The sequence below is a fragment of the Lepus europaeus genome, chromosome 14, assembly GCF_033115175.1.
Source record: "Lepus europaeus isolate LE1 chromosome 14, mLepTim1.pri, whole genome shotgun sequence".
NCBI lineage: Eukaryota > Metazoa > Chordata > Mammalia > Lagomorpha > Leporidae > Lepus > Lepus europaeus.
In genome coordinates, this window is record NC_084840.1 from 98,454,171 (window position 1) to 98,738,844 (window position 284,674).

The 284,674-nt window shown below is 54.9% G+C and overlaps 1 protein-coding gene across 1 annotated transcript; it reads left to right on the forward strand.

Annotated features, from left to right (window-relative positions):
• Positions 1–70,583: 70,583 nt before the first annotated feature.
• On the forward strand, positions 70,584–182,769 carry NRP1 (neuropilin 1). Its single transcript, XM_062211218.1, has 17 exons — positions 70,584–70,692; positions 73,464–73,638; positions 122,476–122,657; positions 125,937–126,164; positions 131,361–131,516; positions 132,979–133,145; positions 151,586–151,741; positions 154,099–154,243; positions 159,003–159,334; positions 161,148–161,292; positions 163,897–164,001; positions 167,395–167,454; positions 170,633–170,770; positions 172,497–172,768; positions 173,278–173,374; positions 178,496–178,546; positions 180,160–182,769. Exons 1-17 carry the CDS (start codon positions 70,623–70,625, stop codon positions 180,447–180,449), a joined length of 2,769 nt encoding a protein of 922 aa, XP_062067202.1. The 5' UTR covers positions 70,584–70,622; the 3' UTR covers positions 180,450–182,769.
• Positions 182,770–284,674: the final 101,905 nt, after the last annotated feature.

Here is a 284,674-nt window from a genome sequence, read left to right on the forward strand (position 1 = left end):
AGGATCTTATCTGGAGGTGAGCAGGTCTGGAGGTCCTTAGCTGCTGTGGTGTCCATCTCCTGCCATTTCTGGGTTCGAATGTGTAGCGCTGGCAAGGTCTTGCATATAAGGTGTGGTCAGACTTAGCTGAAAAAGGTGGGTATGCCCACCGTCAGAGTCAGCTCAAACCAAGCAAAATATTAAGATTTTACTAAGATTTGTCTCCCTCTGGGAGACAGATTGTGATTCACCCGATATAATTTGTCTAAACAGAACTCCACTCAGGATAGACGGAAGTGGCTGATAGCCAGTTTTGGGTTCAGCTCTTTCTGACAGGTGCCTCTTGGGAGGTGTCACAGCCTTGCTGGGGCTCCAGGATGCAGCCCACGCCTCCTGCTATGGGAACTCCTGCTCCTCCCTCCTGTGGGGAGGGCCTTGCTCATTCGTCCCACCTGGTGAGGCACTTCTGCGCTATGTCCTGTCCCTCAAGGCCGGCTCCCTCGGCCTTCCCTGCAGGTCGGCGTCCCCAGCTTCCGCCTGCCTCTGCTGAAGCTGACGTCTCCAGCTCCTGGCCCTTCCTTGTACTTGTGCTTTTCGAGCATGGCTGCTCAGTTGTTGATTCACCTGCTCAGCTGGGGACGAGGCTCTTTGAGGACAGAAATCGCTCAGGCCTCTGCTCCCAGCAGCACACAGCCGCAGTGCACCTCAGGACTGTTCTCCACAGGGATTGACACGATCAGCTCCTCACCTCCTGTGCTTCGTAACCGGAACACACTTTTCTGTCCTGAGAAAAGTGATGTTTTCCTTCTCCAGAACTGCCCGGCACTCACATTCTCAGCTCTTGTTTTCTAAGGTCATCCCATCGAGGCGTTGTCTCCCATTGTCCTGGAGCCTAGACCTTCCCGGGTGCATTAGCAGGGAGCTGGATGGAAAGTAGAGCAGCCAAGACCCAAGGCAGCATGCAGATGGGGTGCCGGCAGCTGCACCACAACACAGGCCCTCAGTGGTCTCTGTTTCGTAACTTTCCACAGGCTGCAGGCAGGATGGCAGCCCGGGGCCTGCAGCCTCACCCAGCAGCCTTGGGAGTCCCGAAGGCTCTGTCTCCCTGCTAGATGTTGGTGGGAAGCTGTTCTTTGCACCTTCCACCTGGGCCCCCCTGATGGGCCAGCTGCAACAGAGCTGCAAAGCGAGAGTCTCTGGGACAAGGCTTTACCACGCCAATCTCATGGTGCCCCTCGGGTATCAGGCCTCCTGGTGAGGCACCATCAGGTGCTGAGGAAGATCTGTTCTCTGTTTTGCTGATTCTGTGCTCCTGCAGCCCAGAGCACAAGGCAAGTCTGACAGAAGACAGTCCTTGGTCAAAGTCAAGTAGGCTTGGGGAACACAGCAAACTGGGTAATGCTTGGGAGGAATCACAGAATAAATAAATGTATCCGAGGCTCTGCAATGACATTTCCATGGCAAAGAAGACTATTTAACTTTGTTTCCCAGAGTTTCCCAAATCTGTTGGGCAGGGGTCCCTTTGGAGACAAAGAAAGCTGGGGCCCTCGTCAGTGTGGGGTTCATTAAGACCACAGTGAGTGGATTGCTCCAAGAACCACCAGACGCAGCCAGAGAGAGCACGTGGGTGCTGCCTTGTTCCCGCGTGCTGCCTGGGTGGGACGGTTGGAGCAGGTGCCGTGGTGAGAATTCCATGAAGACGTTGGCAGCCGTGGTCATGTTAGTTCAGCACACAAGTGTGTGTGCACAGGAATGAGTCCAACCAGGAAACCGAGTAGTGGGTCCTGCTTGTGTAACCTGCTTCAAGTAGATGAATTATTAACACACCTCTGGCAAACCCAAGGCGGTCCCGTCCTCCTCCAGCCCCTCCAGCCCTCCCAAGAGGACACGTTCCCCGTCTCAGGAGGGTGGGTAGGAACAGAGGGAGGCGATGAGAAAGAGGCACAGGCGGACTGTGGTTACAGCATGTGTCTCACAACGCCAGCCGCAGGCCCTTGCGTCTCGGGGTGGGGAGGGGGTGGGAGCTTGCCCTAGAGGTGCTTGTGGCCGCAGGTGGGGATGTGCCGGGGACAGCGGTGGAGCTGCTGGGCCCTGGCTGACTTCGTCCCCTAGTGAGATCTCACCCCTTGCTCCTCCAAGCAGGGAGTTGACAGACGTTCTGGAGAACACGGGTGCTGTTTGGGAGGGTGCGTGGTGCCCACGACTGCTGGATGTACAGCGTCTGTTGCACCAGATTGCCTCCTTGAACTCTTCACGGGGGCAGGAAGCCGAACTCATTTGCTAATGGAGCCTTCCCTGCCCTTGTCTCCGTGCACCGTGTTTTATGGAAGGTAATTTACAGCATATGTGCACTGTGGGGATCTGTGCCTGCCACCATACGGTGTGGGTGTCCCGCGGGTGCATCGAAAGGGACTTGGAGCTCGTATGGGATGCCGGCATCACAGGCAACAGCTCAGTCCGCTGTGCCACAACACAGGCCCCTGGCTTAGGAATTCCAGCTGAAAATGGACAATCTTGGGAAACCTTCAGTGTGGGTGGGTGCGTGTGTGTGTGCACGTTGTGAATGTATGCTGCACGTGCGTGGCCCAAAGACCCCTCCTTCCAGGCAGACCAAGATGAGGTTAGGACAAGAGAAGACCCAGCACCTACAGAGAGGGTGACACTGTCCCAAGGCCATGGAGGGAGGTCCCAGCAAGAACAGCCAAGGTCGTTGTGCGCATCCTGAGGGCCACGCTCCCCTGGTGAAACTGCAGAACCGCCAGGCCACCACAGGGTTGGTGGCCTTTCCACCATCAACCAGCACCACACGACCTATCCTGATGGTCAGGGCCACAGCTGGATTTAACTCAGACACGTCCTGAGGCGCTGCTGGCACCCACCGTGCTACTGCTGCAAATGCTTGCATGCTTCCTCCCGTGGGCTCCTCAAAGACCACATCCCCATGGGTGGGGGCTCCTGCTCAGTGGGGCTGCTCAGGTTCATAAATGGGCAGTGCCCTGACCGCTCAGGGGACATGCAGTGCTCTGGGACACTCATCAACTGGCTTGCATCAGGCAGAGATGAGGAAAGCCAGAGCCACCAAGGGAGAGGGAGACCTGCTTAGTCCTGGGGATCTCGGACTTGTTAGACCTGGGGATCTTGGTTACTCATTAGCCCTGGGGATCTCTGTGACTCGTTGATTGATTAGTCCTGGGGATCTCTGTGACTCGTTGATTAGTCCCGGGGATCTCTGTGACTCGTTTGGTAATCTCTGTGACTTGTTAGTCCTAATGATCTCTGTGACTTCCAAGTATGAATGCTTTCCTTTGGAAAACAGGGCATATTGCTTTATGCAGTGAAATACAACTTTTAAACAAATAGCAAAATACACCCAACCTCTTAAAAAATGCGTGACATAAACATTCTTCCTTCAACAGCAAGAAGTACCCCTTCCCACCGCGCGCCACAAAGGTACCTCACAGAGGGCGCAACGGTTTCCTTTCACACAGAAGACAATTTGCAGTGCCTGATGCTGTACAGGAAATTTCCACTGCCTTGCCCGTTTCAAGACAATTCCTTTGTTCGTTACATTGGACAACACGTTCAGCTTTGTGCTTTTAAGGAGAGAAAGGCCTCTGAATGCATTTACATTGTTATCTTGAGAGAGGATGTTTGTTTAAAACATTTTTTTCTTTATAAAATGAATGTGGGAACATAAAAAATGTAACTTAAATGACCTTTCCTTGCAGCAATCTAATGTATTTCCTTGACATCATGCTAATTTATACCACTGAAGGCCTTCCAAAGGCACACAAAGAACAAGCAAGCATTTGCCGTTTGTAGTTGATGTACGTATAAAATATATCAAATATAGGTACACGATCACACACAGAGGTAGTATGCAGATGCAAGAGCTCTTGCAAAAGTTACCATGAGAGAACATTAGAACCTTTCTCTCCATTTATACTGATGGGCTGTGAAGGTCAACCAGAGATCAATCCGCAGAGGCCAGTAAAGTTAGGAGTAATTTAATTAGGGTTGTCGAGATCTGAAATATCATCTAATCCACTTACTGCTAGTGGGGAAATGTGTGTATCTATATTTGTCAAAAGCAATTATGCGCTTTTATAACTTGCAAAGAATTATACCACAGATTCCACAAAGACAGCCGCCCTATAGAGAAAAAGTTAAGCTGGCAATATTTATTTTCATGCTCAATGTGTCTTTGAGGGTTGGTGGCATTCATTTCCTTCCATATGGAAGCCATGCATCATCACACCCACGAAGGCTCACTACACAGGGTCTCTGCTTGCCACACCCACACAGCAGGTTGTCTTGATGACGTGTGACCTGCTGGAGTCTCAGGACCCACCCATGTGGGTCATCAGTGATCACCTGCCCAGGGCTGTTCAAAGCCATGCAGCTGAATGTGGGGCTGGGGCCCTCGGAAGCTTTCCCGTAGAGGGCGACTCTCCTGTGCCGTCTCTGTAGGACTGTGCCCAGGGAGCTCTGCAGCGTGGTGCTGTGTGCTCGGATGTGCCACCTGCCATGTTGTGCAGGTACAGCGGCCAGGTGCATCCTCTTGTTTCTCACCTGAGCTTCCTGGGTGCCGCTGCGGGCAGGCCGCTGGCGCCACAGAAGCCCTCGTCATTTCCCCCTTACTCTTTCTTTGTAGACACCAAATCCACAGAGAAGCTGATAAGAGAACTTCTAATTAACAATTAATAAATAAGGCTTCTTAGCAAGGAAAACCCCTTATTCCCCCAGGCTTCGAGATGCAGCGAGTAATTGCACAAGCAGCTCCCTCACCTGCCACCTTGTTCTGAGCCTCATTACAGGGAGGTCATCAGTGCTTCCAGGAAAACGGAGCTCACAGAAAACCGCGAGCTGCCTTCGAGTCCTCCAAGTGCAGCTGTACATGGCCTGCAGCTCTGCTGCGGTGCGGCCTGAGGTCTTATCAACTTGTTCCCAATTCACAGGTGCTTTCCTGTGGCCTGCAAACCTCTAGGCAGACATGGTGCGAGCAGAAACTTGAGTCCGTTAACAGATGACAGCCTTCTGAAGGGAGGCGATGTCCACCTAGGCAGGACGGTCCAGCATTGCTTCAGCCACCCTCAGATCTTAAGGCTTGCACAAGTTCAGAAACCCTGTAAAAGTTTGGAGCTGCTGTTAAAAACAAAACAGACCAAAAAAAAAAAAAAAAAGGCCAGCCTTGTCTGTAGACTTCTCCTACAGGGCGTATTATTTTTAGGGTGAAATATTTCAAGATTTGGTGTCAAATAGACCCCAGTTTGAGTCCTGGGCCTTGATGCTGGTCAAGTCATTTCACTTCTAAGTTTTCGCAGTATCCCAGTTGTCCACGGCTGTGTGGTAAATGCCCCTAAACCTGGACATGGGCAGGAGCTTGATCCACTGTGCTACAGAGCAGATTAGGGATTCAGGCGGGTCCATTGGATAGCTCATCTAGGCCTGAGCCTTGGAAGGCAGAGTCCTTGGGGGCTGACATCCCGGGAGGCTGTACCTTTCGTGTGTGGCAGCTGGCGTGGGGCATTCGATTATGGAACTCTCTCTATGCCCAACGCGCTTAAAGAAGACGCTTTGGAATTGCCAGCAGATTATCATTTGCACAGTGATAGTGGTGAGTGTGCTGAAGCTGTGGTTTGACTTCATGAACGTACCACTGCACAGTTCTGCCTTAAGCTCTGGGCCCTCACCCCCAGGTACTCACCAGTGTCCTTTTCCCAGAGCCTTAAGAACACAGCTTCCCCTGAAGTTGTTCTTTGTTTGTTTTTGTTACATCTGCAGCGCCTGAGAGTGTGCAAACCCATGAGGGGAGAGGTCACGCTGGAGAACCGTGCCGGCCAAACGGAGTTTGCACAGCTGTGAGCAATAAAACGCCATCACCATGGCAACGTGCGCTGGCGTCCAGTGACGCATCTGAAACCAGGGTATTAGATTATTAATTCACATTAGTGGCTGTGAACATTGCGACCTACACTGAGCGTGTCGTGGTAAAGCCTCTCTTCCGGAGGGAACGCCGTCCGTCCAAGTCCAGCAGCAGCGGGAGATGATCGCTGGGACGTGGGCAGTGGGGCGGCAGTTGTGGTGCCTTGTGCATTCTGGCCCTGGTGCAGGAGAGAACTGGATGCCCCTGAATTCCCGGGATGGCCTGTGGACAGCCGGGCCAGAGCGACGTCTCCTGGGATTCTGAGTGACACAGGCCGTCTCCTACCTGGGGGAGGCATGCGCAAAGTCAGAAGAAATCAGCGGGAAATGCGAGCTGCTGACAAGAGGTTGCGGGGCTTCTCGGGAGCCCGTGGGGACTTGGCTCACCACTTTCCACCCACATTAACTCAACTCCAAAAGCAAACGCCTGCTATTTTCAGGGAATGAAGATGCCACGGTGGGAATCAATCAGGGAAAGTGGCTCTGCAGCTGAGAGGACATTTCATTTATGCAAAGGAGCGGGAAACACACAGAGAAGTGAGCACACAGGGGTGGAGATGTGGCCAGGGGGGAGTGCTGTGGCTCAGCAGGTTAGAGCCGTGTCCTGCAGCGCCGGCCTCCCATAGGGACACCAGTTTGAGACCCAGCTGCTCCACTTCCAATCCAGCTCCCTGCCTATGCACCTGAGCAAGCAGTGGAAGATGGCCCAAGTGCTCGGGCTCCTCCTGCACCCATCTGGGAAACCTGGAAGAAGCTCCTGGCTTCAGCATGGCCCAGTCCTGGCTGTTGTGGCCATTTTGGGAGTGAACCAGCAGATGAAAGATCTCTCCCTAACTCTGCCTTTCAAGTAAATAAATAAATCTTTAAAAGAAAGAAAAGAAGCATGGCTGAGGCAGCAAGGCCAGAGCAAGCTCACTTTCCTGGCATCCTGGGTAGGGGCAGAGCCAGGTATGCCCAGGTACATCCTCCTCGGATAGTCTCCCATTTGGCTCGGGTCAGAAGGAACCTGGCCAGTCGCACATGGTGCCAAGCAGGCAATGTGGAAAAGAGGGCCAGGGCCTCTGAGTCACAGAGCCTTGCTGCGATGGAGGGTACTGCCTGCCTCTGCCTCTTGGAGCTCCCTGGGCACCTCAGCCCCTCCATGCCCAGACAGCACATCGCCGGGCAGAAGCAGCTACCAAAGCAGGGGGACTTGCATAAGTGCCAGCTACAGAGCGAGGACGGGGCCAGTGTTGTGGTGCAGTAGGGTGAGCTACTGCTTGAGACGCTGGCATCCCATATGAGCACTGGTTTAAGTCTTGGCTGCTGCACATCCCATCCAGCTCCCTGCTAATGTTTCTGGAAGAGCAGCAAAAGATGGTCCAGGTGCTCGGGCCTCTGTACCCACATGGGAGACCCAGATGGAGTCCCAGGAGCCTGGCTTCAGCCTGTCCAGACCCAGCTGTTCCGGCCATTTGGGAAGTGAACCAGCACATGGAACACTCACCTTCCCTCCTTCTCTATAACTCTGCCTTTCAAATAAATAACAAATCTTAAAAAAAAAAAAAAAAGAGCCAGAACAAACTAAGGTTTCTCTCCCACCCTACTCTGAGACCGGTGCCACCTACACGGGAGCTGGCTGATTTGGCAGAGCCCCTTGTATGCTGGTGACCCAGCTGCTGTACCTGCAAACCAGAACTTCCCGGCTCACCCTCCCGTGGGGGCGTGTGGCGGCCTCTGAATGCTCAGAACAGCCTGACTCCCAGGGTTCAGAGCTGGTGCTGCTGGAGTGGCTGGGACATTCCTGTGGCTGGCTGCACGCCTTAACTGGGTGCTGGCACCAGACTGTGGTCCAGAAAGCAGGAGCCATGCATGTACAAGGTCATACACCAACCTTGCTCAAGCCTAGCTTGCCATGGCGGCCTACCCCACAGCTTCCTTAACTCCCGCCTAAGAGCCCTCTGAGCTTCCCAGGAGACCTCTCCTTCTACAGAGTGCAGCCTGCACAGTCCAGCCCTGCTCACAACGCCACTCTGCCCACGAACGTTCCCAAGGACTTGGTTTGTCCCAGACCTAAGCCACCTGTGGAGGAGGAAAAAGCATGAAAAGTAAAGAGTGCCTGTCCTTGGCATTGTAAAAGTTAAAACCTTCAAGCTCTCACCTGCTGGCAAAACGCTATACTTTCCATGCGATGACATTAAAAAGATCTTTGAAAGGATTATGCAGCTTAAATATTTGGGCATTAAGATGGCTTCGCATTTTGTTTGGCTTAATTTTCAGTTTCTGACTTTTGTAATGACTTTTTTTTTTTTGGTCTGGTTACAAAATAACTCAAATTTAAGATAATGTTTAAAGCTGATAAGTAGAAAATGGATACTGTTCAAGAAATTGCCACCTGTAGATAACCACCTGTGTGTGTGTGTGTGTGTGTGGAAAGTGAGTCTCTCCATTGTCGTCAAATCCATGACATCCTCACAGTGGCCCCAGGCCATCACCATGGGCACCACGTGCCTACAGCCTCAGCAGTGGCTGGGTGCATTCATAGATCACTGTTCACTTCTCTTTACCCACGCCTTGCTTGTTTCAAATCAGAATTTAAAGCTTTGCTCTGGGGGCCCACTCTGCCTTTAGCTGATGTTGAGAACAGAGTGGGGTGGCTTTGGCTTTCCTGGGTCCTTCAGCCCAACATCTGCCTCTGAATCCCCGGGCAACACCCCCTCCAGAGGCCTCCCCACCACCTCCATTGGGTGCTGTTGTACCCACCTCCCCTGTGCTTTCAGAATCAGCCTGTGTTTGCCACATCTTCCTCCTGATTCCTTATTAAGTGCCGGTCACTAGGAGACAGGAAGATCCTGATTTTGTCTCTTGCTTTTCCCAGGAGCTCTCCCTAGTTTGATTGATAAAAAACAGACCACAGGCTTGATGAGCACAGACACAGGTGGGCAGAAACAGGACCTGGGCAGCGCCACGGTGCCACTGCCCCTCACGCTGGGCTCCTGCCATGTTTGCCCAAAAGATGGCTCTTCTCTCTGGAGCGAACAGGCTCACACCCCTTTCACACGCGCTCTCCCCTGGCATCTGTTTTTTCCCATCCATCAAACAGCCAACCTGAAAATGAACGTTGTTCTTTCTGAAGTCGCCCTTCTCAAGGGTGCCTAACACCTCCCGCTCCACAGCCCCAGACGCCAGCGCCTGTGACTCCTCCGTTTCCTCTTCTGGCCACGTTCATTCCCACAGGAGCCCTGCTCCACTTCCTGCTCAGAAATCCCACACATGCAGCACTTTCTTGCTTGCTTCCACTGTGTCTCGCGCTTAGGCAGAACAGTTTCCTGCTGGCCTGCCCAGACCCTGACTTCCTACTCCAACTCTGTGCTTATCTCCTCTCCTTCCCAGGGACCGGCAGTTTACCCTCACATTCTGTTTTCTTAGCCCTCCCATGCTCCCCAGTCCACTCACGTGGGGCTTTTTTCTCTTATATTTCCAGGTTGATTGCTCAGCGTGAAAGTCAGCATTTCGCTATATTTGGGTGGCCTCTTTGTTATTTCGTTTTCTGCTGTTCTTGGCCGTGTCCTCCACACGGTCACCAGTTGGCTCTCCGAGTTCCCAGTGCAGCTTCCTCTAACATTGAAGAGTCACTTCATTGTAATTTACTTGACTTAAAGCTTGGAATGTATGCTATATAGTGGAGATCTTCAAAAAGTTAGCAGGAAATGCATTTTATGAAAAAACTGCATGAATTTCAAAACTGTTTTTGCACTAACGTGAACACAAATCTTTTCGTTCTATTTTTCGCATGAATTTTTGAAACCCCCTTCATATCCTGTGTACACGCACAAGTAACAGGAGCATACTGTATTTCCTTACTTTGTAGCCAGTGGCTTCTGAACACCTGTTGTTTTGAGTCACAGCAGGCTGTACCACGAGGCACCATTGTTACTTTTTCTTTAAGAAGACTTCATGACTTTGGACAGGAAACAGGAAGCAGAAGGCCTTGGAGCGGCCCTGAGGGAGGGCTGAGCTGTGGAGGCCGCTGTGGGCTGGCAGGGACACTTCCCCAGAGCAGAAGGCAGAAGGAGGGAGCTCTGCCTCTGCTGCTGCCCAGGGAGCTGCTAGGCCCCCAGGCTTTGTCTTCGTGAACGGAGGACCTCGGGAGCTCAGGGAGATTCTCCACTTCCAGGGAGCTGGGCCTGCTGCCTGTGTTCTGAGCTCCTGCCCTGGTCCCCACGCCTCCTTGTGCGGTTACAGTGCAGCTGCAGGGAGCCCCTGGGTCCTGGAGCCAGGAAGCCACGCTTCCTACAGCGCACCTTCAACCTGTCCGTGCAGAACGGACTTGCCGCACTGTCAGTGGTACTCAGGGATCTGTCCGGGGCGCGCTGTGCAGCCAGACCGCCCAGTGCTCATTGCCAAGGGAACTTCCTGAGGCCCCTGGGGCCACCCCGGGATGGCCCCGCAGACCACCCTGGAACTCTACCACAGCACCTGTGCGGCTTCGCCGTTGAGATCTGCACGTCTTGGCAAAACCTCAGCGATGTTGTGCACCACCATCATGGCAGTTTCACCCCAGCACGGGCAGGGGGAGGTAGTGGGGTTCCCTAGCTGCAGCTTGGCCTTGGGTGGATGTCTCTTCGTGGAGCACAAAGACCTGAGGTGTTAGTATCGATTAGAGAGCCCAGAAGAAACACGTCCTGTTCCTCTGTGTGACATGAGCGAAACAGGCCACAGCCAGCTGTGGGCGGAGATGGGTGCTGCCAGGCTTACCCCAGAGGTCTGCGTTGTGGGGTCCTCCTCCTGTGCTAACTGTGCCCTAGATGTTTGGGTGATAGATAGCCTTTCTTGATGCTGATTTAGTACCCCAGGCATTCTAGGGAAGTTTCTTTTCCTTAATATGTCTTTGTAATATATATAGGTATATATATATGCTTTATCTGTTTGAAAGGCAGGGATGGGTTGGGGTGAGAGACAGAGACGAACCTCCCGTGTACTGGGTTCACTCCCCAAATGCCCACAGTAGCCCACAGGGCTGAGCTAGGCTGGAACCAGGAACCTGGAGCTCAATCTAGGTTTCCACGTGGGTGGCAGAGGCCAAAGTACTTGAGCTGTCACCTGCTGCCTCCCAGGGAGTGCAGTAGCAGGAAGTGGAATCAGGGTTGGGGCTAGGACTCAAACCCAGACACTTGGATATGGGGTGTGCATGTCCCAAGAGACATCCTAACTGCTGTGCCAAACACCTCCCCGTGTTTTTTCCATTCTCATTTTATTCATTCTCAGCCATGCCGCCTGGGATTTTTGTGTAACGTTAAACTCCAGCACCTCTGCGTGGATGTCATGTGGTTTGAGAACACTGCAGTCTTCATGACGGTCTCCTACTCAGCACAGTCCAAGGGGATCGATGGTCCCCGACCCTCGGCCATGCTGACCTCAGGTGTGCCCCCTGCTTTCTCGGAGCAACCTCTTGCATTTGACTTAGCAGATTCCTCTACACATTTCCCCTCCACTCAACAGTTCTTAGAATGCTGATGACTGTTAGCTATATGTGAAATTCCTCACGGACCATATGTATGTGGAAATGTACATGTGATGGGTCCATCCATCTATCCATCTGCACCCATCCGTGATACATCTCCCCTCCATCTGTGCTGCATCGTCATCCATCCATCCACCCACCTGTCATCTATCCACCCATCTGTCCATCATCCATCCATGCATGATGCATCCATACTTCATCCGTCTGAGGTCCATCTAGCCACAGTCCATTCATGATACATCTACCATCCATCCGTGATTCATCCATCCATCGTTCACCGGTCCACCACCCACCATCTATCCCTCCATTCACCCATCATCTACCTGTCATCTGTCCATCCATCCATCCACCCAGTTATCCACCATCCATCCATCTTCATCCATTTGTCCGTTATCCATCCGTCTTTCCACCATCTGTCCAAACATCCAGCTAGCCATCATCCATTCACTCATCCATCATCTATCCATCAACTGTCCATCATCCATCCATGTGAATGCTGTGTTCCTGCTAGCCAACACTATGTCCATTTAGAAACAGGACCACAAGTTCAGTAGGCATTCTGTGGACAAAAGATACCTGCTCGGGAATCCAGATCTGGCCCCAGCATCACAGCTGTGCTGGCTCGGCCAACTGCCAGTCTTTCTTACACCACGCAGTAGGGGTCTCCTGTGTGTCGTTCTGGAACCTGACCCTGCCACTGCCCATGTGGCTCTCTGCGCTCATCTCTTGATTGCTCTATCTTGTTTTAGAATCCAACAACCCCTCCTTCACCTTCCTTTGACCTTAAACGGACTTGGTCTGGTTGTCTGACTCACCCTTCATGATTATTCAAGACTCAGTAGTGAAACCTTTAGCAGGGAAAGGTCTGATAAGACATTTGCTTATTCTGTCCTATAATGCCACATCTTTTTTGTGTGTTTAGTATGGACAGAATGTCAAGGTTGGTGACTCTAAACGAAAATTGCCAAGAAGTTCTGTCACCCAGAGCGGCGTATAAAATGCCTAGATATCCTCGGGGAGGGTGCATTCCTTTTGACCCTGAGATCACAGTGGGCTGGCCGCCTGGGTAGCATTTACCCTGGAACTTTCTTCTGCTTTTGCCATGAGATTGGCCCCCTCCTTGTATCAGTCTGTTGTGAGTGGAAAGCCGTGATGTTTTCTCTTGGTTGCCGAATCACATGCGCAGCCTCATCTCCCAAAACCAGCCATTCCTCCCCGAGACATTGGGATGCGCTCTTAAAATCCCCTTCCTGTCTCTTCAGACAGCCAAGGTTTGGCAGCCATCCTGCGTTGATTCAGGGGTTTTAGGTCATGAAAGAGAAGAATGGGAGTCTTGAGTCTTGGCCCAGGGGTGCGTCTGGCTTCCCCTGTCCTCAAAGCCCTGTCTGAGGCAAAGAAGGCTCCCACAGCATCTGGGTTTCCTTGCCACAAATGACAACTAGAATCTTTGACCTTGGAGCATTGGAATTCTCAACAGTGAGGTCCTCAGGTGAAAACCACCTCCCACAAGCCCCTTCAGTATTTCACCGAGTTCATTCCTGAGGGTTTTATTCCCAGCCGGGTTCCTGTTGTTGCCATGCAGTCCGCAGACACCGCTACTTCTCCAGCCCCATCCGCGGCTCCCATCTGAAAGTGACTCCCGCCCACATCACGGAGTCCCCCGCAGTCCCTGCCTGCCCACCTCGGCTGCTTTTCCTCTCTGTAGGCGTGACGCCGCATCTCTTACCGCTTTCATCTTGGTGTCCAGAGAGGTGACCCAGTACTTGATACTCAGCCCCTAGGCCATGCAGACCCCAGTCAGCATTCCACAGGGGTCAGAGGCGGTGCCTGAGGTGAGCTGGATGCGTTCATTTGCATGTGTCCAAGGGCCAGGGGGAGCCACAAGCCTCATGCAGCTGGAAGCTAGAATAGCCAGTCATTTGCTGACTGTACATGCATTTTTGTTACTTATCAGCTGTGGAGGCCATGACTGGAATGCTCCAGTCCCAGCTCCGATGTCCAGAATCAAGCATACAGGCTGATACAATTCTGTCCCCGATGATGGACACACACCTTTTGGTATCTGACCACCCCAAGGAAGTGAGAGGACTTGGGGTGCCTCCTGCTCCAGCTCCCTCCCATGGTCAGCGGTGCAGCTTTCCCGGAGAGCTGGGTCACCGCACAGCTTCCCTGCAGAGAGGGAGCACACCGGAAACTTGTGAGCCTCAGGCCAGCAGCGAACCTTCCCTATGTGCAGTCACATAACCGATCGTAGACTGAGAACGGAACTTTTCCCAGCTGCCCTCTGTTACGGTCACCCTCCTCCCGTCAGTCCAGGAACCCTCAGCACAGCCTCCCGCGTCCCCTGCAGTCACTTACCGCTCGCGGCTCTTGCCCTTGGCCTACGGATGGCTCCTCTGCCAGGCCAGCCCTCATCTTCCCCTGCAGAGGGATCAAGTCAGGGATGGCCCCGTTCCTGAAAGCTGCAGTGTATTCTCTCTGCTGTGGGATCTGAATCACAGCAGAGACCAGTGTGAGTCACGGCCAGAGTGTTCCTGTCTAGCGTTCCCACCGCGGCTGTGCCAGAGTGGCCAGTCCCCAGTGGTCCCCTGGACCTCATCCTGCTGATGAGTCAGCGTTCTGCCTCTGCCTTGACCTCGCCTCCTCGCTGCTCCTCCACCCGTCTCCTCCTCCCCAGGCAGCTGCTTCTCTCCTGGGGTATGGAAGGAATGAACCCACCACCCACCAGACACTTCCACTTTGCAGCCCGAAGTCCCCACCTCTTCAGTCCTCATTCCTCCGAGCAGCGGCCACCCTCAGCAGGTGCTGGCACCTGTGCCTCCCCTTGTCCCAACATCCGGGCCTCCTGTGGGTGTCTGCCCTCCCACAAGGTTCTACACCTCCCTCTGTGCGCTCCTGCAACCTCCCTTCACCAGCCCACCTCCCTCCATTCCTGTGCTCAAAGCAAACTGTTTGTTTCTCTTTCATTTCTTTTTTTAATGCTTAATTTTTATTCATAAATTTTATTTTCTTGTCTTTATTAGAAAAGCAGATACATGCGCACACACACACAGAGGGACAGGGAGGGACAGAGGCCTTCCTTCCACTGGCTCACTCCCCAGATGGCCATAACTGCTGAGGTTGGGCCAGGCTGAAGCCAGGAGCCAGAAATGCCTCCCAGGTCTCCCATGCGGGTGGCAGGGACCAGAGTATGAGTCCTCAGTGTGGCCTCCCAGGGTGGGCGTCAGCAACAAGCTGCCCGGAGCAGAGCCAGGACCCTGCTGTGCCGTCCCCACTCCGAGCTGCCACCGTGGCATCAGTCTTTAATCTTTGAAGCTTGTTTTCTTAGATGCCTTCAGGGACACAAACCTTTGTTGTTTAAATTTCACGGAAGGTTCTCGTCTCTATTGTTTCTGCCTTCTAGCCCAGCTTGTTTGACGCTACCAAATGGATTTGGTTTTCGTTTCTTTGGTAAATATTTTAGCAGTGGACCTTCTTCCTTCGCTTAATCTCTACGTGCGGCTTCGAATTGTCTTGAATTGCCTCTTTAAGGGAGCATATGCCTAGATCTTATCCGACGTTTGACCTCTGTTTGACCAGATGGGTTGGACACCTGACCCTTACCGAGACTCAGCACAAATTCGCTGTCATGTCAGCGTTCTTCCCCGACTTGTTCTTGCTTTGCCTTTTGCTGCGATTTCTCTACTTTTGTTCCTCTGCTGCTTCCACCACAGGCTGTGCTTTCATTCTTTACTGACAACTGTTAATTTTTTCAGAGATAGCTTTTTTAAATTAACTTGAGATTTTTAAAGATTTATGCATTTATTTATTTTAAAGGCCGAGTGACAGAGAAGTAGAATAGAGGGAGACAGATCTTCCATCCACTGGTTCACTCCCCACATGGCCACAACAGCCAGGGCTGGGCCATACTGAAGCCAGGAGCTTGGAACCCCATCCGGGTCTTCCATGTGGGTGGCAGGGACCAAGTATTTGGGCCATCTTCAACTACTTGCCCAAGTACATTAGCAAGGGGGCTGTGTTGAAGTGGAGTAGCTGGGCCTGGAGCTGGTATACCCATAAAGGTTGCTGGCACTGTAGCAGCCTAACCCATCACGCCACATGCAGGCCCCACATATTCCATTGTTTAAATCCTGACCATGATGGTGGTGTCAGTTTCAACAATGCCTAAAGAGGGATCTTTCCTCCTTGTCTCAGGGTCCTTATTTAGGTTCTACTTTACACCGTTTTTTCAGAATATATTTTCTTGAGAAACAGAGGAGAGAGCTCTTCCATCCACTGATCACCCTCCAAATGGCTGCAACGACCAGGGCTGGGCCAGGCCAAAGCCAGGGGCCAGGAACTTCATCCTGATCTCCCACATGGGTGCAGGGGCCCAAGCACTTGGGCCATCTCCTTCTGCTTTCCCAGGCGTGTTAGCAGGGAGCTGGATCAGAAGTGGAGCAGCCAGGTTTTGAACCAGCGCCCACATGGGATGCCGGCCCTGCAGGTGGCAGATGAACCGGCTGCACCGTAGTGCCAGCCCCTATTTTATACTTTTTAAAGTCATTTTATGGCAAAAATTAAATTTACTGTCTCTTAATAAAATTCTGTGTTATAATTGCTTTTAACTTATTCATTGCATTTATCCATCCCTGGAGTGCATTATTCTTTTGCTACAGCGCTTAGGTTTTTATGTGTTCTTAAATGGCTTTGTTTTGATCTCACTCCTGGATGATGGTTTGGTTTTAAAAATCACCTTGGTAATTGCTCTCCTTCAGCTGTTCTGTGTCCTGAGATTTGCAAGTTACCCTGGGTGGAGTGGGCGTTTGGCCTGGGTGCCCACACCCCTCATCGGAGGGCCTGGGTTTGAGTCCAGCTCTGGCTCCTGATTCCAGCTTCCTGCTAGTGTGCACCTTGGGAGGCAGCAGCGATGTCTCAAGTATTGGGGTCCCTGCCGTCCACATGAGAGACCTGGACAGCGTCTGGTTTGGCCTGGCATTGGGAGAGTGAGCCAGCGGGTAGATCTCTGTCACTCATAAACAAATACTTAATTGCACTCTTCCCCTCTGGTGTCTGTAGGTTCACGCTGCAGTGAGTGGGCAAGGATGTTTTCCCCACGTGAGCCCTCACTGCGTTCGTGTGCCTGCCTGTTCCCCTCTGTCTTCTGGAGCCCTCCTCGGATCCACGCTGGGAGAGACCCCGAGCGGTTCTGTCACCAAGCACATTCTAACTCCTGTCTCCTCGCCTCTGAGCTGCAGGCTGAGTTCCTCTTCCTTCTCTTGTTGGAAATTTGCAACTTATTATTTGAGAGGCAGAGAGAGAGAGTTTGTGTCCACTGCATGTGCACCGCACGTGCTCCTGTCCTCTGGTTCACTGCCCAGATGCCTGCAACGGCTGGTCACGGGCACCAGGAACTCCATCCTGGTCACCCTGGAAGTGGCAGGGACCCAGTCACTTGAGCCATCCCCTGCTGCCTCACGAGCGAGAAGCTGGAGTCAGGAGCAAGAGCTGGAAATCAAACCCAGGTTGGCCACGGTGGGGTGTGGGTGTCTTGATGCCGACTGCCCTCTCCCGAGCCCGTCTCCTTAGCAGTGTCTCCCTGGACTCCTGAGGGGCCGTTCCCCGCTACTGACCCCACCACGGTGCAGCCTGTGGTGGGAATTTTCTGCGTTACTCTGATTATGATATTTCCCAGTTCCAACATTTGGAAACCATCCTCTCTGGTTTTATTTCGGCCTCCTTTGCCTTGTCTTCACTGTCCCTGCCGCTGTCCTCCACTGTCTCTTCATAGCCCACAGGAGGTCTCTGTGGGAGCTGACCACACAGGTCTCCACGCAGCCCTCGTCCCTGCCTGCCCCTTGCCCTGACTGTTCATTGTGTCTTTGGCCTTGGGTCTCTCCAAGGGTTTTCTGGTTCATTGTTTGATTGATCTTCCCTCTTGCTCTCCCCTATGACCTCATCCTTCCTGGCTCAGCATTTTTGCAGCCTCTGCTCTTGGCCCCTGGGTTGCAGGTGCAGATCCGGGTGTCAAAGTGGCCGCTTGGGGAAGGGGAGGCATCACAGGTGATTGCACAGACTTGCAGGTGGACAGTTCCCTGCTCGCCTCTGAATCTGCAGCCACGGTGGCAGGGATAGTGATCTTCTCTCAGATTCCTTTTCAGAGCACAGACAACTCTCACATCTGCCACAGCGTTGTGCCCGTCTTACATGGAATGACTCCTGTTTCTTTCACCCTGCTGGGGCCTCACTGCAGGTGCCAGGGCCGCCCGACACAGACTTCGTCCCACCCGTGGCTCTGACCCTCCTGACTGCGTGGTCTTTCTATCTCATGTCCTGTTCATGACAAGTCTCACAGTGCATCAGCTTGGCTGTGGTATTTCCTCTTTTCATGTTTAATCTGATTTCCTGGTCCCTGGAACACACAGGAAGGTGTCAGCTCCACCTCCACACGCAGCGTGCCCACACCAGCTCCAGCCATTCACCCACACAAAACACAGCTAGGTTAAGAGCGTCCATGTCCTCACCCAGCTGTCTCCTAGGAGGACATGGTCAGCCTCAGCTCCCTCGCTCCCTGGTGAAGTCCTCTCCAGATGCTTTGACTCCTGCTGGTGTGTTTGCCTTCAGTTTCCAAGCTTTGTCAGTCCCTGGTGAGCAGAAATGTAACAGTGTTTGATGTGGTCATTGTTTTAAGATTTATTTATTTATTTAAAAGCAGAGTTACAGAAGGGCAGAGGCAGAGATGGCTGCAATGGCCAGAGCTGGGCCGATCTGAAGCCAGGAGCCAGGAGTCAGGAGCTTCTTCAGAGTCTCCCACGTGGGTGCAGGGCCCCAAGGACTTGGGCCATCTTCTACTGCTTTCCCAGGCCATAGCAGACAGATCGATAGAAGGTGGAGCAGCTGGGACTTGAACCGGTGCCCATAAGAGATGCTGGCACTGCAGGCAGAGGTTTTACCTGCCACGCCACAGCACTGGCCCCAGATGTGGTCATTTTATGAGCTTTTTTTTTTTTAATTGACTTGAAAGTCAAAGTTACATAGATATCTTCCATCTGCTGGTTCACTGCCCAGATGGCCACAATGGCCGGGCTGGGCCAGGCCGAAGCAGAGTCGGGAGTTTCTGGTCTCCTGTGAGGATGGCAGGGGCCCAAGCACATGGGTCATCCTCTGCTGCTTTCCCCAGAAGATTAGCAGGAAGCTGGAGCAGAAAAGGAGCAGGCCAGGACATGACCTGGGTCCCGTATGGGATGCCAGCATCGCAGGCAGCAACTCTACCCACTGCACCACAGTGCAGGCCCCCATGAACCGTTTTAAAGGCCCATGGTTCCTGTGGCTTGGATGAGGCACAACTTCTTCATGTGCCGCACCAGCAGTCAGTGCAGAAGGTGACGCCACTTCCCCGTCAGGTGCAGATGAATTGCTGAGCGTGGCTGGCACACAGCATGTGCGTAACACAGGAAAGCGTTCATTTTAGCAGCAGGACTGGTTTGTACAATGTTGGTTTTTAGGTCGGCGCTTCTGTGGTCTTACGTTTTGAAGGACGTTGTGGTAGAGCTCCATGGGTTTTCATTGAACTTCAGAAAGGAGAGGGGACACAGAAGAGCTAGAAGGGTCTCGTCAATGCCAAGTCTTGCCAATGCCCCCCTCAGTGTGCACTGCTCAGAGAAGTCAGACTCCGGGGAGTCAGCCTAGAGCGGGCTGGAGAAGGGCGGGGAATCCACCAGCCAGGCGCTGGGGGCCGTGTGGCCCGCCTGCTTGTGTTGCTGCGGCTGGTGTCAGTGTGTCTGCGATGCCCCTCGCCCACCCCTCTGTGCAGGCGGCAGGGTTGTGCTCGCTCTGTCGGATCTGACTCGTGGCTGTGCTTGTGTTCTCTCTGCAGCGTCTCCTTGGCCTCCGGAGACGTGGATTCTGGGCACATACTCTATGTATCGGGATTTTGAAATGCTACCGTCCTTTGTGAGAACAGACACGTTCTTTCTTTTTATGGTTTCCCTTCTGGAGCTGCTCATTGTCTTGTCAGGGATGCATCTGCTGGGGAGCGACCTTCACGGGATCTGTTCTCAGTGGCTGTGTGGGTTGGAATTCATGCGGTTCTTCCTAAGTCTGGGAAGATCGCACTACTGAGCTGAATCCTCACCTTAGCCTTTGTTGCAGGAGCCAATCCCAGTTCCCTGAGAACTGTTCTCTCCCATCTGGAGCCGGTGGGCATCACGTGAGAGGGTCGGTCAGGGGTCTGGAGGTGGGATGTAAACCTGGCTTACCCCAGGGGGCCCAGCCCAGTCCCAAGTCCTCCTCCCAGGCAGAGGGGTTTGACGTCAGAATAAGGAAATGTGCTGGTGGCCAGAGATGGAATTCTAAGCTGGCAGAAAGCGCCAGCCCTACTGGCCCCACAGTCAACCCAGGAATGTGGCTTGGGGCTTCCAGAGCTATAAGACAGTCACTCGTGCCCTAAGCCCCTGGATCCGGGGTGATTATCACAGCGGCAGTGGGAGAGTCCTGCACATGCCACACATGTGGGCATTCAGCCTGCTTAGAGAATGACAAGTACCTCAGAAGTCACCCACAAACCACTCATGTGTAGATTTACAACAGGAACCTGAGAAGTCCTCCAAATGCCACACGGCATGTAGACTCAGCCCGCTCAGAGCACAACACGGACCTCGGAAGTCCCCCTCACACCACAGGACCATTTTCTGGGTTTGCTGGTTGCTGTGCCCCACTTCACCTGCTGCTCTGTGCAGTAGGGTTTCTGAGGGACCATACAGATAGGAGTTGCTTCTTCTACTACTAGAATTGCTATTCAGTTTTGGATCCATATTTGGTGATTTTTATCTCAATACGTTGTGACATCTCATAGGGCTCTCTGGGTGACATCCAGTCTTGGGGAGATCTGCACATTGAGCCGGGAACCTAAGGAGGAAGTTCCCTGAAAGCCACTGCTTTCTGAGAGTGGCACACCAGCAGGACGACTGGACCGCCCTGGCGCCTGCCTCTTGTGGCCTAAGAGCTTGGCCGACACTTTGCTTTAGAGATGTATGGATAACAAAGCTTAGTTGAACCTGAAACCAAACATTTTGCTTAAGCCAAGATCTGTAGTACCAGCTTCAGCAAATAATTGGACGTCAGCCCCAGAGAGCCCCAGGGAATGAGGGAACAGCAGTGGCTTGCAGGAAGGAACAAACGGGCAGGGCCAGTGCTGTTGGTGTCCACGACAAATGCGTCTGCCACACACCACACAGGTGAGGCGTTCGAGCACAGTGCTCTGGAGGCTCGCACTTTCCACTCCCCACCAAGGAAAAGCCTCCTTAGTGAGAGCACACGAAGCTAGGAGTGGGGAAAATGCTAGCAGAGGGCAGTCAACTGAGAAAATGAGAAGAGACCCGGGCTCGTCTGTGAAGAGGGTGCACAGCCGGCAGTGAGCTCCTGGGAGGGTCTGGAGCGGCTGGGAAATGTTAAGTCTGAACCCCACTAGGTACCGCTGCACACCTGCCAGAATGGCTGAAATAAGAAACGGCAAATGCTGACAAAGATGCTGAACACACTCCCTCCTCCTCCGCGTGGCTCAGCCTCTCTGGCGTGTCGTCAGACTGAACCTGCATTTCTACAAGACCCAGCGGTCCTACTCCTGGGCTTCTATTTCAAAGAAATTGAAACTTATGTTCACACAAAAACCTGCACACACATGAGCTGCAACTTTATTTCTAACAAGCAAAGCCTAAAAATGACCCAAACATCCTTTGGCGAGTGAATGGATCAGCAAACGTGGCACAACTACACTAGGAACTACCACTCAGCAGTGGACGGGTGCTCAGAGCACTGATATATACAATGACTTGGCTGGGTGTTAAAAATGAACACAAGCCAAGATTTAAAGTACACAAACAACACAATTTCACCTACAATACATTCTCAAAATAACTAAATTACAGAAATGCAGAACAGGTTAACAGCTGACAGGGGTTGAGGAGTAGAGAACAGAGGGCGATATTTGCTCCAAGGACAGCCCTGGGCACCCTTGTGACTGCTCTGTCGTGGGCTGCTCTGTCGTGGTGGTGGTGGCCATGGAAATCTGCACACACAATAAAATTGTATAAAACTGACCTGTAGGTAAGTGCATGCAAACCGGTGAAATCTGCGCCAGGCTCACAGCGGGCATCAGCTTTCAGTTGGTTGTGATGTGGTACAGGTGTGTGCCCTGTTGACACAAGGAGGGAACTGGCTGTGGGGTCAACAGAATTTGCCTGCACCATTACAGTCATCTCACAAGGAACTGTCAAAACCAACAAGTGCTTAAATAACACTTGTAGACTACCAGTGGGCAGAGTTGAGATCTAGATTGAAAACTGCTCTTCTGAGAATTGGCCACCCTAGCACGTGTGGAAGATGAGGTTTAAGCACAACTTGGGTACCAAGACAGTGGATCAGATACCTGGGCTTCCCTTCATTTTCTCCTTTCTTCATCCTTTCCCACACCAAATCAGTAAGTCCTTTCCTAAATCTATCTCGGCCATCTTTCCACCCAGGATGGTTGCACAGGCCACCATGGCTCTCTTGATGCTCTGTTCTAATACTCCTTGGTGAATTTCCTGGTCTGTGTTCTCTTCCAGTCCACTATTAAGAGTGCTACAGGGGCTGGCGCTCCTCCGCCCGTGGTGCTGGCATCCCATATGGGCGCCAGTTCTAGTCCCAGCTGCTCTTCTTCCAATCTACTTTCTGCTATAGCCTAAGAAGGCAGCAGAAGATGGCCCAAGTGCTTGGGCCCCTGCACCCGTGTGGGAGACCCAGAAGAATCTCCTGGTTCCTGGCTTTGGATCAGCCCCAATCTGGTCATTGTGGCCATTTGGGAAGTGAACCAGCAGATGGAAGACCTTTCTCTCTGTCTCTTCCTTCCACTATCAGCAACTCTACCTGTCAAATAAAATAAAAATCTTAAAAAGTGCTACAGGTCTGTCATCTTTCTTAAAGGCCAGGCTGTTGATGCCACCCATCTGTACCGCTGATCCCCAGCTACCTCCAGGATAGTGAAGATGTTGTTGATCATAAGACAGAGAAGCCCTCCTGGGATAGTTAATTCCATGTGTGGGTTGCCTGTATCAGGGGCTACCCAGATGTTTGCTTGACCATTGTGCTGGCTGTGTCTGTGAGGATCTTTCTAGATGACATCAACATTTGATCAGTGTTTTCTCCACAGTGCCTAGAACTTGCTGGAGGCCTGAGTAGAAAAAAAGGTGGGCAGGGTGGAAGAGGGGAGAATCTGGGCTCTCTGTGCCAGGTTTCCATTGAGCTGGGACATGGGTCTTCCCCTGCAGTTAGACAGGAACTTCTGCAGCCAGTAGTCCTGGTTCTCAAGCCCCGCACTCCAACTGAAATGGCACTCAGTTCTTCCATGTCTCCAGCTTGGAGATCAAGAGCATGGGAGCCAACTCCTTACAGTAGATCTCAACAGAAAGAGATGGGTGGGTGGACGGAGAGAGGAAGGAAGATTTAGAGAAATGGAGAGAAGTAGGAAGATAGAGCTAGAGAAATGCAAAGAGTTGGAGAAAGAAGTAGCGAGAGAGAGGTAAAGAAATAGAGGCAGAGAAAGAGATGGAGATAAATAGAGAGATAATAGAGAAATAAAAAGTCCCTGTGAGAGGACTTCAGAGTTCATGAAAATAGAATGAAATGATAAATTTATATTGTTCCAAAAATATTTTGAAATTATGCATTGCTTTTTCATAATACATATTTTCGACAAACATTTTGAAGTACGCTTGTATGTGGGTACCCAGTAAGAGAGAGAAATGATAGGTGATCGGTAGGTAGATAGTTGATAGGTCGGTTGGTAGAGAGACAGATAGGGATAATAGATATGGATTCGTTTCTCTGGAGAACCCTGACTACCATGGCATTGCCTGCCTCAGCTTGCTTTCTGGCTTCCTACCCCCTAGCACTGAAGAACTTGGGAACCCTATTCACAGGATGAGAATGTATACCTCCTTACCTTTGCCCTCGTTTTCCCCTTTCTTGTGACCCACCTGCCCTCTGGTCCTCCAGGACACCGTCTGTCCTGCAAAGATTATCGTAGAGCTCATCTTGCTTATGAAGCCCCACTCTGAGCCCCCGGTAGTGTCATCACTTCATTTCTTGTCTTGAACACACTTTGAGTTTGTGGTATTGGTTTGTCCTCCTTGGTTTTCATGCTCATTTCCCTTCTTAGACTGTGACCTCCTGTTTCTTTATGAAAATCATCTTGATTTAAAAAAAAGTGCTGAGTTGAGGTGGCGGACAATGGAACTGCAGCAGTTTAGATTGGCCATGGCTCTTTGACATTGGACCCTTCAGTAGCAGCCATGATTGACACCCAGTGGTCCACGTTTGTGGTTTCCTTTTTTTTTTCTTTTGCTTTATTTTTATTTTTCCCCAGAAAAAAATTTATTTAAGGAATACAAACTTCATACATTTCATAATTACAACTTTAGGAACATGATAATTCTTCCCACCGTGCCCAGCCCCCCCCCCATCTCCCACCCCTCTTCCTCCTCCTTCTGTTATTCCCACTCTTATTTTTCACTAAGATCGATTTTCAATTAACTTTATATACATATGATTAACTCTATGTTAAGTAAAGAGTTCAACAAATAGTATGAAAAAAAAAACTGTTTCTCGACTGTGGAGACAAGGGCTGTTAAAGACATTTCTTCTCAAAGTATCAACTTCACTTCTGCAGATGGCTTTTAGCTGCTCTATTGGTTATCACAGGTCAGGGAGAACACATGGTATTTGTTCCTTTGGAACTGGCTTATTTCACTAAGAATGATGTTTTCCAGTTTCATCTATTTTGTTGCCAATCATTGGAATTTGTTATTTTTTTTTTAACTGCTGTGTAGTATTCCATGTGGCTTCCTTTGTGACAAGAATTGACAACTCCTCGCATAAGGAGAGGACTCTGTTTTCTCGGTTCTGGGCCAGCCCTGGAATGAGCTCTGACGCGTGCATTGTGGCAGTGGTGTCAGTGTGCAGCTCCGAGCCTAGGCTTTGGAGGGACCCTCCCCAGCTGCATGTGATTGGGTCGGGCTGGCCTGCTGGAGGGCAGCACTGCACAAACGGGAGCCAGCTGTCCTGGCACAGCCATACTAGGCAAGCCTACCACAAACCAGCACCATGGCACCTTCGAGCTGACACGTGCCTGACAGCCACAGCACCACCACAAGGACCACCCAACTGACCTGTAGACTCGAACAAAGCTAAATAACTGTGCTTGCGCAGTGGTTGATTGTATGGACCATGTGGTAGCAATGCATCGTGATGTGGGAGTCGGTACCAGAAGAGGAATGCTAACGCAGCTGAAATCTGAAACGTGCATCGTTCGTTGACAGCCTGTCAGAGGGGCGGAAGAGCAGCAAGCACACCATTAGCAATGGCTAGAGCACTGATAGAGAAATTTTTTCCAAAGCTAGAAAAATGGGGCAAGTGTTTGGCGTGAATGGCTAACATGCTGCTTGGGAAGACTGCATCCCATATTGGCGCACTTGGGCTCACGTCTTCATCCAGCTGCTCACTCCAGCTTCCTGCTGTTGTACACCCTGGGAGGCAGCAGCTTATGGCTGAGTGTCTGGGACTCCTGCCACCCACATGGAAGACTTTGACTGAGTTCCAGGCCCCTGGCTCCAGCGTGGCTCAACCCTGGCTGTTGCAGGCATTTAGAAAATGAACCAGAAGATGGAAGATTCTCTCCGTCTCCCTCCCTTTCTCTCTCCCTCATTTTCAAATAAAAAAAAATGTTTTTTAAAGCTAGAAAAATGAAGATTGGTATTGTATAGTAGTAAAACTACTTTCAAAACAGTTGCATCAAGACATAGGACGACATACCTTGCTTAACTCTTAGCAGGTCAATTCATGGAATCAGAAATCACACTACTATTTGCAAGAGGCTGGCCATGGAAATGACCACTAGTGAGTACAGGGCTTCTTTCTGGAGTCATGAATAAAGTTAGGTTGTGATGGCGCTCACAGACCACTGAATTGCTGAACTTTTATAGTATGTGATCTACTCCTCAACAATGTTTTCTTAAAAACAGTCATTTGCTTCAAGATAGAACTGCTGATGGATATCGGATAAGAAGGCGAGAATATATGTTAAACAAATGTGGGTTTGGCAGAGGAGATCCCAGGCAGACCTCTGAAGGTGTCAGCAGGTTACTACCAGCTGGGCCTGACAAGGACACCAAGAGACAGCAGGCATAAAGAACTGGCCAGCCTGGGGGCAGAAAGACTGCTGGATTGGAGGATATAGCAGCTAACTATGCCGTCTTCTCACCACCAGAATATTCTTGAAGTAAAATAGGGATCATGTGTGGTACAGAACCTGTTAAAACCTCTGAAATCATTGAGGTCAACCGTCCCGTCTGGACCCAAGCTGTGCAGAATATTAACATCATCAACTCACAAAAACCAAATCCCAAAGCAGTAGTAACAGAGGCACATCTAGAAAACAGTGTGGGTGTTGGCTTCTGTCCAAGGAAGAAGATAAAACAACCAAATTAGTAAGAAACCCATCACATTCCTCACAAAGTTGTCCAGCAAAAGTGCTGCCAGTTTGCATCAGAAGGGACTGAAATTGTTAAAAACATGACCAAGGCTGTTGGCCTCCCACTCTGTTCAGGCAGAAGTAGGTTAGAAAAGTTGCAGAACTGCCAACAGGGGCTGCTGCTTCAGACGCAGCCAAGAAGGGAGATGGGGAGAGAACACCTGGGGAGGGGGTGACCAGGCAGCCAGAGCTGGAGCAGGAACCTTTGAGGCTGATGGCTCAGGGGCCGCCAAGGAGGACAGGAGCAGCTGCTGTGTCTCCACAAAGTTGGGGGCTTATCGGCCTTACCCAGGGGAGTTTCAGCATTGCCTCCAGCTCCCCCTCCCAATAGCAGTGTTCCTTGTGGTCGCTCTGCCCACTGTGTCCTCATTCTGCCCTGGGTCTCCCATCTCTCAGGCATCCAGGAAAAGAGGAATTGGCTCCAAAGAGCCAGGCACAGAACAGATGCTGAGCTGGGTGCCATAATGAGATGCTGAGGTCTTGGGAGGAAGCGAACACATTTGTTTGTAGGAGGGAGGTGAGATGTCATGACCAGAGGACAGACTATGGCTGATGGGATGTGCTGAGAGTCCTGGTCAAAGACTTCTATACCTTTAGAGGGATTTTGCTACTCCTCCCCCAAGACAGAGGCTGGCTCAGCACCCTGTAAGTGCCTAGATTCTCAGAACACGGCAGAGTGATCTTTGCCAGTTCTGTGCCTAGGCCTCAAGACCTTCCGTGTGTGTAGAAAGTGTCTCCTGGAATCCCTCCGCTGTGGGAACAGGCATGGCATTCCTGCTGGAGTAGAAGAGGCAAATGGCTCCATTGCCTCTGTCACGGCCCAGCCAGTGACTGTAGAGATGGGCTCATTCCCCAAGCAGAGACACCCAGTCAGCCTGTAGCTGACTGCAGGTGCAGAAGGAGCACTCCCAAGACCTGATGAGCCGAACAGCTGATTCCCTGCTAGAAGGCCTGCCTGAAGAACCAGGAATGGAATCCGCATCACGTCGCAAGGAGTTGCGGGGGCGACAGTCAACAGCTACGATAGCCGCCGTAAATGAAGTGCTGCCTTTCATTCACTCCTTACAGCAAACCTGCGATGCAGATGTTATTAGCACTGTTTTATTGAGAACAAGACTGAGTTAAAGACCGGAGAGCCGGCGCTGCGGCTCACTAGGCTAATCCTCCACCTTGCAGCACCGGCACACTGGGTTCTAGTCCCGGTCGGGGCGCCGGATTCTGTCCCGGTTGCCCCTCTTCCAATCCAGCTCTCTGCTGTGGCCAGGGAAGGCAGTGGAGGATGGCCCAGGTGCTTGGGCCCTGCACCCCATGGGAGACCAGGAAAAGCACCTGGCTCCTGCCATCAGATCAGCGCAGTGCGCTGGCCGTGGCGGCCATTGGAGGGTGAACCAACGGCAAAGGAAGATCTTTCTCTCTGTCTCTCTCTCTCTCTCACTGTCCACTCTGCCTGTCAGAAAAAAAAAAAAAAAGACAGGAGAAAAAGTTGATATATTCACCAACTGCTAAATAATGGAGCTGGGATCAAAGCAGACAATGGACAATGTAGGCATTCGCTCTAGCAATTAAGATGCCACGTCCCTCACTGAGTGCCTGGCTCGACTCCCAACCACAGCTCCTGGCTCCAGCTTCCTGCTAATGCACACCCTGGGACACAATGGTGAGGACGCAAGTACTTGGGTCCCTGCCACCCTTGAGGGAGAACTGCATGGAGCTCCGGGCTCCAGGCTCCTGGCTCCTGGCTCCTGGCTTTGGCCAAGGCCTAGCTCCAGCTACTGCAGGCATTTGAGGTGGGAACCAGCAGGTGGGAGATATCTGTCTCTGTCTGTCTTAGAGAAGGAGAAAAGCCACAGTCTGGAAACTGAGCCCCTTCTTTCAAAGGCCTAGCACAAAAGGACTGCACGAAGGAGAAGGCTGGGGACAAAGACCTGATTCATTCTCTTTTGTCTTCCACATGCTGGACACTGGGGCTCCATAAATACTGAATTTCCTGTTTGTGTCAAAATACATGACAAAGCCTCCATGCTTGTGTGTTGCTACCCATGAGGGGCCAAAGTTCAAATCCCCAGTGTATCCAGTGTCACCCCTGCTATGGCTTCCCCCACATGTCCCCTGGAAATTTTTCCTCCAGCCTTGCACTTGATCATAGCACCCTCAATTCAGGAAACACTGGCTCAGTACTTCCAACACACGAGGGCTGGGCTCCCGAGTCTATGAAGTGAGTAGTTTATCCCACATCATGGCTAAGGGTGCCTGGGTGCACGGGAGAGGGTCGGTTCTCCCCAGTCTACGAAGTGAGTAGTTTATCCCACATCATGGCTAAGTGTGTGGAGGGTGCCTGGGTGCACGGGAGAGGGTCGGTTCTCCCGAGTCTACGAAGTGAGTAGTTTATCCCCGTTGTCACTAAGTGTGTGGAGGGTGCCTGGGTGCACGGGAGAGGGTCGGTTCTCCCCAGTCTACGAAGTGAGTAGTTTATCCCCATCGTCACTAAGTGTGTGGAGGGTGCCTGGGTGCACGGGAGAGGGTCGGTTCTCCTGAGTCTATGAAGTGAGTAGTTTATCCCCATTGTCACTAAGTGTGTGGAGCCCAAGCGCAGCTGCGGCAGCAGGAACACACCAGCAGTGAGCATAGGGAGTCATCTCTCTGACAGCTCCAACAGGAGGAAGAAATGTGAACACCTCGTGTCTGTGACTTTATCCTCAGCCAGCACAGCCCGGGACAGCCGATGCCAAGGCAGAGGTCACCTCTGCTCTCAGCCATCAAAGGAAGGAGATGGGCAGTGTGCCCCTCCCTTTTAAGGCCTGGCCCAGAACTTTCTCACATCTACTTTCCTCATGTCCATTGCACCAGAACATTGTCACAAGCCCAGACTGGGTTTAAAGTGTGCCTGTGTGAAGCTGCTGGGGACAGCTGCAGCCTGTGTCCCATCATGGTCCCAGAGCTAGAGTGGCAGAAATTAGATTTTAGCCAGTGCTGGCCTGACGTGGTGCCTAGGATAAGGAGAGAGAGAGAGAGAGGTGAGAAAACATTCCCACCCATGATTCACTCCTCAGATCCCTGTAGTGGCTAGAACTGGGCCAGGTTAAAGCAAAGACAAGAACCAGGAACTACATCTGGATCTGCCATGTGGGTGGCAATGGCCCAAGTCCTTGTGCCATCACCCCGCCTCTCAAGGTGTGCATTCGCAGGGAGCCGCACTAGGGAGAGGAGCTGGCATCCCTCCCAGGCACTGTGATGTGGGCAGCACGTGCTGTGGGCATCTTCACCACGAGGAGTTGTGGAGAAGTCGGGGCACTGGCTGCCCTGCTCTGCGGCCTCCAAGCGTACAGACTGCTGGCTCCAGAGTCCTCTGCGTAGCTGTCCTTTCCCGGGCACTGGCACCGCCTGCACAGCTGGGCTTTTCCTGTGGGCATCTCATGGTTGCTGTGGCTTTAGAGCTCGGGGGCTCCCACACGGGCCAAGCTGAGAGCAGCCTGCCCTCGCCTTCTGAGCTCACGGTTGCCTCAGGGTCCGTCGTCAGCGGGCATCTTGTTGACACTCCTCCCAGTAACATTTTGGCTACAAATGTCTAGTTTTTGGTTTTGTGATTCCGGTCAGAGAGAATCTGACCCTAGCAGCTGAGCGCTGTGGCCCTGCAGGGCTGGGGACTCCTGCACTGGCCTGCGGAGTGGACGCAGGAAGTCCCAGATGCGCATGTGTGGGGCAGCTTCCTCCTCCTGTCCTGGGAAGGTTGGATGGTTTCTGCTCTCTGCTGGCTTCCTTTGTCTCCAGGGACTTCCTGACCAGCCCTCCGCCCCCCCCGCCCCCCAGCCCATCGGCACCTTGGTCATGCTTTGTAGGCTGCATCCTTTGTGCCGGCCCCCGCATCACAGCTCCGGGTGTCCTTTGGAGAATCTGATCTAGGGGTAGGCAGCAGGCCACAGTGTTCTGCTTCCAGATCTTTCCGTAACACCTGCAGAGACAGGGGCCCCACCAAGAGTGAAACCCTTGATCAAAGGATATGAAGATCAGCCTTCAGGGTCTGACTTGGATCACTCAGAAACAGTCACACTATAAAAAACCGACTGAAAGGATTTTCTTTTTTTCCAAAAATATACATAGTCAGTGGATTCCAAGGTCTAAATACTTTCACCACCACTAGCTCCAAGGTTATCTTTGCAAAATAGCAGATAGCTATTAATTAGCTTCGCTTTGATGATAAGTTCCAGTTTTTCTGGGTATAACAAACCGCTGAGGAAGCCAGGGGGCCGCGAGGCACTGTCTTGGTTTAATGTGTAAGAAACAGCTGTCTAGGTGATGTTCAAGTGAGTCCTAGGTGACCCTTTATCCCAGGAAAGTAGTCTGCCATCGGGTTCGTGTAAAGCAGGATCAGATGTGATTGTGCCCCTTTAACAAAGCTCTTATCCCATCTCAGAGACCACACAAACAAACCACACAAACAAATGTACATTTAAACACACCCACAGCTCTCCACCTCCCGATGACATCTCCCGATGAAAGAGGGGTGGGTGCCTCTCCCAGGACTGATGCGTGCCTCAACACCCGGAGACCACCGGGGCAGCAGCCCGACGACCTAACAGATTCCGCATCACTGCTTACCCATGCTAACTGTAATGGTGAGTTTTTAGAGCACCTGATACGACTATTGAACACACCAGTCCTCGCTAAATTTCAAAAGTCGCTGTGAATCCTCTGGACTCCCCAAGGGCTCCACGGATGGCTCCCTCCCGGTGGCTGCCGGGAGAGCACGGGGCCAGAGATCAGCTGCACTACACCTTGTCCACTCCATCCAGGGTGGCAGGGTGACAGACAGGAGTGTGTGAGAGCACAGACACTGCTTTGCCTTCCTCACACACGCTCACACACTCAAGCTCACGGTGTCGCACACTCACGTACTGTCGTGTACACACACGCTCACACACTCAAGCTCACGGTGTCGCACACTCACGTACTGTCGTGTACACACACGCTCACACACTCAAGCTCACAGTGTCACACTTACATGCGCACACACTGTCACGTACCCACATGCTCACACCCTTAACCACACACACAACATGCACTCACATGCTCGCATACACACTCATTCTCACACTGTCGCATGCATGCTCACTTGCACTCACACAAACACATGCTCACACAGGCACTGTCACTGCTCCCTGGTCTTACATCCTGGTTTGGCTGTCCCGCTGTCTATGCCGGGGAAACTGAGGCTATGACTGGGTCTCCTCTGCACCCACGGTGTTCATGCAGACAAAGACCAGAAGCAAGAACCTGATCTCTGTGCTTGGGACCCTGCTACCCATGTGGGAGACCCAGATGAAGCTCCCGGCTCCTGGCTTTGGCCTGGCCCAGCCCCAGCCATTGTGGCTATTTGGGCAGTGAACCTGCGGACAGATCTCTGTCTCCCCCTTTTCCCTCTGTAACCCTGCCTTTCAAATAAAATCTTTTTTTCAGAAAACCGTATATCCCAAGCTGAACTTCATAACCAAGGTTTCTGCTTGTTGAGAATGAGCTGCCGCACCTGTGTGGCCACTGAAGCCCCCTCCATGGGTGTCAGGTACCCTCCATCAGTCACACCCCCTCCCGTCAGCGTCTGGGGGCTCTGGGAGTTCTCCAGCCACTTCTTCCGTCATTCCAAGAAGCATTCCTGCACGCGGCAGCGTCTCCGTCCCCCTGCCTGCCAGAGGCACAAATAGCTGAATCGGTCAAGGAGACTCGGCACTGCCAAGACCGAGTGAGTCAGGCTCCACGAGGAGCAGTGAGAGCAGTGAAAAAGTAGCAGGCCAAGGACAGCCAGCGCAGGACGACGGTCACTGTAAGCACACGTGTCACGGCTTCCCTGTTATAGGAAGAGAAACCCCGCAGACGAGAGGAGACCTCAGCCCCTAGATTCCTGGAATTTAGGAAGAAATTGTGAGAAATGAATGTGGAGACTTCAACGAAACTTGGCGTTTCTGCCCAAAGAACAAGCGAGCCTTTCATCTGACTTCTTAGATCATAAAACGCTGCTTTATGAATAGGGGGAAACCTGATGAACTATTGTTTTTGGCTTGTTTGCAAGAAAGCAATAACGTTGCCTTTTCTTGGCTGGTCTCTAGATTGTTGTCATTCGCTGTGACATTGCAGGAGCCTGTGTGATCTTTAATTGTGCTTTTGCAAACTGACAGAAGAAAATTTCATCTTTCCCACTCAATGAGTTATTTCATGTTCCCTCTCTGCTCTGCCATGAGCTCAGCTCCCTGTGAGAGGAGAAACTCAGAACAGATTTGACAAGGGCCAGGGGCCGTGCGGTCAGCAGAGAGGGGTGCCTTTCAGAGCTCTGGTAGGGGACAGGTGTTTGGTGTGGTGGTCGAGATGCTGTCTGGGAAGCTGGCCTCCCACACCCAGGTGCCTGGGTTCGAGTCTTGGCTTTGCTCCCAAACCCAGCTTTTTGCTAGTGCACAACCTGGGAGACAGCAAGTGATGGCTCAAGTACTTGCTTCCCTGCTGCCCACCTGGGAGACCTGCCTGGGGTTCCTGGCTCCTGGCCTCAGCCTAGCCCAGCCCCGCCTTTGTGGACTTCTGAGGAGTGGACCAGCAAATGGAAATCTGTCTGAGGCCGTCTCTGTCACTCCACCTTTCAAATACATTTTTAAAAAACAAAGAAAGCTCCAGTACATCCATTTGTTTGGCTGTCTTAAGCATCGTTGTTCAAAAATGTGCCCCAGTGCCAATGCCTGTAAGCAGGAAGTTCCAGATGGCCGCAGGTGAGAGGTGGCCGCGCCCAGTGCCACAGTGCAGGCCCAGTGGGAAGCTGCCCCTGCCCCTGATCATCAGGGCCCAGTGGGAAGGGTTTGGGCCAAGGCGCCAGCGCGGTGCTTACCAGGACAGCCGTACCTGTCACGTCCCGGTGTTCAGCGTGGGGTTTCTGGGCCGCTGCCCAGTGCCGCCCGCTGCCCGGGGAGCTCATTCACGGTGGAAGCTGCGAGAGGGGAGGCGCTCGAAGCTCAGGAAGCCGAGGCAGTAAACTCCAGGGCCAAGGATGCTGCCAGTGCAGGAAGGAGACCGGAGTCGCAGGCCCTCCAGGCTGCAGGGCTCAGCTGCCCGGAGCCTCTGGGGTTCAGACACTCATGGCCAGCATCGAAGCTGGCATCCCATTGGAGTGCCTGTCAGAGTCTCTCTGCTCCACCTCTGACCTGCACCGGGGAAGGCAGTGGAAGATGGCTCAGGACTTGGGCCCCTGCATCCCTCTGGGAGACCTGGAAGAAGTTCCTGGCTTCTGGCTTTGGCCCAGGCCCAGCTGTTGTGGCCTTTTGGGGAGTGAACCAGCAGATGGAAGATCTCTTTATCTCTCTCTGTGACTCTGCCTTTCAAATAAATAGATAAATCCTTTAAAAAAAAAAATGCAGTGAAACACCAGGTGACAAAGGTCACCTTCAAACCAGACCCTGTCCTGTGTGCAGGGGGCTTGGACACTGAGACCCTCTGCAGGGTTCCAGGGACGCTGCTGCTTGCTCCTCCCCTTACAAACAGCCTGGTCGCCCAGAAGCCAAGTCTCCTCCCCTCTGCGGCCCCACCCCCCAGGATTCCAGTTTCTGAGGAATAATGACCCTAATGGGATTAGGTGACTCATAACCCAATTTCTTGTTTCCCAATGAGATCACGAAGGGAAGGGAGGCCAGGATGTGCGTGACAAGAAGCTCCGAGGGCTGGTGCCTTCTGCCCGTGGCCTGTGAAGGGCTGAGCCTTGTGCGTAGTAAGCAGGGCTGTCCATGAAGGTGGGCCCAGCAAATGGACCGTCCATTCAGCCTAGGCCACAGGCTCCTCCAGTCCCCGTGGGGCGGGCACCTGCAGTGTGGAGATCCAGGAGGCTGCTCACAGCTGGGCGCGTGAAATGTGGCAGAGTTCACCGGAATTGCCAATTAAGCGAGGTTTAATTATTGAGAAGAACGTGTGTACATATTAGCTGGGCCCCTGGGTACAAGAAACAAAACCAATTAGAGCTCCTTTTCATCCCAACAAGGTGGAAGGAGGAAATGTACTGTGAGTGCCGAGCCACCACAGAGGACGTAAGGTCAGGAATCCTGGCTTTGGCGAGAGCCCGGCATGGGAGCGTCCACTGGCTGTGGCTCTGCAGGTCTCCACCCGACCCCTCTGCCCTCCAGATGTGCGCCCCAGAGCCCCCAAGCCTGAGGGTTGCAGTGCAGACACCAGCAGGTTGGGATGGACAGGTCCTGAGGCACAACTCCAGTTCCCTGGAACACAAGGCTGGGTGCATCCAGTGTGCGCCCCCGGCCCACCTGGCTGTGCAGGAAAGGCCAGGTCCAGTAGACAGGTCCCAGGGAGAGGGCGACGTGGCCCGGAGGCCTCGGCTGTCTGCATTTACGGGATCGCTGCAGTGGGTCGGTGGGCGACCAGCCAGAGCAGCGCCAGGGCACATGCGTGTGGTCTCGGAGGCCCCAGCTGCCTTCCCTCTTACCTCGGGTTCTGGATCTCCTCCTGCTACAATGAGGCTCTGTTGCCACAAACAAGGGTGCCCCAGCCTTCCCTTCCGTTCCATGAAGCACAAACGGAATTGGGGGGGGGGGGCATAGTAAGTCCAGAAGAGCTGCTTCTATTTCTGCAGTTTTATATGATTATAGCATGCTAGAAATGTCACTATAATTATAGCAACAAATTTCTTTCAACAATCCTCACGGGGGCCGCTATTTATAGCCCCTCGGAAAGGCAGAAGCAGGAGGAAGCCACCCTGGCAGAGCCCGGTAGCGGCTCCGCACGGTGCCTGGGCGGGCGCCAGGCCACGGGACACACGGGCCTCGGGGGCCACATTTGCAGGAGGGTGGCGGGGCGTTCCCTCGGCATTCTTGGCGCGTGAGGCCCGATGTGTCAGGAAAAAGTCACACTCCGCGACAGGAAGCGGCTGCCGTCTCAGAGGGCCCCGCGGGTCCCGGAGGTCAGGTGCGGGAAGCCTGGGGCCCTCACGTGTGCTGCGTGGCCGGGAACGCACCCGGCTGCCCGCGCCAGGCCGCCCCGCTCCACCGCACCCGAGCAGGGGGAGCCTGTGCGGGGCGAGGAGCGTGTTCCCGGCTTTTCCCGCGCTATTTTTAGCCTTCTTCGTCTTGCGGCCTGTGTTCGGTGTTGCTTAAGCAAGCTGTGAATCCCAGGCGGGAATAAGCCTCGCGGGAGCTTCCGGCCAGGGGGCCTGCGCAGGCACCCGGGGTGGGGGTCCCCTGCAGGCACCGGGACCCTGGCCCCCGGGGTGGGGGTCCCCTGCAGGCACCGGGACCCTGGCCCCCGGGGTGGGGGTCCCCTGCAGGCACCGGGACCCTGGCCCCCGGGGTGGGGTTCCCCTGCAGGCACCCGGACCCTGGCCCCAGGGTGGGGGTCCCCTGCAGGCACCCAGACCCTGCCCCCCGGGGTGGGGGTCCCCTGCAGCTCCCACTGCGCCCAGGCCGGGAACCTGGCGGCCCCTCTAACGGTGACCCCGCCGTCGGCTGGCTGGCACTGTGCCCAGAGCACGCACGCGGAGGGCAGCATCACGCAGGGCGTGCAAGAGGGGCAGAGGACACACGGCGCGAGCGCTGAGCTTCGGCTGGGGTCGGAGGGCCGCGTGAGGACACGGGTCGGTGCCGGCGTCGTGAGTCGGTGGGTGACATCACGTGTCGCTGCGTGACGTCACGGGTCACGTAGCGGGGAAAGGATGGCGTTTTCCTCAGAGGCTGCGAGATGCGCTCTGGCGTGGCCCGGGTCGGCTCCGACCTCGGAGGTCTCCACGTGGAGGACACGACACCCACCCGCGAGTGGGACGCGAGCCGACAGCGCGGAGGGCGCCCGCGGGCAGGGCCGCCTGGCTGTGCCGCCCACGTGCTGGCAGGGAAAGCCCGCAGCCCTGGCCGCCGGGGTGGCCAGAGCGTGTGGAGCCCACGGCGTGGAGTCGGCGGCGTGGAAGGCCTTTCCGGGGGTGCCGTGCCCGCGAGGGACGCCGTGCCCACGCGGCGATCCTGCAGCCCGGCTGAGGCTGTGGGCGCCTTCTCGGTGTGTCTAGGAGGGCCTCCTTCGGCGCCGAGTGGCCCGGGTCCCCGGTGCAGTGGGCGCTGGTCTCGGCTCGGAGTCCAGTGTGCAGCCGCGAGGACGCGGATCTGCCTTCCGCAAACCCCGCCGCCCAGGGGCTGAGCCACAGACGCTCTTCAGCGTCTGCCTTGTAAACCCTGCGTGGCCGTGGCCGTGGCCGCTCTCTGTCGGCCGCGGCGGCCTCCTCCCCTGGCCCCTCGCCCACGCTGGGGCCGACATGGGCGCTGACCTGAGCGCACCCCGCGCCCCGCACCCCCTGTTGTTGGCCGCGTTCGGCTCTGCAAACAGACCGCGCTCCGAGGCACCTGCCCCTGGAATGCTGCTTCAGACCGGGGGACGCCGTTAGGAGCCCTTCCCCATAACGGGTGGGGCTGTCAAGAGCCTGGAACCCCGTGAGCCTCAAGGTGGGCCTGAACCGGACGGGAGCCCGCCCTCCCCCTTCCTCGGCTGGCCGCGGCTGAGGGCCACTCCGTCTGTGTATTCAGCCGCAGGAGGTAGTGGTGTCCACGCACCAGGACGCATCCGCTGGGCGCCTGCCCCCCGGCCACATGCATGGCCTCTCGGACCAGGTTCTGGAGGGAGACAATAGCTGGGGCGCTCACTGCCCTAACCAGCACCACAGGCCTGTGTCACTGCTGGGCCATTGGCCGGTTTCCTGCAGGTCAGGGATGATTGCCCACCGCTTAGACAATCCGGTAGAGACCATGGGTGGAGACGGCCATTGGGAGGGACCCGGAGCTCAGGCAACAAAGTGACCGTCCTCCACCCACCCAGCCGGAGTGCCTGGTCCTGCTGCTCTGAAAGCCGGGCAGGGGCGTCCTTTTGTTCCACCGCGCACTCGGCTCGCTCAGCTCCCCCAGCAGAAGCTCCGAGGCCCTGCACTGTGCTGGCACCACTTCCTCTCCCACCCATCCCTGCCCACGAATCACTGAACTGTAATTATTCATTTGCAAGACTGCGTTCCCCACTGGACTGAGAGGCTCATGAGGCTGGGTGTTGAACTTTGTCTGTTTCAGAATTCCCAGTATCAAACACCAATGTTCTGTTGACTGAATGGTGTTTAATATGCTAATTGATTAATTAATATTTATGAATGAGATCCCCCAAGCCTGGCCCTTGCTTTAGGGAACTAACTGTATGTAATTGAAAGGGCAGAAGTTAGAGTTAGAAGCAGTTACTTGGAGGTATCCATAGAAATATGGGTGAGTCTTGGAAAAAAATTATAGTCTTTCATGAAAAACAGTGAGAGAGAGAAAAAGACGCATAATTAATACCATTTCCATAAATTAAAAGTACGTGCACCAAAGTAACAATACTCATTTTCCAAGGACACACACCAGAAATCAGAGACATGTCAAACACTGGAGCTGTCGATGGTGGAAGAGAGGGTCAGGGGAATAGGGTGCAGGGAGCTTTCATACAGGCTAAAAATAAATGAGAAGGAGGCCGTGCACAGATCAAAGACGATGATGTGTGTGGAGTGCAGGAGAATGATTAACTCAACCATCTGCTTTTGACTTAAAAATAAAGAGCAGAAAGGGATGAACTGGAGCAGTGTGAAGCCTCAAGTTCATATCCCAGCTCTCATTGGCAGTGAACTGATACCGGGAGGTTACTGAAATGTCCTGGTGCCTTTGTTTCCCTGCTTGTAAAGGGGGATGTTATTACCCTCTCAAAGGGTTGTCTTCGAGGTAAATTACCAAACATACACAGAACACATGGCAACAAAGCTGCTCTAGAGATGTTCACACAAATGGATTCCTGCACAGGATCCTGCCTGCCTCTGCCAGCGGACTCTCCTGGTTCAAATATCCCCCCAAAAATCTATCTTTCAGAGACAGCGCACCCGAGCTCAGAACCCCCTGCTGCTTCCTGTTTCCTGTTGAGTAGTATGGTGGCGCGATCTGGGGGCTGTTAGAAATGATGTCCCAGATCTTCCTACTGTACGTTTGATACTGCTGGGACAGGAATGGCGGAGAGCCGGGGTGAGGGACGGAGTGGGGCTGGAGGGGTCGTCGTGGCTGCTGGAACACTTGTCCCTGTCACAGCCACGGGGAGGGCTGACGCAGCAGGGCAGGCTTGGAGCAGTGAGGCCTGCTCTGCTCTCCTCAGCGACCCGGAGGCTCTGGGGGCACTGACTCTGTCACCGTCCACCCCGCAGGAGCCCTGAGGGTCCCCAGATCTGTGGCTCCGCATCTGGAATTCCGGAACACCTTCCCGTCCTGCCCCCTGTTTCGGGCACCCACTGAAATCTCAACTCGGGATTGCCCCCCCAGGCCAGTCGAGAGCCCTCTCCTCTCAGGAAGGCTACTGTGTCTGTGTCTTGTGCTCGCTCTGCCCAGAAGGTAGGGGCGCCACTCCGTCTGGACCGTGTCTGCACTGAGTGTGGGGTTTTGCCTGAGTGTCTTTGATTGTACCTGCATTGTGACTTGCACGAAGCCAGCAGTCCGAAAGTGTGTGCCCGTGAGGAAGCCACCCCGCTTTGATGCTGACATCCTGTTCAGGGGACTGAGGACTTGGCCCCCACCAGTCGTTTGGGACAGCGGGTAGAGGAGCAGTTTCCATACCTGTGAGTCAGCGCTGCACTTCTGAGTGTGTAGTTTTCCTCTGTGTGTCCTTCTGCACTCGTGGGAGCTCACATAGGGTATACCATTTCGGGACAGGTGCCCACCTCGCCGGACCTCTGCTTTTTTATGTTTTTGTTTTTTTGACAGGCAGAGTTAGACAGTGAGAAAGAGAGACAGAGAGAAAAGCCTTCCTTTTCCGTTGGTTCACCCGCCAAATGGCTGCTGAGGCCGGCGCACTGCACTGATCCGAAGGCAGGAACCAGGTGCTTCTCCCGGTCTCCCATGGGGGTGAGGGCCCAAGCACTTGGGCCATCCTCCACTGCACTCCCGGGCCACGGCAGAGAGCTGGCCTGGAAGAGGAGCAACCAGGACAGAATCCGGCGCCCCGACCGGGACTAGAGCTTGGTGTGCCGGCGCCGCAAGGCGGAGGATTAGCCTAGTGAGCCGCAGCGCCAGCCTGGGCCTCTGTTTTTGCCATCTGTGCAATCAGTGTTTGATGGGAACCTTGATGAGCTGAAATCTAACAGGGACGCCCAATCAGTCAGCAACGCTGAAGAAACGCAGATGCTGTGATTGGAGCCACAGGAGTGGGGCCCCGTCCTGCCGTCCATCCAGCCCCGGTCCTCTTGGGCTGAGCCTGAAAACCCCACAGTGAACACCCCCGAGGGCTCTCAGATCCTGTCGGTTACCAACTCTGGCCTCTTCTGTGCTTTCTCCCACCGTGCTGCTTGTGGTTGGAGGGTCTCACCACCTCCCCAGAGGCTGAAAGATGGGTCCCAGCTATAAAGAGTAAAATCCTGACAGAGAGGCACGATGGCTTAATGTGTTTAGCTGGTGGTGTTTTCCTCTTTTTAAAGACAACTTAGCTTTCCTGCAAGGTGAGGAACGGCCGCTCAGATTGGGTGAGCCAGAAAGAGGAGCTCAGCGATCTGAGTTAGAAATGTGTGCGCTCCGGAGTCCGTGGCTTTCCTACCGGCCCTGCGGCTCCAGCCGACTTGGGCAGGGCTGGCGGGAACAGCAGGTGACGTGGGACACAGGTGCTCGCCAGCACAGCGTGCAGGTGTCCCTCTGTGCTGATGGCCTGGCTCACACCCCGGAGGCACTCAGGCTGGACCCGAGGCTCAGGCGAGACCTCTGCCTGAGTGAGCTTGCCCTGTGGGGAGGTAGCCCAGTGAGCCCAGCCCGTGCAGGCCCCGTGCCTGGCTCGTACAGGCTCCCACTCTGGGGATGATTCAGCACCTTTCTGTGCGTGGCTTCTTGGCGTTGCCCTCTTGTAGACCTCAAGCTGACATCTCTGGGGGGACAGAAAAGCCAGCACACGGCACCCGCTTCCTTCCCTGCAGCTTCCCGGGATTGAACTCCTGAGCTGGTTTTGCATTCTGCCTGCTCAGGTCCATCAGTCGGTGTCTAAAGCTGGCATCCACAGCACAGCTCTTGGGTGAGCACTGGAAACTGTAACGACGCCCCTGGGCATCGTCAGCATTTCCCTCCCCGGAAGAGGGTCCAGCAGCAGAGCTGGACGTCCACTCAGTCTGTGCTGTGACACAGGCACACCCCGAGGACCTGGTCTGTTCTGAGAAACTTTGACCTGGGGGTGCGAGGGAGCAGTCCTGGCATTCCACCGAGCTCCTGCTCAGCCTCTCTGTCTTCTCTGTGAACAAGTGCCCGTGCCCAGTGGATGGGCCTTTGGCTTCCCTAGAGACACAGCCGGCCAAGCCAGTGGGCATGGCCTTCACCACGTGCGCTTTCTAAGGCACCCAGCCGTGTACTGACCTCAATCCTGGTAGTGCTGGGACCAAAACTCAAACCCAGGACAGAGCCTGACTTCCACCCAGGGCTCTACCCCAGGAAATCTAGGTATTTATTTGAAATCTAGAGTCACAGAGAGGGAAAGAGAGATAGAGGGATCTTCTATCCACTGGTTCACTCCCCAAATGGCCACAACAGCCAGGGATGGGCCAGGCTAAAGCCGGGAGCTAGGAGCTTTCTCCATGTCTCCCACATGGGTGGCAGGGGCCCAAGCACTTGAGCCGTCCTCCACTGCTTTCCCAGGCCATAGCAGAGAACTGGGTCAGTAGTAGGGTTGCCAGGTCTCGAATAGCGCCGCCCATATGAGATGCTGATATAGCAGGTGGCAGCTTTTCCAGCTATGCCACAACGCCCCCCCCCCCATCTATTCTTGAACTAATGTGAAACACTACACTTCACCAGATTAAAGCTTGCGTTTGGGGCCAGTGTGGTGCAGCGGGTTAAGCTGCCACCTGCGATGCCAACACTGCATGTCGGTGCTGATCTGAGTCCCAGCTGCTCCACTTCCTGTACAGCTCCCTGCTGATGTGCCTAGAGCGAACTGTAGATGATGGCTCCAGTGCTTGGAATCCTGTGTCCACAAGGGAGACCAGAATGGAGTTCCTGCCTGCTGGCTTTGGGCTGGCCTAACTCTGGCCATTGCGGCCTTCTAGGAAATGAGCCAACAGATGGAAGATCTCTCTCTGACTCTCCCTCTCTGTAATGCTGCCATTCAAATAAATACATGAATCTTTTTTTAAATGGCATTTTGACCTAGTAGGGGACACAGGAAATGAAGTTCTAAAACCTCCACAAATGTCCAACGCTAGTTTGTTGTTAGAAAAGCAAAAAACAAAAGAACTTGCTTTTTCAGCTCATTCAAATGAGGGTAGGCACAGAAAATAAAACCTCAGATGTAGACAGAAGGTGTGTAAAGCTTAGGTTGGTTTGCATGAGGGACTTGCTGCATCGCAAGAGTTTAATTTAGTACAGCTCAGTTCTGAAAACGAACGTGGCTTGGAGGATCGGGTCTGACCCCTAGGAAACGTGTGTGGGGCCTGCTGAGCCAGGCCCTGTGGGAGACGAAGCTCGCAGACCTTCAGAACGTCCAGGGAGACGTGTGTGATGAAAACAGCCACGCACGATCTCAGGAAACTTTGCACCAAAATAAAATATCTTCTAACTCCACTTTTCCACGGACTTTCTGAAGCCCCCTCATTTACTCTCTGACATCAGCAGCTGCACGGCCCAGCAAGCTGGGTGCAGTGGTCTGAAGAAAGGAAAGAGAAAACAACATACCACTACTGCCCTGCAAAGCCATGGGTATCAACACAGTCTGTTTATTTCCCTGCCCCTCTTCTGCTGGGTCTACTTGATTATTCCAGCAAATACTGTCCAGTGTTTCAACAAAAGAGCTTAAAGCACTAGAATTGTCCTTTAATTGCTCTGTGAGATTGTGTTACTTATTGTGTTCGAAAGACCAGAGACACAGACCCAGACCTCTCATCCACTGTTTGACTCCCCTGTGCCCACAGCAGCCTGGGCTTATCTGAGATCACTGCCCGTGCTTGCCGAAGATTCCCTTCCTCTTGGTTTATTTTCCTTAACACATGTTTAAAAAGTCTTTTATCTGAAAGGTGGAGAGGGAGATACTGAGGCAGAGACATCTTCCATCGACTGGTTCACTCCCCAAATGCACACAAGAGCCAGAACCAACCCCGGGCAGCAGCCGGGAGCCAGGAGCCTCCTCTGGGTCTCCCATGTTCGTGGTGGGAGCCCAGGAACTTGAGCCTTCGCCTGCTGCCCCCAGGGTGTGCATTAGCAGGGAGCTGGGGTCAGGAGCCAGAGCGGGAAGTCAGACGCAGACACAGCTGTGTGGGATGTGGGCGTCCCAAGCGGGGTCTTGTCCACTGCACCACGTGCCGCCTCCCTCGTTTTTCCCAGTGCCTGGTAACAGAGCACTCACTCCCATGGTCTGCAGTGAGCCACCTTCCTCACGTCCCTGCCTCCATGTGGGTCCCTCCCACCTCGGCTCTGAGCATTGCCACGCAACTTCCTGTGGCCCAGGGCCGTGGACGGGCAAGATGGCCATGAAAACCCATCAGCCCTTGCTTTCTGTGCTGTTGCCGGCATGGCCAGGACCACTCAGGGACAAAGATGACATGGACAGAGAGGCCCGGCCTCCAGCTCAGAGGGAGCAGCAGGGCCACCTGGCGTGCCCACAGCACTGTTTGTGGGGCTCGTCCTGTGCACCAAGAGATGGCCAAGATGGCTCCCTGCAGTTACTGTGCTGTTGGAATGCAAACCCGGTGGAGGCAGGGGCTGGGTTTCCCGTGTGGCCATGAGCGCACCGCCTTCAACAGTGCCTTGGGCTCAGACTCAAGGTGTTGAGGCGAACACCTGCGTGAGGGCCCACGGTCTCACGTTCCCCAGGCACGGGCACTCCTGCAGCAGCACCACGCGTTTCTAAACGTCTTGTTACACACAGAAGACTCATGGCAGGGTCTCGGGGTTATTCCCACGCTTCAGCCTCGTCCCTTGGAAGCTGGGACCCAGACACCCAGGGTGCCACCCTCCGCCACCCTCTGAGGGTTCGTAGATTCTGCTCGGTGCTCAGCTGGCACAAGTGCCTGGGGGGAGGCTCATTAGGCTTGTAGGTGACAACTTGTGATGTCTGTCGACATTTCCTCTCTCTCACCCAAGAGGTGCCCGTGGCCAAATCCACCTGGCATCCATCCTGCCCTCCTGGCAAAGTCGAGTCCCTGGGAGCTTGAGGCCAGGAGCTGAGTGCTTGGCTGCCCATGCTGTTGGTTTCCGATGGGCCGATTGTCCAGCCTCCACACTTGTGAGCAGAGAACAATACGCTTTTTAAGCAACAGTTATTTTCTATAGGGTATAATTATAGTCATAAACCTGCCATTCCTCCCTCCACACCAGCAGCCTGGGGCCCTGATGAATGAGAAGGCCTTGTATGTGTGAGAGCCCAATAAATTCTGCTGCTGACAGAGGAATGCAGATTGACGGGCCAGATCGCACATCCGGTTCCCTGCACAGTGGGCTGGCCCGGCTCCTGCCTGGTTAGACCAGCAGTCAGGGTCCCAAACAGGGGAATGAGGCACCAGCGTGTGAAGTAGAACGTTAGACTGAGCCTAGGGGGCACCGCATCTGAGCGCACAGTGGTCAGAAGACACCACTGGTCCCGGGGCAGCCTGTCCTAGACGTGCACCTGCCTGAGTGTGCGCTGGGAGTGTCGCTGGAGCAGGTTCGTGTGGCAGCCTGGCCTGCAGACTTTGGCCACTGCGTGAGGAAGCTGTGAGCTCGAAGGCCCTTCTGGGCTCAGAGGACCTAAGTCGGCTGCACTGACTGATGTGCCTCCTGGTCCCACCCACGTCAGGAGCAGAAGGGTGCAGCTGATGGGGACGGGACAGCTCTTCTGCTTTCTTCCGAAGTTGTTCTTTTTTTTTTTTTTTTTTTTTTTTTAGTTTTTTGACAGTCAGAGTGGACAGTGAGAGAGAGAGACAGAGAGAAAGGTCTTCCTTTACCATTGGTTCACCCTCCAATGGCCGCTGCGGCCGGCGCATCTCGCTGATCCGAAGCCAGGAGCCAGGTGCTTCTCCTGGTCTCCCATGCAGGTGCAGGGCCCAAGGACTTGGGCCATCCTCCACTGCCCTCCCGGGCCACAGCAGAGACACAGCAGAGAGCTGGACTGGAAGAGGGGCAACCGGGACAGAATCCGGTGCCCCGACCGGGACTAGAACCCTGTGTGCCGGTGCCACAGGCGGAGGATTAGCCTAGTGAGCCGCGGCGCCGGCCTCTTCTGAGGTTGTTCTGCAGGTGTATCTTGAACGCACTTGCCTGCCCTTGGGCTCTGTGCTGTGCAGTAAAAGAGCTCCTGTTCCCGGGTGAGGAGTTAGGATCCAGGCAGTGCCCGATGGGCGTTCCCACCGCTACCAGCACCGGGTTCAGAGCAGGATCGTGGCAGCAGCAATGACCGCGAGGGAAGAAGGTGGCAGGGAGGCCAGCGTCAGAGAGATGAGTCTCACATCAGCCACTGGCCGCTGGCGCCTCACACGGACCGGGCGTGCCGGCGGTTAGCACAGGCAGCGTTGCTCTGGGTGGCTGTGCCCCAATACTGGCTCTGCCATCCGCAGCCTCACCAGTGGTCCCACGGGGCCTCATCACCTGCAGTCGGTAGAGGCACAAAGAGCAGGGAGGCTGGACCTGGAAGGGACAAAGCCACTGCCTTTGTCTTCCCACTGGGGCGGCCAGGCTGGCACGAGGGAGCTGTGGGGACTGGGGAGACAGGGAACGGATCTTGGTGAGCTAGGAGAAACTGGCAGAGGGGACCTGGGAGGTGGAATGAGGAGCCCATCTCTGGAGAGTGAGTGCAGTTGGAAGGAGGCAGAGGGATGGGAGGAGCCTCCATGACCGCCCAGAAGTCTCTGGCTTTGAGAACGATGGGAAAACTCACAAACAGGATACCGTCTCTTGGGAGGGCCGCACGGTGTGAGCGGTCGGGGTTTCAGCTGATGCACACCTGTCACCAGGACACTCTGCTTAGAGATGCCCCCTACACAAGTTGACACAGAGTCTACCTGAATACGCGCACTGCAGCACTCCCTGGCCACAACAAGATGAGCCGGGAGGCTGTACAGCCGTAAACACAGCCAGGTCGATCTGCCTCTCCCTGGTCCCCGCCGCCCACAGGCCAAACCGAGAGTGCACCCTCTGAGGAGCCAGGAGCAGGGTGCTCGTGCAGCCGTGTGGGATAAAAATATGGGTATGCATATTCATCACAGAGACGCTCTGAGGGAACACGCCAAACCATTAGTGACTATTCTGAGAGGTACATATTATTTAAATCCTCAACAGAATGTCTGTTTTCATGGAAGTAATCAGAAAAAGTGTATAATGTGGATTTTTCCAAATGGATTAATTTTTTAGAACAGATAAAACCATGTGTGTTGAGGCCAGGGAAAGAGGCAGGCCATGTGTGGCCATGTGTGTTGCCACTTGTGGACAGGTGCAGATGTGTGTTGCTGTTGTGCACACGTGTGCATGTGTGTTGCTGTCTGTGTACATATGTGGGCGTGCATGTTGGTTTCTTTGTGGCTCCTCTGAAGCACTGTAATATTCCTGTTCTAGGAAAGAACACAGAGGCCGGGAGAGGCTTGTGTCTTCCCCAAGACGACCGTGTCTAAAGGCCCCCGGACAGCCTCAGCAGGCTGGCCTGGGTGGTAGGGCCAGGGCAGGGCCGAGCTGAATGAAGAGGGCTGTGCCTGTTTTCCAGGGAACCCTGGGGTCACTGCCCCAGCCACTTGTCTGCTTCCACTCTACACAGTCCTTCTGACTTCTGTTTCGCCTTCCTACGCCGTTCCTCGCCTTTGATTCTCCCATTTTTACTTTTCTTCTCAGTCCCCACAAAAGAAATCAGACAAGGAGGCAGGTGGTGCAGAGATGACGCTCCTCAGAGTGTTTAGGATTTTGTGTCACAGCCCTGAGGAGACAGGGCAAGGCGGGGCTCAGTTCTCTGCTCCTGCAAGGACAAAGCCAGGCCCGGAAGCTCCACTCCCAAGCTCCTGGTCACAGGGCATCTGGGAAATAAATGGCGGGTTTTGGTTCTTTTAAACTCGGTGCTCGCGATTGGCTTCAGTTTTTCTTTGCCTTTTCAACCTGGGGTATCCTTCTCAGATATGTTCGCTGAAACAGATAACAAGAGACTATGTTTGATTTAAATTTCTTTTGTCTCATTTTTAATGATTCACAAGTAAAATTGTTTTAAAAAATACAGAAGTTATTTTATATATGAGATATTTCATAAACATCACACACACTTGTGTAAACTTACGGAAGCCTAATTCTGTATAAGAACACATCCATGGGGTACCTGCAATCAGCTCAGCTTTGTAGTGACTGCATAGACAAAGAGAGAGAGAGAAGGGTTAGAGAGAGAGGGAGAAAGAAAGAGGAGAGAGGCAGCGGAGAGAGGGAAAGACAGAGAGGAGGGAGAGAAAGGAAGAGAGAGAGATTTGGGTTGGCAAGTGTCTCTAATGCCAGTACTGGTACCACTTCAGCCCTCCTAGTTAACTTGGACAGATAAATTCTATTCTTTTATTTTTTATTTATTTGACAGGTAGCGTTATAGACAGTGAGAGAGAGAGACAGAGAGAAAGGTCTTCCTTCCATTGGTTCACCCCCCAAATGGCTGCTACGGCCCGAGTTACGCTGATCAGAAGCCAGGAGCCAGGTGCTTCCTCTTGGTCTCCCACACGGGTGCAGGGCCCAAGCACCTGGGCCATCCTCCACTACCCTCCCGGGCCACAGCAGAGAGCTGGACTGGAAGAGGAGCCACCGGGACTAGAACCTGGCACTCATATGGGATGCCGGCGCCGCAGGCGGAGGATTAACCAAGTGAGCCACGGCGCCAGTCCCGATAAATTCTATTCTTAAGGGGATGGTTTTGCATTTGATGGAGCAATGGGTGTGTAGAGATCATCATGGAAATGTGGATGCAACACTCGGTTTCCATGGCTGAAACTTTGTTCTGCTCTCTTCCAGTAAATGGCGGCCATCAGCGTCCCCAGCCAGGCGACCAGAGCGCAGGAGAGTGGCTGCCCCAGCGTCGTCGCCGTGGACTCAGGTGAGAAGCAAGTAGGTATGGCTTTTAATTTGTAACAAGGATCCGTGTAATACACTTCTTAAAGCCACTGCTGTGTGTGAGCATTGTGTCTGTTGCTTCTAGGAACCTTATCACTTCTGTGCCCTCAAGAAAATGCAGTAAATTAGACCAGACCAAGCATTAATCAGTTGCCAAGATTCATTCTTGTAAAAATCATTTTGGAGTTGTAGATGTTCATAAAAAGACTAATTGCAAAGTGGTTTAAATTATGATTATTACGATTTAATTGTTCAAAACACTTTTCTCTTAGGATTATTTTTCCAAGTCATTTATTTCGCTTTAGCAAATGACCTTTTAAGAAATTCTATAATCAGCACACTTTGTGGAGCCAGTGTGAGAACGCACAGACACAGCTACACAGGCACTGGGGCTTCTCCTCCTCTCTCTCCATTGCATGTATCTTATTCTCCTTGAATTTTCTTCATTCATTTTTATTTTATTTGAAAGGCAGAGTTACAGAGACACACACATAAAGGAAGAAGGAAAGAGAGGGCGAGAGAGATCTTGCATCCACAGGCTCACTCCCCATACGCCACAACAGCCAAAGGCTGGGCCACACCAAAGCCAGGAGGCAGGAACTCAACCCAGGTTCTCTAGCATGGGATGCAGGTTCTCCAGCAGTGTCTAACTGCTGTGCCACAATGGCTGCCTCTGGTCTGTGGCATGAGGCTGGGACTCAGGCACTAATTATCCTTAAGGGACCTGTGGCTGTGGGGCTGGTGTTGTGGCATAGCAGGCTAAGCTGCCACTGTGACACCAGCATCCCATATCAGAGTGCTGGTTCCAGTGCTGATTTCACTTCCGACCCAACTCCCTGCAGATGTTCCTGGGAAGGCAGCAGAAGACGGCCCAAGTGCCTGGACTCCTGCCACCCACATAGGAAATCCAGATGGAGATCCTGGATCCTGGCTTTGGCCTGGTCCAGACCTGGCTTTTGCAGCCATTTAAGAAGTGAACCAATGGATGGAAGCCATTTGTCTCTGTCCCTCTCTCTCTGTCTCTTTCAAATAAAATGAACACAAGTAAGTAAATTTTAAAGTATTTCAAGTTGCACGCTTTCCCCTTTATCTCCTCTTCCAAACTGAGCCCCAAGTGCTTGGTGCCCCAGTCTGAGGCTCTCGGACACCCCCCCCCACACACACACACACACCTCCCCTCCAGCTGAGTCTCCCCAGGCTCGCCCGGCTTCCACAACTCATGAATCCTTTGCAAATAATCCTAGAACTAATTCCCCTTAAAAATTTTCTTGGCATGAAATGAGGTCAGCTTAAGTTAAAAAATCATGTGTTCTTTTTTTTAGTATATTATGTAAGAGCATATTGCAAAGTTTAATGTAATCTTCTATGGTATCCATTCTATGTACAAAATCTTTAGCCTTTCGTCATTTACTGTGTGATACATACTGCTTGGTTTACCTTAATTACGTAACAAAAAAGCATGGCTCGATAATAAAATTTGACCGATACTGGATGTGATTTGGGGACTGGAATGTGTTGGAGTGTAATTGCACGAGACCTCCTAAGGATGTGGCCGTTTTGGCTGCTGGCATTGGGAGCTCCTGCGCTGTACAGCTTGGCACTGCTTGGGTCACTCTTGTCACAAGATGACATGAAAGAGGTTCGCCTGGAAACCAAGGCAGAGGGGCTGTTCCCGCACTTTCTCTCACTGGGCTGGATAAGGAGTTTGATATCTGGCTCGTGGCCCTGGTGAAAATGACCTTGAACCAAGTTTGCAGAAATCTTCTGACCCTTTGCTTCTCAGCAGCTGACGCTGCAGCATCAGTGTTCCTTACCTTGTTGTGTGTCGTGTGTTCCGGCCCCAGTGTGTGGAGCTGGCGTGGTGGTTAAGGCACCCACACCCCACGTCAGAGCACTGGGTTCAAGCCAGCTCTGCTTCCAGCTCCAGCTCCCTGCTCATGCACACTCTGGGAGGCGGGGTGGGGGAGGGGGGAGGGGGAGAGGGGGGACAGCTCAGGTGCTTGCGTCCCTTGCGCTGAGAGACCCAGATGGAGTTCCTGGCTCTGGCTTTGGCCCGGCTGTTGCAGGCATTTGGAGAGTGAACCAGGAGGTAGATGGTCATGTTCTTGCTACCCATTCCCCCCACCCAGGCCAAACAGTTGAATTTTAACAAGACACAAAGTTGCTTGGTCTCCGTGGGGCTTATTTCCTCCACACTCAGTCCCGCTCTCCCTGTGGGACTCTGGGTTGCTCTGCACCGGCACCCAGGAACACCCTCTGCCCCGCTAGCCTTCCAGGGCTCCACACCAGTGCTCTCCAGACTGGAGCCAGGGCCGGAATCACCCCGACCACTGTGAGGTTTGAATGCACTTTGTCCCCGGCAGCACAGCCTGAGCACTAATCCCCTCTGCAGGTGGTGAGAGACGGCCAGGAGGGGCTTGAAGAGGCGAGAGTTAGACTATTCGATGACTTCATTAATTCATGGGATTAATGGATCACAGGTTATCTCAAGATTGCACCTGCCACAAAACACAGCGCAGCCATGGCTCTGGCCCCTGTGTGGCCCGGCCCCTCCGGATGTGGCCTCTTCACTGGGACAAGACCCGTGAACCTGACATACTGTCCTGGACAGCCTGCCCAGGCCATGGTGCAGCAGAAAGCCCGCTGAGATGCCTGTGGGAACTGCGTCTCCCCAACCTCCCTGTGTGTGCTCTAAAGAGTATTTAGCGGCCGGCACCATGGCTCACTAGGCTAATCCTCCGCTTTGCGATGCTGGCACACTGGGTTCTAGTCCCGGTCAGGGTGCCGGATTCTGTCCCGGTTGCTCCTCTTCCAGGCCAGCTCTCTGCTGTGGCCAGGAGTGCAGTGGAGGATGGCCCAAGTGCTTGGGCCCTGCACCCCATGGGCGACCAGGAGAAGCACCTGGCTCCTGCCTTCGGATCAGCGTGGTGCACCGGCTGCAGCGCGCCAGCCGCGGCAGCCATTGGAGGGTGAACCAATGGCAAAGGAAGACCTTTCTCTCTGTCTCTCTCTCTCTCTCACTGTCCACTCTGACTGTCCAAAAAAAAAAAAAAAAAGAGCATTTAGCGAGGTCACTTCCATATGACACGTGCGTTTCTTCGTGTCCCACAGACTCCGTGTGGCCCAGGATTAAGGGGCGGGTGTGACCCCAGCCTCTGATAGCAGTGACAGCTTTGGTGATTTATGGAGCTTGTGGCACCTGCCAGGCACTGTGACAAGGACTTTATGTTTCATTCATACCCCAAAGCCAATCTATGTGGCAGGCACCATGATGACCTTAATTTGCATTGAGAAATTCTAAACACTTCTCTCACAGCTCAGTGAGAAAAGGAGCCAGGATATGCAGCCTGGAATCCTGACCCCAGAGCCACAGCGGGTGAGCCACAGGCCCTGGGAGCTGGACGCCAGAGACAGGCGCGGCACAGTTGGTCCTGGTGTGCACTGTGGTGTGGGCTCCGGGATGCTGTGGGAGGACTGGGGTGGCTGCAAAGGCGCTGTTGTTGGCTGAGACTCAAAGGAGGAGCGGGAGAGGGAAGTGCCCTGCGGGGAAGGGGTGGGGCCTGCCTGGGGGCCTCAGAGAAAACCCTGGTACTGAGAGGTGCCACTCAGAAGGCGACTGGGCCCAGGTCCTTCCAGGAGTCTGCAGCCCACGCTCAGGGCAGCGAGAGGCCACGGGAGCAGTGCAGTGAGGGTCTGGGGGTCGGAGCGCACAGATGGACGGGAAGACGCATCCTGCGGGGAAGTGGGGATGGGCTCAAAGGCTGCTGCGACAGCCCGTGCCAGGGAGAGGGGGCTGGCAGCGGGGTGTTGTCAGCGAAAACAGGCATGCAGGGATGTGCCCAAGGCTTAGGAGAAAGCCACAAAGCCTATGGGCTGCTGTCAGCGAGGTGGGGGGCGTGCCCCACCCAGGGGTGTGGCGGGCAGTGAGTGAAGCCTGGGTTCTGTACCTTGAGGAGGGGCAGCTCTGCGGAGATGCGGGAGGGAGCCACAGGCAGAGCTCAGAGCGACTCCCACAGCCCAGGGCAGCAGAGAGCTTGGGGGCCGTGAGATGAGGCGGAAGGAGAGGTGGCTGGCAAAGTGGCAGCGGGGGAGCTGCAGATACCTTACCACCTGGCTGTCAGAGTTGCAGGGGGCCCAGCAAAGAACTCAGAGCTCTTGAAACTGAACTGGAGCCACCGGGAATTTCAGACCTGCAGGTTTTTCAGCACTGTTGTCCCTGCGAGGTGGGGGACTGGCAGTAGAAGAGCAGGAGTGGACGAAAGAAGGTGCACACAGGGTGGTGAGCTTGGGGCACCTTCCATTAGGGAAGTGGACCTGCTGCTGGTCTCACTTGGCAGGTGCAGAGAGAGGGAGGCATGGAGACAGTGGGCCTGCTGCTGGTCTTACCTGACAGGTGGAGAGTGAGGGAGGTTTGGAGACAGTAGACCTAGTTTCTCAGACAGGGGTGGTGTCTGTACCCATGTGATGAGATTCCCTAATGGGATTCAGGGATACACCTTGTGCTTAGACTTCTTAACCTTCCTGCAGCTGCACCAGGGCTTCCACACTCAGTGGGGCAAATAAAGACTGTGGAGGTGCTCACAAGTCAGCCCAGGTCCTTTTGCCCTGGGCCCTCCACACATGTACACTGGGGACAGAGAGAAACCACAGATGTAATTGCCTGAGGTCTTTCTTTTTTTTTTTTTTTTTTAAAAGATTTTATTTATTTATTTGAGAGGTAGAGTTACAATGAGAGTCAGAGACAGAGAGAAAAGTCTTCCTTCCATTGGTTCACTCCTCAGATGGCCGCAACGGCTGGAGCTACGCCAATCCGAAGCCAGGAGTCAGGAGCTTCTTCCCTGTCTCCCACGTGGGTGCAGGGGCCCAAGGACTTGGGTCATCTTCTACTGCTTTCCCAGGCCACAGCCAGGAGCTGGATCGGAAGTGGAGCAGTCTGGTCTGCTGGCACTGCAGGTGGCGGCTTTACCCGCTACGCCACAGTGCTGGCTCCCGTGCCCGAGTTCTTGATCTCTACTATTTCCCCCTCTTCCTTCTCCTCCCAAGTACTTGCATGCATGCCCCAGGAGATGAGCACACGGCTCACACAACAGGCGTGATGGTCTCATGCGGCTCCTCTGAACATCACCTGTGTTTGCTGTTGTCCACTGAGAGGAACACGAGCACCGCACACTAGTGTCACACACAAGGACACACCTCGCCTTCTACAAAATCAGGTGGGCGGCAGGGGACTCAGCCTGGGTGAGCATGCGGGTAGAAAGTGGCCCGAGCCCTGGAAAGTCAGCCTCCGGTTGCATTTAGGGGAGGCCTCACCCTGTGAACGAGTTGTTGTAGAAGTGACAGAGCCAGGTGTGCCAGGAACATGCATTAGGCTCCATTGTGTGGTGTGTCATTGCTGCATGGCACGCACTGGGACAGCGACCACAGCAAAAGCTGTGCTGCTCCTGGCCTGAATCCGTCGGGCAGACGCATGGCGCAGTCCTGATCTTCCGCTAAGTGCAGGCTTACAGATGCTGAGGGGGCAGCTGTTGACAGTGCTCTATCGGGCTAGGCTGCTTTGCCTGCCAAAGGAGAACCTGCCCTGCACCCTCGGGTTTGCAGGGTTTTCCAGGACTTGAGTCCCAGCTTCTTCCTGGCCTTTTGAGTCCACAGAGGTGGATGTTTTCTTCGAAGATGATTTTCCTAGCTCGAGGTTCCTGAACCTGCCAGGGATTGGCATGGTGGTCCTTGAAGGGCTGAATGTTCCCGGAGCTCCAGAGAGCTTAGTTTAGTTCTATTGCGGCCAGGGAAGCCGACGCATGGCAGGTGTGCCTCTGGTGAGGTGCACTCCAGGTGGGGAGTGAGCGGCCATGGGTGGAAAGACATCCACTAGGGCACATCAAAGAGCTCACTGAGAACGGAATTAAAGATCAAGTTCATTTTGGTGCCAATGAAAAAAACGAAACCCAATGTACAAAAGGTCTTCAAAAAGTCATGGAAAATGCCTGCACAAGAAATACAGGTTTTCATGAATTCTGAAAACACTATGCTGTGTTGCTAAATCTGTGTACATGAAGTACATGAAATTTGTATACCTTAAATAAAACTTAAAAGAGAGAAAATACAATGCATGGATTTCAAGATTTCTTTGCATGAAAATTATTTTTTAATCTTTTTTTAAAAAAATGTTTATTTACTTTCATCTACTTGAAAGGCAGAACAACAGAGAGAGACAGAGAGAGATGTTCCATCCACTGGCTAACTCCCCAGATGACCACAGCTGCCAGGACTGGGCCAGGCGAACACCAGGAGTGGGAGGTCCATCCAGGCCTCCCACATGGGTGGCAGGGGCCCAAGTACTGGGCCATCTTCTGCTGCTTCCCGGGCCGTCAGCAGGGAGCTGGATCACAGTGAAAGGGCCTGCAGACATCCCAAGCGGTGGCTTACCCGCCGCACTTCACTGTGGGAAGCACTCCCGAATGTTCAGAGTCCGGCCCTGGGGGGCGAAGTGACCAGAACACAGTGTGGATGCCAGCAGCACGGCAGCACTGCCCAGGCTCGGGGCTCTGTGCAGAGCTCAGCTGGTTCGCAGCTACAGTGCTGGGGAGGGTTTCTGAGTGAGATACGGCACCGTCACATTTATGTAGTTTTTCCCATGCAACTCAACCGCTTCACATTCTTCTGACTCAGGACCTCTGTACCGGCTTCAGGATGACGTCAGGTTCCTTGGAGATCTAGTCTCAGTTTTCCTGACTTCCTGGCTGAATGAGAGCCTGCCAGTGGTCTCTCACTGTACTCCACTCACTGGTGAGCGAGGAGAACCACTCATCCCACAGAATCCTCATGAGGACAGACCAACCGCGCAGGACAGCCCTTGGCCCAGAGCACACCCTGGTTGCAAATCCATCCCCCCAGGCCTTCCTGGCCTCCCAGTACTGAGATTGGTAGCAGCAAGAGGACATCCTCTTGCAAACCTTCTCATTATTTCTTTGCTCAATTTGACAATTTTCTCTGGCCACGATGCGCAAGATCAGGCCTCTCAGATCTGAGAGGAGTCACAAAAGGGTGGGGCTGGGAGGGCGGCGCAGGAGCTGGCATGGCAGGTGCACTCTGAGAACGAGGCAGCTGGGTGGCAGCAAAGTGCAGGGCTCCTGTGTGAGGGAGGCCGGGGTGGGCATGCACAGCAGGCTCTGGGCGGAAGGTGACAGCCCAGCCAGCACCTGTGTTTCCTTCTGTGCACAAGGAGGGGTGGCCCGGAGCTTCATGCAGACCTGACTGTAATTCAGGCAGTGGAGGTGGGAGGAGGGGAGGGGGCTCCAGAGACCTGTGTGGGCATCGCACCCAAGATGAGCCGTCCACAAAGAGGGAACGTCGGGTGGATTGAGCCGTGAGGGGAGGTTATTTGGCCCCACTTGGGCTGGGATCGACCATAGCCCAGACCCAAACGTGGGCCTCAAGAGCAGCTGGGTCAGATCCTGGGCATCACAGGGTGGAGACGAGAGTGGGAGCTCAGGCTGAGGTGCACCTGGGGACATTGGAGCAGGAAGGGAGAGGGGAGCAGGGTGGAGAGGGAGGAGAGGGCTGGCAGTGCAGCGCGGGCGGAGGAAGCTCTGGGAGGCGGCCGTCTGCAGCCAGGGAGAGCCAGGCGAGCCCAGCTGTGCTGCGAGAGGAAAGAAGGTCGAGCTTCTTGGGGGAAAACACGTTCCTTTTATAGCCGCGTGAAATGCAAGGTGCAGCGCTTTCCTGAGCTCTCCTCCAGATTTCCCTGTGTGGCGGCTCCGGCGGGGCGCATAGGGTCCCTGAGAGCGTGCTGGCTTTCTTGTCTCTCGGGACATCGATGCCACAGCAGCGACCGGCCCCTCCGGGCAACACGGGAACTCCCTGGGTTGCTGCCACGCTCTCGGAAGAAGGCACAGCCTCTTCCCCGTGGCCTGGGGGCCTCCAGACCCCACTTTCGCTCATGCGGTCTATCATCAGACACACCTGACACACCTGGCTGCCTGAGGCTGGGTGAGGCTGGGCCTCCTCCTGCCCCCGACAAGCAGAAGCAAGGGGGCCCCCGCTCTGTAGGTCCATGCCTCAGGCTTGAAGGCTCAGCTGAAACCCCCTCCCCACAGACACCATTGGTGCTCACCAGGCCAGAGGCCAGCAGCCCCACGCTGGGCTCCTGAGTGACCTGCGCGAGCACCGCTGGGTCTGTTTCTCATCAGTAAGTGCACGTGACTCTGGGTGTGCCGCCGGATGTGCACCTGCACATGGCCCTCACGCACACACGTGACATCGCTATAGGAGAGGCACTGGGTGTCTTCCAAAGAGATGGATGTGTTAATCCTGGGGTCCACCGATGGTCCCGGGCTCAGGGCAGGACATGCTGGGGATGGACTGGTGCTGCCAGGCACGGGCCGGGCCAAGCTGTCCACAGAGCCTGAGCTGAGGTCGGGACACCGTGCTCTGGAGACCACCATCGGTGAAACCGGCCACAGGTCCCGTGTCTGACCCTGTGGTTCTCTGCAGACACGCGTTGTGCCGCCTCCAGCCGTGCCCACTGCCCACCACCAGGTGCGGTGTCGTCTCGGGCTCTGGGGGCAGGACGGACATCGTTTGTAGCTTTGCCGAGTTATTCTCTCCTCTTCCTTGGGAACCCAGCTCTGGTGCCCCTCTTTCACGCTGCTGGCTTCTCTCAGAGCCATAGCCGGCCTTCCCTTAATGAGGGGAGGAGAACGCTGTGCGTGACTGGACCGTGCTGCCCACCGAGGGCGGCCCTGGAAGGAAGTTTCCGAGGCGTGACAGCTGACCCTTCTCTCACTGTGTTTGGAGTGAGGACTGAGCCAGCTCGAAGTGGGGTGGAACAGGTAATAGTTGGTGATGGCTGGGGGCAAGGTGCCACTGGGGAAGGAGCAGGCAGAGGGAGGCCGGAGAAGTGGGGCGAGAGGGGTGTGGGCCAGCATTTGAGCAGCTGTCACTGGCGTGCCCCATCGCGGGCACTGCTCTGAAAGTCCGTCACTTAACTCCCGACCCTCCAAAGCAGATGTTATTATTTCTCCTCCATTTTGCAAATCCAAGCCTGAAAGGCAAGCATGTCCAGTAACTGGCCTGAGGCCATCCTGCCAGTAATGGGTGAAGCCAACGCCTGCGCTCCAGGTGTTTCTAGAGCGGTCCTCTAATCTCCACCAAGCTCACTGCCTGCTGTAGACTCTGTGAATTTGGAACTGATCGTCCAGTGAGGTTTGCCACCGGTCAGCTGGCAGACTCCTGGTGGGGATTTTAGGAGTGCGTGTTTGCCGTGGTCAGGAGTGAGGGCCTTCAGGCTTGGCCGTAGAGTCCAGAGTCACCGAGAGTGGCTTGTGGGCAGATGGGTACCTGTTCTCCCCAAGTGGACTGTAAGATTGCCTGGGCCAGGGGCCGGGCTTACGGCTCCGTGTCTGGCCACGCTGTTCCCAGCAGCTGGGAAGCACAAACATTTGTTGTTGACTTTGAAACCCGTGTCTCCGCTCTGATGTTGAGCATGAAGGCAGTGGGCAGACTGGTGACTTCTAAAGCTCCCTTCCAGCCTGTGATTTGGTAGGGGACAAAAATAGACAGGGAAAAAAAAAAAAAACTGCCACCATGCTCGTGCCCTTCTGTGGCACGGCTGGAGGCTGCTGTGCCAGGGTTGTGATTTTAAAGGTTTTTTTTTTTTTTTTTAAAAAAAAAAAAGGATAAAATGAAGTTCTGAGCAGTGCTCAAAATGGTTTATTGATCATGTCACCAGGTCTCCTCGGACCCACCTGGATGTATGAGAAATAGAAAATCGGTGTTGGGTAAAGGAGCCAGGCTGTCTGATGGCCCAGGGAACGCAGCAGACATAACAGCAAGCTGCTGAAAAAGCTTCTAGACCACAGCTTTCAAAGACAGGAGCGGAGAAGCTAGCGAGAGACTTTACAAAACACCTGTCAGCAAGGAAAACACACCTGGACAAATTACAGCAGGACTGGAGGGGTCCTGTTTCCCAGATACCTGTCTGCATTGCTGAAAACGCTCTGAAACCACACAGCCGCTGTGATACTGTGAACAGCACAAGTTAGCAACTTTGAAGCAACAACACAGCACTTTACAATTGGCTTTATACTTGGATGTACTATTGCTCTTATTAAAAAAAAAGACTTATTTTAGGTATTTGAAAGGCAGAGTGACAAAGAGATAGGGAGAGAGAGAGAAAGAAATTGATCTTGCATCTGCTGGGTCATTCCCCTGCGACAGCCAAGGCTGAGCCAGGCCAAAGCCAGGATCCAGGATCTCTGTCCAGATCTCCCTTGTGGGTGCCAGGGGCCCAAGTGCTTGAGCCATCGCTGCTGCTTTCCCAGGTACATTAGCAGGGAGCTGGAATTGGAATCAGAGCTGTGGGGACTCCAGCCAGTGTTCTGATCCAGGATGCCAGCGTCACACGTGTTGGCTTAACCTGCTGTGTTTCACGCTGGCTCCTATTGCTGTATTTTTTGAAGGTGAAGTACAGAAAACTATGATAATCCCCAAAGGGAGAGTACAGGACAATAACAGTAACCCCCACTTCTGTCCGCCACTCAGAAACAGCGTCTGTGCATTGCCACTTCGGTTGCATCCAGTAGCCAACACCGAGAATGCACCGATGTTTCCAGAGAAGAGTAGTGAGAGTGCACGAGGACTTTGAAGGCATCTGATGTCCTGCAAGGGTGGAATGGGGCCGCTCCCGCGCCCTCCTCAACCCCCAGAGCCATCCCTGCCCCTCACACCACTCCCCATGAGCCTCCCCTTCCCCACGTGCTCAGCATTAGGGCTGTCCTGCCAAGCAGGCTGTGGAGACGAAACAACCAGCACAGAACCAGAGTCAGAGCCCCATCCCTTGATTCACTCCCAATGCCTGCAACAGCCCAGACTGGGCCAGGCTGAAGCCAGGAACCTGTTTTTTTTGTTTTGTTTGTTTGTTTGTTTGTTTGTTTGACAGGCAGAGTGGATAGTGAGAGAGAGACAGAGAGAAAGGTCTTCCTTTTTGCCGTTGGTTCACCCTCCAATGGCCGCTGTGGCCAGCGCATCGCGCTGATCTGAAGCCAGGAGCCAGGTGCTTCTCCTGGTCTCCCATGCGGGTGCAGGGCCCAAGGACCTGGGCCATCCTCCACTGCCTTCCCGGGCCATAGCAGAGAGCTGGCCTGGAAGAGGGGCAACCGGGATAGAATCCGGCGCCCCGACCGGGACTAGAACCGGGTGTGCCGGCACCGCAAGGCGGAGGATTAGCCTGTTAAGCCACGGCGCCGGCCTGAAGCCAGGAACCTGGAACTCCATCCAGGTCTCCCACCTGGGCAGCAGGGACCCAAGGGGCTGAGTCATCACCTGCTGCCTCCCGGGGTGTGCATCAGCAGGGGTCAGGAGTGGAAGTGGGACCTGAACCCAAGTACTCTGCCGTGGGATGTGGCTGTCTTACCCAGCTTCACCACCAAGCCATCTGTTGGCCAAACGGAGAACAAAGAGAAGAGAAAACTGAGGAGGCAGAGCTACCCTGGGAACCCCCAAAAAGTGCCTGGGGACAGCCGGACAGGTCTTGGGGCCCCTCAGTGGCTGAGGGAACCCAGCCGTTGAGAGCATGTACGGGTCCTTGCTGCTTGGAGCTAGAAAATGCGTCAGTGCCAAAGGTTGACAGTAACCAAAAAGAAAAGCAAGTGAGCAACCAAAATGCTGTCTCTCGGTCCTGCCTTTAGAAGCAAAGCCCTAGGGAGGCAGCAGCAACACCAGGACACGCACAGGGCCAGGACTGGCACCCACCTGGCTGGGGTGGAGAGGACTAAGGGTGCCCAGTGTGTGGGACGTGTGGGACACGTGAGCTCTGCACAAGAGGCCCCAGAAGCTGCTGGGCTTTGGCCACCCTGTAACTGTTGGCACTTAATTACGGAGCCCTTGGGGGGGGGGGGTGGCTCATGTCCCCTGCAGAGTTGTGGCAGCATCAGGGCTGAGACCCCCCTGGCCTTGAGGATAAGGAAGGTGTTGACAGCAGGACCTCGCCTGGGGGCTTTCTCCACCCACCCAGAGCCTTTGTAGCTATGACCCTTGGTGCGGGCGGCGGCCTCTTCTCTGCCCATTTTCCATAGGCTGATTTCTCAGAAGTGCTCCCAAGGATCCCAGGATGCTGCCGCCTGCCCTGACCTTGGCCTGCCCTCAGTGGACCTTGTCCTTAATGTTTAATTTCACCGAGTCTCATGGAATACGCACTTCTCCCAGCTGAACAGGAATGTTGACTCGGCTTGAGAATATTCTGGGAAAAACTATGGATTTAAGAAAAATTTGCACCACAATAAGCTTTTTAAAAAAAAAATTTCATTTGACCCCAAACATTTGAGTTCCCCTTGTCCTTAAGAGAAATCAGAAGAGAGGCTGGATGAGGGATATCTGTGTGAGTTTTGTGGTTCCTTCGCTCTGTTTTTTGTAGTGGCTTTGGTCACACCCGGCCACCCGGCTGACAGCCTTTTATTTTATTGCCGTGAGCAGGAGCTGACAGTGGCACGGATGGATGCAGGACACGGTCTGCATGTCCACCTGGAGCTCCTTGGTCCATGTTAGCAACACAGTTCAGCAAATAGATTGAGAAGGCTTCAAACACCAGACGTGGGAAGGAGCTGATGTCAGTGTGGGCCTTCCGGGGCCTGTCTCACTGGGGGCCTCCCCACATCCAAGGCCTCTCTCAGTGCTGGACAAGGACAGGCCCGCTCCGATATTACAGATCTTATGCATGCATGCATGTGTGCATGAATGTTCATAGGTATGGATTTTAAAAGCAGAGAGAGAGAGAGAGAGAGAGAGAGAGAGAGAGAGACCCAGAGTGCCAGAGAGAGGGAGATCTTCCGTCTGTCGGTTCACTCCCCAAAAGCCCCCAACAGCTGGGGCTGAGCCAGACTGTAGCCATGAGCCAGGAACTCCATCTGGGTCTCCCACATGGGTGACAAGGACACAAGGACTTGAGCCACCAGCACTGCCTCCTGGTGCATCAGCAGGGAGCTGGATGGACGCCGAGCAGCGTGTCTTGAACTGGAGCTTTGACGCGGGATGCCAGCATCACAAGAGGTGGTTTTGCTTGCTGTGCCACAGCACCAGCTCCTAAGTTTTTACAGAAAACTCATAAAACAGTGCTCATTTAGTTTTGCGGTGGATAAGGGCCTGAAAGGTCGTGTAATTCGCCCATACTCTGTAGACAGAAGCACTGGACACACAGCAGGATGAAGCGGTGGTGGGTTCCACAGGCCTTGCACTCTGTTCATTTGAACGGCAAAGAGGCAGGGAGAGATACAGAGACCGACGTCTTCCATCTGCTCATTCCTGGCTAAACCAGGCTGAGCCAGGAGCCTGGAGCTCCATCCAGGTCTCCCACAAGGGTGGCAGGAACCCAAGGACTTGAGCCTTCACCTGCTGCCTCCCAGGGTTGCATTAGCAGGGAGCTGGATCAGAAGCAGAGCTGGGACTCAAACCAGGCGCCCTGAGGTTCTGCCAGGTGGTGGCGTACTGCTGCGCCACACGCCCGCCCCACTACCCTTTTGTTTTGTTTGGTTTTGCTTATTTGCCAGGTAGAGTTATAGACAGTGAAAGAGAGAGAGACAGGCCGGTGCCGTGGCTTAACAGGCTAATCCTCCGCCTTGTGGCGCCGGCACACCGGGTTCTAGTCCCGGTTGGGGCACCGGATTCTATCCTGGTTGCCCCTCTTCCAGGCCAGCTCTCTGCTGTGGCCCGGGAAGGCAGTGGATGATGGCCCAAGTGCTTGGGCCCTGCACCTGCATGGGAGACCGGGAGAAGTGCCTGGCTCCTGGCTTCGGATCAGCGAGATGCGCCAGCTACAGCCGCCATTGGAGGGTGAACCAACGGCAAAAAGGAAGACCTTTCTCTCTGTCTCTCTCTCACTATCCACTCTGCCTGTCAAAAAGAAAGAGAGAGAGAGAGAGAGAGAGAGAGAGAGAGATCTTCCTTCTGTTGGTTCACTCCCCAAATGGCCACCATGGCTGGTGCTGCGCCGATCCGAAGCCAGGAGCCAGGTGCTTCTCCTGGTCTCCCTTGCGGGTACAGGATTCCAAGCACTTGGGCCATCCTCCACTGCCTTCCCGGGCCACACCAGAGAGCTGGACTGGAAGAGGGGCAACCGGGACTAGAACTCGGCGTCCATATGGGATGTCGGCGCCTCAGGCGGAGGATTAACCAAGTAAGCCACGGCGCCGGCCCACCAGTACCCTTTTTATGTAAGCTGGCTTTTTCACAGTGGGAGCAGGGCGCGGTCCCCTGACCCAGTTCCTCATCAGTGTGCACATCTGTCCCAGGCAGCCACTGCCAGGGCCCAGTGCCCTGCGGGACGTGTGGATTCACGCACTGTGCACACGCTGAGGACTGTGGGGATGGTTGCCACAGGGCAACCCCTGGAGCGCACGCCTGTGGCCCCCACCTCGTACTGGGCCTCCCTCCCCTCTCTGGTTCCCCACTTGCTGGCTGAGCTCTGTCCTGGCTCTCTGTCACACCCTTCACGGTTGACACCACCATGGCCATAGCCATGGCTCCATCCCCATCTGGGGGCTATTTCCGTCCTGTTGAAAGGTAACACTTGGTAAGGAAGCCAGCTGTGGCCTGTTCCAAGTCTGTGCTGATGTAACGAGTGACTTCTGCCCCAGGAGCCCTGACATGTCTCGGGACACGCATGCAGGGTCTGTAGAACGGTCCCTCTTGGGCCGTTCCCTTCGCCCACAGCCTGCGTGCCTGGAGCCAGCGGGTCGCGGCTCTGTCTGTCTGTCGATCTCATGGCACTGCCTCAGAGCGGCATCCTCCTCTCCACCTCCAGGCAGCCGGAGGACTGCCTGCTCCAGTGGTGTAGGACCTCCGTTCAGTGCCCCGTGCGGCCTCCTGGATGCTCTCTGCCTCTCAGAGGTTCCCCGCCCGGTCATGTGGGGCCCGAGATGTCCCTGTTGTGCAGGGTGAGCTCGGTCCACCTCCTCGAGGACCCTGTGAGCGAGCAGGGAGGAGGAGGAAACACGAGAGGCGGCTGTGGTTTGGAAGCTGCGTGGCCCAGGCCCGGTGTGGGGCAGGGCCTGGGACAGGTGCCCAGGCACAGGTGGAGCACTCAGGCGTGGACAGATGTCGTCCCTGGGGTGTGGGTTAGGCATCCGTCCAAGAGTGAGCCTCCTAAGTCCTGAGTGTGGGTTTTACCTCTCACCATGTTTACCACGCCCAGGACAGCCCTGGCCAGACCCCAGCCTATGCCCGTGGACTTCCAGCTGTCAGATCGAGATGAACCCCCTTCTGTGATCTGTGTGGCAGCAGAAGGCAGGCTGGGACGGGCGCACGCCGTGAGGGGTGGAGCCCTTCACCCACGCATGCCTCTGCACACAGCCTCGGAGTCTGCAGCAGAACCGTGGGCTCCACAGTTTAGAATTCAGAGGACGGGTCACAGTGTGGCGGTGTGCCCAGACACACAGCACACTGACCTGTTTTTAAAAGATTTATTTATTTCAGTCGAAAGGCAGAGTTACAGACAGAAGGAGAGACAGAGATCTCCATCTGCTGGTTCACTCCCCACATGGCTGCAATGGCTGGAGCTGAGCCAGGCCGAAGCCAGGAGCCAGCAGCTTCCTCTGGGTCTCCCACGTGGGTGGCAGGGCCCAAGCACTTGGTCTGTCTCCTGCTGCTTTCCCAGGCACATTAGCAGGGAGCTGGATGGGAAGTAGAGAAGCCGGACTCAAACCTCAGGCAGAGACTAAACCAGCTGTGCCACCACACCAGCCCCACCACGTTGGTTTAAAGAATACAGAAACTACCGGGAATCTCTGTGAACTTTCTAGAATAGGCTGATGATTATTTGGCCTTCTTTCACTGTGAAGTTTTACCCTGGCCTACTGTGACACCGAACGTGGATTCCACACGCTCACGACTCTGCTGCCTGACACTGCCAGGCTTGAACTCGGGGTGCATTTCTGGCCCCCTCTCCCCCGCGGTGTGAGGGAGCAACCCTGCCTCCAGGGGCAGGCAACACCCACGTCAGCTCTGAATCCCGTGAGTGCTGCAAATCACTATTCCAACTCCCAGTGTGCACTGGCTGTTTTGGTTTGGTTGGTCACCCATCACGTTAAAGGTTTGCCTGTCCCAACTTTTGCATTTCTTCTGTTTCCTTTAGTGCAGTAAAACCTACATGGAAAAACTGAGCAGGAAATGTGCAGATATCTTAGCAGAGGCTTTTCCTTGTTCTCTACCTGGCCACTCGTCACCCCTACTGGGCTGTTTGTAGCATCTGAGCAGGAGGGAAGGGTACAGACCCAAAGGCTGAAGGCTTCCTAAAATATTCCAGTTTGCAACTTCCTCTTGTTGTACAAGCTTTTGTGTGATGCGAGGCAGTGCACTTGGTAGGGGAAAATCAACCCACAGGATCAGCTGCCCACCCCTTGTGCAGGGGACCGTAGCATTCTGACTTTTAACACAAAAGACTGAGAGGGAAGGCTTTGCCGCGGACAGAGCCCCTGTGATGATTTCACCAGGGCAGAAAGCTGGACAGCAATGAAGAAAGCACAAGCCATCCATGCAGAGTGTGACGCTGGCTCCAGACTGCACAGGGCTGGGGAGGCGTCGGGTACCCGTGGGAGATGTCGGTCCGCAGTTCTTCTCGGGGAGGACAAAGGGCCCAGGGAGACAGGGGAGGAGGAGGAGAGGCCTCATTATCGCAGAGTCGTGGAGGGGACACTTCTCCTGCACACCCATGTGGACCTTCGTTAACTGGTGGTAAACAAGGCCCAGAAAAGCCGCTTTTAGAAAAACATGGTCGAGCATCTGCTTTGGATCGCTAGAGCCAAAATCACACCATTAATGTCAATGTTCCACTGAGGCAGACTTCTGTGCGTTTCAGAAGAGTGTCCTCCAGAAAACATGCTCCTATCTCCAGTGTTCAGCTTAGAAAATGATCAAAACACCAGCAGTGACAGTTTGTGGGTCAGCGTGGCCCACCCACGTCGGAGTCCACGGCTGTGCCTGGGACAGGAGGCGTCTCTCTTACTGGCTCCACCACCTGACTCACTTCACCAGGCAAGTGGGAGAGGGGAGGGGCGGCCCTGCCATGGCTGCCCAGCCCTCCTGCAGCCCCCGGGCCCCCGGGCTGGATCCCCTCCCAACCTAGCAGGCGGTCTGCGCACGGCTTTCTTCTCCGGGCTTGAATCTTGACATTTTCCCCAGTGGTGGCACTATCGTTCTGTGTTTAAGAGTGTCCAAGAGAACTCTATCATACGAGCAAACAAAATAAGAAAGACCACACACACGCGCGCGCACCCACACACACACACAGCTGGTTTCCACCACACACACGCATGCACACACACACATATAGCTGGTTTCCACTACACACGCACATGCACACACACACGGGCACACACACACCTGGCTTCCACCACACATGTGCACACATCTGCACACATACACACCTGGCTTCCACCACACATGTGCACACACACACGGGCACACACACACACCTGGCTTCCACCACACAGGTGCACACATCTGCACACATACACACCTGGCTTCCACCACACATGTGCACACACACACGGGCACACACACACACCTGGCTTCCACCACACAGGTGCACACATACACACGGGCACACACACACACCTGGCTTCCACCACACATGTGCACACATACACACGGGCACACACACACACCTGGCTTCCACCACACATGTGCACACATCTGCACACATACACACAGGCACACACACACCTGGCTTCCACCACACATGTGCACACAGACACACGGGCACACACACACACCTGGCTTCCACCACACGTGTGCACACACACACACACGGGCACACACACACACCTGGCTTCCACCACACATGTGCACACATACACACGGGCACACACACACCTGGCTTCCACCACACGTGTGCACACACACACGGGCACACACACACACCTGGCTTCCACCACACAGGTGCACACATCTGCACACATACACACCTGGCTTCCACCACACATGTGCACACACACACACACCTGGCTTCCACCACACGTGTGCACACACACACACGGGCACACACACACACCTGGCTTCCACCACACATGTGCACACAGACACACGGGCACACACACACACCTGGCTTCCACCACACATGTGCACACACACACGGGCACACACACACCTGGCTTCCACCACACATGTGCACACATGCGCACACACACGGGCACACACACACCTGGCTTCCACCACACATGTGCACACATGTGCACACATACACACCTGGCTTCCACCACACATGTGCACACACACACACCTGGCTTCCACCACACGTGTACACACACACACACGGGCACACACACACACCTGGCTTCCACCACACATGTGCACACACACACACGGGCACACACACGCACATACCTGGCTTCTACCACACATGTGCACACATGTGCACACACACGGGCACACACACACCTGGCTTCCACCACACATGTGCACACATGTGCACACACACACACTCCCAGAGCCCGTGTCCTCTTCAGCAGTGGAACAGTTCCACTGCTTGGCCTTGCCTGGCCCAAGGCCCACTCCAGTGGGGCTTCCAGTGCTGGGGCTGCACAGGCTTTTGGGAAAGCCGTGTCTGGGGAATGAGCGTGGCACTGAGCACCGTGGCGCCCCAGCTGCATCTCAGCCCAGCGCTGGCTCCCTCTCCTCGCCTCTCCAAGACTCCTGCTGTTGCTGTTGGCCCACTCCAGCCAACCAGGATGCTGCTGTGCCCTTGGCCCCCTCCCGACTCCCAGCGATGTCCTCCATTTCTTCTCGTGCGCGTCAGTGATCTGCAGACGCACAGCCTCCTGTGGAATCCTGACTCACACGATTGTCTCAGAGAGGCCAGCTGGACGTGGACCACACCAAGGTCACGGTCTTTATCTAGGGCCCTGCCAGGGTGAAGGCTGTGGCCTCCAACACAGCCACTCTACGTCTGTCCTGTCACCTGGACAGCCTGCAAGGCCGCCTGGCTTCTGCACACATGGTCTCACTTCCTCCCTACCTCCCATCCTCCAGGTACCAGCCAGCATCCCCTAATAAAGATACAAAATAAAACAACACTTTAAAAACCAATGTATTCATTTGAAACAGTTACAGAGACAGAGAGAGACAGAGCTCTTCCATCTGCTGGTTCACTTCCCAGATGGCTACAGTGGTTGGGACTGGGCTAGGCCGCAGCCAGGAGCCTCTTCCTGGGTCGAGTTCTGCTGCTTTTCCCAGGCCTTTAGCAGAGAGCTGGATGGGAAGCAGCTGGGACTCGAACTGGCGCCTGCTAATATGCACCTTGGGAGGCAGGGGGAGACGTCTCAAATCCACTCGAAGCAGTGGAGCAGTTGGGACTCGAACTGGCGCCCACATGGGATGCCGGAGTTGCAGGTGGTAGTTTTGCCCACTGTACCACAACGCCAGCCCCACACGAGGCAACGCTTAACTGCTTTTATGGTCTCCACATCATTTTACACTTGATCTTAGCCAAAAGGCCGAGACGCGATTCCATATCCTTTTAATCACTTTGTATTGACTTCTTTCAGAAATCCCTAAAATGTCAGTTCTCTATTTATATCAAACTATGATTAAATTTTAGGAGGTAGCCACTTCCCTGCTTTGATTGCTCAGATGATAAAGATCGTCCTAATTAAAGACGGAGCTTTGGAAATGTTGATTGTCTTGTAATGATGTTTTTATTGGTGTGGTGAGTGTTTCTGCCGGTTATTGTTATTTCAGTCTTCCTAATTTAACAGCAGTTCAGTAAAGACAAATGATTCTTTTGGATAAACAATGTCACAATGTACAGTTTTCAAATTCTAGACTCAGTCTGTTTTGCTAAGGCTAACACCCAAGACTGGCCATTAATAAACCCAGATATGAGTTCCCTCACTGCCCCGGAGGCTGGGGGTCGACGGTCAAGGCACCCACAGATCTGGGGTCTGGTGTCCAGTGCTCCTGCTTCCAGAACGGCCCTATTGCTGCATCCTCGTGTGGCCAGAGGGCAGGAGACAGCCAGACATGGCCTGATTCAGGCTTTAAAAGGAACCCATTCCTGACCCGGCAGCAGCAATGCAGTCTCCAGGGAAAGCCCTCACCCGTGCAGTGACCTCCTAAGGGTCCCGTCTCCACCACTGCTGAGGCGGCCTCTGGATTTCAGCACGGGGCTGGGGAAGGAAGGAACAAGCCCTGGGAGTCAGCATGGCCTGATCCTCTACTGCCACGGAGGGGAACCAAAATTCAGCCGGGGGGCGGGTGTCCGGTGGAGGGGCTAAGGTGCCACCTGGAATGTCCACATCCCGTATCAGAGTGCCTGGGTTCCAGTCCCACCTCTGCTTCTGACCCAGCTCCCTGCTACTATGCACCTTGGGAGGCGGGGGAGACGGCTCAAGTCCTCGGGTCCCTGCCATGCATGTGGGAGACGGGGTGGAGTCCCAGGCTTCTGGTTTTGGCCTGGACTCGTCCTGACTGTTGTGTGCATTTGGGAACTGAAACAGCAGATGGAAGATGTTTTCTCTCTCTCATATAAAAAAAAAAAAAAAAGAAAAAACTTTTTAAAACCCACACAAACTATCATTGTCTTCTTTAAGTGCATCTGTTCCAGAGTAGACTGTACTAAAAACTTTAAAAGGTAGTCTCTTCTCCACTGTTTGCAGGAGTGTCAAGGCAGCTTTGAAAAAGCAAAAAAAAGGAGGGGTCGCAGAGTCAGACTCTATATTTCTTCTTCCTGGGCCAGTGCAGATGAAGGTGTTAGCTATCCATGAGAAAAGGCTCACTGGACATTAGTGCCACTTCTCATGGAGTTATTTAAAATAATTCATTTAAGTTACAAGTTTTAACCCCCACGCCCACCCAGCTCTCACCGCTTGCATTCTGGACCCGCATTAGCTCCAAAAAGACGCAGCTTCTGCCGCTTTCTTGAAATACGTGGGTTTGTTGTTTTCACAAACTTGGTGCGCTGGGCCCATGACCAACCTGGAACCTCGCAGTGGGTATTCCTGGTAGGGGGCTGGGTGGGGGCATGTTGGCAGCTCAAGGGACAGCGGGGTCTTCTGACAAACTGACCAGGGCAGTGAGGGCGCCATGCGTTTGCAGTCCTGTGGGCCCCTGAGGGCGGCCCCGCGTCGGCAACACGCAAAGGGACACCGCCCACAATGGCCTCTGCCCCTCACTCTGGAGCGCGCGCGGCCCACGGAGGTCCCCTCGGTGGACTTGGGTCCTGTCCAGGGTGTGGGTCACGACTTCGGACCGCGCGCCGATGCACTCTGGAAACCAACATAAACTCCGCCCAGGAAGGAGGCAAAGGCGGACTCCAGGAGTGACCCTTGCCGCCTGAGGCGGTGTCCAGCACAAGGACAACGCGCCCCGCATCAGGCGGGCAGGCTGTGCGCCCTCGCCCAGGCCGCAGACCCCAACTTCACGCGTTTCCCCTGGAGCGCGCGGTGTGCGCCTAAAGGCCGCCTTGGAGAGGCTGGGGGACCTGCCCGACCGGGGAGCCCGAGACGGCGACATCGGCCCACAGCGGCGGGAGGAGCCTGCCCTGCCCGGGAAGTGCGGGAGGGGGTGCCTCCCAGAGCGCACGATCCTGGCGGGTCGGGCTGGCAAACTCGCTCTCGGCAGGGAAGCGGGAAGGCAGCGTGGCGGCCGCTTGCTAAGCACAACACGGCCCAAATCTCTGCGCGCGCCCCTCTCCCGCCCCAGCTGGCTCCCGGGGGGAAGCGGCCGGGACGCCCCGTTCCCCTTCCCGGACACCCAGCCAGATCCGAGAGGAGTCTCTCCCCGCCAAGCCGCGCGCTGAGGGCGCCCGGGTCACCCAGAGCTTGCTGGTGCCTGGGAGAGGCGGCAGGAGAGGGTCGTGGCCCGGAGGGGCGGCTTCTCGCCCCCGCCGCGCTTGCTCCGTGGGTCCACGCCGGGCGCGAGGCTTGCCACGGCCCCGCCACGGCCCCTTCCGCTCTATCCAGACTTCCGACTGCCGGCCTTGGAGCGCCCCCTGCCCACTCTGCGCCTCCCTTTGCAGCGAAAGCCCAGCCGGAGGGAGCTGGCGAGGGAGGAAGGAGCAGGGGGCAGGGCGGGCTCGCGGCGCCCCGGAGGCCGCGTCCGGCTCCAGGGAGGCTGGGCTACAAGCGAGAGCGCGGCGCGGCCGGGGCTTCCTGCACTCCGAGGGGCAATGGAGCCCTCGCCGGGCCCGCGCGCCCTGGGCTGCCCTTCTCCCCGCCTGACCCCTCCAGGTTGTGCAACAACCCCCTTGGCCCGAGTGTCCCCGCCTACTGACCGGGTGCCCTGGCCTGTTCCCTTTGCTGCTTCCAGGGGGTGGGGTGGGGGCTGCGCCAGTTTCCAGAGGGGACGTCCTTTACCCCTCTTCGCGGAAGAGCTTCGGGCATTCACCCCACTCCAGGCCTCGCGGAAGGCCACAGCCCGTTTGCTCCTGAAACGCCCTTGAGGTTCAGACCCGCGCGCGCCTCGGCGCCGCCTTTGGGAAGCCCTCGGGCATGGAGGCGGGGACGCCCCGCGGACGGTGGGGGCGGTAGAGATTGGGGTCGGGGACCGGGCGTGCGCACGGCCTTGGGCCGCAGCAGACACCGAGAGGGCCCGCCCCCCCTCTCCCCGGGGGTCCCCCATTTTCCAAAGCGCCCAGAGCACGGGGTCCCCGACGAACCGGGGCGGGGTTGCCCCGGGCTGGAGGCACCCCAGTTCCCAGGGCCGGGCGCCACATCTCGGAACTATGAAGCCGCCACGCGCAGAAGGCACGGGCGCGATTGGCGCTGCGGGGCCGAGGGGCAAGGGGGCCGCACGCGCCTGGGCGGTGACTGCCCCTGGCAGGCTGTGCACTGCGCCCCCCACCCCTAACTGCAGCCTCCAGTCTCAGCCCAGGGTGGCCAGGTGTGCCCGCTGCCCTCGCCCTGGGTCTGGGGTCGGCACAGGGAGGGCGTGACCCTGCGTCCTCGCCACCCAAAAGCCCGGAGTTGCGCGACGCAGGCAGCATCCGCCGGGATGGGCTGGCGCGGCTTGGACGTCGCAGCCTGGGCGCTGCCCCGGGGGTGCTCCTAGGGGCCTCTGCGAGCGCCGGCCGAGCGCCGGCGAAGGATCTGCTGCCGGCCGTGGCGGGCGGGCAGGCAGCGGGCGGGGCGAGGGGAGGGCTGGGCAGGGGCGGGAGCTCGGGCGGGGGCGGGCGCAGCAGCGCCGAGCGCCGCGTCTTCCGTTCCCGCTCCTCGGCTGCGCGCAGACACCGGGCCTCCCCCGGGCGCCGGCTCCTCGGCTCCAACCCGTCCAGGAGCGAGCGGTCCTTTCTTTCTGGAATTGGCTCTGCTGCGCGGCCCTCCTCCCCCCTCCGCCCCTCCCAGCCCCCACCTTTTTTTTTTTTTTGAGCCATGGCCCGGGCAGTGGCTCCTGGAAGAGGAACAAGTGTGGGAAAAGGGAGGGGAAGCCGGAGCTAAATGACAGGATGCAGGCGACTTGAGCCCGCACAAGCAGGAGCGCGTCTCGGAGCCCGGCAGAGCGGGCTCAGCGCCGCCGCAGCCCCGCGCACCCGGAGCGCCCAGGGCGGCGCGGACCCGGCTCGGCTTCGCCGCGTCCCCGCCTGCTCGCCCGCGATTCCCGCTTGCGCCTGCGGATCTGCGAAGGGAGCATGGGGAGGGCGCCGCTCCTCTGCGCCGCGCTCGCGCTCGCCCTGGCCGCGGCCGGCGCCTTCCGAAGCGGTGAGTGTCGGGGACGGCCCGGGGAAGCCGCGGGGAGAGCCGGCGGTTCGGCGCGGGGACCTCGGCGCCGGGGACGGCCCGGGGACGGCCTGGGGACCGCGGCGCCGGGGACAGACCGGGGGCGGCCGGGGTCCGCGGCGCCGGGGACGGACTGGGGCGGCCGGGGTCCGCGGCCCCGGGGACGGGCCGGGGGCGGCCGGGGGACCGCGGCGCCGGGGACAGACCTGGGGCGGCCGGGGTCCGCGGCCCCGGGGACGGACCGGGGGCGGCCGAGGTCCGCGGCGCCGGGGACGGACCGGGAGCGGCCCGGGGACCGCGGCGCCGGGGACGGACCGGGGGCGGCCGGGGGCCGCGGCGCCGGGGACAGCGCGGGAATGACCCGGGGAGCGCGGCGCCGGGGCTCGCGCACAGCCGCCGGGCGCCCGGAGAGGCCGCCTCCGGGGGCGAAGGAAACTTTTATCTGGGTGCAGACTAGAGCGAGGGGCTCCGTCAGAGTCGCTTTGGGTCCGCAGGGCTCCGCGTCTCCGGCTGCTTGGGAAGTTGGTTGTCGGCCGGGGGCGTGGGGCCTCCGCACCTGGGTCTGGGGGCAGAGCTGCTCGCCTCCCCCGGGCTGCAACCAGTTATCCTCGTCATGTTTCCTCTCAAAGGCGAAAAATCGGAGGGCCGTGGGGGAGCCGGGGAGCTTCCCGGCCGCCCCGGGGCTCCTGCCCCCTCGCCTCCGCTGGGGGCACCGGGGATTTCCTGTGGGCTCCCGGGGCGCGGGATACGAACCGGCGTCCCGGTGCCCCCATAGAGGGGTGGCTGCAGACTTGGCTTTGAAAGCCGCTCACTGCTCCGCACTGGGCGGTGACGGAGCAGGGCCTGGGACCCGAACGCTGAGTCTCTGGGTGCGGACCCGGTGGTAGGCACGAGTACGGTTCCCTGGGAGGTATGGAGTTGACTTTACAGTAGGCCTTCAGCTGTTATTAACTAATTACTAAATATTTACTTTTGTCTGGCGTGGATTTCAATCAGAGTAATTAGGAGAGAAGAACGTGCCCCACTTACTGTGGTATATTGTTTTAATAAGAGACCGCAAGCCGAGGGGCTCATGCCGGGAGGAATTAGATCACATCTTCACGATGGAAGTTAATCTTGCTAGTGTGCTTTTTGGAGGTTTGGTGATTTCGGCCGTAGATTTCGCCCAACAGGTACCACGCAGGGATTAAAGGGTGCCCTGAGAGGCATACAGAAAACACTGAATGTAGAGGGAGCCCGAGCCGCTGGCCTCCTGTCATCTGGCAGGGAGTGGAGCAGAAAATTGTGAATGTGGAGTGCAGTTTATTAATGAGCCTGGGCTGTGGCATCTTCCTGTGAGCTGGCAGGGGGTCGCAGCCTCCTTCTGCTCCAGGGGCTAGGGCTCCAATGGCTGCCCTGTGGAGGTGGCGGTGACCCACCCTGCGGCCTCCGCTGTGGGGGGGTCTGGCCCCGGTGCAGAGGGGCTTCAGGGTGCAGGTTGTGAGCTCCACAACACACAGTGTATGTGCACGCGCGTGTGCACACGCACACAGAGAAATCTGGGGAAGGCTGAGAATCTGCAGGTTGGAGATGAGCTGACCAGCGAGGCTGAAGTGACCACAGACCTCCCAAAGCCGTGTCCTCCTGGGCCGACAACCCGTGCCTGCTAAATTAATTCATTAACCTTATTTGGGACTAATGGCCCAGACTCATTAGAAACTGCTCTCTCTTAATCAGCTGCCGCAGAGCCTGAGCTGAGCCGGGCAGTCTAGCAGCCCCCATTATCTTATTACACTGTCACTTTCTAAGAAGTCACAGAGAAAGGCGCTGGCGTGGTGCGGAGCCCACCTCCACGTCCTGGCTGCTGGCCTCTCCTCTCCCTCCTCTGACAGATGCCAGGCCCCGCCGGCCTGCTCGCAGGGAGCTGGGGCAGGCCTGGCTCTCAGCACAGTCGCGGTGAGGCCAGTGTCTCCGTGGGCTGCCGTGCGGGCAGAGCCCTCGGTGGCCTCCAGCCGGGATTCCTAATGCCCGTGCAGCGACACTTCTTGGCAAACCTCAGGCTTTTAATAAAGGCAGGGCCAAAGGCAACCGGTGCACGACGGACCCCGGCCCCGGGACCGAAGTCGGACAGGGGAGCGGCCGAGGCACACGCCGTAATTTAGATGGTCTTCTTTTTAATTCATGATTTCTGTAATGCGTGGGGTTTTATGCATTTTTGATGTGCTCTTCATCTTTCATTTCCATTTGACCTGGTTTTCCTGTAATAAAATCCTGTGGATTTATAAATTCACGCTGAGACTAAAGAATGCCGTTCTCTTTCCACAGGGAATCTATTAGACGCAATATGAAAATCTATATATCCCATTACCGAAAGCCGTGATGGGCAGGTTCTGTAGCCCACTGCTCTCCTGCCTGTGCCTCCTAGGTCGTTTGCGCACCAGATTGTTAGTGCTGGAAATGGCCGCGGGCCCACAGAGGTGCGGGGGGCGGGGGGAGACTCTGCTGGGACCAGCCTGGCCTGTGCGCTTTTCTTACACCAGCTGTGAGGGACCCCCCGGGCCGCGGGTGCCCCTGCCCCACGGCGGGCAGCTCTGCCTGGAGGAGTACCCAGACCGATTTCTGCGTTGTGAGAACGCACGCAGACCCGCAGGTGCTGGGCGGACGGGCGCCCAGGCCAGGCCCTCAGCACAGCGGCGACCCTGGCCCCCTCCCCCCGCCGCCCCCGGCCCGCCCTGCACGGCCAGGACCCGGTGACACGGCCTCTTCTGTTGCAGATAAATGCGGGGACACCATCAAAATCGAGAGCCCCGGGTACCTGACGTCCCCCGGCTACCCGCACTCCTACCACCCGAGCGAGAAGTGCGAGTGGCTGCTGCAGGCGCCCGACCCCTACCAGAGGATCCTGATCAACTTCAACCCCCACTTCGACCTGGAAGACCGCGACTGCAAGTGAGTGAGGGAGGCGCGCGGCAGGGCCCGCAGCGCCACCTGGCGGCCGCCGCGCCGCGCCGCGCCCCCGGCCCGGGGGCTCCGGTCCGCTCCGGGCGCGGGCGCGCGTGGACAGGGCGGGAGGCGGGAACCGGAGCGCCTCCTGCCTCCTTGTGCGGGGCTGCCCACGGGGGCCGCACCCCTGGGTGCCGGGGGCGGGCTGTGCTTTGTGGTCGTGAGCCCGGCAGGTTCTGTGTGACTCAGGGGCTGTGTGCGTTGCCCCCTCTCCCCCCCAGCCCCATAGATAGGAGAAAGAAGAGATCTTGACGGAGAGAAAAGAAGGTCAGATCGGCTTCTAAAAGTGGTAGCCGGAGGGCTGGGAGACTCGCGTGGAGAACGAGGCTCCGCGCGTGGGATGGGACCTGAACCGGGGAGCGCCCTGTGCGGTGGGTTTGGTCTGTGTTCTGTGGCCTGGTGACTCAGCACTGGACCCTTGTGTCCTGCACAATGCCTCCCTGCACGCCCAGGCCGAATGGGGTGCCTGGGGGGGCTCAGGCCGAATGGGGTGCCTGGGGGAGCTCAGGCCGAATGGGGTGCCTGGGGGGCTCGGCTGAATGGGGTGCCTGGGGAGCTCAGGCCGAATGGGGTGCCTGGGGGAGCTGCGCCGAATGGGGTGCCTGGGGGAGCTCAGGCCAAATGGGGTGCCTGGGGGGCCCCCCGCCGAATGGGGTGCCTGGGGGAGCTCGGGCCGAATGGGGTGCCGCGGGGAGCTGGGGCGTGGAGAGTCTGCCTTGCATTGTCAGGAGGAGCGCCGTCTCCACCCCAGCACAGGGTCTGGGACCCGGCTGTCAGGCCTCACAAGCAAGGGCTCTTGTCAGAAGGACAGGATCTGTTCAGTGCCCGGATCTGAGATGTTCCCCAGGGCTGGCTTTGTTTTCCCGTCCTGCCGTGGGGAACTTGGATGGACTTCCTCTCCACGGGACGCTTTCTGTGTGGGCACGGCTGTCGTAACGCAAGCCCTGCTGCACCCTCCATGTGTTTGGGGCAGGAGGGCCTGTGAGAATGGTCCACCTGTCGGGAGCGCTGGCAACCTGTTGGTGGGTGGAGTGAACCAGCTTTCCCTGGTCAGAGGAATGAGGTCATCTGGAGAATTCGGCATTTGGGAGAATTAGCATAAATCAGTTTGCAAATCATCAGCATGTATTAGGCAATAAAATTATGCAATAAAATCAGGCCCATTCCAATTTCATCTTGGTCCTGTGAGTCAGGAGCGCTCCGGGGCAGCGCGCCGGCTGCGTAATCTGGCGTGGAAGTGGCCAGCTCCAGGGACTGCGGGCAGACCAGCTGCACCGGTCGGGGCTTCGCGGCTAATTCTCTTTATGGTAATGTCTGCGCTGACAGTCGCTGAGGCATTTTGAAGACCTGCTCCGTATTTTGTTGTAATTTTTTTACGATGCCTAAATTGCTGAGGGACATATTTTTAAGAAACAGACTGAAGCAATAGCGTGATTCTGTAAAATAAGGCGCTGTTAGATTCCAGGAAACTCATGTTTATTAATGGCCGATGTGGTGCGAGGACTCGGCACGGCCGGAGCTGTCAGCAGTGGGTGCTGGCGACTGGTGTGTAACTTGTGTGCATACCCAACCCCGGCGATTGCAAACCGCCGATGTGATGTTGGTGCCCGAGAGGTGTGGGGTTGGCCCCGTGAGCTGCTGTGAGCTTTGCAAGGGAAGCCCCTGGCGAGTCCGTGTGTGTGTCTGAGCCTTCAATAACTGACATCATGGCGTGAGGTGGGGCTGGAGAAGAGCTTTTCCAGAAAGATGGCAACGTAAAGGATGGTGGTGATGTCTAGGCAGAGGCAGTGTCTGGCCAGGGAGAGTTTTTCTGTGCTGGTTTGCAGAGAGTGAGGTCTTTCGGGTTTTTTGTCCTTTGTGCTACAGAGCAGGGTGATTGCTTCATTGTCCTCCCTGGGGCTCTGGGAGGTGGCGTTTCCCGGCCGGTGCACAGAGGCTGATATATTTAGCTGGATGGAGCCAGCGCTGACGATGCCCACGGGAAGTGTCCGTGTGCTCCTGTGTGCCGAGTTGCTATCTGATGGCCTCATCAGAGAAGAACTCCAGAGAGATAAAGGAAGACCAGCCAAACACGTCACCTCCACGGGCTGTCCCCATGGCTCTGGCCATTGCTGAAGGCTGCCCTTCAGACATAAACGTGGCCCAGTTTCCACTCTGCTTTGGAAAAGGCCTGAGAGGAGAAAGAACCCTTCGAGGAATGAGCTTGTGGACTTCAAAGTTCATATTCGATGCCCCCAGGCGTAGCTGGTTTTAGGTTGTTTACAAAGGTAGATGGGTGGTGGCGTACAACGTGGTAGAGTTGCCCACACAGCTTACCACTGTCAGCTCTGAGTCACCGCTCCTGCTGGGAACAGGCCGCCCACCTGCTCTGGGGTGAGGAGCGTCCCCTCTCAGCTGCTTTCTGTCCGAAGGCAGAGATGCTGGTATCCTCCGGTCACCCGCGATGAAGCAGTCCACGCCAAGGCCCTTCGAAACATTAGGTTAGGATGATATTGCTAACAGTTTGCTTAGTGTTAGGGCACTGGGAAGTGAGAAAGTCAACAGATGTCCAGCTACATCTATTGATCCAGGAATGGGATGATCTGCATACAACACACCCTGCGTTTTCTCTCGAAATTGTCAGTGTCTGTGCAGTCAATTTCCACCCTGAGAAAGCCCGAGGAATCGATTTCTTAGCACGTTTGCTAATTGAGGAACAACCTGAGACCCAAGTGAACAATTTTCTTCTGCAGGTTGTAAGACAGACAAGTCATTAAACAGACCCTCCAGTAGATTTGGCAGGAGATTTCTTACTTAAATTATTAGTGCTTTGCTTATCGTTAGGCAAAAAAAAAATTAAAAAAAAAATTTGATAACGTGAGCAGGGCAGAATTAATGATAAGTTTCATGTGAGCAGCACCAGGACGCCCCAGTTCTGTCACCCGTGACCACACTTCTCAAGTGGCCGTGAGAGGGTGTGTCCCTCAGGGAAGCAGAGTTGTCTCTGGTCACCACGGAATCCAGGTCCATTACAAATAAACACCAAGATCCTGTGGCTCCGCCCACTTTAATGACCTCATTGATCAAGATGTGGAGTCCATGGAGCAGACGGGAGGCTGGGGTCTCCAGCGCGATGGACACTTGGTTTTGTGGCTGGAGGAGAAGGAGCTGAGGAAGGAGGCGGTGGGCTCTCGGCAGCATCCGAGCTTGCTGGAAGTGTCCAGGACTCTGGTTAAAAGTAGCAACAGGCAGAAGGGAAGGGTGGTGTTTCTCAGAGAGTGTAGCGGCTCTCCCTGCGCCAACGGCTCCCTCCGTGGAAGGCGGACATCTTGAGTCTCGTAAAACTTTATATCTGTATAGTAAACAGGAATGTCACTGGTACAGTAGTTAGGATTTATGGCTCCTTTCCGGTTTCCCAGCCTCGCAGGCGATCGGCATGATAATTTATAATGGGTTGTGACAAATACTGCCGAGCAGAGAGGTGTGTGGTTACATTCGGCTCGGATGTCGGCACCTGGGGAGCAATAAAAGTTTCACAGACCTTGGGTTAAAAACATTAAGAAACTGAGCGCAGAGCTCCAGAAAGAGCCTAGAGAGGTGCTGGTGCTGCGGGGAGGGAGCCCCGCACCGGCCAGACCCCGGGTCCGTCCGTGCTTCTGCGAGGCCGCCTCGGCGTGCACGCGTTTCTGTCTCCCACACGGATTCTCGGCGTGCAGAGGAAGACTTCCCTCCTGGAACTTCACAGGAAGTGCAGGCCGAGCGAAACCGTGATGAGATGGGGATGAGGCCCGAGCTGTGGTATTTGGTGGGAATAAATCGCACATTGTTTCTTTAATCCTGCTCTCCACATCACCCGAGTTATTACAGACTGAGAAACACGGCTAATCGCATTTATTTTCATGGAATATAAACTCACTGAATGGAAATTAATCTGCCCTCAGTTTTTCAAATCTGATTATTCCTTCAAATTTAATTGTACAGTGGTCACTTACTCATTTATTGGCAATTTGGATGCCATAAATTCCATTTTTGGTTTTCTGGAGTAATATTTTCTGTTTTGATTATTTGTTTCCTTATTTTACTCAGCATAGGGTTTTCTTTTTTTGCATTAATTTTGAGTTAAATGTCGCATTGCAATACTGTTGATCTCAATTGAGGTTTCTGGTGTTTGGTGTCTGGGGATGACCTCCCGAGTCTAGTTGTGTGTTTTGGAGCCTCATTTACACTGAATCAGGCCACATCCCCATCTAGGTATTCTAACCCAACATTTTCAATGTGGAATATGGAGATATATTTAAATTATAATGGCAATTAATAAAGATACACAACCTCCTGGCGGCGCTGTGACACAGCAGGTTGAGCCGCCACCTGCAGCGCTGGCATCCCGCATGGGCACTGGTTCAAGTCCCAGCTACTCCACTTCTGACCCAGCTCCCTGCTAATGTGCTTGGGAGATCAGCAGAAGATGGCCCAAGTGCTTGGGCCCCTGCACCCACGTGGGTGACCTGGAAGAAGCTCCTGGCTCCTGGCTTCTGCCTGGCCCGGCCTGGCTGGCGAGGCCATTTGAGGACTGAACCAGTGGGTGGAAGACCTCTCTGTCTTTATAACTTTGTTTTTTTTTTAAAAAAAATCAATCTCAAAAAAAAAAAAAGATACACAACCTCAGTTTAAAACATGAAAAGAGATGTGAAGTGAGCACATCCATGTAATCGACCCAGAGCCAGCCGTTTCTGCTTCCTGGGAGACCCCCACAGCCCCTGCCAGTCACCCAGCTTGGCCTGGGAGTGCCTGCGGCCTTGACTCCTGATTGTCAGAGTCAACGTCAGACAAAGCTCAGCTGCAGCCGAGGTCTCCGCCTGCTGGTCTGGAGCACAGACAGTGGGCTCTTCGACACGGAGAAGGAGCCACGTGTTGCTCCCTTCCCAGTCGACAGGCGCCCACCGGCCCCTTCTGCTCCTCCAGTGGCCGAAGCAGGAGGGTCGTGGTCCGCGCACTGCGGTTACAGGACACTCTGCTGTGCTTTTGTTCTTTCTCCTCTTGTCATTCCTGGCCGTGACCCGGGGTGGCTTCCCGGTGCCGGGGTGGTGTGAGAGGCACCACTGGTGCTCTCCACCCCGGTAGGCGTGGCTGGGTGGGGGCCAGGGGCGCCCTGAGTCCCTAGGCTGCAGAGAGTCCTCTGCTTGCCCTCCCTGCATTAGCGCTGATTGAATCTGAACAGAGCCATGTGTTAAATAAAGTTAATTCTCGCTGGTATTCCCTAGCCTCAGAACTGCGCTCGGCCACGGTGGAGGGCGGGTGTTAGGAGGTGGTCTGTTAGGCATTTCTGTCATTTGAAAGATGCAGCCTGGATGAGGCGCTGGAGGGGTGGGGTGAGATTCCACGGAACTGAATCAACATGTGGTTGGCATATTCCCGGCCAGATGTCACTCTGGGCGCCCAGGGAGACCCCGCCCCCACGGCCCCTCCGCACAGCCCATGTGCCTTTCCCCGGCTCCTTCCGTCCTGCACGTGTGCCCAGGGCCTCATCAGAGCCACACACAGACACGTGTGTTTGCAGAGGGGCCGCAAACGCCCGCCTAAGTAGGTTCAGGTTCACCAAGGCAAACTCTGCCCTCTGACGTGGCTCTCCTCCCCATCCAGGCTAGGCCTGTGCTGCCGCCTCTGATGGGGTTCGTGTGTGTTTCCTTCTTTAGTTTAGCTAATAGTAGGGAGGTGGGGGAGCAAGGGTGGCTGCAGGCCCTCGGTGTGTGCCCCTCACAGCTCTGAGCTCCACACGCAGGGCCTCAGTCCTCTTCCAGACCCTGTCTCGCACGCGGCCACCCCAGGTGTCCACAGGCTGCGTTAGCGGAGCGTGGGGGCTGGCTGCTGCCCAGGCTCAGGTGAGCGGCTCCTGCAGCAGGAGGAGACACCTGGTTCTCCCTCTAGGCACCGCCGCACACACAGGGGTAAACCAGCCGCCCCTTCTCGTTCAGGCTAGGTAAGCACCTGTGAATACTGTGCATGGGAACTTCCGGCCCAGCAGTGATGTCAACGCCGTGAGACCCAGCTTGCTGTGACTGAGACGTGGAAGTCCTGGGCCAAGCGCGGCAGGTCCCTAAGTCTCGGTCCCGTTGGTGGATGATCAGGAAGCCCGCGGCGCATCAAAGTGGAGTGTGTGATCAGGAGGCGATGAGGGGCTGGTGCTGTGGTGCGGCAGGTCGGGCTGCTCCTTGTGATGCCAGTGGCCCGTTCCGGACACTGGTTCAGATCCCCGCTGCTCCACTTCTGATCCGGCTCCCTGCTGATACACCTGCCACGGGAGGTGGGTGAAGCTTCAGGCTCCTGGTTTTGGCCTGGCCCAGCCCCAGCTATTGCTGGCATTTGGGGAGTGAACCAGTGGGTAGAAAATATGTCGGTCTCTCTTTCAAATAAAAATACAAAGTGAAAGAGCCTCCCCCCCCCCCCACCCCCGGCTGTGCCCAGAGCTCGGTCCAGGAATGAGGTGGTGACTCCCCTGAGCCTAGGCAGGTGTCAGCGACACATTGCTCCTCACAGCAGCCGCTGCGGTAAAAGCACCGTGCTCGTGTCGGCCATGGCAGTGCCGTCGGGGTTGGGGGTGGGGGGTCTGCTGGACGTGAGGTCTCTGTGAGAACCGGGGGTGGGGGAGGCTTCTCTCCCAAGAACCAGACACTCAGAGGTGTCTGTGTTTATCTGGGCAGATGCTCTGTGCAGGCAGGGGCAGGCTGTGGCGATAGACGGGCGTGTCCTGGAGAGTGTCCAGCCCCCGGCTGGCTGTCCCTGCAGCCAGTTCTCAAACAGGACACAGACCGGGCACAGCCATCAGTGGAGTCGGAATTCCAGGTCCCCGTCTCATTCCCCAGCCAGTGGACGCCGTGGGCAGGGTCCCCTGCTGGGTGAGAACCCAGGGGCTCCAGAGAGAGCTGCAGAAAGGAAGCCAGAGGTAACTGTATGTGTGCAGAATGTTCAAGGCCTTCCATGATTTCTTCATCGTGTGCACTTTCCATGACCCCTCTGCGCGTCCTTGTACACGTTGATTTCATAACTGTTTTTCCGCTGAAACAAGTTTGTCTTCTAATCCACTTCCCACGATCGTCCTGAAGTCCCCTAATCTGAGCCCTGAGTGACGCGGCGTGGGGAGCAGATGTGGCCACGGTTTGGTCCTAATGTCCCACCCTGGAGTGAGCACAGCGCATGGGCCCGAGGCTGCTGTGTCTGACGGCCTCGTGCTGGGCCCCAGCGGAGAAAGGATGCCGTTTGTTTGTCTCTTGGTTCACGCTTGCCCGTCCGTCGATTTGTTAACATGCTTGGTCACAGCAAACACGACTGAAATTAAAACTTGCGCTGCTGGATCAGGTGGCTCTCTGGGGAAGTGGCAGCCCAGGCAGACGGCTCCCCTCTGGGTCTCTCTTGCACCTCTGCTCTCATGCCTGTCCCCGAAGGAGCTTCATTCCTGCTGCACGGTGGGTGCTGGTCTCCTGCTGGGTGGTGACTCCCGGAGAGCAGAGGCCATCTTAGTTATGTCTCTGCCCTCCCTGGTCTCACAGGACGCTCTGCACACGGTAGGCGCTAGTTTAACCAGCGCTGACACTGAACGTCAAATCTGGGGTATGAGGAGTAGGTGGGGTGTCGGGTGCAGTGGCTGAGCCACCACGTGGGCCGCCCCCCTCTCGTACTGGTTTGCCTCGGTCTGCTTCTGATCCAGCTTCCAGCAAGGCCGCCCAAGTACATGGAGACGTGGATGGAATTCCCAGCCCTGGCTGTTGCAGGCATTTGCAGGGTCAACCGGTAGATGGGAGCGCTCTCTCCATTTGTCTGTCTCTCTCTGCCTTTCAAATTAAAAAAAAAAAAAAAAAAAAAAAAATTTGGCCTTCGCCACGGCTCACTAGGCTAATCCTCTGCCTGCGGCGCCGGCACCCAGGTTCTAGTCCTGGTTGGGGCACCGGTCCTGTCCTGGTTGCTCCTCTTCCAGTCCAGTTCTCTGCTGTGGCCCGGGAAGGCAGTGGAGGATGGCCCAGGTCCTTGGGCCTTGCACCCGCATGGGAGACCGGGAGAAGCACCTGGCTCCTGGCTCCTGGCTCCAGATCGGTGCAGAGTGCTGGCCGTAGCGGCCATTTGGGGGGTGAACCAACAGAAAAAGGAAGACTTTTCTCTCTGTCTCTCTCTCTCACTGTCTAACTCTGCCTGTCAAAAAATAAAAATAAAATTAAAAAAATTTTAAAACCTCAAATAGCCCTTGTTAGCCCTTATTAATAGCCTTTTAATCGAACTTAAAAGAAAAAGAGCTTGGGAGACAGACGCCAGCGCCATGGCTCACTTGGTTAATCCTCCACTTGCGGTGCCAGCATCCCATGTGGGCGCTGGGTTCTGGTCCTGGTTGCTCTTCTTCCAGTCCAGCTCTCTGCTGTGGCCAGGAAGGGCAGTGGAGGATGGCCCAAGTGCTTGGGCCCTGCACCCGCACGGGAGACTGGGAGGAAGCACCCGGCTCCTGGCTTCGGATCGGCATAGCGCCAGCCATAGAGGCCATTTGGGGAGTGAACCAGCAGAAGGAAGACCTTTCTCTCTGTCTCTCTCTCACTGTCTATAACTCTACCTGTCAAATTAAAACAAAAAAACAAAAAAACAGAGCTTGGGAGACAATGTGTGTTTCCCCACAGAAGACCCATGGTCCCCAGCAGGCGGGGGGAGGAGGGAGCAGATTCTGTTGGGGAGGGGAGCACCCTGGACCCCTGCCCAGGGGCGTCAGGCCAAGTGACAGCCTTTAGGGGGACTGCAGGAGGCACCCGCTCCTCCCAGCGTGGTGGTAGGCAGCAGGCCTGCTGCTGGGAGCCTGTGACGCGTTGGGGCTGCAGGTGGCCCTGAGAGCCACAGCTCGGCTCTCATGTGCCCATGCACCCCTCATGGCCCCTGCACCGCGACGTCTCAGCCCTGCTTCCTGCCCCTCCCCCCCACCTCACTTCAGCTTTCAGTGCTCGGCGCCAAGGTATTTTAACACTGGCTGAAATCTGTTCTTCTGCCTCTCCTTCCCCAAGGGAAAAGCACTGCATTTTTCTTACTCTTTATTCCAACGCCAGTTCCTTTGTCAGGAGATGGGAGTCCCCCGAGAGGTGGTCAGGACAGACTGTGCCAGTCCTCTCAGATGCGTCCCCTGCCCGGTGCCTGGGGCACACCTGTAGAGGGTGCGAGTTGATTGGCGTCTGCTGGGGGCTCAGAGGACCAGGGACCCACAGTTGTCAGTGGCTCCTGTGCCAGAGGGTGCTGTAGAATGAGCGGCCTGGGTTGTAACTGTCTCTGCCTTCATCCCTGGTTGAGAGGCAGGTACCTGGAGGGCTTGCTCACGGGCCAGACCACACTGGCCGCTGTGGCCCAGGGAGAGGCGGCGACGACCAGGTTGCTGCTTCCAGGTCACTGGGGCCGTGGGGCGCGGAGGTCCTTGGCCCACCTGTGGGAAGTGCAGCTGCTGTTTCCTGACCCAGTCTGAGCAGTGCAGTACAGTGGGGTGATGCGGGCAGAAGTGCCCCATGGATGCAGAAAAGTGCACCTAAAAGAGGCCCAGACCCGCACGACAACGTCCACGGCCTCAACGCAGGCCGCGGGGACCGCTTCAAAGGAGGGAGAGCACCCGCGGCTGCCCGGGGTTCTGATGTTCTTGTAGGGGCTGCTCACCTGGACGGTGGCTGTCCACCTGGATGGGCGGGGCTTCCAGAAGGTTCTGTGGAAAGTGCTGTGTCGGTGTCAGCATCTGCAGAGGAATCAGTTTCCCCCCTGCACCCGTGGGCTTGTGAGCGTGCCCAGCTGGTCCAGGCTGTGAACCCACCCGGCTCACATAGCCATGCTAACGCCACACAGGAAGCCAGTCCTTGCCCGTCAGATCTGCCCAGAGCAGAGCAGACACGTGGGTATCAGCCTGAACTCACCGGGAAAGGGCGCCAGGAGAGTGGACATTGTCACACCACTGGCCCAGCCTGTACCCTGACCAGGCCTGGCCGTCTCCTCCCATCGTGGCTGTGACAATGCTGATGTCCCAGTGGCAAGGGGCATCCGGGTGATGGAGCTGAAGAGCCTGTGTGCAGGCGGGACCCCGTCTGTGTGGCACAGAGCCACTGCACATCTAGTCCCTACTGCCCAGCCCACCCTCGGTAACAGCTGTCAGTCATGCCTGCATCCCAGACCTCTTGTCACCTGGAACCAGCAGCCCACGGATTTGCTGTCCTTGGCGGGCCTTCCCTTGGTCAAGTGGTGTCCCTTAGAGCTTGTCGTGGATAAGGGGGGGACCTCCTGCAGGAGCTCTCCCGTCCCACAGGAGCTCTGCTTCCGTCCCTCCCTCTGCGGCTGCAGGGCCCTGAGCCTGGCGACTGCACGCAGAGCCGGCCTTCCCACGCCACCCTTGCTGCCCCCTCCGGCTCCAGTGTCGCGCCCCAGTGCTCCCTGGTGCTCCACACCCTGGCCGCTGCTGTCGGCGTGGGGACTTTGCCCACTCTGCATCGCAAGATCCTGTTCCCCATGGTTTGTCCTCACTTCTCTGACCACTTCTCCATTTCGCTTCCCGTTCCCCTCCAGCAGTAAGATCAGGCGTTTGGGAAGGTTCTGCCCTGCCCGCAGTGTCTTCTCCCTGCGGTACCTGTGTGATCGGAGTCACTTGGCTCAGACTTGACCCAGAGTCCTGGCCGGCCCGGGGCTGCCCCGAGTGCTGGACCGAGTGGCTACCTGGTGACTGGCCATGGCCAAAAACACCAAACCAGACCTCAGCTTTGCACCTCTCTGCCTTTTCTCCTCTTGGTTCCTTCCTGTCCTGTTGCTCCTGCCCCATCCTGCAGCCCTGGTCAGTGTGGCCCTGTCCGTGGCCTGTGTGCGGTGCTCATTGCGGCTCTGCGCCTCCCGCCCCTCTAACCCTGCGCGATCACTCTGTGCTGTCCCCAGGCTCATGGCTCTCACCGCCTGCCCTCTGCGTGGGGACCGTGGGGTCCCTGGTCCCTTCTTGCTGTGGTCTGTGCTGCCGCCCTTCCCTGCTGCTCCCTGCCCTCTTCTGGCCTCCTCGCCTGTGGTCCCCACATCTGTTCTAGCCTAGACAGCCACCTGGTATAACTCAGACTCACAAGCAACACGTCTGCCCCAGAGTGGGAGGGGCGATTGCTCCTTGTACACCTGTCCCCACATAAAAACCTGCAGCCAAGTGGCTCTGTGACACGTGGTCTTCCTCGTTCCAACCTGGTACTCCTGGCCCACGGTCATGCCTGACTGGTACTCCTTGCGACTCTGTTTGATGCTCTCTGCCACGTGCCCGGCCACTGGGTCTGGTGCCAGGGCTGGCGTGGCTTCTCCTTGCCGCTCAGGGCGTGGCCTGCGCTCTGTCTTCCAGGCGTTCCCTGAGCGGAGGCATGGGACGTCAGCGTGCCGTCTCCCACGTGATGTCAGCGCGCCGTCTCCTGGCCCTTCACCTCCCCGAGAGCTCAGTCAGCTCTGTGGGTAGGAAAGGCTTGACTTAATCCGACTGTGGTGACACACACATCTTCCTGAGTGCGCTTCCCTCTGCAAACCTCCATCCTCAAAGCCTGGATGTTTGCTACGAGTAACTAACTGCAGCTGAGCCTGCTGCTGGCTGCTCTTCCCATCAGCACCACCCTACTGTTTGAGGATGACACTTCCCCACAACGGGCACTCTGGGTGTCAGCTGGGTGACCTTTGTGGGCTCAGATGCAAGCCACCTTCATGTGGGTTTAGCACAGATAATATAGAGTCGCCTCCAGGGGCGCCTGGCAGCCTCCATAAATGCACGTGAACCTCAGAACAGGTCCCAGGAGACGCACGCAGTGAGCTCGGGGTGTGTTCCCACAGTGTGCTAAGTGTCTTAGCCCAGCCCCCAGGAAAATGGAGAAAGAAGCTACCTGGAGGGGTGGTGGACCCAGCCAGTCCCAGGGTGCCCGTGGCTGGGCGTTTTCTAACATGTTCAGTGGGCCCTGTAGCCCTGCCCTGGCTCCCACCTCTGCCACCTACCAGTGTTTCAAGTCCACAGGGGAGCCTAGGCCAGTGCCAGCCCCGGAGGAGAGGCCAGGGCTTGGCAGGTGCAGGCCGCATCCCAGCAGCAGAAATGAGTTTTCTTCCTTCTTCCTGGCTCCCCTGGGTCATGATCCCACCCTCAGTTTTCTGAGATGTTTCCACGTGTTCCTGTTTCCTGTGTATTCTAGAAATTCATGACAGCACGTAGGGTTGGCACAGGCGTGGGGCAGAAGCAGAGGCGTCGGCTCCTCCTACCCTCAGCTCACTCTGCTCTGGGCCAGCCCTGTGTGATCGGTGTTCAACGAGCATGGCCCACAGGTGAGCTCCGGGGGTCCAGCTTTACCGTGCATTGGCTCTGTGGGGTTCAGGTGACCGTGTCCTCGGGGGCTGTGGAAGTCACCAGTCTCTGATGAACTGTGGCCCACGTGTTTTGTGGTTTGGGCCCGTATCTCATCTGTGACAGGGGTGGCCAGGCCCTGCCCTGTCAGCCATGCTGGGTGTAAGGGAGCAGCATGGTGCAAAGATGTCTGTCCTGGGGGCGCTGCCTGGCCCCGATCCCTGGCCTCGCCCCTGCTCCTGCTCCTCCGTGTTCTTTCCCACATCCCACTGCTCCTCAACCCCACCCAGCCCAGGCGCGTTTCCAGAGCAGCCCTCTCCATACTCCTCCTCTTTCAGCTGGACACAGGCCACGTGCCGGCCCTTGTTAAGGTTTGCTTTCTTAACTTGAAAAGCAGAGACAGATCTTCCATCCTCTGCTTCACTCCCCAAGAGACGGCAAGGACTGGATGGGCCAGCGCAAAGCCAGGCCCAGGAACCCCATGCAGGTCTCCGTGTTGGCGGCAGGGACCAAGTACCTGGGTCATCGCCTGCTGCCTCCCAGAGCATGCATTACCAGGAAGCTGGGATAGGAAGTGGAGCCAGGACTCAAACCCGGGCACTGTCATGTGGGAGGTCCCAAGCAGCGTCTTAACCGTTACCCCTAACACCTGCCCCCTGTGTTGGGTTTCTTTTTTTTTGTTGTTGTAAGATTTATTTTATGTATTTGAAAGATAGAGTGACAGAGAGAGGTAGAGACAGAGAGAGAGGTCTTCCATCTGATGGTTCACTCCCCAGATGGCCACAATGGCCGGAGCTGTGCCGATCCGAAGCCAGGAGCCAGGAGCTTCTTCCTGATCTCCCACAGGGTGCAGGGACCCAAGGACTTGGGTCATCTTCTACTGCTTTCCCAGGCCATAGTAGAGAGCTGGATGGGAAGAGGAGCAGCCAGGACTAGAACTGGCACCCGTATGGGGTGCCGGCATGACAGGCCAGGGCTTTAACCTGCTGTGCCACAGCGCCAGCCCTTGGATTTCTATCTCAAAAGTGAATCACACATCTTAGGCTCTGTTTTGGCAAACTTTATTCTAAGGAATTGTCCACTTCGTCACTGTGGACGGACACAGGGCTTCTACCCCACTGTTCAGAAGAGCCGGGGACGTGTTCCTTAGGACTCGCGCTGTTGTCACGTCAGCCTTGGCAACCAGGAAATGCGTGCAGGTTGTGAGCCGCAGCCGAGCTGGAGGTGCAATTTCACGGCAGTCGATAACCTGAGTATTAACCTAGACTCTGATTTGATCACTAACACAAAAGTAGCTTTTACCTTATCTTCTTGTTCAGCAAAACATTAGAATTAGATCGTAAAGAGCAGAAATTGCACTGGAAAAGATACAAAGGGGTGACAGCAGGGATTTTGTTAATGAGTCCTACCTCACTGTGTGTCTCCAGGGCGGTGTAAGCTGTGTAACAAGCGAGGCATCTATTTGTAAAACAGGCTGAATTAAGGGGCTGGCGTGGGTGCCACCGTTGAGAACAGCTTTCTGAGACTGGAGTCTATCAGCTGGAGACAAGCCGCCTGCCGCGGACCTTTATGGAGAGTGTGTCCCGGCAGCAAATCGTAGCACGAGTACAACGCACAGGTTCATTTGTTCCCACAGCAGCATCTTCTGCAGGGGTGCAGTTTCATGATTTGACGGAGTGCATCGTCTTCTCATTCACACGTCCCTGGGGAATCATTTACTTCTTCTAGACCCATCTTAAGCTGAAATAACCGAGATGTATAAGCATCACACACCTTTGCCAAAAGTTACCAAGGACAGCGGTAGGCCCAAAACGCACCACCCGGGGCTTCAGCAGGGGATGCAGGAGTGGGGTGTTAGCCTGGCGATGAAGATGCCAGTGAAGACCCCTGCATCCCCTGCTGAAGTCCCTGGGTTCCAGCCCCGTGTTTGCTTCTGCTTCCAGTTTCCTGGAGTGTACACCCTGGGAGGTAGTGGTGATGGCTCAAGGGCTTGGGTTGCTGACCCCCACGTAGGAGACTGGGATGGGGTTCCTGGCTCTCGAATTTGGCCCCTGCTGGACCCAGGGTTGTTTCAGGCACTCGGGGAGTGAACCAGTGGATGGGAGCCCTCTTTCTTTGTCTTGGACCCAAAGCTTGTCAGTCTGGCATCCTTCCACGTGCATCCTTAGCACACCTGACTCTCACCTCTGAACTCTGTAAATGTGAGGATTAACGAGCCCTGTTAGTGATTTTGGGACAAGGGAAGGTTGGTTCTAAGCACATAAATGAACATACAAGCAGGAACTGAAGTCCGCACACAGAGTAACCACACTCCCCCTCTGTCTGCTCTTCTGAGCTGTGTCTTTGTTAAAATAAACAGCCGAGGGAGCACCACCGTATGAAGTTATTTTGCCCGCTCCCAGCATTGATTGGAAAACATCTCAAATTTCTAAATAGCAGAATAAAGAAACAATTTGGACTGTCAACTCACATTACCTTTGTTATCATGTTTCTCCTGAGATTAGTCTTGAGATCTGAACTCTTTGTGTTTCTTCTCATTACTGTTTTAGGGCTCAGTTTATACTTAAATGTTATTCAACCCTGGGAGGGATGGGCAGTGCACCCTCACTGTGAACACTGATCATAGCACAAGATAAACAGAGCAGTAGTGGAGTCAGGGCTCCCCAGCTTGGACAGGGGAGGGTTCAGACCCTGCCCCATACCGCTGTGGGGGCACCAACAGCTCTCACTCTCACAGCATCACTCACTCACCGTCTTGATCACTCATCCACTCACTAACTTACCCTCACTCATTGACTGACTCACTTACCCTCATCCACTCACTCACTTACCCTTACTCATTGACTGACTCACTTACCTCATCCACTCACTCACTTACCCTTACTCATTGACTAACTCATTTACCTCATCCACTCACTCACTTACCCTCACTCATTGACTGACTCACTTACCTCATCCACTCACTCACTTACCCTTACTCATTGACTGACTCACTTACCTCATCCACTCACTCACTTACCCTCACTCATTGACTGACTCACCTCATCCACTCACTCACCCTTACTCATTGACTCACTTACCTCATCCACTCACTCACTTACCCTCACTCATTGACTAACTCACTTACCTCATCCACTCACTCACTTACCCTCACTCATTGACTAACTCACTTACCTCATGCACTCACTAACTTACCCTTACTCATTGACTCACTTACCTCATCCACTCACTCACTTACCCTTACTCATTGAATAACTCACTTACCTCATCCACTCACTCACTTACCCTCACTCATTGACTAACTCATTTACCCTCATCCACTCACTCACTTACCCTCACTCATTGACTGACTCACTTACCCTCATCCACTCACTCACTTACCCTCACTCATTGACTGACTCACTTACCCTCATCCACTCACTCACTTACCCTCACTCATTGACTAACTCACTTACCTCATGCACTCACTAACTTACCCTTACTCATTGACTCACTTACCTCATCCACTCACTAACTTACCCTCACTCATTGACTAACTCACTTACCTCATCCACTCACTCACTTACCCTCACTCATTGACTGACTCACTTACCTCATCCACTCACTTACCCTTACTCATTGACTAACTCATTTACCCTCATCCACTCACTAACTTACCCTCACTCATTGACTAACTCACTTACCTCATCCACTCACTCACTTACCCTCACTCATTGACTGACTCACTTACCTCATCCACTCACTCACTTACCCTCACTCATTGACTGACTCACTTACCTCATCCACTCACTCACCCATTCAGTCATGCCTCATTCACTCACTCACTCACTGATTCATTCATCCCGTGGGCACTTTGCTTTCCAGTGATGGTGCACTGAGCACACAGGGTATCCTTCCCTTCCCTCGGGTGTCCCCATCCCAGAAGGGCCAGGGCCAACAGGAGGTGTGCTCCCCCTTTCCCCCCGGTGCTGTTCCTGTGCTCTCGCCATGGCATCCCCACTGGCCGACTCCAGGGCAGTCCACTGGTCCTGGGTCGAGCTCTAAACAAGAGTCGTATGAAGACGCTGGCTGTGGCCACTCTAGCTGAGCCTCTAGCCTGCTCCTGCTGCTGTAGATTTCCACTGGTCATCCCTGGCCCCAGTGCACTCAGTTCCTGAGCCCTGAACGCTTGTCCTGCAGGTCCCGTGCTCACGCCAGCCTCACTTGGGTTCTTGGTCCTTTGCCTCTTGTTATCTGTCTGTGGTCACTGCAGCTGCCGTGTCCTGTGACAGGAGTGACACCTGCACCTGCTAGTCGAGGGTTGCACGCAGTCCACCTGGGCTTCCTCTTAACTGGCTGCTCAGTGGCACAGGTTAAACAAGGGATGTGATGTCCAGAAGCTGTGGGAAACCTTTGTCCCCATATCCCAAGCCAGGGCACAGAGATATCACTTACTCAGACCACAGACATGAATCCACCCGGTTCATCCATCCATCTTCATCTGGACCTCAACCCTCCCCGAGTGTGGCCAGCAGATGTGTCCTGGCAGGAAAGACACCATCTGAGAGCCAGGCAGGACTTGACCAGGCCTGGAGATGGGTATAGTCATTTCGCTGATGTCTACCGCTCTGAAGGAACTGTGGTACCTGTGTGAACAGAGAGGCGGCAAGACACAGGGCCACCGCACACATCTGCGGGGCCTTCTTCAGGACTCGTCCAGAGCCCACAAAGGAATGAGAGAGTGGAGATGTGGCGCTCGTTTGACGGCTCAGCGCTGAGAAGCAGAGAAAGAGGAGAAAGTGGGGCCTTGAGCAAAAGCTTCCTGGGGCGAGATGAGGACAGGGGCTCTAAGGGGACCAGGTCAGTGTCGGCCGCAGAGGTGGGCATTTCAGACAGGGTCAGGTTTGGAGTGAGACCTGTGGAGCACTGCGTGTGGGAGGCGCAGGGTGTTCTGGGAGGAGGCACAGGGTATTATGGGAGGAGGTGCTGCGTGTTCTCGGAGGAGGTGCAGGGTGTCCGGGAGGAGGTATGGGGTGTTCTGCGAAGAGATGCAGGCTGAACCTGTGAGGAGGCGCGGGGTGTCCTGGGAGGAAGCTGGGCTGAGCCTAGGAGGAGCCGCAGGGTGTTCTGGGAGGAGGCGCGGGCTGAGCTCATGAGAAAGCACGGCCTGCTTGTGTTTTCTGTGGGCTTGAAGAAATGTACCCAGAATATTCCATTGATTCTGCAGTGAGAAGGTCAAGTTGAATGTTGATGATGTGTTTAGCTCTTCAGTCTTAAGGGTTGGAGGAAAACTAGAATCAACTTGGAAGATCTTTTTTTTTTTCTTTTTAAAGATTTATTTATTTTAAACACAGAGTTAAAGAGAAAGAGTGACAGAGACCTTCCATCTGCTGGTTCACTCCCTAAAATGGCCCCAGCAGCCAGGAGTGTGGAGCTCCATCCAGGTCTCCCATGTGGGTGCAGGGGCCCACACACCCAGGCCATCTTCCACTGCTTTCCCAGGTGCATTAGCAGGGAGCTGGATAGGAAGTGGAGCAGCCCAGGGTAGAAGCGGCGCCCTTATAGGAAGCTGGGTGTTGCAGGCCTTCGTCCATTGCCCCAGGACACAGGCGCTGGAAGACTGCCACATCCAAGGTGGGAAATGTGTTGGAGCTCAGGGCTCACAGGGGGTGGCCGTCAGACCTGAGAGAACTCCCTGGAGAAGAGCGCATGGCACAGTGTCCAGCAGGGCTGCGGTGCCTCCCCCAGCCCACATGCGGGCGCCTGTGCTGGAAGTACAAGAACCGTAGAGCTTTATCTGCACAAACGCTTTTTAAATAAAATCCAAAAGTGTATATGTATTTTTTTTAACATTGAGTTAAATAAGTTTTAAAATCCAGTTGTTGCATGACAGTTTGAGTGTTAATTTCTTCTTTTAAATAAAATCTAAAATAGGTATTCTATAGAATCATTTTAAAATTTTTTTAAAGATTTCTTTTATATTTAAAATAAAGAGTGACAGAGATAAAGAGGTCTCCCATCTACTGGTCCACTGCCCAAATAGCCACAACTGGACGAAGCCAGGAGCTTCATCTGGGTCTCCCACGTGGATGACAGGGACCCACATATTTGGGCCATCTTCGGCTGCTTTCCCAGGCCATCATCGGGGAGCTCGGGAGGCAGCAGAGCAGCCAGGATGGGAACTGGCACTGACGTGGGATGCCGGTGTGCAAGCGGCAGCTGGATCTGCTCTGCTACAGCACTGGCCCCAGAATCACGGGTTTTTGTTGTTTGTTTTTCCCTCTGGATATTCAAAGTATAGGGATACTTTAAAAAAAAACGTAATTTTTAAAGTCCTAAATAAAAATTGTCTCCACGAGCTGGCAGATTCCGTAGTTTGCTTTACACAATAAGCCAAATTTATGTAGATTTGTATACACATCAAGGTTGCATCTATATGATAAACCAGACTGCATGGTTTTCTGTCAGATAAATATTCAAAAGTATAAGAAAATGAATCATTCATGATCCTTCCACTCCAAGGCGTCAGCTAGATGTCAGTGTATCTTTTCCATCCCATTTTCTTTTTATTTAGAAGTACAAGAATGAGGTTATTCTCTGTAAACAGCTTTTCTCTTACAATTTTCTCTTTTTTTGTTGTTGTTAAAGATTTATTTATTTGAAAGAGTTACTGAGACAGAGGGAGAAACAGATAGAGATCTTCTGTCTACTGCTTCACTCCCCAATGGCCACAACAGCCGGGCTAGGCCAGGCCAAAGCCAGGATCTAGGAGCTTCTTCCAGGTCTCCTGCATGGGTGCAAGGGGCCAATAGCTTGGACCATCCTCCGCTGCTTTCCTAGGCCATTACCAGGGAGCTAGATTAGAAGTGGAGCAACAGGGCCATGAACCAGTGCCTATACGGGATGCTGGCACAGCAGGCAGCAGCTTAACCCACTACACCACAGTGTGGCCTCATGCAATTTTGTTAAAATTACATTTTCAGCATCTCATTAAGTCCTTCAATATTTTAAAAACAATTCCCTTACAAACCATGTTGTCTTTTCAGACTGTTTTATCCTCATCCTTCAGGTATTTAGGACCAAGGATAACTGCAAATGTTGATGGGGTGGTTCCGTATCTGTGGGTTTCCTTAGAGGAGGCCGCTGGCCAGAGACCCGGGCCTGGCTCTGGATTCATAATCTCCAGCCTGCTGGAGAAAGCAATAGAGGGTCTGAGTGAGCACAGTGTGTTTTCAAAGGAGGCCGTGTTCCAATAAAACTTTATTTACAAAGGAGGGTGAGAGACAGATTGGACCTGCAGACCATGCCTTGCTTTGTGAACGTGTCTGAATTCGTTGCTGTCCAGGACTGGACTGGGAGATCTGGGCCCCGGGAATCCCACTGACTGCCTTGGGAAGGCGGGGAGGGGTCTGCATTTGTGGCCCTGCGACTGGGAAAGCAAGTGAGGCTGCTGTGAGGCCTCGTGGACGTGGAGACGCCTGTGAGGTCAGGCCTCTGTGTGCCTCTGCCCGGCGCTGTCCTCGCTCCAGCTCCAGAGGACCTTGGCCAAGCCCGAGCCGCTCACACCACCCTGGACTGGAAGCCGCTCGCAGGAAGGCCTTGCACTCACGAGTCCCACCCGCTGGGAGCCATTTTCCCAGGTGTCAGCCACACGTGCTTGTCCGTAGGCAGCCTCCATAGGCAGCTGCATGTGGTGAAGGCCTGGGACGTGAAGGGAAGAGGCCAGGCTGACTTCCTCATTAGTGCCAGCAAGCCGTAGACCATGAGCAGTGAGTGGTCCATCCAAGAGAGGGGCAAAGGGCCGTGGCAATAGAGCAGGTGCCACCACATCACTGCAGTGGCTCAGTGGTTGTCTGACCCCTCCTCGTTCCCTTACTGCTTCCGAAGCTGCTTTGACTCAGTCTTTGGGCCAAAGGAGGGGCTAATGGAATTTACCTTCAGTAACTGTTGGGTTTTAGGTGGCTGGGGGGCACGTACCCCCACACACCCCCTTTCTGACCCCAGAATGCAGAAGAAGCTGCCTCGGGGCCAGCGCTGTGGCATAGCAGGTATAGTCGGCTCCTGTGATGCCGGCACCATGTGGGTACCTGTTTGTGTCCTGGCCGTTCTACTCCCAATCCATCTCCCTGCTAATAGCCTGGGAAAGGCGTGGAAAATGGCCCATGTGCATGGACCCCTACACCCACATGGAGACCAGGAGGAAGCTCCTGGCTCCTGGCTTTGTCCTGGCTCAGCCCTGGCCATTGGGGCCACTTAGGGAGTAAACCAGTGGATGAAAGACCTTTGTCTATCCTTCACTCTCTGTAACGCTGACTTAAGAAAGGGAAGGGGGGCTGGGGAGAGAAAGATAAAAAAGGAGAAGGAAAAGAAGGAAGGAAGACGACCTCAGGACCACGGCCCCTGCAGCCAGTGGAGGTTCCAGACTTCCTGTCCACACCTCTGCTGTCCCCGAGGCAGAAATAGGAAGAGCTGGAAGAAGGCGGCCGTGCACCAGGCAGGTCCCAGAGGCTGGGACAGAACAGATGAAACCTGAGCGAACCGGTACAAACAGTGGCTCGCCTGCATTCAGACACACACGCCACATACGTGCTGGATAGTTGGCTACACCAGCTTCTTGACTGAAAGACTCCAAATTGTGTTCTCATCGCCATAAGCTTTTAGGCGGAAATCACATTTTTTAAAAAAATGCATGGAATTCTGTAAGCACACAGAGACTGTTGGGCAGCAGGGGTAGAAGATGACCCCAGACTTGCACTCTGACCTCTGTGTGATGGATGGGGCTGGGAGTGAGTGGCACCAAGCGGGAGGGGGGTGAGGACGTGGCCCGCCGAGCTCCCAGGACCGTGCTGGCTGCGTCGGTCTTGCTGACTCCCTGGCCAGGGCTTTCCCGCGTGCCCTTGGTCCAGGCAGTGCACACTCACGGCCAGGGCTTTGGGGGTCTGTGCCCCCTTGCAGCCGGTTCTTTAGGGGGTATCTGACTTACTCTGTCATCCTGAGGGTGGGACAGGGGACGGAGCCTGCCCAGTGGAAATGATCCTGCTCAGGGGCTACGGCTGATCTTCCAGTGTTCATGCAACTTAACTTCCCTGGGATGTGCAGGGTTAATTTTGAGCTGATTTAGCTTGAAAGAGGCCCATTCAAAAAAATAAATAAATAAATACATTGTATGTTTTGTACCAGTGCAGTTGAGCCCACAAGCAGGGGCAGCAAATCTTCAGGGCGGAGTGAGCAGTGCTGTTGTCCTGTGGTTAACTCACCTGGCCTGGCTGTGATGGGATTGGTCGGTCGCCTGTGACATCACAGAGTGCGGATGTGCGGCCTGGCGCCGGGTAGAGCACCTCATCGTGTGCACGTGCTCGGTATTAGTCTGCAATGCCAAAGAATTCACAGAACTGTTTTTGCTGCTTTAAATCCATCTGGTTGTTCGGTGGTTTTTATTTATCTGGAGAGAGAGAGCAATCGTCCATCTGCTGGTTCACTTCCCAAATGTCCTCAACGGTCTGGGCTGGGCCAGGCTAAAGCCAGGAGCCAGGAGCTCCATCTGCATCTCCCGCAGTTGTGATGGGGACTCAAGCACTTGAGCCACCACCTGCTGCCTCCCAGGCACATTAGCAGGAAGCTGGATGAGAGGTGGAGTCGGGATTCGAGCCCAGGCATCTGGTGTGGGCTGTGAATGCCCCAGGCAGCAGCTCAGCCGCTGGCCCAGCCGCCTGCCCTGGGTCTGGAGCTTTTACTCTTAGCCATTGCTCAGGCTGGAGGTGTGTGGTTTGCTGGCCTGTTTTCTGCCCTGCCTCAGAGCACAGCAGCCCCTTCGTCCGGAGCTTCTGAGCAGCGGATGGATGCCCGCTGTGGGGAGTGCTGCGCGTTCCTGCAGGCCCAGATCAGACGGACCCATTCCACAGCTAAGTGGGCGTGAGCAGGACATCGCGTGCCAAGCGTGTGGCTGTGGTGTCGATGTGGTCATTCTCTCGTCACTCCCGGGGCACGGAACATGGGACATGCCTCGATCTGTCTGTCATCTATCTCTCCAGGTATCTGTATCTCCATCTGTCTAGCTATGTTTCTCTAGATCTACCTCTGTCTGTCCCTCATCTGTCTGTATCTGTCACCTCCCTGTCCACCTGTGTAAATGAAAGCTGGGTCTGGACTGGACAGTGCCATCAGGGTGGCTGCTAGGGGACATCTTACATAGACTCTCCGCTGGCCCTGGGGGCTAAAGAGTGGTGGGCGGGACCAGGGAAGCCCTAAACAGGAAGAATAAGTGAGCACGTCAGAGCAGCCGAGAGGCCTCTCAGAGCAGGGAGAGACAGCGGCAGCACCTGCGGAAGGCAGAGCCGCCGAGGCCTCCCCAGTGGCCATTGCTGTCTTCCCCATCCTGTGTTTGCTGGTGAAGTTGTGGCTGCCGCCCTCAGAGAAAAGTAACTCAGCGAGGGGTGAGGGAGCCGGCACCAAAGTAGCGGGGACCTCCGTGAGAGCGCGCAAGGGCCAGCTGCTCACTACCCGCCCCGACGGGTCCCGTGCCCGCCGGCAGCCTGGCCGCCGTGCCCGCCGGATTGCACTCAGCTTCCTCCCAGGCGCTCCGAGTCCTGCCAGGAAGTGCCGGCTCCTTCCTGCGGCCCGTGGAATCCCCCATCGCGTCTTGAAGGGAAACAGATGCACACAATCGGAAAAGCTCAGACTCTGTGTTTCTTCTCTCAGCACCCAGCCGTCGCTATTCAGCGTCACTCAGAGGACGCCGCTGCACGGGCCTCCGGCCAGTGCCCAGTGTGCCCGGTGGCATCTATGGTGGGGCCTCGGGCAGGCCGTCACTGGAGCTGCCAGCTGTACGGACAAGACCCTGAACGCCCATCCCAGGGCACATTTCAGCCTCACCGCACTTCTGGATTCCAGTGAGACAGGGCCCTGGCCAGCATCTCATGACCATGAACATGGGCCTAGTTCACCCTTGAGGTTCTGCCTGCCTGCTTGTTAGCTGCAGAGCAGAGCCGTCCCTTGTGTCCCGAGATCCACACCTTTGTTGTCTTTGTCCACATACGGACACAGCAGGTGGAGAAGGGGCTGTGAAGGGCCCTGCACAGGGTAAGGACTCAGCACCCCTGTTTCCTGTTGAGGATGGAAAGGGGACAGCGGCACAGGCCAAGGGGACATGGAAATCTGCCGGGGATGGGGTTCGCCCAGATGTGCCAGCTTGTGGTGAGATCACAGGGGAAGATCGGCTGCCTGGGACCGAGCGGTGCCCAGCTTTGAAGCCGGGAGCTGCAGGGTTAACAAAGCTGAGCTGAGGACAGGGCCACCAGGGCCACGCGGGGAGCCATGTCACCAGCCACTGAGTCCCTGGCTGATCTCACTTCTCGGAAGCACGGAGCCCCGGGAATAAGCCCAGTCTTGTGGTTGAGTCTTCTTTCTTTAAAAAGTAAATTTTAAAAAATTTATTCACTTGAGAGAGACCGTGAACTCCACCACTGGTTCACTCTCCAAATGCATACAACAGCCGGGACTGAAGCCAGGAGCCAGGAGCCAGGAGCTGGCCGTCATGGCTGCCTCCCAGGGTGTGCGTGAGCAGGAAGCTGGAGCCAGGGCTCAGACCCTGGTATGCTGCACTCTCTCCCACCCTGGCACAGCTGTCCCGTGCCCCTTTCCTATTCAGACCTGGAGTCCTACGCATTGCCCTCGTGGGCTGTCAGTCGGGGGGACGAGGAGCAAATCTGTGCTTCTCCAGCTCCTGTGTGGGCCCACGCCTCTGCCAGGAGCACCGCTACCTTGTACTGCGAGGAGGCACTGGTGGCCGAGGGTCTGGGTATGCCGGTTCGTGCTCCCAGAGAGGAAAACCTGTGCAGGGGGCTGGCAGGTGCTGGGCAGCTCCCTGGCGGCTACTCAGAGGACCGAACGGGGTACCAGAGTGGACATGAGGCCAGACGGTGCTGCCAGGGTGAATGTGAGGCGCATGGGTGCCCAGAGGGGCAAGAGGAGGTGGCAGGAGCCAGAACTCCAGATTGAAAGTGGAGTGGGAGTTCGTGTGGGGTGTGGTGGGGTTGACGTCTCTGCCCGATGACAGCAACGCCGCCAGCCCCTGTTCCCTGCTAGGGTTCCCTGCCACCTAGTGCTCCACACGGAGATCTGTCTATACCCCACACCCTGCCGAGTCTGTTTGGAGGACAGTGAGTCAGAACTCTGTCTCTCTCTGGGCAGTCTCTGTCTCCATGTCTCTTTTTCTCTCTCTCCCTTTGTGGTCTCTGACCTTCCCCTCCCCCTCTCCTCCTCCTCCTCCTCCTCCTCCTCGTCCCCCCCCCCCCCTTCTCTCTCCCTCTCTCTCTCCTATGGGAAAGACCTTGGCAACCTTGGCAGGATTAACTACTCCAGAACTAACAGTTCACAGATGGAAATACGAGAAGGGTTTCCAGGCTGTGTCTGCACCTCATTCTGCAGGAACCACGTGGGTGTTTGTGCGCTTTAGAAAAGTCGTGGCCAGGACGCGAGTGCTGCTGGGTCCTTGCTGGTTGGTCCGAGCTCCTGTTCTCCAGTTACCGTGAACTCCAGGGGCTCTGTGGCCTGCTCCTGTGCAGGTGCCGCAGCACGGCCTGGTAGCTCGTTACTACGTGATACTTTGGGTATAAAGGAACAGTGAAGGTGCCTTCTCCTTTAGAAAGTATTCCCCGTGACTTTTGGTCCTGTCGTGCAGTCATTTAAAAACACTCCTATAAGCCATGAAGATTAGTGATTTCACAGAGGTATCACGGTATTCAAACGGGCCATAGAGAAACAGAATGGAATATTAATGAGAATATTCTTGTTACTTTCTCAAAACTTGAGTGCGTGGATCTGGATTCGTAAAGAAAGAATTTTTCCAATGTGCTTGCAAAAAGTAGGCGTGGCAATGGAGAGAAGCATTTTCCTCCAAGCCTTTAATTTTTGTGACAGTGACTCCTGAAATCTCACCGTGGGCTCAGCCTCGCCCGCCCACTGAGCAGCCCTCCAGATGTTCAGTCTCTGGCTCCGGGGTCCCCGAGCCATGGGGCCACCCTAGCCCCGCCCCAGCCCCGCAGGCTGACCCTGGTCCCTAGCTGCAGCCTGGCCTCCCCGACGTGCCCAGCAGGCCCAGGCTGTTGACAAGTCGCTCACATTTTTATACTCTGCCGTCCGCTTTATTGATGTTATGACAAATCCCACCCTAAGACCAGCCCTGCTCTGCCTCCCTCCCCAGCTGCAGCCTAGTCGGGGGTCAGAGGAGCTCTGCTCACACCTTTCAGGGCCCCCAGATTTGGGGCTCACCACACTGGCCCCCAGAGCCCGCTGGCCCCTCTCCCTGGGTGACCTCATTGAGAACGCCACGTCTCCTCCCCACTCCGTTCGTCTGTGTGAATCGCACTCAGGTCGGCTCCTGTGGAGGAGAGGAGCAGCTGCCCCCTGGAACCAGGAGGCGGGGCTCTGGGCCACAGTGTCTCCTGCCTTCTGTCCTGGCCACCATCTGAGCGGAACCTCAGAGTTCCCAGCCACACTGCACGAGTGGACGTGGCACCCTGTGTGCTCCGCTCGCCACCTGTGTGGGGGTTTGACTGTCGTTGTCCTTCAGCAACCTGGGTCAAGTGGGGACTCCATCCGGTCCTCGGAAGCCTTGAGTGCCCCAGTGGGAGGGCGTTAAGGGATTGGGACATCTCTGTGACGTGGGAGGAGCGAGAAGGGGCAGGGCGGGGGTGTGTGTTAATAATACCTTAAGGAATTTATTTTGAAAGATTTATTTGTTCATTTGAAAGGCAGAGTTACAGAGAGAGAGAAGGAGAGACAGAGAGAAAGGTCTTCCACCCGCTGGTTCACTCCCCAAATGGCCACAGTGGCCAGAGCTGGGCCAGGCCCAGGCTACAAGTCAGGAGCTTTTCCCAGGTCTCCCACGTGGGCAGCAGGGGCCCACACGCTCAGGCCATCCTCCACTGCTCTCCCAGGTGCATTAGCAGGGAGCTGGATTGGAAGCAGAGCAGCTGAGGTTCAAGCCATGGGCATATGGGATCACAGTGTCAGCTCAACCCTGTACCCCGCAGCGCCGGCCCCCAAAGCAGTTTATAAAACCGCCTGAGACTGGCCCTGCCTCAGACATCCCGAGCTGGGGGGCTGTGTCCAGGGCGGGACCTGGGGAGCAGAACAGACCAGCCACAGCCCCCGCTTCTGCAGGCTGGTGCGTCTGCGTTCCCCGAGTGCCTGGTGGACCCCCACTTGACGGAGCTGGTGCTGGGAAAAGGGGGCTGCCTCTCTGTGTAAGGAGGGGGTCCGCGGAGAGGAGGGGGCTGCCTCTCTGTGTAGGGAGGGGGTCCGCGGAGAGGGGGGGCTGCCTCTCTGTGTAGGGAGGGGGCCTGTGGAGAGGGGGGGCTGCCTCTCTGTGTAGGGAGGGGGCCCGCGGAGAGAAGGGGGCTGCCTCTCTGTGTAGGGAGGGGGCCCGCGGAGAGGAGGGGGCTGCCTCTCTGTGTAGGGAGGGGGTCCGCGGAGGGGGGGGCTGCCTCTCTGTGTAGGGAGGGGGTCCGCGGAGAGGGAGGGGCTGCCTCTCTGTGACCCTGAGCATTGTGGTCCTTGAAGCCTCATCTCCCCAGCTACACAGTGGGGCTCGCAGCAGCAGCTGCCTTGTGGAACTGCTGGAGCAGGCGGTGGGATTGCGCAGAGGCACCTGGGAAGGTTCCGGCCTCCTCAGTGCTCGGTGAGGGGTGTGACTCCCTGATGGCGGAGCCATGCGTGGTGTCTGCCGTTGCCTGGTGCACAAGCGTGGGCACATGGGGAAGTCCGTGCAGAGGTGGACTTGGAAGACACTGCATCTGGGGCAGAGAAGTTGAAATTCACAGTCTCTCACAACGCCCTTTCCCTTCCTGCAGCAAAGTGAACGTTTCCTTCTGTTTTCCATGAGTGTTTTTTTTTTTTTTTTAAAGATTTATTTATTTATTTGAAAGTCAGAGTTACACAGAGAGAAGGTGGGGGCGGGGTTTCCATCCACTGGTTCACTAGCCAAATGGCCACAATGGCTGGAGCTGCGCCGATATGAAGCCAGGAGCCAGGAGCTTCTTTCTGGTCTCCCACGTGGGTGCAGGGGCCCAAGGACTTGGCCATCTTCTACTGCTTTCCCAGGCCACAGCGGAGAGCTGGATCGGAAATGGAGCAGCCGAGATCGAACCAGCACCCATATGGGATGCCGGCATTGCAGGCAGTGACTGACTTTACCCGCTACGCCTCAGCGCCGGCCCACCACGAGCGTTTTGAAGTCCTCTTGTGTACCCTGCGGCCCTCATGAGCACACAGGAGGTGGTCCTCATGGTACAGGAGAAGAGCCGGCAGCATGCCGGTGAACAGCTCTCCCAGCAGCACGACAGGAACTGGCGCTCCCTCTGACGCCTGCAGGCTGCCCGGCCCACGAGGCGGGGGTCACGGTCCCTGTGCACAGGCTCACACGGCTGAGCTCCTTTGCAGAGCCTGGGAGTTCCGGCTGCGCCGACGGCCAGGACTGGGAACGGACCCTTCAGTGCCTAGGGTGAAAATCCAAGTGGCGTTTCTCAGCTAGGGAAGAATGGGTCCCTGAGCCTCTTGTTCCCCTGGGCACCAAGCCCCAGGGCAGCACACACCCGGGAGGCCCGCTCCTGCCCGCGGACGGCCCAGCAGGGAGCCCCTGTCATGGTCACGGGGTGGAAATGAGGCTACGGGACTTTCTCACGCCAGGCGCCCGCGGTCCCCTCCTCCATCCAGCAGTCCTCTCCAGGGCATCTCCGGGTCTCCCGCCCGGCCCCCGGCCAGCGCGTGTGTGCTGAGCCTGCCGGGAAGGCCGATCTGCAGGCACCTGCTCTGTGCCGTGAATGGGGGGCAGGGAAGCGTGGCACGTGCCACAGCACGATGCCTCCCCTCTGACTGCAGGGTCCCAGGAACCCTCCGAGTGTCCTGGGCCCTCCTCTGTCTTTCCACCTCAGCCCCAGGGCAGTGACTCCAACCTCCAGGCCCCAGGGAGTCCTCCCTGGGTGACCTCAGACCACACGAGATGGTCAGTGGCTCCTGGGAACATCCTTGGAGAAGGCTGTGGGTCATGGGTGACCATGAGGTGTCTACCCCAGTTGCCCAGACACATACGTGGCCGTGACCTTGACGGACACTGTGCTGTGTCCTGTGGCTCAGGCAGGGAGAGCTGCCTTCAGCATGGGCTTGGTCCATGTGTGTTGGCTTCCAGTTGGTGACTGGTCATCAGTTAGCAGAGCATCTGCGGTGCTGAGTGAGAGATTCTCTTGGTCTGGATTGGACTGTGAAAGGCCGAAATGATGATCCTGACCCGGCTCTGTGCCTTCCAGGGAACTCACTGGCCTCTGCCTCGACCCAGCCAGGCAACACATCCTGGGGCTCCCCCCTGGCAGCCAGGGTTCCCTGGTTCAGTCCTGGGGCTCCCCTGATAGCCAGGGTTCCCTGGTTCTGTCCCGGGGCTCCCCCTGACAGCCAGGCTGCCTGCCCCTTTCCACTTCTCAGCGCCAGGGCCAGCCTTGGCCTTGTGTGCTCTACCCAGGCTGTTGCACTCCGGCCTGGCCCAGGCATATGGAGCAGGGTTACAATACAGAGTCCTCTTTTTACCTAGTTGAATAACTAAACGGAAGGAGCTGATAGCTCACTTGCTGGCGTGCTCAGGCCAGGGAGGCAGGTGCCTGGAGCTGAGCTCCCTGTGTGGCTGAGCTCCTGCCCCACACGAAGCCTGGGGTTTGGCTGACAGACAGGGAGCATCCCTCTGCCTTACAGGATGCACGGCCCCTTCACGAGGAAAACGTCTCTGAGGACCTTAGCCTGGGCGATCGTGTTGGTTGTGCACCGTCCTCATGGGAGCACAGGTGTGCGTTCCTACCGTGTGTGTGACCCCTGTTGTGGGTGCAGGTGAAGCCGGGGCTGTGTGCAGGCCAATCCCAGACTCTCAGCGGCCACATCACTGGAACGCGGCCCCGAAGGCGTTCGTGGAAACAGAGTCCCTGCTCTTGGGAGTGCGGTCATGGGAGAAGTTTGCGCCTGATGCTTTGTCTGTGATTAGTTTGGTCTGAGTTCTGGCATCCTGGAAAACCTTTATTATTCCTTCTTTATTTGTGAATTTTCACTTTATTGAAAGGCAGAGAGAGACAGAGATCTTCCATGCTCTGGGTCACTCCTCCAATGTCCACAGCGGCCTAGGCTGGGCCACTGTGAAGCCGAGAGTGCAGGACCAAGCCCAGGTCTCCCGTGAGGGTGGCAGGGGCCCAGGGACTCGAGCCGTCCTCTGCTGCATCACACGGCATGCGTTAGCAGGAAGCTGGAGTAACAGCAGAGCTGGGCCTTGATTGGGGGCCCCCATACGGACGGGGGTGTCCCAAGCAGTGACTTAGCAGCTGCACCAAACTCTGGCACCCAAAGCTCACGTTCCATAGATGACATAGGGCGTGTCCAAGGCTCTGGGCTGTGATGAGACCAGGCTGGATGTGGCCGTCACTGGGAAGAGCTGTGGGGGCTGTTGCAGGTTGCCGGGGGGGGAAGCAAAGGCCTGGGAAGGGAAGAGACCTGGCTAGCCTCACTCTGCTGTCCACAGCGGCTGCTTAGAGCCTGGTCTCCTGTTCCACGGCAAACCCTATGTCCCATCACATCCAGGCAGTGGCCCTGACAGCGTAGCAGACTGGCAGCCGCCACTCAGGGACTCCGTCCCTGTTCGTGGTGTTGCTACTGCCCGGGCTGGGGATGGAGGCCAGTTCTCGGGGCACAGCCAGGGCATAGCCTCTGGGGCGTGTTAGTTCTCAGGGGCTTGCCCTCCTGGCTGAGAACCGTGTCCTCAGCACGGTCACCAGACACGGGCTTTGCCGAAGCATCACTGTGTGGAAACACCCACTGCAGGAGGAGTGAGGGTGCTGCGGGGAGCCGACGCCCCCTGGGACTTCGGCTACCTTCCCAGGTTCTGCGTCCAGCTCGCCCCTGGCCCCGTACTCACCAGAGCACTGAGATGAGCTCCTAAGACTGCACGTGTGTAGAAAAGGCTGTGATAGTCACGTCTTCCTGTGAAGCAAACACTGATTTAATCACAGTCCTGCTTGGCCATTTGCTTGTCGTGAAATAAACACTGGCCCTGGTGTGAGGACCTCCTCCGAGTGGTGCTGGGGCCGGTTCTGGAGGGTGAGCATTGCTCCCGTGAGGGCTCTGTGCTCACGAGGAGACCCTGAGCGTGTGTGGGGGCAGTACACGGACCCCAGGATCTGTGTGTGCAGCAGCAATGGCTCTGTGCTCACGAGGAGACCGTGAGCATGGGTAGGGGCAGTGCACGGACCCCAGGACCTGTGTGTGCAGCAGCGATGGCTCTGTGCTCACGAGGAGACCCTGAGGGTGGGTGGGGGCAGTGGCACGGACCCCAGGATCTGTGTGCAGCATCAGTGGCTCTGTGCTTGTGTGGAGACCCTGAGCATGGGTGGGGCAGTGCACAGACCCCAGGATCTGTGTATTAGGCAGCGATGGCTCTGTGCTCACGAGGAGACTGTGAGCGTGGGTGGAGGCAGTGCACGGACCCCAAGATCTGTGTGTGCAGCAGCAATGGCTCCGTGCGTGTCACGTGCTGTGGGTTTCCCCTGGTGTGTGTTTTCAGGCAGGGCTTTTTTCCTCCAGAGTTGACTGGCCTGTCTCTGTTTCTCCCCCCAAAGCTGAGACAGGTGTTTGATTAGGAGAGACGCTGGGCTCAGGACAGGGAGTCCAGATCACAGTCCTGGTGTTGTCGGTCGTTGGCTGTGTGCCCTGCACCATGCACACAACTTCCCAGGGGCTCCGTGTTCTCATCGGAACACTACGCTCAGAAGAGGCATGTGCAGGTTCCCTCCTGTGGCTGTGTTAATGACAGTGTCCCCGTTCCCAGCACAGCAACGTTGATCCCGTGTGCCTGAATTCAGGAAGGAAACCCCTGACCCATCACCATGACCGTGCCTCCCCCAGGAAGCTCCCTGCTCGTGTTTTCCTCTGCAGAATGGGGAGCGCTGAGAGCTGCCTTCTGCTGGCCCAGGAAGCAAAGGCCTGGGAGCCAGTCCCGTCCCAGGCATGTGCGGTAGTTCACATTTTATAAACATGCCGTGGCACATGAGAGACACTGAGAGCCTGAGTGTTCTGGGGTGAGCGTGTTCAGTGTCATTTTATTGTCCTTGCGTGTGTATGTGTTATTGTAGTATCCGTGTGTATGTGTGTTATCGTAGCATCCCTGCGTGTGTATGTGTGTTACCGTAGCATCCCTGCGTGTGTATGTGTGTGATCGTAGCATCCCTGCGTGTGTATGTGTGTTACCGTAGCCTCCCTGCGTGTGTGTTTGTGTTATCGTAGCATCCCTGTGTGTGTTTGTGTTATCGTAGCATCCCTGCGTGTGTATGTGTGTTATCGTAGCATCCCTGCGTGTGTGTGTGTTATTGTAGCATCCCTGCGTGTGTGTGTGTGTTCCCGTAGCCTCCCTGCGTGTGTGTTTGTGTTATCGTAGCATCCCTGTGTGTGTTTGTGTTATCGTAGCATCCCTGCGTGTGTATGTGTGTTATCGTAGCATCCCTGCGTGTGTGTGTGTGTTATCGTAGCATCCCTGCGTGTGTACGTGTGTTATCGTAGCATCCCTGCGTGTGTGTGTGTTATCGTAGCATCCCTGCGCGTGTACGCGTGTTACCGTAGCATCCCTGCGTGTGTACGTGTGTTATCGTAGCATCCCTGCGTGTGTACGTGTGTTATCGTAGCATCCCTGCGTGTGTATGTGTGTGATCGTAGCATCCCTGCGTGTGTGTGCGTGTTATCGTAGCATCCCTGCGCGTGTATGTGTGTTATCGTAGCATCCCTGCGCGTGTATGTGTGTTATCGTAGCATCCCTGCGTGTGTGTGTGTGTGATCGTAGCATCCCTGCGTGTGTATGTGTGTTATCGTAGCATCCCTGCGTGTGTGTGTGTGTGATCGTAGCATCCCTGCGTGTGTATGTGTGTGATCGTAGCATCCCTGCGTGTGTACGTGTGTGATCGTAGCATCCCTGCGTGTGTGTGTGTGATCGTAGCATCCCTGCGCGTGTGTGTGTGTTATCGTAGCATCCCTGCGCGTGTTTGTGTGTTATCGTAGCATCCCTGCGCGTGTACGTGTGTTATCGTAGCATCCCTGCGTGTGTATGTGTGTTATCGTAGCATCCCTGCGTGTGTATGTGTGTTATCGTAGCATCCCTGCGTGTGTATGTGTGTTCCCGTAGCATCCCTGCGTGTGTACGTGTGTTATCGTAGCATCCCTGCGTGTGTGTGTGTGTTATCGTAGCATCCCTGCGTGTGTATGTGTGTTATCGTAGCATCCCTGCGCGTGTACGTGTGTTACCGTAGCATCCCTGCGCGTGTACGTGTGTTACCGTAGCATCCCTGCGCGTGTACGTGTGTTACCGTAGCATCCCTGCGTGTGTATGTGTGTTATCGTAGCATCCCTGCGTGTGTACGTGTGTGATCGTAGCATCCCTGCGTGTGTACGTGTGTTACCGTAGCATCCCTGCGCGTGTGTGTGTGTTATCGTAGCATCCCTGCGTGTGTATGTGTGTTACCGTAGCATCCCTGCGTGTGTACGTGTGTTACCGTAGCATCCCTGCGTGTGTACGTGTGTGATCGTAGCATCCCTGCGTGTGTATGTGTGTTATCGTAGCATCCCTGCGTGTGTATGTGTGTTATCGTAGCATCCCTGCGTGTGTTTGTGTGTTACCGTAGCATCCCTGCGTGTGTACGTGTGTTACCGTAGCATCCCTGCGTGTGTACGTGTGTGATCGTAGCATCCCTGCGTGTGTACGTGTGTGATCGTAGCATCCCTGCGTGTGTATGTGTGTTATCGTAGCATCCCTGCGTGTGTATGTGTGTTATCGTAGCCTCCCTGCGTGTGTGTGTGTGTTATCGTAGCATCCCTGCGTGTGTGCGTGTGTGATCGTAGCATCCCTGCGTGTGTGCGTGTGTGATCGTAGCATCCCTGCGTGTGTGCGTGTGTTATCGTAGCATCCCTGCGTGTGTGCGTGTGCTATCGTAGCATCCCTGCGTGTGTGCGTGTGCTATCGTAGCATCCCTGCGTGTGTGTGTGTGCTATCGTAGCATCCCTGCGTGTGTGTGTGTGTTATCGTAGCATCCCTGCGTGTGTATGTGTGTGATCGTAGCATCCCTGCGTGTGTATGTGTGTGATCGTAGCATCCCTGCGTGTGTATGTGTGTTATCGTAGCATCCCTGCGCGTGTATGTGTGTTATCGTAGCATCCCTGCGTGTGTACGTGTGTTATCGTAGCATCCCTGCGTGTGTATATGTGTTATCGTAGCATCCCTGCGTGTGTGTGTGTGTTATCGTAGCATCTGTGTGTATGTGTGTGATCGTAGCATCCCTGCGTGTGTACGTGTGTTATCGTAGCATCCCTGCGTGTGTACGTGTGTTATCGTAGCCCCTGCGTGTGTATGTGTGTTATCGTAGCCCCTGCGTGTGTATGTGTGTTATTGTAGCATCCCTGTGTGTGTATGCATGTCACTTTACCACCTGTGCATGTGTACAGTCAGGAGGAGGGTGAGGAGCCACACTGGGTGGTGCTGTCATCAGGGCACGCTGGGAAGTGCAGGTCACAGAACACAGGGAGGTTGTCAGGCTGTGCGGCGTCTGTCCCGGGCGGGTTTTACAACCAGAGCAGTCACTTGTTTGCTTGACTGCCCGAGCCGGGTGCTTCTGTCCGGTGAGCTCCCAAGGACCTGCTCAGCCCCGCGGGCTCCCTGAAGGGCACACAGACTTCGCTTGCACCGGTTGGCAGGGGAGGTCGCGGCATCAGCTCAGCGGCAGGCAGAGAGTTTGCCCCTTGCCACTTTCTCAGACACCGTGGCTTTTTGAGTGAAGGTTTGAAACAATGCTTTGTTTTGTGTGTTTGCGAAGTGCTGGGAAGGTAAGAGGTGCCTGTGGAGCTCTGTCCTGCGGGAGAGCCGGGAGGAGACTTAGCTGGGAGGTCTGTGTTCCTGGGTGAGGCCAGTGCCCCCAAGAGGCATCTCCATGTCTGTGGCTCAGAAGGGGCACCCGCAGAGCTGGGCTACACCTGAAGCTGCCTCTGTGGCTGCAGGAGGCCCATCCTAGGCCTAGAGAAAGGGAATAGAATCCGTCAAGTTCAAGTTCACAGTCAGGTCTGGCAGTCTTCTGAAGTCTCCCTCCCTTGATTGATTCTCTGCTTCCAGGAGACATTTTGTAGCCTGTATCTACCCAAGTATTGTTAAGGATTTGCAATATTTTTGAGCTGCCTGTGCGTTGTGTGTCTGTGTGTACATCTACATGTCTTGTGTATCTGTGTGTCTCTGTCTTTATTGTGTGTGTATCTCTGTGTGTACTATGTGTGTCTCTGTGTCTATCTGTGTCTGTGTTGTGTGACTGTGTGTGTGGTGTATCTGTGTGTCATTGTATATCTTTGTTGTGTGACTGTGTATCTGTGTGTGTGTGCCTTGTGTATCTGTGTGTCTGTGTGTTGTGCATTATGTTTGTCTTGTGTGTCTGTGTATCTGTGTGTGTGTGTGTGTGTGTCTCGGTGTCTCCCCTCCAACTTCTGACTGCGGCCTGCGCCTGCACAACGCCTCTCTGTCTGGCGCTGCCCTGCGGTTGCCGTTGCTCCTAGCTGTCTGGAAAAGTCTCGTCTCCCAGTCACAGTGGCTGTCTCTTTTCTTGCCCGGAAGCCACAGACAACGGGAGAAATGTGCGTTTGTTTCTGTTCCTCAGAGTCGGAGCTGCCCCTAGCTAAACCCCGAGCCCTGCCTTTTTCATCCGGAGGCCGTGAGTCATGGAACCCGTGTGAACTGGGGGCTGCTGGCCTTGGGCACTGTGCGGACGGCCTTGGTGGAGGCCTGGTGTGTGCCACAGACGTGCTGACCGGCAGACAGACTGCCCAGGCAGGAGCTGAGCGTGTGGCCCTGTTGTCCTGTGGACTGCTTTGTGTCCGAGAAGCAGGCAGCTTTTTTAAAGAGCCCTGAGAGCAGGCTGCTCTGTGGATGCCCACGGCACGCTGTATAGAAAAGCACCGGTCGTCCGTCCCCCCAGAAGTGCCGTGGGCAGGATGAGGCGGGAGTTCTAATCCGTGACCCTGTGGGCAGGGCACTCCCACGGAGGCCAAGAACCCGCAGGGCCAGGAGAAGGAGATCAGGAAAGCATTCAACAGCCACAGGCCCGTGCTCGGATCCGAGAGCAGAGCTGCTTGTGTGCGGGGCCCCGGGCCTCCACACTCGGGGTCTTCACGGCAGGTGCAGCCTGGTCAGAGCTGAGTTTCAGCTTGTTCCAGGAGCACTTTCCTGCAGTGGCTCTGGTGTCTCGCTTGTGCGCTTGATGCAATAATCAGCTGTTAATAATAATCAGCTGTTAATTAAAGCGTGCACAGACCACGGCACTCCTGACGTGGTTCTGAACAAGTGTGGACGGACACAGAATGGACTGACCAAGCACCGGGCACAGGGTCCGGGGTCGTCTGTGTCCGCGCTGAGTTTGGCTCCGAGGGGGCGTGTTCACGTTCCCCTGCCTTTGTGGGTGATGTCAGCTGCAGGTGAGTGGCAGACAAGGCTGTGGCCTGGCCCCTGGAATCAGTCCTCCGGGGTCCTGCAGGTGGGAATGACCAGGCTGGCTGCCCCTGGGGTGGGAAAAGCCTCTGGCAACATACACTCATACACTGAAGTGGACACCGGTGACAATTCTTGGTGTCAGCTGGCACAGATTTGCATGTGATCGTTTTGTAGCTGAACCCTCCCCAGCCGGGTGAGGTTGCAGTCTTGTGTGCGTGGTGCTGGGCACAGGTGGGCACACCCCGTGGGGGCACAGTGTGTGCCCTCCACTCAGAGTGGCTGCTGGACTAGGTTCCTCTTAAAGGAGGCTGGGTATGGAAAAGGGGAGAGAAGAGAACTAACCCTGTCATCTGCATCTCTGAGCTGAGTGAGAGAAAGACGGGAGCAGGTGCACCGTTTTCCTCGGGCTCTGGCAGTGAGGAGGGGACAAAGCACTTGCCGACAAGAGTTTGGAATTCAAATGAAGCAACGAGCAGTTGGGCTGAAATACTGACAGCCACAGGCGCTGAGCTTGAGGATAAATGGCCGTTGCTGAGGGGCAGAGAGAGCAGGGGGAGGCGTGGGCATCTGCATCCTGCAGTGGAGAGCCTGAGTTCAAGTCCTGGCTCTACCTCCAATCCAGCTTCCTGCTAGTGTGCACCCTGGGAGGCAGCAGTGATGGCCCAAGTGGTTGGGTCCCTGCCACCCACGCGAGAGACCCAGCCTAAGTTCCCAACTCCTGGCTTTGGCCTGGTGCAGCCCCCAGTTGTTGTGGGTATATGAGGAATGAGAGATTTCTCTCCCTCTCTCTCTCTCTCTCTGTGTGTGTCTCTGTCTCTTTGCCTTTCACATAAAATGCAAATGAAAACGATTTTAGGAAACAAAGGTACAGCTAGGACGCCTGTCCCTCACGAGGGGAGTACTGGCGTCACAAGGCGAGGAGAGGACCCTGGTGCACAGTTCCACAGGCGCCACCTGCCCCTGCTGCCTTCCCGCCCCAGCGTGCCCCTGCATGGAGACCTGCATGGCACCATCCATCATAGGCTCCATCGTACACTGTGCCACGTGCCAGTGTCACCCTCACCTGCAGCGCCACCAGGGACTGGCAGAGAAGCTGAGGGAGGTGCACGCACTTTGTTTTCTGAACCGAAGTTTGAAGACATGGACCTCATTAGCACCATCCTCCCGCCGTGAGACCCAAACAGAGGGGCCCGGGGACTCTCAGACGTGACGCTGATTAGCGCTAACAGGTGCTCAGCACCTGACTCCCAGGCGTCCTGGAGAGACAAAGCCCCGAAGGGTTGGGCCTGCCCCTCTGACGAGGCGGTGTTGTCACAAGGGCTATTTTAACACAGGGTAGTGTGCCTGAAACACAAGCAGAGTTTTCCCAAAAGTGATTTATGAGGTTTACAGAAGAAAAAAACATTCTGAAGGTCTAAGGTGTTGTTTCCCTGGAGGATTTCCTAAGCCATCAAGGAGATCCAGGTTTCGTGTTGTGTTACAAGCATGATTGTAAAATAGTTTGACTGTGTTGGGTTTTGGGATTTTGTTCCATTTTCTTGTAGATGTAGCAGTGAGCATGAACTTAGTCCCAGGAAGTGAGCAAGATTGTTTGTGAGTCTCAGGAAAAATCAAGGTGAATATAGTGCCTACTTACAAGAAGAATAAATTTAAAACATTTTCAGAATTTATTTATCAGGAGGAGTGGGAGAGAAAGAGAGACAGAAAGAGCTCCGATCCATTGGTTCACTCCGCAGATGCTTACGATGGCTGGGGCTGGGCCAGGCTGGATCTGAAAGACAGGAACTCCACAGCCAGGTCTTCGTGGGGGTGGCAGGGCCCCCAGTCCCTGAGCCTCCCCCTGCTGCCTCCCCCGAGCTCTGTGAGGACCTCTGGTGGAGGGAGCTCCGGGCAGCCCGTGGGGTCTGCCCGAGAGCCACCCCGGGACACTTTCTGTCTGTCTGAGGGCAGAGGTTGCCACCCTGTCACCTGAGACCAGCACAGTGTTTCTCCCTAAGAGCTTCTCTTTCCTCCCCTCTGCTGGTCCTGCCCCCAGCTCAGGCCCGGCTCTGGGAAGCTGCTAGGGTCCCTTCTCTCAACCTGCGCAGCCCTGGGTAGCACAGACCAAGGTCCTGCACGCTTCCTACACTGCGCTGGAAACTTTTGTCAGGTGTTGCCACGCCGTGTTTATTTCCCTGATAAAATTTACACTTCTTGAGGTGGGCATTTGGCTTGGCAGCTAGGACGCTGGTTAGGGTGCCTGTCTGTCCTACTGGATCGTCTGGTTCAAGTCCTGGCTCCAACTCCCTGCTACTGCAGACCCTGGGAGGCAGCAGGTGCTGGCTCAGTAGATGGTGGTCCTGGCCCCTGGCTTTGGCCTGGCCCATCCTGGCTGTTGCACCATTCGGGGAGTGAACCAGCAGAAGGGAGCTCGCTCGCTCTCTCCCTCTCTCCCTCTCTCTCTCTCTCTCTGTCTCACTCTCGCTCTCTCTCATCCTTCTTTCAAGTAAAATGAAATTTTTTAAAGTTTATGGAAAGTACAAATTATGAAAAAGCTATGCATGGTCTTCAAAACATTTTTTTATGCACCAAAATAAATGTGTCTTTTAATTCCACTTCTCCCACTTGTGCTTTAAACTGAAAAGTGGGCGGCCGGCGGCCAGGCAGTCATTCAACCTCCAAGCTGACCCATGAAGTTTTCCTTTTGCCCCATCGTCTGCCTGCAAGGAGCTGTGTTTCCTAGGCTTTTTCTGTTTTCAGATCACCACCAGAGTTCATTGTAGCAGATTCCAGTGCTGTTCTGTGTGGGTCTGGGGTTAGAGTAGAAGGGAAAGGTGCTGTGGTGTTGTGCTGCCCGGAGAAGCCGGGGCTGACAGGCTCCCAGGAGCAGAGCCCAGCTCCGAGACCCAGGCAGACGCATCTCCGGGAAACGTCCTCAAACCACCTACAGCGGGCGCCTCGTCTCCTCCCCCTCCACGCTGGCCATTCCTTTGTTGGTCGGTAGCACACATGAGCGTCAGCTCTGTCTCCACCCATGGCCACACAGCCATCCCACTGCACGCCCCTCTGAGGCTGTGGGTGAGAATACAGCGGTTGGTTCAGCCAGTGGCCGGTCATGGGGTGAAGAATTGCTGGTGACACCGCCGGTTTCACCAAATCAGCCTGCTGCTCTGGGAGTGGGATACAGCCCGGCTTCCCGAGGCTGGGAGCCGACGGACAAGCACGGACACGCGCACAGCCTGTCAGAGGAGGCTGCTGCGCAAATGCAAGCGATTACCACTTTCCCGCGGTAAGCTGCACACATCCCACGGCCGAGATGACTTTGCTCCTCAGTGCCATGCCTAATGGCAGGCAAAAGCAAAGCCCTGGCTAATGGCCCTGCGCCGTCCGTCCAGAGGGAGTCCTCGCCGCACATTGCTGTGGTCCCTGCTCAGTTGCACCGCCCGTGTTGGACATGTCCACCGCCCTTCAAGGAGAAAGCCTTTGGGAATACATGGGCTTTCAAGGGAGAAGGAGAAGAAGAACATCTAGTGGAGTGGTTCCCTGTAAGGACGTGCGTGCCCCAGCTTTTCTGTGTTTCCCGGAGGCGTTTGTTGGGGTAATGGGAGAGGGTCCCTTGGTGCAGGGCTGCTGGGAGAGCCGTCGCGTCCCAAGTGTGCCTTTAGAAGCCAGTGATGGTGCAGGGTAGGGGTGTGTGCCCAGGTCTGGGGAGGGGTGCTTGCCGTCGGAGCCCCCGAGGAGCGCGTGCTCCGTGAGTGACGTCTCTGCAGCACGGCCCCCGTCCCCGTGTGCTCCACGCAGAAGACGTTGAAAGAAACTAGCATATGGCAGGAGCCTGGGGAGGGGGAAGCACAGCGAACTCCACGCAGAAGTGAAGCGCTTGCAAAAATAGGAGCGTTCTCGACGCACAGCGTGGAGTTCCTGGCTGGCGCGTCTTGTTTGTAAAAGAAGGATCGGCAGAACACATTCAGTTCTTCCTTTGGCACCAGAAAGCCAGCCCTCAAAATAGATGTGGGAAATGCTTCTGCTAAGACTGTCACTCGGGGTGGGCCTGGTGGGTGGGGCTGGTGAGTTACGCTGCCCCTCGGGACGCCCACCTCCCATATCGGGGCGCCCGCTTTAGTCCAGCTCCCTGCTCATGCACCTGGTAGGGAGCAGGCGATGGCCCAACTGCCTGGGTCCTGCCACCCATCTCGTCGACGTGGGTGCAGTTCTAGGCTCCTGGCTTCAGCCTGGCTCAGCTCTGGCCTTTGAGGGCATTTGGGCAGTGAACGAGCAACTGGAAGATTCATTCATTCCCTCTCTCTGTGAATAAAATGTTTAAACAAGGGAATAGATGCAGTTGCCCCCAGCATTTCCTCGGCCCTCTGGCTGTGGAGCCCAGGAGCGCAAAGCCCGGCTGCCTTTCCCCAGGAAAGGGGAGCCTGGGCCCAAGTCAGTGCGAAGGGTGGAGCCTGGAGCGTACAGAGGGCGGGGCCAGAGGCGGAGCCAGCAGGAATGGGACCGCCCCCTCTGTCCTTCCCCCTTCCTCCCTGCCTTGCTGAAACCGGGGTTTCTCAGCAGTTGGGGAAGGGGTTCCCCGCCTTCTGTCCACCTCTGTCTGTGTTTTAGGCTTCAGTCTAATGAACCGGTTCCTAAGTTTTTCTCTTCTCACAAGACCCCAAGAGTGGGCGGGCACCGAGGGCTGTGCTGGGGGGTGTCTCCTGGGGGAGGGGTCCAGGCAGCTGCAGACAACATGAGGAGGCCAAGGGTGACCCCAGTTCCTTCTCCCCGACAGTGTTGGAGCAAGGCAGGGCAGTGACTCAGAGGGTGGGAGCTGGCTGTCTGTCTTTCAAACACAATGAAAATGCACACATTTTAAAAGACCCCTCATATGCATGGATTTCAGAAGCGTCTGGCATCAAAATGAAAATCCTTTGATTGCATTTTCCATGAGCATTTGGAAGCACCTCGTGTAAACTGCCTGTCACTGGCTTCTCTTGGGGGAAGCGTTGCTGGGCTCTGGCCATGGCAGGCACTGCCCTGAGCGGCACCCACGGAGTGGTCTGGGACCCCTGCTCGCACACTGTCCCCCGTGCGTCCCCAGCCCCCTTTACCAAGTGGGGGCACAGTCTTCGTGCCCGCATCAGACTTGTGCAGCCAGAAACAGTTGCTGAAACAGTTCTTCCAAGCACGGATTCAAATTGGATTCCTAATGTTTCAGCAGACTGGGAGAGGGGACTAAGCTGCCAGTTTCCTCCCTGTCGTTCACAGAGCTGGTTTCTCCCTGAATCTCCGATGCTTCTGACAGCAGGAGGGCAGAGTGTCCGGGCGCCACCGCCTGCGCCAAGGCCCCGCAGCTGGGGGGCTGCTCAGAGCCTCGCCTGGCTGCTGCCTGTGCAGGAGAGGGCCCAGGCGGGTTTGGGGGAAGAAACAATACTGGTTTTCTTGATGTTTTCCATCAGACTGGTATTCCTGAGAACACGTTTTAGGGAATTCTTTCTATTCCCTACTAGAACACGGCCCCTCCCCCGTATTCTGGTTTTCTAGCAAAAAACAATGAAATACTCAGTCCAAGCCCAGGCAGAGCAGGTACCCCCTCCTCTGCCCAGAGCTGGGAGTGTCAGCAGGGGTGCTGTCTGCTCCTCCCCTGTGCTCTGCCGAGGTGGTCTGGACTTGCTCACTGTGTGCTGTGTCTTGTTTTTGGCTGGCCCTCTTCCTGTCCCAGGACTGGAGGATCTGCGTCCTGGCGTATGAGTCGAGTCCGGGCTCTGGCCACCCCTCCCAAGGCCGTAGGACGGTCAGGTGCTCCGGCACAGCCCGGATGTCGCCCCTTCCTTCTGACACACATCCACTCCACGGGGCCGCCCGGGTCAGAATCCGTCCTTGTCTCCACGAACTTGCTCCCAGGAAAGAGGCTCTCCGGCTTGCTCTGCTCTGATCAATTAGTCCGTCTGGAAGGCCTGCAGTTGGGGGCGGGGCAGAAAGCAGCGACTTGGGAGCTCTGTTTGCAGCAGCTCTGCGTGTTGCCGTGCCCATGTCCTGTCATGCCCAGTCAACATGGATAGCAGCGGCTGTCTGCCGATACATGCGTCTTTCTCATTGGATCAAGTATTTGCTGCGAGAGGAATTGATTCGGGGCGCATACAGAACACTCCCCCGGGGCAGGAGGACCACCACGGGCCACCACAGGATTTTAAATAATGAGAAAGTACACGTGCTACGAGCACACACATCAGATTCCCGCACCCAGCAGGAACGTCACCGTCCAGAGCACCCAGGGTTACAGCAAGGAGGTCCTGCCCGGGATGCCATCCCCTGGTCCCCTGTGCGTGTCAGCAGGCAGCCTAGGTGGGCGGGCTTGTGTCTGGCTTGTCAGCTGAGTGGACTGCACTTGGCGTCCATATAAGGTCTGTGGGAAAGTCGCCTGTCCCAGCTCGGCACAGCACCCCCCCACACACACACACACACACACTGCGTCTCCCATTCCCTTCCCCCCGGCCCGGCCTTCCCTCCTTCTCTGGGGAGAGCGGTCACACCCGTCTCTTGCTGGGAAGGTCCTGTGATCATTACTGGGGGAGAAGACCCAGAACCGGTATTTGCCAAGCTCAGTTCCTTGCAGCTCTGATCAACAAGGTCCCCAGGTCCCCACGAAATACTAGTCAATCAGGACTTGTTTTGTTTTTTAATTCTTAAAATCAGCACATTAGGATGCTTTTGTTCCCACAGCATTAAAAAGGAGGTCTGAGGATTACGATCTGTGATGCCCTAAGCCAGAGCCGCCCCCCGTCCAGGACGGGGGGGTGCACCCTGGCGCCTCTGTCCGTCCCAATTAAGGCAGCTTTTTGTGCAGACTCAGCAATGGATGCTGACAGCACCGACCCGACTGCAGTTCATTAAGTGTCGTCAGCCGGGTGAACCGATGGAAGCACTTAAAGGATTTAGTGAGTGAGCAACACGGACGCCGTGGTATGCATAAATTGCCTTCCTTAACCCCGTGGCTCATGGCGGCTCTGGTTGACTGGCTCCTGGCAGCAGTGAGGGGCAAACCCTGCCGTCATTCCTGGCATCAGGACGGTCACCTTCCCAGAGCCGCTCCTCTGCCTGCAGGGCCCCCTGGGAGGTCGCGTCCACAGCCCGTCTTTCTCTGAGTGGTGTGTGCTTTGGGGAGCAAGCCCTGCCCTGCCTCGTGCTCCCCTGCCCCCCCACCACCTGGAAATGCACCGTGCACGAGCATCCTGCCACTGGCTCCGCTGTGATCCCAGGTTGTCAGCTGGCGCGTCTCTCAGAGGGGCCGTGGAGACTCACCCAGAGGTAAATGGCCACTTGGGACGTCCCGCTAGTCAGTGGCCGAGGGGGAGGACAAATCGACTTGGGCACAGGTGCCCAGTTTCAGCTAATCAGACGTCAGGCCAGTGTCACCTGTCCCCTCCTGAAACCCTGTGGGCCACCAAAGGCGGTGACCTCGAAGTTGTGGTGACCTTGACATGACGCTCTGTGGCCGTCAGAGATGGTGACCTCCTTGGTGGAGGGGGCTGCCTTTGACAAGGTGCGGGGGCACTGGCCGTGTGAAGGAACTCCATGTCTCGCTCTGGAGGGCTGGGCGGCGAGGGCAGAGAAGAGGCCGCTCTTTATAGGAAAGAAGCCTTGGAGATGCAGCCGAGAAGGAAGTGAGCGTATCCAGGAGGCCCCGTCCCTGCCCGGGGCCTGACCTGCTGCAGACCCCCCTGACTATTTCCCACACAACAGTGGAAAGTTGGCAAGATGCACAAGTTCTCTGAAACAGGGAGGTGGACACGGCGCAGTGAGTTAACACCTTCCAGCCGGCACAGTTTCACAGCCTGGGCGCGTCCCACAGCCCCCACTCCTGCTGCTCCCCCCTCCCAGGCAGGTGTTCCAGGGAGGCTCCCCCTGCCGCTGGACGTGCGTCGCCGGGTTTCTTAATCTGAGACAAATCAGAGACGTTTTCCCGTGTGTGTGCTTTCTTAAAATCTCCCTAACCGATGGATCTTAAGCGAGTGTCCACAGAAGAAACTTAAACTTCCAGTATTTCTCATGAAAACTGCATATGTTTGGACCTGACATTCACACCGTGTGTCTTGAATTCTTCCACGTATTTATTGCTGAATTAAGCTGTCATCCCTCTTCCGTCTGTAGCCCAGAGTGTTGGACACCTGGGGAGCTCTGGTTTTGCTCAACCCGCAGCCCTGGTGGACTCCCGCTCCCGCTCCCACTCCCACTCCACTCCACAGCCACAGCCACAGCCACAGCCCTGGTGGACTCCAGCTCCCACTCCCACTCCACTCCACAGCCACAGCCACAGCCCTGGTGGACTCCTGTTCCCACTACCACACCCACTCCGCTCCCACTCCCACTCCCACTCCCACAGCCACTCCTGCAGCCCTGGTGGACTCACATAGTGACGCTCACGTGTGCGCTCCTGTGCAGACAACAAGACAAACGTTTACGTGGATCTGAGGGCACCAGGCAGCACAGTTAGTGAAACAGTAGCTGGTGTGGCAGCAAGCGCCAACAACTGAAGAACAGATCCCCAGTTGTGACTGACTGCAATAGGGGAATAAGAAGTAAGACCGGAAGGCGGGTATTTGGCGTGGGCCTCGGTGCTGCTTGGGCTCCCAAGCCCCGTGTCAGAGCGCCTGGATTTGAGTCCCAGCTCTCCTTCCAATCCGGCTTCTCGCTCACACATCCTGGGAAGTAGCAGGTGACGTCTCTGTGCCTGAGTCCCTGCCACCCACCTGGGAGACCTAGATGAAGTTTGGGTTCCTGGCTTCAGCCTGGCCCAGCCCTGGCTGCTGTGGGCATCTGGGGCCTGAACCAGAGGCTGGCAGATCTCTGTTTGTTGCTTTCTTTCTGTATCTCTGTCTCTCAAATAAATAAAAGTAAGAATTTCTAAAAATGAGCAGATATCGGAATCAAGTTTTCCCACAATGCAAATCCCCTGGTGTGCGTCGGTCGCCCAAAGCTTCCCCAGCTGTGGGTCCCTCCTGGGCTGGTGCCACCTGCTCCCCACTGTCAGAGACCACTGCAGAGACTAAGGTACGGAATACACAGGGAGCACTTTCGAACAGTAGCATGGAAATGACTGGGCAGCGTCACATGTTCCTGACAGCGTCGCCGAGAGTCTGAGATAAAGTCCAATTCATTTTGACTTTCTGGTCTCCCCCCCCCCCCAAAAAAAAATCAGAGTTTCATTGATCCAGTGGTTTAAAAAAAATAGGTGACGTCTTTGATTTACTTTCAAATAAGACATCATAAAGATAGTGTTTCCTGACATGAAACACGAAATTGTTGCAAGGAGAACAGAAGTGGATGAGCTACTGTGTATACAAGCAGCCCAGGCGGTCCAGAGTGGCTGCTCTGGCGCTGTGCCATCTGAAAGTCTAAAGGGCACAGCAGGGAGTCAGGAACCTGGTCTCAGTGCCCAGTCTCCTCCCAGTCCTTCACACGTGAGTAAGAACTGGAAACAGACTGGAGACAGCGTTTCCCATTCTGATTTCCACTTGTTTTTTCATAAGCATCTTTCCTATCCTATATAAAGACAGCTAAATAATGCTGCGTGCTATCATGTGCATTGGACATGGTCCCAGATAATCTCCTTGGAGTAGATTTCTAGAAAGCTGCTTTCCCTCAGTGGGAGGCTGGGCCACATAGTGAATCTCTTCGTGGCTCTTGTTCAGAGCTCTGCCAGCCTGCACGGTGAGCAGGTGAGGCACTCACACAGCCGTGCCTCCTCCCAACCCAAATCCTCTCCCTGCTGCCTTTGGAGGAAATCTCCCTCCGTACTTCCTGGACAGCGGCCGGCAGTCACTCGCCGGTTTGTCGGCCGGGATCCCTGTCGGCACCGTGAACTCCACAGGGCACGTCGGTGCAGGTGAAAGTCATGTTAGCGGCCGGCACCTCTCCCTCTGGCTTATGGTGCCGGTCTCACATTTGTCTATTATGATTGTGCTTGTGGGGGTAGAGCTGCTGGCTAGGAGATAGAAGATTTCACCCTCTGAGGTCCCGGGGTGGAGTGGGGGGTTTGCAGAAGCTGGGGCAGGGGGCTTCGTTAGCATGGGGTGAGGCTCCTCTCACAGGGTCCCCCGCAGGCTCCAGTGCAGCCCCTGGCTCGGCTCTGTGCACCTGCACTTGGGTGACCGAGTTCATTTCTTGTTCTCCCACCTCTCTTCCCCCGGCTGGGCCATTTTCCTAAAGCCGTAACTCAAACTTCGCCGAGGAAAAGCATAATCTCCGGGCAAATCCTTTCCAGAATTCTTAGAAGGAAATCTTTATTCTTTTACTGCTCTTACGGGAAGCCCAACTCAAGGTTCCTAACAGGGCTCGAATGCGGAGCTCCTGCCCTGTCCTGGGTTCAGGGGGGGGTGTGTGGGGAGGGAGCCCCAGCACAGGCCTTGCTTGAGAAATTCGCATAACCTCAAACCAGCAATTTTGTCCCATGTCAGTTGTTTTGTGATTAGAGTTTGTCTAACCATAAAGGCTGCCTGTTTTTGTGGGGTGTGGGCAGTATTTCAGCGCACACAAGCATGGCCCCCTTGCCCCTCAGAGCGCTCTTTTCCCAGAGTGGGGATCCTTCTTCACAGCCGGGTTCCTTGGACACTACCCCGGCTCTCCTGCCGCTGCGGGGGCAAGGCTGTTTCCCAAGAAGTCCCACGGGCGCCTTTGTCCTCACCCACAGCAGCTACAGACCGGTGTGCGGCCGGCTGTGGGCAGAAGTCTGCAAACTGAGCTTCCTGGGCTGACTGCGTTGCTGGGCGACCCAGCCTGTCTCTAGGGAGGGGGCACTGGCACAAGGGCTGCGTTCCTTGCAACACGTGTGCAGGGCGCCTGCTCCCGGGGCTGCAGGAGGGCGCTGTGAAAGCCAGCACTGGGGGGTGGCAGTGTACTGCACATTTCTGAAATTGGCATTGAACCACACACGCAACGGCTCATCTCTGCCTGGGAAGGGATTCCAGTCCCCGCCGCCCCACACACAAAAGTTAAAAATAGCTTTTACCAGGACCGCGAGAGAGCCTGCCTTACTACTGAGTGTGTCTGAATTGGACGCCAGCGCCTTCCCCGGCTACTCGTGGCGCCGGAGCAGCAGAGCCTCCGCTACCTGGGAGGACGCCGTCCTTGCCGACCTGCCCTGGGTCCCTCGGGAAGCCTGGCCTGTGGAAGGTGACGCGCACTGGGCTTTGGGCTCTTAGCGTTCAGCCCATGTCCCAGCCGGGTACTAGGACGTGGGTCAGTTCCCAGCCCTGTGGGAAGAGACCGGAGAAGGGGGTGGCCAGGAGCTGCAGACAGACGTGGCTGCTCCCAGCTGCCCTGTGGGCATAGAGGCTGGCACGGATTTTCAGCGTAAAGCTCTCCCCTTCATGTCCCCCCTCCCGCTCTCCCTCTCCTCCCCCTTTCCCCCTCCTCTTCCTCTTTTCCCTCCTCTTCCTCTTTTCCCTCCTCTTCTTCTTTTCCCTCCTCCTCTTCCTCTTTTCTTCTCTCTTTTTTTAAATTTAGTTTTTAACATGTGTCTGAAAGGCAGAGTGACACAGAGGGAGAGGGAGGGAGAGGGAGGGAGAGGAAGGGAGAGGAAGAGGGAGGGAGGGAAGGAGATAGAGAGAGACAGATCTTCCATCCACTGGTTCACTTCCCAAATGGCTGTGAGGCTCAGGCTGGGCCAGGCCCAAGCCGGGAGCCTGGAACTCCATCTGGGCCTCGCACACCTTCCCCCTGCTTTCCCAGGTGCATTGGCAGGGAGCTGGTGGAGAAGCAGAGCAGCCAGTTCTCTACCAGCACTCCTGTGGGATCCCACGTTGCAGGTGGGGCTTTAACCTGCCGTGCCACAGCACCAGCCCTCTGCTTCACTTCCCCTGCCCCTCCTGTTCCCTGGGTCTTGGGAACTGAGCAGTCCCCCTGAGTGTTTCCAGGGGACGGTAGCGTCAGCAGGGCAGGCGCTCGCGTGTCTTAGTGCTTAGCCCCAGCAGGCTCGGCTTCATTGTCTTCTTGGTGCTCACAGGGCGGGCACAGGGCCTTGACGGGTGGGGCTGGGGACATCCCCTGTGAACGCTGGTCGTGGGTGAGAGCGGCCGCTGGAGGTGGTGCTGGGGGTCGTGGGGGCTGCTCTGAAGTTGCAAGAGTTCACGTCGCTGCCACACATTAGCCGCTCCTCAAACTGAGCTCTTCCTGGGATCTCGAGCCAGGTGAAACACAGAAATGAAACAGATGCAGGGTGGGTGCTCTGGGATGCTTCCACGTCGGCTCTGGAGGGAAAGTGGAGACCAGCCAGAGTCTGGCTCCCGGGGATGTGGCCGGCAGAAGAGAGGAGAGCGCGAATGTGGCCCGGGGGAACCAGAGCTCCTTCCTTCCTGGGCACACGGGGGCTCGGGAGCTGCTCCCCGGCTGCCAAGGATGAGGGAGGCCCCGCACACCAGTCACCTCGGTCGCCGCTCCCTTGCCCATCTGTCTCCTCGCGTGCCATCATTAACCCTGGTTCTTCTGTGAACTGCATCCCTCTGGGGTGGGCGTAGGCCGGTCCCTTCCATTTGTAAGTAAGCTTCTGTCTTTGGAGGAGAGTGGTATTCTCAGAGCCACGTGCTACTGAGGGGTTTGGCCCGAGTTGGGACTCCTGGACGTATGCCCTGGGGGTCTCTTCTGGGAAATCTTGGGGGGAACAGCAAGGAGCCCGTGTGTCGCTCTGTGGCCTTATGCGTAGAGGATCGCTCGTGTGTTGCTGGCGACGGGTTCAGAGAAGGACCTCGCGGCTTCGTGCTCCGACATGCACAGCCACAGGCAGAGGACACAGCTGACTCCCGGGGGATAGTGCTGCAGGTTGCCGTCTGACGCTGTGCGCAGGTGTAAGGGCTCCAAGCTGCCGGCTGTCCGCGCCAATCCTTGCGTCTGGAAGGTTTTCCCGCCATGTGAAGCAGGAGCAAATGAGGACAGCCCGGTGCCCTGGGCGATGCTGGCCTCTCCGTCCAGCAGCTCACACGCCTCCCTGTTTCCCCACCAGGTACGACTACGTGGAGGTCATCGACGGGGAGAGCGAGCACGGGCGTCCGGCGGGCAAGTTCTGCGGGAAGATCGCCCCGTCGCCCGTCGTGTCCTCGGGGCCCTTCCTCTTCGTCAGGTTTGTCTCCGACTACGAGACGCACGGTGCAGGGTTCTCCATCCGCTATGAGATTTACAAGAGAGGTGAGTGACAGCGGCACGGGCTGGTCTGGCCAGTGTCAGCTGAGCGGTGTTTGCAGTTAGGTTTCTCTGTTAACAACACACTTGCTCCCCTCACCTTGAACCCACCTGTGTCCGGCTCCTCTTGCCCCCCCACCCCCACCCTGCCCCGAGTCAGAGCCGGTCATCCCCAGGAAAGCCAAGCCATGAGGTCTCTGTGGCTCCTGGCGGAAGGAGCAGAGCAGCGGTGCCCAGGGTGGCGTCTCAGAGCCCCCAGAACCTGGGTCTGCCCGCCCGGCGCACAGCAAGGCCACCCCTGACCCCGGGCGGCAGAGCAAGGAGCCATGGGCACCAGTGAATCCCAGGCCCCCACAGGTCAGAGGCGAAGGTTCCTGCAGGTGGGAGCTGGGGCCGCGGGGCGTGTGCTCAGCTCACGTGCAGGCCCTGCCCCTGTGGACGGGTCAGCAGCACCGGGCTCTGCTGGGCACTTGTGGTGCAGAGGGGACAAGCAGTGACCCTTGCTCAGGGCCGCAGTCCCTGGGAAAGCCCTCGAGGCAGCCTGGACACCAAGATGTTATCTGTGGAGGAGACAAACGACCTCAGGGGTCCTGAGGCCCAGACCCCTGTGGGGCCGCGGAGACCCCGCCCTCAACGCAGGGGGAGGAGGTTCAGGGAGAGGCTGTTAGCTCAAGGAGGGCAGCCGGGGGCTCATGTGATCCATGGGCGAGCTAGGGTGGGACAGGGTCTGATAGCTCCTGGCCCCAGCCTGGAGGATCAACACACCCGTCCATTAAGTAAACAGCGTGTGTCTGGAGGCTGGCGCTGGCAGCCGCAGCCTGTGTGTGCCTGCTCTGCTGTCCCCAGCCTGGCTGTCACTCAGCACTGCTGGGGCAGGGGCCGGTCTGGAAACAGAGGCTGGGATTCCAGTGTGCTGTCCTAGAACAGGAGCGGGGGGCAGGAGGGGAGAAGGAGAGAGAGTGAGCGCTTGTTGATGGAAAAGGTCCCCCACACCAGTGTCCAAAGCCTGAGACTGTCAGGGCCAGCAGCACACAGCGTGCTTCCTTGCCAGGAGACACACAGGAGAGAGCCCTCCCCAGAACGTGCCCGTGGTATCCACGTGAACCCGTGATCCTGTGTGTACGCATGGCCCTGTGTGTGGCACCACCGGGGCAGGTGGCGTCAGGAGAGGGGCTGAGGGCAGCTTTCGTCTGCAGTGTTTCTCAGGGGACTGAAGAGGGCTGCAGAGAGCGCCACCTGTGTCTGGGTCACCGGGAGCCCTCGGCTCCCAGTGTGTCTGCTGTCCCCGCTGTATCGCGCCTGTCCTGTGTCCTGCGCCATCCTGGGCATACGAAGCCCCCTCTGTCCCCTCTCTTCCTCACTCCCCAGGCCCATCGTGGCTTCTCCTCTCCTGTTGTTACCCACAGGTCCCAGACTCATGGCTTCCTTTCATGGCCACCGCCACGGGCCAAGTAGTAGGCCCCAGTGGTGCCTTTCTCCCCTGTTACTTCATTCTGTGCACGGCTTCTCCAGCACCTGCTGGGTCAGGATGCAACCCCTGGGGCAGGTGCTGGGCCGGGGGTTAAGATGCCCACTTCCCACAGTGGAGTGCCTGGCTCAAGTCCCAGCTCCACTCTAACTCCAGCTCCCCGCTGACGTGCACACTGGGAGGCAGCAGGTGAGGGACCAGGGACCCGGGTCCCTGCCACCCACCTGGGAGACCCAGATGGAGATCTAGCTCTCAGCCTCCGGCTGTTCCAGGCATTTAGGGGGTGAACCAGTACAGGAGAGCTCTCTGTATGTCTCTCGAGTTAATAATAATTAAAATAAAATAATAATTATAATAAAAACCTGGGTGCTGGCGTCCCGCGCACTGCCCACCTGCGGTAGCTCTCACCATCTCACTCTGCTCCAGGACAGGGCCCAGCAGCCCTGAGTGTGCGTGCTCACAGCCCAGGTGTCGTCATCTGAATGCAGCACCTGGCCCAGGCCACTGTGAGGACCAGGGAGAAGAGGCAGGAGAACCTGGGGCCGCCTCCACATGGCTGTCTTGGTGGGAGGGGGGCAGGGCGTCTCGCTGGTGCAGCTGGTACTCTCCTCTCTGCACACCCAGCCCCAGCCCCCTCCCCTCGGGAGGCGCCCCTAGTTAACTGGTGTTAGCCACTTTTTAACTATTGGTGGTGCAGCTGAGCCCCACCTGAGGAGGTCTGGGAGGCGGCGCAGAGCAGGTGCGCGTGGGTGTGTGACGCACACGTGGGGTGGCAGCGCAGGTGCTCTGGGGCGGGGGGGGGGGGGGGGCTCCCGCTGACCTTGGCCGCTGCAGACAGACAGCTGCTCTTTGAGCTCACTCTCGCTGCCTGAGACGTCACCCAGGGCGGTCTGACACTGTAGGCAAGGCCTCAGCTCAGAACAGCCTTGCAGGGCCTTGCTCCTGACACCGAGCCCTCACTGCTGTTCCCAGAGCCGCGAGTGGAGGCCAGAACTTCTGAACTGATCACATTGGGGTGCAGTGCCGGGATTCGGAGGGGCCAAAGCATGCCCAGTCCTTGGAGAGCCTTTCCCGCGGCCATCTGGAAACTGGGGCCGGGGGTGGGCCACATTCTGGTTGTATAGCGAATCCCCCTCCCCCGTCAGCGCCGGGGTTTGTGAAACAGTCCCCTGCAGCAGCTGCAGGCACGCCCATGCCCGGTCTCGTCACACGGCGCCGTCTCGCGTGAGTGGTCCCTAAACTCGTCCTTGGCACATGCTCTCGACAGGCTGAACTTGGGACGTCGGGATGTCCGTGATGGCGGCAGGTGGCGCAGCCCTCGCCGAAGCCGCTTCACCACACAGCTGTGTCAACACGGCACCCAGGGGGTCACTCACCTCGCTGCACGCTGTAGTTGCCTTTCACATCTCGTTTGTCAGACACGGGTCACATCTGGCCATCACGGAGTCGTGGGGGTGGGAACCTGAGACCCAGCCCCTCCTCTGGTTCTCTCCCCGGCCTCTGGAAACACTCTTCCACTAGTACACCGTTCTAATGGCCGCCCTGGGGCTCGTGGAGACTGCGCGGGCTGCTCCCCCATGATTCTGTATTTTTCCTGCCACAGCACAAGTATTGAAATTGTTCCTCACAAGTGGGAAACCAACGTGGATGCAATAAATCTGAACATGATTTGCTCAAACAAAAGCATGAACCCCGCCTGGCCAGGGCTGTGGCCACAGCGACGGCTGCTCTGAGAAAGGCGGCCCCCGCCGGGCGGGCAGCCTGGGAAGTCACCCCAGTGGGGTTTTCACGTTGTCCCTCTTCCTTCCCACTCCCAGGTCCTGAGTGCTCCCAGAACCACACGAGCCCCAGCGGCGTGATTAAGTCCCCCGGGTTCCCCGAGAAATATCCCAACAGCCTGGAGTGCACTTACATCATCTTCGCTCCGAAGATGTCGGAGATCATCCTGGAGTTCGAAAGCTTCGACCTGGAACCGGACTCCAACCCCCCCGGGGGGATGTTCTGCCGCTACGACCGGCTGGAGATCTGGGACGGCTTCCCCGACGGTGAGGAATGGAGAGAGGCCCGGGGCGGGGGGGGGCGCTGGGATCCAGGAGTGTCCTGGTGCACGCGTAACTTATGGAACAGCTCAGGACAGCGCCAGACAGAGCAATATTGATGACACCAGGGCTGGAACAGGCCCGGCGACCCAGCACCCACCGGGCCTGGCCCAGCCCAGTCACCCACTGCATGGGACAGCAGGCCGGGCTGGGAAGGCAGAGCCCACAGCTGCTCCTGTGGTGGGACTGAGCCCACACGAGCTTTGCTGCGGGCTGCTCTGCTCTGTTCATTGACTGGGGTGGATGAGGTGTGCACCTGTTATACCCCTTACACCACAGAAGAACAGGTGAGAGCTCAGAGGAGGAGCTGGGGTGTTTGCTGTTTCCGATTTATACAGAGTCATTCTGTGCATGGGGAGTCTCTTCCCTGGACATGGTAAGGTTTGTTTATTCAAAAGAATAGTTACAGAGAGAGAAAGATCTTCCATCCACTGGTTCACTCCCCAGAATGGCTGCAACAGCTGGGGCTGGGCCAGGCCAAAGCCAGGAGTCAAGGACTCCATCCAGGTCTCCCATGTAGGTGCAGGGGCCCGAGCACTTGGGCCATCTTGTACTGCTTTCCCTGGTGCATTAGCAGGGAGCTGGATTGGAAGTACAAGAGGCGGGACTCAAACCAGCGCCCATATGGCGTGCCGGTGCTGCAGGTGGTGGCTTAGCCCATTGTGCCACAGCACCAGCCCCAGCTCTGGCAATTCGAACCCCCCGGAGACATCATTCCGGACACCGCTCCTGGCCCCAGTAGATTCCCACATCTGCAAGGTGTTTACTGAGCACCTGCTGTGTGCAAGGCACTGACCTTGCCTCTGGGTCACAAAGCCACCAGGGAGGGCGGCTCCTGCGGGTTTTGTGTTGTCTTGGGTGCCAGGCAGTAAAGAGCACACTGCAGGGGAGTGAGCCGTGTGCATGGGACACAAGGAGGTGAGAAGCACTGGATGGAATGAGAGAGGAACCGGGGAGGGCGGAGGGCGAGGAGTGAGGAGAGGGGAGGTGTGGGCTGACGTGACAGGTGCTCAGACTGGCAAGTATTCGCACAGGGTGGGGCCATGGAGTTCTGTGTGCCCGAGCTGCCTAGTGGCCTGCAGTCAGAGCCGTGAACCTCCTGAGAGACAGGGCATCCGGCGCTGTGCCGCAGCGGGCAAAGCCACCTGCAGCGCCAGCGTCCTGTATGGGCGGCGGATCCTGTTCCAGCTGCCCCACTTCTGATCTGGCTCTGCTGATGGCCTGGGAAAAGCAGCAGAGCGCGGCCCAAGTAAGTTGGGCCCCTGCACCCATGTGGCTCCTGGCTTCAGCCTGGCCCGACCCCGGTTGTGACCATCTGGGGAGTGAACCAGCAGATGGAAGATCTCTCTCCCTCTCTCCCATGTCTCTCCCTCTCTCTATCTCTGCATTTCAAATAGATAAATAAATCTTAAAAAAAACAAAAAACAAAACAAAAAAACCTCAGGGACCTTCCCAAGTGCAGGGAGGAAGCGGGGAGCGGATCCTAAGTGAAGATGGGCGTCCCTCAGCCATGGACGCTGCCCGGGAAGGCTGGGTTTGGGGAGCTGGACATTGCCACAGGAAGAAACGCTGAGCTAAGGCGCTTGATGTCTTTTGTGCTGTCACCAAGCACACGGGGGGCGGTGGTCCTGCGGGAGCCCCTCTGTGAGTGGTGAGGTTAGCCCAGACAGAACACTATGGATCCAAGTAGTCAGTCCGATCATCAGGAAAACGGAGCTAGGACAACACCGCGGCTTAACAGTGGGTCCCCTCGGTCTCCCGTCACATCTGCAGCCTTCGCTCACGCGGCGTCTGCGGCGGTACAGTTGGCCGACTCCCCTGGGTCCTTTCAGATGGAAGCGCGTTTGTTACGCGTGTCAGGGTTCTGCAAGCAGCCGTGTGCTGGCTCTGGAGAGTCACTGTGCTGGAGCGAGGAGCAGGTGCCACCAGGAGTTCCCTGGCTCGCGGCTGCCACATGGTGACACCACGGTCCACCAGGGAAGCCTGGCTTTGGGACAAGGGCGCCTTGGTGTCCGTGGCCGTCACCTGTCCCACCCACCCTGCTGCAGGGTGACAGCATCCCCTGGGGTTTGTGTCCCTGGCACTAGCACACTCCTGTCATGGTTCAGCCCACACCCCACTCCCTCTGCCAACACAGTCGCTTCAGTCTTTGATTGCCTTTCCAAGAGCAGCAGCCAGACAGCACTGAAGGCTCTTAGCCGTCAAGTGATTTTATGTTGCATTTTATCATAAACATTGAATTATACGACCAAGTAATTGAAAGCTGCCCATTGATTGAGATTGGCTTTGAAGGAGAGCAGTTGACTCCCAGACTCGGCACTGGAGCGAGCGCCTTGTGACTCACGCATCTCTCTCCCTGCCTCCAACTGCCACAGAGTCCGAGTAGCAGCGGGGAGGGAGGCGGGAGGTTTGCCTGTGGTTTGTGGATGAGAGCCAGGCATGGCTGCCCGTGGGGGCCTGTGCTGACCAGTGAAGCCCACACCCCAGGTGCAGGGGCCGGCCGCCAGCTCGGCCTGAGGGGGTGTCAGCCTTTGTCCCCAGATATCAGCAACCTCAGGAATGAGTTCCACCACCACCAGGCTGAGCTCTGTTTGGCTTTTCTATGTAAATGAACCTTCCAGAAGCACAGAAGAGCTGGAGCTGCAAATACCGATTTTGATTCTCCAGATACTCAGCACCACAAGGCTTGTCAACTGTAGGAAAGCAGAGATGGCCTCCCTGTGCCTTCAAAACTGTTCCCTTTTTGGTTTCTTTATCCGAAATACCTTCTCTTACAGTACTTTTCTACGGCAGCCCGTCATTCTCTCCTATTCAAAGGTGGCGGGAAGCCTGGCTGTCCGATCCTGGGCCAGGGTGGCCGCGGCCGGAGAGCAGCGGGCGAGCACGGAGGCTGTGCCATCCACTCTGCCTGGGCAGGGGCAGCCCCCCAACGGCCCACCTTGCGAGCGGCGGCTCTAGAATGCTAGGCCGATCCTGCGACAGTTTTCATTCATCTCCTGGGCGTTTGGGCGTGCGGTCGCGGACTCAGCAGCCCCGTGAGCTGTGTCCGTGTGAATGCACACACACGAGCCGGGCAGGAGCACCCCGCCGCTCAGGCCCAGCCTGGATCAATACCGCATCAGTCGCCGAGCCGAGGTCCCACCGCCGTCCAGGAAAGCTCAGTAGTTCTTTGTATTAAAGTCGAAAAAGCCTTTCAGCCGCCTGTCTCGAGGGCTGCCATCCGGGGCACGGTTCTGAGGACAGAGGCAGCTTTGCCCAGCATGGCCCGCACATTATAAACCAGTGAGTCATGGAGACTCGAAATTACGGTCTGCGTTACACAAGTTCCCTTCTGTTCGCTTCCAAGGAGGCCCCCAGCCGCCCGCCCCGGAGGAACCACGCGATGCCGGAGGGGAAGACCGGCGCTTCCCAGGGTGGCCGCCTCCTGGGGCAGGCCAGGGACTGTGGCAACAGAGACAGGCCTGGCCCCATGCATTAGGGCTGTAAGCATTTGCCAAAAACCAAGGAGAAAATGAGGAAGCCACGTGGGTGGAATTTCAAGGCAGGAGACGGGGATGGTGGTAGGGCGTGCTCTGAGCCCCCCGTCCGTAATCGAAGACCAGACAAGGAGAGACCTGCGTCTGCGGCCCCAGCCAGCTGTCTTCACGCCTGTGTGCAGGCGGTGTGGGTCTCCACGGGAAGACGAGAGTGGTGCGTGAGTGGGAGGGCCATGTGCAAAGCAGGAACCTGGCAAAGATCCCCCAGCTGTCATGGAAGAGGCAGGCCCGGGTTACAGCTGCAGGGGCAGTCGCCAGCCAGGGCTCTGCCTGCCGCCGGCCGGGATGTGCCAGGGGCCTCTGAACACGTCCGGGCGTTCTCAGACACCCAGCCTGCCTGTTTTGTGCTAGCTCGGCTTTGGTTCAGTGCAGATCTCTGTGTATTTGGGGAAGACGGGCCAGGAGCCGGGAACCTGTCAGCCGCGGCTGCGTGCACCCTGAAGCAGGTGCTCAGGGCTCAGGTTCGCTGTCACCGGGAGCTGAGCCGGTCCCCAGGGCCCCTGGCTCACTCTGCGGTCACACAGGAAGCGTCTCGAGCCCTCAGCAGCTGCTGTTTGCTGCCCAGTTACACGCCCAGGCCTGAAGCTTCAGGTCCCCCTGCAGAGCCCTCCCTCCAGGGACAGGTCACCTGCTCCGCTCCCCTCGCTGAGGCATAATTCGTAGTGGAAACGTGCCAGAGCAGTGACTGGCCACACCAGAGCGTCCTCGGCCCAAACCACCTGGCACGCTTCTGTCATCGCGTTCAGTGAGAAAAACAGGTCTGATCTGGACAGGGTGGAGAGGTTCTGCTAATCCAGGGGCTTCTGCTCCTGTCCACCCCTCTTCCTGCCCTGCGGTCCCCAAGGCAGCTCACGCATGCTGGTTGCCAAGGCCAGACCAGAGCCCTCCATCAGAGGCCAGCTGCCGACTTTAACGCAGGCGGGTGGGTCCCTGTCCCCGACGGTTCAGCGCCGCGGGTACGGTTTTCGCTCCCAGGGCCCTCTCAGATTTCGGAGGGGAGTCAGAAAGACGAGGCGTCTTCTGTGTTGTGTGGACGACATCCACACCGCAGTCCACGTGTTAGAGTGTGACCGTGATTCTGAGTTAGTGTCCCAACGCCGAGTATCTGAGCAGGACGTGACCCAGTGTCCCGTGTCCAGGTCTGTCATGTTTACCAGAATAAGGAGGAGGGACCAGAGCTGCCTGCTCCGGGATCTGACTCCAGGGCCACTCTGGTTCCTAGGACATTGAACTTACCCAGGATTTCCTTCTTGTGCAAGGGCGAGGCCAGGAAACCCGAGGCCTCGGTGACCACAGCCTCACGGGAGCCCCCAGTGCTTGGCACACACGCGGCTCGGCCCTGGAGGGGAAGGCCGAGGTGCCTTCCACAGCCCAGCCCACCTGCTAATGGTCCCACTCCCTGGGGGTCTGGCTCTGCCTCCTGCTGCCCTTCGTCCTGCCCCCGAGCCAGGCGTTCTGTGCGTGTCCACTAACGGGGAAGGCTGGCTGGGGCTAGGAAGCCTGCCTGGGTTCTGCGGGTTCTGTGGGTTGTGTCCGTGGGCAGCTGCCCCCGTGGCTGCCGTGGACGACGTACTGACATTCTCTGTGTTTCTTTCTCCCCCTCCAGTGGGCCCTCACATCGGACGCTACTGCGGACAGAAAACGCCGGGCCGCATCCGAGCCTCCTCGGGCATCCTGTCCATGGTGTTCTACACCGACAGCGCCATTGCCAAGGAGGGCTTCTTGGCCAACTACAGCGTCCTGCAGGGCAGCATCGCGGAAGGTCAGTGCGTCCCGGGGCCCGTGGGCGGGGCCGCCTCTTCCTCTTCCACATGTTGTTCTTATTTAAATCTCTAGGAGAGGAGCCATTTATATGTTTTCTTCCTAAGACTTTGACTAAGGAGCCTGCTTGTGAGCCTCTGGCCTTGCAGGGGGAGACCGGACACGGGAGAGGAAGGGGCGAGGCCACGCTGCCTCAGCCCAGCCAGGGCGGTTCCCAGGGCAGCAGCAGACAGGCGGCCGGGCTGGGGAAGACCCCGGGGAAGCCATGGTGTTTTTCTTCCTTGTGTGCGTAAAAGATGCTTACCCAAGGAGCAAGTTTTAAATTCAGCCTCACTTTCCCATCAAAGAAAAAGCAATGTAGTCCTGTACCCTACATTAGCGAACTCCCTTTTTCCTCAACATTTATATGGTTCCCAGCTCTTTTACTAAGGGTCTAAAAAAAAAATAAACACATAAAACGGAAAAGAATAAATCATTTGTGCCTGTCTCAGGGCTCTGGAGAGAGGCCCCGCGGAGGGGGTGTGGAGGCCCGTCCCACCCCCAGCCCAGTGTCCCCTGCCACATCTCACAGGGAGAGAAAAACCAGTGAGACCTCCAGTCCTGTGGGTACTTAATGTGGGTGATTTTGTGCACATAAATACATTTTCTATTACAAATACCAAACCTGAGCTAAAACATGAAGCCAACGAGAAAACCCACTTACACTGTATGTGCTGTATCCGCTTGTCTGGCCTTGCTTATCATGGCCAAGAACAAGGGACTGTGGATCCCTCCCTCCCCCGTGCCCTGCTCACCTTGCACCCGGGGCTGATGTTTCACAAGGGCTGGGTCCCTGGTGGCCAGTGCCTGAGGCCCTGTGAGTTCACGTGGTTCTGACCATGCTGGGCCTCCCCATTTCACACTGAGAAACCGTGGCGCTTGTGGGGCCGTGTGCTCCTCACTGTACCCCCAGTGGATACTTGTGTGTCATAGAACACACACGCATGTTTTATGTCACTAGTCACGACCAGGCCAGGGCAGGTGCGTGAGATGGAAGGAGTCAGGAGCCGTGGCCTTGGCGCCATGGCGGGAGCTCAAAGGCCAAGTTAAGAGCCACTGTCTGGTGAAGGTGAATTGTGAGTGCACAGAGACTTTTAAGTTGTATTCGATACTGCAGGAAATAATCCAACAGTAAATCTTGTTCATCTGTAGCTTTTGCTGTGTGCCCGTATGTCAGGAGCACACACATGTTCAGCGTGGGAAGTGAGTCAAACTGCCATCCCTTCCTGATGAATTTCGGATGCCCCCCCCTGAGTGAAATCACTCAGCCCTGCGAGGGCGCGTGGGCGCATGGCGAATGTTGCTCTAAGCAGCCAGGCCGCAGCCTGTGTGGAGCCCAGGGATTGGCTCCCCGTCCTCCGGGCTAGCCGGAAAGTCGTTTCAGTCCTGCGTTCTGACGACCCTGGACCCACACTTCTCCTCAGATTTCAAGTGCATGGAAGCTCTGGGCATGGAGTCAGGGGAGATCCATTCCGACCAGATCACGGCCTCCTCCCAGTACAGCACCAACTGGTCTGCAGAGCGCTCCCGGCTGAACTACCCCGAGAACGGCTGGACACCCGGGGAGGACTCCTACCGAGAGTGGATACAGGTATGAACGTGGTGTGGGGGTGGTGTATGTGTGGACCAGGTGTGGGAACAGGTGGGACATGGTGTGGGTGTAGGTAAGGACCAGGTGTGGGTGTAGGTGTGGACCAGGTGTGGGTGTAGGTGTGGACCAGGTATGGATACAGGTGGGACATGGTGTGGGTGTAGTATGGACCAGGTGTGGATACAGGTGGGACATGGTGTGGGTGTAGTATGGACCAGGTGTGGATACAGGTGGGACATGGTGTGGGTGTAGGTATGGACCAGGTGTGGGTGTAGGTGTGGACCAGGTGTGGGTGTAGGTGTGGACCAGGTGTGGGTACAGGTGGGACATGGTGTGGGTGTAGGTATGGACCAGGTGTGGGTACAGGTGTGGACATGGTGTGGGTGTAGTATGGACCAGGTATGGATACAGGTGGGACATGGTGTGGGTGTAGGTATGGACCAGGTGTGGATACAGGTGGGACATGGTGTGGGTGTAGTATGGACCAGGTATGGGTGTAGGTGTGGACCAGGTGTGGGTGTAGGTATGGACCAGGTATGGATACAGGTGGGACATGGTGTGGGTGTAGGTATGGACCAGGTGTGGGTACAGGTGGGACATGGTGTGGGTGTAAGTATGGACCAGATGTGGGTACAGTTGTGGACACGGTGTGGATACAGGTGTGGACATGGTGTGGGTGTAGGTGTGGACCAGGTGTGGGTGTAGGTATGGACCAGGTATGGATACAGGTGGGACATGGTGTGGGTGTAGGTGTGGACCAGGTATGGATACAGGTGGGACATGGTGTGGGTGTAGTATGGACCAGGTGTGGATACAGGTGGGACATGGTGTGGGTGTAGGTATGGACCAGCTGTGGATATAGGTGGGACATGGTGTGGGTGTAGTATGGACCAGGTGTGGATACAGGTGGGACATGGTGTGGGTGTAGTATGGACCAGGTGTGGATACAGGTGTGGACATGGTGTGGGTGTAGGTATGGACCAGGTGTGGATACAGGTGGGACATGGTGTGGGTGTAGGTATGGACCAGGTGTGGGTACAGGTGGGACATGGTGTGGGTGTAGGTATGGACCAGGTGTGGATACAGGTGGGACATGGTGTGGGTGTAGGTATGGACCAGGTGTGGATACAGGTGGGACATGGTGTGGGTGTAGGTATGGACCAGGTGTGGATGCAGGTGGGACATGGTGTGGGTGTAGGTATGGACCAGGTGTGGATACAGGTGGGACATGGTGTGGGTGTAGGTATGGACCAGATGTGGGTGTAGGTGTGGACATGGTGTGGGTGTAGGTGTGGACCAGGTGTGGGTACAGGTGTGGACATGGTGTGGGTGTAGGTATGGACCAGGTGTGGGTGTAGGTATGGACCAGGTATGGATACAGGTGGGACATGGTGTGGGTGTAGGTATGGACCAGGTATGGATACAGTGGGACATGGTGTGGGTGTAGTATGGACCAGGTGTGGATACAGGTGGGACATGGTGTGGGTGTAGGTATGGACCAGGTGTGGATACAGGTGGGACATGGTGTGGGTGTAGGTATGGACCAGGTGTGGATGCAGGTGGGACATGGTGTGGGTGTAGGTATGGACCAGGTGTGGATACAGGTGGGACATGGTGTGGGTGTAGGTATGGACCAGATGTGGGTGTAGGTGTGGACATGGTGTGGGTGTAGGTGTGGACCAGGTGTGGGTGTAGGTATTGGCAAGGTACGAGTGTGGGTGGGTATGGACCAGGTGTGGATACAGGTGTGGACATAGTGTGGGTGTAGGTATGGACTAAGTGTGGGAACAGGTGGGACATGGTGTGGGTGTAGGTATGGACCAAGTGTGGGTACAGGTGTGGACAAGGTATGGGCACAGGTATGGACAAGCTGTGGGTGTGGGTGTGGGTGTGGGTGTGGACCAGGTGTGGACACAGGCAGGGGTGGAGGGATGAACAAGGCCCAGCACTCGCAGGGCTGAGGGAGGACAGTGGCGTAGAAGCAGATCCCAGACCAGTGCCCACAGGACACTCACTGCTGGGACCATGGAGGCCACTGGGTTCTTACTTCCCAGAGTTTGAGCACCGGTGTCCCACGTTGTCCCCAGCAGTGAGTGCTCGCCCTCCCTGTTGCTCCCTGCTCGGATGTATCTGGTCTCTTGCATGACAGATGCATCAGTAGCTGTGTGCTGGCTTCTCTCCAGCTGTCGGGTTTCCTGTCTGCTCAGGGTTGGGGCAGGGAGGGGAGTGAGGGGTGTGCGGTCCACAGGGGTCTCAGCTGTGTGTCTCTACCACAGGGCGCCATGCGGGCCGCCTGCTTTCTGTGTGCGCACGACTTCGCCTCATTTTCCCTGATACCCAGTTTCTGCTGTAACCAAATGCCCACCCTGACCCTCCTCATCTGTTTGGGGTCCGAGTCACCCCCACCCCCGGCCATCCTGTGCACTCCCACCTGATGCTCACCTGTGTTTTCTGCCTGTTTCGAACCCTCCACACCTGTCTGGGGAGCGTGGGAACAGACTGTGCAGCACCCAGGCATCCCCGCCAGGGAGGAGCGGAGCAAGGTTCCGCTGCGGCTACGTCGGGTGACGGATTCCCGGAGTGTTTCTGGGCAAGGAAACCCGGGATGATTAATCCTCCGCTCTCCACAGCTCTCGCTGTTTCAGTCTTGGGAGCATAAATAGCAGATTTTGTTTTACTTTGGAAAGGTCAATATTAGTTTAACATATACTTAAAGTGAAACGGCCTATTACAGAGACTGAACCCATGCTAACCTCGGAAAGATAACACTGAGAAATGTGTGCGCCGTGAGAAAAGATGAGACTTCCACCCGGGACGGCTGAACCCAGCTGTAGATGAAGTCAGGAGGGAAATGAATTCTCCCGTGTCAGAGTAGCTCGCGGTGGCGTGCCGTCCACGTCCCCACGCGGCCAGCAGTCTGGCATGATTGACAGAGGCGCCTGCAGGAGAGCGTGTGTTGTGCAGAGCTAAGCGTGTTCTACGCTAGGTCATGTGGGCAGCGTTCGGTAATGCAGGGCCCGTGGCCTCGTACACGTTCCAGAATTGCAGCTGCAGCAGTTCTGTGCACCACTCAGCACATGGAGACTAAGTGGGCGTTCGTCAACGGGACGGGACTGTACATCATCCCCACAATGCAAGGTAGTCACAGAAGAAAAAAAAAAAAAAACCCTCCAGCTGCCCAGCCCTGTCTGTCCATCTGCTGGAGCCATCAGAGAAAGCTTGAGCTCCCGCTGTCACTCCTGCTGTCCCCTGTCCCCGTCACTGGCCACTGGGTCACCCGCAGGTCTGTGCCTCATCTCAGACCAGAACCCGGGCAGAGGGCATGGCCGTCCTGAGACAGGGGGACAGGAGCGCGTGCCGAATCACAGCCGCTCTTGAGGCTCCCTTGTGGGGCTGTGCAACCCGCATTTCACCCGCAGGGCAGCTCAGCTGACCACACTCCACCCACGGGGCCACAGGCACGTGGGCTCCTGGCGTGTGCTGGAAGTGTACGCTGGCGGATGTTGACACAGTGACATTGTGCTGTCCGTGGACTACTGACCACAGAGGGAATGCGTGTACGTGGCCTGGCCTGTGCCCCGTGCTTGGCCTGCTGGTGCTGTGACCCTCAGCACTGTCCGGCAGCGGCACACTGATCGCCTTTGTTAACGTGCAGCTGGAGAAACTGGCAGTGCCCAAGGCCGCAGCTCACGGCCAGGCTGGGCTGCAAGTTCTGGACTCCGCGGGCCGCAGGTGCACTGTCCTTGTCTCTCGTGTCTGTGGGAACCGAGCCCATCTGAGGCTTTGCCGTCTCTTTCACGCCTTTCCTTGTGTGCACAAGGCTCTGAGCTTGGTTGGACACCAGCTGTTTCTAGACCTGGACGGCTGGGCCTGGGCGCCTCGGAGCCTTTGAAGAGGACAGCCACAAGAGCTCAGCCTCTGGCCCACCTCGAGTCCCCTGTGTCCACAGCGGGCACTGTCCTCATCCTCCCGTCACCCACGCAGGACCAGTTCCACGTGCTCTGCTTCTCTGGGACGCCTCGGAAGAGTGGATGCCTCGTGAATGGCCCACGAAGTCCAGCGTCCTTGAGCCTGAGCCTGCAGTCACGGGAACAGGCCCACAGGCGACCCCACCCACACAGCCTGAGTGTGCCGCCGCCGTTTCTTCTCCTTTCCGGCCCGCAGAGCGACAGGACGAGGCCTGCATGCACAGAGTTAACAAGGCGGTGCCGGAGCAGCCTTTCCTTCAAGGCAGCCCCGTCTGGTGCCCATTGTCTTCTCCAGGAAATGACTGAGTGACATGGAAAGCCGGCATCCTCACCCCGCCCCCACAAACATCCATCGCTTCCTCTGAGACCCGTGGTCTCCAGGAGCCGTGCGGCCAGCAGGGAAGTCCCCGCGGAAGGCCGCCCGCCACGGGCTCCTGCGCAGAAGCCGGGGCCGTCAGCCACCCGGTGAGAGGAGTCCACCAGGACCCGCCTCACGGATCGGCTCCTCGTTCTGTCCTTGCTTCTGGCTAAGCAACCAAGCGTTCAGATCGGAGCCTCCCGGATGCAGCAGGATCCTCCCCTTTCAGGGGTCTCACAAGCCGAGCGCCCCAGCCGCCAAGGCCATTGGAACCGCGCCTTTGCCCCCACCGAGTGAGCTCCGTAGCTCCTGCCACACTCGCGGCCTGCGCTGCCGCAGGCCCCAGGCGCGCGGGCTCCGGTGCTGTTTTCTGTCTCAGACCAAATGTGCCACTCACTTCCCACAGATCACAGCGTGGCCCTTCACACACAAAGCGGACTTAATGCGCTAATTATTCGGATGTTTTATTAATGACAGCGTTCGCCACACTGTAAACAGATTTATCCTCCCAGCTTTAATTAAAGCTCTTGGGAGTGCTTTCCTGCAACAACTGTGACTTTGCCCGATTAAAATGCCAGGAGACCCACACAGAAGGCGCAGTGCCGGGCGGGAACTGGCGGTGAAACGGCACCAGAGGCCAGGCACGCACCACAGCCTGCAGGACCCCAGCAGTAGGGCTGGAGGAAGCGGGACGCACTGGGGTCTCACGCTGTGGGATCTGCTCTTGGCTTGCGGGGATGACAAACGTCAGGTGTGTCCCATGCAGAGGGGCTCAGCAGAGTGATGGGGCCCAAGCCAGGGGAGCCACCGTTCGGCGGCAGCCAGAAACACCCGAGTTCCTACCTCGGCCGTGCCCAGTGAGGGGACCAGTGGCCCGGGAGAGATGCAGCTCTCTGTCTGCCTTGCAGTGATGGGTTGGTTGCCATGGCTCTGAGCTCTTGAGGCCGGTAGAATGGCACTCACTCTTGTCACCACAGTTGGCTCTATGATGGGGCAGGACCCTTGTCCTTTCTCTCCTTGGTCCTGGGCGTAGCAGCTGCAGACGTTGCCTTAGGCATGGCCTCTCAGGTCCACCCACTTGGCCACGCCCTGTGCAGACCTGTGGCTGTTGCTCCCAGCAGCTCTGAGAGAGGCTCTGCTGTGATGTGGGATCTGCATGGCCACTGATAGTTCACCGAGCACGGGGCCAGCTAAGGCTGTGGGGGGCACGCAGGGCCCAGCCGTCCTCCTCTGAGCTCCTGGGCCCTCGGAAGCGTTACCTCCACAAAAAGCCTCGCGTGTTTTAATCCCGTTGTAGGTGGGAGAGCTGAGCACTGCTTCATCTGATTCGAAGAATTTGTTACCTGGACTTCTGTTTTTACCCTTTAAAGTGAAGAGGCTCCCAAAATTGAAAATAGAAGCGGAGTAATTTATCTGGGAAATAGAAGCAGAAGTCATTTATCGCAAAGCTGTGGGCTGTCATTTGTCTTAGTTCCGTGGACAATCTTCTTTCCTTCTGAGTGTCCCAGACACACCTTTGGTTCCGTGATGTGAATGTGTTGGATGTGAAGCAGGTGTGTCTCCTGCGAAGTGGCTTTTGATTTTTCATGGAGCGCCGGCCTCCAGCAGGCCTGTGATCGGAACGCTGCACTCTCGGCTCGCCCGGAGCACGGAGGGGCCAGCTCGGCCTGCTGGTGCACGCCCAGGGCCCGGAATGCAGATGCTTCAGGAGCTTGGAACAGGGATCTGGCCGAAGTGCAATGAGGCGCGTAGAGGAGTGTTGGGAGTCAGGGGGCTGCAGCTGCTCTGCCTGCGTAATCCCAGGTGTGTGTGTGTGTGTGTGTGTGTTGGGGGGGGGGTGTTTACAGCAAACAGCATCAGCATCCACCTGGAAGCGACACCACTTGCTTTAATAAGTTCCCCCAGGTGAGCTTGGTTCCCTCACCCGATTCCCGCGACTCCGCACTTCCTCCAAGAAGTAAACGCTTTCCAGCCGGTCTCCCGTGTTTGGCCAGGTCTCCACCCAGAAAGCCGTGCTCTGGAAGCTTCCATAGCCAGGCACTTGGCCTACTGCAGCCTCTGGAACTGTGGCCTCCCACCATCCGGAAGCCACTCGGAGGGGTACGTGAGGACGGCTGAAAGGCAGAGTTGGGTTGTTTTAGAAGGAGGTTGTGACGATGGGGCCCAGCACGGGTGATAACGACTCGGACGGAAGCAGGGATGTTGTGGTGCAGACATTGGCGTGGTGATTGTAGCCTCCTGGGTGAAGGCCGCCACTTAACTCTGTAGGAAACAATGAGTCTGAGTGGTATTCCGTGTCTGCTCACCCTCCACAGCGCACACGCACGTGTGGCCTTCTGTGAGCCTGGTAGACGGCTCTGATGGAACACGGCTGTGTAGACACCATCAAGACAAGAACTCCACCTCACGCTGACCTGTCAGGTGGCACGCGGGCTCGGTTTGCTGGCAGTCTCGGTTTCCTGCTGTCGATGCCAGGGTCTGTTTGGAACCTGAATTCACAGCTACATTCCGGCCACCAGGTAGCTCAGCTTGATGGGTAAGGCTGAAAGCTGACGAGGACGTCATTTTCCCCAAATACTTCCTTTCGCTCTGAACATTTGGAGGTTGGGCCGTTTGCAAGACCACATAGCAAACAGATGTCAAAGCCACGAACAGAGTCTCGGCCTCCTTGCTTCCATCAGCTGGGCCAGGCTGAGGAATGTGAGTGTGGGTCCTGAACACCAAGCAAGCAGGGGGAGCCCCAACCTGGCCCCATCTGCTGCAGGTGGGCCGTCCCCTGGTTCCATGGCACACTGACCCGCAGCAACCTCGGCCACTCCTTGAGCAGGGGTTCAGGTCTGGACAAAACTCACAGTTTGCACTGTACGGCTCTTGGTTGTAGGCGCTGTTTGTGCATTGTGGCATGTTGAATGCCATCCTCCGCCTCTACCTGTAGAAGCCAGAAGTGTGAGGGCACGCATGTGCACACTTGCACACACATGTACACACGTACTGATGTTTGCACACACATGCACACAGACACATGGATGTGTGCACTCAGACACATACTCATGTACATGCACACACAGGTTCTGGCCACTGGAAATACCTCCAGGTATTGACATTGACACTGATCATGTCAGGCTGGAGAGAAATGAGCCCTGACACCAGGAGTCTCTCCAAGTCATCAGACTGGCTGGACTCTGGAAGGACAAAGCCGCTTGTGGCTTGGCTACCTTTGAACATATTATTGGAACAGAGCCATAGTTCTTTGTTTGCCCAAAATAGAGATTATTTGTTTACCTAACACAGGAAAGCAGCCTCTCAAACCTCCTTGTTTGTTTGTCTTGAGCTGCACTATATTTAGCTTTACAAGTGAGCTGTTTGTGGCTAACTGAGTACAGATGCTGTCCTAGGTGACCGCCCTGTCAGGGCTCAATGCAGAGAAGACTGGGAGTAGGAGAAGGAAATGGGGGAGAGTGGGGCTGAAAGGGCACCCAGGGCTCTGCTCTTGCCTGCCCAGCTGTCTCATTCATTCATTCATTCATTCATTTGTCTAGATTAGAGAGGCAGAGACAGGTCTTCCATGCTCAGGTTCACTCCTCACATGCCCGCCATAGCTAGGGGCGGGCCAGGCTGAATCCAGGACACAGGAACTCCACCCGGGTCTCCCAGTGGGTGTCGGGGACCCAAGCGCTTGCGCCCTCTCTGCTGCCCGCCAGGGTGTGCATCAGCGGGAAGCTAGCTCAGGAGCCAGGCTCGCTGATGTGCTGTGTGGGTCCCTAAGCAGCATCTCAACTGCCGGGCTGGAGGTAAACCCCATGTTAGTGTGATGCTTCTGTCCCACGGCACATGCAGTGAGAAGTATGCACCTGGCTGAGAGGCCATCAGCGTATCCACGGGAGGAGTCGTGAGTGTCCACTTCTGGAGCCTACATGTTCAGGGCCGTCAGTGACTGCCCAGTGTCACGTCTGTGGGTTCACATCTGTTCTGTGTGAAAGGCTACCCACGCCTGCGGTATTTAAAATTTAAAGAACCTCTGTTATTATACGGCTGGGACTCCTTGGGAGGGAAATGTTAATGGAGCCCATACCACGCAGACTTTACAACAGCAGGTTGAAGAATTCCTCTGGTGGGGTCTGCTGGGTTCTGTCCCAGCGGTAACGACTGCACCCTGTACAGCACACGCTGATGTGTGCGTGGGGGAGCAGTGGCCACGTGTATGTGCGGGGAGTATCACACATTGGCCCCAAAGCCTTGGATAACTGTCACATCATAACTGGGAAGCCCCAGGGCGAGCTCTGTCTTCAGAGCTGGTAGAACTCCCAGCTTGAAACTTGCCCAGTGCAGGAGAGGGAGGCGCACGCTCGTGTGGCCAGGATGCAGGGCCCACCTGTTCTCATGAATGTACCGTTTGAAGGCTGGCCTCAGAATGCATCAGTGAACAGCATCGTGTGCCACGGCACACACAAGTGCATGCACACACAGTCCTGGGCGTGTCACATGCACGTACACACAAGTATGGTACACACACCCCTTCCTCCTCTCTGCCCGCCTCCCTTCTGTCATCTTTCTACTCTTTCAATTCTAGGTTCCAATAGAAGAAAGTAGGTTAAATTTTAAAATGCTGTATAAACCCCAAAGGCAATAAATGCTCTATGCTTTTGTATTTCCAACCCCAGTCGAACACAGTGAGCACCTGAGACTGACCACACGTGTTATGACTCGGGCGTCATCACTAGGCACTTGTGCAGGGGGCTTGTGCCTTTTCTTTCCAGTTCTCTTTGCCTCATGGGGTTAAAAATGCATTTATGGCATTCTTCTAATGGACTTCCGTTAGGAGGGTGATGCCTTAGCTCTACCACAGTCTTATTCTTAGAGTCTGAATTCCTGACACTTCGAACTGTGTTTTCTGGACTTAGCAAGCATGGGAATAACCCACCTTGGCTCAGCAAGCTCGAGAGGCCATGGATGAAACTCCCCCGTGGTAGTGAGCTGCCCTGTACCTTCTCTGGTCCTTTCAAGGCATTGCGACTTTCTGATTCTACTGAAATAAGCCTTCTCTGTCAGCCCATGCCTTGAGCTTGCCCAAGATGAAAATGTAACAGAGAGCAGAGCTGAATTTGTTTTAAGCAGTATTGATCATCAAGGGGGCAGCACATAGCAGTTTTCTGAGTAGGATTTTTCCTGTGGGACAGGTGATCCTGTGTGTTGGCTTCCGTGTGGAGCTCTCTGGGTCCACAGGACTTTCCGTGTGGCTCCCTGCCCCCTTGCTTCTTCCATGTGAGCTTGCAGCAGAGAGCCCCAGACACTCACCTTTCCACCTCTCCCATCTCCAGAGGGGACCCCTGTGAGGTGTGGGCCTCTGCTCTGTGGCAGAGTCTCACCTGAAACGCCTGGCAGTCCCAAGTCCCTTCTCCCTCCTGAAAGGCTCGGATCCCGGGGCGGGCATTTGGCCTGGTGGTTAGGACGCCCACATCCCACAGCCAAGGGCCTGGCTTCTTGCTAATGTGCATCTAAGGAGACAGCAGTGAGGGCTCCGGTATTTGGGTCCCTGCCACTCATGTGGAGGGGCCAGGATGGAGTGCAGTTGTGGGCATTTGGGGAGTGAACCAGTGGATGGGAGCTCAATTTGTCTGCCTCCGTAATGTTCATGGAAAATGGAACCATAGAAAAGTTGGTGTTTTTTTTTTTAAGACAATGTGTTCAATACTAAGCTTTTTATTAGCTGAGAAAAGTGGAGGTGGCCAGGACAGCCATCTTTTGCTTCTGAGACTTGATCTGTTTCTGAGGATGGGAGCTGCTGGTCAACCCCATCTCGGAGGCGAGAGAGACATACCCGGGCAGGTGCACAGGCCAATGGATACAGGTGCAAGAAACTTGACACAGCTTTCCGTTTGAGGATCTGAAATGAAATATCAAATCTCCAGTGGGAAGTCCTCAAGATGATGATAAGAGGCTAGAAACCCATGTGGGATGTGAAACCCTGATGAAAGTTCTTTGGACATTTCATGAGGCACTTGGGGCTTATGGGGAAGACGGGAAAGAACTATTGTTAAGTTCCCACCTTTAAAACATGAAGCTGCAATGCGTAGTTTTATGGTTTAGTTATTTAAACATTGTTTCAGAATCCCAGACTAGCCATTGCTACACTTAGCAGCACTCGAAAGCACCTGGATTATTTCTTCGGTCTCAGTGTGTATTTCTGAATAGCACGTGCATTTATAAGGATGCTCGTTTGTAAAAAAGGAAAGGGAATTCTTGCTTTTAACATTCACCAGGACAGAAAAAATAAGTTGATACTTTTGCCCACTTGCGGTGACTTCTCTGAAATCAACCACTATTAAGTGAGTCTTCCCTGACTGAGAGAACTGGAATATACCTTGTATATTATGTGTTATATATATATATATATACATATATATATACATATATATACATACATACATATATATATTATGTGTATATATATATATATATATATATACACACCTTGTAATGACACCCGTCTGCCAGGGAAAGGTCACAGGAAGTGGGAATTTTGGTCCGTCCTGGATGCGGAAACTGATGCAGCAGCTGCCAATGAACCGTAACACAGCCGCGTCCTGGTGGGGACCTCCTGACCTCCTGTTTGAGTGGACGTCGCTTATTTACACGTGTCTGCATCTAGGACATTCATGTTTCTCATCCAGATTTCATCTCAAAGTCTTTTTATCAAAAGTAATTCAAGCAGATTAAGAACCAGTTCGTTGCGCTCTGTTTGAAATCCTGGCAGTTTCATCAGAATTTGGGATAATTTGGGATAATGCAGAGCGATGTGTTTCAATCCCGAATTTTGCACCTGAAAGTGGAGTGGCTGTGCGAGGGGTCCTCGCTGCTGCAGACGGCAGGGGGGTTGTTTTAAAGACCATGCAAAGTTGGGTCACAATCCGCGTTTTTCAGCAAGTTTTTGAAGCTACGTTACATGCATGGATTTCAACATTTTCTTAGACCAAAACAAACCTACCTTTCCATTCCATTTTCTACAAGCTTTTATTGGAGAGGCAGAGAGAAAGGGAGAGAAAGTTCCCATCTGTGGTTCAGCCCTCAGATGTTCACCATGGACAGCGGTGGACCGGGGTCTCAGCTGAGAGCTGCAAACCCCATCCAGGCACCCAAGTACTGGAGCCGTCACAGCTGCCTCCCAGATGCAGTAGCAGGAAGAGTCAGGAACCAGAGCCAGGACATGAGCCAGGTAGTTCATTCGGTGTGGAAGGTGGGCACAATGACCACTCGGCCACACGTCTACCCGCATACAGCAGCACAGCCGTGATCGGTGGTTGAGACGAGTGTCCAGCCTTCGTCGAGAGTGGCCTCAGTAGGTGCATGTGTGGGGACCCCGGCCAAGGCCAGAAGGGGCTGCTCTCCTGTGTGCACCAGGACGTCTGTGCTCAGACTGGGGCTGAGAGGAGTCTGCGGACACGTTTTCCCCATCGTGTTGCCCAGGTTGAAAGCTTTGACAGCAAAGGGAGCCTGTGTCCACAGGGCCCAGGGGGATGCCTTGTCAGTGTCTCTCGCACAAGGAGCTAGGGACCCACAGAACATGGTCAGTTTCTCCCCCCTGCCCGCCTTTTCCCCGACCCACAGCCCCCATGGTATTTGCCGTGTGGCCACCACAGGCTGCCTTGCTCAGGTCAAAGCTAGAGAACACCCAGATGAATTCTAATTGCCGACGACTCTTAGAGATGAATTTTTTTTAAAAAAAACAAAAAAGTATTTGACAGAGTTACAGAGAAAGGGAGAGACAAAGGGACAGACAGAGATCTTCATCTTATGGTTCGCTTCCCAAATGGCCACAATGGCCAGGGCTCAGCCTTGACAAAGCCAGAAGCCAGGAGCTCCACCTGGGTCTCCCATGTGGGTGGCAGGGACACAAGCACTTGAGCCATCACCTGCTGCTTTTCCCAGGCCATCAGCAGGGAGCAGGACCAGAAGTGGAACAGCCAAGGCTCGAACTGTTCTCCCATGCGGGTGCAGGAGCCCAAGGAGTTGGCCCATCTTCTGCTGCTTTCCCAGGCCACAGCAGAGAGCTGGATTGGAAGAGGAGCAGCCGGGACTAGAACCGGCACCCATATGGGATGATGGCGCCACAGGTGAAGGATTAACCTACTGTGCCATGGTGCCGGGCCCCCAAGTAACCTATTGGTTCTGTTTGCCAGTTCTGACAACCAGAGCAGATTTTCCTGTTGAAACAGAACCTGACGGAACTCCAGTTCAAAGAGTGTGTCAGAACAAGAGATTTCTTCCCTAGCTGCTTCTGGGTCCAGAAAGCAGAACAGTGAATGTGAGAGAGAGTGGATGCTGTGGACCAGTCATGGAGGAGCTCCTCCCAGCACCGCCTTCTTCCACCTGCGGGGACCCGGCCGGCCCTTCCCTGGGGTTCACCTGTGCTGCCCGACCCTTCGTTCTCTGCCACAGGAGTGGGGCCGTGAGAGCAGCTACCTTCCCTGACCTTCCCTGTGCTGTGACGGCTGGGGCTATGGTCATCTGACCTGCTGGCTCCCCTCTGGAACATAGTTCCGTTCATTCATGTGGGGCGGCTTGATTACCAGCACACGTTCTGTTGCAACCAGTGGTCTGTGTCCACCCAGGACAAAGGTTTCCCTTAATTTAACTATGAAAAAAAGGATTAATTCAGGAAATTCAGAGGAGATTAAATGGTAAGATGCTTCTTACTCTCTAGAATTTTTAAAATATTCTTTGTTATCTTTTGCTAACAATCACCCCTCACCACCGTATTGTATTCTCACAGCATCCCCACATCAGCAGGTCTGCTCTCTAGGGGCAAGTGTCGAGTTTGAGCTGATAGACATCAAAGTAACCCCAAGTGGTTCGGTGGCCCCAGAATCACTCAAAGGAATTTCCAGAAAGAGTATGTATTGGATTTTTCTTAATTTCCTGTCTGATAATTAGGGTTTTAAACTCTGGCCTGGGGGCCAGCCTGGTGTGCAGGGATCCACCCTGGCCACTGTCCTGGCTGAGACAGGGCTGTGCGGCCTCAGGGAGGCGCACACCTGACTTGTGCATAAGGCCTTCCTGTGTGATCGCTGTGAGAACCGAGACAGGGTGTGGAGCCGTTGAAGCCTCAGCACACACAGGTGCCATGGACTTTCTGCTGATAGCAGCCGGTCCAGTCACCTGCACATGGAGAGAGAACGCTGTCACTCGCTGGAGAGGGGACAGCGCTGGGAGCTTAGGGTGGCCAGGCCCCAAGGGTTCAGGGAGCAGTGCTGTGAACAAACCCGTGGAGCCGGGAGCATCCTGGACAGCCACAGCTCCAGCTCTGCCAGAGCCTGAGCCTGGCAGCAAGATGAGGCAACCACTCCCTGTGCATGAACTAAGCCACCCTTCGAGGCACCGGAGATGCCCAGGGAAGCTCCGGTGTGCTTCCGCCCACACAGAGCATTTTCCTGTTCCCCATCAGCCCTCGGTTCCATGGGTTCTGTTTTTCCAGCTTATGCTGGTCTACCATCGGAGTGGTCGAAGCTGGGCCACGCTCCCTGGCTGGGCCTGGCTCAGGGGCAGCGTTGTATGGAGCGAGACAGACTCAGTGTGCGTGCCATGTCATGGTAGCTGGCTCTGGATCCTTCCAGGGAGCAGCCGCGTTCCCGTCCTGGCTCAGAGGCTGTGTGCTGCTGTTCCACCTGCAGTGGCAAAGGCATGATGAGCCGTGGGCACCCGGTCCATGGCTGTGTCAGCTCCCATGGCACCAAAGCCTGGCCCTGCTGCTCTCCATCTGGGGGTGTTTTCTGTCACAGTGAAGAGTGTGCTGTGGCCAAAAGGGACATGTGTGTGGGCTGTTCCTGTGTGCCTGTGTGGGGGCTGTTGCCGTGTGCAGATGTGTGGAATGGTGTGTGTACCTGTGTGAGAGCTGTTGGTGTGTGCAGGTGCGTGGAGTGGTGTGTGTGCCAGTGTTATGGGCTGTTCCTGTGTGCATGGGTGTGGGCGGTTCCTACATGCAAGCTTGTGGAATGTTGTACATGCCAGCAGATGGGCTGTGCATGTGTGTCGGCTGTTGCTGTGTGCCTCTGTGTGTGTGTGCAGGGCTGTGGGCTGTTCCTGTGGCTGTGTGGGCTGTTGCTGCGTGCCTCTGTGTGTGTGTGTGCAGGCCTGTGGGCTGTTCCTGTGTGCCTGTGTGGGCTGTTGCTGCGTGCCTCTGTGTGTGTGTGTGTGCAGGCCTGTGGGCTGTTCCTGTGGCTGTGTGGGCTGTTGCTGCGTGCCTCTGTGTGTGTGTGTGCAGGCCTGTGGGCTGTTCCTGTGGCTGTGTGGGCTGTTGCTGCGTGCCTGTGTGTGTGTGTGCAGGGCTGTGGGCTGTTCCCATGTGCCTGTGTGTGGGCTGTTGCTGCGTGCCTCTGTGTGTGTGTGTGCAGGGCTGTGGGCTGTTCCTATGTGCCTGTGTGGGCTGTTGCTGCGTGCCTCTCTGTGTGTGTGTGCAGGCCTGTGGGCTGTTCCTATGTGCCTGTGTGTGTGTGTGTGCAGGCCTGTGGGCTGTTCCTATGTGCCTGTGTGTGGGCTGTTGCTGCGTGCCTCTCTGTGTGTGTGTGTGCAGGCCTGTAGGCTGTTCCTATGTGCCTGTGTGGGCTGTTGCTGCATGCCTCTCTGTGTGTGTGTGCAGGACTGTGGGCTGTTCCTATGTGCCTGTGTAGCTGTTGCTGCGTGCTTCTGTGTGTGTGTGTGCAGGCCTGTGGGCTGTTCCTATGTGCCTGTGTGGGCTGTTGCTGCATGCCTCTCTGTGTGTGTGTGCAGGCCTGTGGGCTGTTGCTGCGTGCCTCTGTGTGTGTGTGTGCAGGGCTGTGGGCTGTTCCCATGTGCCTGTGTGTGGGCTGTTGCTGCGTGCCTCTGTGTGTGTGTGTGCAGGGCTGTGGGCTGTTCCTGTGGCTGTGTTACACAGAGTGAATCAGGAGCACGGTCCACATCATACCAGGCACAGGAAAAGGTCTTCTCGTTCCCGATGGCTTCTCCCTAGGCTGGGGCTTCCACTCTTGCACCTGCAGACACGGACCTTGCTTTGCCGCAGGGAGAGGCTGCAGCCAGCATCGGCATTTGTGTCTGTGTCAGCGAGGGTGGTAGGCAGGATCCCTTCTGTGGCCGCTATCCAGGCAGAATTCACAAGCTCATGAAAATAAATGGAGATGAAAGCTAAGTTTATTTTGGTGCCCAAAAAAACCACTTGAAATCCAGTTTTTCATAACACGCACCCTCTGGACCTCCTGAAGATCCCACTCTGCATGGACTTCAGCATCGCGGTACCGCATTAAACTTCTTTTAATTCCATTCTCCACAAAGTTGTTGACATCTTTATAGAAGCCAGGGCTGGGCCAGGCTGAAGCATTCAGCCAAGAACTCAACCAAGGCCTCACCCGTGGCTGGCCGGAATCCAAGTCCTTGCTCAAGGGCAAGAAGCTGGAGTCAGGAGCCAGAGCTGGGACTGAGCCAGACCCAGCCCTCTGATGTGAGCACGGGGGTCTGAACCGGCATCTTGACTGCTGGGCCAGACCCCCACCTGCTGCCCTCCGGTTTTAACTGCAGGTCTCAGCTATATCACTTGGTGAGCACCTGACCCAACCCCATTGGACCTAGACGCACTGACATTAGGAAGAAACATGCATTGGACTGTCGGGTGTCCGCGTGGTGCGTGAGAGTGTGCAGAGAGAAAGCGCAGTGAGGGGGCTCTGCAGCTGGGGGAGGGGCTGCTAATGCATTTCTCAGCCTTTGGGGAAGGAAAGCCCAGTGTCGGGGCCATGGGTGTTTCCTGTCTTGGGCTTGGCCCATTCCTGCCCCCTCCTTCCTCTCAGCTCAGCTCTGTCTTTGCGCAGGGTTCATTTATTTGACCACCGGGTAATTTCTTTCCTATCTAGTAACGATGTCTTACCCCTAAACAAACACAATCAGAAGAAACAGGAAAAGGCCGGGCAGGGAGTGAGGTCTGGGGATAGCTCAGATCGGCCTGGACAACACGCACACTGGGAATTCAGTCATTTCCCACTGAGGGCCGTGTGCCGGCTGCCGGAAGAGCTCACTTCCTGCTCCCCGGGGCCTGAAGACTTCAAGGCTCCGTAGCCGCGAGGCGGATGTGCGGCCCAGCCCCACAGAAGACACGGCGTCGCGTGATTCGGCCGTGGCCAGAGCGGCTCTCCCTTCTGCATCTCAGCGCCATGGCGTCGAGCCACGCACCTGTTGCACCTGTCAGCATATGGCGAGGTGTGGGGCTGCCACCTGTGTGCACAGCACCCCATCAGACGTGGGCCCCTTGGCAGTGTGGGACACACTGGCAGTGTTTTAAGTGTGGGGTTCTTTTTACCCCAAACTCGTATTGGAGGTCTTGTATTTTTGTGTGCTCATCTGACGAGCCCCTTGCAAAACAAACCCTCAGACGGAGAACCATGGCTCTTTTTGGAAAGAGATGTAGAGTTCAGTCAGCACAGGCGCTTGATAAATTGAAACCTGAAACATCCACCATGACTGTCCTACAAAGTTCATTTCTATCCAAGTTCTGTTCCTTTTCCTCGTGAGTCTGGTAAAACCACCCAGAGGGTGGACGCCACCTTTAAGTTCAGGGAGGGGAGATGCAGTGGTTCGCTGTCCCTCCAGCTGCCCGGCCTTGCGTGAACGGCCCCCTCGGAGCTGCCTTCCTGGCTGTCCCTCTTGGTTCAGCCTGAAACAAGCTGGCGACACATCCGTGAAGCCCCGCCCTGGGGTCTGCAGGAGCAGCGGGTGGCTGAGCAGTCGGGCTCTGCAGACGGTGCCTAACCGAGCACTGTGGTTGTGGAGCAGCCAGGAGCCAGGGCCCGGGAGCTGGGGAGGCCGGTGTGTGTTTTGCTTTGCTTTGCCGCTGTTTTCTGGGAAGGGGGCATCTGGCCTCATGAGAAGCCTTGCAGAGCTCTCGTCAGATCGGGCTTGCTTTCTGGGTGCTGCAGAACCTCTTACCATGAACCTGAACTTGGGGTCGTCAAAGTTCCCCTCTAACCCGCGGCATGCAGTTAGCAGAGGGAAGGCTTTACAGGGTGAATCAGATGTATAGACGGGAGGAAACCAAACATGGTTTTCCTAGCACAGTTTGACTTCATCTTACACTTGGTATTAATAATGGAGACACGGATGGGGTGTGTGACTGAATCGTGGAAGTTGGGACTAGGCAGGGGCATTCCCTCGCTCTGCAGATGAGGGCCTGGAAGCCCAGAGGTGGTGGCACAACCAGGCTTAGAACCTTGGTGCCAGGGGCTTAGCTGGGTCCCTCCCCACGCACATCCCAAGGCTGCAGGAGCCCCTGAAGCCATTGCAAGCCTCCCAGGGGGAGTCTGGTCACTCTGGTTACTAGGATACCCTCTGTGCAGGTGTGGGGTGGGCCAGTGTCCGGGCAGGGGAGACGCCCTGGGAGGAGCTGCATGATCCACCTGCCCTTAAGCTGATCCGCAGGCGGCAGGGTGATGTGGGGAGGAAGAAGCCCTGCGTGAAGCCAAAATGCTCCCTTGGTCCTCCTGCTCCCCACACCGGGCCAGGTCACAGGTCGCAGGTCTCTGAGCAGCTCTCCTGGTGTGTTCACACTGGTACTGGACATTCAAGGGGGATGCAGGACAGGATCAGACAGGGCTCTGGTCCAGCCTCTCCTGTACTCGGTGCCTGAGATCCCGTTCTTGTTTCTCTGCGTGTAAAATGCTGTGTGGGAGCGTACTTCAGAAAGTTCATGGGCGATGGAATAAAAAATGTCCACTTCAGTGCAGAAACTTCTAAAACTTGTGCAGTTTTTTGTGGCACACATTTTCCGAGATCTTTCTGAAGACCCCTCTGTGCGCGGTTCCCAAAACATGTTTACACCGAAGTAAACTCACAGGCCGATGCCACCTCCCACGGGCTGTGTCCAAGGGCTGCCTGGAAAGCGAGTTTAACCTCGCGACGTGAACGTGACCGGGAATGAAGCAGGAGCACCGCACACCTTCAGCCACCGAATCCCACCTGCCTTTCTCCAGACGGAAGCAGCAGGACGGGAGACCGGGGGCACGCTGGTCCCAGGCGGAGGGAGGGTGACCCTGGAGGACACATCCCCTGGGCTCCGTGTCCTGGGGGTGGCGATGACCACATGTCTGTCTGTCTTACAGGTGGACCTGGGCCTCCTGCGCTTTGTCACAGCTGTGGGGACACAGGGCGCCATTTCCAAGGAGACCAAGAAGAGATACTTCGTGAAGACCTACAGGGTAGATGTCAGCTCCAACGGGGAGGACTGGATCACCCTGAAGGAAGCAAATAAAGCCCTGGTGAGTATGACCGCCCCATCTACCTGGCCGTGCTGTGCTTGGTCTTGTGGGCACTTCCTGCTTGAGAACTGCAATTAGAGGCTTAAATCTGACCAAGGGGACTCGAGTTCCCCATCTGGAAGCCAAGAGGAAATTACTCAGATGTTTCCAGGAAAAGTCAATGCCAGCCACCATTGGTGGCAGAGCCGCAAGGGGCCATGGCGGGTGGCAGAGCCAGGAGCAGCTGTGGGTGTCAGGAGGGGCCATGGCAGGTAGCAGAGCCACGAGGGGCCATGGCGGGTGGCAGAGCCAGGAGCAGCTGTGGGTGTCAGGAGGGGCCATAGCAGGTAGCAGAGCCACGAGGGGCCATGGCGGGTGGCAGAGCCAGGAGCAGCTGTGGGTGTCAGGAGGGGCCATGGCAGGTAGCAGAGCCACGAGGGGCCATGGCGGGTGGCAGAGCCAGGAGCAGCTGTGGGTGTCAGGAGGGGCCATGGCAGGTGGCAGAGCCGGGAGCGGCTGTGGGTGTCAGGAGGGGCCATGGCAGGTAGCAGAGCCACGAGGGGCCATGGCGGGTGGCAGAGCCGGGAGCGGCTATGGGTGACAGGAGGGCCCACAGTGGTGACAAGAGTTGGGTGGCCACAGTATGTGGCGTCAGGAGTCCCCAGGGCTTCTTGGAACGCACCTGTGTGGGGTCCGTGCCGTTCTCTGAGCTGAGAGCTGCAGGTGTCTGTTTCCCTCTCATTCCTTCCATCCCATTCACGGAGTCTTTCTCCTCCTCTGCCACAGACTGGCTTTAGAAATCAGCTCTCCTGCTGCGCTCTGGGGCATACTGACTGATTTACAGATGCACTCGGCTGGGGTGCTGGCATGTCACAGCCCAGGGTCACCACGCGGCCTCCTTACTGCTCGCAGCTGGGCGGAGGGCAGCGCTGGCCACACAGGCCCCTGTGCCCCACCCTGTCACTCAGAACTGAGGGCTTTGCTCAGCCTGCTGATTGGAAGTTCTGCTTGTCCTGATTTGCTAATCAAAGAGTTTCTGATGATTCATTCTCATTGTCCCCCCTGGATTAAAAGCCAGTTCTGCAGCCAAGAAAAACAAAAGAAATTGATAAGCATAGCAGCAAAACCCAGGGGATCTGAAATTAAGCTTTGGGGAGAGGCCGGTAAACAGGGCCCTGTCTCTGGGACCAAGAAAAGCCCCCTGCATGGAGGGAGAGGGCCTGCTCATTCCCTGGGACCCTGGCTTAGGGCAGGCATGGTGTGAGCAAGTGCAGGGGCAGCCGCTCTGTGGGCGACAGGTAGTCCAAGGCCACTGCCTGCACACGGTGGGCGTGGAGCCTGTTCACCCTTACACGTAGATCAAGTGAGCAAACGTTGACACCAGACCTCATGACTGATTCTTGTTTGGGAGATTTTTAAAGACACACCTTAGTTTCAAACAAAAAACCACAAATGCTAACAATGTACCTCCACACAAGAGACCAAGAAAGCGCAGGGAGAACTGGGCCTGGCCTTCTGGGCCATTCCCTGTCTGTGACATTGTTCCTAGGGTGTTGGAGGGACAGCCAGAGATCCCCCGACAGCCAAAGCGTCTGACAGAGCACACAGCACTGAGAGTTGTCATTCAACACCGGCCCCCTACCCAGGGCTGGGGTAGAACCCACGGAGGGGAGATTCCACTTCCGCCTGGGGCAGGCCGTGTGCCCACAGTGGCCGGCATCCCCCTGAGGACGTGCTGCAGCCCCACGCCCAGCAGAGTGGTTCCTGTTTGCAGGCAGGAACCAGATTCACGACCGGACATGCCTCCGCGTTCTCTGAATGAAATGAGTTGTTTTCCAGTTGGGAGCCCAGCAAAGCGGAGGCCCAGCTGAAGGTCGTTTGTAACTCAGCTTGGCTCCGAGCACTGGAAGGTGGCCGCGCCAGTAACCGAGACGGACTAGGGTAGTCGTGAGTGCTGAGGATGAGACCTTAGGTCAAAGGAAGGAGTCAAAGCAGAGAACGCTGCTCGCCTGGCACTGTAGCTGGAGCACGGTGCAGGTTTCCACGCAGCCAACCCCTCCCTGATCTCCGCTCTCCTGGGGGAGCAAACGGGAGCTGTGCGGTGACCGCTGGTGGATGTGGTGATTCCCCGCCTTTGTAGATACCCACAGGGGCGTCTAATCCATGCTCTCAAGGCTCTGGCCGCCCAGAAACTGAGCGGACAATGAGGACAGTCCACACCGGGTACTCTGGATCCCATTCCTTGAACATCACCCACGTTATCAGTGCCACCCCCATCTTGGTAGACAAGCTGAAGTTGCAGATGATCTCACCGGCATCTCTGGCTGTGTCTAAGTAGGAGACCATAGGTTAACAAGAGCCCTTCCTTCCCCACACAGATCTTCCAGGGGAACTCCAACCCCACCGACGTGGTGTTCGGCATTTTCCCCAAACCGCTGATAACACGGTTTGTTCGAATCAAGCCCCTGACCTGGGAAACCGGCATCTCCATGCGGTTTGAGGTCTACGGCTGCAAGATAACAGGTGAGCGCCGGCCAGATGCCCACCAGCCTTGGTTCTGCAGATGTCTGAATGCAGGGAGAGGGGTTTGTACAGACACATTCAGTTGTATTTGTGGTTAAGGGCGAGGGCTTTGTCTTTTAAGTTTTATTTATTTGAGAGGCAGAGGGAGGGAAGGGGGTAGAGGGCATGTGCACAAGTGATCGATTTTCCATGCACTGGTTCACTCCCCAAATGGCCACAAAGCCAGGAGCCTCATCTGGGTCTCCCATGTGGGTGCAGGGCCCCAAGCACTTGGACCACCTTCTGCTTTCCCAGGTGCATTAGTAGGGGCCTGGATCGGAAGTGAAGCAGCCGGGATTTGAACTGGTGCCCATGTGGGACACCGGAGCTGCCAGCTTAACCTGCTGCACCTTAGCGCTGGCCCAGGCAGCTGTCTGTGATGCCTGCCCCAGGAGCACGCCCACCAGCCTGTCTCTTTGGACAGCGTAGTCACCGGTCAGAGCTGCAGCTGTCTCCCCCGGAAGGCAGTTCTAGAGCCGTGCACTTGGCACGTGTGCCGGGATCGTGGGTGTTTGGCACAGCCTGGCACATGGCAGGTGCTTGCTGAATGGAAGCTTTTCCAGAGACCTGTGAGCCCCACAAGGGCAACACCAAGGCTAAGGACCACAGGCGTCCTCTGCTCCCTGCAGGGCCGCGCAGAGCTCTTGAGGATAAACAGCCCTGTGGGAAGTGCTCTCTGGAGCCTACAGGGTGCACCTCGGCCTCAGTGAAGGGGGAGCTGAGCGATGGCGACTTGTCCTGCCACTCACCAGCTGCCCTGGCGGTGCTGTCCAGGGTGTGTCTCCCTCGGCATCTGTTTTCACTGAATGAGTGAACCAACTAGACATCAGCATGTAAGTGATACTCCCTCCCCACGGCCCTGGGCCCCTCAGAGAGCTGCTGACAAACAGGACGGCAGCATCCCTGCCCTGTGCCACGAGTGTCCATCCGGGTCACACCAGGGTCACGTGACGCTCCCCTTTGTCGGGTGCTCAACAGTCCTCTCCGAGCAGCTGGACCACAGGTCTCCCCGTGCCTGCAGCAAACAGCTGGTCCCGGCTCAGTAGTCTGGATTTGAAAAACCATAGGAAGAAGAAGAAATCCCTCAAAGTTACCACCCGAACCCCTCTCTTGCCTTCCAAAGCTGCAGAGTCGCACATCCAGAAGTTGCTTTTTTAGAAACAGTAATCCTGGGACGTCCAGAACGCTCGGTGCCGTGTCACCAGAGGACGTCCAGAACGCTCGGTGCTGTGTCACCAGAGCTGAGCCAAAAGTCAGGTCCCAGCCGAACCCTCTGCTGTGTGGGTGGCTGATGAGGAGACGTCTCTGTGTGGCAAAAGGCGAGGCCAGACCTCTTCACGGGGTCTCCCAACCTCAGGATCCCCAGGACCCGGCCCCTCCACCCCAGGCCGCGGGGCTGCCCATCGTAGGCTGTCCTGCCTTCCCAGTCTTTGAAAACCATCAACCAGGCATCTCACTGACCAGCACATCCCGAGTTTTCCGTGAGAGCGGAGAACAGAGATTTTACTGCAAAATGGAGTCCCAGAAAATGACCGCCTAGGCCTCCTGACAGAACTCACTGCCCCCCCGCCCCCCGACTGATTTAGAGCTTTCTGAAGAGGGTGGCCAGGCGAAACACAGTTAAACGGGAGGCCAGGCAGACAACAATTCTTTTTTCCTTCAAAAAGTTCATGGAAAATGGAATGAAAAGGTCATTTTGGTGCAAAAATTTCTAAAATCCATGCATACGAGCAGCCCTCAAAACATTCATGAGGGGCCGGTGCTGTGGCATAGTGGGTAAAGCCACCGCCTGCAGTGCCAGCATCCCAAATGGGCACCAGTTTGTGTCCTGGCTGCTCCACTTCCAATCCAGCTCTCTGCTGTGGCCTGAAAAAGCAGTAGAAGACGGTCCAAGTGCTTGGGTCCCTGCACCCGTGTGGGAGACCCAGAAGAAGCTCCTGGCTCCTGGCTTCAGGTTGGCGTGGCTCCCGCCATTGCGGCCATCTGGGGAGTGAAGTGGATGGAAGACACCCACCCCCCCCCCCCCGCCTGCGCCTCTCCTTCTCTCTGTGTGTAACTCTTTCAAGTAAATAAATAAATCCTTAAAAGTTTTCATTAAAACCACATGTTATGGAGGAAAAACTATAGACTTCAGAATTTTTTAAAGATTTAATTATTTACTTGAAAGGCATAATTACAGAAAGAGAAGAAGAGACAGAGGGAGATCTTCCATCTGCTGGTTCATTCCCCAGATGGCCACAATGACCTAGCTGGGCCAGGCCTAAGCCAGGAGCCCGGAACTCCATCTGGCTCTCAGACCACATGGGTGCAGGGGCCCAAGCACCTGGACCATTTTCCAGTGCTTTCGCACACACTAGCAGGGAGCTGGATCAGAAGTGGAGCAGCCGGGACTCAAACCAGCGCCCTTATGGGATGCTGGCACTCCAGACAGCAGCTTTTCCCTCTACACCACTGGACTGGCCCCTCAAATTTTTACACCAAAATATGGTTACCTTTTAATTCCATTTTCTGTAAACGTTTTGAATACCCTCCTGTGTCCCATGCAACATTGAGACCTACGAGTCACAGAGGTTACCCAGCATTCCTCTGAAACTCTGACGTCTAGACATCCTGTGTCTCGCTCTGTTGTGTTTCCAGGTCTGGCACATTGTCTCCACAGGGGCTGGTGTGGACCTCACCACTCAGGCACACACGCAGGTTTTGGGCAAAGGCAGACCGAGGTGCCTCGTGGGTGCTGTTTGGGATGCAGTGCAGGAGTCAGCATCGACTCTGCCCTGAGGCTGCTGTGGCCAAGTGGGGCCTGGCCCTCCCGGGCTTGTGGACGTGGGCACCACACCTCGGCCAGGGCTGTGCTGGAGAAGAGGCGATCTTTGGGTGGAGGTGCCGCCCTCCTTGCAATGTCCCAGTTAAGTTTTTCTCCAAATGTCCCATTAGCAGCCAGAACTTGCCAGTTCAAAATCTGGTTTTGCGTCAGGCAGGTTTGACCACAGTGGCCAAAACCTGTGACTTCTATTTTTAACACTACTGTTTCGTAGTCTCTCAGAAAAAGCACTTCCACAATCTTTTTGTAAACCTTACCGAGTGTGTTCCGTGTTTCCGGAGCGCAGCCCGAGCAAATACCGTGGCTGAGTTACAGGAAAGGTTTCTGACACAGCGAGAGCTGCTCTCCATGGTGTTAATGAGCTGATCCACTCAGCAAATACTCATTGAGCGAATACCCGGCACAAAGCAGGACCTGGAGTCCCAGAAAACAGGACGCTCTGACTTGGCTCCTGCCTCAGGGACGGCAGAGCTGCAGAAGTGGAGAGCAGCAAGGCAGAGGGCGCGTTGTGGAGAGTCCCAGGACGTGCACTTGAACATGGCCGGGGTTGAGCAGCGGACAGTGGGCAGGGCAGGCCGATGGGATGCGTGAGGAGACAGAGGCACATGGCAGCCGCACATCCTGGTGGGAGAATCCACCACAGAGACGAGCTCTGAGCTGCGCAGTGTGCGGGGAAATCGGAGCAGTTCCTCTCGCGGGCCCGGAAGGAGATGTGCAGAAGTGCTGTAGGCCATTCCTTTAAAGAAAGTTATCACTGATGGAGATGGACACTTTCGAAAGGAATCACTGGGGTGTTGACCATCTGTCACCAGGGCTGCAGCAGGTGTGTTGTCACCTGGGCCGCAGCAGGTGTGCTGGGTGTTGTCACCTGGACTGCAGCAGGTGTACTGGGCGTCTGTCACCTGGGCTGCACCAGGTGTGTTGTCACCTGGGCCGCAGCAGGTGTACTGGGTGTTGTCACCTGGGCCACAGCAGGTGTGCTGGGTGTTGTCACCTGGTCTGCAGCAGTTGTGCTCGGTGTTGTCACCTGGGCTGCACCAGGTGTGCTGGGCCTCTGTCACCTGGGCTGCAGCAGGTGTGTTGTCACCTGGGCCACAGCAGGTGTGCTGGGTGTTGTCACCTGGTCTGCAGCAGTTGTGCTCGGTGTTGTCACCTGGGCTGCACCAGGTGTGCTGGGCCTCTGTCACCTGGGCTGCAGCAGGTGTGTTGTCACCTGGGCTGCAGCAGGTTACTGGGTGTTGTCACCTGGGCTGCAGCAGTGTCTTGATGTGGTACCTTTTGTCCTCGTGGGAAGCTGCTCAGGTGGGACACACACTGGTGTGGGGTAGGCTGTGGCTTGAGACGCCCACATCCCACTTCGGAATGCCTGGGTTCAAGTCCTGGCTCTTCACTTCTGATCCAGCTTCCTGCTAATGTGCACCTGGGAGGCAGCGGTGGTGGCTCAGGTGCATGGGTCTCCATCACCCACATGGGAGACCCAGATGGAGCTCCTGGCTCCAGCCCGGCCCAGCCCTGGCTGTTGTGGGCATTTGGGGAATGAGCTAATGGGTGGAAGACCTATTTGTCTCTCTGCCTTTCAGATAAGATGAAGATGAACTTCGACGTGAGATTGGAGATTGTGGTGGGGAGGGGGCCCTGTTGACTTGCCCCCTCCTGCTGAGTCTTGCACTTGCCCACTCTTCACATCCTCCTCCTCCTGTCTTCACCTTTGTCTTGGCGGCTTTCTTACCACGGGATTATTTCTTTACTACCCCACTGTCAAAGGCGTGTTCTTGGCAACCTGATGCTGGGCTGTGGGTGGGGAGGGGCTGTGAGGGAAGGGAGGCTCCTCGAGGGGTAAAATAAGCCCCATGTTGTGTGTCTGCTCTAACTGCCCACTGCTGCTTTCTCCCTCGCCAGATTACCCCTGCTCCGGGATGCTGGGCCTCGTGTCCGGGCTCATTTCCGACTCCCAGATCACAGCATCCAACCAGGGGGACCGGAACTGGATGCCTGAGAACGTGCGCCTGGTGACCAGCCGCTCTGGCTGGGCCCTGCCACCAGCCCTCCACCCCTACACCAACGAGTGGCTCCAGGTGGACCTGGGCGAGGAGAAGGTGGTGAGGGGTGTCATCGTGCAGGGCGGCAAGCACCGGGAGAACAAGGTGTTCATGAAGAAGTTCAAGATCGGGCACAGCCATAACGGCTCTGACTGGAGGATGATCACAGATGACAGCAAACGCAAGGCCAAGGTGAGAGCCAGACGGGGCCGGGAGGGCAGGTCTGCCCCAGACACTGTGCCCAGGGAAGGCATCTGTCCCAGCCAGGTCCTTCCTCACGGCCAGGCTCCCGTGTTGCCCCCGCGTCACCCCCTTCTCGATCCTTGAAGCTCTGGAGTCAGTGCTGGGGTCCAGAAGCCAACAGTTCCAGGGAAGATGGGAGAGTGAGCTGAGAGGCAAGTCTGAGATGAGCAGAGACTTGTGTGAAAGCCCCCTGGTCCCCACTGGGACAGAGAAGGGGAAGGGCTGACCCGGGAGCTGGGCTGCCGACCTGGAGCTAATGTCTGCTGGGTCAGATGGGCCCCCGCCTTCTGTCACTCCCCCATGGGGCGAGCACGCTGCTTGCTTTGCAGTCTGTTGGGGGTACAGGACTCAGTGGCTGTTCACTGTGTAGTCTATAACGGGTGTAGGCCAGAGTGGCTGTACACTGTGCAGTCTGTTGGGGTCACAGGACACAGAGCACTGTTCACTGTGTAGTCTATAACGGGTGTAGGCCAGAGTGGCTGTACACTGTGCAGTCTGTTGGGGGTACAGGACTCAGTGGCTGTTCACTGTGTAGTCTATAACGGGTGTAGGCCAGAGTGGCTGTACACTGTGCAGTCTGTTGGGGGTACAGGACTCAGTGGCTGTTCACTGTGTAGTCTATAACGGGTCTAGGCCAGAGTGGCTGTACACTGTGCAGTCTGTTGGGGTTACAGGACACAGAGCACTGTTCACTGTGTAGTCTATAACGGGTGTAGGCCAGAGTGGCTGTACACTGTGCAGTCTGTTGGGGGTACAGGACTCAGTGGCTGTTCACTGTGTAGTCTGTAATGGGTATGGAACAGAGTGACTGTACACTGTGCAGTCTGTACCTGGTTGTAGTACACACAGTGTAAACGTGAGTGTATCAGTCTTTTGAAGTATATGTGTCAGCTATCGGCGTGTGTCTGCCCCCAGTCACTGGTGGCTTTGCCCACTACCTGGCTATTCTGGGGGACTCGTTTCAGCACACCTCAGAAAATACATGGAAAATAGATTTAAGAGACATTTTGATCCAAAATTTTTGAAAACTGTGCACAGTTTTTTCACAGGCACATTGCGTGGGTCTCTGGTAGACCCTTCGGTTGCCTCAGTGGCTAATTTTAGCTTCTAGCGCCTGGTGTCACTTGAGGATGCCATGAGTCCAAGCGTTTTGATCACTCGGGTCAGAGCCTCATGCTGATACGCACAGCCATGCCCAAAGGCAGCACAGTCAGCTTGGGGTCGCCAGTGAGGGTGGGAGAGGAACGTGCAGGAGCTGCTCCCTGGACTCGTCAGCATTCCATTTTCTTACAAGTCCACCGTGGGGCAGACAGCCCTGGCAGTAGTGGCCCCACCCCCGACGAGGGGCAATGTGGTGAGGACCATGGAGCGAAGGCCTTGACCTACAAGGACCCTGCTGGGCAGTGCTTGGTGCCCAGCGATCACAGTGCAGGGAGTAACTGGCACAGGCCCTGGGCTAAATTCACTCCAGAGGGTCAGCTCCTCCCTCCTGGGGGACCGCGACGTCTCCGGGGGTGCTGGGAAGTGGCAGGGGCTGCCCCGAGTCACTCCCCACACCTCAGGGAGGCAACGGTCCCCGGCCTGTCCCCCACACATTCCCTCCACCCCTCTGCTCTGCATGGTCCCTGTTTCCTTCTTTCCCTCTGGTTAATGAAGTAAAGGCAGCTGTGCGGAAGGGGCAGGGGGGCCTCTGTGCCTGCCCTGCCACAGTCCTGAGAAACAGGGTCCCCGCGTGCACTGACCGCTCCTCTTCTGTCCACAGTCTTTCGAGGGCAACAGCAACTACGACACACCCGAGCTGCGGACCTTCCCGCCAGTGTCCACGCGGTTCATCAGGATCTACCCTGAGAGGGCCACGCACGGCGGCCTGGGGCTGCGCATGGAGCTGCTGGGCTGCGAGCTGGAAGGTAGCGTGGCTGCCGCCTCCCCACACAGCTGTGCTGGTGCAGGCTAGGATGCAGCTTCCCGGGGATCCCCTCTGCTCTGGTCAGGGTCCATGGGGCTGTCCGTCCACCAGGTGCAATTCACAGAGCACCTTTTACCCAGTGAGGGACCCTCAGAAGCATCGCACACGTTCACAATGCCACTGTCAGGCCCCAGAGGAGACCCTCCCTCGGGAAGGCAACTCGGAGGCTGACAGTGGCCAGGGCCTGCACTTCTGTGCTGGTGGCCAGCAGGAAGCGAGGCATCAGGCTCAGATGGACACGAGTGAGAGCGTGGGCAGTGCTGCTGAGGACTGCACCCCCACAAAGGCTGTACCAAGGACAGACGCCCCCCAGAACCCACAGCACAGGAGGCAGGTATCCTGTGTGTGATGGAGCCAGGGAGGGACCGCACCCTTGCTCTGAGGCAGACACAGGCGCAGCTGTTGCCTCCCATGCTTGGGTTTCCATGGCCTAGCCCTGTGCCCGGCCTTGGGGCTTCAGCAGAGACCCCTGACTTGGGAGTTGGAGGGGTGGAGGGCACGAGTGAGTGAGAAGGCCGAGCCTGGGACCCTGGGTAAGTGGAGACTGCAGGTGGAGGGCCCTGCCTATGGATGTGTCTGGTAGAGACCGGCCAGGCAGAGTAAAGACAGGGTTCTGTTCCCTGGACTCCATGTGCAGGGCCCCCCCCCCCCCCGAATACCTACTTTGCACCTGTGCTACAGGACGCACCTGAGCTGAGTTTGGCCTTTGGTGAGTGTCCACGCTGCTGGACAGCAAAGAGAACATAGTTCAAGTAGGAAAATGGGGCAGAGAGAGAAAGCATCTATTTTCTACATTGGTAGTGTAGCAGAGTACACTGGGCCGCTTCTGATGTGCAAAGTGCGCTTGACAAACAAAGCCTGCAGCAAATCTGAAATGAGAAGTCGTGCATCCCTGGGAGGAGGGCAGCACGGGAGGAGAATGGGGCACGCAGAGAGGACGCCACCGTCCTGACAGCAGCAACCGGAGCCCAGGGCACATGTGCACACGTTTGCCCAGGTCCGACATGCACCCTGTGTGTGTGTGGTGAGCCTGTTTGTTATTTGTATGGTGGAGCAGTTGGAGAAGTTGAAACTTAGCTGTTTTTAAAATGTATTTATTTGAAAGGCAGAGGGACACACAGATCTTCCATCCACTCATTCTCTTCCCAAATGGCTGCAACAGCCAGGACTAGGCCCAGCAAAAATCAGGGACTCTATCCAGACCTCCACATGGGTGGCAGTGACTCAGGAACTTGGGCCATCTCCCACTGCCTTCCCAGGCCACTGGCAGGGAGCTGGATGGGAATGGGGCAGCCAGGACCTGTACCAGGACTCCTGTGGGATGCCAGCGTCTTTACCTGCTGCACCACAACGCTGGCCCCAACACTTAGCTGTTTCCGAGTTTGTCGTAACTCTGCTGAGTCCTGAGGCCCAGTGACAGACAGGGTCAACTTTGTGTGACAAAGCAGCAGTGACCAGAGGACTCCTTTGGGCTGAGGAGGGCAGCGCGCCCAGCGCCCACCTCCCCCTCTGCACATGGGTGTGGTTCTGAGGCAGCCAGAGAACGACAGCGAAGTGTGATGCCAAACACGGGGAAATATTAAACAGACTGAAGGAAAAGCCAGACTAAACCAAGTGTAAGGACTTCCAAAACAGACTAATGAGCGCGGGCAACCTTTGAACCACAGATCCCAAGACAGCTGTCCGGGCAGGGGCTGCAGTCCTGGGGAGTCGGGCGCCCGAGGCAAGTCCTCAGATGCACCTGCTCTGGAGAGAGGGCTGTCAGGGTACAAGGCTGCTGCACGAGGAAAGGGGTAGCTCTTTGACAACAGCAGTGCCAGGGTCCTTCCAAAAGTACACCGAGAATGTGATTCAGAGTGGACGTGGAGCTGGCATCGTGGCATAGCAGGTAAAAGGCACCACAGGCCTGCGGTGCAGCTCTGGGTCCCGGCTGCTCTGCTTCCGATCCAGCTCTCTGCTATGGCCTGGGAAGGCAGCAGAAGATGGTCCAAGTGCTTGGGTCCCTGCACCCACGTGGGAGACCCAGAAGAAGCTCCTGGTTCCCTGGCTTCATCTTGGCCCAGCTGCAACTGTTGTACAGCCCTCTGGGGAGTGAGCCAACAAATGGGAGATCTCTCTTTATTAACTTTGACTTTCAAATGAAAACAATTTAACCTTCTGAAAAATTGACTTTGGTGCAAAAAGCAAGGTTGAAATCCGCAGCTTTTCCGTAATGTGCCCTTTTTTGAAGCTGCCTGGAATTACACTAACCGTGAGTTGGGACTCCTTGTGGGGAAGACTGCGCCATCAACACAGCAACTTCCATAGACACTGGAGATGTACAGGAGGTCACGAGCCAATTCTCTCACACCTGGGGAACCAAAGGACAGACAGTTCAAGCGAGCTCTCATCAAAGTTCTGAGCCCAGGGTCATGAGCAGGCTGGCATGCAAGACAGCGTCAGTGACGGGGCCTCACAACCCAGGTGCTGGGCTCCGAGGGGGGCAGCCCTCAGCCTGACCATAGCCCTGCAAACCCCTGAGAGTAACATGCAAATCTTGTTTCAGTGCCCACAGCGGGGCCAACCACCCCTAACGGGAACCCCATGGATGAGTGTGACGACGACCAGGCCACCTGCCATAGCGGCACGGGGGATGACCTCCAGCTCACAGGTGAGCCACCATCTCCCTTGTCCCCGTCGTGCATTTCACACTGAGACCACCCATTCTGTGGGCTGGTGGGCATTGGGGGTGGCAGGGTTGTCCTGGGGACAGGATGTGGGTATTGTCACTTGCTCATCACCATGACAATGGCAATCCCAGTCTGCTCAGAGCCAAAGGCTAGGATTATGCAGTTGGATAAAAACGTCTCTGGGGCTCCAGATGCTAAGATCCCCTCATCTCCCATCCCCTCCCTGAGTGGTGGACACTCTACCCTGATCCTAACTACACCCCTTAGAACGCTGATTTTCCTTTTCTGACAACACAGTGACTGATTGATTAGATGAGGCTTGCATTCGCGATGTGTAACTTTTAGGTTGGATTTTGTAATTCATTTCACTGCAAATATGCAAAGACAGCACAGTGGAGGCGCCGTGTACCCCCTGACCTACAGCAGGGCACAGAACCACTGTCACCGAAGGCACCCCATGACCTCTGCCCAAGTCTAAACCCGGGTTCATGTGACACCTGACTCTCACAGGAGGGTCTGAACTTGGGCCCAGGTGCTGATCTGAGTGTCTACAGAAGAGACTCAGAGCCCAGATTTCCACGGGCAAAACAAGAGGATGTAGCCGTGCCTCACACAGATGGAGCCTTGTGACTGGGAGCGGATTGGTGCAGAGGAAGTCAAGTGACTTGTCGGTGACTCGCAGGAGCGTGAGCTCAGCACCCTGAGGCGCGACAACCTGCGGAGAGAAGTGCTGCCCTTCAGCCCCGTGAACCAGGTCTGCATTGAAGCTCACCTCCACGTGTCCAGGACAGCCCATCCCTTGCAGCAGATCTTGTGCAGATGCGGCCACCTGGATGAACACGGGCCTTTTTTTTGGGAACACGTCAAGTTCAAGGTGAAAGCCAGGTGCTACAGACCCACCAAGCACTGCTGGTAATGACTCCACCACCAGCCTCAGGGTTGTGGAGACCCTGTAACCCACTGGAGAGGACTTGGGCCATAGAGGGTCCCCTCCAGTTGCCTGAGGGGTGCTTTCCTTATGAACCCTAAAGTGGGCAGCAGATGTTGGTCAGAGACAAAGACCGGGACTTACTCCTCATGTCACAACAACCAACCGACTCCTTTCTCCACCGTTCTCGACTGGACCCATCGAAACTGAAGCTCGTGACGCCAACAGGGTGGGCACGTTTGCCGGGGGCGAGCTGCACAGGGCTCTAGTCACACAGAAACGTGCAGCTCCTGCGAAGCCATGGTTGGCTTCCCTTCAGTGTTATGAAAGTCCATGCTGATTCTGTCTTCATATTACCCTATAAAAGAAAGACAGTAGTGTTCTTCCTCAGGCCAGAGTGCTTCTCTCCGCAGTGCATAAACGAGCGCAGACAGGAGGCCCTGCAGGGGCATGGACAGTGCCCACGGCACCCCACAGCAAGAGCAGGTGGCTCTGGGAGGCAGAGCCACGCTTCAAGTTCATTTCCAGTAGGGAACCCGACTTCCCTTACTGAGAGCCCGCTCTGCTTGATGACGCTGTTTGCCGTTCTCTCCTACAAAAAGGAAGGCTCATGTGAGGGGGTTCAGAAAGCTCACAGTGGGACCAGAGGGGTCTGATGCAGCAGGAGCTGCAGTGCCTGCACGGTTTTCAGTAAGACCCCTTCCATGAACTTTCTGCAGCCCCCGGTAGGTGAACGTTTGACCAAGGGCATTCTCTCCCCCTGCCGGGGGGGGGTGGGGTGGGGTGGACACGGAGACTGTGGTCACTGCTGCGTCTGGCACCTGTTCGTTCCTGCACATTCATGACCTGGTGTCCTTGCTGGGGGCCCTGCCTATACACAGAGGGGCAGAAGCCCTGAGCAATGCGTGTCTCCCATGCCTCCCTGCCACAGGGACCATTCACCCCCTCAGTACCTCATGTGCAAATGCCTCTGATGTCACCGGATGGCATGAGGGACCCCAAGAGGCCACAGCACGCCTCAGAGCCCCTGGTTCCCAGTGCAGGACCTGGCCCCGACCTGTAACAAAACGGATGCCAGGCACCGGTTTCCCTGCCGGAATGTGCTCCTGCACGCGTTCTCCTGTGAGCACACTGGGAACTGAAGGCCTGAGACGGCCTTTGTGACCTGTGTGAGCTCCCTCCTCGTGCCCGCTGCACTGAGGCCACGCACATGTGTGGCTGCTGACCCATGCCTGGGGCTCGGGCATCTTAAGAGCACAGTTTTGAGGCCCCTGAGTCATGCTGGGCGTCTGTGACCTGTCTCCTCCTCTGTAGGAGCTGCAAGGTGGGCCTGGCCTGTGCAGCACTACCAGAGGGGGCACAGTGACGGCACCTCACAGACATCCCCAAACCTTTGCAGGCCCTGCCCCTGCACCATGGGCACCTGAGTAGAGAACAGCAAACCACCAGTCCCCAAACTTACTGCAGTCATCGGAGAAGCTTCCAGAAATACAGACGTGAAGACTGTAGCCCTAGAGCCTGCAGTCCTTGGGTCTGGGTGGACACAGGACAGGAAGCTGCATGTCGAGCGAGTGTTCAGGCCATGCTCCCTGCTGGGCAAGCCCGAATGCTGCTCTGCCATAGAGGTGGAGAGAGGGTGCTGTGGGAGGAGGTGGGGAGCACCCAGGCTGTGTCTGACCCAGCCTGAGCGAAGGCTCGCTCATCCAGGGAGTTCCTTGGGTCTGTGTAGCAGTCACCTTCTCCAGGCCGCACGCTGGGCAGAAAGGTCTTTGGGGGAAACCAACAGCTCCAGCCCTCCCTGTCAACCCTCAGTCTCTGGAACAGACTGGGCCCAGCCCTGCCACACCCCAAAGCACCGTCTGAAATCTGAGACTGGCTGCAGCTTCAAGGTCAAGTTTAATACCCAGGGCGCCTACAGCACTGGAGACCCTCGGCCTGCTCCTTGTGCTTCATGCCATGCTCAGTGGGAGAATCCACGAGTGCCCTCAGAGCGGGGTCTCGAGCTGCCCCACCCCCTGGGCACTTTGTAAAGGGATGTGCCAGAATATGCCTGGTGCTTGAGAATTGCTGAGGGAAGGCCTGGAAGGGCAGTGCTGAGTTTGCGCGGTGAGCCATGGATACCGTAGGAGGGCCTTCCAAAGCCTCCGTGGAAACGCGACTGGAGTATGCGCATGTGCTGTTGCCAGAAGAGATTTCACAGAGAGCGCGTGGAAAAGGAGTTTCATGAAATGGTATACATGGAGGCTCCCACTCCAAGAGCCTTCGTCTCCAAACACGCCGCCACTGTAAGAATTTGTGTTTCCAGGAAGTTTACGGTTCCAGGTAAGCGAGCAGGTGTATCTGCTGTCACAGCGAGCAGGTGCAGGGCGATGGTGGACCAGCACAGGCCTGCAGCTCACTGCACTTTCTCTGCCTTTTCTCCCTTGGTTCCTGGGTCGTCTTCCAGGTGGCACCACTGTACTGACCACGGAGAAGCCGACGGTGATAGACAGCACCATGCAATCAGGTACCCCCAAAGAAGCAAGTGTGGTAGGCCCCCCTCTCCCTTCTGCAGCCATTGTCACATGGGGACAACCCGGCCTCCCCCGAGGAACTGCCCAACATACTTTAGATGCATGCGTCTTGGACAGAGCCATGTTTGCAAACTCCAGACGAGGAGCTCTGGCAGGCGGCAGCCTACTGTTTATTTCCGTCACATTCTGCAAAGCCCAGAGAGCACAGCGTGTCAGTGCCGCCTGCCCCAGAGCTGGCAGAGCGACAAGGGTGCCTCCGGTGGGCGTGCACAGGAAACCGCAGTTCAGAATAGGGGGCAGAGAGGGAACCCTGGGAGCGGCAGCCCCTCCTCCTACCAACAGAAAGGCCAGCGGCTTCTGAAGCCCTGGCCAGAGCTCTGCCCTCTTGATTCTCGGGCTGGCTCCCTGCAAGTCACTCCCCTCCCTTCCTCTGGGCCTCCCTTAGGGGCGTCCTGCCCACGAGGGAAAGCAGGGAGGGTGTTATTAAGGGCCTGCTTCTTCTAAGGGAGCTTAACCCCAGAACCTGAGTCCCCACTCCCACACAGCTCCAGGGAAACTGGGGAGCTGCCCCCCCATTCCAAAACCAGAGAACCCGTCCCAGGTGACCAAGCCCAGATCAGAGTAGGGCCAGTCTTGGAAGTCATGTGACTTGCACATGACCTCAAGGTTCCTGGGCTCACCAAGGAGCTGCAGGCCAGCAGGTGCTGTCGCAGGGTTCCAGGCATCAGAGGGCAGGTGCCTCGCCACCACCCAGCAGGACCCCCGCTCCCACTGTCAGCACAAGTTCAGTTTCTGCACGTGGCTTCCTGTTGGGGTGGTCTTGTCCAGCTGGACAGTCAGCTCAGAGTGCTCTGCCAGGCGACTTGGCTTCCTGTTTTCCCACTGTCTGAGTCCTGGGTCTGGGCTCTGAGTCTTTGTTTGCTGGTGGTGGAATGTATGGAGGAGCTGGTCCCCCGTCACCTGCTGGCCCAGCCAGTGCACAGAATGCCCACCAGGACCTGGGTGTCTTCAAGTCAGGGATGGGTCCGGGCGTGCACTCAAGGCCAGGACCACACTCCTCTGGCCGCAGACCTCCCAGCTCAAGTACAGGCTCCTAAAACATCACCATAATTCCCCTGCACCACAGACCCACGCCAAGACCTGATACCTCATGCTGAAGATGTTTATTCCTGTAATCAACCCAGAGGGCACAGGACACTCCTGTGCTGTGCAGGGGGTCAGCAGGTGCATCGGAGCCCACTCTGCTGGGAGCTGACGGGAGTGAACATTGCCATTGGTGTGCGGCGGTGCTACCACCCACCGTGGCTCTCAGCACCTTCCCAGCCTGTGCTCACCTGGGCCCTGGACCCCAACTCGTCCAGCCAGCAAGGGAGCCTCTGAGTAAGCAAACTTGCACCCAGGAGAAGTTTTGAATGCCGGTTTTAGTAGTTAGATCCTAGGCATGTGTGGTGCTAACGACTCAGTTCCCAGCTGGACCTGCTCACAGAGGCTGTACATGTTCTGAGTTCAGGAAGAGGGTGGGACAGGTGACTGCCATTGGTTTTACTGAAGACCCTGGGGAAACAGGTCGCTACTCCTGGATGTTAGTTCATCTTGCATGGACTTTGTTTCTCTCTTCTCTCTCCTTCCTGTGTGTACTTGTGGGTGTTCTATGGGTTTTATCACTTTCTAGCCAGGTCTGAGTTCTTGGCGCTGGGTAACTCCCCTCCCAACCCTCCCCCGCTAAGCACAGTGCTTTTGTTGTCCACTGTATGGTCGAGGCCGGAGTACAAAGAGCAGTGGCCGGGTGAATGTTGTGCGTTCTTCCTGTCAAGGTCACAGGACTGGGAAGCACATGGGGTGTACCCTGGGGCTTGGCATGGCCTCCGGGTGTGAGGAAGGCAGACAGAACCAGAGCATGTGGGTGTGCATCTTGGGCGCCACAGTTAAGGAAAACAGTCAAAGCCAAGTGCACATCAGTGTTTTCTAACATGAGAAGGTGTCCATGGGCACTCAGCCGCGTCCCTTCTGTGTGACCACTCTCACTGCACGGACCAGCTGTGGACTGGAGAGAGCTTGCCCTGCCCTTCCGACGGCCTCTCCCAGGACACTGGCCGGGGCAGCCCCAGCACTACCTGAGAAGGCTCACACGTGTACTTGCGTGTGCGTCGCATGGTTCCAGCTGGCTACGTCCACCCTGTGGCAGTCACCTTGTGACCAGGAGGGCCCACCTGCTCGTCCTAACTCCTGTGGTGGTTTCCCTCCAAAATCTGACGTGAGCTTGACAGGAGCTCCTCAGACATTGAAATGTGAAGTGGGCGTCCAGATGTCAGCGTGGGGAGCAGGGCCCTGCGTGGCAGGCCCGAGATACAAGGCCAGCTCGGGAGGATGAGGCAGACCCCATCCCCAGATCCACTCACCACCCTGGAGGACGCCCTGGGTGCCTCTCTGTTTCAGTGCTGCCCTCTTGTGGACCTGAACGCCCCGTGTCCGGGTGCTTCCCGCTCCCCGGGGGGAGGGGACCCAGGCAGGGGAGCAGGCGGCTCGTGTGCCTCCCATCCCAGAACTGCTTTAGCTGTTCACTTGGCTTTGCCAGAATGAATGCCCACTCTCCCATATTCCATGCAGGACCGGGAACCCACACTCTCTCTCCAGATTCCTGAGGAAGGTTCTGTGGCTGTCTGGACACACAGTACAGTTTAAAGTGGGGTGGCCGACTTATGTATAGATTGAGAGAGTCCCTAACAAAGCAGAAACCTGCATCAATGGCTAGATTTCTGCCCTGGCAGCACAGACCCAGGGCCCCAGCTGCCATGAGAGCAGAGCCGCCCTCGGATGCCCTCCCAGGTCCACACCACTTGGAGACTCCTCCTTGGGAACACAGCATCCGTCGTGCTAAGTATCCAGGGAGCAGGAGGCGGCCCAGGGTGACTGCCCTGCTTGGGAAGTGGCCTCCCCGGGGACTTTACGTAAACTCCAGCTGACAGGCAGCCCGGGTCTCAGAAAAGCTGCACAAAATGAAACTGCCAACCGATTTCGTCACATTCCCGCGATTCTGCACATGCGTTGGGTTCTTGGTTTCCTGGGCCTGTGGCTTTCCCAGACGTGCAGCTGGGCAAACCATGTGTGCCATGGACGGTGAAGGCCTCCCAGCCTGAAATGATGAGTCTGTCTCCCTCCCGCCCGCTGCAGAGTTCCCCACGTACGGATTCAACTGCGAGTTCGGCTGGGGCTCACACAAGACCTTCTGTCGCTGGGAGCATGACAGCCACGTGCAGCTCCGGTGGAGTGTACTGACCAGCAAGACCGGGCCCATCCAGGACCACACAGGTGCGTGGCCAAGGGCTCCTGCCGGCGGCAGGGGTGCTCCGGGGCCTCTGCTCTCGTGGGCTAGGAAATGCTGTGCACGCCCAGTCGTGCCTCTCTGTTCTGGAAACGGGCTCTCCACCTCGAGGAGGGCACAAGGTCAGGAGGCCGACTTCCCACCCAGGAGGACGGCGCCAGGGCCAGGCTGGATCAGTCTGCTCACTTCACACTTGCCCTGGGGTTCTGATCATGGACAGTCCCAGACATACTCAAAAGCAGAAGGCAAAGGGCACCACGAGCCGGGCGGGTGACCAACTGAAACAGCCCCAAAGCACAAGGCGAGGCTGTGTCCCTCTCACCCCGAGTCTAGAGTACTCCCCACCAAGTCCAGGCATCTTCCGTGCCACCTCGCTTATTTGACAGCTACAGGCAGTAAGTGAGCCCGGGGCTTCCTCACGGGGGAGACTGAGGATGTAGACCTCAGCCAGCCCCCGCTCTGTCTCCCTGCAGGAGGCAGTGGGGGCGGGGCTGGCGGCGGCTGCAGTGAGCTGTCCCATCCAGCCCACCCCATTCTCCTCGGCTGGCCACAGCCCGTCCTGCCAGCTCTCACCTGTCCCTGCCGTGCCCTGCGTGAGAGCGTCTGTGGCCCATGGCTGGGCAGGCCCCTCACGTCACTCTCCTTGTCTTCACTCCCTCCTCCCTTAAGGAGATGGAAGGGGCTGCCTTCTTGCCTAATGAGAGTGACAGGGAAATTGGCTAAAATTGGGCTCCTCAGTCTGACACACTTCCCATTGAATCTTAAGACAAGCAGTTTTAGGAAACTTAAAATACTTTGACTGTAAATGGCATCAAATTAACTAAATACAATTAGCCCAGATGAAGGCAGTCATGGTGGGAAAATGGATGCAAAGTGGGGCCTAATGGTCCGTCAGTCCTGACACTCAGAGGTTAGGGCTGTGGAGCTCAAAAGCTGGCAGAGGGGGAGTGCTAGTGACAAGAGCTTCCAGCCCAGACCAGAGCGGGAAAGCCTCAGACGGGGGGCAGCTGAGAGCTTGCTCTGCCCCCTGCAGGCCAGCTGCCCCTGGCCAGCAGGAGGTGAGCCCACGGGGCTAATGTCAGTCAGCGCCGGGCATATTTTTGTAAGGCTACCGGGTGGAACGTTGCAAATCAGGCACTGGGTTGTTTTAATACAGTCTGGGTAAAAGATCCTGCTATCCATTGTTTTAATTTAAAAGATTTATTTATCTCAAAGAGTGACAAACAGATCTTCCATCCAATAGGCCAGGCCAAAGCCAGGAGACAAGAGCTCCATTTGGGGCTCCCACACTGGGTGGCAGGGGCCCAGGTACTTGAGCCATCACCTGCTGCCTCCCAGGATGCACATCAGCAGGGAGCTGGATCAGAAGAGCCAGGACTCGAACCCAGGCTCTGATATGGGATGTGGGATTCCCAAGCAGCAGCTTAACCATGGTACCAAACACCTGCCCCAGAAACAGGTTTTCAAGGAATCAGACAAGTTCTGCGTGCTGTGGGTGCCAACTGGCTTCTGCCTACCCTCAGCGAGGGTGCCCACGATGGTGCTTTCCTGTAAGACCTGTGGGAATCCAGGCTGCCCCCAGCTTCCCTGCCACACACCCATTCCCGGATGTTCACAGGGTGGCCTCGGGCACCCTTCTTCCCTCTTCTGAGCAGAGAGACAACAGCGCATACCCCAGCCACCTCCCTCACCCCTCTGTGTGTGTTGCCACAGGAGACGGCAACTTCATCTACTCCCAGGCCGACGAGAACCAGAAGGGCAAGGTGGCCCGGCTGGTGAGCCCCGTGGTGTCCTCGCAGAGCAGTGCCCACTGCATGACCTTCTGGTACCACATGTCCGGCTCCCACGTGGGCACACTGAGGGTCAAGCTGCGCTACCAGAAGCCGGAGGAGTACGACCAGCTGGTCTGGATGGCCATCGGGCACCAAGGAGACCACTGGAAGGAGGGCCGCGTGCTGCTGCACAAGTCCCTGAAGCTTTACCAGGTGTGGCCATGTCCTGGGCTGGGGTGAGGAGATGCGGGGGCTCCTATAGTGATGTCTACCCCAAAGACGTCCTCCCTGGAGCCCAGCCCCATGTGCTGGGAGAGAGCTGCCTCTTGCCAGCAGTGTCTGGGCCACCACCATGTAGCACTCCTTCCATGTGCTGCCTGGTCCCTGGACTTTTCTTTTTAAAGTTGATTTATTTGAGAAGCACAGATGCTAAGCCAGAACTCCATCCAGGTCTCCCACGTGTGTGGCAGGGACCCCCACTCACCTGCTGCCTCCTGGGGTGGGCATTAATGTCCAGTGGAGGATGTGGGCATCTTAGCCGCTGGGACCAGTGCCCTCCCCACACCCCTTCCTTAAGTTTGAATTCTGTGCCATCGCCAGGCAGCCAGCACGGACTGCTGGGCTGAGTGCTGGCATTCGGGCTGGATTGCACGTCTGTGCCCTGGCTCAGGCTGCAAGCAGCGCGGCCACTTACACCCTGCGAAATGTTCTCATTCTGGCAGGTGATTTTTGAGGGTGAAATTGGCAAAGGAAACCTGGGTGGGATTGCCGTGGATGACATCAGTATCAACAACCACATCTCCCCAGAGGACTGTGCAAGTGAGTATGACTGCCGTGGGTACTAGTGGGTATGTGCCCCAGCGGGAGCCTCCGTGCTGATGGCTCTCACCCACTCGTTCACACCTGGTGGCATAACAGGGCCTGAAACCAGGCCAGTTCACCCTTAGCTGCCCCATCACCTAAACTGGTTCGTTCAGAAAGTCTGATTGAAACCCACAAAACCTATAATAACATGGAATCCCACAGAGAAGAAAGGCGTGCTGCCGACACTGCACTGGCCACAGCAACAGTGACAGAGTTGGAAGCTCAGACACCCGTCTCATTCCACAGACCTGGGCTACAGCAGGGCGACCCTTGGGGGCTTGATAAGATGACACTGTTGATGAGTTGTGTAAGCTTTATGGAAATTATGTAGGTGTTTCCAACTCTGAAAAGAGCTGACACAACTTAAGAGAACAGTGAGGCCCAGAGACTTTGTCTCGTATGTTGAAGCTGGTCTGGTAGGCCCGGCCCCACATGACACAGGTAACTACATTCCTGCTCTTGATGCAGAACTGCAGACAGCCTCCCGCAGGCACAGCGGTCAGTCTGCAGCTCCGTTTGCTGCACAGAGCCTTTGCTGGAGGTCATTACATCAGAGGACATTAATTACAGCAAAATGGAAAAAACCTGCTAGGCAAATCCAAGACAAAGGGGGCCCATAGGCTGTAGTGGGCCTCTGGTCAGTCCACAACTCTCAAAGCTTTATTTCACAATATATGGACTACAGAATCCCTGCAGTGGCAGCAATCTGGGAGGGGCACCTGATGAAATTGGGCAAGAAACAGGAGAGTGAAGTTGTGTATCTCTGGACTACATGAGGAATCTGTTGTGTGCCACAGCACTTAGCAAGTTGTCAAGAAAGTTGTAACTGCATTACACTTGACCCGCATCCGAGTCCACACCACAAGCATGCCGCATACTGACACAGAGCAGCTACAGCACCACTGTCCACCTCCCTAGTCCACAGCACAGCTAAAGCACGTATGGCTGCCACGTACTGACAGAGCAGGTGACAGCACCACTGTCCACCTCCCAAGTCCACAGCACAGCTAAAGCACGTATGGCTGCCGCATACTGACACAGAGCAGCTACAGCACCACTGTCCACCTCCCTAGTCCACAGCACAGCTAAAGCACGTATGGCTGCCACGTACTGACACAGAGCAGCTACAGCACCACTGTCCACCTCCCTAGTCCACAGCACAGCTAAAGCACGTATGGCTGCCGCATACTGACACAGAGCAGCTACAGCACCACTGTCCACCTCCCTAGTGCACAGCACAGCTAAAGCACGTATGGCTGCCACGTACTGACAGAGCAGCTACAGCACCACTGTCCACCTCCCTAGTCCACACCACAAGCGTGCCGCATACTGACACAGAGCAGCTACAGCACCACTGTCCACCTCCCTAGTCCACAGCACAGCTAAAGCACGTATGGCTGCCACGTACTGACAGAGCAGCTACAGCACCACTGTCCACCTCCCAAGTCCACAGCACAGCTAACGCACATATGGCTGCCATGTACTGACAGAGCAGCTACAGCACCACTGTCCACCTCCCTAGTCCACAGCACAGCTAAAGTGTGCATGGCTGCCACGTACTGACACAGAGCAGCTACAGCACCACTGTCCACCTCCCTAGTCCACAGCACAGCTAAAGCACATATGGCTGCCACGTACTGACACAGAGCAGCTACAGCACCACTGTCCACCTCCCTAGTCCACAGCACAGCTAAAGCACGTATGGCTGCCACGTACTGACAGAGCAGGTGACAGCACCACCGTCCACGGCAGGGTGAGAACGTGACAGGTGAAAGCCAGGTCTGAGTGAGGACACACAGTGAGCTCTGGAATTCTGTCCAGTGAGTTTTCACCAACTACATACCATGTGCCAGGCAGTGCAGGGTCTGCTGGAGATAGGCTAATGCGATGGTACAGGGGCCCAGACAGCTGACTCTGAACATTTTCTTCCCGTGGAATCTGTCCACTCCACATCGGTGGCTGCCAGCACCCACAGAGTCACAGCTGCAGGTCCCCTGAGACGCCTCATTTGTGTCGCTCCAGCAGTTCAAAGGTACCAGAGACAATACTGCAAGCCCCTGCCTGTCACTCCTATTACTCATCACACCACGAGTGTTTACTGAAACGCTGGGTGCTGGGGGAGCGCAGCCAGCCAGCAACTCAGAGATCATCCTCCCCCCCCTCCCCCCCCCCCCCCCCGTACTCAGTGCCACCGTCTGCAGAGGCATTTCGTTATAACCAGAGACTGGTTATCGGCGCACAGGACACAGCCCCTCCCTGCAGAGAGCTGGTGTGGCTTGGTGTCCGCCACCACAGAATGGCAGCCCCACGTGCAGCCCCTAGCGCTCCCTTCTCCCCGACACCACAGTGGATCTCCCACCCTTCCCTTCCTGCAGCCACACCCCTGCATTTAGCTGTACTCCGAAGGAGGGGCCGGGACCTCGTACTCCCTCCGCAGCACTGGGTGGTTTGGGGGTAGGGGCAGTTGTGCTGACACCTCCATGGGAAGTGCCACAAAGGCTGTGGGTGCTGTGCCGCGGTCGGTGTGGTTTGTGTGGAGGCTGTGTGTGCTGTGCCGCGGTCGGTGTGGTTTGTGTGGGAGGCTGTGTGTGCTGTGCCGCGGTCGGTGTGGTTTGTGTGGAGGCTGTGTGTGCTGTGCCGCGGTCGGTGTGGTTTGTGTGGGAGGCTGTGTGTGCTGTGCCGCGGTCGGTGTGGTTTGTGTGGAGGCTGTGGGTGCTGTGCCGCGGTCGGTGTGGTTTGTGTGGAGGCTGCGTGTGCTGTGCCGCGGTCGGTGTGGTTTGTGTGGAGGCTGTGTGTGCTGTGCCGCGGTCGGTGTGGTTTGTGTGGGAGGCTGTGTGTGCTGTGCCGCGGTCGGTGTGGTTTGTGTGGAGGCTGTGTGTGCTGTGCCGCGGTCGGTGTGGTTTGTGTGGAGGCTGTGTGTGCTGTGCCGCGGTCGGTGTGGTTTGTGTGGGAGGCTGTGTGTGCTGTGCCGCGGTCGGTGTGGTTTGTACGGGAGGCTGTGTGTGCTGTGCCGCGGTCGGTGTGGTTTGTGTGGAGGCTGTGGGTGCTGTGCCGCGCTTGGTGTGGTTTGTGTGGAGGCTGTGTGTGCTGTGCCGCGGTCGGTGTGGTTTGTGTGGAGGCTGTGGGTGCTGTGCCGCGGTCGGTGTGGTTTGTGTGGAGGCTGCGTGTGCTGTGCCGCGGTCGGTGTGGTTTGTGTGGGAGGCTGTGTGTGCTGTGCCGCGGTCGGTGTGGTTTGTGTGGGAGGCTGTGTGTGCTGTGCCGCGGTTGGTGTGGTTTGTGTGGAGGCTGTGTGTGCTGTGCCGCGGTTGGTGTGGTTTGTGTGGAGGCTGTGTGTGCTGTGCCGCGGTCGGTGTGGTTTGTGTGGAGGCTGTGTGTGCTGTGCCGCGGTCGGTGTGGTTTGTGTGGGAGGCTGTGTGTGCTGTGCCGCGGTTGGTGTGGTTTGTGTGGGAGGCTGTGTGTGCTGTGCCGCGGTCGGTGTGGTTTGTGTGGAGGCTGTGTGTGCTGTGCCGCGGTCGGTGTGGTTTGTACGGGAGGCTGTGTGTGCTGTGCCGCGGTCGGTGTGGTTTGTATGGGAGGCTGCGTGTGCTGTGCCGCGGTCGGTGTGGTTTGTGTGGGAGGCTGTGGGTGCTGTGCCGCGGTTGGTGTGGTTTGTGTGGAGGCTGTGTGTGCTGTGCCGCGGTCGGTGTGGTTTGTGTGGAGGCTGTGTGTGCTGTGCCGCGGTTGGTGTGGTTTGTGTGGAGGCTGTGTGTGCTGTGCCGCGGTCGGTGTGGTTTGTATGGGAGGCTGCGTGTGCTGTGCCGCGGTCGGTGTGGTTTGTGTGGGAGGCTGTGGGTGCTGTGCCGCGGTTGGTGTGGTTTGTGTGGAGGCTGTGTGTGCTGTGCCGCGGTCGGTGTGGTTTGTATGGGAGGCTGTGTGTGCTGTGCCGCGGTCGGTGTGGTTTGTATGGGAGGCTGTGTGTGCTGTGCCGCGGTTGGTGTGGTTTGTGTGGGAGGCTGTGTGTGCTGTGCCGCGGTCGGTGTGGTTTGTGTGGAGGCTGTGTGTGCTGTGCCGCGGTCGGTGTGGTTTGTATGGGAGGCTGTGTGTGCTGTGCCGCGGTTGGTGTGGTTTGTGTGGAGGCTGTGTGTGCTGTGCCGCGGTCGGTGTGGTTTGTGTGGGAGGCTGTGTGTGCTGTGCCGCGGTTGGTGTGGTTTGTAATGGGAGGCTGTGTGTGCTGTGCCGCGGTCGGTGTGGTTTGTGTGGAGGCTGTGTGTGCTGTGCCGCGGTCGGTGTGGTTTGTATGGGAGGCTGTGTGTGCTGTGCCGCGGTTGGTGTGGTTTGTGTGGAGGCTGTGTGTGCTGTGCCGCGGTCGGTGTGGTTTGTGTGGAGGCTGTGTGTGCTGTGCCGCGGTCGGTGTGGTTTGTATGGGAGGCTGCGTGTGCTGTGCCGCGGTCGGTGTGGTTTGTGTGGGAGGCTGTGGGTGCTGTGCCGCGGTTGGTGTGGTTTGTGTGGAGGCTGTGTGTGCTGTGCCGCGGTCGGTGTGGTTTGTGTGGAGGCTGTGTGTGCTGTGCCGCGGTTGGTGTGGTTTGTGTGGAGGCTGTGTGTGCTGTGCCGCGGTCGGTGTGGTTTGTATGGGAGGCTGCGTGTGCTGTGCCGCGGTCGGTGTGGTTTGTGTGGGAGGCTGTGGGTGCTGTGCCGCGGTCGGTGTGGTTTGTGTGGAGGCTGTGTGTGCTGTGCCGCGGTCGGTGTGGTTTGTACGGGAGGCTGTGTGTGCTGTGCCGCGGTCGGTGTGGTTTGTGTGGGAGGCTGTGTGTGCTGTGCCGCGGTCGGTGTGGTTTGTGTGGAGGCTGTGTGTGCTGTGCCGCGGTCGGTGTGGTTTGTGTGGAGGCTGTGTGTGCTGTGCCGCGGTCGGTGTGGTTTGTGTGGAGGCTGTGTGTGCTGTGCCGCGGTCGGTGTGGTTTGTACGGGAGGCTGTGTGTGCTGTGCCGCGGTTGGTGTGGTTTGTGTGGGAGGCTGTGTGTGCTGTGCCGCGGTCGGTGTGGTTTGTATGGGTTTGTATGTTATTGGCCATTCAGATCTCTCAACTGTTTCACTCGTCAGAACCAGCAGACCTGGACAGAAAGAACCCAGAAATTACAATTGATGAAACAGGTAAGTTGTCTTGTGGACCAATGTTTCTATCTTTGGGAGGGAATGTTCTGGAACTTCAGTTCAAATGCAGTGAACCCCAGAGGAGGCTCTGGTGCAGGACAGGAGGCTGTCCCAGGAGGTATGAGGTAGGGCCCTGGGTTTGTCTGAAGCGGGACTCACAGGAGCCCAGCAAGGCCGAGAAGAGAGACTGCAGGGCTGTTTCCACCTAGGAGTTTAGAGCCAGCCCCGTCCTGGGGTCTGGCTGACTTCGGGAATCGTCAGTTGGGTGTGGTTCATCTTCTCCCAGCCCCCCCCCCCCAGTTTAGGGATTGACAGTGCGGGATGGAAGTGAGAATGCACTGAGTCCCCAGCACTCTACCCCACCCCACGGGGACGTCGAGTCAGGCTGCCCAGAGGCAGCGGGCTCAGCTCTCAAGTCCATGTCATCACTGAGCGCTGTGTTGCCATCAGTGACAAGCCATGGCTTCAGAGTCAGGCCCTGTGGTGGCAGTTTTGCGCTCCGTGCCAGCACTGGGGTTGGTGGACACTGGTGGCCACACTACTCAGGGTTGCCGAGGGCTGGCCCAGGTCCTCCCCATCCACTGCCTACTGCCTGAGCTGCAGTGACCTGCAGGGAGCCACGTCGCAGGTGCACAGAGATGGGTTCAAACAGCCTCCTCTCAAGGGAGAGCGCCTGGGCGCCCCCGGCAGCTCTGGTTTTCTCTGGCTGGGCTCCATCAGAGCGCCGTGGAGCAGACAGCACATGGGCTGTGCACTCACACTGTGGTCCTTCCTTTCTTAGTGCCAGGTGACCAGGCTCAGTGCTCCCATGCTAGTCATTTCCTGTGTCCCCGGGGCTGGGCTGTAGTGTAGGGCCAGGGCAGGTGTCCACACGACAGGGGCAGTCTCTGCTCGAGCCACAGTCCCCAAGTGAGGAGTCTCCAGAAAGTTCATGGAAATCCACATTATGAAAAGACTACATCAATTTCAGATTTTTTATACCAAAATAAACATCTTTTTAAAGAGGAAGATTTATTTGAAAGAGCAGCAGAGAGACAAGGAGAGACAGAGACACATCTTCCATCAACAGGTGTCCCATGTGCGTGCAGGGGCCCAAGCACATGGGCCACCCTCTGCTGCCTTCCCAGGTGCAATAGCAGGGAGCCGGATTGGAAGTTGAGCAGGTGGGACTCCAACCAGGGTTCCGACAGGGGATGCTGGCAGTTTAACCCACTCCTTCACAGCGCCAGCCCCAAAACAAACTTATCTTCTCATTCTGTTTTCACATGAACTTATGGAGTCGCCCTGCATGTGTGCAAAGTTCCCCCTTGGTGAGGCCACCGTCCACGCTTGCCAGATACGGTGGAAGCACAGCCCAGGGAGTTCCTGTGGGCTGGTTTGGGATCCGGGGACGCTCAGTGTCCCCCACCCCACAAGCCAGTGACTGGCACCCTGCAAGGCTCAGGGTCCGCGTGTCCGGCAGGGCTTCTGCCGATGGGGGTCCCAGTCTGGCTCCTGGAGGACACAGCCTCCCCTGTGCTCAGGTTGGCTGCCCCAGAAGCTGACCTGCCCAATTCCCCTGCAGCCCCGTGGCTGCTCCGGTGCTCACGCAGCCCATCCTGCTTCCCTCCTAGGCAGCACCCCAGGTTACGAAGGCGAAGGGGAAGGAGACAGGAACATCTCCCGGAAGCCAGGTAGCGTGCTGAAGACCCTGGACCCCATCCTCATCACGATCATCGCCATGAGCGCTCTGGGGGTGCTGCTGGGCGCCGTGTGTGGGGTGGTGCTGTACTGTGCCTGCTGGCACAACGGCATGTCGGACAGGAACTTGTCTGCCCTGGAGAACTACAACTTTGAGCTCGTCGACGGCGTGAAGTTGAAAAAGGACAAGCTGAACACGCAGAGCAGTTACTCAGAGGCGTGAAAGCAGGCAGGCGGCGAGGCAAGTTGAAGAGTCTAAAGCCGGAGTGGAGGACAGGGCTCGGCACTCCGTGTGGCTGGGAGGCGCGTGGACGTGGACGCTGAGCCAGGCTCTTCTCAGGAGCTGCCATGAGTGTGACCGGCAGACAGGAGCAAGGAGCACGCTCCCTCGCGGCTGTGTACAGTCGGGCATCACGTGCTTGGAGTTGACACCAGGTGTGACTGGCCTAACCACTCACTGCAGCTCCCCTCCCCGCTCTCTCCTCCCTGTCGTGTGCACTCTCGGAAACTGCAGAATCCGCCGTGCAGTGGGCTCTGTGATGGATGTGCCACCTGACGTAGCCCAGTGCCCAGAACACAAAACAGCTGCGTTTCCGGGGACCCCTGAAGCCGTCCCTGTGTGTCGTCGCCCACGTCGCGTGTGGGCCGCGAGGGGTCAGGACGTCTGGTTGTAAAGGTAGCCTCAGTCCCAGGCTAGCGTGTGAGCTCTCCTTACGAAGCAATACCCTCAGCCCCTCTGCACCCCCACCCCCAGTGCTCGTGAGCTCCGCGGACAGAACTGCGCATCGCACTCCGCCGCCGGCAGCCGGGCACACCGCCAACGGCCACGCCCAGTCCTTGGCACTGGCTAGTCCTGCATCCTTCAAGTGCCTTTCGTTTGACCTGGTCCATCGTGTTCCATGGGCGACCCACTCTGGTTCCCACCCGGGAGCCCCGCTCCGAACTCCAACCCTGGCACCTGCGGCCCAAACAGAAGGGATCTCTCAGTGCGAGGCGCCGGCCCCGGGAAGGCAAGGGCTCTGAGATGGCAGTGTGGCTTGACCGGTCTGCTTCTCCTGTGGTTCAACCCCGTGTCTCGATGCTTTTGTATAAAGCTGCAATACTCCTCCTGTTCTTTCATATGGAATGTATTTTCAAATGTAAACTATTGCTCTCTCTCTCTCTCTCTCTCTCTCTTGCTCTCTCTCTCTCTCTTGCTCTGTTTCTTTCTCCTAGAATTTAAGCATTTGCCGTTGTCCAGGAAAAAAAAAAACTTGCAGCTTTAACCTGCTGGGAATGGCAAACGATTTTACTAGACTTTATGTTTAAAAGTAAATAAATAAGGGAAATTCCTAACTTTGCCCTCCAAAGTCTAACTTTGGTTTTCTTGTTAACTGGTTAAAGTGACAGTATCCTTTTTCCTTAAGCCAGTTGTCTGCCCCAATCAGAACACTCTTCCATAGACATGTTTGCATTTATTAGAAATGGCGGTAACCCGAAGGAGGAAATAACACTGACTGGCTTTCCAGTGAGACCCAGAGGATGGACGGAATAAAATCTTGAGAATATCTAAAAACGTGAGATGTGCAGAAATGCCATGAGCACCCAGTGTACAGACGGGGGTGGGGAGCAGCAGCAGCAGGACACCTGGCAGGGGGGCAGCTTAAGGAAGGAGCAGGGGGAACAGACGTCCAGCCGGATGTGTAGCCCGAGCTACTGGGCCACAGCCCTGAAAGGGTACACGTGACTGATGCTTCCTGAAACTTCAGACAGCTGGCTCTGGGGGCTGGCCCCACCTCCCCCTCCAGCGGCCATGCTGTGCAGGATGGAAGTGCCCACTTCCTCTGGCAGCAACACTGCAGGTCGCCCTCCCTCCCCACCCCCCCAGTCCTTTGGCTGAGCGACATCTGCATCACAGACCCCGGTCCATGCACCTAGGTTTACTGGGATGCAGAACGCCGCCGTTTGCTTCCAGGAAAGTATTGATCACCAGGAATGAACAGCTTCTGTCCACAGAAGCGTTTGTTCAGCCATAACACTGAGTCACACCTGATTTTTTTTTTTTAAAGGCAACAGACATAAATTGTCCTCAGCCGAGGAAAAATGATACTGCAACTTTAAATTTTAAAGTATCTTGCACTGATAAATATATTTAAAAATTATATGTTTATAAAGTTATTAATTTGTAAAGGCAGTGTTACAGAATGTTCAGTTTATATTGTTTTAGATTGTTTCGTAATTTTAAAGGTGTAAAATAACATATTTTTTCTTTATTGAGATCTATAGAACTTTCTGTAGTAAAATGTTTTCATTTTACTGGTATATTATTGCTTCATGTTTTGTACCATCATAAAAATTTGTGCAGATTTTTTTTACAGAAATTTTTATTTTCTATGATAATATGACACTTGTAAAATGAACAGCAAAGCCTTAACTTTAACTGATGTTTGTATTCTCAGACACTGAGCAGCATAAAACCACACAGGACTGAACTGTAACCTGAACTCCAAACTATGACTACTACATTCCAAAGAAACAGCCGAATTAAACGTTTTCATAAAATACCCCAACTGTGATGGCTCTTGTTACGTCACCTCCTTTCTGGTTAGAGACATGGGTGTTTTCTCACGAGCAACTTCCAGGGCTGTTCTAAGTACTCACCTGAAATTACCCCCAGAGAGAGCAGCTGGTACTTCCTGAAGCTCGCTGTCCACTGAGGCTTTCAGCAGGTGGACGTGGACGGCTGGCGTCACAAATGGCAACTGCCCAGCCCCTGAGCCCCTCTGTTCCATGCAGTGAAGTCCTCTTAGGGTTGGGAAGTTTTGTCCTGGAGGAAGATAGGGCAACAGACAATTTCCACCTACGTGATGAGTCAGGTAAGGCAGGCGTGGAGAAGTAACTCCCAGGGAGGAGTCTCTTCCATCTGAGAGAAATCACAGAAACCATGGCGATGGAGGAGCCGATGGTGGGGTTGGGGGTGCTGGACAGGGTGCACCCGTGACACCCCATCCCCCGAATGCCCCACACACACACTCAACCCCACGACAGCCTGGGGGTGCTGCCTTGGCCTCCTGCTCTTCCCTGATGCTTTGGCCTTCACCTCCCACAGTCTAGTCAGGGATGGAAAATGTCCCCGACAAGTGCATTTGTAGGTCTCTGGAGAAGAGACTGGGAGACAGACATAGGGCCCTGTAAATCCTCCACTGGGCTCAACTCCACACTGTGGGTGTTTCTAGAAACATGGGGGCTCCTATGAGCCCATGGGGGTTAATCCAGGGACACGTTACGGGAAATGCTACGGGCTGTGCACAGTAAAACCTCCATCCTCCTGAGGCCTCCGCATGGAAGGGCCTAATCCCTTCCTACTGCCTACCAGCCACGCATCCATGGAACCAGTTCCTGTGTGAGACTTCCCATGTTCAGGGGACGGGAACATTCAGCTGGAAACATGGAAATTGCTGACTTACCAGCTGCCATTGGAGACTGCCCTGCACTGAGTCCTTGGGCAAATCATAGAAATTCTGTAGTGTTTTCACCACAACCATAACTACACTGCATTAAAAAAGCACCCCTTCTGAAAATCAGCTCTGTCTCCCCGAACTGTGTCACTAGGGGTCCTTAAGCAGAATTCCAGCTCGGGTTGAGAGGGCTGGAAGGGACCCCAGGTGAGTGAGACATGGCACTAAGACGCACACCACACCAGGGCAGTGCAGAGGACACAGGCGGGTGTCCCAGAGCTGAGCCCTCCCCTCAGGAGAGGGTGTGGGGCCTCTGTGCTGATGGGACTATGTGTCCCATGCAGAATGCCAGCCACTTTCCCTGCGGCTGTGCAGCTGGGGTTGTAATTACGCCACTTCCTAAGTGTGGAGAGAGTCCAGGGCGGGCCTGGCTTCATCCCTCTGTCACCATGGCCCCGGCCCCGGCCCATCCTGGAGCTGTACTCGGCCAAGGGCCCCGCCGCTCAGAGCAGCATCACGGCGAGCCCATGAAAGACACAGACTCGGGCCGGCCGAGTCGTTGCTCCCAGATCCCACACAGCCTGGATCCACACAGGGTCTAAGACACCCCAGTGTAGAAAGACCCTTTGGAAAGCTGATGAAAAATGGAATTGGAAGCAGGCATTTGGCTTCTCAGTGAAGTTGCCAGCCTAGGACAGCAGTGTCCCAGACCGGAGAGCTGGGCTTGAGTGCCAGCTCCGCCCCTGGCTGCAGCTTCCTGCCAACATACACCCTGGGAGACACAGCCTGGGCTTTGGGAACTAAAACAGGCCGGCAGCGCTCACGCCCCTCTCCCTGGCTAGTATTTTTTAAAAGGTTAAGTTTATTTTGGTGCAAAAAAATTTTTAATTCGTGTATAGGATGGGTCTTCAAATAGTTCATGGAAAATGTGTACTATTTCAAACCTTTCGCACCAACGTAAACCTGTCTTCTCATCCCATTTGTCCTGGGGCTCTCGGAGGGCCGCTCCCTGTGGTGCTGCCCTGGTGGCTCTAGAACAACACCCCCAGGCCTCACAGACTTTCAGGGGGGCACCTGCACCACAGGACTGAAGTGGCCAGACCTGCCGCTTTAGTCCCGCCTTCCACCAACATGCTGCAGCGCCCTGGCTACACCGGCAGCCAGCAACTCTAAGCCAGCGTTTGTCACACGCGGGGCATGGGGACCGCCGCAGGGGCTCCCCGGAGCAGCAGCATGTGAGGCACTTTTCCTCGAGTAAGCTTCTTTCAAAGCCGGCCAGCAGTGCCCTTGCCCTGCCTGACCCTGTGCCCATGGCGCCCCCGCCGCCTGGCCTCCTTTTCGTGTCCCCAGCAGCCACATCCTCCGCACCTGCTTCTTCAGGTTCTTGGGGACACGGCTGGCCCGGGGCAGTGAGGGCAGCAGGGGTCGTCCAGGGGACCGTGGAAGGGCTCCCCGCACTGGGTGCCGCCCTTGCTTCTGCCACACAAAGATGGATTAAGCATAAAGCCACGTCCTTGCTTCTCCTAAGATTTCATTTCATCCAAAAATGACAGTAAAAATAATCACAGTGTAACTGAGCTGGAAAACAGTCAGCAGCAGGACGGAAAAGTCATGAAGATCCAGACAGACACCGGGACTCCTGGTCAGCAGGAATTAGAGCCGCACCACGAACGTGCAGTGCAGGAAAGGGGAGAGGGGACAGGCCGAGGGGCTGCAGACAGTGACACGGAGGAGAGGAAACCCAGTGTTCTTAAGACTTGCATCGTCAAGTTTCTCTCCCCTGAGAACCACAAAATCAAACTAAAACAGCAAACACCAGAAGTGGCCTCCAGAAGCAATTTAAAATTAACAGGTGCAACGCAAGTCCACGAAGTCAAACCTGAACCCAGCACCACAGGGATCCCAGCAGGCCAGGAGCGGGAGGGAGCAGTGTGAGGTCACACCCACAGGGAGGCAGAGTCCCCAGGCATCACATCCACAAGGAGGCATGGAGAGGCGGAGCCGACTGTCACCCACAGGGAGCGCACAAGAGGTGGAGCCACCTGACGTCACACCCACAGGGAGGGCACAGGGAGGCGGAGCCGGATGACATCACACCCACAGGGAGGCAGAGCCGACTGTCCTCACACCTCAAGGGAGGTATGGGGAGGTGGAGCCGACTGATGTCACACCCACAGGGAGGATGGGGAGGCTGAGCCGGATGACGTCACACCCACGGGGAGGCACGGGGAGGCGGAGCCGGATGGCGTCACACCCACGGGGAGGCGGAGCCGGATGACGTCACACCCGCAGGGAGGCTCGGGGAGGCGGGGCCGCCTGGTGTCCCACCCGCTGGCCACCCCTGTGCTCATCCTCCGCCCCCTCCCATGGCAGACAGTGGGGAGAATCTGTCCTAGGGCGGGGCGCCTGCACACACAGGGAGGCTGGAAGTGACAGCCACGTCAGGAACATCGGGAAAACAAACAAGGACAGAGCCGTAAACGGAAATATCGGCTGAACATTTAACGGGATTCGCGCAGTTGCTTGATGTGCTAGACAGGCCATGAATAAAACACGCCACACCCTGCGGCGAGCTAATTTAGCAGCAGTGCGTGGGTGACAAGGGGAGGACCTGCAGACTGGAGACACTGGGGAAGCGAGTTTAGTCAGGCAGCTGAGGTCAAGGAGAGCGCCCCCAAAACACGATCGCGCAAGAGCGGCTTGCGGTGCCGCGCTGGCCGCCTCTGGGACGGCAGAAGCCGGCGAGCACTGGGCCCACGTTCGGACGCCCGTCTGGGAGGCCCTACCCCGTATCACAGTGCCTGGTTCAAGTCCCTGCTGCCGACGCACACTCCAGGGGGCAGCACATCATGGCTCAAATACTTGGGTCCCTGTCCCCACGTGGGGGACAGAGATGAACTTCCTGACTCCTCGCTTCCTGCTGGCACAGCCCTGTGTTTGCGGGACATTTGGGTCACAAACCAGCAGACGGGAAATTCCTCTCTTACAATGAAAATAAATGCACTTTATTAAAAAAAAAAAAAGAAGAAGAAGAAGAAGTTAAAGAACTCTGATTAGCACTGGGGAAGACCAGGATGGAGCCATTGAGATGGTCGAAAGACAAGGCTAGACCCACTATGACCAAGGGGAAGACCAGGCTAGATGAACTGTGACCCTGGCAGGGGGACTAGGCTAGAACCACTGTAACCCTGGTGGAGACTAGGTTAGACCAATCGTGACCTTGGGGGAGACTGGTCTAGAAATTTTTTTGCGTTTTATCAAATTTTTTTTTTTTAAAAAACCCATCATCCCAGCCTAGTCCCCTCCAGGGTCACAAAGGGTATCAGCAGGTATCTCCCAGGGTCACAGTGGGTCTATCCTAGAGTTCCCAGTGTCATTTTGGGTCTAACCTAGTCTCCCCCATCATTCTAATGGGTCCAGCCTAGTTTTCCCTAATGTCACAATGGGACTAGCCTAGTCTCCCTTGGATCACAAAGGCTGTAGCCGTGTCTCCTCCCCTACCCCAGGGTCGTGATGGGCCTTGCCTCTTCCAAGGTCAGAATGGTTCTGGACCTCTGCACTGGACAATCATCAGACTGAAACAATGCAGAGGAGAGAAGGACATGAGGAGCTAGGGGATGGGAAGTGGTAGAAATATGAACACTGAGCTGGGCGAGTCAAATGTGTGCAAAGGAAGTGGATATCACAGACATGAATAGTGACAGCAACAGCTTATCAACTGTGTTCATCAACAGCTATTCCTTCAGGGTTTATCTATGTATTTGAAAGGCACAATGACTCAGAGAGAGGGAGAGACAGAGAGACTGCACCTGCAGGTTCACTTTGCAAACTGCTGCAGCAGCCAGGCCTGGGGCAGGCACCTGGACTCTCACCAGGTCTCTCTCAAGCAGGACGCTGGATCAGAAGCTGAGCAGCTGGGACCTGAACTGAGCCCTGCTCTGGGATGCCGATGTGCAAGCACATTTTAACCTCTTGCACCTCAACACCACCCCTCCGTCCATCTAGCTTTCAATCAGAATGCCTGTTGTTGTTGTTGTTTTAAGGGTCCCAGCTCATTTAATTTTTCTCAACTTTCTCTGCTGCACTTCAATAAGATGTGATAACTGACAGTGTTAACAGTCAGGCTCCATTTTCAAGGTCCCACATTTCCTTCATCTAATTCCATTTCTTTCCCTTTGAGTAAACAAATTTGGCAGTTTTCATTCAAATTGCACTATAACATCATCTCATTTTTACAAAAACATTGCTTATCTACCCATTTATGAACTTGTTTTGTACCTTTAATGGCAAGGCTGAGGCTCTGACCTGCTTCCGTGGGCTGTGTGGTCGCACTGGGAGGAGCCTGGCACCAGGCAAGCTCAGGGCAGCTCCTCGGATGTCTTGCTGTGAGTTCCTCCACTGTGCACAGGAAGCCAGCACTGTGCTTGCTGGAATCCAGTCCTTGCTAGAAGACAAGCAGCCAAGGTCACCACTTGAAAACACAAATTCGTAGAAAAGTCCATGTTACAGTCTCATGGTGAGTGAGGGTTATGGGAAGTGGGATTTAAATACCCTGCAAGACATTGACATAGGCAAAGAGTTCTTGGAAAAGACCCCAGAGGCACTGGCAATCAAAGCCAAAAATGACAAATGGGAGTAGATCATATTGAGAAGTTTCTGCACTGTAAATGAAACACTCAAAGTGAAGAGGCAGCCAACAGAATGGGAGAAATCGTTTGCAAACTATACAACTGATAAAGGATTAATAACCAGAATATATAAAGAGCCCAAGAAACTCAACAACAACAAAACAAACAACCCAGTAAAGAAATGGGTAAAGGACTTAAACAGACATTTTTTAAAAGGGGAAATCCAAATGGCCTACAGACACATGAAACATGCTCAGGATCACTAGCCATCAGGGAAATGCAAGTCAAAACTACAATGAGGTTTCATCTCACCCCGGTTGGAATGGCTTTCATACAGAAATCAACAAAAACAAATGCTGGCGAGGATGTGGGGAAAAGTACCCTAATCTACTGTTAGTGGGAATGTATACTGGGACTGAATATAGAACTACCATATGACCCAGCCATCCCACTCCTGGGAATTCACCCAAGGGAAATGAAAATAGCATATGAAATTGTTATCTGTACCCCATGTTTATTGCAGCTCAATTCACAATAGTTAAGACATGGAATCAACCCAAATGCCCATCAGCAGAAGACTGGATAAAGAAATCATGGGATATGTACACCATGGAATACTACATAGTAGTATAAAAAATCTAGTCATCTGCAACAAAATGGATGAATCTGGAAAACATTATACCTAGTGAGATAAGCCAGTCCCAAAGGGACAAATACCATGTGATCTCTCTGACCTGCGATAACTAACAGAGCACCTAGAAAGCAATCAGTAAAAATAAAATTGACACTTTGAGAAGCAACGACTTTGTATATCCCCAGTCTTGATTGTTGAGGAACAGTTTTATTCTTTTCATACTATTTGCTGAACTCTTTACTTAACATAGAGTTAATCATGTGTATAAAGTTATTGGAAATAGATAAGAGTAGGAAAAAGAGAGGGAGGAGGAAGGGGATGGGAGTGTGGGTGGGATGGTGGGCATGGTGAGAAGAACCACCATGTTTATAAGGCTGTTATTATGAAGTGTATTAAATTTGTAACTGTAAAGCTGTATAATTCTACATACATTCTTACAGACTTACTTCTAAGGGTATGGTTCAAAAATTTGCAGTGGGACCCCAAATCCCCTTAAGCTGGGTGGTAAAAATAGCATTTTAAGTGTCAAAGTGATCATATGGATAGGAATAAATGTTTGGTGATAATAATAGAATTAAAAAGGAGTGAATGCTTCAACATGGGAGGCAGTCCATACAGCAGACTTATAGAATGACAATTGCTTTAAGTAGCACTCTGACCTCAGAATCAGCCCTTATGGCATTCTGGTCTGGTTGAAAAGCCCCTAAGAGCATTTCAGGCACGGAAAGCTAAGACAATGTGGCAAAAAGTGTCCTACATGAAGTACCTCTGTGGGTGAGACCACAGGGGAAATAAATGGTCATCAAAGAAGGATGTACTTTCTCTGAAGAGGGGGAAGAACTTCCACTTTGTTTATGGCCTTGTCTAAATACTGAAGGAGTTTGTGGATTCAAAAGGCTTCCATAGCCTAGGCAGCTCATGTCAAGATTCGTGGGTTAACACTAACATCATACGTAAAAGTGCTAACTGTTAAATTAACAATAAGAGTGAATGTGCACTAACTTCCCATGCAGAACCTCTGTCCATGAGAGTTGTATTATGAGAGTTAATAGTAAAACTTCTTCTCCAAGATTTACTTCATTTTAGTCTATTAAGTGGAGTATATTCTTATGTCTCTCAAGTTACAGTTATGTCTAAGTGCTTGCAAAAGATGTACCATCCTTGGGTTTTTCTTTAATTTTCTCAAAAAAAAAAAATAAAAGAACACTTAAAAAAGTGAAATTAACTTAAGAGGCGCAATGACTTTGAATAGCCCTTGTTTTCGACTGTTGAGGAATAGGTTTTTTCCCCTTATGGGTGCCGGGTTCTAGTCCCAGTTGCTCCTCTTCCAGTCCAGCTCTCTGCTGTGGCCTGGGAAGGCAGAAGGATGGCCAAGTGTTGGGCCCTGCACCCGCATGGGAGACCAGGAGGAAGCACCTGGCTCCTGGCTTCGGATTGGCACAGCGTACCAGCTGTAGTGGCCATTTCGGGGGTGAACCAACAGAAGGATGATCATTCTCTCTGTCTCTCTCTCTAACTCTGCCTGTGAAATAAAAAAAAGAAAAAAGAAAAAAATCCCACTCACTATAGTCACAAAACAATCAAATATTTAGGAATAAATTTAACCAAAGAAGTGAAAGATCCTACAATGAAAATTATCAAACATTGATGAAAGAAATAATTCAAGGATACAAAAAATGGAAAGATATTACTTGCTTATGGATAAGAATGAGGATCATTAAAATTTCTATACTACCTAAAGCAAACTATAGATTCAATACAATCCCTATCAAAATACCAATGACATTTTTTACAGAATTAGAAAAACCAATCCTAAAATTCATATGGAATCACACAAGACCCAGAATAGCCAAAACATGCTTGAACAAGAAAAATCAAGCTGCGGGCATCACAATATCTGACTTCAAATCATACAACAAAGCTGCAGTAATTAAAACAGTATGGTACTGGCATAAAAATCTGATGCACAGATCAGTAGAACAGAATAGAGGGCCCAAATTAATCCATATACATATAGCCAACTGATTTTTGACAAAAGCACTCAGATCATACACTGGAGGAAAGATAATCTCTAACAAATGGTGCTGGCAAAACTGGATGCATGTATGTAGAAGAATGAAATTAGAGCCAAACATCGCACCATACACAAAATCGAGAAGGTAGATCAAAAACCTCAACTTAAGATCTGAAACTACGAAGTTTCTGGAAGAAAACACAGGGCAAACTCTCCAAGACATTGGCATAGGGAATGATTTCTTGGACAAGACCCCCAAAACACAGGCAAAAAAGAAAGCAAACTAAACAAACATACCTATATCAAACACAGAAGCTTTTGTACAGCAAAGGAAACAACAGCGTGCAAAGACACCCAACACAATGGAGAATTTTATCTGCAAACCACCTATCCAACAAAGGACTAATATCCCAACTATATCAGCAACTTAATTCAACAACCATAAAACCAACCAGTTGAGAAATGGGCAAAAGACTTTAACAGACAGTTCTCAAAAGGAGAAATACAAATGGCCAACAAATATAGAAAAAATGCTCAACATCACTATCCATCAGGGAAATGCAAATCAAACCCACAATGAGGTATCACCTCACCCTGTCAGAATGGCTGAAATCCAGAACAGAGGGTAACAAATGCTAGCCAGGAAGCGGACGAACGGGAACACTTTTACTCTGTTGATGGCAATGTAACGTAGTGCAGCCACTGTGGAAAACAGTGTGGAGATCTCTTTAAAAACTAAAAAAAACTTGCTGTATGGTCCAGCAATCCCACTACTGGACATACGCCCAAAAGACTTGAACACAACATATCAGAGACCCACCTGCATCACGATGTTTATGGCAGCACTGTTCACGACAGCCACAATTTGGACTCAACCAAGGTCCATCAGCAGATGGATGGACACAGAAATGTCCAGCTTACAATACACATTCACATACTCATGCCTACCACATATTTAAATATGCATGTGCGTACTTATGTATATTACACAATGGGATACAATCCGCTAAAAAAAGAAATTCTACCACATGCAGCAAAATTAACACAACCTGAGGTCATTAGGTTGAGTGAAATACATAGGGCCCAGAACGACAAAAATGGAATGTTTTCCCTTATACGTGGGAGCTAAAATTTAGAAAATAAGAAAAAAGAAATGTCTCCATATCAGTATTGCTGCAAATACAGTTTTGTAAAACTTTGTTTTATACCTTTGTAAAACAAACAATTAAGAATGTTACACTACTATAGTCCTAATGATCTGTGATTACTTTAAAACTTCCTGTATATGGGTGAAATGGTCATTTGTCCATTCCATTATCGTTTATAGCCATTGTCTATATTCCCACCAAAATAGGGTCTTTTGGCTTTTTACTCATTCTTATTGGGTGAAGTATTAAGCTTTTTTGATGGAATGTAAATTTAAAATATGTTATCTCAAAAGCTGAAAAAGGAAAAGGAGGAGGAAGGAGGGTGAGAGGGAGAGGGGGGAATCAGGGATGAAGGGAGTATCATATGTCCTTAGAATTCAACCTAAACACCACACTGATTATGTTAAAAGCTAATTAAAGATTAACATTTTTAAAAATTAAAAAAAAAAAAACACAAATTGCTGGCGCCGTGGCTTAACAGGCTAATCCTCCGCCTTGCGGCGCCGGCACACTGGGTTCTAATCCCATTTGGGGCTCCGGATTCTATCCTGGTTGCCCCTCTTCCAGGCCAGCTCTCTGCTATGGCCCAGGAAGGCAGTGGAGGATGGCCCAAGTGCTTGGGCCCTGCACCCGCATGGGAGACCAGGAGAAGCACCTGGCTCCTGGCTTCGGATCAGCACGATGCGTCGGCCACAGTGGCCATTGGAGGGTGAACCAACGGCAAAAAGGAAGACCTTTCTCTCTGTCTCTCTCACTATCCACTCTGCCTGTCCAAAAAAAAAAACCACAAATGGCCAACCAACCCATGAAAAGATGCTCAGGATCACTAGCCATCAGGGAAATGCAAATCAAAACCACAATAGTTTCACATCACCCCAGTTACAATGGCTGTCATCCAGAAATCAAAAAACTATAAATGCTGACATGGATGTGGGGAAAAAACATACTCTAACAGACTGTTGGTGGGAATGTTAACTGGTACAACCATTATGGAAGACAGTGTGGAGAGTCCTCAGAAATCTAAAACTAGATCCAGCATGTGACCCAGCCATCCCACTCCCGGGGAATTACCCAAAGGAAATGAAATCAGCATATGAATTATAGTTATATATATCAGCATATAACTATAGTTATCATATGAGCTACCTACACCCCCATATTCACTGAAGCTCAGTTCACAATAGCTAACACATGGAATCAACTCAAATGTCCATCAACTAATAACTTCACAAAGACAATGTGGTATATAGACACTGTGGAATACTACTCAGCCATATAAAAAGAATTAAAACCTATATTTTGCCACAAAATGGGTGGAACTGGAAACTAATACTTAGGAAATAAACCAGTCCCATAGAGACAATTATCATAAGTCTTCTCTGACATGTAGCAGTTAATATTGAATACAAAAAAAGTGCATAGGGATGAAAGGGACATCTTAGGATTGTTATTTTTAGCCCTTGCTTATACTCCTGGGCAACTGTGGTTTTCCTGCCTTTTCACTTATTGAATATTATGGTTAGTGCTGCAGTAAGCCTGTGATCACAGAACAGGTAGAGAGTATGACTTCACAAGAATTAAAGAAAAAAAAAAAAGGAAAGGAAGGAGAGGGATTGAGGGAGATCATCTTAGAACTGTACCTATCAAATACAATTCTCTTTATATTAATAAAACAATTTTTGAAGTTGGGACCAAGCCTAGGAAAAAAAAAAAAAACCAAGAGCATGTGCCTTTATGAGCCAAATTCCACGTGTCTGTGCCAAGCACAGTACTGAGGAGCAGACAGACCCTCACCCATCACAGGCTGGCAGGAATCAGCCCGCAGCCTCACCTGCTCTGGAGGCTGTGGGGCTCCCACAGAGCAGGACCCAAGCTAGGGGGACCTCCCCAAAAGGGAGGAGACTGGGAGATGAAACCTCTGGGGGCCTGAGGCTGGAGGCGCCACAGCGAGCAGAGAAGAGAGAAACCCTGGTGGGTGTGGGTGTGTGGGTCAGAGAAGGGAGAAACCTGGGTGGGTGTGAGTGTGTGGGCACTCTGCCCCCAGACTCCCCCTCCCACGCAACTCTGGGCTTGGCCAGCTGACCAGCACCTGCAGCCTGATCAGCACTTGCACATGGCCCTGACCTCTGGGCAGCAACCATCACCCGGCACAGAAGTTCCAGCAAGACTGATGGACCTGAGAGGTCCTGCACACTGGAGCCTGGAGGAGGAGAGACAGCTTGGACATCACGGCCCCTGTGGAGGCCACCTGAGAAGCCCAGGCCACCCCACCTGGAGCAGAAGCAGCAGGCTGGCTCAGCCACCTCCTGAGCTGTGAGGAATAGGAAGTCCTCCTCATGGTCAGCTGCTAAGTTTGGGGGTAACGGAAACATCCTGTGTCCTGCAGGTGTGAGCCCTATGGGCCACAGGCACACAGCTGCAGTTAGAGTACTGGGGACGCTCCCTGCCCCGCCTTTCCCTCCGTGCTCACACGGGTCCAGCTGCCCTGCTACTTGTTTTCTTTCCGTATGACTTCATCTGTGAATGACCTAATATCTGTGCATATCTGTGGGGTACACGTGCATGCATGTGTGTGCTGTTGTGAACAGCTGGGGGCAATTCGCCTAGCCACACCTTCAACATTCATGTTTTGTGGCAAGATAATTCAAACAATGCTCTTCTAGCATTTTACAATGCCAGTCCCGGGGCCGGCATAGTGACACAGCCAGTTAAGCCACCGCCTGCAATGCTGGCTCCCATTGTGGCTTAATCAAATTCTGGCTGCTCCACTGCCAATCCGGCTCCCTGCTAATGGGCCTGGGAAAGCAGCAGCATATAGTCCAAGTGCCTGGAGCCCTGCCACCTGCGTGGGAGACCTGGATGGAGCTCCAGGGTCCTGGCCTGGCCTAGCCCTGACCATTGCAGCCATCTGGGGAGTGAACCAGCAGATAGAAGATGGATCTCTCTCTTTCTCTCTCTCTCTCCCTCTCCCTCCTTCCCTCCCTCCCTTGGTGTGTGTGTGTGTGTGTGTGTCCCTAATTCTGCCTGCCAAATGAATAAATGTTTAAAACAGGGAAGAAATGCAAGTCTTATTGTTGGCGCTGCCGTCCTGTGCAGTGGGCACCAGTCCTGCTCCTCCTGTCCCACGGTGACAGGTGCACTTGAGTGGCGCATCCCAGCCCCACCTCCACAGCCCCCTCAGCCCCTGGCCTCCTTTTAGCTTGCGCGGGCTCAGCTTTCTTAGGCCCCGTTTGTGGTCGAGGCCACATTTGTCTCTCTGTGTCCAACTTACTCCACTCTGAGAATGATCCCAGGTCTCTTCCTTTTCCTCGGAAGCTCCCTGCGGCACACACTGCTTGGCCAGCTGCCCCTATTACCCATTCAATTTAAGCATCACTGCTTCCTGGAGGCCTTCCGGGCTCCTCCCCAACCTCAGTTTGGTCCCATGATTCTACTTTAGATCCCTGTGCCTGCCCCCCTCCTACTCACTGTGATTTTAGTTACAGGTTTATTTGAGAGACGGTTTCCGTCTCCCCAACTGGACCTGGTATGTTCTTCGCTGCTGCCCCCACACCTGGCACATGGCAGGTCCCCAGCAATCTCGCCTGGGGTGGGCATTGAGCACAATGGTAAAGATGCTGCCTGGGACTCCTGTGTTCCATTGTGAGCACCTGGTTTGAGTCCTTGCTCCTCTGCTTCTGGGCCAGCTCCCTGCCAATGCACCTGGGAGACAGTGGCGATAACTTGGGTACATGGGTCCCTGTCACCCACATGGGAGACCCAGATGGAGTTCCTGGCTCCTGGCTTCAGTCTGGCCAGCCCCTGTTGTGGGCATTTAGGGAATCAACTAGCAGATGGAAGATCGGTCATTCAAATAAAATGAAAATAAATTTAAAATTCTTAAATCTTGCTTAAATGAAAAAAGCCCAGGAACAGCAGGTTCTAGCAGCAGCAGGAATGTGTGTGCATGAGGGGCAGGTGCAGGGTGGACTGAGGGTGGTCTGCACACCGTGCTCAGACGAAGCTGGCAGGGGGCTTAGCACTGGCAACAGGGGACCGTGCGTCAGGGGCCCCAGAGCAGGCAGGGTTTGGAGCAGCAAGCAGAGGACCCAGCCTTAGACTGGGCTGAGGAGGAACCTCAGTCACAGAACCCCCACAGACAGCCCCCCAACCCCGGGTCTCTCTGAACATCTCTGGACTGCTCTGTCTACATCATGGCTTCTGTTCAATTCTCATCTCTCTGGGGCCTCTGGTCTCTGCTCATGGCACCCACATCATGCCACACCAGCCAGGTAGGGATCACAGCACCTGCCATCCCACCCCCAGGGTGCCGGGCACACAGATCACTGCTTAAGGTTTGGGTGTAAGGTGTGTGTGTGTTGCGCATGGGGCAGTAGGAGCTGTCCGGGGGTTACTGGGAGCCTCATCATTAGCACACGACTGAGAACAGGCTGTGTGAGATCCAAGCATTGCAGCTGCTCTCCCGGCAGGCTTGGGTGTGTCTGGAGCAGGGCAAGGTCTTGGCCTTTGCCTGACCCCTGCCCAGATCTCATCCCTGGGTGAGTCATTTTTATATAATTTCTGCTGTCCATGGACAGCATGGCTCCTTCCTGGGGTCCCCAACCTCTGCTCTAAGACCTCGGCCCTACCAACAGCTTCAGACGTGGGAGGAGTGGGAGGAGTGGCAGCCCCTGCCCCTACCCCCGCCATAGGACCCCTGCCCGCTGCATGCTGGCCACAGCCAGGCCCTGCAGAGATTTCCACCTGAAAACATGGCATCCCCTAGAGCTGATGGTCAGGGATGAGATTGGTCTGAGCTGGTGCCATTCACTGCCAGGCGAGGAATCAACCTGTGACCTTGACGTAAAAGAAAGAAAAAACCCAAACCCCGTCAGTGTCTGCGGGAGTCACCGTCCTATGATGCTGAGGACCCACATTTTTGTGGGTTTTACTCACCATCAGACTCATTTCCCAGCAGTCGCGTCAGGGGCCAGGATTCCTTTCTGACAGAGGAAGCACCAGGAAGGACTCTCGTGGGTGGGAGCCAGAGCTTCCCAGAGAAGCTGGGCCCTGATCCGCCGGCTGACCCTCCTCAGCAACCCTGTGTGCTCCAGGCAGTTGGTGACAGGGGTGGGTGGTGGAGCCAGGAGGCAGCTGGGGCCCGTCCTGTAACCACAGGGGTGGTCACACAGCTCCCCAGGCCCCCGGGTCACTCTTGATCACCTGGGGAGAGAGCGTGGGAGGACAGTGGGACTGAGAACCCGCCGCCCGCTGAGGAGCAGTGGCTCTCTTTCGTCTGGTGTCCGCGCCCCTGCGTGGCGGTCTGATGTGAGAGACAGGGCGGGTGTTGGGCGCAGTGACTGCGATGCCGCTTGGGACACCCACAGCCCATATCTGAGTGCCTGGTTTGAGTCCTGGCCCCGCCTCTGACCCAGCTCCCTGCTGATGTGCACCCTAGGAGGCAGCAGCTGATGGCTCAAGAACTTGGGTCCCTGCCAGACCCAGACAGAAATCCCAGGCTCCTGGCTTCAGCCTGGTCCAGCCCCAGCCGTTGCTGCTATTTGGAAAGTGAACCAGCAGGTGGAAGATCTCTGTCTCTATATCTTTCAGATTTAAGAAATAAAGGTGGGGGAGGAAGCACTGGGAGAGTCACTGGGGTGACACTTGGGGTGGTCGTCATTCCTGGGGCTGGGGTTTCCTGATGGTGCCACAGCTCCCTGCACCAAGCTCCCAGAACAGCAGCCGGGTGGACACGGCGCTGTAGGGGAGCTGCGGTAACTGGAATTAGTGGGCTGAAGCGCAGCAGCGTGGGATAGGCAGGCAGCTAGGCAGGGTTTGCTGGAGGCACCTGTAAGTCACTGACCACCCCCATGTAATAGCATCCTCCTGCTTGTCAGCCAGAATGCCCCCTCTCCAGGACGCATTTGCTTTAGCTGGGACTTGGAGGAAAGATGCCATGGAAGTATGGATATCGAGCTCCACGTGGGACTTTATGGAGGCGTCATAAACTCCCATGTGGCTTCAAGCCTGTAAGGCAACCCCCTACCCCATGAAAGGAGGTGTCAGGAGGTGCTCTCTCTCCCTCCCCTCCTCACCCCCTTTCCTTCTGGGCCCACTGCCCACTCTGTCAGCAACCCAGGCTCGTAAGTGTGTGTGTTCACCTTCTCACCTCTTAAATAGAATTTGCCTTACTTAGGTCAGCGCTAAGAACTCTTTGTGCATGACAAGAGCCGGGAATAAAAACTAAACCCCACCCCCACTTCACAGGGATGAAGAGCCCCTTGCCAAGGGTCTCCCAGGCAATCTCAGTCATTTAAGATATTTCTGCAAATGGAACTATCACAGGCTGGCATTTCTGGAAAACGCGAAGTGCACCTGCATTCCCCTTGGGGGACCACAGCGTGGCATGAGACGAGCCACGGCAGTGAGCTAAGACGAACTTGGAATTCCCCAGGAGTGGGCCTTGGACAAGTGTAGAAGTGTAGAGGGCGTGGCTAAGACAAGAGCGTCCCTGAGCCCCGAGGCCTGGTTGAGCAGAAGGGGGGCTGTGATGAGGGTACAGGAGTCTCAGGCAAGACTCGGTCCCCACTGCTCCTCCCCACAAGTCTTTGTGTCAGAGAGGCGGACATTGTGGCCACCAGGACAGTCCCTGACTGTGGAGCTGTCTCTGCCCCTCTGGCCCTCCATGTCCTCCCACGTGCCCCTGTGCATGGAGCCTCTGGTTGAGCACTGGCCTCGTGCCTGCCCTCAGGATTTGCTCTGCTGGTTCCCTCACGGCTGCCTGCAGGTGACAGTTCGTCTCTGACCCTCCAGCCCGTTTAAGCAGAGGTGAGTTGCATCCTGCATGTCTAAGCTGCCTGCCGGGTCATGGTGCAAGTGACTTGGAGAAGATCTGACTGCAGCCCTGTGCTTCCTACACCGCCCACACCAGCCAGCAGGGGTCACAAGGGCTTTGCTCTCTGAGGCCAGGGGCTCAGTGATGAGAAAGGGAAGCCCTGGGGCATTGTCTCTTGTCTCCTGCAGACCCAGAAGGAGGCATCCTGGGGCCAACCTGGCAGCTCTGCCTGTGTAAGGGATGCTGGCCCCAGAGTCCTCGTCAGGCGTGTAACAAGAGCCACCACCAATGGGGACAAGCACAGCGAGGAGGCAGAAGGTGTCCTAGCAACAGAGACAGGGAGTCAGGTGCGGCCCTGGGCTTAGAAAGGCTCCCCCACAGGTGCTCAGAAAGTAACTGAGCACTCCCCATTGGCCTCCGCGGCAGCAGGTGACGCAGGGCAGGTGGGCTCCTCGGCACACGCCGTCCTCTGCCTCCAGCTCCTAGCTGTGTGTCTCAGCCCTGAAGCCAGCTGGGTCTCCTGCAGCAAGGGGCAGTGGGCAGCTCCTGCATCCCACGCTGGAGGCGGGGACCGCCCACCACTGCTTTGTGTAGGTGCGCATCTGTGTCACTCCGGAAGAGAAAGACAACAGCTGGGAGACAAGGGTCTGAATGACGCCAACACAGAGGAGCGGCAGCTCTCTCAGGGTCACTCTTCCAATCACTTGATCTGCTCACACACACCCCGAGTCCCGCACTACGCCCTATACATCTATGTCAAGTAAATAAACGTGCTCAGTTTTTTCTTTAAAAGGGAAACGACCGAGCAGATTGCTCTGGGCAGCTCCCCAGCGCTGGCTCCTGTCTGCTCTGCACTCCCCAGGGCACTGGTTTCCAGGTCCGCAGGTTAGACACCAGGACGGGAAGGTGTCACAGGCTGATGAGGCAAACGGCCCCTCGCCTGGCAGCTGATCCAGGAGGCTCCTCCCATCTGGTCCTGAGGAACCTGAGGCTCCTGCGGCTGACGAAGCTCACTGCGAATGTCGAAGCTCACTGCGAATGTCTGAGCTCAGAATGACTGAGACTTCAGGCACCGGGCACCTGGAGTCTGGCCTCCCTCCAGGGCACCACCCGCTGGCCGAGGTCGGGAGCCCGAGCTCCTGCCTCCCCCTCAATCCACTGCCCTGGGGGCGCCTTCTCTTCCTTGGAGCTGCACCTCAGGCTCCCACTTCCCCTCCCAGGAGAGAGAAGGCGGCCAGCGAGGTCCACAGTGCCCTGGGAGCTCTGCAAACTGGCTGTTTCCTTCCTGCGGTCATCAGCCTAGTTGGCAAAACAGGGCCCTTCCCCGGAGCTCTGCAGGGGCTGAAAGGGGCAAACTCACAAGTTAGAAACTAGCTACCTGTTGCCAACCAGCTACATGTCACATATTGCAGCCAGTTACACGTTACTAACGTGTGATGTTACACATTAACAACTAGTTACACCGCACCAACTAGTTACATGTTACCAACTAGCTACATGTTGCACATTATAGCTAACCACATGTTACATACTATAGTCAGTTGCATGTTACAAACGAGCGACATGTTACCCATCAACTAGTTACACATCACCAACTAGTTATATGTTACCAGCTAGCTACATATTACATATTACAACTAGCTATGTGTTACCAATTAGTTACATGTTACCAACTAGTTTCATATTATATATCACAAACTAGTTATGTATCACAAACTATATTATAAATTACATGAGTTATTGATTACACGCTAGTTACATATTACATACCACAAACTACTTACATGCTACATACAACTCAGTACACATTACCAACTAGCTACATGTTGCGTACTACACACTAGTTACACATTAGAAACTAGTTACATACTATACATTACACACTAGTTACTTATTACACCTTAGTTACATATTACAAGGTGTCCAGGGGTTGAGAAGTGGGAGAGGGTGAGGGCCGCCCCAAGCTCTGCTTGCTGTAGGAAGCTGCCCCAGTCACTGCAGGGAGACAGTGAACTCAGGGGTCCCTGGTGGAGGTTGAGGGAGCAAGGGTGCCTGGCCACCACCGAAAGTGGAGAATGATGGGGCTGGGAGTCTGATCTGCATAACACCCACCTCCCCGTCTCCAGTCAGCGCCCCCGCTGCCTTCAGCACGGCCTGAAGCCAGTTGCACAGGGGTGTTCAAGGACACCCTAAAACTAGCTGGAGGAGTTGCTGTAGAACCCCTGTAACTGGGTCTGCTCACCCAAAGCACAGCAAGCCAATCACTGACATCGGGGTGCTGGAGAAAGGAGGTGTTCATAGCAAGGCGGAGAACAAAGAGCCACTTACTTTAGCTGTCGCTGAAGGTGCTTATGGGTTGAAGTTGGGGCTGAGAGAGATGTGTCCAGCTTGAGTCCAGGTTCCTGTGCTCATGTGGGTGGCGATATCGTGTCCTTTAGGAATTTGGTTGATGGCAGGGTGGGCTCCTGCCAACCTAGGGACTATGTGGAAGTGACTTTTTCCCCACAGCCCAGGTTCAAGGAAAGTGAACTCCTAGAGACAGGACCAACATCAAGATGCTATCTACAGGAGCTAGAGGACCTGTGGGGCCCGCTGCACCACCCTCAGAGCAGTGAGCTAATGTTAGAACAAGGGTGATCGACAAGCACAGCAGGGCCGGGAAAGCTTAAGCTCCGGGAGGGAGCTGGGAGGCTGTGGGAGACCAGGACCCCGCGGTCTCTAGCATCTGCCTCCATGGCTCTGTTTCAGGGGGCTGGGACCTGCCGCTTTGGGGAAGCTGCAGGGTCAGAGCTGAGAGTGAAGTGCCAGGTGTCTGGCTTCCAGCCCGGCTTCCCGGAGATGGAGACGCCCACTCTAGGATCTCTGCCTTGTGGGTGTTGAGTGAGCAACTCACTCAGAGAGATCTGCTTTGTCTCTGTTCTCGTCAGAGATGCTCCTGTCTGGCAGAGCAGGTGCCAGTTCAAGTCCCGGCTGTTCCACTTCTGATCCAGCTCCCTGTTAACAGCCTAGGAAAAGCAACAGAAGATGGCCCAAGTGCTTGGGCCCTGCCACCCATGTGGGAAACCCAGAAGAAGCTCCTAGCCCTGGCCACTGCAGCCATTTGGGGACTGAACCAGTGGATAGAAAACCTCTCTCTCTCTCTCTCTCTCTCTCTCTCTCCCCCTCCCTCTTTTTCTGTAACTCTACCTTTCAAATCAATCAACCTTTAAAAAAGGAAAAGGGAAAGGAAAGCAAAGCAAGGCCAGCCTTCAGAGCCTGATGTAAACAATTCTCGCTCGTCCTAGGTCAAACTGAGTCGCTGCCCGTCCCCTCTGGCCCCTCTAACCATGGGTTTTTGCAGTTCCCGCATTTCAGGAGTTCCTGAGGATGGCAAGGAGCCTGTAATCTTGTCTGAGTTTGCGTTGAGTTCAGTCCGTTCCCCAGGGTCTGTTCGGTGGCCGCCAGGCTAAGGCCCGCCTTTGCCCCCAGACCCTTCTTCCCTCTCCTCATTAACCACTCCCGATTCAGCACATAATGAGGTCTCGTAGAGGCCACAGGGAATTCACGGCTCAGCCGAGAGGCTGAGCTTGTAGCTGCCAGACTGTGGGCCATTATCTATAATTACTTGGTGGGCATTCCACAAAGGTAATTTCCTCTGTAGTGCAAGGAGGCGGGTCTTTCTGAAGGCTCTGTAGATGAAGCCCCAGACAAAGCCAGAGGAGCTGGCGCTGCTGTCTCAGAGGGACCGAGTCGCCTCTCTGGGAGACACTGTGAGGTCACTGCCAACGCCGTGAAGCCACGCTGTAACTACGGGGGCAGAGGAAGGAACCTAAAAACGTGTTTAGGGGCACGTATGAGGCATACTGGTTAAGACACCGCTTGGGGCACGTGCATGGGTACGCCCCTGACTCTGCTTCCAGTTCCTGCTTCCTGCCAACAGGCGCCGGGGTGGGGGGTGGGCAGCAGGTGATGGCTCAAGCACTCGAGTCCCTGCCACTCAGGGTGTGGAGGCCGGTGAAGTTCCTGGCTACTGACTTTGGCGTGGCCCAGTCCTGGCTGTTACAGGCATTTAGGGAGTGAACCGGGAGAGAGAAGCCTGTGCTTTTGCTAGGGTGGCTTCCAGCTTCCACACCCCGTGGGGTCTCCTCCCCCCACAGCGTCAATGCCACAGGAGTCTGGGCTTCTGCTGCTTTGCTTTGCCGCTCACCTCTTCCTCTGAAGCGCTCTTTGTTCAGACGCCACTCGCTGTCGGCCGGTTCAGAGAAACACGCTTCCGGTCCCCTGCTCCAGCCGAGAGCAGGGGTGCAGGAGAAGCTGGGTTCTGTTCCCAGGAGCGGGTGGGCACCAGCAGGTCACCCCTCCCAGTGGCGACGGCGACGTCTCTTTCACGGGCTGTCTCTCCTCTGAGGACCGTCTCTCCTCGTTACAAATGCAGCCGGCGTCCTGATGCTCGTGCTGCTCGGTTGCCAGGACCCTAAATGAACACCGATGACAATTAAATGCAAATCAGCTGTAGACGCAGTTCCCCCAGCCGCCTCCGTTCTCCGCCACTCCAGGCTGTCTTAATTAACTGGCCCCAGATAGTGCGGGGCGAGACTATCCCTACCGCTTCATCGGCCATCACTGATACACAGCTGATTCGGGACAGCTGACACGGGACAGCTCACCAGGTGGGCAGCTTAATCAGGAGAACCGGCACACTTGGCAGTGAGCTGTGAAGGCCCCAGACTGTTCCAACCGCTACCCCCCAATACCATCGCACAGAGCTGCAGGTGAGGCCCAGGCAAACCCCAGCAGTTACCCGGACCCTGTGAATCTAGTTCCCTGTCTTTCTCCAGGGTTCTGCAGGAACTGGGTGGCTGGTGAGCCTCATCTATGTCTAGAACCCCATCTGCACCCCTGGACACTGCTCCTACAGAAGTCAGAGTAGCTGCAGGCCAGTGTCCATCCTGCGGTGTCTCCCTAGCTGCCCAGTGCAGCCTGGCCGGGTGCCCCCAGGATGTGTGGAGGTGGAGAGCTTGGAATAGCAGCTGGGCGCCGCCCACGTGGCCGCAGTCTCGGGTCAGCAACCCTTAGGAGCTCACAGCTGATGCTGCTCTCTGCCAGCTCCCTGCAGCGTCTCCATTCGACCATCGCATTGGGCCCATTCATGCAGCGAGAAAGTCCTTGCCGCCTGTGGCTAAATGCAGCCCAAATGGGCTTTCCTGCCCTGCTGGGAAACGGGATGGTGGGGGCTGCCTCGGGAGGGCTGGGTTTTCTAGCCCACTGTGCATCCAGGTGGCCTCGCGCTGCAGTTTGGATGTCTAAGGATGGTGGGTGGGGTCGCTAGCTCCCCTCCATTTGGTTCATATCACACAGGTCTTCCTGGGCACCTGACCATAGGCTCTGGGGAAGCCCGGCAACCACCTGGGAAGTCCAGTGTAGTCCTCACTGCAGCCCAGCTGAGGGGCCAGGTCCAAGATGAGGAGGGGAGCTGGCTGCAGCCCCCAGCCTTCACGTTATTCCCACAGGCACCCAAGGGGACACAACAGATGGTCCCCACCAAGCCCCGCCCAACAGCAGACTCCTGACAAGCGTGGATGTCGCAGAAGCACTAAGTTTGGGTTGGGGCTCCTTTGTCGAGCAATCCTTCGGCAAGGACCTCCCCTCTTGGCTGGTTCTGCAGGGCTACAGACCTCCATCCCCCCTCCCATCGCCTCAGTCCTGGCACTTGGGACAGAAAAGCAGAGCACGCCTTGCTCGCTATAAAATAAAAATGTGGGTCACAGCCACGGGAGGTCACGTGAGGCTCCAGGGGGCCGAGACCCCAGTGTCCATGCCCTGTGTGGCACTGCAGTTCACTCCCTGACCTGAGAAGACACCTCTGTGGGGGCTCAGAGTGTGGCCCTGGAGCTTGTAGCTGCCAGACTGTGGGCCTTTATCTATAATTACTTGGTGGTCATTCCAACCTTGGTGCCTGGGGCCGCAGCAGGCTGAGCTGCCACCTCTGACGCCGGCATCCTGTATCGGAGTGCAGATTGGAGTCCCAGCTGCTTCACTTACAATCCAGCTCCCTGCCAGTGTGCTGGGAAAGCAGAAGATGGCCAAGCACACCGTTTCTCCCCCTCTCTGCCCTTCAAATAAACAAAATACGTCTCTAAAAAACACCAGCGCCCTCTGCCTGTCGCCTGCCTTGCTCATCTCACCAACACCCAGGGACCCGCACGTCACCCAACTTCCTGCTGATGGTGTCCCTCAGCTCTCCTCAAGCCACCTGAAGTCTTCCTTGTTCAATATTGTTTAAGATTCATGTTTATTTTAAAGGCAGAGTTAGGGAGACACACACACACACACACACGGTGGGGGGTAATCTTCCATCTATTGGTTCACTCCCCAAATTCCCAAAACAGCTAGGACTGGACCAGGCAGAAGCCAGGAGCCAGGAGCTCCACCCAGGTCTCTCACGTGGGTGCGGGGGCCCAAGCACTTGGTTCATCTTCCACTGCTTTCCCAGGCACATTAGCAGGGAGCTGGGTTGGAAATGGAGCAGCTGGGATTCAAACCAGCAATATATGGGATGCCAGCGTTGCAGGGGAAGAGGAGAATGGGGCCAGGGTGTCAGCGACAGCTTCCTGGGCTGGGCTGTGGCCCTGAACGAATGAACAGAAAAACACTCTCTGTTCTCATGGAGATGATGAAGTCCCCTGGGAGAAATGTGGGGCTGGGCCGGGCATCTGAGGGCAGGGAATGGCCATGTAATGACAGCCCCCCCCCGGGGGGGAGGGGGCAGCTCTGCAGAGTAGGGACAAAGGGAAGAGGGCAGGGCTGGGGGCCAGAGGGGCATCTGGGATGCAGAGAAGGGGTGAGGAAAAGGGGAGGATGGGCAGCACCCAGGGGACAGAGGTCAAAATACATGAAGCAAAGAGGTTGGGGCAGGAGAGGGGGCAGGAGGACGACTGTGAGCACAGGGGGCTGCATGGAAGGAGACCAGGCTGGGGGTGGGTCAGGGAGGGCTGGGTAGGGGCAGGGAAGGGGGCCTGGGACCCAAGTTCCAGGGCAGGGCCGGCTTTCAGGCAGGGAGCCCAGGACCTGCCCACCCGCGGGAAGGCAGCACCCAGCAGCCTCCCTCCTGGCCTCCAGGTCTCCCAAGTCTGCCAGAAAGAGGCTGAGTCACCACTGCCGGCTGCACCGCTCCCTGCCTGAGCCCAGACCACTGTGTGTGCCTCCCAGTTCCGGCCGGTGGATTCCCTCGGCACAGTGCCCCTTTCCTGTAGCTGGCGTGGGAAGAGAGAAATTACTGGGGAGGATTCACAGGCTCACTGAGTAGGACGGTGTCACTGTCTGGACAGAGTTTCGGCCCCGGGCTGGGAACACAGCTACCACACCCCCTGAAATAGGCACTTCGCTGTGACTTTGTCCTGAGAATCAGGCCTTGAACCTTACCTCCTCCCTCCCGCACTTGTTCAGTTCCAGCTCTTAATTACAGCTTTGCATAACAAAATGTGTTTGCACAGCCTTCCCCACGCCCTGCTCTGACTGCTCTGATCATGGGTTGTGATTGGTTGGCATCTCTTTCCAGCAGGCCTGGGAGCTGCTGCCCAAAGTGTGACCACAGGATGGCGCCCTTGACACCTTACAGCCCCAAACACTCCTGGTAGGAAGGGAAAATACCGGGCTGGGTGTTTGGCACAGCAGCTACAACCCATGGGAGCACCTGGATTTGAGTCCTGGCTCTGCTCCCGTTGCAACTTCCTGCTGATGCACACCCTGGGAGGGAGCAGGTGCTGACCCAGGTGCTGATGACGTGGGAGACCTGGGGTGAGTTCCCAGCTCCTGGCTTCAGCCTGGCCCAGCCCTGGCTGTGGCAACCCTCTGGAGAGTGAACCAGCAGGGGGAAGATCTTTCTCTCTTTGTTTCATGATCCCCGCCTTTTTATTACAAAGTAAATACAAATGACTACACTCTAGAAAGGAGCAAGACTTAACAGAGAGAGGAGGAGGGAAAAACCACTGGGGACAAACATCCCAAGGCGACGACCTGGGTGCCTCCAGGGCCTCCAGGGTCTGCAGGGCACAGCAGAGCTGCACCGTGCACGCTCCGTCTGCACCTTGGCCCTGGAACTCGGTCAGGGGAGAAGGCTCCGTGCTCTCAGCCTCTGCTAGAGAACAGATCCTCTCTCCACATCTCTCCCGGCAGCTAGGAGCCATTCAAGGCGCTTTTAGCACAACCACGGCCTGGCCCAGGGCTCTCAGCAGCACCTGCTGAGCCAGAGGAGGGCCCCACACTGACCCCCTGGTCCCACCCCTCTCTCCTTCCAGGCACTCCCTCCCTTCCCCAAGCTGAAGCCACTCTTGGGACACAGCCCCGATTGGACTGGGACGTCCTTGAGGTCAGGGACGGAGGCTCTGGGCATCGGTGTTCCTGGCTCCCAGCACTGGTCTCGTGGACGCCCCATGGCTGGCGCCTGGCCAGTGGAGACAGCGGTCCCTGTGTGAACCTCCCACCCAGGCACCCATGGTCTCCTCCCACCGCCTGGCTTCAGGGCAGCATCAGACTTTGCAGGCCTCCAAAGCACTTCCTCCCTTCCCTCACCCCACACACACCCCAGGCTGCCGAGGGCAGGGCAGGGGTCTCCGGCGTCAGGCGCCCTGAAGGATGCTGCCCCTCCCAGGGCTCGGGGGGCCCCTCTGCCTGCACAGGAATTGCAGCCTGCTTGTTTCTGTTCAGGCCTCTGAGCAGATGCCTGGGGCTAGCATCAATCCCATGTCCCTTTCACAGCCCCTCCCAAGGGCCCTGGGCCCTCGAGTGGCAGGGGAGCAAACATTATGGCTGTGTACCCCAGACCCAAGGCCCCGTGGGCTGGTGCAGGGCCCAGGAATTCCGGGAGACAGAGCTCGTCCCTGGGCCTGTAGATCCTTGGCTGGAAGGGGCTCGTTCTGCAGGGAGGAGCCTGGATATGGGGGCCCGGGACTGGTTTCCTTCCCTTAATGGTTTGTGGCCCAAGGCAGGGTCTCAGCTTGCCACGGCCATTCCCTCATCTGCAAGAGCACGGCAGAGGCGGCCGGAATTCCATAGAAACGTGGAGGCTGTGTGGACGGGGGTACGCGCCTGTGTATATTTACCTCAGAACAACTTCGAGTTTCCCTGCCCTCGCCATGGGGGCTGGCATTTAGCCGAGTGGTTAGGATGCCCATGTCCCACATCAGAGTGCTGGCTCAATCCCACCTCCACACCTGATGGCACATTCCCACGAATGCACAACTTGGGAGGTCGCAGTTGGGGGCTCAAGTGCTTGGCTCCCTGCCACTCACTTGGGAGGCCTGGATGGAGTTTCCAGCTCCAGGCTTCAGCCTGGCCCAGCCCTGACCTCTGCAGGCCATCTGGGAAGTGATGGGAACTTTGTCTCTGTCTCCAATCAACAGATACAACTCTGATGAAACATGAATGAGCAGGGCTGAGGAGTCCTGTCTGCTGAGTGGGGGGTTCCTGAGCAGGGGCAGGGGGTCCTGTGTGCTGGGTAGAGGGTCCCTGTGCGAGGCACACGTGCTCCTCAGCCGGGCCCCTCCTCTGATCTCCGTGGAGAGGCAGCACAGGCACACACCTGCCCCCTGTCATCTTGCATCTGAGCCAGCTCCTCATCTCACACCAGCAGGCTTTTTCTTGAAGCCATCCCATTTTGCAGCTGCACGACCCCCTCCTGTGTTTGGCTGCAAAGAGCTCAGCAACGTGGGTCTGTGCGCACAACTGCCATGGTTCCAGGGCTGGGCACATCCATGCAAAGCGCTTGCAGCCTTTCGTACTGGTGACAGCCCTGTCTGTCCAGAGAGCAAGACAGGAGCTCAGACCAAGTCACCTGGCAGGAGACTCCTCTCCTCCTGCCTTCCTGCGCTGCCCCTGCTTCATTGTCTGTGTTTGCAGCAGGAGCAGTCTCCACGGTGGCTGTGCCCAGTTCTAAGCCAGGATTCTCAAAGGCCTGCCTGGCTGCAGCCCCTTGGAACACAACGGCAGTGGGTGCCCACTGGGCGGGTCTGGGCTGGGCCTCTCGGTCTCTGTCGTGAGTCTCCTGAATGTGCGGTGCACTTCTGAGGCCTCTGTGGCTTCTGTCCCCCCTCTCTCTCACATGCTGGACCTGTTTCAGCTTCACCCAGTGCAGCTAAGTTGCATGGCTCCTTTGAAAGATCGTTTTGATCCTGTAATTGTCCTTAAAGGCACTGACTGGGGAGAAATCCCTAGGTTCAGCTCAGCGCCAGGAGGGAGCCCTGGTGATAGCTGGGCCAGGGGTCGTGACTTGTGAGGCAGTGGCAGGTGCATGGGAGAGGAAGGCGCCAGGCAGCCCCCTGCAGGCCCCTGGGGCCGGCTGAGCTCGGAGGGCTCCAGCAGCTGTCCAGAGATGACTGGGCACGTCCTGCTCACAGACACTCATGGGCTAGGGGACACTGCAGGGGCTGCGCTGGCACTGTGCTCCCTCGAGATGACTCATCTTGGGAGAGCAGAGTGACTCACGGCGCTGCCAGCCGAGGGCACAGACCGCAGGCCTGGGTGTCTGCCACCTGGGCTTCAGGGCCCATCAGAGCAAGACTGGAGGCAGCCCAGCCCCACTTCCTCCCTCGGGGAGGGGTGACCTGAGGCCGAGGGCCCTAACTCCTGGGGGCTCGATTCCTTTTGCTATTTGGCCCCCAGTTTCCAGCCCTAAACCCGCGGGGCTCCGCTTGCTATGAGCCCCGTGACTGTCTCCTCTTCCATGTATTATCCCTGGGAGGAGGGGGTGGACTTAATCAGCTGAAAGGCCTTGGATTTAATCACCCAAGGATCAGTGCCATGGCACCTCGTCTTGGGCAGAAGCAGCCAAGGCGTGGGTGTAGGGTGTCAAGACGCAGAGTCTGACCCTCAGCACGAGCTGCTGCTCTGGAGACACAGTGGTTAGCGGAGATGGGCAGAACAGGTTCTTGTCTTCAAACAAGAAAGAATTCGGACGTGAGACAGAGAGGAGTAGTGGGCCGAGTGGCAAGGCTTAGTGGGGTAGGGCATCTGTGAGACGGAATCTGAGAGAGCGCCCCGTTCACAATCAGACTAGGGACGGCAAGGTGACAGGGTGTAGCGGCGAGAATGCACCCGGCAGGCCAGGCGGGCAGCTCAGCAGAGAGCGGGGTGCAGTCTGTACGCAGACTGGGGCTTACAAGGAAAGGGGGTCCAGTTCTCCCTGCCGTTTCTCCTCCTGGACAAAGGGTTTGCTGAGTGCGAGTTAGGAAAAATGTCTCGCAAGCCTTCACTACTCAGCACGGCCAGCCTGGGGAGCCCACCTGGCGGGGGCAGAGGAGCTCCCCCGAGGGTGCCTGCCTTGGGAACGGCTGTGGAGGTTTTATTACCCGGTGTTGGGTGCCTCTCCTGGCAGCTTTCCTTAGCGGGGCTGGCTGGGCCCAGCTGTCAGGTTACCGGGAACTGTAAAACACTGGGCTGCACCCGCCGTGTGCCGCTGAGGCTGCTCAAGGAGCTGTGTCCCTTTCCTGTCCAGGATGCCTTGTGTTCCTCAGGCTGTTCTCACACACACAGGTAAAGTTCTAACTTCCTACCTAACACAATGGCTGCCTAGACCAACTGAGACCTCCCAGCATCTCAGAAGCAAAGTCTTAGCAAACAGGAACCTGCGGCCGGGCTGGGGTTTTGCTGCCTGCTAGGGGTGGGCTGGGGCACCACGAGAGCCAGGAGGGATGTCCTGCCCGGCCTGGGCCAGCGCATGCTGGGGGTAAGCTCCGAGCAGAGTCCCCGGTTCAGCGGGAGCTGGGTAGGTGGCAGGTGCCAGCTCACCCTGGGGAGCCGCACACATGGGAATAGCCGGCGAGGAACACAGCAGTGTCCACTCTGACTTAGGGGCGGGGAGGGAGCCGGGTTCTGGGCCACAGGGCAGCCCAGGGCCTGGAAGGACTCCATGAAGGATGTGAGTCAGGGAGTGGCACAGCGGCGGTAGGGTTTCTGGAGGGACAGTGAGGTGCGGGCCAGCCCCCAGAGATGCAGCGACCCCCAGGTTCCTGCTGTGTGCAGCGCAGTCTCGAGCCATCAAGGTGCACGCGTTCAGGTCACTGTGACCCTGTGTGTGCTCTGTGACTGTCACCACCCCAGAGGACACAGTTCCTAGTGGGTGGGGCTGGGAAGCCTGCCAGCTGTGACCTGAGGGGGTCTTTGAATTCACCTTGACACAAAGGAAGTGTGTGGGTGTGCACCATGGGAGGGGCGCATGGGTCCTGAGATTAAAGATAACAATCGCTGTGATCCCAAAATAAAACACTGTGATCGATTTGCAAGTTTCATGAAGCGAAAGCCATGGCCCCATGCTAATTCTGAGAACTTGACTGGCAGAGATGAGTTTTGTTGCACTGGTAAAATGCCAGCGTCCGGTGGTCGGCAACAGGCAGGGAACGGCACCCACCACAGGAAAGGCACAGGAGGCCCAAAGATGTACATGACCACAAAGAGGCAACTTCCAGGGCGCTCACAGACATGACGGCTTCCTATCCCCCGGGTCCTGTTGGGGAGCCGCCAGCAGCAGCCCTTGGCGGGACAGCCCACTGTGGCCAGGTGGGCCCCTTGCTTGCTTGGGGATTCATGGGCTCGAGGCCACTTTGGCTTAGGAGCTCCAGGAAGAAGACTGGACAGGGGGACATCTAGGGCTTCCTTCTAAATTCCATGTGGGCCATTCCTGGCCCCACAAAGTCTGCAGTGCACCCAGGAGGCTAAACTGTAAAACGGCAATAGGCAGGTAGAGAGGGACGGCTCTATGGAGTTCAATCCAGGAACCCACCAGGCCTGAGGCCTTAGTTGCAAGAATCCCTAGCAGGAGCTGTGGTCAGCGCCAGCCCCTTCACAACCGGCCCCTGCTGGGGGGAGACCTCCCCTGGGGCCCACGCTTGGTGCTGGACACCACTCCATCATCTGGGAGCCTGGGGGGAGGGGTGGAAAACCCCCCACAGCACTGTCAGCCTGGTCCCTGGGGCTCTAGCCCATGGACATTTGAACAGAATCTCACAGTCAGGCCAAGTTTCTCATGGTGAGCTCCTGCTGGTCTGGCTCCTTAAATTCTCCCACGACTGCTGGAGCTTCTGTCTGTGCTTGTCCGGACTTTCTCGGGTAGGGGGGACACGGCCGGCCCGACTGCCTCTCCCAGGAGAACTGGCCAAGGCTGGGCTGGTCCCCGGCAGCTCCTGCGCTCGCTGCTGCCTGCCGATGCTGTCAGCTGGTGAGGCTGCGCCACTTCCTGAAGCCGAGGTCTCGGACCCGTGCCTAGTTTGAAAAATGTGTTAGAGAAGCATTGCAACATCCGTGTGGGAGGAGAGAAAACTTGATAAATAATCTAAACCGTTGCTCTCTGGCCTGCCCCAGGGCTGTGGACACAGCCACAGCAGGGAATGCGGTCACTGTGCACTGCGTATTGAAGTCACCCCACTGCTGGCTTTTTAAGGGAGAGCCTCGTAACAGAACCAGAAAAATGCTTCGGAGACTCAGTGACCTCACCAATGGCTTCAGACATGGCTGGCCCCTGGGGTCTCTCCTTATTTTTTTCTTTTAAAAAAATTCCTGTATTTATTTGAAAGGCAGAATGACAGAGGAAGAGCCTGAGCGAGAAAGTGAGAGTGAGATTTGCATCTGCTCATTTTCTCCCCAGATGGTTGCAACAGCCAGGGCTGGGCCAGCCTGAAACCAGGAGCCAGGAGCTCCAGCCACGTCTCCCCTGTGGATGGCAGGGGCCTAAGCACTTGGGCCATCTCTGTGCCTCCCAGTTGCATTATTACTGCCCGCATCTGGCTCAATTCAGAAGCCACGACCAGAGGGGAGCCAGCCAGGGCCACAGCCGAGCCCCAGAGGGCAACACCCATGGCCACGCTAAAGGTGGAGAGAAAGCTAACAGCAGAGAGAAAGCAACACGAGACAACAACGCTGTCTTCTGTCCCCTGCAGCCAAACGTGAGGAGAGCCCAACAGGGCTGCAGCAGGCCCCGCAGCCGTGGTTTGCCTTCTGTCGTGTCTGACCCAGAGTCAACTGTGACCCAAAAGAATAACTTGGAAAATTCCAGAAGCAAACAATTCATACGTTTCAAGCCACACGGCATTCTGGGTAACATGATGACGTCTCCTCTCCCCCTCCATCCACTTTGGGTCAGGGCAGCCGCTGAGTCCTGTGCATCTACTCTGCACGTGTGGTCCTCTCTGTTATCTGCAGTTATCAGTCACAAAGCTTGTGTTCTTCTGATCCTGACTTTACCTAACAACGGCCCCATGTTGGCCATTCCATGCGCCCAGGGGATGGTGAAAGGTGGAAAGGCTAGGAGACAATCTGAGAGATGGAGACCCCGTTCCCGGCATTTCCACGCGGTAGCGTGTCAGCACTATTCTGTTGGTTGTTAGCCGTGGCTCTCATCCCCTCCTTGCCCAGCTCATACACTGTGCAGCAGGGGTGTGATCACAGGAAAAACCAAGATGTCTGTAGGCTTTGGTGCTGTGCACAGTGTCAAGCATCCAGCAGGCCCTTGGGCCGGGTCCCTCACAAACACAGGGATGATGGCACTGAGAGAGAGAGAGAGGGAGGGAGAGAGAGAGAAATGGAGGGAGGAAGGGAAGGAGGGATAGAGAGAGAGAGAGAGAGAGAAGGGCAGAAGGAGGAAGTGAGATATTGCACATGAGGACCTTTTGTGCCCATTTGCTCTGCAGTCACTGGCCACACCCAGGCACCTGCATGGCCACTGACCAGCCTGTGAGGGACTGCACCTGGGGGAGGGCTGAAGGCCGCGAGCGAAGTCCGAGCCTCGGCCCTGGGCTCCACACACCCTGACCTCAGTCAAGAAGCAGTGGTCCTCACATGACAATGAGTCTGCTGCTCCTGTGCACTCTGCACCCCCCCCTCCCCAGGTCAGGATCAGTGCAGGCTGGTGGGCGAGGCAGGGGGCAGGGTAAGGAACGTGGGCCTGGCCACCGCGGCGATGCTGCCGACAGGACATGACGTTGTCCTCTCCAAGACCCTAGTTCCAGGGTCCATTCTCCCCAGGAAGAGTGAGGCTTGGAGTCTGGGGCGCACAGCCTGGCTCCATGGGTAATGGAACAGTGGGTGGCGAGGAGACCCTGGATCCCTCTGCCTTGAGGGATGTGCAGCTCTGGGTGAGGCCCTGGGCACTGTCCGAGCAGCCATGGGGACGCAGTGACTGTCAGCCTTGCGGGCTCGAAGACAGTGTCCCTCCTGCAGGCCCTTGGTGGGCGTGTAGGCGGGACTGCCGCCAGGCCACACCCTTTTTCCTGGGGCCAGGAGTTGATGGAGGGACGTTCCTCCTTCCTGGAGCCTCAAGGGGTCCTCCAGGGACCAGCAGAGAGCGGGGTCCACTCGGAGCCACAAAAGCCAGAGGCTGAGCTGCTTCCGGCAGCAGGAAATGCGGACTTCTTTTCCACTCGCTGCCGTGTGCCTCTGCCCCTCTAACACCACCCATGCAGGCAGGCAGTCGTCTTCACGACCGAGGCCACACAGAACGGCAGGTGTCCGCGGAACCCGTCCTGGGCCCGGGGCGAACCGCGGCTGAGCAGCGGCCCCCAACTGCTTCGCCTGAGAGAGGACGCTGAGCCTCTGGTCTGGGCTGCTGCTCTGGGTCACTTCCTGAGCACCTGTCCGATGCAGAGACAGAGGCAGGTCTCCCTTCTCGGATCTGAACAGGGAAGAGAGGAGGGGACCAGCGAAGGGAACGTCCCAAGCATGAGAGAGCCCTCCGCCCTGACAGCCCTGGGCTCAGCATCTCTCTAGCTCTTTCCCAAGCGATGGGGGCTCCATGGGGGCACCAGAGCCCGCATGCTCCATGGCACAAAATGGGCCTTGTCTGCCACCTCTTGGCTCTGACAGTGACACTCCTGTTTAAGCAGCTCCAGAATGTACAAGGAGGGTTTTTAAAAGCTCATGGGAAAATATGCAGTTAACGAAAAGCTACACATTGGATTTGGCAAACTCCAGCACCCAGATAAGCTCCTGTTTTCTGTGCATTTCCCTTGAGCCCCTCCTGTACAGGCAGAGGCCTCTGCAGCCTGCCCACCCCAGGCCGTGTGAGTCACGATGCACCCTGCCTCCGGACTGTGAGCCCCGGGCTCAGCTGTTCCTCTTTGGGGAGCGGAATGACATCTCAGCATTTGAAGAACCAGCTGCGCTTTGCCCATTTGGTTGGACAAAGTGAACTATCTATGGCTCCCCTGGGACCCTCCGACTCTCTCTGATGGATCCCCGGCCAGCACTAAGTGCTCACTTTGTGGAGAGCAGGGACAGGCTAGGACAGGGGTGCCCGGTGAGCCAGCTGCACCTGTCCACAGGGTCACTTCTCCGGCAGCTACCCCAGAGGACCGCGGCTCCCCAGGGGTTCTGACCCCACTTTTCCACCTCACTTCCTCCACTCGGAATTTGTGCTGCAGTCACATCTGGCATGACTGACACTGGGGTCCCTGGGGCTCCGGGCACTGGGGAGTGTGGCTGGCCCAGTCCTAGCTGTTGAAGGCGTTTGGAGAGTGAACCAGTGGATGGACGATCACTCTCTCTGTGTCTTTCTGCCTTTCAGACCAAAATAAATTAGCTTGTTCAAATCCTGGCTCTGATTCTTCGTCGCTACTTAGCTGCTAGGATCAGGTGCTTCCCTTCTCTCTGAAACAAGGGTAATCCCAGTGACTGACGTCTAGAGGTGTCCCTCGCAAGGCAGGGAACGTGGAAGGCTTTGTGGGCCAGCAAACGCTGGCCACTCAGGAAGTGACTGTTCCAGTCACGGATTCCCGAGCTCGTGTGCTGAGCCAGAGCAGGTGAGATTCCCTGCACCCTGCAGACCATGCAGCGGCACACATTACACCCACAGAGAGGGGCCAGCGGGCACAGGAGGATCCCGCACCCTCCAGGGCCGCCTGCGGTGACCCAGGGACGCAGGCGGGAAGATGAGCCAGGAATGGGTAAGCTGAACTATTTTCTCTCCGTTTCTGTGTAGCCCTGCTTGTTAACCCCACTTCCTATTTGTCAATGCAGTGCACTCACTTTCCCATGATGCACCTGTGTCTCATCGGGAACCAGGAAGGAGGGACAGCCACATGGAAGTCAAGCTCCAGGTGCAGGTGCTGTGAAACTTCCAGAAAGGCCCGACTCCACCCTGCTTGTTTATCCAACTACGGCACCACTCCTACCCCACAAAGGGGGCTGTCACTCATGGCGGTGGCTCCTCTTTGTGCCTTTTGGCTCCTGGTCTTGGCTTTGGAGCCCATCTCTGGCCTCGTCCCCATTTCTCTCCTTGAGGGCAAGTCTCTGGCCACTCCTGATGGCCGCCCACACTCACCCCTGGATGTCCACTCTTTCTGTTGTAAGTAAGTCCTCCCCTCACATGGGCACTGCACGTCTACCTCTGCTTGGCACGCCCACCTGCGGGGGAAGAACCTGGAACAACAAAGTAACTCTCGTATCCCGGAACAGCGGGAGGCTGCCTGCCCCCTACCTGGTCAGGGGAGGGAAGGCGGAGAAGACCCATCAGCTGCTGGCCGGCCCCGTGGGAACTGCTCCCCAGACGTTCATCCTGCAGACACCCGAGTGGGCTCCCAGGAGTCTCCAGGGGTGTGGGCATGACTCTGGGTGCCCTGTCCTCCACAGCCAGACCAGAGACTCCGCAGGGCAGGCAGGGCTGGGTCTCCTTGATCTCATGCTTAATGAGGGCCCATTGGTTGGATGAACGAGTGAGTCTGCTCTCTGCAGTGGAAACTCTGGCTGGCTGGTGGTGAGAGCGGGAGCTGTGTCCCTGCTCCTTGACTCTGGGCTCTGCCACCTGGGGCAGCAAGTCGGACCTGGAGGAGGTTGTGCTGAGAAACGAGCCAAATCCCACAGGGGCTCAGCAAGAGTCACGCTTGCTGGGGCAGGGAGTGCAGCTGTGGGGTCCAGAGCCCGGGCGACGGGCTGCGGGAGCTGTCCAGCTTCCACAAAGGGTCAGGTGTGCACCTGAGCAGTGCCTGGAGCTTGTGCTACTGGACGTGGCCCGAGCCCAACAGTACAACACGTGCTTCTCAGAATCTGTTCACGTGCAGATGTCACGCCCGTGGCCGTGCACATCAGACTGTCCACGCTGAATGCGCGTGGTTCCTGTGTGACAAGTGCACCTCACCAAAGCTGAGAAAACAGGTGGGGGCAGGCATGGTGGCACAGTAGCTTACAGCCACATCCCCCGTGGGAGTGCCTGGGTCTGAGTCCCACCTCCACTTCTGATCCAGCTCCCTGCTCACAAGTGTGGGAGGCAGCGTGCAGGGAGGGCTCAAGTGCTTGGGCCCCGCCTCCCACATGGGAGCCCCAGGTGGAGTTCCTGGCTCCTGGCTTCAGCCCAGCGCAGCCCTAGGAGTTGTAGGCATTTGGGAACATTCTTTCTGTCTTCTAAATAAATAAAAATAAACTGAAAAAAAACTAGGCTTATTAGAGAAACAGAAATTGACTTAAATTAAATTATGAGGGAGGCCCTGTGAGTTCCCCTTGTGCTGGGAGCAGGAGCCGCCATGAAGGGGCTCCATCCTGGGAGCTGCACTGGGGAAGCCGATGCAGGGAGAGCCCCAGGGACCCCGGCACTGGGCAAGTGCGTGGAGAACCAGCGCACACTGCAGCTAAGAAGCCCCCATGAAAACAGCACACTAATCCACTGTTGGTGGGAATGCAAGCTGGTCAAACCACTATGGAAGACAGTTGGGAGATACCTCAGAAATCTGAATATAGACCTACCATATGACCCAGCCATCCCACTCCTCAGAATTTATCCAAAGGAAATTAAATAGGCAAATAAAAGAGCTATCTGCACCTCCATATTTATTGCAGCTCAATTCACAATAGCTAAGACATGGAATCAACCTAAATGTCGGTCAACAGAAGACTGGATAAAGAAATTATGGTATATGTACTCTATGGAATACTACACAGTGGTAAAAAAAAAAATGAAATCTGGTCATTTGCAACAAAATGGAGGAATCTGGAAAACATCATACTTAGTGAAAGAAGCCAGTCCCAAAGGGACAAATATCATGTTTTCCCTGATCTGTGATGACTAACCGAGCACCTAAAAGGAAACCTGCAGGAGTTGGCACTGTGGCATAGTGAGTTAAGCTGCTGCCTGCAGTGCCGGCATCCCATATGGGTGCCAGTTTGAGTGCCGGCTGCTCCACTTTCTATCCAGCTCTCTGCTATGGCCTGGAAAAGCAGTAGAAGATGATCCAAGTCCTTGGGCCCCTGCACCCACGTGGGAGACCTGGAAGAAGTTCCTGGTCCCTGGCTTCAGATCAGCACAGCTCCGGCCATGTGGCGAATTGGGGAGTGAACCATTGGATGGAAGACACCTCTCTCTCTCTCTCTCTCTCTGCCTCTCCTTCTCTCTCTGTGTAACTTTGACTTTCAAATAAATAAATCTTTAAAAAAAATTTAAAAATACCTGTAGAAGTGAAATTGACACTATGAGAAGCAATGACTTGATCAGCCCTTGTCCTGTCCAGGAACAGCTTACTATTTTATTCTTTTTAGTATTTCCTTTTAGTTGAAATCTTTACTTAACACGGAACTATTCTTAAGTGTTTAAATTTAATTGAAAATTTATCCCTGTAAAAAATAAGAGTGGGAATAAGAGAGGGAGGAAATGTACAATTCAGCATTCCCACGGACTTACACCTAAGGGTAAACCTCAAAATTTGCATAGGACTCCAAATTCCATTAAGTTGAGAGGTACTAATGCCATCTTACATGTTAAAATGATCATATTAAGTGTGTAACTGATCATATAGATAGGACTAAGCGTCAAAGGGATCACATAAATAAGACCAAGTGTCTGATAATAACAATAGATAGAATTTAAAAAGAGAATGATCCAATATGGGAAGCAGGCCACACAGCAGACTCATAGAATGACAAATGCCCTAAATAGCACTCTGGCCTCAGAATCAGCCCTTAAGGCATTCAGATCTGGCTGAAAAGCCCATGAGAGCATTTCAGGCATGGAAAGCCAAGACACTGTGGCAAAGTAACTTACATGAAGGATCTCCACGAGTGAGATCCCAACAGAAAGAACGGGCCATCAAAGAAGGAGGTACCTTTCTCTGAAGGGAGGAGAGAACTTCCACTTTGCCTATGGCCCTGTCTAAATACTTTTTAGTTTGTGGACTCAAAGGCTTCCATAGCCTTGGTAGCTCATGTCAAGAGCCTTGGGTGATCACTGTCATCATAAATAAGAGTGTTAATTGTTAAATCAGCAACAGCAGTCACTGTGCACTTGCTCCCTGTGTTGGACCTCTGTCCTTAATGAGGTGTACTATGAGAATTAATGGTAAAACCTGTCTTCAAACAGTACTTTATGTTTTGTGTGTCTGTGTGGGAACAAACAGTGTAAATTTTTACTTAGTATAGGGTTGGTCTTCTGTATATAAAGTCAATTAAATGAAAAAAAAAAGCCCCCATGGTGAGAGGCAATGGGAAGGGGCTGCTGTGCCCTGCTGTGGACCCTCAGGGGGTCCACAGTGGAAGCAAAGGAGCTCAATTCACCCTGTGAGACTCCAGTGCTTGTGCGTGGCTGCTGTGCAGGCCCTGGCAGGAGGACCCGCACCCCTGATCGCTGGGAAAGGCCCCACAGTGGGGAAGTGGATGGCCAAGGCAGCACCTTTCCTGCCCCTCACTTCCTGTGGGCAGGCAAGGAACAGCCAATGCCTGCTCTGCTGTGTCCCAGGCCTCCTGGAGCTTCTCCCCCTGAGGGTCAAATGCCCTCCAGGCTCTGCGGCTCCCTCCAGCTCCCTTCCTTTTCTCTCCTGTGTGCTCCTCACCCTGCAAGTCAGGCACCACCAGCTTCTGCAGAGACAGGAGACACTCTCATGATGTGAGAGCTCAGCTCAAACCAGGAATCCTGCAGGCAGTGAGGCACCTGGCATCTGCCAACCATCTCACCTGTGTGCCCTCTGCACCTTCACACCTGCCCTGCCCTGCCCTGAGGCCACCCCCACCCCAGGAGCTCCCCCACACCTTCCCTGCCCTGCCCTGAGGTCATCTGTTCCCCCAGGAGCTCCCCCACACCTTCCCTGCCTTGCCCTGAGTGAGGACGCCCCCACCCCAGGAGCTCCCCCACACCTGCCCTGCCTTGCCCTGAGTGAGGACGCCCCCACCCCAGGAGCTCCCCCACACCTGCCCTGCCTTGCCCTGAGTGAGGACGCCCCCACCCCAGGAGCTCCCCCACACCTGCCCTGCCTTGCCCTGAGTGAGGACGCCCCCACCCCAGGAGCTCCCCCACACCTTCCCTGCCCTGCCCTGAAATCATCTGTTCCCCCAGGAGCTCCCCCACACCTTCCCTGCCCTGCCCTGAGGTCATCTGTTCCCCCAGGAGCTCCCTCACACCTTCCCTGTCTTGCCCTGAGTGAGGACGCTCCCACCCCAGGAGCTCCCCCACACCTTCCCTGCCTTGCCCTGAGTGAGGACGCCCCCACCCCAGGAGCTCCCCCACATCTGCCCTGACCTGAGTGAGGACACCCGCACCCCAGGAGCTCCCTCACAAATAACCTACCCTGGAGCCACCTGCACTCCCAAGATCTCCCTCACACCTGTCTTGACCTAAGGCCACCTGCACCCTCAGGAGCTCCCCCACACCTGCCCTGCCCTGTCCTGAGGTCACCTGCACCCCCAGGAGCTCCCCCACACCTGCCCTGCCCTGAGTGAGGCCACACACCCCCACACCAGAGTGACATGCACCTTCCTTGGGGTCACGCTCGCTCACTGCTGAGCTAAGGCTAGAAAACAAGGCTCTTTGAGTTTCAAATATGTGGACAAGGACAGAAAGGAAACTGGAAAGGATAAAACCAGCCCCTGTCTTTGAAGAGCAATGGTGTTCTCTTCAGCCTTCCTTGTCTACGATCTTTCCTTTTCCATCGACAAGATCAGAACACCTCTGAAAAGGCAGTTCTGGATGTTCACACAGTGTCTGGGCCTTGCTGAAATATTTGCAGCCTGTGAGTTTAAACGCGGCTCCCAGAGGTTGCAGGCACAACAGACATTGCCTTTTGTTTTTCTGGTCCTAGCGCAGCAGCAGCAAATTTGTTGTGGTCAGAGTCAGAAGTAAAACATCTATTATACTCAGTACAACACTGTTGGCCTAAAATATTTGCATGCATTTGTGCCCAGCTGTTGAGTGCTGCCCCTGAGTTCCACTGTGTGAAGGAGCTAAGTGTCAGCCCCGAAAGCCACTCCAGGATTGTGTGACCGTCGGGCGGCATCTCCAGTGTGTCCAGTCCTCTGGAGGAGGCAGGCTGGCCTCTGTGGTTTAAAGAAGGTGCGGAGGGGCCAGCGTCTGCTGCCCGCAATGCCCACGTCCCCAGGCCTGGGGTCCTGTGCCTGCTCCTCTACTTCTGATCCAGCTTCCTGCTCATGTACACCCTGGGAGGAAGCAGATGGTGGCCCAAGTCTCCGAGTGTGCCACCCACGTGTGAGATCAGCAGAGTCTCAGGCTCCTTGAGTCAGCCTGGCGCAGCCCTGGCTGTTGTGAGCACTCGGGGAACGAACCAGTGGATAAAAGCTCTCACTGACTCCATCTCGGTTGTTCTGCCTTTCAAATAAATAACTATTAAAAAGCGGTAAAGTAGGTGTGGGTCCTCATTCATCCACGTCAGACCCCTTGATGGGCCTGGCAAAAGCCAGCAGCCAGATACAGCATCCACGGAGAGGGGTGTTGGCCATCGGAAGCGATGACAGGTGGAGTGGATGAGGCAGACAGTGCTTCCTCCTTACAGACGCGAAGCCACGTTCTGAGCACGTGCCCACCCCAGCCCAGCTGAGACTGGAGGCAAAGACAGCATTGCGTCCCCAGTGCCCACAAGGAATGACCCCCGGGGAACCTGGGAGTCTGGTGGAAATGCAGGTGCTTAACCAGGACCCCAGCCGTCCTGGGCACACGGAAGGTGAGTGTGGGCTCCTGTCACCTGCTCAGAAAGTTTCCGAGCGGAGCCCCAGCCTCGGCGGGGCGTTGAGCTGTCTGCTCTGGCACAGGACTCTGCCCGGGCACCCTGCTCCGGAGCTGCAGTGTCCTGGCAGAGCCGGGGCTGCGCCGTATTAAAGCTTGCCCTTTCATATGGGTCCAACACCGGACATGACTCGAGAAGAAGCCGTAGGTCACATCCGAGGTGCTGGACACCCCTGCCCTCCCGGGTCAGGGAACGTCACGTACTTTGCGTCGAATGGTTTTGTGGTGTTTTCTGGCTGCCGAGACGTATCCAGAAGCTATCAGCTTGTGCCCGCTTCTAGCACCGTCCAGCCGAGGCCTCCCTGGCACCCAGCAGCCCTGCACGAGCCAGCTCTCACAGATGGGAGGATGTGGGCACAGACCCTCCACCCTGGGTGTGTCACCTGAGGCCTGGCTGGAGCCACCAACACACCCAGTTCTCCTCCACCCTTTCCGACTGCCCCAAGCCTGGCACGGTGCTTACTAAGAGCGAAAGTAACACCTGTGCTTCTGGAGCCAACTGTTGTTTCTGGGTGGCAGTGAGGTGCCAAAGATGCCATTACAGAGGTGAGCTTTACACAGCCCCAAGCCAGGGGCCACGCTGCCCCGTGTGCCACACACCTGGGTCCGGCCCTTGTACTCCACCAGGCCACAGGCACGTCACAGATGCCCACTGATCACAGGTCCTTGTCATCCCAAGTGTACGATGACTGCTTAGGCCCCGACGCCGCCTTTTGCCTCACAGCGGGGACGGTGTGTGTGACGGGGCTTCTGCCAGCGGGCAGCACTTGTCAGTCCACTGTCACCATTTGTGACACCCGGGCTCCACCCCAGGCAGCACTCCCTGCACAGCAGGTGGGGACGGGGCCTGCCTCTCCTGCCAGCTCCTACCCTAACACGGGGCAGCAGGGCCCCGTCTGACTGTGGGTGACACCACAGCAGGCACATACTTGGCCAAAAGCAGTGACGCTGAGATCCGAGGGCGTCAGGGGCCCGGGCAGAAGGCGGGGGATCTGGCGACCCCTGGCTCTGGGCCATCTGCTCCCGGTGACACACAGCAGAGGAAGCTCAGAAGCATGGATCACACCGACGTCCCTTCCACTGCTCAGCCTGACGTTAGCTGTCCGGCTGCCTGGGCTGGGGCCTGGGCCTAGTCATCGAGCATGGCCGGCACTACACTGGCCCGTCTCTCCTGGCGCCTGGATCAGGAGGCAGCAGGGCCAGGAGCCCTGCGCCCTGAGCCGTCAACCCTCACTCAGGCCTGGCGAAGCCTTGAGTGTCCTCCCCAGTTCCACATGCAGCTGGACTGAGGGCCTCAGGTAAGCTGTGCTGTGGGCTAGGAAGCCGGCATCCTGTAGAGAGCAGAGGACGTGGAACTACAGCCCCTACCGCCTCCTCCCCAGGGGCGGCAGGACTGGGCAGGGTCAGGTACAGTGTGCGCTCTGTGGGGGGCAAACCCACCCTGTGTCAAGCCCCAAATCAGGGCAGCAGGGATCTGCCCCAGTGTGAGGGACCTGCCTGGCTGCACCGCTCACCGTGTGACTCCGACAAACAGGAAAACTACCTTTAGGGCCCCATGGGGCCCCGTGCGTCTACGGAGGCGGCTGTGGCTGCCGGGGCTGACAGCTCCAGTCCCCGTGACCCGCGATGGCCGTCCCCTGCAGCTGCTTCTTCCATCCCTGCCCTGAGGGAGCCTCGCAGTGTGCCCATGGCTACACTAAGACGGTGGCTCTAGTGGCTCTGGGTCAGCAGGCAGGATTCTTAGGCGGATGCGGAGTGTTTGCTCGCCAAGGACTGGGGCCACGCGGCCTGCCTGCTTCTCCTCACGCGGTCCCATGCAGGCAGGCCCCTGCAGGGCTCCGTGACTCACCGCTGAGGTGTCCACACACACGTGCACGGCGTGACCTCCCGCTGCTCCCTGGGCATGGCCCTGTCCTGGCCAAGCTGGCTATCACTCCAGCGCCCCACTTAGTTCAGGCCGGGGGCAGGGGGGTTCATGGGAAATGAAACCACGCCTCCTCTGCCCCCTCCCCGAGCAGCCCGCTCCCCCCTCCGAAACCGAGCTGTTTACTCGCTCGCAGGCCGCCTCAGAAGCATAGGGTCTGCTTATCTGGCACAGCTCCCCTGGGCTGGGGTCACACAGAGGTGCCCACTTCCTTGGTGACACAACAAGCCAGTCCCGGGGGCGGCATCTGTCACACAAACAGATGAAGGCGTGTTCCTCTGGTTCCAAAGCAAAAACCCTTAGCCATGTGACCAGTACAAACAGGGCTAATTTTCAAGTAAAACGAATAATAATCATGAAATGAACTTCCCATCTGCTCCGTACGATCCACTGTGTAGTGAATGGGTTCAGCAAACCCTGACTTCAAAGGTGCCTGCTCCCATCTCCCTGCTACCCTAAAAACCCACTCTCAGCAGGGGCGTGGGCTGGGGCCGCCTGTTAAAAGCCTCCGTCTCATACCAGAGTGCCTGGGTTCATCCTTAGCTCCGACTCCTGAGCCCACCTCCCTGCTAATGTGCCCCAGAAGGCAGCAGGTGATGGCCCCAATGCCATCCATGTGGGAGGCCTGGATGTAGATCCCAGATTCTGGCTTCAGCTTAGCCAGCCCTGGCTGGTGCAGGCATTTGGTGAGTGAACCAGCAGATGGAAGATCTCTCTCTCTCTCTCTCTCTCTCCCCATCCTCTCAAGTAAGTCATATTTTAAGAAGGAATCCATTCTCCCTATAAACACTTCCTCTGACTGTAGATGTCACCTTCCCCCTGTGAGGACAGAGCAGCCCCAAGGGAAGGGCCCCTCTTCCTTGCACACCACATCCTGGTCGGGGTCTGACTCAAACACATTCCCATGTAAAGGGGGGGAGTAAAGGATCGAGCTCCTCGATGGTCAGAGAGAAGTCCCACGGTGGGGGGCCCGGTCAAGGCCACAGTGAGCCTCCGTGTGCCCAGTGTCCTGTGGACACTGCTGTGCAGGGGGCAGCTGTTCCAACACCACCTAGATGTAGGCAGGGTGTGCCTAGATTAAGCGAGCCACTAGTGACAGGCCCTCCATGTCTGCAAATTCAGCCACAACCGTGTGAGGAGGGAGGGAGCCGATTCACAGCACAGCACGGCAGGGTTCTGAGCACCGTGTTTTGGCCGATGCGGCCTGGCTATTGCAGAGGGAAAGAAGCGGCCAGTGCAGACCAGGAGAGGGGACGCTGCAGTTTCCATTGAGCAGGTACACACCTCAGTGTCTCCATGCCCCCTCACAGAGAAGAACGGCTGTGCAAACGGTGAGAGAACTGGGTGAGCCGTGGCTGTGCCCACCTGCTGTCTGCAGAGGCCCTGTGGTGCTGGCAGAAACCCCACGTCCCCAGGTGCTGTCTGCCGCAGGTGCCCACGGAACACCTGTGCTGGGGACATGGGGAGGTTGCAGTGGAAGTTTATTATTATGTTTTCTGCTGGCGATGAATTCTGTCCACACCTGTGACATGAAAACTGTGTTTGATTTACCAAAAAGAAACACAGGACCTGTGTCCTGATGACAAATGCCCTAAGCTGCCAGCCCCAGAGCAGGCGAAGGGCAGAGAGGTCACCAGAGCAGCCCTCCTGGCCCAAAGGGATCTGCACTGGGCTCTGTCGTGTCATTTAGGAGGGCTGTGCCCTCAGTGGGTGCAGGGGTGGCCTGCGAGGACCTGCGTGGGGTCACTGCTGGGGCCTGAGGTGCTTCTGCCTGGTTCCTGGTTCTCAGTGCCCCGCGGGCCCTGGCTGAGCCTGAACTATGGGGAGACGAGTCCACCCCCGGGACCCACTCAGTCCCTATGCTCCGCAATGTATATCCTCTGGTGAATGGCATCACCACCCAGCATGGAGAGGAAGAGACACTGGGCGCCCTCGCAGCCACGAGGTCTATGCAGGCCTCTGGCCAGTGTCCAGAAAAGGAACAGGAAGGTCCTGGTTGGGCGCCCATGCAGGCGTAAATTAATCACCCACCGCCTGGTCACCTGCGGTCTTAGCGGCTTGAGATTCCTTTCACTTCTGTCCGGTTGCAAGTGCAAGCCAGCCCTGCCCGGCCAGACCACATCTACGAAAATCAGTTAGCTCCCCATCCCATAGAAACGTGAGGATACCTTGAAGAGTTTGTGGGAAAACAGAAAGGTGAGTAGTTGGTGCAAACAATTTGCAATCTACGCACACAAGGAGTTGTCAGAGAGTTCACAGAAAGTGTGTTTTGTGAGAAATCTACCCACAGATCTCAAGATGTTTTGCACCCAAAGTAGTCTTTTAGTTGCGTTTTCCAGGTGAAGGTTCTGAAGATGTAGCGGTTTGCTTCAGACCCAGGCCCCTGGCACGGTCCTGTGTGAGTCAAAGCTCCAGAAAGAGTTCTGTGCCCATTCTCCCTCTGGCTTGGTGACCCTTGCTCCTGAACCGCGAGTTGCTGATCCCCCTGAGCCACCAGCGGGGGCCGCTTCCTGTTCTCTGAAACAAGGATCTCACATGGCTGGAATTTCCGTTCCTGAAGACGCTGGAAAGATCTGGAATGGCCTCATGGGTTTATTTCTGGTGGAAGGGGGTGGGGGAGTCTGCCCAGAGCCGGAACAGGCACACTGCCCTGAGGGTCGTTAGCACGGGAGTCATTTAGGCTTTGCAGATGAAAAGTTAGGGCCACACAGTAGCCCAGCACAGTTCCATGGCACATAAAACTCTGAGCTGGGCCAGCAGTGTCTCCAGCCTGGGCGAAGGGCCCGGAGGAGCTGTGTGTGCTGGAGTGGGGGTGACCATGGGGCTTCACCAGGACAGACCAAGACCTGTGCCCATCCTGGGGCCCCTCGCTCTGCTGAGCTCACTGCCCGTCCCTGTGGACAAGAGGCATACATTATGCCTCTCGTGGTGACATCGCCAGGATGAGAGCTACTGCTGCTGATTTTCCTGCAATGCCAATCCTGCCTCAACCACTTGCACCTTTAAAAGTCCATTGCAGCCCAGAAAATGCAGGCGGTTCAGGCCTCCTGTCTGTCACACCTTCTGGGGGCGGAGCGGGTATTTAATTTCCCAGGGGCACAGAAACCAGAAATGATTGCCAGGCTTGTGCTGAGGAGCAGGTCCCAAACTTCATGGTGACCTGGGCTTAACACAGCTGCGTCTGGACCTGGAATACAAATCAGAACTTACGCACTGCTCCCTTCTGGGCGCAGGCAGAGCTGAAAGGGCCAGGCCGGGGTGGGGCAGCTGGACCCGGGAGGAGAATTACAGGAAGGAAACGCGCTTAGCTCTGGGCTAAGGGCCGAGTGAGGGCTTGGCTCTGAGTCTTCAGAGGACCCTGCCTCCAGAGTGTCAGGCCGCAGGGGCCGCACCTCTGGGCAGCGAGGGCAAGAACCGTGGGATGGGGGCGGCTGCACAAACTAGGCAGGCTCCGTGCCGGAGTCATAGCCTGGGACTTGGGTCCCCTCTCTGGCGTGGGAGTCTCCGCACCACGGTGCCCCAGCCAGGCTCTGCAGATCCGTTTCCTCTTTCTGTCGAAACGAGAAGTGTTTTTTTATTATTATTTTTTTTGGAGAGGATACATATCCCAAAGAAATCGTTATTTCCTATTTGCTTTTGATAAAAATAGCACCAGTCACTTGGGGGTTTCTGCAGCGCTCCCTGGCCGGGCCTGCAGCAGCTCCACACGAGCCCTCCAGAAACGCTTCCTGGAGGGGCCATGAGAGCATGGAGCCCCCAGCTCAGGTCTCAAAATCCCCAGGGCTGTGGGCCTGGGTGGGTTTTAAGAAGAGAGAGAGAACCAGGACCCCTGGGTGCTCGCAGAGTGGCTGCCCTGTTGATCACGACATCCGAGCACGGGGGAGCGACCACAGCTGCACACTGCGGGTGCTTCTAAGACAGGCGGCGTGTTTCTTCCCAGGACCGTGCAGCGCTGCATCGCATCAACGCGTGGCTTTCACACTTAACTGCCGCCGCGGTCCTGTGGTGCTTGCCCTTGACGAGAGCAGCTGGTGGGACGGCCACGATGGAACCGGAAGTCCTCTGCAGACTCCTCTGGCCTGGAGGGGTCACTGCGGCCGGGGTGTCACGTGCCCAAGCCTTCAGACTTGTTTGCTGCAGTTTGTTAAAGACGGAGACCCAGGGCGCAGAGAGCAGGGCAGCCACTTTGGTCAGTGGGGGCAGGCAGGCATCCATCGTGAGTCTTTAAACGAGACCTCTTCTGCAGCCTTGGGAGGGAAGCCGCAGCCAGCGCTGGAGGGAGTGATGGTTATCTGTGCTCTCTGCTGTTCCTGCCCCCCACCCCCACAGCCAGAAAACCCTGCGGCAGGAAGGACCTCTTTCTGCCCGTCTTGAGACTGTGTGGGAAAAACGCCCATGTGGGAAGAAGACACACGCTCCTCTCTCCCTTCCTTCTCTTCCTTTTTCTTCCTCCCTTCCTTTTCACCCTTTCTAATCTCTTGGTTACACATCTTTGGACAGGAATAGAAACTAAAGAAAAAAATGGATATGGGCAGCCTCTGTGCAGGGAATGGACTAAATTATGCCCACTGAACTTTCTGTTGCTCACACACACACATCAGAAGCTCGGCACTACTGCCTGTGCTGTAGCCAGGCCTGTGTGGACAGCCGCCAGGGAACAGGCACCGTGTTTCTGGGCCTCCCAAGCCTCAAACCCAGGTCTGGATGCCCTCTCGCTGCTCCAGGCATGAATCCCTCTGTTTTACTTATTGCACGTGTTGGTGACCACGGCTGCACCCCTGGAGCCCTGACTTTGTTGGGGTGGGCAGTGGAAGTCACTGTAACTACAGCGCAGTCAGGAAGGGAACTGGGCTTTCTGTGCCTGGCCAGGCTTGGGGAATGATCGCAGCAGAGCAAACTCTTGGGAAAACGGGTTCCTCCCCTCCCCTCTCTGAGACCCTGCAATAAATAGAGGAAATGTTCAGGCATCAAACTTAAGCACATCTGACTTTGAACTTCTACCTGCCCCACCCAAGGTCAAGCCCCTTCCTTACAAGGTCACTGTAAGGATTGGCTGCAAGGATGGACAGGAGGTGTGTGGTGCAGAGGAGGCACCTGCTGTTGTGGGCCCTGTCTTCTTGTCCATGGTCACATACGCGGCCCAACCCCAAACTGGGGAGACTTCCGAGAGTGTAAGGGGAGGACATATCCTAACACCAACAAAGCAGCCCTGGGCTGGCATTGTGCACAGCAAGTTAAGTCTCCGCCTGCGACGCGGCTTGCCGTATCAGAATGCCAGCTTCCTGCTAATGCATCTGGGAAGGCAGCAGCTCGCCCAGCTGCTTGGATCCCTGTCACCCATGGGAGACCTCGATGAAGCTCCTGGCTCCTGGCTGCTGGCCCAATCCTGGCCTTTGCAGCCATTTGGGGAGTAGACCAGCCACAGACTCTCTCTCCATCTGCCTCTCTCTGTCACTCTGCCTGCACCAGGACACAGCAGGTGGGTCCTGTCTCCACCTGCCCTCCTCTCTCCTGGACATTCCACTCGGGTTCCCAAAGGCAGACGCTGGGTGGATCTCTGCAGCTCTTAGTAAAGGGACCATGCTGTTCTGCCTGTTTGCCCAAAGAATTAAGACCCGGAGGCTCTCCTGAGCAGTCCCAGTGTCCATGCCCTCCCCTTCTCCAGAAACCTGACATGACCCCAGGATGCTGCTGTGGCCCCTAGCAGGCTGTCAAGGACTCCAGGATGCTGCCACAGATCCCAGGACACTGCTGTGGACTCCCCGGGCCAGCAGCACCGAGTCGTTCCCTCCTCCGTGCTGTCCCCCGGGTGTGGAATCCTCATCCTGGAACCTTCATGAGGGCTTCATGGCCCAACTTCCATTTGCAAAGCACTGTGGGATCTGGGCTGCACTTTGTGGCCCAACCCCATGTGTCATTCACCGCTGACCAGCCTAAGAAGCTGTGGCCCTGTGTGACAGGAATTTCCCACTGAGTGGTCACAAAGCCAAGTCCTGCTTCAGGGACGGCTCTGCCGAGACGTGCTGGAGTCTCTGCAGCGGCCTGTATGTTCACTGAGCACAGAATCCACAGCTGGCACGACTCTAAGAGCCTCGGAAACAACTGCTTTGATGTGGACAAGGGAAACCGAGGACTCGCAGGGCACAGCATTCCCGACCGGAGGTGGGGGACAGATCCAGGGCCCCCGAGCTCACTCTGCTGCCCAGCAATCACTCACACCTGCTGTCCCACCCACTGTGTGCAGGGACTCACAACTAACAGAAAGACAGCCACGCTGGTATCTGTCCCTGTGGGTGAGGAGGAGGTGACTCCACTTCTTTTTTTTTTTTTTTTTTGACAGGCAGAGTGGATAGTGAGAGAGAGAGAGAGAGAGAAAGGTCTTCCTTTTTGCCATTGGTTCACCCTCCAATGGCCGCTGCGGTCGGCGCATCGCGCTGATCTGAAGCCAGGAGCCAGGTGCTTCTCCTGGTCTCCCATGCGGGTGCAGGGCCCAAGGACTTGGGCCATCCTCCACTGCCCTCCCGGGCCACAGCAGAGAGCTGGCCTGGAAGAGGGGCAACCGGGATAGAATCCGGCGCCCTGACCGGGACTAGAACCCGGTGTGCCAGCGCCGCAAGGCGGAGGATTAGCCTGTTAAGCCACGGCGCCGGCCATGACTCCACTTCTAAATTGCACCTCCATTTAATCAGAACAGATGCAAAATTGAGGAGAGTGCTCTGGATGCCAACAAGGAGGCTTGCTTCTGTCTGAGCCCAGAGTTGAGTGGACCCCAGAGGAGTTCACAGCCATGCTCAGGAGCATGTGCACCTCATCCCTTGGCCCCTGCAGCCACTCTGTGTATCAGACTCCATCGCCTCTAGAACCGTGGACCTCCCTGCCTTTAGAAAACCAGGAGGGGTTTAGTGTGGAAAACTTCAAGTCCCCACCAGGCCTGAAAAGCAGCTTCAGGGGCCGGCGCTGTAGCATAGCAGGTAAAGCTGCCGCTTGCAGTGCCAGCATCCCATATGGACGCCAGTTCGAATCCTGGCTGCTTCACTTCCAATCCAGCTCTTTGCTATGGCCTGGGAAAGCAGCAGAAGATGGCCCAAGATCTTGGGCCCCTGCACCCACATGGGAGACCCGGAAGAGGCTCCTGGCTTTAGATCGGCGCAGTTCTGGCCATTGCAGCCATTTGGGGAGTGAGCCAGCGGATGGAAGACCTCTCTCTCTCTCTCTCTCTCTCTCTCTCCTCTCTCTGGGTAACTCTAACTTTCAAGTAAATAAATAAATATTAAAAAAAAAAACAGTTTTAAATCCAACTCCTGCCCTCCAGGTGCACGCTGTTCCCAGGGTCCCGTTTCTCACTGGCTGACAACCGATGTGGACTGGACACACCCACGTGAGTCACTGCTGTCTCCAAGGGAGCAGCACAGGTTCAAGGAGCAGCCAGGCACTGCCTGTGGGAGAAAGCACATCTTGTACCTACAGCACAGTGTGTGTCGCATGCGTCCCTCATCAGCAGGGCTGGCACTGAGCTTACAGCATTGCTGGCCGGGTTGGCCTTCAGCTGGGTGAGAAGCTGCCCCCAGGAACAAGTGTTTGGCCTGGGAGTTAAGATGCCCGCATCCCACATCCCATACCTGGGTTCAATTCCCAGCTCTGGCTCCCGACTCCAGCTTCCCCCAGAAACCAGGAGGCAGCAGCAATGGCCTGAGCAGTTGTGTCCCTGCCACTCATATGGGAGAACAGGAATCAACAGATGGGGAGTTCTGTCTGCTTGCTTCTCCGTCTCTCTCCCTCTGCGTGTATCCCTTTGAAATATTTTTCAAAGTCATGGCCACTGGCCTGGCTCTTCCAAGTACAGGTACGCCAGGACCCTACTGGAGGTCTGCCCTGGGTGTGGCATCCAAGAGGCTGTCATTGTCATGCTTTTTTTTTTTTAATTAGACAGGGAGAGTTAGTGAGAAGGAGTGAGACAGAGAGAAAGGTCTTCCTTCTGTTGGTTCACCCACCAAATGGCCGCTATGGCCGGTGCGCTGCACCAATCTGAAGCCAGGAGCCAGGTGCTTCCTCCTGGTCTCCCACGCGGGTGCAGGGGCCCAAGCACTTGGGCCATCTCCACTGCTTCCCGGGCCACAACAGAGAGCTAGACTGGAAGAGGGGCAACCGGGACTAGAACCTGGCGCCCATATGGGATGCCGGCGCTGCAGGCGGGGGATTAACCAAGTGAGCCATGGCACCGGCCCCCATGCTCTGGTTTTAAAAGTAACATATCCATAGTAGGAGTTTGGTAAAATAACAAACATCCAGGCACAAATTCCATATTCAGCACAGGTCAGTGAATTTAGCTCCAGTACTTTTCATCTATGTCTTGGACCATCCAGCACAGCCTGTTTAGTAACAACCAACTATGCTCAAATAAAACGAGAATGCTTCCCATATTGTCAAACAGCCTTCTACTTCATCATTTCCATCACCCACACATGTCCTCTCACATGGACAGGACAAGATCTTACTCCACAAATCCACTGCTAACGATGTCATACTTATTCATTGCTGCATAATAAATACCCCGAACATCCCAGCTTCAAACAGCAAACACCGTCACCCCTCAGTCCTGGTGGGCCAAAGACCCAGGCCCTGCTCATGGCCCCCTGGCTCAGGGCGCCTTACAGGCTGGAGTGCAGGTGCCTGCTGGAGCCGTGGTCATCTCAAAGCTCCAACAGGGAGAGCCTCCTCCCAGCGTCACCAGCAGCGATTGCAGGCTCCCGTCCTTGCTGACTTTTGGCTGGAGACGGTGGGTCCTGTCATGTGGGCCCCTCCACAGAGCTGTTCCCCAAACAGCAGGTGGCTTCCCCCAGAGAACCCGAGGGCAGGTGACCACCAAAGATAGCACCGCCTTTCCCGTCTGAATTTTGGAAGTGGCACACGTGCTTCCACATGGTCCAGCTGGGGCACACAAGGCACTGAGACCATGAGGAATACCTTGGACTACCACAGTGGACAGCTGGGCAACTGGCACAGGCAAACATGGTTCAAATACCAGTAACAAGGAAAACATTTTTTTAAATATCTACTTATTTATTTGAATGGCAGCAACAGAATGAGATCATCCATTCACTCGTTTTACTTCCCAAATGGTGGCAACAGCCAGGGCTTGGCCAGGCTGAAGCCAAGAGCCAGGAGCTTCACCCAGGTCTCCCAGGTGGTAGCAGGGACTCAGTCACTTGGGCCATCAACACCGCCTTCCCAGGTGCAGGAGCAGGGAGCTGGATGGGAAGTAGAGAGGCTGGGACTCGAATGGGCACTGGCGGGGGACACCAGCACCACACGCTTATTTTAAGCTGCTGGGCCACAATTGCAGTCCCAGTGAAGTCGTTGTTTTTAGTATCTTTGAGGAAATGACCAGTTGGAGTTTTCGAGATCTGATGTTCCAATACCGAAGACAGAAAAGGCAAAGCTCACCCTGTCCACTCAGGACATGAATCAGAAAGACCCCCTGCACGTGGATGATTGGCTGTTCGGGCGTCACACCTGTGCGGCGGCGCTGGGTCCTAGGAAGCAAACGTTCACTTTCTCTTCCCCTGCATGGAGCACCCAGCCCAGCAGTCCCCAGCCCCACGGAGCCCAGCATCAGGCTTCTGGGAACAGAGCACAGCCTCCCACCCATGTCTCTGCATTCTCCAGACCCCAGGACTCTTCCAGTTCCCGCCCAAGTGAACACAAAGTGCCCTCCTTTCCCACTGTGACGACCCCTATGCTGGCCCCCCTGTCGCCCATGTCTGCTTTGACTCAAGGGCTCCAGAACTGAGCAGACTGATGAGGGAGACTCAAGCCAGGGCACGGAAGCCCCTGAAGGGAGACAGCAACCTCCAGCTCCACCGCGGGGGCACGTGGAGTGGCGGCAGCTCGCCCAACACCCCTACAAAAGACAGACAGGTGCTCATCTACACAAACAAGAAAGCCCGAAGCAGGAAGGGCTCTGGGAGGCTCCAGATGAGGAAGCAGAAATCAAGGAATGAGACACTCAGGGCCATGTCCGAGACCCAGACCCGATGGAAACGTGGTGGGCAGGGAGCCCAGGCCATGGTGGAGAAGAGGGGCTTGCCCGGGACGCCCCCTGTGCCACCAGACGCACGTCCTGGTGCTTGAACAGGCCAGCACTTGGCTCTTCTCAGCACACTGGTGGTCCAAACTCCCCAAGGGAGAAGCCCGCTGGATCAGAAACTCCGAGGATGAGAGACCAGGGACAGAGGCCCCGCAGGCAGTGACCATGTCTCCTTCCAGCCAAGGCACTGACGGCAGGACTGGGGAGGGAGCAAAGTGGCCCCTCAGTGGCTCTGTCCCTTAGGACACGCACAGCAGCCAGTCCAGAGCTGAGCTGCTCGAGGGGACCACCTGGGGCGCAGCATCCGCAGCAGCAGGACACGCTCTCCCACCGGCACACGCCGCTGGCTGCCTTCGTCTTCACAGCAGCCGGGCAGGTGTGTGAGAGAGCAAGGGGCAGTGGAGTGTGGTCCTTGTTCTTGCTGTGCTTACGGTCTCGCTTCCAGCTCACAGAGCAAGCGGCAGAGTGGTCAAGAGCCCAAGGAGCCCGGACTGGCTGGTCACTGGTGTGCCAGGGACAGCTCAGGGCTTGTTGACAGGGCCAAGTGCAGGCCGTCGGGGCAACTCAGAAAAGCAGCCTTGACAACTCGGGGAGGGGGACTGCTCTGTGCCCCCAAATGGACGCCCGCGCCTCACCTTCCCCAGGCATGGCCTTTGTTGGGGAGGTCGCCCTGGGCCTCTCCATCCCCTGCCTGATACAGGCGGGGTGGATCTCAGTTCTCTTTGGCTACTGCTTCTTGGCTTGTCTGTCTCACGCCCATTCAGAGTTACGACGTCTCCCCTCCTCTTAGTCTCGTCCCCTGCAGGTGTTTCGTGATCACCTCTGTATTTTCGTCTTGCACCAGCTGCACACACCATCAGCAGCCTTGTCTGAGCGGCAGCTTCCTCTTCTCCCACCTCTAATTATCTTCAGAACCTTCCAGACTCTGCAGGATGCACCTCTCACGTGAGTGCTTCTCCCCTCAGGAAGCCAACGTCAGCTTTGCTTCCAGATTCAGCTACTCATTTTTCAGAAATGAAAGGAATTCCTGACTATGGGAGTGGGTGGCCTACTGCTCACAGCTGCTTCTGTTTCCCTCCCTGGAACCGGGACAGAGTCTCTCCACGCGGGCCTCTGCAGTCTGACACTGGACATAATGTAGTCAGCAGGCTGACACCGTGTCACCGCTGTAAGCCATGTTCCTGTAGGAACCATGTGAGCCCAGAAGGAAAACGGTTTCCATCAGTCGCAGCAGGACACTCCCATGCATTCTCAGTGATGTCAGACACCTCAGAAAATTTGAGAAGCAAACAGTGGGGCATCCAGTCAGAGAGCATCCTCTGTGCCTTTTGTTTCAAAAGGCCGTGAGAGAGAGGGAGGGATGGACAGAGAGGGAGAGAGAAACAGATCTCCCATCTGCTGGTTCACTCCCCAAAGGCCTACAACAGCAGGGAGGTTGAAGCCAGGAGTCCAGAACTCCATCTGGGAGGCAGGGATCCAGCCACTTGGGCTATCACGTCTGCCCCTAGGGTCTGCATTAGCAGGAGCCAGACTCCAGTCTGGAGCCAGGAACTGAGCTCAGGCATTCTGATGTGGGCATACCACCTTCAGCTTCACCAGCAGGCCAAAAACGCGCCCTGCCTGATCTGAGTGCCCTTTGCCCTGGCTGTGTGGTGGTTTCACGAGTATATTCAAAATTCATCACATTTCACCGTTTATGTATGTGCAGCTTCTCGTGCTCCAACTGCACATCCATACAGCACGTAGAAGAGAGAGCCACATCTCCAGGCTTCCTGTTACTCAACCATGAGGTCTGATGTTCTGTTTCAATTCACACATTCCACTGTAAACTCGTGAAATGTGAAATCGTGAGACACGAAAAAGAAAAAGGCAGTGAAGTGAACCTGCTGTGCCCCGGAAACAGGAGCTCACCTTACTCCAGCCCTCCTCGTGAATGCCAAGTTAGAAGAAAGGCTGTTGTAGTGCCTGGAATCTAATAAGAACAGTTGACAAGAGTGAACCCACAAACATCCTAAAACACAAGGAGCCAAGTTGAAATTGCAGTTGCATGAGTTACCAGCTGAGAGATCTTAATCAATTATGTCAACACCTACTGAGCCTGAAGAATTTTTACAAAATGTCATTAAAAGTAGTACTAAGACTCTGCAGTGTAGGCAGGAGTGAGAAAACACAAAACTGTCAAACAGGTGAGAAGTAACAGCAGCATTCTCACTCGGCACTGCTGTGTGCCAGGAGCACTCTGAGAGCGCTGGGCTCCCAAAGTCCTGGTTTCCCTCCCTGGGCAAGAGGAGATGGGGTGAGAACGTAGGCAGTTTGTACATGTTGTGGCTGCCATTACTGTGAGTGTCACACGCAAGGCCTTCTCCTGGGATGCATGAAGAGGGGGCCGATTGCCTAAGTATGTGCGTCCACACCCGAGGAGGCCGGATTCCCACTTTACAAGGTGTCTCATTGTAAAAACAGACCTGGGCAGCAGTCTAGCCTGGTGGCTGAGATGCCTGCTTCCCACATCAGAGCGCCTGGATTTGGTTCCCAGCTCCAGTTTCTGACTCCAGCTTCCTGCTAGCGCAGACTCTGGGAGGCAGCAATGATGGCGTAAGTGGTTGAGTTTTTCCCACATGTGGAAGACGTGGACTGAGCTCCTGGCTGTTGGGGGCATCTGAGGAGTGAACCAGTGGATAGAAGTGCTCTCGCTCTCTCTCTCTCTCTCTCTCTTTGTCTCTCTGTCTCTCTCTCTTTCTCTCAATCTCTCTTTCCTCTCTCCCCCTGCCTCTTGAATAAATAAATACATAAAAACCAGCTCTGCCATCAGACAGGTCTTCAGATCTGCTCCCCACACACAGGCAGAGGCAGAGGCCACCTCCACTAACACTAGCGAGCATGACTTTGCTCTAAGAAGTAACCCAATAGGCATTTGTTCCTAAAGCCACAGGAGTGTTTGCACAAAAGGGTCTCATAGGTGCAGGAGGGGCCCTGGGAAGTTCCTCCCTGCCCCTGGCTGGTTTGTCCATCACTCTGTTTCACTCAGCCCCTTTATTCTCCCCCCACTCTAACGCTGCCTTTTGCAAACTTTGTAAATTCCCTCCTGTTCTCCCTCCTCCTGACAACTTAATGAAGGGCACACAGTGTCTTGGACCAGCTGCTGAAGATGATGGAACAGGGAAAAGAGGAAGAAGAGCCGCTTAAAATGAGATCCAGCCCACTTCCAGTTTCCCCATCACGCTGGCAGAGACAGCACAATTACAAAAACATGCTGCAAATGAATCACTGAGAATATTTTAATCCTCTCCCCAGTCACGAGTTTAGTAAGTGATAATACTTATTTTATTAGACTGTCACTTAATGAGTTTCAGAATAGGCAAATTAAATACTAAAAGGAAATGAAAAATTGAGCAAAAGGAGAAATAGGACAAACTATGCTGGATTTCACACTACCTAATGTCCAAAAGCATCCATTATGTTTAATATGGAATTATACCCTGTATCAAGAGAATTATAGTTTACACATGTACATGTATAGTTTATATAAATGTGACAAATACTTTTACATTACGCTACATAATAATTACACACACATCAAATGTATCTATATTTACTATTTTTATTCTGAGGAGGGAAATCCCATCCTGAGGATCCTGGCTGAACTGCCGACACGGCCAAACCGGGTGGTGAAAGTCCTTGTTGTACAATGGGGTCACACTGTGTGCACACTTCAGGCTACAGCTCTGCTTCACCCTCTGTTTGTCATGCCCAGCACAACGTTCATTATGAACGCCTGATCACCTCTCACCCTCTGGGTGCCCAACCATAATCTTGCGTCTCAAGTGTCCTCTCATTGTGCAAGGGGAAGACTGTTGTCAGCCAGAAACAGTCAAGTTCATCTTGATCTAATAAAGCAAGCTGGGGGGTGACATTGTGGTGCAGGTTCCACCACCTCACCACCAGCATCCCACATGCACCTGTTTGACTCCTGGCTGCTCCACTTCCAATCCACGTCCCTGCTAATGTACCTGAGAAAGTTATAGAAGATGGCTCAAGTCCTTGGGCCCCTGCAGGTGGGAAACCTGGATGGAGTTCCAGGCTCCTGGCTTTGGCCTGGCACAGCCCAGCTGTTGTAGCCATTTTGGAAATGAAGAAGCAGGTGGAAGAGCGATCTCTCTCTCCATCTACTTTGCCTTTCACATAAATAAGTAAAACTTTAAAATAAATGAACAGGGGCTGGAGCCAGCACCCCATATGGGTGCCAGTTGTAGTTCCAGCTCTCTGCTGTGGCTTGGGAAAGAAGTATATAAGATGGCCCAAGTGCTTGGGCCCCTGCGCCCACAAGGGAGAGGGGGAAGAAACACCTGGCTCCTGGCTTCAGATCAGCGCAGCTGCAACCATTTTGGCCATTTAGGGAGTAAACCAATGGAAAGAAGACCTTTCTCTCTCTCTTTCCCTCTCGCTGTCTGTAACAATACCTCTCAAATAAATAAATAAATAAATTTTTATAAATAAAGGAGGAAGGAAGGCAGGAAGGCAGGAAGGCAGGAAGGAAGGAAGGAAGGAAGAAAGTTGGAACTGGATCTATAAAGCAAAGCCAGTTCTGGCCGCACTTACTTGGGAATTTCATTTAGAAGGTGCTGTGTCCCGGCTTGAGCTAGATTTAAGCTTCTGGGTGAAGCAATGGAGGTTTTTTAGGTATCTAGCACTTAGAGACCCCCTCTGTGGCTTTGGAGACTCCCCCAGCCAAGTCGTGGTGGGAAGGTTTGGCCACACTGTTGAAGGCAGGAGGGGAAGACACACCTCCTCCCCACCTCATAGTCATGAGGGTTGTGGTCAGAGCCCCTCAACATTCGTTCCAACAACTCCACTCTGGCTTGAGTCAGAACTGGTTTCTCTTGTCTACAGCTGAAAGCCCTGGCAGCACGTGAGACCCACCTTCCTCTCAAATGTGTTTTTGTCCCCGTGCAGCACTTGTTTCCATAGCAATATTTATTGTATGAAGAGTAGATCATAACTCAAACAGACTGTGGAGCAGAGGTATTATCTGGTAAAAATACCCAATGGTGCATCTTTTTCTAAATGCAGTGTTAATCATTTTAATGCATGAAATGATCAGAATGAGCCTGTTCTGGTTCCTGGAGGAAAATTATGTTAAAAGACATTAACAATCAACTTCGTTTTGCAAATAGATGGCTTGTTAACAGGCAGCCACTCTTGTGGTTTTCAGAGTTGGTTGGAGGCTGGTGTCTTGGGGGATCACAAACACCCACAGCCTGTTTTGTGTGAGAGCCTAATGAGCTCGGAGCCTCCAGCCCGGGGCTGGGGTCTGGCTTTAAGCAGGACAGTCTCTCCTGGCCGACTGTTTGCCTGGATGGGGTGGGGGCGGAGGGTTCCCATTTAGGATGAAAACATCCTGGACAGCTGTCACCAAAACCTAGCAGGCAGTGAGGTGATGTCCACCCTGACGTTGGAGGTAAGGACATGCAGTGTCCCCCTTGAAATAAGAGGGCATTAACGTCTGAGACATTCCAGCCCAGGGCCATGCAAGGACAGCAACAAGACCCTGAGTGGGAGGGCAGGCGGGGGCTGGGAAGGAGAGTGGCCGGTGACTGAGGAGGGGTCCAAAGTCACCCAGAGTGGCACTGCTCTATCCAGCTTGGCTCTGCTGGCCTCACTCCCTGAACCAGCGCACCAGCCATGTCCACAGCATCTACTTGACACTGTAAGTGATCGAGGGTGGTTTAAGGGCATGGGAGATTGCTGGTTTCTAAGCAGCTGTAGAAGTGCCTACAGCATCCGTGGATTTTGGTGAATGAGGTGGTCTCGGCACAAACCCCTCCCCTTGGACCAACCATGCTCGTTACTACCTCACTTCCCTCAGCCTCAGTCTCTCTCCCATGCCCATTTGCATCCCATGCTCCCCGTCCATCCCTTCCCCATGGCCCAGTGCTGCTCTGCCTTCAACCCATCTCCCTTCCCACTCTACTCCCACCTCTGTGACCCATTGGGTGGCAGGGACCCAAGACTCAGACCATCTCCCGCTGCTTTCCCAGGCCATTATCAGGGAGCTGCATCAGAAGTGGAGCAGGACCAGCACTGAGGCAGAGGGGTAATGCCAGCATCCCACGCTGGCACCTGTTTGTGTCCCGGCTGCTCCACTACCTATCCAGCTTTCTGCTGATGGCCTGGGAAAAGCAGCAGAAGATGACTCAAGTGCTTGGGCCCCTGCACCCACACGGGGGGTCTGGATGAAACTCCTGGCTCCTGGCTTCAGTCTGGCCCAGCCCCGGCCATTGAAGCCATCCGGGGAGTGAACCAGCAGATGGAAGACCTCTCTCTCTGTAAGCATGACTTTCAAATAAATAAATCTTTTAAAAGAGAGAGAGAGAGAGAGGGAGAGAGAAGTGGAATAGCTGGGACTTGAACCACCCATATGGGATGCCAGCATCACAGGCAGTGGCTTAATTCTAAACGACACTCTCTTTGTGCCCAGAGGTGCAAGAGAGGGCAAGCAGAACACGAATTCTGCGTGACAGCCCCACCAGTGAGTAGCCAATCTGTATCGTGCCCATGTTTCTACCCAGGGGCTCCCGAGAGCCTTGGAGGTAGCTGGTGTTTTATAGGCTCGGGAGGGCTGTGTGTGTGCCAGCTCCAGACGTGTGACGCTTGTTGTGCCCTGACGGACAGTTTGTCGAAGGCCTTTGGCATCCTGAGTTCCTAACATGGCTCCCTCTCCCCAGTCACTGGGACTGCGGCTGGAAAGGTAAGCAGACACCACTCCTGCGGGGACCTGGTGGAGTGCAGACACATCCTGGGGTGGCAAACATGGCTTCTCCTTTGGGTGTCTACGCCCCCTGCTCTCTCTCGCTCACGCATGTCTTCACCAAACCACCTTCCTACTTCATCCACAAGGGTCACCCCCAGGACCTCCATAAAACCTGCAGCGCCTGCATTTCCTGGGGAAGTCCCTCCTCCCTCTCTCACCCAGCAGCCCCTCGCTGGGCTGTGGGGCCCCTGCCCTACCTGACACCAAAGCTGCTGAGTGACGACACCCTTGACCCCATGCCCCAGCCATCACCAAAGACCACGGCCCTCAGGTCAGTCTTCTGAGAGTCAGTGCCCTGCTGTTCTCACCGGTCTGTATTGTTATGCTTAGATACCTTCATGGACACATTCATTCCACAGCTGGGAGAGAGGGGAACGGGGGACTTGGGAGGTGAGGGGAAGGGGTCTGAGTGGAAGCTGAGCAGCTCTGGTGCAGTCAGAACCCAGCGCAGCCTACACAGAAGCTGCTCACCCTTCCCAGCTCCAGGGCCCTGTGTCGGGCGCGCTGAACAAGACTCCTCCTGAGGATCTGTCCCGCTATCGCTCTTGGTCACCGACAGGCAGCTCCACCCAAGCCATCTCTCAGTTCACTGTTCATTACTATCCACACCTCACACACGTGGACAAATCCACACAGACTGACCCACCCTCACAGACACACACACACACACACACAAACCCACACACAACCTACCCTAATACATACACACACAACCCACACTCACACATGGACAAAGCCACACATGACTACCCTTTCACAGACACACACAACCCACACTCACACATACACAAATCCACACACTGACCTACCCTAACACATACACAAAACCACACACGACTACCCTCACACAGACACACACAACCCACACTTACACATACACAAATCCACACACTGACCTACCCTAACACATACACACAGAAACCCACACACAACCTACTCTAACACATACACACACAACCCACACTCACACATGGACAAAGCCACACATGACTACCCTTTCACAGACACACACAACCCACACTCACACATACACAAATCCACACACTGACCTACCCTAACACATACACAAAACCACACACGACTACCCTCACACAGACACACACAACCCACACTTACACATACACAAATCCACACACTGACCTACTCTAACACATACACACAGAAACCCACACACAACCTACTCTAACACATACACACACAACCCACACTCACACATGGACAAAGCCACACATGACTACCCTTTCACAGACACACACAACCCACACTCACACATACACAAATCCACACACTGACCTACCCTAACACATACACAAAACCACACACGACTACCCTCACACAGACACACACAACCCACACTTACACATACACAAATCCACACACTGACCTACCCTAACACACACACACAGAAACCCACACACAACCTACTCTAACACATACACACACAACCTACACTCACACTTGGACAAAGCCACACATGACTACCCTCACACAAACACACACAACCCACACTTACACATACACAAATCCACACATGACTGCCCTCACATATACATAGACAAATCCAAACACAACCACCCTCACACACGTATACAAATCCACATGACCTACCCTCACATACAAATCCAAGATAACCCACCCTCACATACACTTGTAGACAGATCCACACATGACCTACACTCATACACCCCTACACAAATCCACATACAATCAACCTCACACACACACATGTAGCCAGATCCATACATAACCCATCCTCACACACCCATGTAGACAGATCCACACATAACCCACCCTCACACACCCCTACACAAATCCACATACAGCCACCCTCACACACACAAATCTACACACAACCCACCCTTACAAACAAACAAATTCACCAAACACAAACAAAACCACTTCTCCTTGCCTGCTTCCCAGACACCTTCTGAGGAAAGGTGGGAGAGAGAGATACACATGGCAGAAGAGAAGGCCCTCAGTAAAGGTGACATCAGTGTGGTTAAGGTGACACCAATGTGATCAAGGTTACAATGACTTTGCCAAGATGACACTAAGGCGGCCAAGGTGATCCCTGAGCAGACCTGATGGGAGGGCACATGTCTGGCTGGCGTCTGGCTGGCCCTTGGCTGGGAAGCTTTGGGTGTTCCCAACAGAACTGGGAGGATCTGCAGAGTCCATTTGGCTGAGTGCAACGACGTGTAGTTCCCCTTCACACACACTATATGTATGTGTGTGTGTGTGTATATATATATATATATTCATACATATATATACACGTATATTGATATAGAATACAAGGGAAGGGGGACTAGAAGAAAGGAAGGGATTATGGACTGAGCCTGACTCGGCTCCCCAAACACATGGAGACACTGGGACTCAATGTCTATGTCAACATAGTACTTGGATCAATGACAAGGGTTGGTGGGTTAGTGTAGAGGTGTCCAAAGCTGGGGCCTTTGGAAAGCAGTTGAGTTGGATGAGGTTGTTATGCAGGGTTCTGGGGTTGAATCAGGGTAGCTTTATAAAGAAAGTCCACGTGAGGGCAGAGGAAGGAGCTCCCGTGATTCTGCGTCCCAGCTCACAATGTGATGCTTCCTCCACAAGGTGCCAGGATCACAGGGCAACCGATCTTGAACTGTGAGCCTCCAACCTCAATGCTGAAATAAGCCTTTTCTTTCCCACGAAGCTCCTCTCGGGTATTCAGTGAAAGTAACACACACGGAGAGCAGGGTAGGTGGAGCCTGTGATGATGCCGTCCATCCCATTTCTCCGTGCACGGCTGTGGGCCACACAAAGCAGCAGCCTGTGACAAAGGGTCACTCCCAGGTGCCCCATCATTGCACAGGTGATCTCTCGGGGGTTGCATGGCCTCTGCCCAGGAAGCAGGAGGGCTCCGTCTAAGACAAGACTCCTGCAGCAGGTGACTCCCAAGTTACGTGGGGCTACGTCTTACAACAGCCTGCACCTTCCAGGACCCTGCCCTCCACCAACCCCTTCAGACCAAGCACTCCTTGCAGGGAGGCCTGTAAGGCAGTGCCTACTTCAGGTTCCAGTGAATTCTGCTCCATCCAAGGTGTGAACTGGAGACTATCTAGGGGAAGCAATGGGCATGGTATATTTTAACCAACTGATTGAAACCCCCAGAAAATACAGAGTGAAAACCAGCACTCACTGGTCAAGAGCAAGAGCGCAGCTGTCAATGTGCACAATCTCTCATCATGATGAGCATGGAGCCCCACTGATGCCTGTAGATGGAGAGCAGGACCCCAAGTTCTAGTGGAGCTACAAGAACATGGACTGGGCAGTTTCTCACATCGATGGAACATGTGACCACAGCAGCAAACCGGCCTCACACAGAATGTTTCATGCTGGGAACGGTGGCTCTCCTGGGAGCCCTCTAAGTAAATACGACCCGAGGAATAAACTCAGTGAAGACATCTGTGAACCAATTAAAACCTGGCGACGCCAATCACTAGCTTTGATGCTCAGGTTTTCTGACAGGCAGTTTGGCTGCGAGGCCCAAGCAGTGACTCCACTGCTGGGTCAAATGCCCTCCTGCTGAGAACTTGTGCCACCGCTTCAGGAAGATGCTCCCAGAAGTCCTCCCCACCTCGACCCCACCCCGAGTGACACCAAAAGTGCATTCTCTGCCTCCAGGCCCCTCCCCTTTGCTGAATATTGTTCATGTGCTCAGTGAACGCCCGCTGGGAAGATGAAGGGGTGGATGGACATGACTGAGTGTTAACACAAAGGAGAGAAGACTTGTCCCCGAGGGCCGGCTGAGGCCTCAGAAGGCTGGGCAGCATGAGATGACCACTCCGGAACTGCTCATGGATTGAGAATGAGATGAAAGCCTTTTTCCTTGTTCCAAATTCACCATCTTTTCAGAGAAGAACCTGCACTGTGAGCAGTTATTTATATGAACACAGAGAATTCTAATGGCAGCCTTGGGGCTTGCTCAACGTGGTGACATTGAGCAAACCAATTAACCTTTCCCGTTCATTGTCTGTTAAATAAGCAAACAGCCCCATGTGTGTGTCTTCAAGGGCCTCCTTGAAAAACAATGCCAGACAAAACTTTAAATTATAAGCACAAAGCCATCAGTCAAGCTTTCTGAAATTAAGCCAAAGAACGAAACTCTGAAGTAGAGATTATGGACATGTTGTACCCTCAGCTCAGATCACAGAACACCGGGGCCAGCACCGTGCAGGTCAAGGCTCAGGGCCTGAATGGCATCTCTCCATTGTGTTAATGTGTTCAGATACCTAGCATCTGGCCTGGTTCATGGAAAAACAGAAAAAGGTCAGGACTTCAATTCTGTGTCTCTATTACTGCTCTGTTTATATGACCAACGCCGTGGGGCTCGTCCCTATTCATGTCGTTTAGCAAGAAAACTACCACCTTTTCTCCTTCCAACAAAGTAGACTAAAAAGGGAGGAAAAGCTAGGTCAACTTTCTCAAAGTCTCAGGAAATGAGAAACCACAAGCAAAAGGTGTTAAGACCTTTCTGGGGGTGCTGAGAGCTTTGCTTTTCCTGAGAGATCTCTGGTGAGGGAGGGGTGAGTGCTGTGCGCTGTTCTCTTCCGAGGATCAAACGCAGCTGTGCCAACTCACCTGGGAAGCCCTCTGCCAGCGCTGCCGTCATCCTGGGGACAGTGGGCCAGGCTTCCTCTCAGGACGAGGCAGCACTGGCATTGGCCAAGTACAGAACTCCTACCAGAAGCAGCAGCACAGGGCTACAGGTGCCAGGACCCCACACCACACAGCAGACATGGCTCAGGCAGCCCACCTGGGAGGAGGGGCCCTGTGCTCCACTGGGGGCTCTCAGGGAAGGCAGGAAGCTCCCCAGGCCCCACCTTCTCCAGCTGCATAGACAAGCACAAGGCTCCCAGCGTGGAGGAAACGTGGTGCTGACTCACCACCACCAGGAGGGACTCAGCTAGCTGTGCAGTCTGCTGATCCCTTGCTTCACAGCAGGCCCAGCGTCTGACGCAGCCGTACTGGGGTCTGAGTCGCCAGCCACATGGCCACCTAGGAGGAGGATCTGAACCCAGAGCCTGGGAGAGCCAGGACGAAGGCGCTGGGTCTGGCCATGTGAGCTAAGTGTTTGACAGACACCTTTGCAGAAAAGAAAGAACATGCAGTCTCCAGAAGTTTTAGGAGCAGATACATACTTTTAGGAACCGATGCGCCCAGCTTCTGATGGGTTACGTCCCCTGTGGAAGTGCATTTACTGCCCCGACCTGCTGAACGTCCACCTCAGCCACACAGCGCCCTGTAGAGGGAGAGCGACCATGGGGCTGCCTGGGAGCTGTGCCCTCTGCACTGCCCAGCTTCCCGAGATGTGGGCCCAACCACGGCTGGCCCGGGAAGATTCAGATCCCAGATTCTTCGAAGGATGGTTTCTCTGAACGCAAACCACGTTGGCACCACTGTTCACCATGGGAAAGGCAGAGCTCTCTGGTCTTCTCTGTTGCCTGTTTATGGCCTCCCACATCCGGGGACTGAGCAAGAATTGAGTGGAAAATGAGACCCCAGAGGAAGACTCTGTTTCTCTTCTCACCATTGTACCTCCTCCCTGTTGCCCCCAACACCGAGGAAACTGCAGGGAGCTGGAGGCTAATAAGCCTGAGCAGGCAGAATGTCGGCAGCTCAGCTCTCATGAAGGCCCAGGGAAGGAGAAGGGCAGACGTCCCTGACTGCATCCTCCTCCCTCTCTCTCGGCAGCATCAGCCTCACTCCCCTGGGAGTCACTCACAATCAGCGTCCTCCGTCCTTTGTCCCCTTACCACGGTTCCCCAGACCCCTCCAGCAGGCAGCCTGGCTCTGCAGAGCCTCCTGTGTGCGTAGCAAGCTGCCCGGCATGCAACGCTGAGCCTACACCCAGGAGAGCGTGTGCAGGCCCCACTCAGTTCTTCGGGGCAGAGTACGGGCGTAAGCATAATTCACAAGAGGACATTTCTGTTCTCAGAATCCTTCAGACACATCCAAATTTCCCTGCTTTTACAAGAAAAATCTTGCTTATGCTCTTGGCATCTACCCATCATCAAAATCCTCTCTCTTCTGTCTCTAACCTCAGAGGAACCCCACGCCCCACCTTCTCTGTGGCCTGCCTTTTGGGAGTAGACCATTAACATAACAGCATGTATTTGTAATGGACAAAGCGTTCAGAAATATAAATTCTCTAAATAAAAGTGTCATGCTCCCAGTAAAATAAGATGGATTTATTTTTCTTTTGTGTATCGGCAGCATAATAAGTTTCCACCGTTAAGAGTCTTGTGTAGAATATCAAGATTCATGGGTTTACCATCAGCCTGATCCCCCACTGAAAATGATTTAACTTCTCTGCAGATGTCCCAGGAAGGCTTGGGCGCAACTCAGAGGCTCTCGGCAAAGCCGCCATGGTCGGATCCCGGGACGAGCAGACCCTCTGAATGTCTGCAGCAGATTATTTAAGAGAAAGGACAGAAGTAGACCAGCACTAGAATGATCATTTTTAAAACCCCTCTAAGAATTTGTGATGCAGAAAAATCTTGGTGTAAAGAATGCCTCATTGCTTCACAGATTCAGATTTGCCAGAAGTCATACCCCGTCTCCCAAAACACCGGCCTCGCCCTCGGTCTCTTCTCTGCCTCTGTGACTTTCAAATAAAATGAAAGCAAACAAAACTGCTGCATCCCATATCCAAGAGCACGGAATCCTGGCTGCTCCATTCCCAATTCCAGCTTCCTGTTAATGTACATCCTGAGAGGCAGCAGGTGATGGCTCTAGTATTTGGGCCCCGTGACTTCCATGGGAGACCTGGATGGAGCTGCAGACTCCTGGCTTTGGCCTGGCCCATCTCTGGCTGGTGATGGTATTTGGGGAGAGAACCAGCAGGCCAAAGATCTTTCTGTTTCTTTCTCTCTCCCACCCCCTATCTCTGTCTCTCCATCTAGCCAATGAAATCATAATAAGCAAATAGAAATTCAAAAACAACTGCAGTGAAGCCTGAATATAATATTTTGCCACAAGGTATACATCAGTGCTCTCAAACTATTCAAAGCAGACTCCAAGTTCAACACCAGGGCCTGGTGCCTGGGCCCCCATTCACAGGTTAGAAGCAATGTGCGTGTCCCACTGTCTTCTGGTGTCATTGTGTTTAAGAAGTTATGATAAACGGATCTTAAATAAGAATGGGGTGGGAGAGGGAGCAGGAGGAGGGATGGGAGTGGGGGAGAGAGGGCGGGTATGGGGGGAAGGATCACTATATTCCTAAAGCTGTACCTATGAAATTTGTATTCATTAAATAAAAGCTTTCTTAAATTTTTTTTACAGAAAATAAAAAAAAGACGTTATGATAGATAAGTTGTCATGATTAGTCGCCATGGTCATACTACACAATCCACAAACTTGAAAGCCAAGAGTCTCCATTAGCCAAGTTGAGTGCAGTGATCAAACAACACCTACAGTTGTACTTTGGGGTATATACTACATTATTTCACATCACAGTAAACAGGACAAAAGCTTGGAAGTTCATGCAAATGAATTTGGCCAGCTGTATAAGAGCTGGGTTTAACTGCTAGGGACAGAGAGTCCACACACCAGAGATGTGAACGTAGCAGACCCGGGTCTCTGCCCAGGAAAAGGTTCTGGCTGGAGGACCCAGCTCGCCTCAGCCATGGATGGGCAGCAGCTTCTCAGCACCTGGAGTCTGCCCACACCCTGCAGAAGAGCCTGGAGCTCAGTGGGTGTCTCAGAGGACTGTCTGACGTGAGCACCGAGCCATGTCCGGGAGCCCCCAGGTCAAGACCACCGCCATCCACTGAGGGACAGACAGGCCAGGCAGCGGACACTCCTCCATGGGCTTCTAGGTCACCATTCCCTGGAAAGGACAAAAAGGCCTTGAGCTCTCTGCTCAGTGGAGGACAAGCCAAAAAGTCCTCAGCCGTTGTCACGGTTCAGAAACATGGGTGGGGCTGAAATGACTGCGAGATCTTCACGGTATCTTAAGAGAAAACCATCTACAGAGCAGTGTCTGGTGTAACCCCAGCCTACAGAAAATATGTGTATAGGGGTGGGCGTTTGGTGCAACACTGAAGTCACTGCTTGAGATGAGCGCATACCATAGGGGAGAGCCCGAGTTCCCATCCTGGCTGCTCTGCTTCCAATCCAGCTTCCTGCTAATCACATTCTGCGAGGCAGATGATGGCTGAACTACTTAGGTCACCCCCACGGGACACCCCTGGCGTCAGCCTGGCTCAGTCTTGGCTGTTGTGGCACCGGGGGAGTGAACCTACAGGTGGGCGATCTGTCTCTGTCTGCATTTCCAGTAGAAATGAAGATGGAGATTACATGTATGTGTTCTGGTTATTTAATATATTCATTGTTTGGAAAAGGCTGGAAGAACAAGCCAAAACACTAATGGTCATCCCCTCCTGGAGGTGGAATTGAGGGACCACAGCTGGACGTGAAGAGGCCTCCTTTGGGACACTGGCCTGGGGCAGAGAGGAGGAGTAAGGCACGGCCAGAGATGAGGGCAGCCAGAGCAATGGAGAACTGCAGTGTGGGCGAGGAAGACTGGGGCGTGAGGGAGGCTGCACTGCCAAGGGACACCTGGATCCCCTGGGTCAAGATGCCCAACAGATAGGCAGGGACCCCCAGAGCTCAGGGCAAGAGTTCTGGAAATGGTGAGTCTCACCTGGGCAGTGAGAGGGGGGAGAAAGACAGAAACCAGACAGGTGGCAGGAGGGGCAGGAGGCAGTGGGACCACACCATGCACACTGTACACACGCCTGCCTCACCACACACACTTCCTACCTCACCACATACACCTTCCCTTCATCGCAGAGCAGGGCAAAGTGAAAAACAAAAACACTCACAGTGCCCTCCTCTCCTGGGTGCCTGGAGGCCCTGGGGAGGGGAGTGCTGATCCCTAGTTCTAACAGCGTGTTCCGTGGCCAGAGGACCCAACTGTGTGTCCCACTGACCCCTGGCTCCATCATATGGGAAAGGAGATAAAAGATTCAACCATGTGTGCTGGAGGCCACGTTTGGGACAAGATTTCTGTGTGCCCCTCAGCAGTCAATCCCTCTAACCAACCTCAGATGTTCACAGATGCTCTGGGCCTAACAGTGCCATCTGAGCTGCGGGCCCGCTCAGACTTGGGAACAGCCATCTCCGGCAGTGGAGAAAGTCAGTGTCCTGCTCCCCAGACCACCCAGAGGTGAGAGCTGGGGGTCCCAGGAGTGTGCATGTGTATACACATGTTCATGTGCACAAGTGTACATGTGTATGTATGTGTGCAGACACATCAGGGTGACGTGTGACACTTCTGGTTTCTGGCCATAGCTCCAAGTTTCTGGAGGATGGTCTGAGGCACAGGCACAGGATTAAGAGGGGACAAGGGACCATGGGCTCTTTTTAAAAGAAAGGACATGGGCGAGGTCAAAGGTATAGACTCATTTAGGAACCAGGCTGGTAATCTCGGGAGAAGGAACCCTGGGATGCACTATGAAGCCTCTGATTTCATTCCGCCCCAAGCCATCTGTCTCTTGTTTGAAGGATTTTCCATGTGATGTGACCACTGCTGTGCCACTGAGCCAGGTCCCCAGCCAGGCTGGCAGCCAGGGAAGCTGACAAGGGAGAGAGGACGGGGCCTTCCCGCAAACCTGCATGAGCTCCCTAAGGAGTGAAGGGGCCGTGCAGGCTCACCGCTGTCACTGTTCATCTAATTTTCCCTGTGTCTGTTCTTTGCAAATAGCATGGCATTCTCTTTGATGTCTGAAGAAACCTGATTCGTTCATAGGTCCCTGACTCTTTTAAGACCAAGACATAAACCTAAACAGCAAAGATGCCGTTTCAGGCACGGCTCTTGCAGATGGTGTTGTCGCTAGCGCTCAGCTTTGACTGCCATCAGTCTCGCCACGCAGCAACCATTTCTGATGACCGCTGTCCTGTTTTCCCCCTGGACAGCTTAAACATGGCTCTCAGAGGATGGCGGCTTCCAGAAAACTGCCCAGTTTATTGGGTCCACAAGAATGGCGCTTGTCTGTCAGTCAGCAGAACTGGCCCTTACAAGGGAATTGTGCACGTTAGCCCCAGTTTGCTGACTTCCGGTGAAGCAGTGTCTCCCAGGGAGGACCCTTTGTCCGTGAATCTGGGCAATCAGAGGGCCACAGATCTGCAGCCAGAAGAGCTCGAAGCCTGCATGGCAGCTGATCCTGCTAACCCTTGAGGAAACCAAGAGCCAAACATTACAGCCCTGTTAAGGTGTGGCCCCGCAGCAGGGCTAAGGTAGGCTCCAGATACTGATTCAAAGACAGCTGCTCTCGTCTGATCTGCGTGGCCCCTTGGGTGCTTCACTGAGACAGCCCGGTTGCCCCCCGTGCTAGCTCTGCAAAGCTTCCATATTTGTAAGTGAAATGATCACCAGGCTTCTTCCCTGATGTGCAATTTAGAACTACGATTTATTAAGCTCCAGCTGGACACCAGCCACAATGCCATCTCATGCACATGGACACATATGGGTCAAGTGACCTGGAATCACTTTTCTGGAAGCTGTAAAGTTTAAGGCATCACTGAGTGGAAAACAGATGGAAGAAACCCAGGCAGAGAACCTCATCCCCTCCACATCGCTGTGGACTGGCCAATGTCTGCACGCACAGAGGAATGTCCTGAGCTGTTCTCAGGCCCCACGTGAATGTGCAGTAGCTACAAACCCGTGCACCTGGAGTGTGCTCTGTGAGCAACTGGTTCCGAATGAAGCGGGATCAGCTTAGCAACGGGGAACACAGGGCCCCAGGACGCTAGAGGAGGTGAGGAGCAAAGATCTCCAGACGTCTAGCACACCTCTCCCTCTCTGCCCATGTGGCCACAGAGAAGGCCAGGCCCAAACTCCACTAGTCTGCTGCCACCACGGGCATCTGCCGTGGTCACATCTTTCTCACCTGTGCACCTGCCCTTGTCACCTTCCTGGTTAGCTCATCCCAGCCTGGTTTCTCTGAGTTGTGACAAGTTTAATTCATCTTGGGCTGTCACTGCTTCATAACTGTCCCCAAGCCCACACTGACCGAGGATATTAGAGCCCGTGAGCATGCAAGGGGATCCCGTGCACCCCGGGGAGGGTGCCCAGTAGGGCAGAAAAGAAGCCTGGCCCTGCCACCTGGCATCTGTACAGCGCAGGGCAAACTACACAGACTGAGGAGTGGTGGCCAGGCCACATGAGTCCATGCAGGGACACAGGAGGTGTTCACGTGTGTCTCAGGATCCAGGGCTCCTAACTGAGCGCATGTCTAAGATAGGCGCAAAGCACTTGCAGAGAACCGCTGAAGGAGCAAATTAGTAAAGGCTCAAGCAGTGCCGATGAGCCTCTGGATTCCGTGTTCCAACAAAGCGTCTCCAGCTGTGTTCTGAGTCCATGAAATCATCTTTAAAGATGAAGACAGGTAAGGGTTCCGCCCCAGAGGCCAGAGCTGCACGTGGCTGGATCAGTCCCCAAGGAGCAAACGTCAGGCAGGCACACAGAGACGTGCAGGTTTGTGTCAAGTCCTGCCTGATTGTAGATGTTGATATTCCCTCACTCTGGATTTTTTCATGAATTTTAACAAATTTTCCTTTAATTGTGATTCATTTTTATCCCTAAGCTATTTTGTGCCCCTCCCCCTAAATTTAATGTCCCTAAGTGTACCACTTGCTCCACTGTCCCACCTTGGCAGCCCCATGAAAACCAGAGATAGGATGGTAACGTGGGAGGGAGCTTGGGAGGAGGTGACACTGGGGTCAGGGTTGGAGGACAGGGGTGCTGAGGGCAAAACAGCAACGGGAAAATGGGCAGGAACAGAGAAGAGCCTAGGGTAGGTGTGGCTCTTGGATGGCAGTATCTCATGTCCAGAGAGCTCTTCTGTGTCTGGCTTTGTGCTTTAACAAAGCTCCCACTGTGCGCTCGGCTCAGAACCAGCTGCTGCTGCAGAGAGACCATGCAGGGCTGTTCATGGTACAGCGGTCAAGACGTTGCTTGGGATGTCAGCGTCCCATATCAGAGGGCCTGAGTTCAAGTCCCAGCTCCTCCTTCTCTGGCCCAGCTTCCTGCTCCTGTGCCCCTGGGAGGCAGCAGATGGTGGCTCAGGGACACGAGACCCTGTCACCCACGTGAGAGAACGGGATGGACTTCCCGCCTCCTGGCTTCACCATGGCCCAACTCTGGCTGTTGTGAACTACTGGGGAGTGAAGTGGATGGAAGACTTCTGTCTCTGTCTCCCTACCTCTCTACCTTTCAAATGAAATAAATCTAAATAAAAAAAAAACTTAAAATAATTTTAAACATCAAAATGTTTTTTAAAAGAAAGCAAGCAAGCCTGTATGGGTGTAGAAACAAGAGAGTGGAAGTGAGCTAGAGCCAGAGGGGGCTGGACCAGAACGCAAGAGCAGGAGAGGTGTGGATGGCATGGCTGCCTTGAGCTCGTCACAGGTTGGTCTGCGTGGAGAATGGCGGGAAGGAAGGGAAGCAGGGACGAGATGTCAAGGGCCCGCGTTTCTTCCCCAGCTCGTTACTTCAGGCCTGGCCCATGGAGCAGCCCTTGCCCGTCCAAGCAACAGGTGCCCCCTGCACATCCGGACCCTGGCTGCTGCACAGAGGAACAAGATCCTGTCCCCCCTCGGGACAGCAGGTCAGATGTCTCCTCACTGGGTCAAGGGTGCTGAGGGGCCTGCAAGGGTGAGTTTCGGTAGCGTGTGCAACGCCGACCTGAGGAGTCGCGTGTTTTACCTACCTTTCTCTTGCGATCCACTGAAATGCACCACCCGCGTTCCAGCGCTGCTCTGGGCACACACCTCTGCACCTGGCCATGCCACATCCTTTCCCAGGCCCTGGCGAGTGTGACAGCCTGGCCTCGTACGCTGTTCAAGGTCCTGTGTTCGTCTCTGCTGGAGGGCGGGGCAAGAGGTCTAATTAGGAGAATTCAGGGTGGAGGAAGCGCAAGGCCAGAGTCTGGCTCCAGCCTGGAACGTGAGCACTGCAGCCTCGGCAGAGCCCGCGGGGGACGCGATGAGGGACATGACACATTGGCACACAGTTCATGACACTTTGCTGCTTATTCAACATGGGTGACGCAGCTGTCAATAACAAGACCTGTGTCATCAGGGCTAAGTGACAAAACCAGCAGCCAACCCCAAGTGCGAGTCCTCACACAAGACTGATGGCTATGACTTAAATGAAACTAGGCAGGTCCTATTCTAAGGGTTTCTGAAGTCTCAACCTAAGACAGCAGTTTTTAAATTGAAGTCGCGGCCAGCACCATGGTGCAGTAGGTTAATCCTCTGCCTGTGGTGCCAGCATCCCATATAGGCACCGGTTCTAGCCCCAGCTGCTCCTCTTCCAACCCAGCTCTCTGCTGTGGCCTGGGAAAGCAGTGGAGGATGGCCAAGTCCTTGGGCCCCCGCACCCACATGGGAGACCAGGAGGAAGCTCCTGGCTCCTGGCTTCAGATCGGCGTAGCTCTGGCCATCGCGGCCATCTGGGTAGTGAACCAAAAGAAGGAGGACCTTTCTTTCTGTCTCTCCCTCTCATTGTCTATAACTCTACCTCTCAAATAAATAAATGAAAATCTAAAAAAAAAAAAAAAAGAAGAAGAAGAAGCAGCAGCTCATCTTTTACAAGAATAAATCGAAGTCTGCTGGGTCCCTGGCAATCCAGACCCCCTGGGGTAAGCACGGAAAATGTTCACTTATGCTCCCCTAACTCTGGATCCCTGGAGGGGGATTAACAAATCAGGGGTTGGAACAAGCTGTCCGGGGGGAGGAGGGGTTCTGTGCATCTAGGGCTTGAGGTCTGCAGTCCCACGCAGTCATGACCACAGGAGCAGGTGTGTCCTGGCCATGAGCACAAGAACGGGGGTCACCCCTTGTAGCTCCTCCTCTTCCCTAGGAAGTGAAATGGATCCCGGGATTACATACAGGTGGAACCGCTACTTCACATCTAGAGACAGACACACAGCCAAGACGTTAAGTGTAGTTGAAAACACTGCTGTGTTGAATCAAGAAAAGACCACTGTCGCAGAGAAAAACCCGAGATACCTCGGGGGACAGCTTGGCCAATCAGTGGTTCTCAACCCTGGGCGTTTGACAGCGTCCACGGCCAGAGTGTCTTCCAGGCAGAGGACAGGAAGCTGATGTACACTCTGCCGGCCCCAGGAGAGCCCCAGTCATGGAACCACCTGTTCTGGGTGTCAGAAGCCGTGTTGGAGAGCCTAGCCAGCATGGCACAGTTTACAAAATGTCACCACAGTTTTCCAAGCTCAGGTGAGAACTGGGTGACATTAGAAATGAGAAATAAAAACAGGGACAGTGGAAAGCCAGGAGCAGTCCATTTGCCATTCAGCTGCACCCAATGTAGCAACTCTGTTCCAATAAAACTTTACTGACACAAACCAGCTGGGAGACATCAGTTCCGTGTCCCTCTTCTAGTGGTGATAGAACAAGATGAAGGGGCTGTGGATCCCTGAAGGACTCCACCTACACCAACCGTTCCCGGGGTCTGCCAACAAGTGAGAGAGAAATGACACCATTCCTGTTCTCCAGACATCATAGACACTGGGGTCATCGACCCAGACACTTGACCATGACCCTAACTTTGAGACTGAGCTGGGAACCTTATACAGTCTTCATTTAGGGTCCATAAAAATGTTTGAGACAAAAATTACTTGGGCTATTTTTTAAATGGAAAAATGGACGCCCAGTAGCACTTAGAGCCTGCCCACCAAGGTGGGAGCTGTGGAGCTGTGGGACTGTGGCCTGCACTCAAGTCTGTCTGTCTTCAAGATGTGAAAAGGTTGTGTGTAAACACACCGCACGTCTGTTGCCAGTTTTACTGGGGAGGAACAGATTCTGAACTCTCCATGACACGGGGCCACCTCACAGGCAAGTAGCTGCTGTGCAGGTCACAAGGAAAAGGAGGGTTCTGGGATCTCCCAGGCATCAGCCCGCACTTCTGATTCTTTCAAAACCCGACCCAGTGCCCTGTGCCTCCAGAGAGTCTCCCCTAAGCTCCCACCCCGGCTGTCACAGATGATCTCTGGATACTGGCCTTTGAACCTTCCCAGGATTCTCTCTGCAGGGACACAGCCAGCCCCCTTGGGTGGGCAGCAGACCCCCCAGGCAGAGCTGCCCCTCCTGCGTCCCTCACGTCAGACACGACACTGTGCCCAGCTGAGCCTGCTCCCTGCGGTGCAGGTCAGGGTCTGGCTGCTGCTCTGAGACCCCGAAGGCCCGGGCAGGGCAGCTCCTCCATGTAAAAAGGCTCCCACAGCAAACCCAAGAGCTCAGGGCATGCAGCAGTTGAAGGCTACATGGTGGCACCCTGAATGTTCCTAAAAGGCAGGACCTGGGGCACCTGCTGCACAGTGGGAGTCCTGCCTCACACTCCTCTGTGACTTGCTGGTGGTCCCCCCTCATTCGTGGGTCTTACTGAATCCCCTGAGCTTCTCAAGCCTCATGTGACACCCAGTAGACCTATTACCAGGCAAAGACATCCAGAAACACCCCCACCTCCGGAGACGGCTCTGACAGCTGCACGTCCCTGCCACCGAGCACTGCGCGGCCACCAGGAGACACCTCCCGGACTGCCCCACTCTGCAGCCGCCAAGTTGTTCTGTGAGCCTCAAGCAGAGTTTTCTGGGGCCGCCCTCTCAGTCACTACCAGTTCTCAGTGCCAGTGCTCCTAGACCAAGCGTGAACATGCCACAGTGCTCCATGCCACAGTGCTCCATGCCACAGCGTGAACGTCTTCCCCATCCCTGTGTTGGTATTAGGGAGGGAGGGCAGTGCCCAGGATCTGAGGAGGCCATGGGTGTGGGGCCTATGATGGAAGATACTGGATTTACAAGGAAAAGAAGAGACTCGGGCTGCCACCATCTGCCTGCGCAGGACCTCCCCAGAGGCTGAGCAGATTCCGTACTCCTGGACTTGCCGGCCTCCAGAACTGCAGAAAACATGTTTCTCTGTGGGTTGCCCGTTGTCAGGCACTCAGTTACAGCAACAGAAAATGGACTAGCTCCACCCGTCAGGGGGAAAACTGCTCAGGACTTGACAGACGTCTGGATCCCATATTCAAATGCCTGGGTTCAAGTCCCAGCTCTGCTTCCAATTTCAACCACCTGCTAATGCACACCTATAGAGGCAGCAAGTGATGGCTCAACTACCTGGGCCCCTGCCACCCACGTGGGAGTCCCAGTTGGACTCCTGATTCCAGGCTTCGGCCTGGCCCAGCCCTGGCTGCTGTAGCGTTTAAGTGAACCAGTCTATCTCCTCCCTCCCTCTCCCCCCACCCCCACCTTTCAAATAAATAAAAATAAATTTTAAAAATTTCAGAGACATCCCCCAAGCAGGAATTTCTGCTTCTCCTTCCTCCATGGACCACCAAGGTGGGCCCTGCATCCATCATCTTTCTACCCTCATGGCTAGCCTGACGTTCAGCAGTTCATCAAGAAACACTTGTGGATCTGAAATTATTTGCTGGTCCCCTGTATCAAAGGAAGACAGTTTCCACCAAGTGGGAGTGATAGCTTGTGATGCACACAGTGAGCAGGTGGCCAGAGTCTCTCATCTGTCCACTCCCTTCCTGGCATCATTGCCTGGGGTCCTTTACCCTGGGAGAACAAACTCTATGTACTGGGACTCAAGACATCAAGAGGGGGATAGCACTGTGGCATAGTGGGTAAAGCCGCCACCTGTGGTGTCAGCATCCCATATGGGTGCCAGTTCAAGTATCGGCTGTTCCATTTCTGATCCAGCTCCCCGCTAATGTGCCAGGGAAAGCAGCAGAAGATGGCCCAAGTCCTTGGGAACCTGCCCCCATGTGGGAGACCTGGAAGAAGCTCCTGGCTTCAGATCGGCTCAGCTCTGGCTGCTGCAGTCATTCAGGGAGTGAACCACTGGATGGAAGACATCTCTCCCTCTCTTTCTGTAACTCTGCCTTTCAAATAAATACATCTTATAAAGACACCAACAGGCAGTCAAGCACCCTGAGTTCACTAAGGTGATTAGAGATCAGAAACAAAAGGCTGCATGTGCGGCTGTTTGAGCCCCGCGTGCCATGAGTCAGCTGGTGAGCAAGCTCGGGTGACTGTGCCCCCACAGGCTGGCTGTGAGCCACGCTGCGGGTCAGGGCTAATGGGATGAAACGCGACATGCAGCCCTGGTCTGCAGGAGAACGCAGGCGTGGCTGTCCGCTGATTAAATTTCCCTGAAGTCTGACATGCACATCGACCAAACCTAGTCCTGAGTGAGTCATGGGCTTTTACAAGACTGCCAGTAAACACCACTTGCATTTCAGCTCCCTAGGTCAGCACCTAGGGTACCAGGGCTGGGGCCTCAGACACCAGCAGGCGCTCCTGCGGCCCTGTCCTGCCTGCCCATCCCTGTAGCCACAGGGCCTTGGGGATCACAGGTCCAAGTCCCCCCTTTTCACAGATGAGGATGCCGCCCAGCCATTGCTGCTGGGACTGACCTGCACGGATGCTGCCCAGGGCTAGAGTGGGGCCTTCCATAGCACCCCCGGAGACACCCCTCCCCGCCCAGAGGCCGCCAGGGCCTTCCTGCTCCTATCTGCGCATTGCCCTTCAAAGCCTGCAGGACAGCACATTCCTGGCCTCCACCCTCCTGACCACATGGGGCCCCCAGGCCACCTGTCACACCCGAAAAGTCCTTTCAAGCTGAGGGATTCATTCTAACATAGACATCTGGGAAGACACTGTCAGTCTGTGTGCTGTGGAGAGGGGGACCAGGCGAGATTCAGGATGGCTGAATAAGGTACAGTCGCACTAACTTAACCTGTTCTGGGGTATGAGAAGAACAAAGGAGGGACTATGTTTCCAGGGGTCCGACTGATAGAAATTGTCAGCGAAAAAATGAAAAAATAAGACAATGAAGACCCCACAGGACAAGAGAAGAGAAGATAGAGACTCCACTGCCACCAGCCACGTGGCGTGGCCAGATGCCGGCCTTGAGCCGCCATCATTGTCACGCGAGGGTAGGAAGACACCTCTGAGTGCCCTGCTGCTCAGTTTTAGCTGAGAGAGAATTCCACAGTCAACCACTTCAGCCTGGGAGGTGACTGGGGTCTCAGCAACTGCTGGGCATGGAACAGGGAAGCCGCATTGCTCCCTTCCCCTCCCCAGTCCTGCAGAGCACCATCCTAAGCTGTGCAAAGTCTCTGATGGCACCTCTCTTCTACTACCAGCACCACAGTCAGAGCCAGGGCAATGTGTAGGGCAAAGGACAAACCTGCGTCCTGCAACTGTGGGAGTTTGGGGCATTAGCCTCAGAGCTACACTCGTGCGCCCTATGTGAGCAAGGGGGTAGCTTCTGGGACTAACACCATTACAGAATATGCTCCCACCCTGGGCGATCTGGATAATGACCCTGCTATGCCCAGCACCACCATCACTGTAGCAATTTGTCCTCAAGGTTTTGGTCCCAGTGGACATATTGCAGAACCGGCCTGCTTTCCACACCTGGACTCACACCCTCCTGAGTGAAATCTGCTGTACACCTTATAGTCACCCTAGGACTGGGGCAGCTGGTATCATAAGCCATATTACCAGCTGGACTCTCCTAGCAGGACCCAAGGGAGGGTCCACTGTGTCACACAGTCCTAGAGCCAGAGCAATTGGTGCCACAGCCCTGGTATCACTCAGGCTTGCCAGGAGGACAAGGGGGAAGCCACCCCTCCTGCTCTCATACTAAGAACAAGGCCCTGGACATCACATTTGCCAGGCAGACTGCCACTGAACTCTCTGTGGACCAGACACATACCCAAGGAACTCTAATTCATCTCAAAACTACATTTCTAACCCTACAAACTGCAGCAGACTATTGTGTCACTTATAGACACGGCTGACATGGATTAAGACAAAAAACTCACTCAGAGACTGTACTCCGGGGCTCACCCGGAACCAAAGCCAAAGCAACAAGCCAAGTGATTCCTGCATTCCAGCTAAACCATACATTGTTTCCAGTAAAACCTAGCCCATAATGAAGAAGGTCCAGAACACACCAGCTGGGCAGACATCAACACAGAGATAGACATAAAAAGCAGGCAGTGTGATGCCTCCAAAGAAACACAATACTCCTCCAGAATTAGATCCTGAACGGGAGGAAGCCTATGAAAAGACAGAGAATTCAGAATAATGATTGTGGAGAACGTCAATGAGATGCAAGAGAATACACACAGGTTAAAGAAACAAGGAAATCAATTGGTGACATGAATGAAAGTATTACTAAGGAGACAGAACTCACTTAGAAGAACCAGTTAGGAGCCTGCGTTTTGGCACAGTGGGTTGAGGTCCCAGCCTGCGGTGGGGGCGCCAGTTTGGGTCCCGGCTGCTCCACTTCTGATCGAGCTCTCTGCTGTGGCCTGGGAAAGTAGTGAAGGTTGTCCAAGCCCTTGGGCCCCTGTATCCACATGGGAGACCTAGAGGAGGCTCCTGGCTCCTGGATTCAGATCGGCTCAGCTCAGGCTATTATGGTCATTTGGGGAGTAAAAGAGCAAATGGAAGACTCTGACTCACTCTCTCTCTCTCTTTCTCTCTCTCTCTGGCCCTACCTCTCTATGTAACTCTGTCTTTCAAGTGAATAAAATAAACCTTAAAAAAATAGGGAGAACCAAATAGAAATTTTGGAGATGCAATCTTCCAATGAGGGAAACAAAAAACATGACTGAAAGCTTTAATAAAAGACTAGATCAAGCAGAGGAAAGAATTTCAGCCCTTGAGGGCAAGAATGTTGAATAGCATAATCAGACGAAAGGAAAAGAATCAAGAAAGTCGGCACAAAATATAGGATACCATTAGACAACCAAGTATTAATATGATAGTAGGGATTCCTGAAGGAGAGAGAAAGGAGAAAAGCATTGAGAACCTGCTAAATGAAATAAATGAAAATTCCCCAGGTCTTAAAAGAGATGTAGATATCCAGATACAAGAAGTTCAAAGAACCCCAAACAAATAACCAAAAGTCTTCTCCAATGCATACTGTCATCAAATTGTCCAAAGTTAAAGACAAGGAGAGAATCTTAAAGACATTAAGAGAAAAAGCATCAAGTCCCATACAAGGGAAAACCAGTTAGATTAACATCAGGTTTCTCAGTGGACACCCTTCAGGGCAGAAGAGAGCGGATGATATATTCAGTCTTTAAAAAACTTTCAACCAAGACTATTATATTCAGCAAAGCTATCCTTAAAAGCGAAGGAGAAATATTTTCCAGATAAGCAAAAAATGAGAGAATTTACCACCACCAGACTAGTCTTAAAAGCAATTCTGAAAAGTGTCTTTCATTAGAAAGAAACATTATGAAAACATATGATACCACCAAATCCACTAACAGAGCGGGTAGAATCACTATCCCAACAACAAAGTGACAGGCCTTAGTTCTTATCTATCAATAGTAACTTTGAATGGATATGGATTAAATTCACCAACCAAAAGATTTAGGGTGGCTGAATGAATAAAAAAACATGACCCCACTTTATGCTGCCTACAAGAAACTCACTTCACAAAGATACACACAGACTGAAAGTAAAGGCCGGAAAAAGATGTATCAGGCAAATGGAAACCAGAAGGGAGCAGAGGTAGCTATGTAGATATCAGATAAAACAGACACTAATTCAAGAACTGAAAAAAGAGATAAAGTACATTTTTGATAAAAAAAATTAGTAATTTTGATAAAAGGTTCAATTCAGCAAGAAGACATAACAATCACCAATATGTATGTACCCAATACAAGACAACCCAGATATATACAGAAAATACTATTAGACATAAAGGGAGAGATAGACTCCAATACAATAATAGTAGGTGACTTCAACACCCCACTCTCATCAACAGAAAGATCATCCAGACAAAAAAAAATCAATGAAGACACGCTGCAGTTGAAACATACTATCGGGTAAATGGACCTCACAGACATTTACAAAACATTTCACTCAACAACTACAGAATACACGTTCTTCTCATCAACACATGGAACATATTCCAGGATAGACCCATATTAGGGCACAAATCAAGTCTCAGCAAATTTTAAAAGATTGAAATCATACCATGTATCTTCTTAGACCATAAAGGAATAAAACTAGAAATCAACAAGAACAATAGAATACTTATAAATATTTGGAATCAAACAAAACGCTACTGAACGATCAATGGGTCACTGAACAAATTAAAAGCTTTCTTGAAATAAATGAAAACACAACGCATCAAAATCTGTGGGATACAACAAAAGCAGCATTAAGTGGGAAGTTTATGGCATTGAGTGCTTACATTAAAAAAGAGAAATCTTTCAAAGATCTAATGATCCATCTTGAAGACTTAGAAAAACAAGAACAAACCAAACCCCAAATCCGCAGGAGGTGAGAAATAAGGATAGGAGAAGAAATAAATGAAATTGAAACTAAAAAAAAAAAAAAAAAGACAAAAGATCAACAAAACAAAAAGGGTTTTTTGAGACGACAAACAAAATAGATAATAGATTTGGTTACTTCTAACCAGACTAACAAAGAAAAGGAGAAAAAACTCAAAGTTAGAGAGAAGAAAGGAAATATTACAACAAACACCACTAAAATACAAAGCATCAAAAGAAACTATAATGAAGAACTATATGCTAATAAACTGGGGAATCTCAAAGTAATGGATAAATTCCTGGATTCACATAACCTACCAAGATTAAATCAAGAAGACAAAGACAACCTAAACAGACCCCTAACAAGCAATGAGATTGAAGCATTGACCTAATGGCTTTACTACTGATTTCTACAAAACATTCAAAAGGAAGTAACTCCAATACTCTTCAAACTATTTCAAAAGGGTAAAGCCACCACCTGCAGTGCCAGCATTCCATATGGACACTGGTTCAAGTCCCAGCTGCTCCTCTTCCACTCTAGCTCTCTGCTGTGGCCTGGGAAAGCAGTAGAAGATGGCCCAAGTCCTTGGGCTCCTGCACCCACGTGGGAGACCCGGAAGAAGCTCCTGGCTCCTGGCTTTGGATCGGCACAGCTCCTGCCATTGCAGCCAACTGGGGAGTGAACCAGCAGATGGAAAACACCTCTCTCTCTCTCTCTCTCTCTGCCTCCCCTTCTCTCTGTAATTCTTTCAAATAAATAAATAAATCTTTTTTTTTTTTTTTGACAGGCAGAGTGGACAGTGAGAGAGACAGAGAGAAAGGTCTTCCTTTTCCGTTGGTTCACCCTCCAATGGCCGCTGAGGCCGGCACACCGTGCTGATCTGAAGCCAGGAGTCAGGTGCTTCTCCTGGTCTCCCATGCAGGTGCAGGGCCCAAGGACTTGGGTCATCCTCCACTGCACTCCCGGGCCACAGCAGAGAGCTGGCTTGGAAGAGGGGCAACCGGGACAGAATCCTGCGCCCCAACCGGGACTAGAACCCAGGGTGCCGGCGCCACAGGCAGAGGATTAGCCTAGAGAGCTGTGGCACTGGCCATCAAATAAATAAATAAATCTTTTTAAAAAATAAAAATAAATATTGAAAAGATGAATTTCTGCCAAACTGCTTTTATGAGGCCAGCATTACTTTGATACCAAAACCAAACAAATATCCTTAAGACCCTTAATGAACACAGGTGCAAAGCTTCTCAACAAAATACCAGCAAACTGAATCCAAAACCACATTCAAAGATCACATCATGATCAAGCGGGATTCATCCCAGAAATGGAAGGGTGGTTCAGCATTCACAAAGCAATGAGCATCATAAATCACACCAAAAGAATGAATGACAAGAGCCACATGGTCATCTCAATAGACGCAGAGAAAGCATTTGGTAAGATTCAACATCCCCTCATGTCAACACTCCACAAATGATGGATCGCAGGAACACTCCTCAAAATTACAAAGACTATTCATCAAAAGCCAATGGCAGGTATCAAACTGAATGGTGAAAAACTGAAAGCATTTCTGCTCAGATCTGGAACAAGACAAGATGTCCACCTCCACCACTCTTACTCAATATAGTACTGGAAGTTTAACAAGAGCAATTAGAGAGCAGAAAGAAAGAAACAGAACAGGCACACGGACACACACGTGATTCCAGCAGCCGAGAGCCAGAGAAGGGGCCAGCTTAGGAGATGGAGGTGAGGTCCGACTACAGCAACCCTGCCACTGCTGGTACAGCCGGGGAAAAGTGGGGTGTGAGTCTGGCCTGAGCCAGGGACCCAGTATAAAAGGGGGGTCAGGTTTCTCCCACCCCAATCCCAAAACCGGCTGAGAGAGGACGGGCACCACTTTGGGCAAACCAGGAGCTGTGCAGCCCTTGTGTGTGCTCTCAGCAACTGACTGAGACAAGTCGCCATCTTAGCTGCAGCAGCAGCTCTGATGAATCCGGCGGGAAGAAGGCAACATTCAGCCAGCATCTTGTGTGCATGCAAGTGACCAGAGACTCCAGCACAGGGAAATCATCCGCATTCCCCACTGACTTTCAGTCTGGCTGGCAGGACTAACAGAGGTCTGGGTACCCGCATAGGTCTGTGACGCACCTGCAGCCTCCCAACACATCACAGGCTCTGGAGCTCAAGCCGCATAGACGGAGCACCCGCAGGCAGTTGGCTCTGGGAAGGTCTGCCTCTCCGTGGCCCAGACAGGCTAGCGGGGCGGAGCAGATCCTCTGCACCCCATGACGGTGGGCGACTTGGGTGCTGAGACTGTGGGGACGCAGTGACTGCACGAGAGGGTGCGAGGTGTAGCAGGGTCTCTGGGCAATCACAGTAGCAGCGCCCACTCCCAGAGCTCCCTGACTGCCTGTGAGGACTGCGCAGGTGCTCTGTGTGGTTCGTACAGCAGTGCAGGTGAGCAGTGCACAACTGAGGAATCACCTTGGGAGAGGAGGCGAGGGTGTGAGCACGCCAACACAGGTGACCACACATCCCTGTTAACAAGAGGAGACTTCTATACCCAACTGGAATGTCACCCTGCGTACTTGCCCCGTCCTGGTGCCCCGACCAGAGCTCCCCAGCCACACCCAGCACGCGCCTCTGGGTATTCATTCAAAGCAGACATTTCACTAAGCCACAGAAGCATAGTCCAAAGATAAAGCTTTCAGAGGAAAAATCAACAAGTATTTCTCTTTTTTTGACAGGCAGAGTAGACAGTGAGAGAGACAGAGAGAAAGGTCTTTCTTTTGCCGTTGGTTCACCCTCCAATGGCTGCTGTGGCCAGCGCACCGCGCTGATCCGAAGGCAGGAGCCAGGTGCTTCTCCTGGTCTCCCATGGGGTGCAGGGCCCAAGCACTTAGGCCATCCTCCATTGCACTCCCGGGCCACAGCAGAGAGCTGGCCTGGAGAGGGGCAACCGGGACAGAATCCGGTGCCCCGACTGGGACTAGAACCTGGTGTGCCGGCGCCACAAGGTGGAGGATTAGCCTAGTGAGCCACGGCGCCAGACCAAAAAATATTTCTACAATGTCTGAAAATGAATGTAGAAATTCAAGAAACAAGAATAAGGAAGACAACATGATGCCTCCAAAGGAACATAACAACACTTCAATATTAGAATGTGAAGATGAAAAGATTGATGAAATTCTGAAATGCAATTCAAAAGATTAATTATAGGATTACTCAGAAGAAATGAGAAGCAAATCCACAAATTAAAGAAATCCATACATGAGATGAATGAAAATTTTTCTCATGAAATTGAGATTTTAAAGAGAAATAAAAATGAAACATTAGAAATGAAGAGTTCAGGGCTGGCACTGTGGCGCAGCAGGGTAAAGCCCTGGCCTGAAGTGCCAGCATCCCATATGGATGCCGGTTCTAGTCCCGGCTGCTCCTCTTACGATCCAGCTCTCTGCTATGGTCTGGGAAAGCAGCAGAAGATGGCCCAGGTCCTTGTGTCCCTATACCCACATGGGAGACCTAGAGGAAGCTCCCAGCTCCTGGCTTCAGATTGACACAGCTCAGCCATTGCAGCCATCTTGGGAGTGAACCAGCGGATGGAAGACCTCTCTCTCTCTCTCCCTCTCCTTCTCTCTCTGTGTAGCTCTGACTTTCAAATGAATGAAATAAATCTTTATGCCGACGCTGTGGCTTAACAGGCTAATCCTCCGCCTTGCGGCGCCAGCACACCAGGTTCTAGTCCCAGTTGGGGCACCGGATTCTATCCTGGTTGCCCCTCTTCCAGGCCAGCTCTCTGCTATGGCCCGGGAAGGCAGTGGAGGATGGCCCAAGTCCTTGGGCCCTGCACCCGCATTGGAGACCAGAAGAAGCACCTGGCTCCTGGCTTCGGATCAGCGCAGTGCACCGGCCGCGGCGGCCATTGGAGGGTGAACCAATGGCAAAAAGGAAGACCTTTCTCTCTGTCTCTCTCTCTCACTATCCACTCTGCCTGTCAAAAAAAAAATCTTTAAAAAAAAGAAAGAAAGGGATGTCCAAGTATAGGAAGCACACAGAACTCCTAATAGACATGATCATAAAAGATCTTCACCACAACACATTGTAGTCCAACTCTCCAGAGTAAAACATAAAGAAAATATTGTAAAATGTGCATGAGAAAAATGCCAGATTACTTTCAGCGGATCTCCAATTAGACTCACAGCAGACTTCTCATGAGAAACCTACAAGATAGGCGAGAATGGCGATATAGAGTCCAAGCCTTAAGATAAAAAACTGTCAACCCAGAATGCCGTACCCTGCAAAGCTCTCATTTATGAGTGAAGCTGAAATAAAGACCTTCCATAACAAATAGAAATGGAAAGAATTTGTCACCACTCATCGAGCCTTACAAAAGATGTTTAAAGATGTGCTGCCCATAAAAACACACTACCAAAAGCAATTTACAGATTCAATGCAATCCCAATCAAAATGCCAACAACATTCTTCTCAGACCTGGAAAAAACAACGCTAAAATTCATATGGAGGGGCTGATGCAGTGGTGCAGTAGGTTAGTCCTCTGCCTGTGACGCCGGCATCCCACATGAGCACCGGTTCTAGTCCCGGATGCTCCTTTTTCAATCCAGCTCTCTGCTATGGCCTGGGAAAGCAGTGGAAGATGTCCCAAGTGCTTGTGCCCCTGCACCTGCATGGGAGACCCGGAAGAGTCTCCTGGCTCCTGGCTTCGGATTGGCACAGCTCCAGCCGTTGCGCCCATTTGGGGAGTGAATCAATGGAAGGAAGACCTTTCTCTCTGACTCTCCCTCTCATTGCCTGTAACTCTACCTCTCAATTAAATAAATAAAATCTTAAAAAAATTCATACGGAAACACAAGAGACTTCAAATAGCTAAAGTAATCTTATCCAATAAAAACAAAGCCAGAAGCATCACCACTCCAGATTTGAAGACACATGACAGGACAGTTATAACCGAAACAGCCTGGTATTGGCACCAATATGAAATATGAAATAACAGAAACTCCAGAAATCAACCCATGCATCTACATCCAATTTATCTTTGACAAAGGAACTAAAATCAACCCCTGGAGCAAGGACAGCCTCTTCAACAAATGGTGCTGGGAAACCTGGATCTCCACACGCAGAACAAGACCACTTACCTCACACAAAATCCCACTCAAAAGGGACCAAAGACCTAAATCTACAACCAATACCATCAAATGACTAGAGAACATAAATTCTGTAGAATTTAGCATAGGCAAAGACTTCTTGGAAGAGACCCCAGAAGCACAGATAACCAGAGTTAAAACTGACAAATGGGACTACATCTAGCAGAGGAGCTTCTGCACTGGAAAAGAAACACTCAGCAAAGTGAAGAGGCAACTGACAGAATGGGAAAAATTATTTGCAAACTATGCAAGTGATAAAGGATTAATACCCAGAATATATGAAGACTCAAGAAGTACAACAACAAAAATCCGGTGTGAAATGGAAAAAGGACTTAAACAGTCATTTTTTCAAGAGGAAATTCAAATGCTGAACAAACACTTGTAAAAACGCTCAGGATCACTAGCCATCAGGGAAATGCAAATCAAACCCACAATGAGGTTTCACCTCACCCCAGTTAGAATGATTCTCATACAGAATCAACAAACAAATGCTGGCAAGGATGTGGGGGAAAATTACCCTAATCCACTGTTGGTGGGAATGTAAACTGGTCCAGCCACTATGGAAGACAGTATGGAAATACCTTAGAAATCTGAATATAGATCTACCGTATGATCTGGCCATATCAATCCTGGGTATTTACCCAAGCGAAAAGAAATCAGCATACGAAAGAGTTATCTGTACCTCACTGTTTATAGCAGCTCAATTCACAACAACTAAGCTATGGAATCAATCCAGACTGGATAAAGAAATTATGGTAGATATACACTATGGAGTACTACTCAGCTGTAAAAAAAATAAAAAATAAAATCCTTTCTTTTGCAACAAAATGAACCCAACTGGAAACCATTATACTTAGTGAAATAAACCAATCCAAGAAAACAGATAGAATACGTTTTCCCTGATCTGGGGTAACCAACAGAGCCTAAAATGTCATGCATTGGAGTGAAATGGACATTTTGAGATTCAATGATTGTTTATAGCCCTTAACTATTGAGGAACAGTGTTTTTTTTTTTTTTCTTCATACTATTTGTTGAGCTCCTTACTTAGTGTAGGGTTAACCTTATGAATATAACATAAACTGAAAAACAGAACTTTGCGAAAATTAAGAGTGGGACTAGGAGGAGGAAGAAGGGCAAAGAGCAGGATGGGAGATATCACTATGTTCCTAAATACATCTACATGAAATATAGGAAGCTTGTATACCTTAAATAAAACTTTAAAAAGAAATAAATGGCATCAAAATTGGAAATGAGGAAATCAAATTATCAATATTTGCAGACAACATGATGTTGTACATGGAAAAACCTAAGAAAAAATCCACCAAAAATTTCTTAGAATTGATAAATCAATTCAGTAAATTTGCAAGTTACAAAATAAACATACACAAAAGTAGTTTTTAGTATGCTAATCATAAACTCACAGAAAGAGAAATCAAGAAATAGATTCTGTTCACTAAAGCCACAAAAATATCAAATATTTAGGAATAAACTTAACCAAAGAAGGTAAAGATCCCTACACAGAAAAGTATCAAACACTGATGAAAGAAATCATCAAGGACAGTCAAAAATGTAGATATTCCTTGCTCATGGATTGGAAGAAATAACATCCTCAAAATGTCTATACTTCCTAAAGCAATTTACAAACTCAGTGTAATCCCTAGCCAAACAGCAACGGAATTCTCTATAGAATTAGAGAAAACAATCCCAAGATACATATGGAATCACAAAAGACCCAGAATAGCCACAGTGATCCTGAGCAAGAAAAACAAAACAGAAGGCATCACAACACCCAATTTCAAAGCATGTTATAAAGCTATAGTAACTAAAACAGCTTGGTACTGGCATAAAAACCTATACACAGGGACCTGTACTGTGGTGCAGCAGGTGGGGCTGCTGCCTGTACTGCCGGCATCCCATATGGGCGCTGGTTCAAAACCTGACTGCTCCACTTCCAATCCAGCTCTCTGCTGTGGCCTTAGAAAGCAGCGGAGGACGGCCCAGGTCCTTGGGCCCCTACACCCACGTGGGAGGCCTGGAGGAGGCTCCTGGCTCCTGGCCCCTGGCTTTGGATTGGCGCGACTCTGGTCATTGTGGTCATCTGGAGGGTGGGCCAGCGGATGGAAGACCTCTCTCTCTCTCTCTCTCTCTCTCTGCCTCTCTGCCTCTTTTTTGTGGCTCTGCCTCTCAAATAAATAATCTTTAAAAAAAAAAACAATACATAGGACAATGGAACAGAAAAGAGCACCCAGAAATTAATCTACATACATATAGCCAAATGGTTTTTGACAAAAGTGCTCAGGTGATACAGTGGAGTAAGGATAATCTCTTCAACAATTGGTGCTGGCAAAAGTGGATATACACATGGAGAAGAATGAAATTAGATCCACACCTTTCACCATATAAAAAATCAACTCCAGATGAATCAAAGACTTTCAGTTTAAGAACTGAGACTATGAAGCTGCTGGACGATAACTTAGGGGAAACACTCCAAGACACTGCTGTAGGGGATGACTTCTTGGACAAGACCTCCTCCAAAGCACAGGCAGAAAAGCAAAACAAAACAAATGGGGACTACATCAAACGCAGAAGTTTTTGAAAAGCAAAGGAAACAACAGAGTGCAGAGTCATCCAACAGAATGGGAAAAAATATTTGCAAACCACCTCTCCAACCAAACTCAACAACCAGAAAACCAACCGGTCCAGTTGAGAAACAGGGGAGGGATAGGAACAGACAGTTCTCAAAAGAAGAAATACAAATGGTCAACAAATATATGAAAAAAAAAAAAAAAAAAACCACTCACCATCACTAGCTATCAGGAAAATGCAAATGAAAACCACAATGAGGGGCTGGCACTGTGGCGAATTAGGTAGAGCAACTGTCTGTAGTACTGGCATCCCATATCGGCACTGGTTCAAGTCCCGGCTGCTCCAATTCTGATCCAGCTCCCTGCTAAAGTGCCCGGGAGGGCAGCAGAAGATGGCCCAAGTCCTTGGGCCCTCACACCCATGTGGGAGACCCGGAAGAGGCTCCAGACTCCTGGCTTCAGATTGGCCCAGCTCCGGCCGTTGCAGCCATTTGGGAAGTGAACCAGGGGATGGAAGACCTCTTCCTCTCTCTGCCTCTGTCTCTCTGTAACTCTGCCTTTCAAATAGATAAATAAATCTTTAAAAACAAACAAACAAAAAAAAAACACAATTACCTTATCCCTATCAGAATGGCTTAAATCCAAAACACAGAGTAATAAAGGCTGACAAGGTTGTGGAGAGGGGAACACTTAGGAACTGTTGGTGGGAATGTCAATTAGTGCAGCCACTGTGGAAAACAGTATGGAGATTTCTTTAAAAAGCTAGAAATAGACTTGCCATATGACCCAGCAATCCCACATCCCACTACTGGGTATATACCCAAAAGATTTGAGAAAATAATGTTATCAGATACCTGCACTACCACGTTTATAGCAGCATTGTTCACAACAGCCGAAATCTGGAACCAACCGAAGTGTCCATCATCAGAAGAATGGATAAATAAAATGTAGTATATAAACACAATATAATATTATTGAGCTATAAAAAGGGAATGAAATCTACCAAAATGGATGCAACTGGAGGACATCATGTTGACTGAAATAACCAGTTCCAAAAGACCAATACCACATGTTCTCCCTTACATGTGGGAGCTAAAATTTAAAAAACAAAAAAGAGAGAAAAAATAAATAAATGTAGGTGTGTATCAATATTGTTGCAAACACAGTTTTGTAAAACTTTGTTTTATAACTGTGTCAAACTAGTGGTGAAGAATGTTATACTACTATAGTTTTAATGATCTGTGATTAATTTAAAATTTACTGCATATGGGTGAAATGGTCATTTTTCCATTCTATTGTTTATAACCTTGTCTACAATCCCACTAAACTAAGGTCTTTTTGCTTTTTACTTATTAAATTTCTTTTTTGCTGTGTGGTGTAGAGGGTAAAGCTGCCACCTGCAGTGCTGGCATCCCATCTGGGCGCCTGTTCGAGACCCAGCTAATCCACTTCCCATCCAGCTCTCTGCCATGGCCTGGGAAAGCAGTAGAAGATGGCCCAAGTCTCTGGGCCCCTGCACCCATGTGGGAGACCAGGAAGACGCTCCTGGCTCCTGGCTTTGGATTGGTGCAGCTCTGGCCATTGCGGCCAACTGGGGAGTGAACCAGCAGATGGAAGACCTCTCTCTCTCTTTGCCTCTCTTTCTCTCTGTGTGTAACTCTGCCTTTCAAATAAATAAATAAATAAATAAATCTTTTAAAAAATTTCTTATTTGCTGATGAATTAAGCCTTTTTACTATACTTTTAAAATATTCTATCTCAAAAACTAAAAAATAAAGACAGGAAGAAGGACAAAGAGTGCAAAGGAGGGAGAAAGGAAGAAAGAGTATCAGTTATGTTCTTAGGATTGAATCTACAAACCATATTGAATCTGTTAAAAACAAATTAAACTTTTAAAAAAATTAAAAAACATAAAGGGGGAATGTGGGCTGGGCTTGTGGCCTAGTGGTTGACACCCACAAACCACGTCAGAGCAGCTGGGCTCGATCTTTCTAGGGATCCTGACTCCAGCTTCCTGCTCCAGGCACCTTGGGAGACAGCAGGTGATGGCCCTAGTACTTGGGTCTGTGCCACCTACATGAAGACCTGGATAAAGCTCTTGGCTTCCACCTAGCAATCCCTGATGGTTGTGGGCTTTTGGGGAGTGCAACAAAGCATGCAAGGTCTCTCTCGCTCTCTCTTTTTGTCTCTCACCATCAGTCTGTCTCTCTTGCTCTTGCTCTCTCTGGTCTCAGAGGCTTGGAGGTCAGCCAGACCTTGGTAACTTGCCACAGAGAATTTGGGTCTGGTGCAGCCAGATTTTCTGATATTTTTTGGGACATCCAAGTCCAGATTTTCATGAAGCTTCTGGTTTTTCAATCCAGTTGTCTCCTCCTATCCATGGCTTTACTGTCTATGCTTTCACAACTGTAGTCCAAAAACATTAAACGAAATGTTCCAGAAGGGGGCTGGCACTGTGGCGCAGTGGGTTAATGCCCTGGCCTGAAGTGCCGGCATCCCATATGGGCGCTGGTTCTGGTCCCGGCTGCTGCTCTTCCGATCCAGCTCTCTGCTATGGCCTGGGAAAGCAGTAGAAGACGGCCCAAGTCCTTGGGCCCCTGCACCCACGGGGAGACCCTGAAAAAGCTCCTGCCTCCTGGCTTCGAATCGGCACAGCTCCAGCTGTTGCAGCCAACTGGGGAGTGAACTATTGGATGGAAGACCTTTCTCTCTCTCCTCTCTCTGCCTCTCCTCACTCTGTGTAACTCTTTCAAATAAATAAATAAAATCTTTTTTTAAAAAACACAAAAAAGAAATGTTCCAGAAGCAAACAGCCTCGATGTTAATTAACTTTCAATGCAGTAAATTGCTCTATTGCGTTGTTAGTTGTTGTCTGGCTCTCACTGTGCCTAGTTTATTACTCAAATGTGTGTGCAGAAAGAAAACATAGCAGACATGGAGTCTGGCACCATGCCCAGTTTCAGCATCCCCTGGGGTCCTGCAACACCGCCTCTACCCCCCACCCCACCCCCCAGCAGATAAAGAGCCACTGGATTTTCTCAAAGTATTTCACCTGCTGTTGAGCCGGTGAACATCCTAGTCACAGGGAGCTTGGGGCCCCACTTTGCTTGTCTCTCTTCTGTCTTCCTCAGGTTCCAGGGCAGCGGGCAGTGGATGAGGAAATGGCCACGAACAACATAAAATGTCCATGCCAGCCCACACCTCAAACAGAAAGATAAGTGCAGAAAGATGACAATTTGGAGTAGGTGGGACTGCTATGGACCACACCACTCGCGAAGAAGTCCTCCCCGTGTGGGCCTGAGGTGTAGCTGGTGCCTGGGGGAGGGCCCACGCACAGCTGTAGATCCCGACTACTCCCATCCTCCCTGGAGTGCAAGGGAAGAAATGTCGCTTAGAACTTGTCGCACTTCAACAAAGCCATGGAAAATGGAACTAAAAGATGTTTATTTTTGGTGCAAAAAAAGTTTGAAATCTATGTGGAATGTTTCAAAACATGTTTCTATGAACTTTTAAAAGTTCTGTACTAGCTTCATAATTGATATGCATGTACTGATTTACTATTAGTGGATTTATTTCATTTAAAATATATATATATTAAAATTTTATTGGGGCCAGCACTGTGGCATAGTGGGTATAGCCACTGCCTGCAGTGCCAGCATCCCATATGGGTACCGGTTCGAGTCCCCACTGCTCCACTTCAATCCAGCCTTCTACTATGGCCTGGGAAAACAGTAGAAGATGGCCCAAGTCCTTGGGCCCCTGCACCCGTGTGAGAGACCCAGAGGAAGCTCCTGGCTCCTGGCTTCCTATCAGCGCAGCTCCAGCCATTGTGGCCATCTGGAGAGTGAACCAGCAGTTGGAAGCTCTCCTCTCTCCCTCATTCTCTCTCTCTCTCTTTCTCTCTCTCTCTCTCTCTCTCTCTGCCTCTGGTTCTCTGCAACTCTGCCTTTAAAATAATTTAAAGAATAAAGGTGAGTTTTGATCACAAATGCAGGAATATCTTGCTCCCTAATCCTGAGTAAATGGCTGGTGGAACGCATGCATTTTAAGGAAACAAATGGTTTTGATGTTCTGGCACGCCCCAATTCCAAGCCATCTCTAAAGACCAGCAGCAAACACGCTCAGCCACGCAGTCCGGGGTGGGGGGTGGGGGTGTCAGGTTGTTCTCGTGTGCCTGCTGCACTTCCTTCAGAAAAATTGATACATAAACGTATCCCACAAATACGCCAGACACAGCAGAGGTAATGAGGCACAGCCTCGTCCGGTCAGTGCCCAGAACAGACGGTGACTTTTCAGGGAGCTTCCTGTGACTTTCCTGACTTTCCTCCACCTACTTCTATCCGTGACGGTTTTCTCCTGATTAAACATTCGCCCTTTGACAATTAAGAGTTCAAGTGATGACAGAGCTGTAGAAAGACCACAAGAACTCAGGAAACACCCCCAGATCACAGAAGAGGCTCTGCCACCTGAGGCTCCGTTAGAGCCCCAGGGACCCACAGCGCCACCCTCTTCTCTCCTCCAGAGACTGGCATACAGGTGGATGGCAGCCAGGGAGCAATCAGGGTGCCACAAGCTGTACTGAGGGTATATATTTAGCCTAGCAGCTAGGAGACCGGTTAAAATGCCCATGTCCCATCAGAGTGCTTGTGTTTCAATGCGGCTCTGCTCCCAGTCCAGCTTCCTGCTACCGCACACCCTGGAAGGCAGCAAGTGATAGGTCAAACACTTGGAGCCCTGCCACCCACATGGGAGACCCTGGAGTTCCTAGCTCCTTGGTTTGGCCTGGCCCAGCCCTGGCTGTTGCAGCATTTGGGGGATAAACCAGCAGATGGGAGCTCTGTCTTTTGGTCTTTTTTATCTCTGCCTCTCACGTAAATAAACCAAAAGGAGAAACAAAAAGTAAGTTGTGAGAAAATGGCTCCCCTCCCTGTTACTGACTTCAGTGCCTGGAACGCCCATGGTGTCTGGCACGAAGGACTCCAGTGAATGAATCAGTTGAGTATTGGTCGGCCAAGGTGCAGGGTCATGTTTGTTTGGTGTGACACAGGAGACACAGGTCCGTCGTGGAAAAGGAGACCCCTTTAACCGCGGTTAACGCAGCTCCCAGCTGCTGGTTTGTTCCTGGTGCGCCGTGCGGCGCGTGGCGGGGCCTCGGCAGGAGAACCTGGGCCCCTGAGGGTGCGGCGCGGGGAAGGCCTGGAGGGCGCCCAGGCCGGTGTTCCCGGTGGGAGTTCGGGTGGCGGGGCCGGCAGTCCTGCACGCGGCTCAGGAACGGCGGCTGCGGCTACCCGGAGCCGGTGCGAGGAGCGGGCACCAGGCGCGGGCGGTCAGCTCACGGGCTGCGGAGCCTTCGACTGGGCTCCCTGTGTCGCCCGAGGGCCCGGGGCCCGAGTGACAGCGGCGAGGAATGGCCACGGCGGAGCGCAGGGGCGTCGCCACCTGGGAACCCGGGGCCTGGGGCGCGCCCGCGGCCTACCTTCACCTGACGGTCACGGACTCCTCTCCCGGCCGCGCTCAAGCCAAAATGCTGAGGAGCAGAGGCTCGTGGGCCCAGTGGACGGAGCCTGGCCCTGGGCAGCCTCCTTGGGCAGCCTCCCTGGGCCGCCCGGAGAGCCAGCACAGCGGCGCGCTCGCTCTCAGCCTCCTTTGCTGTGTCAGAGTGAGGACAGGGCGGAACGGGCGCGGCCTGACTCAGAGGACTGTCTGAAGTTCAGTTCCTGCGGGCTGTGCCTGGATGGCAGCGCTGCGCCCACCCGAGGGGACGCCCCAGCCTCGGCTCCCTTGGGAGGGACCCTCTGTGAGGCCACCTTTCCAGACACCGCCGAGGGCGGGATCTGTCAGAGGCCAGGACGCGAGCAGCGGTGAGGAGGGAGAAAGAAGGCAGGCGCAGCCCTGCTGGAAGGGACGGGAGGAGGCGCACCGGCTGTCACGGAAGCCGCGGCAGGTGCACCGCGCGTGCGTGCCCTTCAATCAGATGGATTTCATGCCATTTATAATCCCTTAGTCATGCTTGACGACCCAGTCAGAAAAACAGATCATCTGAGGAGAGGTGGAAGAAGAAGCAAACCCAGAAGTGTCTATCTGCTTCTGCTGAAGGACGTGGAGCCGCCACCAGTTAGACTTTGCCCGAGTGTCTTCCCCGCGGCGCATGGGGCCGTCCAAGACCTGGCGCACAAGGACACTTGGCGGACCTGGCCCGAGAGCGGAGGGAACAGGCCGGGGCTGAGAATCAGGCCCCTCGCAGGATTCTGGGAGGGAAGGGAGAGTGACGTCTCCCTGCCTTGAAGGTCCCCCCTGAGGCCGGCCAGTGGGGTGGGAGTCTGGGCCCCTTCAGATGTAGGTAAGCAGGCTGCCGGCTGCAGCCGGAGAGCCGGTCTCCAGCTGTCTCCTGGCATCCTCCCCACTAATAGCTTCTCGTGCTGCCTGTGTGACCCTGTGGCCTTAAATCTCACCTTCAGGGTGGGTGTAAGCTTTCACTCAGAGCTGGCAGGGAAGGGGCCGAGTTCCTGGGGAGAGCTGACCGGCTCCGAGAGACCATGGCTGTCTTGTGTGACCTTGTTGGTTTAAACCAAGCCTTCAAGTTGGTTGTACTCTTCCACCCAGAGCTAGCAGGGGAGGGGGCTGGGCCCCTAAGGAGACAGTCTCCAGGAGACCCCGCTATCTCCTTGGGCCCCAAGCCAATCAACATACATACACGAAACCCCTGTCCAATGGGCACCCCGCCCCCCCAGAGGATGACCCAATGAGCAAACAGTAATGCCTTACAAAGCCGGGACACTTCCTCAAAGCCAGTGTCCCTCTCTGTCGCTTGCCAATCAAATAAAAGTTTCTGCCTCTTTGAAAATTGATTCCTGGCTTTTTATTTCCATACGAAGCTGAGGGGAAGAAAACCCAGCAGACTCGCTCCGGCAACCACCCTCCCCTCCCCTCTTCTTCCCTCCCCTCCCCTCCCCTCCCCTCCCCTCAGCAAGACCTGGGGGGTGGGATTGGGGAGCAGGGGACGAGGGAGCCTGTTGCCCTGGGCCCTCTGCCTACTCAGCAGACGGAAGGTGGAGCCTCTGCCCTGGCTCCATCCTCCGCAGACCGTGCAGCAGGAATCCCTGTCCTGCAGCCTGGGCCACCTCCGCAGGGTCTGTGGATCCACAGAGTGCTCTCCCTTGCTTATTCCAGCTTTGGAGAGGGCGATGGAGCCCTGCACCATGAGGCCTTCAAGACTGCTGCGGTGTAAGGAACTTCCTGTCCCAGGAAAGAGAAGGAAGCCCGGTGGGAGCTTCCGGATTCTGCCTGGTCACAAAGACCTATCAGCCACACTGCCCGTCTCCTTGCCTGACATCTCTGCCCTTGACATGGGCACCGCCCACTGCCAAGCCATTTCCTCAGTGCAGGGTAGCCCCAAGGGGAGGAGTCCTAACCTCTGTCCAGGGCCTCACAGAGTGTGCCCCACGGGGAAGGCACTCTCACTTGTCCCACAAGGCAGGGTAGAGAGGAACAGGGGTCCGCCAACCAGAGGAAGTGGTAGGGAGTGGGCACTGCCCAAGGATGGGGCGGAGCCCTCCTGCCTATCACAGAGCCATGTGAAGAGTGTTCGTCTACTGTCTGCCCCACCTGTACTGAACACACTAAACCAACAAGATGCTGCACCAGCCGGACCCACTCCCCTCCCCCTCAGCACCCTCAGAACACTGAAGACATGTTTTGGAGAACTCACGAATTAGAAGTGTGTTCCAATCTACACTAGGGCTGTGTCTACACCACCCCTGTCCTCATCTACACTAGGGCTGTGTCTACACCCCTGTCCTCATCTAGACTGGGGCTGTGTCTACACCACCACTGTCCTCATCTAGACTGGGGCTGTCTACACCACTGTCCTCATCTAGACTGGGGCTGTGTCTACACCACCACTGTCCTCATCTAGACTGGGGCTGTGTCTACACCACCACTGTCCTCATCTAGACTGGGGCTGTGTCTACACCACCCCTGTCCTCATCTAGACTGGGGCTGTGTCTACACTACCACTGTCCTCATCTAGAATGGGCCTGTGTCTACACCACCCCTGTCCTCATCTAGAATGGGCCTGTGTCTACACTGCTATCACTGTGACCCAGACAGCTGTTATTCCTTTCCAGCTTCTTATCTCACCTACACAATGGGGCAGGGGTGGGGGTGAGGACAGTCCCTGGGGTTCCTTCCATTGTTGGAACCTGGAGTATTTTCAAGGGTTTTTAAAAATTATTTATTTATTTTGAAGGAGACAGGGATCTTCAATCTGCTGGTTTACTACCCAAATGCCTGCACAGCCAGGGCTGGACATGGCCAAAGCCAGGGTGCACAAATCCATCCAGGTCTTTCCCATAGGCATCAAGAGCCCAGGTGCTGGAGCCATCACCTCCTGCCTCCCATGTTGCGCATGAACAGGGATTTGAATTGGGAGCTGGCGCCCGTTCTCCAACCCAGGCACTCTGACCAGGATGTGGGTGTTCCGGGTGACATCTTCGCCGCTGCACCAAATGGCCACTCTGCACCTCCAACTCCTAAAATCTCCAGACTGCTACGAATGCAAGAGGGCCGGCGCCGTGGCTCACTGGGTTAATCCTCCGCCTGTGGTGCCGGCATCCTGTATGGGCTCCAGGTTCTAGTCCTGGTTGCTCCTCTTCCAGGCCAGCTCTCTGCTGTGGCCCGGGAGTGCAGTGGAGGATGGCCCAGGTGCTTGGGCCCTGCACCTGCATGGGAGACCAGGAGAAGCACCTGGCTCCTGGCTTTGTATTGGCATAGTTCCGGCTGTGGTGGCCATTTGGGGGTTGGGAGGGTGAACCAATGGAAGGAAGCCCTTTCTCTCTGTCTCTCTCACTGTCTAACTCTGCCTGACAAATAAAAAAAGAATGCAAGAGAGGCATGAATGTGAATACGCTTCACTGCCACTGCCCGGGTGCCAGTCACTTCACAGAGGCACAGCCCAGAACACACAGGACAGGGAAGCACGCTGGTCCCCTCTCCATCCAGTCCCTTCAGGGCTTTCACAATGCAGGGGTCTTCAGGAAGTGTGGGAAACGTGTGCTGTAACAGCTGTGCATGGATTCACAGCCTCCATTGCACCTTCATGCACTCGTCATTAACTCCGTTTGCCGTGAACTTTTTGAAGCATCTGCTGCATTTGGGGGCCTCTCGTCACTTTTGTTTGCGTTCAGTCCCTTTGCTCCAAGGTTCCAGGTGTGCCTGCCCATCCTTTGCCCACAGGGGCATGCGTTTTGCATTAGATGCTTGGCAGGACCCCCACATCCTCTTTCATGCAGGAAGTCAGTGCACCAGGGCCTCACTCACAGCTGCCTTAGGGGCGAGGCTACCCTTGGGAAATTTCAGTGGCTAAGCTGCAAGGGGCTCTCTGGGCACCCCCGGTGCCGATTCCCACGCCTTTCTAACGAACACCACAGAAACAAGTTCTCATGCATGCCCATTTGTCAGATGAAGAAAGCAGAATTAAGAGGCCAGTAACAGAATTTAGAAAGATTTTTGGAAATAGCTGAATGCTTGACTTATTTAGATAATTACCGTTCCCTGCGTTTCTTACAGCATTTTCTCAAATGTTTTCCAACCTCTTTCTAAGCTATGCCCCCTGGAGATGATAGGCACCCTCCTGAGAGTAACTCTCATTTTACTGACTTTAATAGTGAATTTCTCCCTTGATGTTTAACTCTAAGGCAGGGTTTGTGCTGTTGCCATGGAAAGCAGCTTTTCCCTGCCATGGTCCATGCTACCTTGGTTACAGCAGGTGTCACGTGGCAGGTGCATCTTCAATGAGTCCTTATCCAGGTCAAAGCCTTTGGTTATATAAACAGAAAGCAAGGAGCTAAGGGTCCAGACACTAGAGCTGGACTTGCTGGTTTCCAATCCTGGCTCCAGTATTTTAATTCTGGAAAGTGTGCATCAGTGTGGCCACCAGTGTCTCATCTCCTTGGTTTGCGTCTCCACTAGTTGGATCTCTTTTCAATGGGTATTGATTCTTCTGTTTCTACTCCCTGAAGTTAACCTATCTCTCAACCTGCCTTTTCTGTTGTTTAATTTTTAGTTGAAAGAGAGGCAGAAAAAGAGATCTTCCATCCACTGGCTCACTCCCAAATGCCAGGAGCCTGAAACTTCATCCAGGTCTCCCACATCAGCGGCCGGGCCTCCCAAGTACTTGAGCCGTCACCTGCTGCCTCGCAGGGTGCATATTATCAGGAAGCCACAATCAAGAGCAGAACCAGGACTTGAACCCAGGTGCTCCTATATGGGATTCAGGTGTTCCAGGCGGTGTCTTAACCACTGTGCCTCTCACCCCAGTCTTTTTCTCTTCCTGATGTTTTTAGGATTTGTTGTTGTCATCTTTCGTCTTAACGTATTTTGTAGTTAGACCAACTCTGTTATTCAGCCACCCACTGAATCCCCTATTTCAATGGTTGCATTTTAGATCAGCATTGCAGCTGCCTGACCTGGTGCCCTCCCCAGCTGTCTCTTATTTCTCTGCAATGTTCACTCTCCTGAATTCTCAGCCTGGCCTGTTGCGCTGTCCATCGGCTGCCTCCAGTGCAGCTCTCCCCTCTGCTGCCCAGCCCTCCTCAGAGACCTGACAACCCCCTGATCGTCTAGGACTGATGCTTGCTTGCTGTTGCTGGTGTCGACTACTCAGAAAGGGGAGCAAACTCCTGAGCCACATTTCTGTCCTGCAGGAAACAGATCCAGGCCAGGGAGCTCCCAGGATTGTGATCTGGGCTCTAAAATTGCCTGCTGTCCTCGGGTGAACCCAGCTCCAGGGAACCCACAAGCAGCCATGGCCTGCTGTCCTCGGCACTGATCTGCAGACTTCCTTCTGCTTCTGTGACAATGACCTGGCCTTGGGGGACGTGGGAGTCCCAGGTTCTCAAGTGAGGACATCCCCTCCCTGCCAGGGCTCCTGAGCTGCCTTGGGTGATGGGAGACAACGGGGTTGCCAAGGGTCCTCTGGGGGTGGGGGGAGGCAAGGGCACAGCAGGGGGTACCTCATGCCCTGTCTGTTTCAAGGCCCAGGCCCTCTGCAGGCCACCATGTGCCTAATGCTGTTCTGCCCACACTGGGGCCATCTCAGGAGGTCACTCTCTGATCTGCCCTGCTGGCAGCATAGTCGTTTACCTCGCTCAGTGTCCGTTCTTCCCCTTGGCATCTGGGGATGAGGTTCTGAGGAACGAGGTGGCCATCTGTCCAGTTCTCCTTCCTGTCCTTGCAGGACAGACCGTGAACAGCATCCTGGCCCATTGCACGAGTCGTCTGAGGTGCCTTAGACACACGTTAAGTCTCCAGCTCCATTGTGGGACAGGCGTGGACAGCAGTTGTGCGTGGCTGCCATGCCTGGCTGGCTCCCTGCCTCCAATCTCACTTAACCACCTATCTGTGCCTCTAGATACCCACCCTGAGGACCACCTGGGCGGGGCCCTACCCCTCAAACGTAGCCATGAGCTGCTGACTTTTCAGATCCCCCACAAGTGGGTTTTACCCTAATGTTCTAGATTTTTATTTCCCTCCAGTCCCCCAAGGTCACAGGAACTCTCTTCTACTGTGGGCTCCTCCCCAGAGCCACCCTGATGTCTGCCTCTTACCCACCAGATACCCAACCTTCCGCAGCGCTGCTATGGCTTGCAAATGATTTGCTCACAAAATCATGTAGACAGTTAAATCCCAAAGCCATAAATCCTAGGTACCAACACGGTGAAAACGTGGCCCAGTTGTGCAGCCCAGAAGCCTAAGGAGTGCACCCTGGGAAGGCAGTTGTCAGCGCTGGCTGCAAACCCGAGGTTGAGCCCAACCTCTCTCTGCTCTTCAGCGGCCAGACCAGTCATGCACTGTGCACGTCTGAAATCGCCTTCCTTCAGAAGTTGCTTCTCTCAGATGTTTTCTTAGGTCCAAACCTGACTTACAGATGCAGTCCGTGAGCGGTTGCCAGGGTTTGACTTTCTGGGATGGCTCTGACTCTGCCTGAGCCCCCAGAGCAAGGATCCCAAGCCCATTGTGTTGAGCTGTGTCCCCAACCACTCACTAATATCCCGAGATGCCTGCAATCAGATTATAGACTCGCTGAGCTTTTCCCTTTTATCCTGTGTGCCTCCCATTGCCTTGAACTTGATGTTCTGCACATATGAGGGAATGTATACTTACTTATTATTTACTGATTGAAGCCTTCAGTTAATTTCAGAGATCCCACTGTTTGGAAGCCCTGGGCTAGTTAAAGACCAGCTCACTTGTGTTCTTTCTGCTCCTAGCATCATGCCCAGCACTCAGATACCTGAAGCACTGTGTAGTTCTGACCTTGATGTTCAAATAGCTTCCGTACCAAATCCATGAAGGGGCTGCCTACCCTCCCTCTGGCATCTCATGATGAGAAACCCAAATGGAAATAATTCATTTGTCCTGCCCTGTGGGAAAGAAAGCCACGCCCTTCTGAAAGTGTGTGTGTGTGTGTGTGTGTCTTTTGCAGAGAAGTTGAGCTGAATGTAGCAACCTTGCCATCCAAATAAGCAGCCAGAAAGTCAACAGGACCCCTGCCGGTGGGAATGCACTCACAGGTACTGCTCAGTGCCAGATAAGCTCACAAACAAATCCTGTCACTTGGGATCTGCCAGCCCAGGAGGTCGCCCTTCTCCCCGGGAGCGTCCCGCCTCACAGGAGTGTTGGAGATGCCAAGTCCTGAACACCGTGATTACTCAGAGTGCTTTGTCACTGGCGTGTGTGCCCCGCAACTTTGCTTTTTTCAGCTCTGGTCCTGGTGTTTTCAAAGTAAAGACAGAATGTTTGTAACTATAGAAGCTTTGAATGCCCATATTTTGAACCACTGGTTTGACCTCAAAATTATCCACATGAAAGTTAAGAAATGTCCTTGCTTGAAAAATCTTGAACACTGCAGCACAGTTGCACCAGCCACTTTGATCTTTGACTTCTGTTGGATCCAACCGTCTCCAATACAGAAGAGGGAAACTGGAGATTTCCATCAATGTTGTGTAATGGCAAAGAAAGAAACACATCCAGCTGATGGATCTAGGGTGAAACCTTGTTCTGACAATTTTCCAGCTTTATAACTTGTGGCTTTACTTGAACCTGCACAGATCCATTTTCCCCAGCTCTAAGGTATGAATAATAAAACCTATCTCACAGGGAAGCTGAGAGAGTTGAATCAGATGATAGAAGTGGAAAAGGTTAAATAGAGCCCGTCATAGGCTGGAAATTATTGCCTGTGTGCAGAATTCATAGTGCCAAAGAATGCATGGCCTGAGTTAGGGACCCTAATAGATCAGGAGAGAGTTTTGTTAATAAGCTCTGTGCTTTGATCAACGTATTTTACAATTCACTGGCGCACAGTCTCTGACACTCAAGGACAGCAGTTTTACAATGGCTAATAAGAGTCCAAGTTCAAATGCTCAAAGCACTCAGCTCTCAGGGGAAATCTTGACATGGTCACCTGGAATAATCAGATGAATGAGCAGTAACGTTGCCGAGAGGCAGGCTTTCAGTGTGAATTAACCCCAGGGCTTTCCTGGTTTGTTCCCTTGCTGCTTGGAGAAAGACTCATCCAGTCTGGGCATGACCCTCTTCAGCATTGTCTTCGGCAGCTGGGAGTGGGCTCTTTGCTCCAGGAGATAGACTTTGCCTCTTCACTGATTATGAGCGTCAAGGCAAAGCAGCCCGAGGTGGTTAAGGAACCTGCTTTGTGAAACTTCCTCAAGAGAGAAATTCCTAATAAGAACAAGGAGAAATAGTATCTCAAAAGAGGGCGAGAGAGGAGAGAAGCCATGCCTTCAGTTTTTAGAGTGATTTTATGCATGAGAACCTGGACATGATTTAGATTGCCTATATGTGCTATAGTTATTTGGACTTCTTTATCAAGCTCTGTGTCTTTCTAAAGTTACTGTTTGATGAGGAGAATTTTTTTGACAGGCAGAGTGGATAGAGAGAGAGATGAGAATTTTTAAAAATCATATTTTCTACTGTCTCATTTGTTGGCAAAAGAGAGCAAATCAAAGACATTTGGTAAAATTAAGAATTGTGGTTAAGCATCTCCAATGGTCTGATGTGTTTTTCAAAGGCACATTTCATTGAATTCTGTTGTTGGGTTGTAAAAATCAGCTCTGTGAGTTACATTATACTTATTTATGTATCCACTATCACAATTCTGGTAATAGTAATTATTGAGTCAACATTTCTCATTTGCCGTGGGTCACACACAATGTTGACATCTCATCCATTACATCCTCAAGTCCCTAAACTGGATTTTGAAGCAGATGCCGCTCATATTCATACTTTCTATCATGAAGAATTAAGCGGTTAGTCCAAGGTCACACATCCAATAAGTGGAAGACTCCAGCTCAAGTTGCTGATGCAGGAGTCCTGACGATGTATTTCGTTCTACTCTGTGTGCTCCTCAGATAGTAGCTGATTGTGGTTTCAGTAGAATAGCATGAAAGCATTCGTATTCTCACAAAATCATCTGCCACATGACTGCATTATTGCTGTCTGATCATAGGTCCAGAGGATCACTCAACCTGGAACAGGCAGGTGGCACCTTGACTCTCTCTGGAGAGTAATCTGTCTGCTGACATCGTTTTTCTCTAGCACAGCCACGTTGCGTGGAGGACTGGTACATGGGGCAAAATACTAACGAGAATCTCTCCAACATTAATACCCAGTGATTGAAGGTGAATGATGAAGTGGCCCCAAGCCTGAATTCACTCAACAGATTAGGTTAAAGCTCTGAACATTACATTCATGGCGGGATTTTGTTTCATTTTGATTTCAAGAAAGAAATTCTTCTGGGTAATGCCTTATTGAGCTGCTGTGGTCAAATATTTATTTAAAAGAATGTATTGATTTGCAGATTAAAACTGAC

Bases quoted from the DNA above. Each gene is read 5' to 3' on its own strand.
- NRP1 (XM_062211218.1), top strand. From the start codon at position 70,623: ATGGGGAGGGCGCCGCTCCTCTGCGCCGCGCTCGCGCTCGCCCTGGCC. The intron at 133,146-151,585 runs GTATGAACGTGG...TCTGTCTTACAG, and splicing joins CCTACCGAGAGTGGATACAG to GTGGACCTGGGCCTCCTGCG. The intron at 154,244-159,002 runs GTGAGCGCCGGC...CTCCCTCGCCAG, and splicing joins CTACGGCTGCAAGATAACAG to ATTACCCCTGCTCCGGGATG.